This window comes from Tauraco erythrolophus, chromosome 3, assembly GCF_009769465.1.
Source record: "Tauraco erythrolophus isolate bTauEry1 chromosome 3, bTauEry1.pri, whole genome shotgun sequence".
Lineage (NCBI taxonomy): Eukaryota > Metazoa > Chordata > Aves > Musophagiformes > Musophagidae > Tauraco > Tauraco erythrolophus.
The window spans coordinates 67,978,436-68,263,704 of record NC_141467.1 but is presented as its reverse complement, the minus strand read 5'-3'; the positions used below and the strand labels follow the sequence as shown (position 1 = coordinate 68,263,704).

Sequence of the window (285,269 nt, the reverse complement as noted above, 5' to 3'; positions counted from 1 at the left end):
GATACGAGGTGTTTGAAAGTACCAAAGACAAATATATGTCCTTGAAAATCCTTGAAAACCTTTCACCGTTCAATCCAGTACCTTAATTTGTGAAACATGCATATGTTTGGGTATTTAAGGCATGTCTTAATAATTGTAATTATTTTATGAAGCTGATGGCATTTGTTCTGATCAGCTGAGCCAAATCAAATACAAAAATACTCCCAGGAACAGCAATCCAAAAGTGAAATCCTATTCTGAAGTAGTAACTAGACCCCTGAAGAGGGAAAATAATAACTTCCTGCTCTATAAAATGATGCTTTTTGCAAACTTCATTTACCTGGTGTTTGGCCACATCATGACTCTTGCTCACTTTTTAACGTTCTGTGCAGTGCCATTTTGGGGTCTTTTTCAGGTCTCCTAGTTTTTCTTCCTTTTATATTTTCTGTTTACTTGCATTTTTTTCATTTCAGCCACTATTTCCCGCCTCCTCCCACAAACCTTATTTTTTTCAATTCCTTTTGAGTTGAAAAACCTCTTTGTAATTACTCAGAAACTTTCACATGGACTTCTTGCCGTTAACAATTATTGTTTTCCTGTAGCTGTTTCATGAATTTATAGTTACCTTTTCCATTGTTAGGAGTAAAAACATAATTATCACTGTTTTCTTTTTTAAAAACTTAATTGACTTGCTCTGAATGATGGCATTTTGCTTCAGGAAAACAGAAGGACTGGTGAAATGGCACAATTTTCTGTCATGAGGTCTGAGAACCTAAACCAGCAGGAAATTGGGAGGAAGAGGTGATGTCTCATTACCTTTCTGAGCTAAAGAAGAAATCTGCTGGCAGGCAAAATGTCACTGAACCATTTTCTCCTGTTTTACTGTACCTCGTTTTTAAATACACAGAAATGGCTTTGGAGTTCAGTTAAAGTATCGGTGGAACTTGCAGGCAGTGAAGAAAGCGAGGATACAAATTGGAGAATTCCATGTTCCGTGCTGTGCTGCAGCAAATGCCTGACGTTCTGAAAAAATGAGAGAAATTGCACTTTAACCAGACTTACTGAAATACTAAGAGCGGAGATCGCACTAAGATGTATATACAATAAAGGTTACTTATATCAGTGATGACATGTCGTAAAAGTCTTAAGACTCGTTGTTGATTATGAGATTCTAAGTCAGGAGTGTTTGTTTATTTAAAAATAGAATGGTAATGTTAAGCTGTAGGCCATGTAGTGATAGGAGAAGGGGCAATGGATTTAAACTGAAAGAGGGGAGATTTTGATTAGATGTAAGGAAGAAATTTTTCACTCTGAGGGTGGTGACACACTGGAACAGGTTGCCCAGAGAAGCTGTAGATGCCCCATCCCTGAAAGTGTTCAAGGCCAGGTTGGATGAGGCTTTGGGCAACCTGGTGTAGTGGAGGGTTTCCCTGGCAGGGGGGTTGGAACTAGATGATCTTTGAGGTCCCTTCCAACCCTAACCATTCTATGATTCTATGAATGTATAAAAACGGTGATGAGCCTGTTTACATCTCTTGTCTTGAATACATTCGTCTGTGTGGAATGCCTTAAGAGTTAAGAATAAGAACAGGAGAAGGGGCAATTTCTATCTCATTAAGCTAGAGGGGCAAATGTCATTCGATGCATTCACCTTCTAAACAGCTGAGGAAAGAAGCTGGAAGAAGCACAAACTGCATTTCCAGCCTTCCTGCCAGCTAATTTTAAGATCCTATCCTGAGAGGCAGGATTTATTAGGTTTAAGACCTAGGAAAGGAGTTCAATAGTAGCTAGAACCTTTTTTGGGTTTTCTATTCTGTTTCTCACTAACTTGTTTATGCACGTTTTGTTTAAAATGTCATTCTTGATTCTATCTTTAAGCATGTTTGATGATGACTGAATTCAGGAACGGTTCCCAAAGAGGAAGGGCATCGTTCTAGCATCTGCTAGTGCAGGTGCAGTGATGCACTTACTACCAAATCCTCCCCAGTCTGGCCACCTGAAACGGTGTATTGGCTTTGTGTGACTCGGTTTTGGTAGCAGGGAGGCCACAGGGGTGACTTCTTTCAGAAGACACCAGAAGCTTCTCCCCTTTCAGACTGTCGGGAACTTCCTCCTACAAGATACGGTCATTTTGAAGCCTAGTATTCCAAAATACAGATATCTGGAAAGAAACTTGCCAAACAGGCAGCAACCCATTGGCAAGAAGCAGACAGAGGGCTGACAGTCTCAGGGGTTTTAGATCCTCACACTGCCTAAAGAGCTGTAAGAAACATCATGTGGCAGAAAAGGGAACTCCAATAAAAGGAAGGTGTGGAAACTGTTCAGACGAGGCATCAGGTTGCGGTGTTTTCCATGTCAGTATAGCAGTTTACACCATATCCTCAGGACAAACACAAAACCAAGTTGAATCCAAGGAGCTCTCTGTGCCTGTACAAGAGGACTTTGAGCCAGGCACCCGAGGCACTTGGTGATTACAGCTTCAGAAAAAGATGTCTTGTCCCAATTAAATCCTGTTTGTTACGTTCCATGGAGATGTGATGACCTGATTTCTTGTAAGGCTGAGGTGGGAAGTAGATGCAAGACTACATTGCAGAAATGATTCTAACTTTTATCCCAACCCGATGTACTTCACTGGTGCAGTATGCTGCATCCATGGCTACACGGCATGTAACCAGGGATATACTTCCACATTGCTATTGGTGAAATCGTGTTCTTACTTTAGAGTTACAAAACACTGGCGTGGCCAGGGGATGAAGAGATTTCTAAGACAGAAAACATCTTGGGACTGAAATATGAATGCTTGTTCTTTTTAAATTTTATATTTACAGCTGTGAAGGGAAAAATTTCTGTAACCTTTTCCGTGTTTTCAAGTACCTCAGGTCATCTCCAGATACCAGGTATCCCTGCCTCCTGATTTAAGAAATTGATACAAAACCTCTGATGCTGATACAAAACCTCAACAGCTGATGAAGGTGTTTCATAGTTGAAAAGCCCGATCGTGTACTAATCAGTCTGCTCCGTGAGTCACTCTCTGCTCCATATAGTAGGAAGAAACTAACCTGCTAAAAACAGCTCGTACAATGTATTTGGTGCACGGTCTCCTTCCTGGGAAGGCAAAGCCGTACCGAATAGTTGCATCTTAACCTCTGGCCCTGTACTCCTTAGCTGCTGGCAGCAAAAGCCATTTTGACAATGCCAAACTTCAGCCCTAAGTTACTCCTTTTCTTGATCTTTCTTCTCCATACAGCCATTAGGAGTATCTGTCAGCCAGAAGCTTTAATAAATAAAAGTAGCATGAATTTTTGAGGGGTCTGAAGGTCAGCTCAGTTCAGCCTGGATGTTTTCTGCATCAGTGTTCATTTCTCAGACCTCCTCACTCACCGGTTCTAACTGCTAAACAGCCTCCTGTGATCCAGTTAGGGTTTTAATCCACATCTATGTCTCTTCCTTCTATACTTCCCGGTCAGCTTTTCCTCCCTTCTGCTTTCTTGTCATTAGATTCCTTGTTCCTGTTACTTGGATAACCTGCGTTATTTCTGGCTCTGCAGTACAACGTAAGCAGACGGGATGGTAGGAGCCCGGTGAAAGCCGTACCTTGCGGCTGCACCTCAGCCCTAACCGTAACGGAGCCCATGAGCTTCCTAACTGGGTCCCTGGGGTGCCCAGCTTAGCTGGCGGCGGTGGTCTGGCGACAGCAAACCTTAGCCAGAGCCCTAGGGGGAAGAGAGAGAAACCAGAGGTGAACCTGGATGGCGGGGGGAGCGGAGCCTGTCCCGGCTCTGCGGGCGCACACCGCAGCGGGGGCAGCCCGCTCGGACAGGCCGCTGCCCAGGAGGGCGCGGGCCCCGCTCGCCCCGGAGCGCGACCGCCTCCTGCGCGACCCCGACGGGACCCCCGGCCATTTTATGTCGCCGCTGCCTCTCGGGGAGAGGGAAGCCGAGCCAGCGGCCAACGCGGGCTCCGGACTACCGCCAGCGAGAAGCCGAAAGGCGCTGCCAGGCACGCGGTACGGCACGGCTCGGCTCCACCAGCAGGCCCCGGCCCGCACCATCACCCGGAGCGGCCTCCCGGGGGCGGGGAGGCTCCAGGCGCGCCGCCGTTGGTCGGTTTGAACTGCCCGGCGCTGCCCCTCGCCGCCCCCGGGAGCGGGCGGGCGGTGCCCCGCCGGCCGGCAGGGGCGCTGCTGGCGGCGGCCGGCGCTGCTCCCTGCGGCCGGGGCGGGGTGAAGCGAAGCGACGGCTGCCATTCCTCGGCTGCGCGGCCGCCTCCTCCCCCTCCGCCTCTTCCTGGCCGCGGCGAGAGGAGCTGTGCTGGCAGCGGGGAGGCGGCGGCGGCGCCCAGCTCCCTGCCCGCCATGGCGATCCGCAAGAAGAGCAACAAGAACCCGCCGGTGCTGAGCCACGAGTTCATCGTGCAGAACCATGCGGACATCGTGTCCTGCATGGCCATGATCTTCCTGCTGGGGCTTATGTTCGAGGTGAGGCGGCACCGGCGCCCCCGCCCCGGGGGCTTCGTCTCGCTTCTCCCCTTCCGCCGGGGGCTCTCGGCGCTGGGCGGGGAGGGAACGGGGGTCCCGGTGAGCCGGAGGATGCTGGGCGGGGAGGGCACGGGGGTCCCGGTGAGCCGGGGGAGGCTGGGCGGGTCGCTGCGGCTGCCCCTCAGCCAGCCCGGGCACCTCCGGGCACACCTGCCCGCCAGCCCACGCCCTCCTTGGGCCCCCCCCGGCCCTCCCGCTCGCGCTGTGCGCAGGGAGAGGTGCCGACCCCCGGCCCCGCTACGCGGCAGGAGAAGCCAAGGCGGGCGCCATCCCCGCAGCTCAGTCTCGCTTCCCCGGGCCCTCGAGGCACGCCCTCCTCCCTGTCTCGGCCCGGAGAGGCGCAGTCTGTGGCTGCCGCCAGGACCGGACTCCCGTCTCCATTCGCCGCCTGCGAGGGGAGGCCGTGCTCTCTCCCCCCCCCTCCCACGTCCCCGCAGCGCGACGCCGCCGTAAGGGGACGGGGAGCGGGGCGGCGCGCTTCCTCCCGCGGCGGCGGGCAGTTCCTGCTGGCGGCGGGGTTACGTGGCAGTCGGAGCGCGGCGGCCGGGGGAGGAGTGTGCGGCCGCGCCGCGGGGGGAGGGGGGGCGGCGCGGCCCAGCCGCGACAGGCGATCCCCGCTCTTTGTGCGCGCGGCCCCCGCCGGGCCCCGCGGGCACTACGGCTCCCGTCGGGCCGCGCGGCGGGCAGGGCACGAGCGGTGACGTGTACGTGCCGCCGCCGCTGGCGGGGCGGCCGGTGCCCCGTCCCGCGCACCCCGCGCGTCGCCTCACGGGGCTGCTCCTGACGGCGGCTTGAGGAGCCGCTATCCCGGGGCGGGGGCGCCGATCCGTGTGTCTCGGCTGGCGCTCGTTCGTTACCCGCCGCCTCTTCCCGTCGGAGATGGGCCTGGCTGCGGCCGGGTGGGACGGCGGCCGGAGGGAGCTCTGCTCTCGGCCAGCCCCGCTGCTCGGGCGCGCTCGGTGGGCCCCCGTGTGAGATGCAGACGATCTAAAATGTGCCTTTTTGGCTCTTCTCGTTTACCTTCCGGGAGGGCCGAAAAGGAAATTTACCTGTGTGACTTCCAAAACGTTCTCCGTGGTGCCCCATCGAAGTAAGACACTCCCGGTTTTTTGGTGAAGTGATTCTGGCTTTTCAGTGTTTTAGCCATTTGTTTAGAGTTGCGGGCCTCTTTGTGATATGGATGGTTTTGAGAGTAATTTTATCCAGCTGTTGATACTGCTCAGCACTAGAGGCCGGTGAAGTTGGGGAAAAAAAATATACATGGAAAGGAAAAACAGGGTAGTCCAAGACAGCTGCTTACTATCAAAAATCACCAAGATAGTCCTTATATGGTGGTTTTCTGAGCAGTGAGGTGAAAAAGCTGGACTTAAACCATTACCTTTTATGTCTGCTTCTGGCTTACTCTCTTTACAGTATTACTGGTAAGGCTGGAAGTTTTGGGGGGATTGGATGTGCCGAAGTATTTGTTTCCATTTCCGTTAATCCAGGGTGTTTTCTGCCCCAGCACAGAAGGGCCGTATGCCTTTGTTGGTACAGATACGGTATGACTGAGAAGGTTGTTGCAGTTTTTTTAATGCTTCGATATAGGTCTTGGAGATCACGTTGTGTGGTTAATGTTGATAGGGCAAGGTGTTTACACTGCCTGATTTGTGGAACCGAATTAGGTCTGTGAGTAGCTGACGGAGCCTTCAAAGGGCAGTTCAGAATTGACTTAACGTTTTGAATTATCCTCTGACAGCTCCCTTGATGAATAGGGAGCCCTAGGCTGCTTCAGGGAATCCAACTAGTTTGCCTGAATTAGTGAAGTTAAGCGGAGTGAACAGTCCACTGTATATTCAGGGTTTTCTAGAAAATCTAGGGCTTGTTTACAAAGTGCTAGTTTTAAAAATAAAAAAATGTTATTTCTTGTGGATGATAATAAAATACCAGTAGTAACCTAATCGTAATCTTCAGATGCTCAAAGTATCCTTCCAAGATTCCTAAAGGAGGGGATGTTTTTTGGTTGTTTTGTTGTTTTTTTTTTGTCAGTCCTATAAATGTAACAAGGATGCTAGGTTTTTACAGGAATGAGAAATGATCAGATCAGATATACTGTAAAGCATGATTATTTTTCTCCTCTTTGTTAAGATGTATTGATTGATGTTTGGATTCAACAAAGATGCATTAAAGTGGAAAACTAATTTATGCTTATTGACAGATAAGAACTTGTGCTTCTGCTTATTTATTGGGGCTTTTATAGTATCACCACCAGCCTCCCAAAAAGAAAAAGCCTTTAGAACAGACTGCACCACCACCCCCTGCCCCAATTCATTCTGCTTTTTCTTAGTATCAATCATAAAGGGGTAGTACCGCTACTGCTAAATTTAGTTTCTTTTGGTTTACACTTCTTGCCAAAGGATCCACAGGGTCAAAAGAATGCGAATTGTATTGTTGGTATGTAGCTGACCCGAAATGGTTCTCTGTTCTTTTATGCCTTTTCTCCTTTCCTGTCTGCGTTTTCCAAATCACTCACAGGTTTATGAATACGATATTGGCCTTCAATTTTGTAAAGTTAAGGGGTAGTTTTAAATGAAGTTTATTGTCAGCCATTGAAGCGTGCATCATGGTCTAGAGATTACATGATGTTGTACGTTCTGTTAATGTAATAATACGGTATGGACTGGAGAATGAGTTGCAGCATGTGTTTTTGTTTCAGTGTTGTAGAAAAGACTATTTGTAAGCAACATTTTCAAGGATATTTTGTTCAGGAGGTTGGGTATTCTGTGAACAAACCTGTGGAGATCACACAATGTGTTCTGCCTTTGGAAAGTCATGTGAAGTGTGATAATGTGAGTTGATCAGTTTTATGGGAGGGGAGAAACAAGCTGGGGAAGGATACTAAAACTGTGGGCAGATGTTTTCTGTTTAATATAATTTATTTCAGTGAGAATTTATAGCACTTTTGTTTTTTCTCTTACAGATTACAGCGAAAGCAGCTGTCATTTTTGTTACACTTCAGTATAATGTTACCATTCCTGCCACAGGTATGTATCGTGCAGGAGGTTAGTTATGAGACAGTGTATTCAGACGTTTTTAGTATGCCGTACTTTCTAGGCTGAGGGTAAGTGAATTTGACAATTTGAGTAGATAATAAGCAATTTTGAAGGACTTCACTTTATTTTTAGTAAAACTCCATTTTAATTAATTAGGTTAGGGATGATGTTTCTGTTCTGCTAGATTCATCATTAGTGCTCAAACACCATCTGACTGGCGGATAAGTCCACATTAATTCTTACTCTGGTTTTGCAAGTGACGATATTTACTGGTCAAAGCAGGGTGATAGTTTAGCATAATTTTATTGTCTCCTTTCAGTGCATTTGGGTAAGCTTCCTAAGCGCACTTAAGTTTTCGTTTTTATAGCGCATCTTTCCAGAATCAAATTCAATTTGTGATGTGATGGAGATGACGACTGTGAACAGTCTGGTAACCTAGCTCATGATAGCAGTTTACTTTGACTTCTGTTTGCTCAGCTGACTACAAACTGCTTCGGTCTGAAAAGTTTCACTTTGTGAAACAAACTTATTAGCCATTAAACTGTACTGATGCCTAACCATTAATTCTGTTTGTCTTTTAGAAGAACAATCTGCAGAAACAGTCTCTCTCTATTACTACGGCATCAAAGACTTGGCTACAATTTTCTTTTACATGCTTGTAGCAATAATCATACATGCTATAATTCAGGAGTATGTACTGGATGTAAGTACAAAATATTCATTACTTTCATCAAGATAATTGTCAGGTTTTAGTTAGACATTAAGGCTATTAACTTTAAACTTTTGCATTAAAGCTTTTAACTGTTAAAACATGCATTGAAACTTTGAGATGTTCTGATGCAGTTAACAAGGAAATGTTAAGTACTACAGCATATAAATAACAATGGACTTTCATTTCAGAAAATTAACAGGAAAATGCACTTTTCAAAAACAAAGCATAGCAAGTTCAATGAGTCTGGGCAGCTTAGTGCATTCTACCTTTTCTCCTGTGTTTGGGGAACAAGTATTCTTGTCTCAGTAAGTACACTTTCTCTTCTGTATTACGAGATTTTAAAAACTTCACTTACAATGATGATAAATAGTTTTTGGCTTATTTTTCTGCTTTTAACTGGTTTTAATATTAAAGCAGGGGCAAGTTTTAGGATTCTGTGTAGATTGTAGTCATAACTGAGTATAAAGATCAGTGGTGCTACTGTTGCTCAGACGGAGTTGATTTACTGTCAACTGAAGAAGATTTGTTAACTTATTAACTCTATTACGGTACTTTGTTTTCTGTAGTTCTTTCTGTATTGGCTTATTAGCCTAAAAGAAATGTTAAAAAAGCAGCACATGTAGCATTTTGGCAGCCTGGGGAATGGGTGTATGGGCGGATTGCTGTAGGCTCAGGTCAGTGTGCGCTTTCAAGTGATGTGCTCTTTGCACCTGGTGACCGTATATATATATGAGCTTAGTTTCAAAAAACAGGAAGTATGGGGTTGTTTTTTTGCTTAACATAGTGACTCCTGAAAAAACTTCTCTTAGTTAAGCTCAAAGCTTGTCAGCAGTTTACAAGGGAAGACTTATGGCTGTAGTGATGCTGAGATAACCTCCATTTCGTAAGGACACTCTGTCTTGAATGGATGCTTGGTTTGTTTTGTTGCTTTTTGTTTTTCTAAGCCAATACAGCTGTCTTTTGGTTTTGGAGTTTTTATGGTAAAAGGAAATATATTGATCTGCAGCTTTTACTAATGCGTGTGGGTGTGTGCATGTTTGTACGTACACACACACATGTACATAAATACGTGTGTGTGTATGTTCATTCATTATATCTGACTAGTAAGTAGCGTCTGTGAGGGTTTATTGGGGTTTTTTGTTTGTTTTTTTAGGAGAACTATATATCAGATCCAACCTCTCTGTGGAGGGACTATCCGCACGCTCTGATTCCGTAAGGCCTCTTCCTTAGAGGATTGTTGGGGAGAGGAGGGAGTGTTTTAAACTTAGGGTGTATCATGTACAATCTGTGTAGAATTGTACGTAGTCTGTAAAACTACATTAGTCACTAATATATTTTTGCTTGTATTAATGGAGGAACTTGATTCTTTGTTGATTTGTAACAGAGTTCTCTTTCTGTAGGCTATTACTTAAAGAATTAAGCTTTCACAAGCTTTATTTATCTTAATTTTGTTTTTAAAAAATCATACTTTTGAGTTGGCTGACAGGAAGGATCAAATATAGATCTGTTCTTTAGAAAAAGTGGTTAAATGTGTTCACTAGAAAGCTTCTGAAATATTTTTAAGTTGGTTAATAAAAAGTAATATTCTTCAATTCTTGCTGTATTGTACAGGTTTCAAATGAAGTTTTTCTACATCTTACAGTTGGCTTACTGGTTTCATGCTTTTCCAGAGTTGTACTTCCAGAAAACTAAAAAAGTAAGTTCAAATTTTAAATCAAAAGAACTCCAAAACAAGCAACTCAAACAGTGGAATAGTGGATTTCTTTTGGACTTAGCGTAATGTGTTGCTCAAGGACAGAGTAGGAAATCTAATTTGTGTTACCCACTTTTCCTGATGGAATTTTGGATGCTCAAATGTCCATGTGAGAAGGTAGGGTTTTTTTCTTTTCAGTTATCCTGTCTTTCTAATTGCATTAAAATCGCTATATATCTGTTGTGTAAATGAAAATTACTAGTGTTTCTCATCTACTAAAAGAATTTTCCTTTGAGCAAATGAGTGTGAGATTTTCTTCTCAAACTTTTTTTTTGTTTCTTGCAATTAGTCATCTGAATAGTCTCATTGAAATCACAGTTGCTTCATGAGTACAAGTGTATACTACAAGCAGTGAATAATTTCATAAATCCAAGGAATATTAAACTCCGGGATTTGATTTAAATACCACTGTCCTCAAGAGAAGTTCTGGTTAGCCGTGTATTAAGATTTTTTTTGGCCCTCAATTTTTAACAGCATCCTTTTCCTCCTAAGGGTTTTCTCTGTTGGAGTTCTCAAAACACGGAGTTTGCTGTAGACTTTTGTAGCACACATTTTGCCTTCCTGGACCAATTTAAGTAGTCTCTTTGCATGTTTTTGCTCAGGGTTATTTTGCATATGCATTTTCCTTTTTAAACTTTTCTGTTTTAAACTCTGCAACATGGTTTCCCCAAGGGCAAATCATGCTTGACTAGTTTAGTGGTTGTCTACGGTGGTATGACTACATCAGTGAATGAGGGAAGAGCTACTGATGTCATCTACCTGAACTTCTGTTAAGGCTTTTGCTATGGTCCCCCACAGCATTCTTACCTGTAAATTTGGAGAGAGGAGGATTTGATGGAGGGACTGTTAGATCGATAAGGAACTGGCTGGATGGCAGCTTTCCAAGAGTTACAATCAATGGCTCAAACTCCAAGTGGAAGCCAGTAACAAGTGATGTTCTTCAAGGGTTTGTACTGGGACCAGTGTTATTTAATATCTTCGTAAGTGACATAGATAGTGGCACTGAGTGGACCCTCAGCATTTTTGCAGATGACACCAAGCTGAGTGGTGCAGTTGATTTGCTTGACGAAATGCATGCGATCCAGATGGATCTAGCAGAGGTGCTCCAGCCCTCGAATCATCTTTGTGGCCCTCCTCTGGACCCGCTCCAGCAGCTCCATGTCCTTCTTGTGCTGGGGACTCCAGAGCTGAAGACAGTATTCCAGGTGGGGTCTCACTAGAGCAGAGTAGAGGGGCAGAATCACCTCCCTTGACCTGCTGGCCACACTTCTTTGGATGCAGCCCAGGTTACAATTGGCTTTCTGGGCTGCCAGTGCACATTGCCGGCTCATGTTGAGCTTCTCATCCACCAGCACTCCCAAGTCCTTTTCCTCAGGGCTGCTCTCAGTCCATTCTCCGCCCAGCCTGTACTTGTGCTTGGGATTGCCCTGACCCATGTGCAGGACCTTGCACTTGGCCTTGTTGAACTTCATGAGGTTCTCACAGGCCCACCTCTCCAGCCTGTCAAGGTCCCTCTGGATGGCATCCCTTCCCTCCAGCGTGTCCACAGCACCACACAACTTGGTGTCATCTGCAAACTTGCTGAGGGTGCACTTGATCCCACTGTCCATGTCACCAACAAAGATGTTAAATAGCACTGGCCCCCTACTGACCCCTGAGGAGCACCACTCGTCACTGGCCTCCACTTGGACATTGAACTGTTGACCACAACTCTTTGAGTGCGACCATCCAGCCAATTCTTTATCCACTGAGTGGTCCATCCATCAAAACCATGTCTTTCCAGTTTAGAGACAAGGATGTAATGTGGGACAGTATCAAATGCTTTGGACAAGTCCAGGTAGATGATGTCAGTTGCTCTTCCCCTATCCATCAGTGCCGTAACGTCATCATAGAAGGCCACCAAATTAGTCAGGCAGGATTTGCCCTTAGTGAAGCCATGTTGGCTGTCACCAATCACCTCCTTATTTTCTATGTGCCTCAGCATAGTTGCCAGGAGGATCTGCTCCTTGATCTTTCCGGGCACAGAGGTGATTCTGTGCCACGAGATATGTGGCTTCATATCCATGTGTAGCGGGTTTTTTTAACATAACTTCAAGAAAGCTGTCACAAGTGGCAGAAGTGCTCTTGGAATTTTGGCCTCTGACTTTTGCATTAAGTTTGAAGAGTGATAGTTAATTTATCAAGTTCATAGTTGATATTTTTTTCACCACAGTTTAACCTCTGCCATCTTGGCTTCTCTGCCTTATTCCGTCTCTTGAAGGAACTGACTTCTTTTACTCAGGTCCAGTTGTCTGTACTGCTGCCATAGACATGAAAAGAAGTTCTTCACTCGGCTTTCTGTATAGCAGTGTATGCCTCCAGCTGCGTTATTTCAGAGGGCCTTTGGTCTCTGACTGTTTATCTAAGCAGGCAGCATGGGCTGCTTAAATGTTACCTCAGTCCTGAAGATTAAGTGCAAAAGGCTTGTCCTTGTAGTGCTTGGAGAGACTGAGCATTTGTACTGACTGTTCTGTGATTTGTCTGAAAGAACTCATTTTTTGTTTTTTTCGGATCATTTAGAGTGCGTGTTTTTCTGTTTTCTTGCTCTTTGTCTATGTGTGTGGTGTTTGCTGTTGTCACAAGTGTTTGATTCTGTCCTTTCATTGATTTTGAGATGGAATATTGCGTAATGTAGCATAGATCTCACAAGATTAAGTTTTCTGGCCTTTTTTTTAATTACATGTATACAAGATAACGCTGAAGCCCCTTGCTTGAAGTTTAGGGAATCTTTCCAAAAAGCGGGAGATTCTTAAGCACCTAACTTGGAGTGTAACCATGTGGATTAGCATGACTGATTAATAACATTATTCTCTATATTTGCCAGCAACGGTATGCCAGAATCTTGGATGATCTTGAATTTTTAAAATAGATGTCAACACTTGGAAACTTCTTCGTTTTGGCTTGTAGACTTTTATTCTGTAGCAACCTGACAGAACCTGATGGCCAACAAACATGCAGAACTGTAGGAAATTAACCTGATGATGTAGTAATACATACCAAATAAGTATTGTAATAGCTAGTACAAATTCACAGTAGTCATATCAAATAAAAATGGGCCCTTTTAAAAAGCACCTTGTTGATGTTTGATGTGTTTTCTCACAGTAATGTATGTGTAGGATACCAAATGTTACTGCTCAGCAAGCAATAAGCTATGTGTGGAATTAGATGATCTAGACTGAGTAATTCTGTGCCAGAACAGGCCGTGTTAAACTAGCTGATAAACCAAGAAGAATTTCCAGAACTAGGGAATAGTTGTACAATGATGTATAACACATAATTACTTTTTTCTTCCTAATAGGAAGATATCTTTCGCCAGATTGTCTACATTGGACTTTATCTCTTTCATATCGCTGGAGCCTATCTCCTGAAGTAAGTCAATTGTAAACTTTTGCTGGCTTCATTCTCTGTCTTAACATCTAACAAAATGTCTGAATGTTTGTTTTATTTGTTTTGATAGTCTGACCCATCTTGGACTTGTTCTTCTGGTATTGCATTACTTCGTTGAATTTCTTTTCCACATATCCCGTCTTTTCTACTTCAGTGATGAAAGATACCAGAAAGGGTAAGTAGTCTTTATCTTTTAAATTCATATAATTTCTTTCTCAAAGCCTTGTGCACTTCGCTAACCAGAAACCAAAATTACAAGGAAGTTCAAGCTATTTCCTTAGAGACCACAGTTCTCTAGACTAGTTTAAGTCTTTTTATCTCTAAAACTATCTTTTTACCTATTTGTCTATTTAAGTGAATGTTAGTAGCAGTATGAAATGAAATAAAATCTTACACGATGTACCAGTATTTAAAAAAAAAAGTTTTGTAGGGAAAAGAACAGCATAGGTTGCTAATACAGCCAGTTCTGTGGGAACTAATAACATGCTCATGTTCTGATAGTAATGGAAAGCACTTTCTGTTGAGTTGAAAGTCATTTTCAGAACATACTTTTGGTTTGTAACAAAAAAATAAATTTGAGGGCTTATCTTGCTTTTTGTTTTCTATGAGTACTAGAAATACTAGACTGGTTTAGGATGGGTGCAAAATAGTGAATTTAGGTAAGATCTTAAATTTCAAACGAATTCACATGGTGAAGTGTAAACATTTGTATTGTTGGTACTTGTGAAAGGAAAATTCATTTAATGTTTGTGATGTTTTTCTTCATAGATTTTCACTGTGGGCAGTTCTCTTTGTTTTGGGAAGGCTTCTCACTTTGATTCTCTCAGTCCTCACTTTTGGCTTTGGACTGGCAAGAGCAGAAGATCAGCAGCTGGATTTCAGTACTGGAAACTTTAATATCCTGGCTGTTAGGTACAGTAAACTTGGAACGGTTCATAAGCGTGAGCTGTAAACCTGTGTTAAATGCACAATATACATGGTGTGGTGTTAATGCTAGTGATTCTGAATGGTTGGGTGTTTTCATGCAAGTGATGGGATCAAAAAGAATAGCTTATGTAACAAACTTGCAAGGCACAGTGAAACAAATTGAAGAATTTTACAGTTTACAGCTGAGAAATCTGTAACTGGTTGCTTGGGGTTTTGTCAGAAAACAAAACCAAAAAATGACAGAATTCAAAAGATGATCCGATTACAGCGATTGCTTTCAAATATTTTCAAGTTAGTGAATTGAATTCTAGATATGATTGCAGTGAGTTTATCTGTAGAGGTTAAGGCATAATGAATTAAATCCAGAAAAGGAAGTTTTTAAAACATTGACAATGTCCGCATTACCCTGCAGAATTGATACTCGGAACTGCAAGACTCTCTTAAACCATGTTCAGCTGTTACTGCCTGGTATCTTGAGAGTAATACTGTGAAAGGAGAAAGCAGAAAAAAAAATCTAGTACTTCCTGGTTTTGATGGAGGGGCAAAGACTTCACTCTCACTGTATTACTGTATGTCTAGTTTTGTTCAGCTGTGCTAAGCTCAGTCGCCTCACATGAGCTAACTCTTGCATGGCTTAGAAAATGGACGTTAACTAGGAGGAGGGGGGAAGAGTCACAAAAAAACCCTGACCAAAACTGAACTTTTGCAAATTTGTGTTTTCTAGAGGGAATCACTCTAATGTGTTTGAGGAACCTGAGTAAAAAGGCAGTTTATGACGTACAAAAAACTATATCTGAGGTGGTGTTCTACTTTCCTTTTCTGTTTGCATAATGAGATAAACTTGCTTATAAAGCTTTACCTGTGTTTTGTTTCTAGAATCAGTGTGCTGGCCTCCATTTGCATGACTCAAGCATTTATGATGTGGAAGTTCATTAATTTCCAGCTTCGGAGGTGGAGAGAGCACTCTTCTTCTCAGCCTCAGACAGTGAAAAAGAAGTTCATAACAGCTAAAGGAAAGACGTCCAGAAAAGAAAGAGGTTTGGTTTTTTTCAGTTTTTCTATTGCCTTGACTTCTTGAAAATAACTTTAGGTAATAGAGGGCTTTTTTTCAATATAATTGCGAAAGAAACGTTTTATGTTTAACTTGCAAGTGAGACAGAAACAGTATTGGTGAATACTGTTGTAGTGTGTATTTTTTCCTGTATTAAAATCATGATATGTTAATTGTGTGGCATTTCTCTTCTAATTGACTGAATGAAAGAGTTACCATTTCTTTAATTAATGCAACGTGAGATTTTTATTGTGTCCAATTTTATTACTTGAGCTAAATGCATCATGCTTATGTTTTGTTCTCTTATAAAAAGAGAACAGACACATTTTTAGATCTATTCTCTTAATCAATTATTTCTGAATTTTTCTTGCAATGAATTTCAAGCTTGTTTTTCATTGCCGCCAAATTCTGAGCAAGGGCAAGGAGATGGTTTGATGATCCATTCAGTAAATAGGCTTATGTTGGACTGTTTTTACTAAAAACAGGATTTTGATACTTCATTTAAGGGGAGGTAATAACTACTTACTACTCTAAATTTATGTAGAGGCATTTGAAAGTGAACTAATTACATCAGGTTTGACTACTTGATTATGTCACGTTCTGTATGGAAAGGGTGTGAAAGACTACCTGAATGCTTTTTCCTCCAAGGAAAATCCATAAAAAAACAAAAACAAAAACAAAAACAAACAACAAAAAAAAAAAAAACCCAAAAAAACCAAAAAAAAACCGCAAAAAACACACCAACAAACCAAAGAAAACCCAACAAAAAACGCACACCTCAGTATTTCTGTTGTACCAACAGTTAAACTTTTGTTTATTTAATTGCCAGCTTGAAAAACTTCTGCTTTTTTTTGAGGCTGCTTAAGTAATTTCAGAGGCTCATTTCAGCATGATCCTTTGCTACCAATCGTGTATTGCCAACCTGTTCCACTTGTTGATGTATTGAATGAAATGTGTGTGAAGACCATTTGCACTGAGAACTGAGATTTGTGATCAGAGACCAACTAAGTGATTTGATTTCCCACCACCCCCCACCAAGTTTCTTTTTATTAAAATCATGTACTTTAGAGTTTTTCTGTACTCCCTTTTAATGACTTGTAATTATCACAACTTGGCTTTTGTGTAGCGTTGGGGTTTTTTGTTTTCATCAGATAATCCAGTTGGACTTTTCTTTTTTTAACTTGACCGAAGGTAGTTTCCTGTGTAGGTGTCCTGATTAATCAGAACTTCATGTTCATTGTGTCTCACTATGCTTTTTTTAGGAATTAATTTAAATCTTACATGGCAAATATTTCTAAAGCATAAACTTAAATGGCATTTTAATCAGTAAGTTAAAAACATAGTAACTTTAAAAAATATCTTAAATTATTTCATTCATGTAATTTGGTGAATATGCTGGTTTTCACCCAGCTTCAATGGAAACTTGCAAGTGGTAAACAAATAGTGAAAAAGTCAGTTGTTTAGAATTGTGGTTTAATTCAGAAAATAATTGAGCTATGCCTGTGTTAAAGACTGGGGAATTTTACAACTTATTTTAAATGGAAAGAAAAAAACTTTAAAATCCGAAGGGTTAGTGTTGGTTTAGATTCTTCAGTTTTGAAGATTCCTGTAATGTTATCTCTTCAGAACACTTGCACAGGATGCAGCTAGACAGTGTTTTTGAAAGAGTAATATAGGCAACTAAAGTGTTTAAAACAGTTTTTCTTTTCTTTTTTTGTGGTTGGGTGGATTTTTGGGAGCCAGGGCACAATAAAATGGGTTACTTTTAGCCTATGCCAAAAGCAGAAATGGCAGTAGAAGAATCCTATTGATGATGTGGGTGGGGTACCCAGGCACATGCTGGTTCTTGTTCTTTGTTTTACTTTCACTTGTTTTGACTTAACTGTTGAAGAAAATATGATTTCATTTAGCTGGCTTGGGTCTAGCTCATTGTTTGTAAGCTTCTTGATGTAAGAATAACATGAACTTTTTGAAAAGTATCCAAAGACCACCTTATGTAGGCTTAAAATGGTGATGTTGTGTACAACCAAATATGTTGGATAGACTTTGACTGTTCCTGTTTTGACTAATTGGGCCTGTGTCTGGTCTTGTTCTGATGTAGTTCTGATTTTTTTAAAATTTTTTTTTTTTAGTTACTTTGCATAAATGGGAGCATTTGGGTGTAACCGGGGAGACAGGGAGATCAACCGTTGTGTTTCTGGATTGGCCATGCTCTGTGTTGATCTGCAACACATTGCAGATAGAAAACATGAGTTTAACTGGTTAATTGTACAAAAAAAAAAAAAAACAAAACAAAACATAAAAACCCAAACCAGTTGCTTGAAGTCAGAATGATACTGTAAGTCGGAGCAGAGATGTTAAGCAGCAAGCATTATAGCTGGCTATGCACTCTGCTTATCGGATCTGTTTTATAAATATAGTTACTGTCAGGCAACATCTCTGCTTCCTTAGGCTGTGATGACACTGAATAAAGGGGATACTTCTAATTCACAATGGTATCATGTTGCTGCATTTTACTCTAAGTTGTGTGCATTATAAATCCAGATTGTGAGTCATTGCTCTAGGACAATCTTTTGCTTTCAAATCACTGTGGTACTCAAATAGATTAAAACTCTTGAGACCTTTAAGTTGGCCCAGAAGTGGGATAGAAGTAGAGTTGCAGCTGGTAACATGTTCTTGCTTTGTATTCTTAGATAGGTGCCTGATCTCGTGCTTGAATCCTTTCCGTGTACACATACTCATCTCAAATCCAGCTATTAGTTTTACTTCTGTCCATCTTATCTGTGTAAATATCTTCATCAGAACATAAATGAATTCTATATGTTAAACTATATACTGAGAAATTATGTGCATGTGTATATAAAGATTTCCTATAGATATGAAAAGCTTGTAAAGGTAAGTGAAGGAGTGTAATTTTAGCAAGAATTAAAATATGAAATAGATGGGATAAACAATAAAGACCTGTACCAGGGAACTGTGTATATACTGTGTGTCTCCAAAATTTCACAGGAGACTCTCATCCACAGGTTGAGTATTTTACTTTTTCAGAGAGTGTCCTCTAAAACATTATAGCCAATCTTGATTTTCCGTCTAGATGTATATATTGCACACATTTCAGTGTCTGGCCATATCAGGAAACCTAGACTTCATTGTAATAAACTTTAAAATGTGCACTTTGTAAAAACTTCATTATACTGTTGCGTTATGAATGATGATGATGATGATGTTTAACAAAGATACATCAGAAAAGAAGCTAAAAGATGGTTTATATACGACCTACAAAAATGTAATAAAATAGGAAGCGTCTCATTGTATTTGAAAAATGTTTTCTTCTTTTTTCTAGAAAATGGAATAAATGGAACAGTGACCTCAAATGGAGCAGACTCGCCTCGTAACAGGAAGGATAAATCCTCGTGAAACTGGGTTTTACTAAGTTAATTGACTAATGTCCCCAAAGAATCTGCTTTTTACATGGATGGCCCTTCAGCACTAGAGATGTTACGGATTAAAGAAAAAATACAATTCATGTTTTTTGATTATTGCTGTTGTTTTGAGAAACTTTTTTTAAAAGCCATTTTGACTAAGGAAAAAGGTTTATCTGTCTTCAAATACTTGGGGGGGGGGGGGGATACAACACTTTTTAAATAACATTGACACTTTTTTAAACATTTATTGTGATGAAACAACTTCACTTAATGAGGATCACTGTTGCAATGTATTACTTCCTTCCAGTTTTTGTAATCTTGGTGATATATACTGTTCTACCAACTTCACTTTTTCCAAGTTCTTCAAGAAGTATGATAAAATTGAAGTAAAAACTTAGTATGCATTTTCAGATACTCTGGCTTTTCAATTAATTACCTTGATTCAAATTTACAGTTCAAATTGGGATTCTGAGACTGCACCAATAAACCTCTTTATTTTGTAGTTATTAACTACACAATGTCTGCGCTAAGAATTGCCCCATATCATTAAAACAAAACTGAACTAATTGGCAATGTTGCAGAGTCTTATTGTTTGTTGGTTAGAAGTCTCCTACAAGGAACAAAAAATCATCTTTAGATATAGCTTTAGCACTTGATAATTAGAAGGGAGCATGTATGGTCATAGAAAGAGTTGATTTGAGTAGCACTGTTAACTCCCGTCTGCTTTTAAAGTGTATGTATCTTGGAGAATTGGTGTGCGTTGGACCTTCTTTGGAAACTTGTCTGTCTGATTTTAGAGGGTGGAGGTTCTTACGATGTGGTGTTGTATTTGTTTAAGGAGGCATTTAATGCTCCCATGAAGAAGAAATTTATTAGATAAATGAATCAAGTTATGAGAAACATTCCTTTATTCTAATTACTTTGCTTTGTTTCACCTCTGTTAGGAAATAGTTCGATTTCTCCTATATATATTTTTATGAAAAAGTATTTAAAAGCTACAACTTCTTAAAACCAATTTATTGTGCCCTTTGCTACAACTGGGAAAATCTGAATTTAAGAATTTTTCCATTATCTGTCTTTCATAATTGTATTCAGTGTGAAGCTTTGTCCAGTTAATTTTCCACTTTAATATGCAGCTCATGTTTCCTCTGTACCCTTTTGTAATGGGTGTAATAGCCCATTTCACTTGAGAATGAGTTAGAGATTTAATTCAGTCTGAAGAAGAAGTCGCTAAGTAGTTAGTCTTTCAAGTTAACCCAAGTATTTGACTGCTTATTGATTGAGAGGAGTAATCATGAGTAATCAAGCTGATAAATAAACTAGTTTTAATTAAAAACTGTTACTATAGTTGAGTTTATACCCAACAAAATAATAAATCTGCATTCTGTGTCTTCTACAGTTCAGTTGCTTACTATACAGAATAAATGTTTCTAGTACAAAATCTTCACTGCAAGTAACTATCCGTTCTTCAGTTGTTTGGCACTGTTCGGAGTTACTGCAGCATAGTACGTCTCGGCTAATCTCAGTCACAGTTCCCGAGTACTCGCTTCACAGCACCCGAAGTGGACTTGCTTAGCTTGAGAACTGTGGGGCAGCTTGCCCTGTCACGTGCCCAGTCTGCTTCAGTGGGAGTATCTATACCGTGTCTTGATATAAGAAATAAAACTCAAGTGGTGAAACTGTGAATCTATCTGATCTGACCATGAAACTGGAAAATTGGAACTCAGAAATTTTGAGGAAATTGCATACATTAAATGCTCGCTGCACAAAATCATGTTTCGTGTCTGATGTTTCTAAAAAGACCTTCATAGATTCTGTGTGCCTTGCTCTCAAGTTTTACCCTAGTACAAAAGGGGCAAATTTTTAAAGCTTCTGATCTAATACTTTGACTCTAAATCAGTTTGCTTGTGATACCTGGTTGTACTGGGGCTGTCACAATCATAAAGGGTGGAGTAACAAATTATGAAGGGAGCATTTAAGGTACTTTTTGAGATCTTTAAGACTTACTGGAGTCTGAGGGTTGTAATAGTTGTTTCCTTAAGGCAAACTGTTCCTTGTAAACTTCGTTCTTTGGCACAGTAGTCTTGAAATGTAAGCTTACGGTTTGCTTCCAAAAACTTCAAGAGAGTATATTCTTGCCTGTTAATGCCGACGTTGCTTTTTGTCTCCTTCTGGCCTTATGGACGTTCTTAGCCTTTGGACTTCTTTTTAAAAGCACTTTTTCCACAATGGCTTAATCTTCATCCTTGCCTTACAGGAGTTGTTGCTTTCTGCCAACTAATAGAGAATAATTTCAGCTGTTCTAGAACTTGGGTAGAGTATTGGAAGCCAGTATCTTTTGCGTCATAACTAAAAATACATATTTGTCATTTTGGATGAGGCAGAAGCAGTAACTCTTAATTTTCTACCTTGGAGTGGAAACTCCCATGAATTTAGAAGATTTTGAGATTTCTATTTCCAGTTCGATGTTTTGGCAAAAGATTATTGTTTGCCTGGATGACTTATTTTGAATGGCTTAAAACTGATTTTCAAATCTTACTGCATTTTGGCTCTTTTGTTTGTAATCTGTGATTCAGTCAGCTGGAAGAAGATTAGTTGTCTAATCGTGTTTTCTTAATTATGGAATCAGGAAAATTAGAAATGGAAATGACTAAAGAGCTCATTATTATGTTCCTATGCCTAACAAAATAATTTTTGCTTAGGCTGTAGTAATTTTGCTGGCCAATTATGAAGTTCCACAAAGAGAAGGCTTTGTCTGTCTAGATGGATTTGAATCAAGTAATTCATACCGACTGTGGATAGGGTTTGTTGGGTTCGTTGTTTTTTTTTCCTTTTCTTAAATCCCCTTCTCCCTGCCCCATCTTGTCAGAACTTAAAACAGATGATTTCAAGCTTTCCCTTCCCCCCCAAACAATGTAGACTCTGGCACACAACCCAAATATACTATCAAAACCACCATTTTACTTTTGCTAAGTAATTAGATGTAACTTCAAAGTACAAACAAGGAATGCAGAGCAGCTGAAATTAATTTTTAGAGTTTTTGGTTTTATCTGGACACTTCCTCGTCTTGACTAGTTACAAAGATTGATTTCTCATGTCTAAATTCTTCATGAACGTGGCAATACTTTGGCAATACTGCTTTTCGGGTGATCCCATGCTCAAGCTTGGGAATGATCAGGGGGTTTGCTGTGCAGAGAAAATACATGGGCCGTTTCTGCTGACATTAGACTATGCTGAATTATATTGGGATAATGCATTTAGAAAATCAGTAGTTATTGATGTTTGATGTTTTTCCTAAATAGTTTTTTCCATTGAAAATTTTAGTTTGTTTATGGAGTTATATTACCCAGAATTGTAATAAGCAGATTGTTACCAGCGGTGTGGTACTTCGGTACAAGTAATCAGACTTCTCTGAAAAGGGTTAATACGCATGTGTGGTCCTTTTGCTCTTTGCAGATTGCTAACTTAACTGCACCTGAGCTGACTTTTGTTGGGTGCAAAACTTGGTATTAAAGGGAAGGGAGCATTTTCATGGTCGTGCTAAGCTGAAAGTAACGTGAGTCGCTGCCAGAATTGGGGTTCTGTCCTGTGCCTTGTCTAGCACAAGCCTTTCAGGTTGCATGACGAGCTAGATGAGGGAGCTGGCATGGCTGAAAACTAGCTTGTTTGCTTAGTTGTTTTTCCACTGGATTAGTTGCCTGATAGTAATCCTGGAGGTACAGAAGTATTTATGTATAAGCAAGAAGCAAAGATGTAGGGGAAAGGTGAATCAAGCTGTAAGGCAGCTACCCCTTTCAACTGTGTGTTTGGTTGAAAATTACACTAGATGACAGTATGAGTTGGGAGATGTCATTGAAAGACTTCCAGTTGTCAATACCAGAAGGGAGCTAGTGTCTCTGGTAGCTCCTACATGCCAAACTGTTGGTGTTAATGGATTTTTTTGTCAGATATTGTGGGGGAAGGGGAAATCTTCTCTGTGTTTTACTGTACTGAGAAACTGTTTATCTGTCATAGTTTCGGGGTTTCCAAGCAGTGCAAGATGATGCTGGTGGTGTAAACATAGGAATTCTGAAAATGTAGTTTCTCTTGGATCAAAAAATAAGATTACTTTCCTTAACGGCCAGTTAACTATAGCGCTTTTGCTTTTTTGGTGTGGGATGTTTTTCTCCACATGAACCCTTTGTGTGTTGAAGTATGTCTTCCAGAGAGCTTTGCAAGAATCACACTGTATGCCTGTCTAGGTATGTGGAGGGGAGGGTTGTTCGGTTTCTCTTACTTTGTTTTCCTGTTTTCAAGAAGTTCACCAGCTGATTCCTAGGTCATACTTGGGTCTGGTTCCATTTGTGACTCAGCCCTTTGGGCCTGTGTTGTAGAAGATGGAGACTGGCAGCTTCAATAGGCTCCCTATGCAGTGTTGGTCATTGCTGTCCTAATTGTTCTCTGTGGAAAATGTCAGTATTGAAGGGACTTGGACACTAAGTAGAGACAGTCGTGATGTTTGTAACGTTTACAGGCTGGTGAGAGCCTGCGTACAGAGATACTGCGTTCCAGGGAGATGCCTGGAGGCATCCTGTTACACGCATACTTGGGTTACTTCTTGCACAGGGTATAAGAACACCCTATAAAATTAAGGCTTAGGGAAAATTTAGGAGATCCTTTAAAAAGAGTAAGATTTTAAAGGACTAATGTCAGCTATCATCGTATTCTAATTTCTTACCTTGTTAGTTGTGGATTATCTTTAGAGCACTGGATTAGCCCGTGCTTGTTGGTTTGGGGTTTTTTTTTTATATACTGTAGGTTGTTGTGGTGGATGTCGGGTGGGTATCCCCTCTTCTCGTTGCTCCCTGAACTACTCGGTTCAGGATATGAGAAGCCTAGTTCTGTACACATAAAGGAATTTAGCATGCTCTTCAGAAGTGGTGCTGGAGTCTTTCTGGATCAGACGTGCAAAAAATAAGCACATAACATGTTGGGTGTCATCAGAACCCGCGTAATGGGAACTGAGATTCTAGGATAAATACATTACGATGCGTCTTGTATTGCAATGTAGTGTTTGGATATAACTCACATCCAGATAGCAAGTGCCTTTGGGTGAAACGGAGCTGCCATTAGCATCTACAGCTGTTGGTTCCCCTTCTGTGAACAGTGGGTGAGGAGCACTGGGCTGCAGCTGCAGTAGGCTTCTTTCTGCCTTTTAGAGCAGTTCTTTTGATGTTGACAAGACAAAAGACAACAGCTCTTATTTCAGGTTTGAAAAAAAATAAACATACTACCTAGTTTTGAATCCATTACACTCACTCTTAATCTCTATGTGTCTTGTCACTTTTATTTTAGATTTCCACAAATACTTTATTTTTTTCCAGCTCAAGGATGGCAAATCTGTGATGTGAGTGCCAGAAATGACAAATCCTTTTTTCTTCTTTTTGTGTTTAAAACTTTTTGAAGAATCAGAGCAGCAAAGTGTGGCTTTGTAACTTGATAGCTTCTCAGTATTCTTTCTTTGTCCTTATTTATTGTGGTAAGCATTGAAGGTCAGGCATTGTCATGCAGCACAACAGTTGTTACTACTTCATTCCATACACAAGAGTGTTAAGCAATTTGATATACTGAAGTGAAAAAATACATTAGTATGTCTTGAATGGTTTAGCAGAAATTGGTATTCCTGGATGGTTTAGTTTTCCATATTGCAGTTCACTGTTAACTGCCTTTCTCATTTAGGAAACTGGGCACTTAAGATCTCTGAATCTCTAGACTGTAGTTTTGCTGTATACAGCTTGACAAATTACGGTCTAGAACGTGAGCTTTGTGTCTCCTTACATCGGTTATAAATGTTGAAGCGTGTATCTGGCATTGTAATTAACAGATAAAAATTCAGCCCATGGTGATAAGAATACTGTAACAGGGTAGGAATTTCAACTCTTGAACTCCAGACTAGAAGCCAAGCCAAAACTATCTTGTGTTCTCACGCAGGTGATTCCTCCTCTTTGTTTCTTGGTTAATCATTATCTTTGTTTTGTTTATTTAGATTGTAAGTACTTTGTGGCAAGGGTTGTCTTCTGTGTGTGTGTGTGCGCGCCCACGCGTGTGTGTACCCGGGACACTAAGGCCTGGAGCCCCAGTCTGTGGAAGCTGTAATAAGCAATCACCTTGTTATTGTTTTCCTGGATATCATAATAAAGAGTATCGAATTAAAACTGTGCTTGAATAGTCTGTTACAAAAATGGAGGCATATAAATGGCATCTGGCCTTGCTTAGAGTCCAGCAGCGTCAGTAGCAGAGAGATACTGGTCAAAGATAAATACAATGTTCTGTTTGGGGATGTTCACTTGAACCAGAGAGCACAGAGCCAGGAAGTCTTCTTAGCCTGAAGAGAAATGGCTTGTAACTCAGGCTGGAGCTGGAGCTTTGAACGAAATTACCAGGAGTTCATGACAGCTTCTCACCTTTTGTCAACTTGAGAAACTGCTTTGGTTCTCCTTGTCAGGAAGGTGGGGCTCCTTTACTGTAAGGTTTGTGCAGTGTTTTGTATCCCTTGAGTAAGACTTTCAAGCTTGAGAAGGTAACTGCAAACTTAGAGAATACCAAGAACTGCATTGGGCAGTGTCTGGTGGGGCCTGGGAGCTTACTATTCAAGTGTCTCTCTTCAACTAAGCAACTTCTAAAGCCTTTGTAGATGTCTGCTTCACTGATAATAGAAGAATAAAATTTCATCCAGTCTGAAACTGAACCTCTACGCTGATCCTTTGGTGATCTAGGCAAGATGTCGGGGAACTGAGGACTGTTACCCGAGTTAGGGAAAGTTAAGATTGTTTTTCGGAAGCTTCTGCCACAAATGTTACCTTCCCCTGGGTTTGATTTGCTACATGGTGCAGGAGTTGCTTACAGATCCCGGGGTCTCTGTATTTAGTCCACCTCAAGATACCTCAGATTGTTGCTTTTGAAGAACTATTGAACTACCTAATCATTGTTAAAACCTGTGTTTGTAACTTGTAAATCCTCGAGTTAATTGAAAGAAAATGCTCAGTGAAGAGTAGTCTTCCATGAAGATGCATCTGGTTCTTGGCTTCGTTGTTAGACAACGTAGCTTAAAAGAAATTATGTTAGAAAATAAATGGAAAACACATAATTTTAAGAACCAGAGCTACCTTACCAACGGGTATACCAGTCAGGTGACTAACTTAACCATAGCTGGTGAGGGCAGGCTGATACTGATAAATCTAAGATGATTATAACAAGTCCTGCCTTACCCTTCCCCTGCTGCGCCTCTCAAAATCATCATCTTGCCCTGCTGCTGCTTTCAGAATGATGTAGCGAATACTGATGGGCAGCGGAGCAGATCATCCTCGTAGGAACCAAACCATGTGATGAGTTTGGGAAAAACAGCCACTAGAGGCCACCGCAGCCTGCGCCAGCTCGGCTTCAATCTGGGGGCCTGGTAGCCAGCAAAATACGTTTGTATCCAGAGGTCCATGTTTTTGCTGCACTTTAAGCAAAAAATTGTTTCCTTTTAAGTAGCATCTGCTGTAACTCGGAAAACAGAGCGTTGAATGAAATTAGGCGCAACTCCTTGTAGTTTTGGATCTTGGTGGTGAGCTGGTAATACCAGTGTTACGTTCTGCAGGGTTTGGAAGATGGCCTTATTTGGCCAGAACCTACTTCCTCGCTTCTGATTGAGAGAGCAGGATGTAGACCTCCAGTATTAAAGCTTTATCTTAACCCAGAAGTGCAACATCTTAGATTAAAAACAGCACTGAGCATGCAAAGTAAGCCTCAGATTACATCTACGGGCTGTGTTCAGCGTTGCGGGGAGGCGCGCAGTGCTGTGGCAGACGCTGATAATTTCCTTGATCTTTGGGGCAGGGGAAAGTACAGAAAAGCTGCTCTCTGTATTGCCACCAATTTTTGATGATTTCAAAACAAAGTCGTTTGGGCAGCTTATAAAGTCGTTTTCTGCACTGAAAAGAAATTTCAGCTTTTATCTGCCAATAGAAGACCCTTATTTTGTGGGAGCACTGCTTGTGGACATTTCCATTTAGATGCTGCAGGAGCCGTATGGAAACTTTACCCGCAGCAGTTAAAGCAACTTCTCAGAAAATATAAATTAAAATTTGTAGCTTATAGATTTTTGTCTTCAGTAATAAGGAAGTGTCTTGTTCCTCTAGCGTATGCTCCATTTTATAATAGAAGAAAGAGTTTTGGGGAGACACTGGAAAACAGTGCATGAGACACTAACTTTTGTTGTTGAATTTGGGGTAATTTTACCCTAGTCCGCCCAGAAAAAAAAAAAAATCATGCACTGGCTTTAGCTGTTCTGGGCCCCAGTAAGATTGCTTTTGCTGCTGGAAAACATTGCAGTGCAGGGTAATCTAGCTCTGGAAGAATAATAAGAAATATGGCTCTCCTTCAGGAATGTTTTGGGACTTTGGTGGAGTCTGGGCAAAATTTTCCTGCACATCTGGATTTGGGTAGTCCTGGTAAGAGATGGCAAAGTAGCTGAATCATGTTATGAGCTGCGGATGTGCTTTGATTTGTAATTCATTAAATTGCTGGGGACAGGTTGAGTGTCTGAGTGGCCTGATCAACAGCTCAGCATCACTGCTCTGACCCCCGAGACAGACAGTGTACAAAAAGTCAGTTTGTGTGGCTCCACGTCTATGGAAACACATGTGAAAACAGGTCATAAGACTTGCAGTGCTTACACGGAGGAGGTAGGATGGCGAGCACTCTCCTCGTGCTCTGGCTATCGCTTTTGAGATGAACGGTTGTGCTGAGACCTGCGGGAATGCAGCAGGAGCTGTGGTTGTGCTGGAAACAATAGGTTTCCTCAGGGCTTGAATACGTACCCCTGTTTTCCCACCACCAAGCCTGCCACGCTTTAAGAACTGAAGAGATTTGAAATGGAAATCTTTTCATTTATAGCAATAAACGCAGCTTAGCAGCATGAGGGATGTTAGGAGCCTCTAACTGAATAGAGGACAGAGCATGCCCCACCCTGGAGAGAATGATGTAAATCATTCTAATTCTTGGCACTGGTATTTAAATTTTGTTAATAGCATGCCATAAAAAAAACTTTCAGACATTGTAAACTGTCTGTGCTGTCAAGAAAACTCCCAGAAGCTTTCTAGAGGAAAATTTTTTAGAAGGTGAGGGAAATGTTGGTGTCAATTCTAGATGGGGCATGAACAGCGCCATAGTTCTCTTGACCCTCTCTGCTCCTGCTCTCTCCCTCTCCCCTCTTCCCCTTCTCTGCCCCACAAGCCAGTGAAGTCATGAGAAAGAGCTGCAGTGAAGGCTGAGAGAAACTATGGTTAACCCTGGAGGTTCCTCTTACAGGGGAGCCCAGCAGACTTCTTGTCTCTGCAGCTGTAAGGCTCCTTTGTGAAGAGCTGCTGTCCTGGACAAACCCAGAAGACCACGTGCCCCCATGTCTTGCCTTCATGGCTCTTTAGGGAAGGGATGTGAGACTGAGAGAAGTGTCATCCTGTTTCATCCACCCAGTTTCTGGCAGTCATCAGCTTAGGCGCTTCTGAAGCATCTGGTCGCATCAAAACTTCTGTTGTTTTTTTATTCTTTTATAGCCACCAATAGAAGTATTCTACATGCATTTGTATAATCCCTCTTGAATCCATTTAAATACTTGGCATGCACAACACTCAATAAGTTACACAATTTAGCTATGCCTTGTTTGGAAAAAGTATTTCCTTTGGCTGTGTTTTAAACCTGATGATTTCCTTGTGTGAGTCTCAAGCAGTGAATAATCATTCCCTCTTCATCTCTCTCTCATACTACACATGATTTTACAGACCTCTCTCTTTCAAGCCGGAGGGTTCCCAGTCTATTTAGTATTTTCTTGTGCAGAAACTGTTCTGTACGTTTGGTTATCTGTGCTGTCTTTTATGTACCTTTTCTAGTTCACCTAAATACTTCATCTTCGGGCTTATATGCTATTTTAAATTTATTGGAAGTAGCTCCTAACAGTTCATTCACTTCTAGATCTGATTTTTTTTTTTATTTTAAACTACATTTTTCTGATATACATTTCACATTGTCTTCGCTGATTTTGTTGCACGCATTTATGTGTTAGCTGAGTTGCATAACTATTCCTAGAAAGTGAGCTATTGAGATATTCATTTTATGACATTGATTGGCGATACAATAGTTCCTCGTAAGAAAAATAGACAGTAACTTGCCAACACAGAAGCAAAAGGCTTTATCTTGATCCAGCCTGGTCTTCCTTGGCCACACTCGCTCTCTCGTGGCCTGTTGATTTTGTTTGTAGCATAGTGCCTGTGCAGTGGCGATTCTCTGTTGTTGTTCTTGCTGATGCTATTAAAACATCTTTTGAAGGATTCAGGAAAATGCTTCTCAACAGTAGTGTTTGTATGCCAGCGTATGGCCTAAACTGGCTGTAATACCTTAGTTCTGCAATATTTCAATAGCAAACACTGAATGTTTCAAAGGTCTGGGATCATGAGTTCTTGAAATGAGGCAGTGTAACAAATTAACCCGTTTTGGCAGAGCGCTGCTGGCCTGCCCTCATTGCTGGGAGTAGCTTGGATTTCTTTCACTGGACATCAGCTGGTTCTTAAAGGGTCATAACTAATCACAAGGCATAATTTTTAGAAACAGAAATCTTCAAGACAGAGCTACCTGATTAGTTATTATGCCAGTTTGTTTTGTCCTTTTCCCATTTTATTAGTTGCTTATCTTCATTCATGGTAATTTAATAAAATGTTCTCTTCCAGTGAGGAACTATCTTTTGGAGTTCAGAGCAGTATGGTTTCATCACCCCAACATCAGCCTGCTGGTACTTCCGAGGGTGGACTTAGATCTGATATCAAACTGAGTTACTGCACAGTATGGTTAAGACGTTAACTTGCAAACCACGACAACTTAAATCCTGTTTCTGAATCTATGTCAGATGACATTTTTTGTGAACCTCAGGCTAGTCATTTTAAACTTTCTACCTCTTTCTCTTTAAACAGTGAATCATATTTAGCTCACATAGACACTAGCTATGTGACTTACAAATATATTTTACCTGCTGTGCCTTGCAGTTGCTGCTTTAAAGAAAAATGGTAACACATTGGGTTTTGCATGGCCTGGTGATTCAGCTTCTTGGGGAAAGTTGTCAAAAATTGCCAAAAACTGCAAAAGCAGATTTTCCTATTTGACACACTGTGATGAAAACAAGATGCTGTGCTGTAGCACTTTGGATTTTCCATACTTTCAACCCAGAGTCCTTTGACTTGGATATCTGAATGACACCAGGAGTTCAAATAGCTATTCTAGAGCAGACATGCTAACGGCCCCAGGACTTGCAGCTAAATCTGATAAAAGATGATCTGTGTATCAGACAAGGAGACCTAGAGAAGCCATATGTTCTCGTCTTACAGCAGAAGAATTGTAGCTGATGGTCCAAAGGCTTCTGCGGTAGTGTGGGGAACCGAGTTCAACCGCTGGATGCGTGCATTGGAAGTGTTGCCTTAGCTGCATTGTTAAAGTTCATCTGAATCTAGAAGATATGTTGATATTTATGTTTGTTGTGGGGTGTTTTTTTGAATTGAACTCAAAAGAAGAACTGAAGAAGGCCTGTGGTTTGAGAAGCCTTCTGATAACCTAGCCCTAGCCACTGTGGAGTGCCAACGTTTAGATGAGCCTGCAAGTGCCTACAACAAAAAGAACTCTATTCTGGAAGTCACATGCCTACAGGGGAGCTGCTGACTTCAACTTTCAGGCTCTGAGCTACAGTACAGCCGATTATAGGGCTCCAGAAGTGTCCCCAGAGGACTGAAAACTTTTTCAGGGTTTTTTTTTCCCCTCTCTGGCACACAGTCCCTCTTCCATGCCTGCAGCTATGAGCAGCGTTTTTATCGGGGCCTGTAATTTGGTGCAGTTTGGGACTTCCAAGTTCTACAGTGCCCCTATGGATTTTGGCAGCAGCAGCGTTGCTCAGCGGCTGAACCTTTTGATCTCTGTTCGGACTGCAAATGAACATTTCAGCTAACACCTCCATACCTGTGTTCACAGAACAATCAGATTCTTGATTGCCTCCTCCCTCCTTCCCTCCCTCCCTCCCTCCCAAACCGGAGTAGAGCAGAGTAACTCCACAATGGATGACTATACTTCCAGCAGCGTCTGGAGGACTATAAATAGCCTCAAATAAATGCGCGTAAGGATCCAGCATATTGTCTGAATGATCTAAAATTAGATTGTTCTAACGTTTGCGCATCGGTCTTCCTTTGCTGCAGGAAAACGAATTTCTTTCCAAAGCATTTAAGCTTGAATTATGGTTCCTTAATGATGGGGGAGGGCAGGGAGGCTGTTTGAGGGGAAACTCCTCTAGGGATGCATCTAGTTTTCTTAAAAGAATGAGATCAGCTGCAGCCACTACTGAGGGGGAAAAAAGCAGCTGCAAGTTCCTGGAAAGTATGGGCATATGCAGTTGCAGTTTGCTCCCAAAATATCACCTTTATGCTCTCTTTATTTTTCTCTTTCAAGGACATGTGCACCTTGGATGCAACAAATGATTTGAAAGAGCTTTGCAGAGGGTGGGATGGAAAAATCCCAGAGTGCACATTTGCTTTTTTGTCTGGGATTAAATGACATTGTATGTCCTATGTTCAAAGTATTTTTATTCTTGGTCTCTAACCATTCTTTGCAACAAATAACAGTAGCTATGTATTTTAGATAAATTTGAACGTTTTCTGATATCAGCTGGAAATTCGCGAGTTAGCTGTTACTCCTGTGAATAACCTTATTACTCATTCTATATAATAAAATAATGCTTTCTTCTTTAAATAACTTACTATTGAGTTAAAAGGGAACACAAATATTAGCAATTCCATAGTCTGCTATTTCCATCTTCACGCTGCAGTATGGGGGGGGGGGGGGGGGGGGGGGGCGCAGATTTATTGTACAATGATTTCATATAAAGATTCCGATATTCTTGGGTTTTACAGGTTTTACATAAATTGTGATTCGTTAGCAATGAAAGCATAGAAAATAATTCCTTGTTCTGTGATTAAATTGCAGCTTGACTGGAAGTAATACTGTTTATTTTTTTTGTCCTTGGAGACTTATTTATGCAAGTTTATTATGCAAATCTGCCCAAAGAAAGGTCCACTGTGTTGAGATAAAATGAGAGGCATCCTCTGTTTTGCTGTCAAGTTGGAAATCGAGGTGAGGGAGGGAGCTTCAAGCCATTAGAGTGCGTTGGTACAGCTCTATTAAACAGCATTAATAACACACCTCGTATCTACTTACACGTGGTAAGGGACCGTGTCATTACACCGTGTGTTGGACTTATAATGGCCATTCAGGTGAATTAAAAATAAATTGTTGAGGTCTCTGGAGCCACCAAAGCCTTGAAATGTTCACAGAAATTCTTGTATAGGGTTCTGCACACCCTGAGAAGAGATTTAAGGATGTATGTTAACCCTGTGAAGGAATCTAGTAGTTTCACTTCTTTAATTTCCAAGCTAGTCCATGAGTTTAACTCTTCATTATCTAAGGGGCAACAGTTCAGTCAGTGTTCGAATGTGAAAAACTCAATCACTTACAGCCCCTTTTGTATGGAGATGTAGATCTCTGCATATCAGATCCCTGGTAAGATTTCTTTTCTGGTTTTATCAGCCTTTTGAGGGAGATAAGATTTTTTTTTTTGTAGCCTTTAACACAGAGGAACTAGGTGAAATTTTATATCCATTATGAACTCTGTGCATTATTATACTCATACTTTTGCATGTGTGGACATGCAAAATGTGGGATGAGTGGTAGATATTGTCTACCTGGATTTCTACAAGGCTTTTGATAAAGTTTCCCATGGCCGCCTCCTAGAGGAACGGATGCGTTATGGTCTAGCCAAGTGGTCTGTGCAGTGAGGGAGAAGCCGGGTGACAGGATTCACCCAGAGGGTGGTGGTAAATAGCTCCTTTTCAGACTGGCAACCTGTGACAAGTACAGTCTGCCAGGGATTGATATGGGACCCAATGCTGTTTAATATCTTCATAAATCATCTGGATGATGGGCTCAAGTGTACCTCGATGAAGTTTGCTGATGATACCAAGCTGGGAGGGGAAGTGGATGCTTCGGAAGGGAGAGCCACCCTGCAGGAAGACCTAGATCAGTTGGAAGAGTGGGCCAACAAGAACCTTATGAAGTACAACAAGGACAAATGTCAAGGTCTTGCACCTAGGAAAACATAATCCAGGAATGCAGCCCAGGCTGGGATCTACCCGGCTGGGGAGCAGCTCTGTGGAAAGGTCCTGAGGGACCACAAGCTCCATATGAGTGAACAGTGTGCTGCTGTGGCAAAGAAAGCCAACAGGATGCTCAGTTGCATCAACAAGGGCGTCATCAGCAGAGATAAAAAAATCATTATCCCACTCTACTCAGTGCTTGTCAGACCACACCTGGAATACTGTGTTCAGTTTTGGTTCCCGCTATACAAAAAAGATGTGGAGAAGGGCCGCAGATGATCAAAGGACTGGGAAGCCTGCCCCATGAGGAAAGGCTGAGAGAACTGGGTTTGTTCAGCCTTGAGAAGAGAAGGCTTAGGGGAGACTTTGTCACCGTGGTCCAGTATTTAAAAGGTAGCTACAAAGAAGGTGGAAACTCTCTTTTTACAAGAATAGCAAAGATGAGGGGTAATGGGTACAAGTTACTCCTGTGGAGATTCCAGTTGGACACAAGAGGAAAATTTTTCACAATGAGAACAATCAGCCTTTGGAATAATCTCCCTAGGGAAGTGGTGAGTTCCCCAACATTGGACACTTAATATTTGTCTGGACAGGGTGCTGGGCTATCTTGTCTAGACCATGTTTTTGCCAGGAAAGATTGGACCAGATGATCCTTGAGGTCCCTTCCAACCTGGTATTCTATGTATGTGACTGTGCAGTGAGATGCAAATTTAGGCGAATAATCTGTTTTTTGATTAATTTTCTTGAAAAGATTTGAAGTACTGCTCAGTTAGCAATAGTTAGTTTTAGCCACGAGAGGGAGCGACGTTTATCTTCCCTGGGAACGTAACTGTCGCTAGGAAGGCTTAGCACTTACTCGGAAGGTGAAAAGTCTTTCTTTTCCGTTCTTATCACTGTTCTGTCTTCATTTTTCTATGTCTCTTGGCAAAGTGTAAGGTAAAGAGAACGTTAAGTAAAGAGCATAAAATGCAGCATAGTTGATGATGAACCTCCAACTATGTTAATTTTCACCAGAAAATTGCAAAGTGTTTTTGACCAGAGTGTATCCCCTGTTCCCTGGTTAATTAATGCCGAACCTTCAACCTGGATGAGATATCGCTTATGTCAGAGTGTTTCTCTAGCACAGTTGAAAACTGTAGCTGCATCTCCTGATTCTCCAGACCTATGCTTTTCTCTCCAATTCCCTTCTGCTCCTTTGGAGGCAGCAATTGGAAATATAATTTTATTTCATAATTTACTCAGCAGCAAATGAGTTCAGAACACAAATGACTGTCTTTTGCTGCTGTAGGCTGCTGGTGGATTTTTTTCGTGGTGGGTTTTTTGTGGTGTGTTGGGTTTTTTTACCTCTAAAATATTCTAGTTAATCTATTCAAAGTCTTAAGTCCTGGACGTTGGCCACCTTACTAGGTGATTCCTGAGCTGGGATACAAACACCTGCAGAGGGGAAGCAGAAAAAGGCTAAGAAGGGAGTCTGGTTACCTCCACCAGCTATCGGCTAATGAACATACATTGAGTTGGGCAACAGCAGTCATAAACCAAAGCAAAACAGGAGCAGCAGGTGGAAAGTAGCTGGTTGCTGTGAGGAGGTGTTTGGACATATAAAGCTTGAAAGAGAAAAAGCAAGAGCAGTGTGGAAAGGAGGAGTGAGAAGCAAGGAGATTCAGCAGCTGATCAGGGGGACTGCTGAGGGATGAGAAGAAGTCTTCTGCCGTTCAGCTTGAGGTCCCGTGGTGAGAACCTGGCAGGGAGGGCTGGTGTCACTGGCTGCTGCAGGGGCGAGAGTGGGTCTCTGGAGGAGAAGAGGTGTAAGGGCTGAAGAGGTGTAAGGGCTGGTTAGCCTGAGACTGGGAAGTGGACTCACACTGGTTCTAAAAATCCTCAGACCTTGCAGGTCTGGGTTAGATGACCATCTGCCACCTCCTTATCTAGCCTCTTTATAAAACAAATCTCAGTGAGCTGGCAGCCAATAGTGATATGGTTTAACAGAAATCTCTTATTGTCATTACATACTCATCCCAGCTCCACCTAAGAGTTTATGTGCGCTTTCTTGATTTATCGAATGGATAAGGCTCAAGTAAAGTTTAAAGGTGGTGTTACAAATAAAAGACATGGCCATTCTTGTGTTTCATTTTTTTTCTTTACATACCATTTTGCATTTAGTTTTAATGTAATGGCTCTCCCTTGGGTTTTGTGTGTCGTTGTTTTTTTTTTTAATGTTATCTTCCTTTTATTGTAAACTAGAGAGCTGGTCTGTAATCCTTAGACATGGCTCTCTTAATAGCAGCCTTGTCAATGTTCACAGATTCTCTTCTCTGGCAAAAATGAGAAATGACATGTATTTGCAGCAGCCCCTGCTAGCCTGGTGCAGCCTCTGGACACCCAGCAGAATCCTTTTCCTCCGGAGGAGTCTGTGTCTTTCTTGGGGGTCAAAGGGAAGGACCACAGGCAGCTTGGTCTAGGGTTGTTTTTTTCTCGAGTTCTTACTAGGACACCTAATAGTGTTCCATGCTCTTTTCAAGATTTCACAGGGGTCATCTAACAAAACCGTGAGGGTCTATTAGTTTAAAACCCAGTTTTCAGACAATAACAGTGTATCTGAATTTATTGTTTGTGAGCTTGTGATGTTAAGGCAGTTCTTCTCCTGCTGTAAGATGAACACTACTGAATTTTACACTTTAGTCATGCCTAGAATACAAAATGATGAGGAACAAATGCACCTTTGGCAATGTTCTCAGGGTAAGTAAGTCTGTAGATGGCCAATTAGGCTAGGGGATTCAGTAGAAATCTAAGTATTTGCATATGATAGAATTGGCGGCCGTTAGAGGGTTTTATTACAGGGTTTGATCTAAGCTATAATAAGAGTCTGAGGCTGGAAGCAGAAAATGGTCCTTCCCTGAACAAAGCTCTGTGTGCATATTTGACAGCCAACATGACCAAAAATGTTGGAACTTCCCAATGGGTGTATCCCGAAGAAGTCTTTTTTGTAATACAACCAGAAATATGCTTTAGATCAGAAAGACTGGGCAGTTTTGATCTGCTTTTCTTTACATAGATAGAGTAGGGAAACTTGGCCTTAGTCAGAAAATTTTTGTACGACAGCTAATTTTTATATCTATTTCTGGCTGTTTTGCTGATTAATTATTTTTCCCTGTCTCATTTCTCATGGAAGCTGGGTTGCTTAAGAGATATGTGTTTACTTCAGTAACAGATACATGATTAGTTCAGTTGCTGTTCTCTCTTTCTACAACCCATTTGTAGGAAACTAAATTATCATGATACTTTGTATGCCTCAGAGATTTTTCTGAAAACACCTATCTCCTCCAGCATCGCGGGACCAGGGGAACTGTTTCCTCTGTCACTTTGATATTGTTGCAGACACCATAGCATGGCTTTCATTCTCATAGCAAAGGCAGCGAGAATGAGGAGAAAAAGCGAATAGGAGCACATCTCCTGTTACAGTCATGTTTATTGCATTAATATGCTGGTTTCTAAAAAGATAGAGGCAAGCTAGACCTCTACTGCTGTTTTTTCTCTATAAAATACTACCTTTGATTCACACCATCTAAAACTTCCTGATAGTATCACTTGGAGAATGTGGAAAGGATTAATGCTGGTTTAGAAATATAAGAAATATATTAGAAATATATAAGAAACATTATGGAGAGAAAAGTCTTTCTAGTGGAACAGTCAAGAAAGAGCCAGAAGAAATCAGTGCTGAGGTACAGGTGCTGGTGGTGAGAAGTTCGCGTTTGGTTTGGAAAATAAAACGTTATAGGTGCAACATTTTGTTTCTCCTGGAAAACAAACAAATTATTAAAAAAAAAAAAAAACCACAACCACAAAAACCCCATCCCAAACAAACAAAAACAACAGTGGGTGACAGGCAAGAGAGAGTTAGTTTCAGTATTCAGAGGAAATCCTGGTTCATTTTTAGGGATGCCGAAGAAAAGTTAGCATTATCAGAGCAGTGCTTCCGTAGGGGGAGGAGGGATCTTTCAAGTTCAGCTTCACCAGTCCCATGACTTTAAGTGCTTCTGTTGAGCTCAGACATCCTCTTTCTCTTGCTTTAGTGAGATGACTTGATGAAGGAATAAAATCATATTTCATAATATTGCTCATGCTACCGAAATGCGGCTGTGAAGAGCACAACCTTACTCCTGTTTGTAGTGAATGATTTCCAGTGGTGTGTGGTCAGTCATTACTAATGAGACATCACAAACGTAAGGAGAATGACAAACCAATATTCACCGAAAAGCTTAGAGAAACAAGTTCTTTGTATTTATAATTGCATTTTTAATTCCAGTAGAGCTCAGGGAGTTATATATCAGGAGGGTTGTTTCACCGATGACTGAATCACAGCCACTTCTGCTTGAAAGAGCAGTATCAGTTTGACAACTCAGAGCTTTATTGCTCAACAGCTTCGAGCAGGAAGAGGAGCCGATAGTCATGTTGGAGGAGGATGAGGACAGCTTCCAAAGCTGGAGCCTGGCCAGGAGTCTGGGCTAGGCTGTCTTGCTGAGATACCTGTGCCAAAGCCTTTCCCTCCACCCAAAATCATCCAGCACTTGACGTTTTGGTCTCATTCTGTAAATTCTGACTGTTTTTTAAAAAACACTCTTCCTGAAAATCTTTTTAAAATACCAGTGATCTAAAAGTAGGACTTGTAATGTAAAAGCAGGGAATTTTTTTTTCCCCAGCCCCTAGGTACTTCTGGATATACTCATTTTAGACATGTTGTTCAAGTGCCTGCTGGATGCTTTGCCCACTTCATTATTTATCTGCTTTAATCCTGTGACTATCTTAGCTGATCTGCAGTTGCTGTTCAAAAGCACACTGTACAGTGACGTCCTCTGCTCTAGTCCTGGGTGAGCAAAAGCTTATAGAATTTGTATGAACATTACGTAGTTTTGCCTGTTTTATTCTCGTTCCAATCTTCCATGTTTCCAAGTATATAATTTTGGAACAGTCTTAGAATGGAACAAACAGCTGCTGTTAAGATTCATAATGTCCCCATTTGCTTGGAGATTACACCTCTAACACACATGAATAACCTATAGGACCTCAAAATACAACTTGCCAAGAGTAGATCTGGGAATTTAACAAAGACCTATGTTTTATTGCTACATCAAACTTCCTTCTTTCCCTTGTTTTTTCCTTTACCTTTCTTTTCTTCCCCGTTGGGTCCCAGTTTGGGTCCCTGTATAAGATCTTAGATTTGATGTGATTTATTACCTAGGATTACAAGTGAATCAACATAGCTGTACTGCTTCAGATGGCTTGGGGTTGGTTTTTTTTGGTTTAAGGTTTCCAAGGTCTTCTAGTGCTCTAAATGTTGAAGAGTTGATTCTATATGGAGTAAAAAAGCTGGAAAAAATGTAGTAGCTAAAAGCACTTAGCATAAATCTACAAATGTGTCTCCAAATTCCTTCTGAGGACCAGATGTGTCTTTTTAAATCTCCACCTCTTTGCTGCATCCTTCATCTCTGCAGAGACACTCTACTTAAGTAACTTTCCACTTCAGCAAAACAGCCCAAGTTCCTATGCAGGGCATCAGTCTCACTCAAGAGGTGATGTTAATATTGTTTCAATGGTAAAGCATTATTCTCCATATCTCTTTCACTTTGGAGTCCTTTGAATTTGTGTTGATCAATTTATGTTCCAAATATTCATAAAAGTAGACTGATAGGAGCTTTCAAACTGTAGTAAACAAACAAACAAAAAAGGTTCAGTTTTGTCGCAGCGAGGAAATTCTATGTTAAGGAGTGTTTTCACTTTTGTGGAAAGAAAGATGAGTGCTTTGCCTCTGTTGAGGGTCTAGCTGTCAGCAAGGTGATGGAAAGGCACCTCTCCTCTGCACTGCAGCTGACTCAAAGAATGACCTAGGGATAAAATGCTTTAACTGCAGGTTCATACGCCCGGCAAAGCAGTGGTTGGTATCAGTGATGCCTATTGCACCCAGCTGCAGGCAGATGCTCTCTGATGCAGAACGATGACACGTTACATCTTAAAGATGCAGGAAACGGGACTCACAGGCCACAGATTTCTGAAACTCACTGAGGACTTTTGAATGCCTTCGTTTTTGTTGCTCTTCTTGATGCCAGCTGCCTTTGAGATGCCTGTCTGTGGCACTAACTGCCAGGCCAACATCTTAAATGCTCCTTTTAGGATTTCGGCTTGGGTTCACAGAAAAATACACTCAAAAACAGTGATTTTTTTTTAAATGTCTGAATGTTTGTGAAGCATTTGGAGCTTATTAGCAGAAAAGCATTAGAAGCAATCGTGAAAGTATTAGGAAACAATGTTGTGTAAAACACAAAGCATTTGGCTAGGACAGAGGCTCTAGCAGTGCCTTTCAGGATATGCTGGCCACCACCACTCTTTCTTGCCTACAGTACAAGAGAGATTTTTCTTCCCTTCAAGGAAATGAATTTCACTTTATTTCATATTTAAGACCAGTAACAGGGTCACCCAGACGACTTTAGAGATCTTGGACCTCCAAATTCTTGTCTGCAGTCTGGGGACATCAAAGACCTCAGATGGTTAAATGGCACATGCACCACGAGTGGATCAGATTGTCTTCATGACATCCAAGATGAAGGTTCACACTGTTCACAGGGAGTCCAGTGTCAGATTTGTTGCACACGGACAGATTCATGTAATAATGCAATTTGTTTATATATGTCCAGCCCTATCCCTAGGAAAACAACTTGTTCGTAACAGAAAAGCTCTATCCGCTCTGCTTTTCATGTGCAGTGGTTGGGCTTTTTTTTAGTCATATATTATGAAAACATGTAGTATTTGTATGTCTGGCAGCTTTATTGCTAAATGTGGGGGCTCCCCAAATCAGTGCTCAGGCTTTGGATTCCACCAAGCCCTCTCCTTAAGAGGGCACTGCTTAGCTAAAGAGCCTGCATAGCCATGTGAGGGCTAATTTTCACAACAGGAATTTTCCATGGCCCTTACCTTAGGTTATTGAGAAGAGCCATAGCTCTTCTACAGCTTTTTACTATGCTCCCTTTGCAAAATGGAAAGCTTTTGAGCTTTTTTTAAAATATATATATATAAAAAAGACATTTAATTTTTATATATATAAATAAATGTTAAAATCAGCCACATAACAAATGAAAAGCAAAATGAAACATAACAAAATGTAGGAGAAAAGCCTATCAAAAGATTCTCTGTGTGTGAGTGTATATATGTGTATACACATACACACATGGCTTTCTGGATGCTTTCTAAATACATCCCAGTCACAGCTACGATGTATTCTGTGTGTTTAGGTGGTTGGTTTCTTCATGGTGCTTTTGCATCATATATGAATAACACTGTTTAAAATCAATAGCTGCTGTGAATCAGGAAAGAATTTGTTTAGAATGATACTGAGAATTTCTTGGAAATCTGTCTCAATTTTTTTGTGAAGCAGTTAGGTTTGGTTTCTTTTTGAAAACCACCTGTCAGCTCAAAAGCAGCATTTTTATGTCAATGATTGTTTACGTCAGAGTTCGTGTACTGTAGATTTACTGTCTTTCTCCTAGTGGAAATTTTCTTATAAGCAACAACTATATATACAGATGTTTAGGTATAGGTTTAGGTAAAGCACATTTCAATTTTGTTTTTCTTTTAATGAAATAGTTCCATATTCCGTGAGGTTAAGGGATCACTTTTGCCAAGGGACTGGTTTTTGCCACTTGTAAAAGTCATTACCCTGTTGGCTTCAGTCAAGATGGCCAAGTGCAACATACGGAATAGCTGTTCTGTGGAAATGTGTTTATTTTTCCAAGAGGTGATTGTGGCTCCCGAAATAGCTGCAGTATGACTGTGTAGTAAATTTTAGATTCACCAGTCTTGGCACTATCCTTCTAAACAATTTATTTCCTCCTCCATATTACTTCAACTGTATCTTTAACGAGTATACATCCAGAGCAGTCACAAGGGCAATTTGAGCCCATCTCATTTCCTAGTAAACATCCAGTCTTCAGCAGAATAAGCTCTTCTGCATTTTAAGTTGTGTGCAAACTTTTACTTGCATTTATTATCACTTCCTTGGATTAGTCAGTATTATAGCAGCAAGTGTAAAAGAAGACATTTATTTTCTCCAGTTCTTGGGGGAGGAGGGTAGCAGGAAATAAAATCATAACGTATATTTTTACTTCTCTTTTAGTATAAAGATTGCTAAAGTGGGTGGTGCAAATCAAGCTTGATTGCTTTTACTCTAATAAGACCATTGAATGTTTTCAGCCAAAAAGGCCCTGACAACTGTAGAAAATTCGTAGAAGTTTTGTCTGAAAACGAGGGAGAAATCTCAATGCGCTCATCAGTAATTGCAGAAAAAATGTATTACAGTGATGTTGCATCATGAACAAAGCATCAGAAACCCAGAGAAGGTGGAAGAGAGGCTAATGAAACACAGGAAGGTCTATCTGAGGCACACCAGCAATTAGAGGGCTGCTCCTCCTTGCAGTTTGACTAAGGTTGTGAATCCTGACTAAGTCACGCTTTTTATTAAAGACGTGTTTTTCGGTATTGTCCCTTCCTGCAGAGCAGTCTCATTAAGTACTTCCCTCCGTAGGACTCTTGTGTGGGGTCTCTTGTGCTAAGAAGCTCATCTTCCACAAGTTATTGCATCCTTCATGCCTCGCAGGACAGAAGCCAAGATGCCCTCTAAAGAGGATATGTCGTCCCTTGTCCTGCCAGGAGATAGAAAGGGACAGTGAAAAACAGATTGAAAAGGAGCAGTGACTGTCTTTGGGAAGGATGGCTGGTGGTGTGGGACCCACTGAAAGCGGTGGCAGGTGACAGCCATTTGGAGAGGGAACATTCCTCAGCGGAGTCCCATCCAGAGCCCTATTTATCAGGGGTCCATCAAGGGTGAGCGTTTGGGGCTGGAGAGCAAAGGCCTGTGGGGCATTAGGAATTTTCTACTCATGAGCTCTCAGTGCTTTTCAGCTCTATAGGGAAGATCCAAAGTGCTCGGCTATAATCGCTTGGGATGGGGCAAGTGTGATGCCGGGTGGTGTCTTCTGCAAGGTCTCATTTTAGAAAAGATCGTTATCTCACAGTCTGCTTAACCTACTGTTCTTCTCAGAAACAAAGTAATAGGCCTGCTGTTATTCTCTGAAAATGACTTCTGGTCCTGAAGACCATTTTGGGAAAGACAGTTATAATTGAAACATCACAAAAATGGAGTTGTTGCTTACAGATAATGTGATATTTACATTTATTTGTGGACTGTCTCTGTAACATCAGTTAAAGACAGAAAGTAAAGTCTTCGAGTCTACATAAAACCAAATGCTTTCCACCTTTCTTTCTTTTCAGCTTTAATGCCATGTTGTCCTATATAGTGAGTGAGTTATGGTAATTAGTAATAGAAAAATCCTTTTAAAAAAATCCTGAAGGCCTGACTTATTTTTATATCAATAACGCTTCTGTAGTTTCTTGGCTGTCTTGTAGCTTCAGAGAAAATTCAGAGTACCAGCAGAGTAAGTGTAGTGTGGGAGGGGTTCAGCCGAAGCATAAATTAACTGTATTTCATTTCCCCTTAATAAAGAATTTCAGTTTTTCCACAGCTAACTGTATAATCAATTTGCTCCCCTGCTGGCTTGCTAACTTGCTGTTGGCTTTGCTTCAATAATATCAAGCCTGTAATGAGGGAAATGGGAGGCTCTAATCACACAGAGGAGGAATAAGCAGCTGCTATTGAACGTGTAGTTTAGCTGTGCAGAATTTTCCTGCGGCTTTTAACGCTGAAGAGCTCAAATATGTTTCCCTCCATGCTCGCCTTGCTTTGGAGACTAGAAAACAGTGTACTCCTCCAGACTCATTAATCATATTTCACTGATTGGGTCACGCTAAATACTTAAATCCTATTCAGTTTTCAGCAGTCTTGATCTTACTCCTTCTCTGTAAAGTTTTACATTTAAGCTGTACTTTCAGAGCCAGGATGCATCGCAGCTCTGCTTTTCTCTATTAGTAATGTGACATAATTTCGTTTCATTCTGCTGTAAAATTGTTAGTCAGAGTATACGTTAATTGTAACATTATTGTACCACAAGACTGGGAGAGATTATAAAGAGAAAAAAAAAAAAAAAGAGTATAATAACTGCTGAGTTTGTTTTTCCTGCCTTCACCATGCCTAGAAATTATACCCTGTGTTATGGGTTTGTTCGGTTACTCACTTGTAATTCCACATATTTTTCCAACACTTTGGATATACAAGACACAAGTTAAACATACAAGATAAACAAAGATTATCTTTAGTCACAGTATCACCAGACAAAAGGCTCTTCTGAGCTAGCAGTCCCCACCCCTACGTTTCTATTTCTGCTCTTCATTCTGAATGCTCTACTTCTAGTTGCAGATAATCTGCCTGGTAGAACTCTGCAAAAAGAAAAGTCTTTGTGCCAAATTAAACGTACCTTTTTTTGGTTTTGGTTTTGTTTGACTTCAGCATTTGTGGGAGAGTGACTTTTGCTTCATTTTTGGATTTTTTAATTATTTTTTTTTCTTGCCAGTGCAGGGGGGGAATAACTGGGGGAAGGAGGTGGGGTTAAAGTTCAATTTTAGTTTTCTGCGTCATTTGGTCTCATTTTGACTTGTGGCCATGTGATCAGGCAGCATTCAGTTCGAGGAGAGGCAGAGTGGGGGAGGCTGAGCCAGTGGCAGAAAAGCTTAGAGGAAAAGTAAAGATCATTAATTAAAAGTGGATTTTATTTACTTTTCTGCTTTTTTTTTTCCTGATTATGAATATACAACTATAGTTCATAAACAATTGTTGTTTCCCATGGTGTTTTGGAATCTCTTACGTTCAGAGTCATGATGAAAAAAGCTTGTTTTTCATTGCACACCAGCAACAAAAGTGAATATTGCTGCAAAGATATCTGCCTATTTTCTGTGTCAACAGAGACTCCTTGATGTCATTCCAGAATATGTGCTCTGTTTGGGATGAAAATTTAAAAAACAAAGCAATGTAAATGTAATTAAGAAAACAATCTTGTTTTGATTTATAAACAGGGTGAAGCTTACCATTAATTCTATCTATGTAGTACATATAACAGTGCCCAGAATGGTCCTTCTTTTGAGTGGAAAATGATCAGAACCAACAAAACACTTCCTCTTTTTGTGGCTACAAACAGCTGTCATACCATGTGTGCATGCATGCGGGTACGTGAACGCACGGGTGCCTGCTCAGGCACCAGGGAGCCCACCAAAGGTGGGATGGCTTGTTACCTTCATGCTCTTTCAGACCCAGAGGACCACCCCATTGCCCATGGTGCCGGAGCTTTGGTTATTCCACTGCTGTATTGGGGCTGTACCAGTTATATACAATTCAAAAACACAACACAGAAGAAATCCTGCAGGCTACAACCTGGCAGGGTGCAGTCCTGGAGGTGCTACTCAGCACTGAGCAGAAGCTGGAGGTGCCATGCAGGAGGCAGTCTGGTTGCAATGCAGGGATGAGCCAAGTACATGTGTTTATTTCAAATATCATGGATAACTGCCAGAGGAAGAGGTTTTAAGGAGTGAAGGATTCTGAATATATGATGGTGAACCTTCTGTGATCCTGTTTTGTGTGCTGACTGAATTGAGCAGATCCAGTCTCACCTTTACTTTGGTTTCTAATTGGATTCCAAGATTTATGGAGCATACAAGGCTTTCTGTCTTGGCTCAAAGGACAGAGTTGCATTGCCTTTTAATCCTTGTGATCCACTATTTCCAAATCTGAGCGCACAAAATTAAGGATGAGAAGCATGTTGTTTTGGTTTTAGCACTTCAGAAAGGAAAAAAAAATCAGTTATGGATGAAGTTTTATATTTCTCCCTCTGCATAAAGCAGAGTGGTTCCTGTTACAACATGACTACTCCAAAGCTTCAGAGAATAACAGCAGCAGTGAGGAAAAAGCGCGCACAGGCCCTACGGGGGCTACAGCAGTTGTTGGTGTATTTATTAGAAACTAGACCAGAAATCGTCTATGATCAGGGCAGTTGTAAGTAGAAGCCATTACCTTAAGCTTTGGTAAGAGGGAAGGACTGGAGAGCCTTGAAATAGAGACAGGGACAACACGATTTAAAGGAAGTTTTGGTGGGATGAGGAAGTACCAAAGCCTAATGGTAGCAGTGGTCTCTGCTAAATAGCGAAGTTTGTGGCTTTCCACTTCAGATGATTTAACATCGTTGGAGTTCAGCCTTCAGACTGACACATTTTTAAAACGTTGGTCGGAATTCTTGTGAAAAATGCAAATAATGGGCCCTTGGTCCTGTTGATGAATACCTTTCATGAAATCATTTAAGAATTATTGAGAGCACGTACTTCTGAAAGGAAGCTGCCTGTCTTCTCCTTTCAGACTTTGACTCATTTGTTGTGACTGATGGAGATGCCATTGGACAGGAGGCCTTTGCAAAATGAAACTCTTCTCCCTGAGACTAGCGGGGACAATCACAACTCATTTCCAATTTGCCACCATTCTTCTGCAAGAGACTGAATGTTTTCTGGCTGGAATTAATTGGCTCAATCAAAAAATACACCCATTGCCAATCCCCCCTTCATTTTTCTCCATCACATTTTATTTAATGTTTCCAAAATTTCACACTTGCAACATTTGTGAGAGGGAAAATTCAAAACCTCTTGCAAGTTTAATGTTTTCCTTGCAACCTTTAAGACCTTTTTTCTTGCTCTCTCCTTCCTTTCAGTTCGTTCCGATCTGGGCCAGTGTGCTCCCGTCTTCTGGGAATGCAAACTGAATAAGATTTAGCTAGCGAAAGTGGCTTTCTCTGCTCTATTAGTAGATAAATGCCACAGTAGCAGCCTGAATTTTACACACTTTTTGTGCTACTACATCAGGTTGTGAAACCTTCTCCGAGTTGCTGTCTAGTGTCACCTGCAGGGCTGCCCTGACATGCCCGCCTTCACCTGCTCAGTCTTCCCTTCGTGGACTTTGCCTGTGCTCTCCCTGTAATAGTTTTCAAAGCTTACTATTGTATTTTCTCACAGTGTTTTCATCCTCTCTGGTTTTTTTTTTTTTTATTATTATTATTATCTCCATTCTCACTAATACCATCAGAACCTCTTATTTTAGCATTATGTGATGTGATTAGCATGTTGTTTAAAACACGCTCTGCCATTTTATTAATGAAGATGCTAAATGAGATGAAACCAATTTATAAACCTCCTTAAGCTCTTAAAGAGCTAAATAAACTCAAATACTCGCTGCTTACCTTTCTGGTTTTTAAAGGTAGTTTTAAATGGCTTTCAAGCCATATAAGCCAGCTTGAAGTCACTCTTTATGGAAGATTAACAAGACACATCACCGACCCTCACGCAAACCTGTGAAACAGGCCCTGCTATTTGATGAGGACAACACGGTTGGGGACTACAGGTGTTACTTCAATTTTTAAAGCATTTTAAATGATATGTATCGTCAGTCTTTTTTAAGCAGTTGAAATTTCTTCCAGGCATATTAGGCTCCTTGCTGCACCTTATTTGAAATAAGCATTTTCTCTTCTGATCTGTGCCTTGCAATAAAAATCAAAGCACTTGCACATTTCCTTTGTGAGGTTATTTGTGAAGAGTATTGAAAAGGTATGGTAAACGTTCTCCAGAATATTCTAAAGCAATTCCTGACTTTCAATTTAGAGATTAGGCACCCATGTGACTACAGGTCCAGATCTCAGGCTGTGAAATCCACTTGATGCAAGGATGAGGGAAAAGGAAGAGTCAAAGTAGACCCAAATATAGGACATTATATTTTTTTTATCTGATCTTAACTTTCTCCAGTACCTATTGAAATACCCTCAAACAATTGTATCTTACTTTTTCTGGACAACAGTTTTGAAATGCATTAGTATTTTTTGCTATATGATCATGTTTGAAATATTTTCCTATTGTGGATATCCTGTACGCCGAGGTACTTTAAAACCTTCTCAAACAGATTTCTGGCTCAAAAACAGAGAGTATTGTAATAGTAGTATTAAAAATATAACGTGTAGCACTTTATAGTTTTATGGTGTTCTACAGAAATTAAAACACCACTGCAGCCGGTGCTATTAGCATCAATTGCCACCGTATCGTGGTAATGCGGTAAGAGAGAACTTCCTCAGCGTCACACAGCAATGTGGTTTGGTTGTCAGACTGAGAGGTGTTGGGCATTCCTGGGTTTTAGTTTGGTACTTTCCCAAAACATTTAATACATCTGATATTGGTTTGCTTGTTAGTGATTATTCCGCCAGCAGACGCACTGGAGAGGTTATTTCTCCTTCTAGTAAATAGGTTGGAGTTTTTTTCTTCTTAACTTTATCAGATAGGATGCTGAATCTTAGTTTTTCTTTTGAGGAGGTGTGGCTTAAGTGTTAATACTCATTTTTGGACATTCCACTATGTTCTGTTTGCCCAAAATTTTCTCTAGAGTCAGTCAGAATATTCATCAGACTTTGTGAGGTTATCTATTTCCTGAAGGTACTTTCAGGCCACAGTTTTAACAAATTCCTAGTTATTCTGTGTGCCCCAGTTTTTGTGGAAACATCAGAGGGGACCTGATTTTCAGAAAGCATTGAGGACAGGAGACCAGACCACATTAAAGTTTTAAGTACTCTGAAATTTATCACTGTTAAATCTTGGCCATTACTGCATTCATTTCCCCAGATTGTTCTCTGTACTTTGCGTATCACGTAGCATAAAAATAACAGGTGTTTTTTCTTGCTATATATTTGCTGTAGAAAGCGTCTAATGTAATTTTCAATGATGTATAATTCCTGTGCTTTACTGGATTTACAATAACAATTTCAAATTTCAACTACATTAAAAATATGTAAATATAATTTTTAAATCCCTCCCTCAATTGATTTTATCTCACTTATTTATTGTATAATCAAGTGTTTTTCACTTTGTTTTCACAGTTTGCTTGATAGTTCTGTGGAGAAACTGAAGTTATGGTTATCCTCCCATGTTTTCCCTTATGTTCATTTGTTCATATCAACTTTGCTCCTCTATACACTCTGCTTTCTGCACAGTAACTATTTGTTTGGTTGGTTGTTGGGGTTTTTTTCCTTTTGAAATTTATTTAATGCAGGTATAATTCTTTCTTTGAGGTATAATTCTTTCTTCGACTTTCATCCTTGGAGATGTGGCTTCTTGTTTAATTTCTAATGAAATTAAACATGCATGTCACAAAACTTGTGCTCAGTGAAAACAAAGATCTGGTTTATGTCTCCAGTTATACTGTAGTATTTCAGTGAAGGGCCTGGAGAACTGTTCTTCGTTTCTTAATGGAACTATAAGCAAACCCATGTTACACAGGGTTTTTTTTACTGTCCATTATTTTGTTCATTTTGAAAGATGATATCTCAGTTTTCCATGTGAAGTTTCTATGTTCCTTCTCCAGCTAACCTAAGAAAAATATATTGTTTACTTTAAAAGATTTCAAAGTCTGGGCAAGCTAAGGCAGGGAGACACAAATCCGTTTGCATGACAATATTATACTACAGGCCTGTATATTCTTTTCTTCATCAAAAATGGGATTATGGCACGAGTATACAGGATTTCTTATCCATATAATTTGATGGCAGGAAATATTAAAATAAACTATAAACTCAATTTGCAGCTTGTCTTAGGGAGGAAATTGGGATATGACTGGGTAAAATACAGATTGCAGACTAGCAGCTAAAAACCGTGGATTTGCAGAAATAGAACGATTACATAAGATTCTCTGTCATTTTCTGTCAGTAACATTGAATATAATTACCTTACCATTTATCTTAGTAAATGTTAGGTTCTCAAGCAAAGCTACATAAACACAAATTTTTGTATGCCTTAAAAAAACTGAAGACACTTAACTATATTTTTCGTGAAGCTTCTATGCGTTAATTCATGCAATCAAATTAACTAAGGAATTGAAATCCAGAGAAAACAGTTATTACCTTGTAGGAAGTTCACTTCTGCAAACAGAATTAGTATTTTGCTAATTTTTTAGAACAACGAGGGCCTAATTTTTAAAGGTGCTGAACCTCTTCTAATTAGTTTGTAAGTGAATTAATTGCTTATGGAAACTATTCTATTGAGATACAAGGAAATTACAAAGTGGGCTCCATCCCTGTGCCTCAGGCCCGTCAGCAGAAGACCTGTTTTTCTTATGCTTGTTTTGGGCCTGTTCTGTTTCTGTAGGAAGAGTCAAAGTGGGGGCCTGTTGGCACTGACTGCTGAGGCTGCTCTTCGCGGGTGTGCTGCCTGGTACCTGAAGCCATACAGTGAGATGCACTGCCTATGGGGAAACAGGGGGTGTTTGTCCTTTTGTTACCATCATGTAAGGCTTTTATTTTATTTTATTTTATTTTATTTTATTTTATTTTATTTTATTTTATTTTATTTTATTTTATTTTATTTTATTTTATTTTATTATGGTTTAGGTTTTGTTTTGTTCTATTCTATTCTATTCTATTTTATCGTATTTTATTTTCCCCACATTAGCCTCATGCCAAGGTTTCAAGAAAAGAAGTTCCAAAGAAAAGCAACATTTGTGGAGTTTTTTTAAATGCAAGAAACAAACAAACCTCAGAATTTTTATTATTTTGTACTATTTCTTCACCCAACTATTGCTTCGAATTGCTGGTAGTGTAACAAATTTTTTTTTCTGGAGCCTGTGAGGCACTGTTGAAGTTGAGCACTGGCTTTGGAGGGCTGCAGGACAACATTGCACTTGCCAGTGCTCAGTGGGACAGGAGCCCCTGGCCCCAGCCACCCCTGGCAGCATGTCCTTCACCCTCAAAGTCTTCCCTTCAGCCACACTTGCTCAAGATGGGAGAGAAAGCAACTTGTCTGTGGAGAAGTGAGCCTGGGGATTTTTTAGCATTGTCGGTGAAAGAGGAAGTAAAGACCAAGAAAAGGTATGATGGAGGCAAGGAGTGTTTCAAAGGAGACCAGCTGGGGTAAAAGGAACATACCACTAGAAACTGTCCAGGTGCAAATCCAAGAGGTGTAAATTTGTGCCTCGGTCCTGGTTTGTACCAAAATACACCTCTTTGCCGAAGCGGTAAATAACATATTGTTGTTCTGGCTGAGACCTCCAGAGTAGTTGATTTGTTTTCTAAATGTCAAATGATTGCATTACCTTTTTTCACCATTAAAATCATGCTAGGATTGCTAGTCCATGTCAGTTTCGCCAGTTTGGCTTCCATAAAGATTTTGTTTAGAAGTTTTACAAGTACATTCTCCAGTGCCTAAAGGTTTGCCTGACAATGCCTAAGCCTGGCCTGCATCTGGAACCCCCAAGCACAGAGGGGTTGGGACGTGAGGGTAGGGCTTCCCTTCTGACGCACAAAACACACTGTGCAATCGACTTTGAAACAGTACAGATGTACTGTGCTTTATTCAATAGAGTTTAAAACATAGTGTGTTTGGGGAATTTTAAACCTTCAGTTTGGAGCTGACACACTGCAAGCTGTTTGGCTTCCACTGCCCTGCTCATAGGAGTGTTTTCTCCAGGCTATTTTTTATACTTAAAACAAGCAATAAGTAGCAGCATCGAGAGGAACAGCTTGCAATGTGGAGACAGGAGTGCTACTGCCTGGAAAAAAAGCATAGGGTATAGACAGAGGAAGGTTGCCTGTGGTCTTGTTTTAATGCTCTACCACTTATTTTGCTTTATGTAGGTGATGTCAGTGCTGCAGTTCCATCCCAGTGCACAGGGCAAGGCGAGGGTAACACAGGGCGTTCATATAAAAAAAGAGCTGACACAGGGTTTTGATGCAGATTTCTACCTACCTGTGTGTGAACCAGTTACACAAGAACTACAAAGCACTCTTTTCTGTTGTTTTGTTGGTTTTTTTTTTTTTTTTTCCCAGTAAGTGGTAGTTGCAGACACTATGATTTGAGGTAGGGTGAGGTTCCTTTCTGCTTGCATTTAGAATAATACATGCATTTACAAAACACAGTATAGGGTTGAATATTCCCATTGTCTCTCTTGGCAGCTTTTTTCAATAAAACTATGCTATATTTCAATGTAGATTCTATCCTAATTGCAATCTGTACTGTATTTTCTCATGTTTTTCCTATCTGAATTATAGATCTTGGAGATACACATGAACTTTCAGATCTCATTGCTGCGGGTATAAACAAGGAGGCATTTAAAGAGACATTTCTATATCTTGATTATTCAGAAACTTCTTTTTCTTTTTTTCGCAATAAACCTTTGCACTTGCTCTGAAGTAGCAATTCAGTTGTGATTTGGTTATGGCTTACGGGATATCTAATATGTATGTACATTTCCTTGTTTAAGAAACAACTTGATTTTCAGTTTCACCTTCATTTGCATTTAATTTCCAGAGTTTCTTACTCCAGTCACCAAACTGACATTTTGCATGTAAAGAGGAAAAATTATCTCTTGAAAGTATTATTGTTTATCAGAATTTTATCTGCCCAGAAATATGCATAGTTTTATCTTTTCCTCTTGTAGCTTCTATTGCTTTGTCTCTCTGCTTTGACTTCAGCATGTTTAATTACAATGAGTATGAATAATTACAGCTGGTGATTTTACAGATGGCATTTTATGCCTATAATGCATATATAGGCACATTTTGAGGTATAACACATTCTATTGCAAATGATAAATATAGGGTTTAAAAGCAACATATTCAGAATGGTGGTGTTCAGATGAAATTCCAAATGTTTAAATACTCTACAAAATAAACAGCATTAATTAGGAATTACTCTTGCATTACTTCTTCATTCCATTGTTTGGGGTTTGCCAGCTTACTTGATTTTCTTGTTTGAGTCATGTGAATTAGGAAGGCTTATTTGATGTAGGCAAGCCTACTACTCCTTGCTCATGCTCTCCTTGTGTCTGTGATTATAATTTACTTTTTCTACTTTTTGACAAGAGTAGTGAGAAAGTACTTGGGAAATAAGCTCAATAGGCTGTCTGACGGTTAAATTGAAACACAATATGTGACAATATGTATTTTCTTACTCCACTGAAATTTGCAAGTATTCACAAACAATGTGTCAGTGAAGAGGATGCTAAGAAACAGGCACTGAGGAGTTTAACACACTTAAAATTAATGAATCAAACAAAACTCTTGAATAATGTCATGAGCAGCTCCTCCAGAGAAAGGGAATATACTCAATTTAAAAGGAATAAGTAATATTTTACTCAGTTTTTACGGGTAGATTATAAACTAAAATGCATTTTGTCATAAAATTGCATGTAAGACAGTTGATATGGAAAACGAAATCATGGGTTTTGTTATAAAACAAAATGAAATGTATTGTATTTATAAATATTGACACATTCAAAATCATACACAAGTTATACACAATTATGCATTGCATTCCTTGAATAGTACACGTTCCATATTTCGCAATCCAGGGTTCCTACTTTATCATTGTTATTAAAAGAAAATGAAAGATTTTATCAAAGCAGTAGGGGATGAGATTTAAGTAATTTCTAAAAAAGCTTTTTTTTTTTGTTTGCAAACATGCTTTGCCTCAAAATTAGAAGTATTTTATGAGTACTGAAGTGTTGGATTGATTCATTTCCTTCACTGATTTCATTTTAACAGAAAAAAAAAAAAAGATAGAGATCTACAATAATGACTATGAAAAAATGATCTTTAAAAATTATATAGGTAGCAAATAAATTCAACTAAAGGTATGTTTGGAAGGCATATTGTATTATGCATGACCCTATCTTGCAAAAACTAGCTAAAATGAGGCCCATCAGCTTCACACAAACAAACACATTTCAATTTCTGACTCCAAATAGCTTAAATAGCCTCCTGATTAGCAAGGTACTTAGGCATGTAAGTAGTCTCAGTGAGTATCCCCAGCAAAGCTAAATATATTTGCCAAATCACTTACCTAAGGGTGTCTCCTGAATTTTTTGAATTGTTGCATTGTTTACCCTGCTCTAGTTTCTCCCAAGAGTGACTCAACCACAGTTAAGCAGCTGCTGGAGTAGGACACCTCTCTATCATACCAAACCCTGTACCTGGCCAATTTTTCATTGTTCCTTTTAACTTCAGTCTCTAGGTGCAGGATGGGGATGGGGGTTGTAGGTTGGGGTTTTTTTGTTTTTGTTTTTGTTTTTTTTTTTTTCCAATCCACCCATTCCTTATCTGGTATTTATCTTGTAATGTTTGGCCAGGGAAAATCTTTTTGCAATAAACTTGTACAGTCCTTAGCAAAATGAGATCCCGTTCAACAGCCAGTCACTGCAACAGCAGTAGTTCTGTGTTTGAACCTGTAGGTAGGTATGTGACCTGTTTCAAAAAATATATAGGTACGAATAGAATACTTGAGCAAACCTGACTATTTCAGTTTCATAGACATAAATAATATCTTTCTCCATCCTTGAAGGTTTTTTTTCTACAAATCAGACTGTTTGGCTTCAGATTACAGTGAGACATTGTTAAGACTTCTCTGCAGTTAAGACAGTGGTTCTCTGATATTCCTGATCCTGATTTGTAGAAATACTACCAGTACAGAAAATAACATATGTGTCATTGTCTTTGAAAAATTCAGGCAGATCTACACGCAAGCAGTAGCAATATTCTTTGTTTATTATGCTTTGATTTAGGGTTTTGATTTTTCCAGAATTTACAAACATTAGTGCTCTAAACACTAATCAGATATTTTTTCTAGTCAGATTTTTTTTTAATTTTTTTTTAAATAATGACTGGGCGAGGTCTTCAGTTGAAGTGGTATATGTCTTTACATCAATAAAATGTCCGTAATAATGTATTGGACTGCATTTTTAGATTTGGGGGTCCTGAAGTTAGGATGGTAGACCTGATCTCTGAACAACAGCAAGAAATGCCATGTTGTTGGAGGGGTGGGGAAGGAATAAAATGCTTATTGGGATGTGGAAAAGAACATACAACCTGCATGGCAAATGAAGTAATGCTTCCAGCATCAGTAAGGCCTCAAACTAAGCGGTATGCTCAGTGTCGAAAATGCATCCTTTTCTCTGCACCAACTGGAGAAAGTCCATAGCAGCTTGAATGAGCAGGGACTGGCATGATGTGCCTCAGAAGGACAGTTGGAAGGAACTGGGATTGCTCAGGCTAGAAAAAGACTGAAGAGAAACACTGCAGCAACTCTGCATTTTTAAGGGTGAGAACTGATAAACAAACAAACAAAGAAAAAAAAAAGAGGGAAAAAATATCTCCATATCTATGGTAGATTTGAGGAGAAGATAAAGGCCTAAAATGCAGCAGCAAAAGGAACTCTGTTTAAGCATTAGAAAAAGGAATGGTGAGGAGAGTAGAGCAATGTAGTAGCCTGGGAGGCTGAGTTGTCTTCATCACGGGTCATTAAGAACAGGTTAGACCAATGCATTAGGAGTGAGATAGGTGTTGATCATCCTCCCTTAAAGGAAGGGAGTGGACACAGATGGCCTCTTGACCTCTTTCAGCCTCACGATCTTGTCGTTTCTTTTTTTTTTTCTGGATTCAGGGTATGTATTTAACCAGCCCAGCTGTATTTAAACTAAGAGGCAATGCGATAGTTTCCTATACAGAAATTAAATCCCTCCTCATACTTCCGACACTCTCTGATGTAAAAAATGGACACCTTTGTCTCAGCTCAGTCTGGCTTTCATAGATCTTTGTTTTCCCTTTGGCAAGCATAAGGCTGAGACTGGACAGAGGAGTACACAAAGGACGATTGGTTTTGGAAGCCTGCATCCCAGCAAGCACAGTATCTGCAACCATCTCGTCAAACATAGTTGAATTGTCTAACGCAGGATCTTTCTTAATTGTAAGAGTCAAAATGGGGAGGGGAAAGCTTAGGCTGCAATTTGTTTTCTGAGAGGGACAGCATAGAAAGGACTGCGAAGGCAGGGGGGAAGGGATAGCTTTATGCCTCTGTTGGCATGAATATCTTCCAAACATTAGGGTTACAGTGGCTCTTGCAAAACACTTGTTGATTTAAACAGTACAAGCAGAACTACTGACAGAGCCCATTGCCTTAGCTGGCAGGTTGGAGTCACCAGACAATGGTTAGGTTGAGCTGGTTAAGTTATGTGTAACTACACACATGGTTACAAATTGTGCTTTTCTAAACCTGTCAGTGCATTTGCATCATCTTTCAAGCATCTATTCAAGCATGTATTATCTTACTGTAAATACAAGCCCTAAGTTAGTTTATCCATTTCTCTCTTAGTTTCTTTTCTCTTTTTTTTGTTGTTGTTGTTTTGTTTTTATGAAACAGCTTTACTGTCTAATATTTAGTTTTGCACTCATTATGATAATTATTACAAATGTATTTGAGAACTCAAGTGGAATGACTGGAGTGGGATGGCACAAGAAAAAATATCAAAATGTAATACAATTGCAGCCTCTTCCCCCTTCCGCCTTGTCTTTGCTAACCATGCTATTTCCTGATAAGCCATATTTAATGGATATATAACAGGCATACGTAGTAAAACCAAAAGCAATATCTTTGTCTACAAAACCCAGACATGTGGATCACAACTTCAGAAACATGAACTATCTTTTACTGGTATAGGGCTGTTTCCTTGAGTGTGCAAGGAGGCTGGAGCGCAGACCCATTTTGGGGAGCTGCTAATTCCAATGCACAGTGATTTTTTTAAAAGTCAACACTGTTACCTTTCCTTCCTGATACAAGAGAGGAGAAAGAAAACCACAGAATTTCTTGGTGTATTGTGAGCAATGTGTCATCTCAATCCTACCTATGGAGGTTCATGTGGTAACAGTATCTGCTCCTACGGCCCAGAAGTGGGGGAAGCCCATTCAAGGAGACCACCAAAGTCTGCAAAGAGCTTCTTGGGGAAGGAAATGACAGATGTCCCAAGCATCAGGGAAGTCTTCAACTCTTCTGGTTGCTCTGAACTCTCTGGCTCAGTCTTTAAGAATGACTTTTTCCCATCCCTGATGCCTTAGTCTGGTGAGTCAGACATGCTAAGGTGCTTTCAGAGGGCACGCCATTAGGGTGAAATGGAGGTAGTCTGAGGGGCTGGAAAAACCTCTGTTCTATTCTGTAGTCCAAAAAGCTCGGGGACAAGGAATTTTTCTAATATTTTTTAGATTAACAAAAACTTCATACAAAAATTTGATCATTCTAGAGTTCAGAGGTGGAAGTAGAAACAAAAACGTGCTTAAGAAGGCTTAATGAAAATATAATTGTAATTATAAAATTTTTATTTTTTTTTAAATAAGGTAGCAAGCAGATGAATATCTGAACTTACAGAACTTGACCATAAAACTCTATCCTGAAGTGAAGCCAGGCTCCTTATATTTCCTTCTTCATGCTTTCTGGACTTCATTTACTTCAGTTAAAGGTTTGTAAGATCAAGCTTCTGTTCTATCTGTAAATCAAAAAGCTATCTGTGGCCTCAAGTTTGGAAAGCCATTTAACTGGTTCTGTGACTAAATCACTGTCATCCTTCCATCTTGATTTCATCTCTTTCATAATGGCATTAAGAACTGCAACATAGAAAGACAGATCTTAAGTCTGCTGCATGAAATGTGCTACTTGTACAGACATGCTGAGTTTTTCCCAGTTAAAAACATGCTTCACCACCACTCTGATTTTTTTTTATATACCTTCTGTGCTCTAATTATATGAGCTAGTAAATTTACATGTGTACGTAACTCTAGATTTACATAGTAAGTGACCAATGGAGAACATAGAGTGATCATCCTCAAGGTGTAATCAGCTTAATTGTGAATCTAGAAAGTACGTTCAACATAAAAGATGTAGGGACACTTGGGCTGAGGGTTGCACAATCATTGCGATTTAGGAGGAAATCATTCTCATGCATATGGTCAGTGATGAGAAGTAATTGTTAAATATGAATTAATTAAGCTGCCTTAGAATAATTTTCCAGAGGACACCCCAAAGAGAGCGGCACAAAGGGTGTGTCTAGGGGACTTATTAAAGTGTACTTCTCTACTTGCTAATGGTGGGATGGCTTTTAATTCTCTTCTTCCTCAGCAATGCTTTTTATTATCAAATTCTTGTGAAGGTACAAAACTTTATGTATTCAAGGGCAGGAAAACAAGAGAAGAAAACAGTGTTACACAATTCTAAACAAAAGGTAAGTTAACATATTTAACAGTGTAATTAGGAGGGGAAGAGAATATCGCTCTTTAAACAGCAAAACCATAATGAAACACTTCCAGCTCTATTTCTTATATGTAGCTTAGTTATACCCCTTAATGTGTATGCTTGAGGGCTAACTACATTTTTGGTTAAAGTTGGAGTATAGGAGTGAGCTGGGCTTTTTTCATCCTCAGTAGGAGGAACGGCGATGGCTTTTTGAATAGACTACATGAATATACAGAGTACGTCATAGCAAAACTGTTGCTGAGCACATGCTGAGGCTGGAAGGGACCTCTGGAGATCATCTGGTCCAAGCCCCGTGTTTAAGCAGGGTCGTCTCCAGCAGGCTGCCCAGGAGTGCCCAACAGGCACTACCCTTTTTTTCATGGTTGGAATTTGCTCACCTGTTCACCAGTCCCATCACAGTGTGTGAGAAGAACTTTAAGGATATTGATCTTGCTTGATTTCTTGTATTACAAAAAAATATGGAGCTTTTTAAGGTTACCTGATTTTAAAAATTAATACTAAGAAAATCATGGAATTAATAAGACATCAACATACAATAAAATGTTTGATTAGCCCTTTTGATTTACCATTTTGCTGTTTGAGGTGCAAAAAATATTTTTTATGTCTGAAGTTTTTCTTTTTATTTTTAACACATAAGCACTATACCCCTAGGATAGATTATTCACTGCAAGCTCTTAATGAGTCTGGCATATCACTGAAATCAAATGAAAATAAAGCCAAAGTGCCATTGAAGGATCTGAGCCACATCCTAGATGCGTTAAAAGAATATAGCGCCGTGTAAGTCAATGTGTTATTTTGAGAGAACAAAACTTGGTGAAGGGCTAATGGAAGGAGGATAATCAGCGGTAGTTTGAAGATGCGATGTGAGGTCAGAGGTGCACAGTAATTGTAGTGACAATAGGGTACGTGTATTATGACAGGTTTGTGTGTGTATTGTGTAATGGTGGTGGTGACTGGAGCAAGTGCTTGGTGGCTGGAAAAAGATAAATGTGTCCACCTTCAAGGAGGGAGATCCAGGGAACTACAGGCCAGCTAGCCTGACCTCAGTCTGTGGGAGGATTAAGAAGTAAATCCTTCTGGATACCATGTCCAGGTGTTTGAAAGACAAGAAGGTGACTGGAGATAGACAGTAAGGGTTTACAAAGGGCAAATTCTGCCTGATGAACCTGACTGCTTTTTGTAACGAGATAACCGAGTCTGAGCAGTGGATGTCATTTACCTTGACTTTAGCAAAACTTTTGACACAATCACCCATAGACTCCTTTTAACCACAACAGGGAGGTATGAAACAGATAAGTGGAAGATAAATTAGGCAAAAAATTGGCTGGACCATTGGGCTCAAGGGCTGCAATCAGCAGTAGCAGGTCTAGCTGGTGGCCAGTATGCTTCAAGGGTGGATATCAAGGCTGATAGTGTGCAACATCTTTGTCAGAGACCTCAGTGATGAGATGAAGCACAGATGATAGCAAACTGGGGAGGAGTGGTCAGTGCACTGCAGGGAACTCAGCAGGCTAGAGAAGTGGGCTGGCAGGAAGGAATCTCATGGAGTTCTACAAATGCCAGTGCAGCATCCTGCAGCTGGGGCAAAATAACAATCCACTTTATGAGCTGGGGTACGAGTGGATAGAAAACAACTTTGAAAAAAATGATTTTGGGATCCCGGTGAGCAGCAAGTAATCAGTGGTGTGCCAAGGCCATAATAGCAAAAGAATAGCCAGCAGCTCGACAGAAGTGGTTACTCCCTTCTACGGAGTATTTATAAGATCACATCTGGACTGCTGCATGCAGTTTTGAGCTACCCAGTACATGAAAAAACATGGACATAAAAAAGCAAATCCAGAGGAGGGCTGCCACAATGGTGAGGGGGCTGGAGTACATAATGTACAAGAAGAGGTTGAGAAGGTCAGGCTGTTCAGTCTTAAAAAAAGAATGCTGATGTGAATGTTGTTGTTCTCTTCAGCTACCTACTGGGTAGGTATAGAGAAGACGGAGCCTTCTTGGAGGTCCACAGTGATCTTTTCACTGGGAGAGGCAGCACGCACAAGCTGGAACAGACCTATTAAATATTGGGGGCTGGGAGGGAAATTACAAATGCACTCAACCACTGCAATGGGTTGCCCAGAGAGGCTGTGGAATCTCCATCCTTGGAGATGGTAAGAGCTCAGCTGAACTGGACTCTGGCTTACTTAACTTCAAAATTGGCCCTACTTGGAGCTGAGGTTTCAACCAGGAAACCTTGACAGATCCCCCACCACCTCGAAGAGAATGAAGATTATATAGTAGATTTAAATGGTTTTAATTTTCATTTTGTTTTCTTTGTGGGTTTGAGTTAGACGTACACTGTGTCAACAAAAACCTTATTGGTTTCATAAAGACCGTATTTAAATCCACTTGGGAAGTTTAATGAATAAGTGGGGACTCAATTCCCCATAAAGGCGGGTAAAGTGATTCTACAGAATAAATGCAGCTGCTCATGAAAAAGGCTTTGTGCACCAACAGCTGCAATACCTATAGCCTGGGTGTCAGCAGGTGCACATAAACCCTTCTTCATTACATGTTAAAGATGCCGATAGAGCTTTGCGAGACAGCAGCCATACCTGAGTGGCCCACCAACTTCATAAGCATTCAACAATTTGTCCATAACCTTTTACCTTATGGAAGAATAACTTACTCGAAAATCAGTTAGAAACACACCTGTAAATGCTAGCTTTGCTCACAGTACCCCGTGTACCAATTTTTTAAGAAATATGTTACGTAGAAAAAGTAAGTAAGAAGAAAGAACATTGACGATATATGGTTATATTGATCAGGAACACATGATTGTGTTCAGATTCTGGTTTTTTTGTTTTTTTTTTTTTCTGTTGATTTAGAGGGAAAAAAAAAGTTGTGTGAGGAAATTTAACCAAACTTCATTGAAAATTCAGAAGAATTAAAAACTTCTCTCTGTTAAATTTCACACCAGGAAAGGTTTGCAGATCGCAGTGAATAATCGAGCGAAAGTGTAAAGTGATGCTGTGAACAAAATAGTACAATTAGAAATATAAATGGGAGGAGGATGAATATGACAAGATGACAGAAAGTTTGTATTACTCCTGTTTAGAATGGACGAAGCTTCTGTTGAAAAACTAAGCCCAGCTCTAGTCAGCACAATGCAGCAATGGTGACACTGGAGAAGGTTCAGAGAAGAGCTGTAATGGTGAATACAGCGTGGCACCAAAATGTGTTTATCAAATGTTTCCCATCCAGAAGATAGTGCTTTCTCTTTAAATAATAGCAGTTCGGAATAACATAATTACTGATCTTCCCACACAATAATATTTGTAATCAGGGTTTTGGCCTTAGATGACAAAATATATTTGCTCATGAGTTAAAAGCTTGTAACAAATTTCAGTGGATCTGAGCATATGTGTGTAGTTAAATCACTTCTCCCGCCCACTTTGACAGGGACATTCAACCGCATCAGACTCGAAAGTTTTTGTCCATGTTGAGACTATACATTTTGTGTTACATGGCCTATCTTTTATGTTTGTACTGCAGCAAGTTAAAAGGCCTTCCTTGCTCTTCCTAGTGGATTTAGGTTCTAGTTTAATAAAGACTTTTGGTTATGTTAAAGGACGTGTGAAGTTGGAAAAAAAAAGCAAGCTTTCATAAATAAGAAATGCTGGAATTAAAATTACCTGTGCAATTCTGAATTGGTCTTCTCATGGTCATAGAATTAAAGACATACTTTTTTCTTTTTCCTTTTTTTTTTTTTTTCTCCCAGCAGACCACTGTTTCAGTTAGCATAGGAGAACAAATGAATCGCGACTGTGAGGTAAATGAGATTATTGCCTGTGTAACTGTTAGCTTATTTGCTGCAGAGATTTGCACAGATATAACAAATGAAGCCAGAGGAAAAGCAGCTCTTTCTCCAGAACTCTTTGCCCCAGGTTTTCTTCGCACACAAGCTACTCTCATTTGCCATGTTATTTCAGGGTAATATTCTGATTTTTTTGTGCTCCAGATAGAACTAACCTTCAGTCTCTTTGCTGCCTGCCTGCGTACAGGCAGGGTGGAAGAGCTTCCTGAAGCCAAAGTAATTTCTCTGCCGACTACAACTGGTGGGGAGGGACACCGAGAAAGGTTGTCCTCTCCAGCTGCTGCAGCCCAATGCTGGAGCATGCTCACTTGTCTTCTGGAGATGGTGCCAAAAGTACTCCCCCTTAAAACCGCGGGATTTAACGTAGGTAGGATCTCTGGTTAATTTAGCAGCAGAGCTCTAATTGAGCATATACAAACTACAATCCCTCCACCCCTATTTCCTAATGGGACTAAATTAAAATAGATTTCTGATGACCATCCCTCCCATACATGAGTTCTTTCTCCAGAAGAAGAAAATATGACAAGTTTTCAGTGACTTGGTTGCAAAGACTTTTTTGAACATGACAGAGGAGAGTGAAAGACAGTTTTCTTTTAATTTGTATGGAGGAACAATTGAACTATTTTTGCCCAATAAAAGGAAAAAAAGCTTGAAAAAAAAATGAGTCAGACCCAAGTATGGGAAATTGCATGCAGCACGAGAGGGTAAAATGTAACCATCTGAAAAATAAGAGTTATGATCAAAAAAGTATTGGCCAAGGCTAACTGCAAGCAGTTTGCTGTACCACCAGTAACAATGTATAATCTGTGAATAGCTGCAGAAAAACTTGAGGCTGCACACCCATGTAAGAAAACGTCAAAAATCATAATAGTTACAGTGTGTGGAGTGTAGCTCGCCATTATCGGCACATGTGAAACTGTAAAGCTCTTCTTTTCAGATAGAATGTCTGCGTCGTGGCTTGCTTCTTGAACTAAAGGGCAATGTTTAACAATCATCCTCCAGCCCTTAATAATTTTTAACTCGCGTATTCACTCCTCCAACCCAGGAAAAGCCTGCATCTTCATCCCCTCGTTGCTGTGGGTGCGATACAGTTGATGCTGTGCATTTGTGACACAATTTTCACATGTATGTGTTTTCCCTTTTTTTTTTTTTCCCCCTTCTTTTCCCTTGGGGGCGAGGAAAAGCAGTAAGACCGTTCCCCTCGTTCCCTTGTTTTTTCGCAAATATGGGCCACTGAAAGCCTTGTCAGGGCTGATTGCTCCGCTCCCCTTGAGAGCGAGGTTCCTCCGAGGGCGGACGCCAAAGGGCCACATTTAAAGTCTCCTCTCTCTCTCCGAGACTGAAGGACTTATTTTTTCTTTTTCCCTCCCTTCCCCTTTCTCCTCCGTTCGGGTGCCGAGGAGGAGGCTCCCGGGAGCGCTGCGCAGGGCTGCGAGCGAACGAGCGGGCGGCGCGGCTGCCATTGTCCCTGCGGGCGGGGAGCGGGGCAGCCCCGCGGTCCGGCGGGCGGCACCAGCGAGGGGCGGCGGCGCCCCGGGCCGCGCCGCGGTGCCGCCCGCCCCGGCCCGGCCTCCCCCAGCGCGGGGCCCGGCCTCTGCCGCCGTGCCCGGGGGCAGGGGGGAGTGACTTGTGCCTCCCCCCGCCTCCTCCCCGTCCAGCCCTCCTCTGGGTAGAAGGGGAGGAGGAGGAGGAGGAGGGCGAGTGGTGGGAGGGTCTCCATTGAAATAAACAAGCAGGCAGTTATTAAAACGGGAACATGGCGGCCGCAGCCCTAGCTTCAGCTTCATCTTACAAAGCGAAGGTCAGCGCCGGCGGCAGCCGCGGCGGGAGACGGCACTGACCCCGGTAACGGCTCCCGCACGCCCCCTCGGCCCCGGCGCAGCGGGGGGTGTGCCCGAGCCCCCCGCGCCTCCCCGGCCGCCTTGTGTAACGCCGGGGGGACGCCCGGGGCCGCGCCGGTGCGCGGAGGGGCGGCGTTGGCGGGCGGTACCGCGGCCGTGGCGAGGCGGCTTCCCCCGCGCTGGCGGCGGGGGGGAGCGGGGCGGGGGCCGCGGCCCCCTCCGTGGGCAACCGGAGGGGAGCCGGGGGCAGGGGACCGCGGGGCCGCACCTCGCCGGGGCATCGTGCTCGCACTCCCGGGGCCCGGCGCGGGGGGGCGGGGTGGGGGGGGCGCGGGTTTACTTCCCCGGGACTTCCCCCGTTTCGGCGGAGCGGGGTGGGGAGGGGGGGGTACGGCACCCCACCCTGCCAGGCTAAGGGGGCTGGTTTCCTGGCTCCCAGGCCAGGCAGAGGTCGGGAGCCGCCTCTCCGCACCTCTGGCTGGGGGCGGCAGGGGGGGAAAGTGCGAGGGGCCGGGGAGGCGAGGGGTGCTGCGGCTGATCGGGGGGGCGGGGGGCTTCCCTGCCCGTGCCGAGGGAGGATGGGGCAGCTGGAGTGCGGAGGGCAGTTTGCAAGGGATTGTTTAGAACGTTCCCCCCTTACCCCCAAGCACACACCGACGTGGAAACTTGGAGGGAGGGTCTCTGCTCGGTGACAAAAGGGGTGATTTGGGGAGCAGGGCGGTGTTCACCCCCTCCCCTTCCCCGCCTGACAACGACTTGGTGCGCAAGGGTGCGGGCCGCTCCGTTTTCCCTCCGCGGGGCCGCGCCGGCCGCCCCTTTCCCCGCGCCGGGCAGGAGCCGCGGCGCCCGGTGCCCTCTCCCCTCTGCGCCGGGGCCGGGGCGCCCCGCCGCCGCTCCGCGCCCGCAGGAGACGCGCGGGGAAGGAGGGAGCAAAGCGGGCAACTTCTCTAACTTTCTGCGCGGGGGTTGCGTGTGCGCGCCGCGCAGCGCCGAGCCGTGCCGTGCCGCGGGGGCGGGCGGCGGGGAGCCGCAGCCGCGCAGCCAGGCCGCGGCGGCACAGCTGCGTGCGAACGCAGCCCGGGGCGCCCGGCCGCCGCCTACCCCACGGCCCGGGGAGGGGTGGGGGCCCGGCCGCCGCAGTGCCGTGTGCCTGCGTGTGTGTGCGCGGGGCGGGGAGCGGCGGCGGCAGCAGCAGGAGGAGGAGGAGGAGGAGGGGGGGATGGCAGCCGGCTAGGCGCGGGGCCGGGGTCCCTGGGCGGGTGCCGCTGGCGGGGCGGGCGGCGCCGCTCGCTCCTGCTTCCCGGCCGCGGGCGGCGGCCGCGGGGCTGCGCGCAAGGCGGCGGCAGGCGGGCAGCTCGGCGGCGGCCTCCGCCGGGAGCGGGCCCCCACGCGCGTAGGGAGCGAGGGAGGGGTGGGAGGGGAGAGGAGATGTCCGCCGCCTCCGCGGAGGGCGGGTGCTCAGCCCCCTCCCCGCCTCGGCGCGGGGGGGGGGGATTGGGGGGGCGGTGTGTGCGCCGCCGCCGCGGGGACCGCGCTGCCGCCGCGCTCGTCGGAGGCTCCTGGGCGAGGTGTAACTGGAGCCTCGTCCCTCTCTCCCTCGCTGCCCCTCGCTCCTTTCGCCTCCGCTTGGGCCTGAGCGTCCGCACCCCCCCCCCCCCCCCAGCCCGGGAATCACATGCTTCTCCTTCCAGAGAGGGGCATTTAGACCGGGTAGTTTGTCTATAGGAAAGCTGCCCGGGAGGCTGGCAAAAAAAAGATGGGGGGGGCGGGGGGAGAGAAAAAAAAAAAGGGGCAAGGAGATTGCTGGTAGTCACCGGGAAATAATGATATCTGAATCTTAGTTTGTGTTAGCCTGTATACTTCAGTTTGAAGTGTGTGTATGTGGGAGCCCACCGTCTAAATACACTTGTAATTTAGCCAGGAAAGAGTCTCCTTGTAAAAGGAGAACAGGCTGCTTGTTCAGTGATAATCGATCCGGTTTGTGTTTCTCTTTTTTTTTTTTTTTTTCCAGAGTAGTAGGAAGCAGGTGAGTAGGCTTTAGAACTGAACCGATAATATTTTTATTGTATATAAGTGTAGTTTGAGCTAAACATATAGCGTCTGGCTGTGACGGTTACAGCAGAGCTATATTGCTGCTGTAAATAAGTAAGCAGTTTAAGACTGCCAGTCTTTTTACTTAAAGCATTTTTTTTTCTTCTTCATTTGCTGCCATTGTGGCTGAAGGCAGTCATTTGTTTCTTATCCCTTTTGGGGTTTTTATGTACTGAACTATAAAATCAACTCTAGCCAGTTAATTTCCTGGCTCCTTACAACCCAATAGCTGCATTGGGCCACCTGGTGGGCGCCTCTCATGGGGGAATCCTTCACGAGTGCCTACAGGGAGGGAGGGAGCGAGCTGCTGGTCCACTGCATTGGATGCTCTCAGAGAAATGACAATGTCGTTAATGTCATATGGAAACTATTATTCCCTAAAGCAGGGCTCTCGCTTGCTTACATGCAGCTGAAGACCACTGTGAATGGAAACCAGTTATTTTATCGCAGTTGGTGTAGGTACTGCACCGCCTACGTAGTTTTCAGGACACTTGCTTGTTTACGTCAGCGGTGGTGTCACAAATAGGGTATACCAGGCTTGTGCATAATTGCACGTACAGACCTGTATGCAGGCACATATGGACGCTCGTGCGTTTGTATTCCTTATTTTGGCATTTGTGATACAGCTGCTTGGGGACTGGACCACAGAAGTCGACTCCGCTGTGTCACAGGAGATAAAGAAAGATGTAAATTGTCCCCGAATGGTTAATCCCTGAGTTTGTGAGAAGTGCTGTGATAAGCTTAATGTTCATAGCCAATCTTGGTCATCTGTGGTCTTGAAGAAAATACTTTGTCTTGGACTCAACCTTCAGAAATATGAGAACAACTTTAAGAAGAAAGGTTTGTCTTCTTAACATCATGCAAATATTTGAAGAATCACGTAATTTTTAATACGCTTGTATCTCGTTTTGGTGAGCATTATGCAATGAATGCCTGACAAATGCGGTGTAATCATCTCATTTTTTTCAGCCACCATACTCTTTTATTTCACATAAAAACTGAAGATCTCAACTTTGTATTTCTCGTGTCCTTTACTAGGGAGGGGATCCATGTATGACATGCTTCATGAATCTCTCTGTGACATCAGAAGATGCTTCTTTACTAAATGTGTAAATCTCCTTGTGTTCCTCCTTGTGTGTTCTGGTGTGTCAGTGCTAAGTTTGAAACTCAAGCCATTTGAGGAAGGACTGCTTTACTGCTATCGAGAACGAGACTTTTGGAATAAGACAATTCAAGTTCAGTTTTTGAACTGGAACTATGTTATTTGAGAGTGAAATAAAGATAATTTCTGTTGGAAAAACTAGAAAATACTAGGGATTTACTCACTTGTGGTGTAGTGTATTACATTAAACTGAAGCTCTAAAATAAAAATTAATTATTTAAGAATAATGTTTATGTTTTTGTAATCATTTAGGTTGTAGCTTGCTCATTATAAGGCTGAAAGGCTCTGTTGAAAGAGGCATGTAAACAGTCTGTAGTGTTGACATTCCCAACTTTTTCCTCTGTCCTCAAAAAAAAACCCCGTAAGAGTCAGCCCATCTGCAGGGAGCCCAGGTTTTGCAGCGGGAAGGACAAAGTCAGTGAACGAGCCAGCTGCTGCTACAATGCCCACTGTCTTCTGCTCCTTGCCTTTGTTGCTGATGTCGCCGTCTCATTGGCAAAATCTGGGCTTCTGTGCTCAGCTGGAGTTTCTCTAGCACCTGACACCAGAATTGCAGAAATTGCAGAGGCTTATGAGGGCTAAACCTTGAGGATGCTGTCAGTTCGTTTGAAAGAAAAAGCTGAACTAAAGACTGGTACCAAATTCAAGTATAAAAGTAACTCTTGTCTGCCAAGTGCTAATCAATTATGTGTTGGAGAAAGGGAATAGTGAACTAAAACTGTTCTTGCTTTGTGCATTTTTGGTACGTTTTCTGCAGTTGGCCTCTCAAAGTAATGCAGTTCGTATGCAAGTAAGTATAAGGTATTTAACAAACTTCACCCATTTCTTCAGTATTCTTATAGGCATTAAAATGCTCAGTATTCATTTATTTCTACATTTGGCGTTGGAGGTCAGAGGTTAGATGTGTTGTTACAGTATATACTCTTCTGTGTGACACAACATTTTAAACTAAGAACGAGAGTAACGTTGGTATTTACTTTATAGGAGGCATATTACGGCATCCATTCATCCACCCATTTGCTACTATTAGTTAATTTAGTTACAGACGGCTGCTCTGGCAGGATCCCTTATTTTTATTTTTAAATGAGGTGAAGTTCACTGCACTACTTTATTTTTGTTAGTTGTTAAAACATTCTTATACTCCTGGCAGCAGATAATGACAAATTCTTCAATGTAATGCTGCGAGCAAGGGAGGTGGAGACGGAGAAACGGGAAGGGGGGGGGGGGGGGGAAACCATCCTGAGCATATGGAGACATCCAGAAAAAGATGTGCATCGTCAGCTGTGATTCCATTGTGTGCTTGCAGACGGGATCTGAGCTCTTCTTCTCTTGGGAATTTAAACCTTACAGAAGTATTCTTTGGCTTTTACCCATCAGGATAATCGAGCTTAGATACAATATATTTTACATGTTTATTATAGATAATATTTTGATAATATTTTAACATTTCAGGGAATAAATACAGTTGCTAGGACTCCTGCTCTGTGTTGGAATAACATTTTGAACAGACATACATATTGGTGAAATGGCAACTTCGAGTAGTAAGAATAATTTGTAATATTACATCAGAGATTAAATGCTACTAAGGCATCTTACCAGTTCTACAGTTCGTGGTTTGTCAGCAGTATTTCCATTATGCAAACACTCCCTATTTTTAATGATTCAGTAGCTTAGCCTTTTCAAAACGTACCAAGTAGAGATGTGACATGAAAAATGACAGGTTGTATAGTTTAATCAATTTAGGATATAGAATTAAAAAAAAACCACAAGGGTTTTTTTTAAACAGGGTTTTAAAACAAAGCTATTTTGTCATTGTTGTCAGTATTCAGAAATAGAATTTATGTGATGAAAAAAATGAGTGGAAGAAATTAATTTTCTTTTATTCAGTCCTGCATTTACTTATTACCTAGAACAGTGTTTCCTCTCCTGAGCATTTAGAATACTTCTGCTGATTTTATACAATTATTTTGAGATGATGAATAGTTTGAAAAGTAGATCTTGAGCATGGTGGATTTACTGCATTGCGTTTTGTTGCTGTTTATGATTTTTCAATCTTGTTCAATGGAAATTGCACGTTATTCAAGTTAAAGGCTAATGGAAATTTTACTTAAGAGTTTTATGGAAATAAAATAGGCACAGTTCCTATGGAAAGTGTATGGTCACTGGGGTACTTGGCATTTTGAAGTTAGTTCATTAATTTAAATGTCTGAAGCTGTACAACAACGTATTAACAATACACACTTTTTTTTCCTTCTGCAGCTGCATCATTATACCATTCCAAGTCTTGCATTTCCTTAAATGGCTTCCATAACAATCTCCCATTAATACAGTTACTGGCAGATATTATTCTTGCTTTACACTCATTTTAGCAGTTATAACTGATAGTAAATCTCACTCTTTCTGTGAGCGTGCTCCCATTACTTAGATATTCAGAAGCTTCCCTGTAATGTGCATTTGCTTTTTGCAGATGCAATGCCCTCTGTAAAGTCTAATTACATTTTTCTGTTCTTTTTTTAAACTTCAAGAAGTTACTTGCTGTTTGGAAAGCATAACTTACACTTTGCTAAAATAGTCCACATTATGTGGAAACCATTAATATATTAATGAAAGGGCAGAGCATATAGGTGACTAATTCATTAAAATATCTGCTGAATGTGTTGATTTATCCATAAATCTTAGGTAACATGGATCACATGAGCTTCTATGGGGAGGGGCTCCTGGGACATAGTGAGAACATAGATCTGATGTAGTGATGACTGAGAGTTGCTATTTTGATGCTTTTTAGTGAGCAATGTAAGACATATTGTTGCTCTTTGGTAGGATTTATAGTGGGCATATCACAATTGGCTGCCTCAATGGAAAAGTCTAGGATTGAAGAATAGGCATGGAAAATGAAATAATGTTTTACTTGTTAGGTCAGAATTATTATGGAATCTTACTCTTACTCTGCCCATGCTGTAATTCATCTGTATGTGAACGGATTTAGTTTTTCATTGCTGTCAGTATTGATCTCTAATGAGCCTTGCCCATGGATTTTGAAGAAAATCACTCCAATTAAAAACAATGCAGTATGTCACCTATTTGTACCTCACAGATTATGTAAGAGGTACTAAATCACACTTAAAAAGAAAACTTTGAGGATGGAGGAAAGTCTGCCTATGAATAAATTTGATAGTATATACTGACACTTTTATTACAGGTATTTTTATGATCTTACAAGTTCATCATGTGCTTATGTAACGGAATCAAATTTATAAAAAGAACCCAAAATCAACTTAAAACCCAAGGTCATATGTTTTAATACTTGTGCAAGTGGGAGTTCAGGTATCACTTGGTCTACAGTGAAGATTACTTTTCTTCATACTTCTTCCACCATGCTTTGAGTTTGCCAGGTAGCTCTTCAGTCCTTATTGTTTACTATTTCAAAATGAATGTCGGGACTTGCTTACCAGCCACTTAGGTTATTCCCATAAATAAATGTGGTTATTGTCAACTAATTTCACTTGCTACCCTTACACAAATTTGTACCTTAGTCTCCAGAGACACAAGTGATTTCCTCCTCGGTTTCTAGCAATTTCCTAAAATAGATTCTTTGTGGAAGAAGGTTATGAGCATATACAGATAAATACATTATTTATTTTAGCAGATTTCAATTATGTTCTCCAGGAGAAAAGCTCTTCAATTCTAAATCTTTGTATTTTTTTCCAAAATAAAAATTTACAACCAGAAATATACTATTTTGTTTCAATGTGGCCAGAATACTTGTAGCCTTTAAAAGAAAAAGTCAACTTGTTGATACTTTCCTGGATATAAAATGTAGCGCTAATAACATAGTTTAAAGCTTTTTTTTTCCACTTACTTGCCAATTTGTGTTGGCATTTGCAGTGCAAACATACTTTTTCTTGTTTTGCAGTTGTTTGTTTTTTTTTTTTTAAGAATCATGGCTTACTTTGATACAAAGATACTGAATTTTTAATGAGGCCTCAAACTATTTTCTTGCTTCAGTTCTGTGTGAAATTAGTGTTGAATGCACAATGGTGAGATCATTTGTAGCACTTTCGCTTCTTAGTACAGAAATGAGAGAACCTGAAGACTGCACATGGATAAGGAAAAAGTTCACACTTGCACACTGTAGATGATGGTCTCTTCTAAGTCTGAAAGCCGTAGCCATTCACTCCCTTTTAGCTAAACTGTAGTTTGTACAGTTGATATCGTTGTGTTTTGTTCGCAACTTATAGTTTTTGTGGGGCAAGGAGGTAACGCATATTGGGTACCTGGAATACAGATGTCCTTTTGCACTGGAAAAGAAAGAAATGACTGTGTGTGAATGGAAAATAAAGATGCAAGCAGTGTGAAGTCAGAGGACGATGTGTTATTCTGGGCTGTATCGGTTGCGTTTAACGATTATGTTGACCTTTAAAAAGTTTTCTTCTACGTTTTAGGGGACAGAGGATTGAATGGTGATGCTGGAAAATGGCAAGGGTGGAGAATGATGGCTGTAGTGTATTCTGTTTTTATATCGTAGCTAATGCAGATAATTGTGTACTGTTTGAGGCAGAGACCTGTTCTTCAGGTAGACGTTTGTGTAAGACCCACCCGAAGGCCTTTGAGCACCGCCATTAACAGCATTATGTGACTGTGAAAGCTGGCTTTATGCAAGAGTGGTTTCTCTTGAGTATTGAGGGGCATCCCAAGAACCTCCTGATTCTTGTGGGAATTTGCATAGGAATAGGTACTAGCTTTGCCTTTTGCTGCAGTGTCGGGTTTTCCTTTATTTCAAGCTTCAGAAACTGTTTCAGAAGGGAAGGCAAGGGCTAATGGGTAATTTCATTGTCCATCACTTCGTGTTCATCACTTTTCTTCACTGACAGTCTAGTTAGAGAAACAAATCTGCAATATACCAGATTATGCATCTGTTGCATACGTACGCTTGTTACTAGTTGCTATATGATTCAAGACTTCTACTTGGGAAGAAAGATCTTGTTAGTAGTATTTTGAAGATAGTGCTTCTACTGTGAAACTGTTGTGTATTGTCTTGGTTTTCAGACAGTATTATTATTATTAAATGTTTTGTGGACAGAACAAATGAAAATCAGCAAACCTTGTAATTTCCATTGTAGCTACGCGGAGCCCTGTGGGCTGCAGTGTAACTGTCAGGAGCCATGTTACTCGTGTGCAGACTCTTCAAGCTGTAGTGCTGGAAGCCACATAGACCAAAAATAAATCGGCTGTAGGAAAATACCAGCAAACAGCCACGCTACTTGTCAAGAAACAAAATGGCAGTAGAGTAGTCATTCTCATTATGCTGGTGTGCAGCAGCTCAAAGACAGGAGATGGGTGGGCAACACTTCTGTCTACACAGGCACTCTTGTCATTATTGCTCCTGTGTGGAAAAGGTCTCCCCACCATGGACTGGGGCTGCAGCCCACATCTGGGGGTGAGACAGCAGCTCCCCTTTGGTGTGTCTCTCTCAATGGCAGGTGTCTAACAGTGTGACACTGTAAATCTTGCTAAATCACCAAAAGATCTAGTAGTGTTTTACTTAAAATTTTATTCTGAGGCAAGGTGATGTTTTCCGTCTGTGAGGACCCACTCGAAGCCCTGTGTGATCTGTAGAGCTTGTGTTTTATGGGCTTTCCCGAGGAAACAATGTGTTCATATCTTCTGTGTATATATTTTATATAAGAATACTTCTTTGTTAGTGGTGCCTCTGAATAGCTTGTTACTGTAGTGGTATCCTGCCTGTGACTGAAAGAACTTAAGCAGTGTTTGTTTGAAGAAGGTTTCTGTGAGATGGCAGAAATGACAGAAAGAATGAAGTTGTTTCTAAATTCCATTTCTCTTGAGGTATAATTAGTGCACATTTTTTTTCACCCTTGATGACTCCTGTAGTGTATCTTTCGTTTTCTTCATGTTCTGCCTTTTTGTTTGTCAGAATAAGAAGGCAGAAAACTTTTTTGGTAGCTTGCTTGAATATATTTGAAGTAAAATACAGTTTGACCTACAAACAGAAACGCAGGTGTAATATTTCTGTGGGTAGTGGCATGCTTCTCTTCTCTGAAGAAAGGTGTATAGCTGTGCCATGTATGTCCTCTGCTCTAGTGGACTCTTAAGCTCTATACTAATGAAGAGCTTTATTTTTATTTGTCCACTGATGCTTGTCACTTGGGTCAGGAGTATTGTAAGTGGAGATTCAGAGAAGAAACATGCTTCAGTACATACAACTTTTAATAGTGGTTGAAAGACATTTTATAAGAACGCCCGTTTCTCCTTTTTAGAGATTTGAAACTAATGTGTTATAAAGTCAACCAGCCAAGCAGTCAACCAAAAAAGGAACCAACCACTTTCACAGAGAGTTCCCACAGATTCTTTTGTGAAAATAAGGGCTGCTTATCATGTAAGTTAATGTAAACATCTTAGTTGCTATCACTATGAATTTGCAGTAGGCAGCAGGTAGAGGAAGTTGTGTGCCTGGAGTGATTGTGCAACTGGAAGGGGGTTGTAGTTATGTCTGGAAAAGCAGATAATGCTCTGCAAAGTTTGTTTCCCTCCTTGTGTTATGCTTTGAACTGCCATGTGTTAAGCATCATGTTTTTGTTTTTCCATGCCTGTCTCTAAAAAAAGACTAATATTTTTTTCTCTCAATTTTGTCCCTAGCACGCTTGAGATGTATCTGGGTGGTGAGGCCCCCCACTCGCACAGCCCCTAGAAATCGTTGCCTGCCTCACTGAGTCTTGGTGAGTTGTCTAAATCCTGTTGCGTTTAATTGGACTGTGTTACAGTTTTATCTGCACGGGGGAATTTGATGTGAGATGTCTTAAATTGATTATGTGGATACAGCAGAACAAGCCTTGGTTTTAAGTAATGTATGATATTATACAGTGAGTCAAAATACAAACATTTTAGAGACTTTCAAAAGCAACGCCCAGACTGGTTATGGAAGCAGGGACCTTGCTTTGGTGCCAGGACCAGGAATGGGACTCTCTGCTCTGAAGGGCTGAAGGGATCAGCATGTGATGTTTTTTCACATTAAGTTTGTTTGATATTTTATACTGTAACTAAGGAATTGACATTTTTCAAATGTGCTGCTTATAGTCTGTCTTATGGCAAAGGTTGAGTATGAAATAATACAAGCTTTCCCATCCAACTATCTGCACTAATAAATTACTTAAATTGAGGGTTGAAATTGGTATAATGACACTGATGACTTAAAATGCTTGTTGTTCAAGAATTACTGTCTGATGACTCCATCAGGCAGTGCTGTGCCTGTTCAACTCTGCTCACAAGAAGGGATAATACCACTGAGAATTAGAAAAAGGGACCCCTGCGGATTGTTTAAATGCAGACTAATAATAGTTTGGTAGTGCAGTGAAAGCAAGTAGGATATAAATGCCATGTTTTTATTTTAAGGTATGTTTAATATATCAATATACTCACTTGGTATAAATCTTTTACAAATAGGCATTTGAGATTTTATGTGAGAGCCTTTTCAGGGTACTCATGAATAAACGTCGTCTTTTAACACGTAGAGTGACTTATTAAGGTCAAAAATATGTGTTTTTGAGGCTTGCACACTAAATATAGAGGTGGGAAATGAGCCTGTTGAAAAGGTTTTTAGTTTGGGGATAACTGTTTACAAAATGCCAACCGTTTATGGATAAAATTATGTATGTCCACATGGAGTATCATTTCCTCTTTTGTTAATTATGTTGAACAATTTTTGCAAACCAACAATGCTTTTCTTTAAACTTACTGAATTTTCTATCATCAGTGAATAAAAACAGATTAAGAAGCTTTCCAGTGCTTCTGTTTTTTCTACTTTTTCCCTTGGCTGTTCTGATAAAAAAAAATTTGTTTCATTGCGTTCAATGAAGTTTGTAATACTGGTTAATAGTTTGTTTATGTATTATATTAACTTGAAAATGCTTAGGCACATAGATATTATTACTTATTTACACTTATTACTTACACTATATTACTTATTATTTATTTACACTACTTATCTGGGCTGCATAATGATCATAATATGCATGTGTGGGTCTTCTCAATAAGCTGCTTTTGTGATCATTTAAGCAAAAAAAGGAAATAGTAAGAATCTGATTATTTTTTTTCTTGGTGAATAGGACTCCGAATGAGCTAGGTATGTGTAATAAAGAGAAAAATGTCACTACTGAAATTCTCCAAAGAGAACATGAAATTTTGTTGTCAAGTTGATAGTATGTTTGTTTTCAGTTGTCTCAATTGTAACTTTCCATTAAAAAAGGAATGCATTAGGTAAAGACTGAAAAAGGTAAATATTCAAATAAAAAGTGATTTGCGTAGAATTGCTTTTTTTTCCTAATTAATACATGTGGGAAAAAAACCACCCTCTCTTTTGCTTAGTGTTGCTATACTCTGCATCAAAATTACAAATTTGGTTGTTAGAAAGTAATCTGGTACCTTTTCAGATACTGAAACATAGTTGCTATGTTTGAAAAATTTGAAACCTTTAATATGAGTAAACAGATAAATATTTGTATATGAAGTCTCTGGTGATGACAGTGAGGAACAAACCACTGTAAAAAATGGATGTCATGAAAGGATTTAGAGAGTAAGGATGAAGTAGAGATGTAGTTCTCCACTCAAAATGTCCTTTTGCTTGGAAGCAGGTAGTTTTCCGTGTGTTCTTGTGATACAGTTCAGCAAATGTAGATTGCATAAGGCAAGGAATAGTTTCAAATTTTGGTTGCTTTGAATCCTTGGAAGTTCTTCCATTGATTTCTGAATGTCCAGGATTTCAGTCCTATCATTGACATACTTAGTTGTTCACCTTCTCCATCACAAGATCAGAGAGCCGTAGCTATTTATTTTAACCCATCTGAAATTATACTAGTGTCTGAAAGATATATCAGTTGGAGTCTCACTTAAGAAATCCTGACATTGGCTTTTGACTGGAGTTGCTTGTGGAATAGGGTGTTGGGTTTGACTGTGTGTTTTGAGACTGTACCACCACTGTGATTGAAATCATGCGTGTTCAGCGTGTCTACCACTGTATTAAGTTTTTTGGAAAGTGAAACTACTGCTTAATACTCACTGGATCTATTTTTGTATGATATAATGGATAAGAGTGTGAATCTTAGACTGGTTAAATGACTGTACAATATGTGTATTCAAACGGATAAGAAATTATGTAAACGACAGAATTTTTGGCAGCTCCCTTGGAATGTTGTTAGCTGAGGTGGTGGGAAGTAGCTACTGTGTGCTATCAAAAAGCCATGCAATTAGGATGGTGAGAAGTTCAGACTTTAAAAACAAACCCAAACAGATAAAAATTTTAGACTGGAAACTAAAGTTAATAATGTTCAGTCAGAAAACATTTAGGTTTTTTTCTCTCTTTTTCTTTTTGCATGAAATAGTTTGCTTTGTAAGGAGCGTTTCTTAGCCAAAAAAGAGCATAGATTAGAGAAATCTCAGTTTTCTGTCATTCTTGATCTGGAGAGCCTGTTTCAATCTAACTTTGTAGTGATTTCATTGGCGTTTGTGTTGTAGTTAGTGTCAAGTGTGATAGATAGAAAATACTTGTGTGTCTGTTTGTTCTGAGTTATAGTACTCCTTATTGTTTTTTACAGCAGTAGTAGATAAAGAAAATTCTGACAGATGTCTCATTTTTGATTGTGTCCTCCTAATACGTGTGTGTGTAAAGGAATGCTGGCAGAAAATAAAGTGCAATAGTGAAAATATAGTGCCTTTATATTGAAATGAGTTTTAAGAGCCTTCAGTATTAGTTCAAGGATGCAAGTAAGGAACCTACAGTAGGTTCTAAGTATGGAATCTGAATGAGAGAGAGCTCATTTCTGCTCTCTCTCATCATGCAAAGCCATCCTGGGATGGTGCCTACCTAGAGCTCTGGAGTGAGTTTCGAACACCTTAATTCTCACAGGAGCTGTGTTTCTGAAAAACCTGAAATAAAATAAAGGTATCCATCACAGGTATGGATAATCTTTACAGAATCAGATATTCTAGTTTGCAGAGGGACCTGTGAGGGGATATTTAATCTACGTTGAATTGGTTTGTGATAAATAAAGGGAATTTTGTTCTCATCCTTAGACCTTGAAATTGGGAAGTTGTGTTTTGCATGAAGTATGATCAGATTTTTCTGTTTTCAGTCACTCCTGTTCAGTAGTGACATCAGATAACGTGAATTGCCTGTAAGATGCCTGTAAAAGTGGATGCTTGATTATAGTGAATGTAATGCAATCAGCATTAAAATGATACTCCTAATCTGAGAGTGAAGTTCTGTGTGGGTGGTACAATAAGAACAGAAATATTGAGAAGTGAGCATCTATTAAGATTTATACAATTGCACCCCACAGGTGTGTATATTATTTTTTTTTTTCCTAAAATTGGGAATGGGAGCTTATGGAAATCTTTTGTGTAAATTTCAGCTTTTCTACAAAATAAAATCCAATGTAATATATTGCATTTCCTTTAAAACTGTTGAAAATTGAAAGTATTGTAGAGAGAACTCTCATCATGTTTGCAACTAGTAGAACTAGATTTGCTAATAATGAAAGCAGTTTTAAAGTACTTTCATAGTTTCAAGGTCATAATGTTCAAATTTATTATAAATCTGGAGTAAACCATTCTTAAATATGTAAATCATTAATTATTGTGAATGGATTTAAATGGAGTGCTCTGTCAGTGAACTTTTTACTGAATTGATGGAACCAAAGTTCATGTATGTCCAGGACTGTTGAAAACACTGTCATTCAATTGATTGAAGCTTGCCTTTTGTATGTAGCTATACCCTGGAAGATTATTTTTAACATCTCAGTTTCAGCAAGATAAATAAAAAATATTTGGGAAATGAGGTTGCTAACTTGATTTTATTCACTTCTTAAATATTGGTTTTGACTTAGCAATGAGCTTTGCTAAGATTTTTTCATTTCTTACCTTGATAGGAACCTTTTTATGTGGGCAAAGGTATAGTATATACACATTTGCAGAAGGAATAGCTGTCATTATCATCTGTGGAAAATCAATATATATTTTAAATATGGATTGATGACATTGTACCTCCAGTATTGGAGCCTGGGAATTCTAGAGGGGTCAAGAACAGGACAACTGAGCACTTGCATCATCAAAGAAGATGAGATGCATTTACTTGAGCAGATTTTCCTCTGGGCCTCCCTTTAGCCCTTGAATTGGGAAGAGTGAAATATTTACCCAGCTTGGCTTTTGACAGTGAATAGTATTAATTAAATACAGGGCTTGAAAATGACACTGGTATTTCAGATTAAGGCCAGTAAATTTTGCCTTGGCTTTCTGGAAATTGAATTTCAGTAGTCTGTTTATTTGACAGCATTATAGTACAATAATTTGAGGTTCATGGATATTTCTGTACATTAAAGCGGGTGAATTTTTATAATGTCACAATGCTGGGATGTTAGGCTCAGAAGACTTATGTGACTGGAATAGTAAGCGAATTTGCAACTGGTTAATATGAAGTGTGGCACAGTCTGTTTCCGTCTGATTAATTTACCTTTATATTAACTTGACTGGCAAGAAATTGCAGATTCTGTTTTTAAAACAAACTTTGGATGTTGAAAGATTCAGATGAATGATCTTATCTAAGTTACAGATGCTAAGAAGTTAAGTATTATGATTTAGTAGGTATAGTTAAGTAAGTACTTAATAAAGGTAAGTAGAATGATTTAGAAATATTGATGAGTTTTTAAACAGAGCCCTTCACAATGATACTGTAAATGTTTTACAAAATCCTCCTCCAGTCATCTCACCAGAAGGAAAAAGAGGTACTGACACTCCTACGTATACAATATCCGTCAGTATGTAAATGCGTTGGTAAAACTCTATTTACAACTGTGGCCATGATAAATGAAGACTCTGCTCTGTTCTCCTGTTCCGACGTCTCTGGTTTTATGTTTCAGATTCTTCCCTTCTTTCATTATCAGTACTTTTGTTCCTTCAGTAATCCCAGTTCAATAAACTACAGCGTTTTGTTTACACCCAACACTGTAGCTTTCAAAATGACAGCAATAGGCAATCTAGGAATATTTAAAATCAGATTTGAGAAAAGAATTATTTTTATAGTAGGTATTGCAAATCAGCTCATCCTTGAGGGAAACTGTTGTAGTGTCAGAGGGAGTTAAAATGTTTCCAAATCTGTTTTTCCAGTGTGTTTTTCTTTTGCTTATATTTGGATATTTTCGCTTAAACTTTGAATCATCATCCTTGCAAATAACACATGGAATTGAAGATCCCTTTTGGCATTGGATTCCTTTTGTCCTTAAATCTCTAGGTACCTGTTTCACAACTATAAAAGTGAGATGTCTCCTACATTTCTTTACTCAGGTTGTGAGCTTGAAACTACTGTGTGGTGCCACAGTTTTGTAGCATTTTTAAAATGGGATAAACACATCTACATTTCTCTAAAAGTAGGTGGCCAACATATATGAAATTTCACTTGTGCTAATTTTTATGGCCTTTCAGTTTTCAGTTGTGGTTTTTTGCTTGGCTTCTCTTCACAAATCCTGGTTAACTGTGTTTTTATTGCTCAGTCCTGCTGAACAGACTTATGTAAAACTTTTTTTCTGTCTGCAGTTACAGTATGTAACTTCCAGAATGTATCCTGCAGTGGAATAGAGTTTGTGTGGCTGATGGTACATGAAGCTTGATGTGTGACTGCTGATGTTTAAAATATTTCTTGTCCCTGACTGTGATTTTAGTCTTTCCTTCCTCATGAGCACACTCTTTGTCATTATCCAAGTTCTAGGCTCTTGATCAACACTGAAGTATTTGAGGAATCGGTACATGTGAGTCTGTTGCATAACACTGTGGTTGCCACACTGAACACATACTCAAAACAAATTCACAGAAGAAACAAAAAAAAAGAAAGAAAACCAAACCACCTCAAATTAGGACGTTTTATGTGAAACATCACATGCTATTCTACCCCTATCACACCCCAAGCACACCACCACTGCTACTGTACACCATAGGCCATATACCACAACCTAAAGGGTTATATGGATTTGATCTATTAATTTTTTTCTTTTGTTGGTTAGTGTCAAATATACTGTGTGTATACACAATGGCATGTATTTATTTTTTGATGTCAGCATGGAAGCATGCGCATGGTGCTCTGGTCCTGTTTTAAGTACTGTGGGCACTTCTTAAAAGAAAAAAAACAAACCAGCTATCAGCCTGCTGCTGCTGAACTTGATTCCAGTAACAGTAGTTATCAAAGTTGCCTCCTACTTAGTCTTCCTCTTATTTGCTTCATCACTGCGTTTCTGAGCTATTTCCTTCCGCCCCCAGCTTCCAGGAGAGATGTTTAGTGTGTCGTGGTCTTTTGATACAATCTTCTGATTGTCCCATTCTCCTCCACCTTTGCCATCAGTCAAAGCCCCCAGGCAGCAATGTAGGAGGCGTGATGTTTTAGGTCAGGACAGTTTGATCCATGGTTGTGAGTCTCTTATTAGAGAGTTGGATGAATTTGTGTGTATGTGTGTATTTTGAGGGGGAATTACTTACTGAAAATGTGTTTTTTGGCTTGCTTGAAGCTATTAATGACTTGGCTCGAATTTCCTAAGTAGCTTCATTGGGGAGGGGGGAAAATTCCCTATTAATCAGAAATGCTATAATGGCTCACTTAAGAAATTCTGAAATTAAAAGTTTTGAATTTCAGGGCTAGATTTGCAGGAAGACTTAACAGTGAATAAGCCACGGGGAGACAGCCTGGGTACGGAGTACGGCTCAGAGCAGGGAGCCCTGCAGGTGTGCAAGGCGAAGGCTTTTGCTGGGCTACGATTTCAGTGGCACAGCTGGTACCTGGGGTAGAGGGAGAGCTTGTGAAGGGTCAGCTAGCTCATCTGCTTCCTGGTGTCTGGTCTCACTCCCCAGAAGCTGCAGTCTACCCTGCTGCTCCCCAGTCTTGGGCAGCCCTCTCTCTGCCCATTTTGCCAGGATGGGGACGGGCGGGTTGCCGGTGTGTTACAACTGTGACAGACAGTGGCTCCCAACGTCACCCGCTTCACCTGAGATGGCTGTAGAGGCTGGATGGCCCTTTCCTGTGCCCACACGGGCACTGGCACGCATGGAAATGGGGACGTGCCCCTCCTTTTGGTTACCAAAGTGGGGAGGGCTAGAAGCTGCAGTCCATCTGAACCCTGGGATGCAGGCGTGTGATGAGATGGAGGAGGGAATCGCGATGCTCCTGGTCTGGAGCAGAGGTTTGCATTTGGATCTCCTGCCTCTCAGGAGATTCCTGCTGTCTCTGGGCTGCTGAATATTTTTGAGCAGAGCTTGCGACCTCTGAAACAGCTCTGCTTTTTATTGGTGCATAAAGACTTTGTCAGAGAACTGAATTTCCAATGTTGGTGGTGAGCGCCCTGTCCGTTGTATGTGCCCTACAGTAAAGGACAGGAGTTTCTTCACTTGCCTACTTTTATGGATTTTAATTTATTTATCTGCTACCCATAAGGTTGTCTTCTCAGCCAAAGTACTGCAAAGGAAGCTAAGGTATACATTGACAGATATATTTAGCAATTAAATCCCCTTGTGGATGCTCTTAATGCTTTGAGATAGCTTACCCTACTTTGACATGAAGTAAGCTATCTGAAACAAGGGCACTTTTCCTGGTGAATTGAGTATTTGCACAGCTGAAACAGTTTTAAAATATGTGTTTTTTTCCTGTTCAGTGGCTGAAATGAAAAATCCATTACAGGCACAGCTCTGTTCCTCATATCAGAGGTATCATTGTCCATAATTAAATAGATACATTTGATTACAAAGATACAATACAAATTAAATTTTCACATGGTTGCCACTGATTATGCCATCTTTCTTTCCAAATCCTTTAATAAGGTCAGTGTGAAGTATTTTACCATGTAAAATTGATGAATTCTTGGAAACTTGAAATCAAGATGAGACATATTTAGATCTCTCAGACCAAATGAAAAGTAAAAATGTGAACCGTATATAACATATCTGGCAAAGGCAGAAACAAACCCTTAAAAATTTAAAACCACTAATAAAGTGAGTATGTTGTGTTATGCTGGGAAGGATCCTATGGCATAACTTGCTGATAACATGATTTGGGGACTGTTCTTACTGTTCTGATTTTGTGGAAATGTTGTTGTGTAAGCATAGTGGTAACTTTTTCATAATGAGCTGTACTCTATTTTGTCAGTTTGTGTAAATAATTTTTACTCAAGTTGTGTTGCAGAAGCTGAGAGAGGAAGACGGCAAGCCTGCCCTTAGAATTTCCTTGGGGGAGGAGGGACTTTTTTAGAAAGAAAAGATTCTGAGAAGGGAAATAGGAGGGTGTCTTGCAGAAAGATTGAGCTAACTAGCAATACAGGAAAGATGAAAATGTAAAATCCAATATTGGGTCAAACCTTCTTCTGCTAATTGAAAATATTTCTCACTTGCATTAGCTGAATGTAGAGACGACACCGTGTTTTACTGGCTTTAACTGATCTTGCCTTACCACTAGCAGAGGAGGAAGTCAGTAAGAGGGAACTGGTATTTTTTTACACAGACAATGTCTTGAGGAGCAGAATAAATTAATGCAATGTGATTTTCTGTGAGGGTGTACGCCTGTAACAACAGGTTGCCCGGAGAAGTTGTGGATGCCCCATCCCTGGAAGTGTTCAAGGCCAGGTTGAATGAGGCTTTGGGCAGCCTGGTGTAGTGGAGGATGTCCCTGCCCATGGCAGGGGGGTTGGAACTAGATGATCTGTGAGGTCTCTTCCAGCCCAAACCATTCTATGATTCTATGAGAATTTCCTATTTAATGTTTTAATAATTGAAAACATGATTGGTTTTTTTTTCTATGTGTATGCATCTGTTTCTATGTTGTAATTTGTACTGATTGTATTATAAGTTTCTAGTTCTGTCCTGTTGCTTTGTTCAGGGTGCCAGGTAATATCAGCCATACTTATGCTGTGCCAGTGATGAGGTCTGTGGCTCTTACTGTGCCAAGCTTCTGCTCTTCTTGTGTTGTGTTGAAGAGGCAGTTAAAACGATTTATTCAGGCTGATTGAGGGTCAACTACAAAACCTGAAGATAGTCTTACCTTGGACAATTTCTTTTGCTTGCTTAATCAACAAATAATTTAGATAAGGTGGCAGGAACCATTTGTAGTATTTGGAGGCTTAAAATATTCGCTCGTGCATGTGTTGGAAATTTCCCTATAATTATTCCCATGGGAATAATGGTACATGGGTAAGGACAGGGATGGAGCTAATCCCTGTGCTAGAGAGCCAGCAGCTTACTTTTCAGTGCCAGGTTTGCCAGAGGTGTACTAAATGAGTTACTTGAGCCGTAACTCCCTCACTTTCTTAGCTGCAGAATGGGATCAAACCTCATTTTTTCCATATGCAGAATTCAAATTCATTGGTGTTTGTGGATTGCATAGGGAAAATAAATATTTTTTATTTATATACTTAAATTTCCTCAAATGTAAATAAAATGCCTGATTTTATCTACCCATGTTGTGAATTAATACTGAAATTGTAAAAAAAGCTAGAGGGAGCTTGGATATTAAAATGTTGAAGCAATGGCCTTTTGCTAATTTATTAAACAAAAATCAGCCTAGATTGTTTTGAGTTAGCAGTATTTTTGTCTGCTTATGTTATGAGATAAAACATTGAGTATTGACTTAACTTCACATTTCACAGAGGAAGAATTAAAAATTATCTCCGTGAAGGGTGACTATGAAGTTACTCTTTGAAATTCTAATTTAACACTTTAGTAATGGGTCAAGCCTGCTCTGAATCCTGTGTGGGATTATTTGATTTGCTGTCTGGTTAACCTCAAGGAAAATGGGATGTCTTTAAATTACTAGAAGTGCTAGCTATCACTTTATAATGGAGCCACACAGGAGAATTTGTTGTTTTAAATTAGGATTGTCACCTGATGACTAAAGGATTATGTGAATGGGGTTTATTTTTAAGATTGATCTTGATGATGAAAGTTGTAAATTTTTTTCTTCTTTTACTTACCATCAACTGTATAATTGGAGATTGATATATTTGAGAGATAAGGGGGAAATGTCTTCTTTACCTGAGGAGTGGATGGAGTATTAGGGTTTTAGTATTTGTTTTGTCTTCAGTGTTGTTTATGCATAGAGAAGTTTTTATTTTTTGTTTTTCATTTGCATAACTGTTTTGTGCCCCAACAAGAAGAATCATTTTTATTCATAGTAAAATTGATTATTAAATTACATTCATGTGACTGTGGAGCTGAAGGGAGAAGTTCTGCTTTTTATAAATAGACAAAGAAGCAGCTTGAATATTTTGCAAGTTTATGCATGTAATGTTTATCCTGCCAAAACCTTTAAAATTAATTTGCGAAGTATTGAAATACAAGTACTCAAATGTTTTATGCTGTGTCATACATAAAGGGAGTATCTGGCAGTTATTAATTAACTTGAATTTGAAGGGGTAAAGGCAGGATTTCAGTTAATAATGAGTTCACTCCAACATTTTACTTTTCACTCTATTTTATGTTGGATATTCTGTGCATATTGCTGTTATAATTTTTTTTCAGCTGCAGTTCACCTTTAAAAGCCATATAACATGCCTAGTCATATTTTAGTAGATTACACATTTCTCTATCTTACAAATTAAATTGAATTTTTAAACATCTGTAGTTTGTGATGTCATAGGGTATAAATTAATACAATGAAAAGCTTAGCATAATACATTATTTTAATGGCACTTAGTGTCTCTTCAGGGGTATTGAAGGGAGACAAGCTGTGCAGTGTGCATTGCATATACTGAGAAATTTCACAAGACTTTTTGACATCAGTTTTGAAATGAGTTGTGGGCTCAGCTCCAGGCTGCTCTGAGCGTAGCCTGTCCTGCAGAACTTTCCATTGCCAGTCTGTCACGTACCATGTGCCTGTATTTCACCTAAGATTTCTGATTTGAATAACTGTGGCTGTACATAACTCGAATCATGTTTAGCAGAATTTACTTATTGTTGCTTCTGAGAATTTTGTTTTGTTCTTTTTTTTAAGAACATAAGCATATTTATTCTTGTATGTTTCCATGTATATCAATTTGTAATAAATTTTTAACTTGTGTATCAACATGTTGCAGAAGGTTTCTGAAGTTGGTAATAGCTATGGAAATGTGAGTCTTGACCAGGTCTGAGGATGTGCGATATTGGGAGGAAATACTGGGTAAAACATAGTCATCAATTTTGTGCACGTATAGGGGAGAGAATTTTTTTAGGATATGAAAGTTTTCCGGTGCTATCTAGGAGCTGACAGAGATGTAAATAACAATGCAATAAGGTTTATAAAGATAGAAAATATGCAGATTTTTTTTTTACAATATTTCCATCAAAAGTTTGTTTACAAAGGCAAAAAATGCTGCATTAAAGTGCATATAACAAAGTGCTGGTTGCAGCAGAAGCAAGCAGGGCTGGGCTCGCAAGCCTCTATCTGAAGAATTGCTAGCATGCACGAGTTGGGCTGCTCTGCCTCTTCAAGCTGGATAGCTTTCTGGAGATAGGAGAGGTCCTACAGCTACCCATTTGCTGGTTACTAAAAATAGTGGTGCTGGAGTAGGGAGAGTACAGCAGCACAGCACCGAGAAACCTCCTCAGCCATCCAAACCCTAAGATTTTAACGAGTTAATGCTTAAACAAAACACGCGTCTCCCCATGGTAGGCTGAGTTGCCGGCCAGCTCATCCCCCGAGTCCGGCCGACTGACCAGCTTCTGCAGCATGCCCACCAGGTCATTCGTTTGAGCTATTTGGAAAGAGGGTGGATTCAAGATTCAGAGGTAAAAAAGCTTCCATAGGGAATGCTTGATTTGCTTCTCTTCTTTTTCCTAGATGAGAAATATAAACTGAAGTGTCTTTTCTGACTCCAACTGTAATAGGGGAGCATGGGAGTTCACATGGACAACTTCCAGAAAGGATCCTCAAATGCGAAGTATCGTTATGAAATAATCAGATGGGGCTGCTATCAAATGGGAAAAAGAGTGATTTTGTTATTGGTGGATGAAGTGCATCTTAATTTGTTGTTCCTTTAACCCTGAAGTGACCCTTGAGAAGGTAAAAGGTGGCTCAAACTCTTGCTAGCTGAGATCTGGAGATTTCCTGAATATAAACTTGCGTGTTTTGCCAAATGATATGGCCACAAATCATCAAACTTCCTCTAGAATTCCAACTTGGCTTAAAGCTGGGACTCAAGTAAGAAAAAAAAAAAAGAATAGCACTTAATAACGTAATTTATGCAGACTGTTCCATGTGACAACATTTTAGTTTTACTAGCTACTGTTTTCTCTGTATTTTTTTTTAATAGTAGAATGGTGGTTTAGGCTGTATTTCATATAGATCTTCTCTTTTGTATTTATATACAAAATAACACTAATAATAAAGGAAGAGATATAGATTATTTTTTTTCTTTAAGCTTGCTTATAGCATGCATAGAGAAGGGATAAATATGTTCAAAGTCCTGATGGAAAACTTCTTCAATATTGCAGAGAATTTTTTCTGAGTTGCAGTTTTGAGGGATCATTTGCCGTGAAAGAACTAGTCACTCAGCAGATCTTCTGCTAGTGGTTTGAGTTGTATTTTGGTAGGTAATTCATAAGTCATCTTCTCTTTATGATCACGTCATTTCCCCCAATGGCAACAACAACTGCTTTCATGGGAAACCAGTAGTAAGAACATGATTGATGTATTTTTAGTTTTCTTTAATGCAATTAAACATCTGGAAGTAAGCAGAGCCATCATCATGTGAGCAGCCAACTTTCTACAGAATCTCAGGAAATACTCTTGACCGCTTTTTTGCGAATGGCTGCCACAGTTATCTGGTGTCTATTTTTTGTTCAAGATACTCAATTTAGTGGCCTGTGCACATTGTTAGGGTCGGTTTGACATCTGGCCAATATTCCTTCCTGCTTGCTGTTAAATAATTATTATTGTGCTTGTTGCTCTGTGTGAAATTAATATATATTAAGCTTCATGATGGTCTTGTGAGGTAGGGGTTGTACAAGAAAGTCGGTGGCAGAAATTAGGGTAAGAACCTAAGCTGTGTGTCTTCTAGATATTAATGAGAAAATCAATAGAGCGATGGCTAGTTGCAAATAAGATAGTCTAATTTGTGAGCGTTGATAATAGCTCAGTCAACTGAGTTTCATTTGTAGGAGCACACTGGATTGCAGAGTGAGAAGTTGGTAACTGAGAAGCATCTGGGCAAATAAGCTCTGTCCTGGTGAACTTTTTGCCTTCAGGCCTGTGTTGTTTTTATTAGCTGGGTCTTTAAATACAGAATAAACGAACAAGAAAAATAACTCTCTGGCAACAACTAAGATGAACACTTCATAAGGTGTTTAAGAAAAACAATCTTATTTCCCTCTCTCCCCCTCTACTTCTCTACTTTCACAGTCTCTGCTTTCTGCTCGTGTCCAGCTAAGATAATATAGTAAATGTCTGAGCTCTTGCAAGTACGGCTGTCACATTGATGTTTAACTGACTTTGAAGCAGTGCAGCTGTAAAGGGGAAATGAATTCTGTTCTCTGTCAAAGCCTGTAAAAGAGTGTTTGTTTTAGCAGCTACTGAAGATGGAAGTGTTTATTCCATGACTGCGTTGGTTGTCAAAGCTGGACATGTTTTCCGGTATTAATAATATTTGGAATTTTTCTTTAGTTATCATTTCCTGTTGGTTCTTGAAAGGAGTATTGAGATGCTGATCACTGTCCCAATCTTATTAGCTCTTCTTTCTGCATTTGAATGGAAATCTTGGAATTCCACTGGGGGCGAGGGGCGGTGTATGTGTGCACACGGATGTGTAATTATGTATTATATAAAACTTTACAAGCAGTTGCAAATGTCTGATACTTTTTGATCCAAAAAGGCAATAGGTTTTTGTACAAGAGACAGAGGGGCAGCTCTTCCAGTTTGTCAGGTGATGGAAGACTATACCTAATACACAGGAAACTCAACTGATTGGTTGTCTTTTTGGTTTTGTTTGGGTGTTTGTGCTTTTTTTTCCATATGGCTTCTGTCACAGACTTTTGCTTCTTATATATAGAATTCTCTGTTAATATGAAAAGCTTGACTGGGATCTGGATACTTACTGTTGCTGAAACATATGTTATTCTGTGTAATTTATTTCAAAGGTAGCTTATCACATGCACTTTACCAAATCTTAGCCATTCAACAGAAACAAAATCCTCTGAAGTTTCTGACGCATTGTTGCTATAGTGAGGAGGGGAAAAAAAGGTGAAGTAATGGGGTTAGAGTATTTTTGGTCTGTTTAGCTGTTTAAGATAGATCATCTGAAAGCTGAACTTAATTAAAAATAAGGGTTTGAAATTGGAAACAATAACCATGCTAAGTAAGCCTGTCACGATCTTGGCATCGTTAGAGAGAGCAAGCGGTGAGGGAAGCTGGATTTGTGCTGGTGTTGCTTATAATGCTATGTAACTTACTAATTACCTTTGCTGTAAAATGGTTGGTAAAAAGCCAAAATACTGCTTCCCTAGTTCCCTAGGATCCTTGTTTTGAGCGGATTACACTTCCCAGTGTTTTTACAAGAATTACATGGGTGCCAAAATGTTTCCCAAGCTTCTCTTTGATGATTGGTATAATGTAACAGGGAAGGCTGACCAAAAATTACTGAGGAAGTGAGTAGAAGAGAGAAAAAGATGCGAGAATAAATGAATCTGATAGCTGTGTATTTATGAATCTTCCTTACCCTCCTAATTTTTAGTCTGGTTTCTAAAGGAAATGAAACTCATGTGATCGTGACTGAGACAAAACATGTTTATGTGTGTTTGTGGGGTAGTGTGTGTGTTTGTCGTTTCCTTCCCCTGCCCCAAAGAAACTGTGCTTCTACAGGTTGCAAGAAAATCTGTGGTCAGGTAGATGACTGTTAGTGAGAAAAGGACCTTACCTGTTGACAACCCTGATTTGGCCTCAGAGAATCATTATGGGAGAGCGAAATTATGGATGGCTGAGGGCACAAAGTCAGTCAAGTGCAGAGGCGTTGACGTGTTCATCAAACTAAATTTCCATGCATCTTAGTCTTTCTGCTTGTCAGCTGGAGACGAAACACCTTTTGATGCAGAGGAATTGTGAGGTTTAAGACTTTTATAAGAAAAATAAAAAATATGTTATATGGAGACACTGTCTTATGTCCTTCAAAATCTATTGATAGAAGTCATGTATATATTAATATAATCTTCTAAGATATATATGGGTGATCAAAATGTAGAGCTTGCTTTCTTTAAAGAAAAGCGTGAAAAGCTTTACATTGAGAAATTCAGGTTGAATATGCAGATTACAGATCCTTTCATCATACTAAGTAAAGTTATTGCTGATAGTTGGAGTCTTATTTTTTTGTCTATAGGCTAGCTGTAATGCTGTGTCTTAACATCCGTTATTTTTTTATAAGTCTCTGATTTTTCAAGGTAGAGACAGGAGGAAAACATAGTGTTCTCTGGCAGTGGGGTAGTGCAGGCCTTCATTTGTCCTTCTCCACATCTAATATAATGATTTTGGCTGTCAGTGCTGCAAGTTGTTTGTTTCAGCCTCAGATAATCAATCTGATTAAGTATCTTGGCAGTATTTGATATTATACAGAAAGCATTTGAAATGGCAGTGATATATCACTGAGCTACTGCTCATGTGGAAAGCTTCATTTTAATAGTCTCAGTGATAATGAAAACTTACTGAAAAGAGTGAGGTGGAGATATATATATGTGTATATATGTATGTATATGTCTTTTGGCACGAGTGATTGTAGACATAAGCCACTATGAGAACTTTTTCCTATGTGCTTAATTCCTATTTGGATGAGTGAAAGCAGGGAGATTTATGAGTTAGTCTGTTTTAAGTGTTACTTAATAAAAAGGTTGAGGGAAAAGTTCTCTGAACAGTAACATGCTATACCCAGTGTCACAAACTCAAGCTGTTACTGGCCAGGTTTGCGTTCATCGGAGATTTCTGTGAGGGAGAAGATGCCCTCGGTGAGGTTTGACACTCCTGGTGAGGCCAGCTCTACTTCTGGAAAACTAGAAAATGCAATGTTGTCTTAATTTGCCCCAAACAGAGGTTCTTCAGCGTGATTGCAAGCCAACTTTAACCCAGCTTATTTAATTCCTAAACTCAGTGGTTGGATGGCTTTCTTGCAGTGTATCTTGCATAAATGACAATTAAATTTTTGTACTGGGTTTCCCCAGAAAAGTCCATCGCTTGCCAGTTCCTATCAGTACTAACCAAGTCCAAAGCCTGCTGCAGCATCTCTACTAGCCAGAAGTCTTAGTTTCATCCCTTTCATCTCACCTATCTTCCCTTGCTCTCTCACTGCAGTCAGTGTAAGAAAGACTAAAACTTTTCTACTTCATAACATCAAGGCAGAAATTAACTTTACAAATGAAAAAAAAAAGCAATCTAACTGCAAATAAACTTGCTTTCTAGTGAAAACTTTCTTCATTCATTTTCTTCAGCATTAAAAGTAAAATGGCACAGTGTGCCTGATATGTAAATACATGCAAGCCTGATTTAGCTTCCTGACTATAGCAGAAAAAAATTCATGCATGCTTTTTAAGGAATGGTTATTTAAAAGTAAAGTGTTTTTGTTGCAGCATGATTATATATTTTAACAGGAAACTAGGTTGCAGTCTTTATGACTAACTCTTATTACTACTGGTCCCTTGGTTTCCAGGAGATGATGACTATAATGCTATATAAAATCCTCAGGTATGTAGCATCATCTCTATTGATTTCCCATGGTATTACTGCTCAATCATTGTTTTGGAAAGAAAGGTATTAAATTCAAAACTTGTATTAATATAATGCTTCCATTTTCCTTCTAACTTCTTGTTGTTGATCTGGGTGGACCATAGGAGGACCATAATGGGACCACATCCTGAGTTTCTTTTGGTTTTTGGTGCTTCATATGCAGCAGTACAAAGTGTATCTGGAACTTGTGTTTTACAGGGAGGAAAAACATTGGCTTTTTAAGTCAGTAAAACATACCGGAATAATTCTCTTACTGAGATGAAATCAAGGAGAGAATTATTGGGAAGAATTTTTTTCCTCTTACCTATATTTTGAAAAGGCTTTTTTTATTGACAAGGGCAAGTATATAATGAATACAATTTCTCAACCCTCTGTCATTTGCTGCATAGGAACAGAATTTACCCACGGTAACTCTGTAAAGGTTTGTGTGTGTAATTGCTCAGAACTCCAGGTAACTTTTCCGAAAAGGTTTGTGAGGGAAAGAAGTAATTTGGGACCTGTCCTGTACAGACTTCCATTTCAGAGTCAGAAGCATTAAGCATTAATATTTTTCTAAAGACCACCAACCCTGTCCGCTTACTTTGGTAGCAACGCAGGTATTTTCTTATAGCTGCATGTATTTCATGATTGTTCTTTAAAATATCAGGAATGTTGCTGTCGGCGTGCCTTTTACCATTGTATATTGCGATGATTTGACAGCTGACAAAACAAGCATGCGAAGGCTGACATTTGTGCCAGATGTCTTTCATTATATATTTTTATAGGCTTAATTTTTCATGTGTGCACTTTATATTGGCAGCTTTAATATTTTTTGCAGATGAAGCTTAATTGTCTGTCTTTTATGCACATTTATATTTTAGTAGATTAAAATTCTACCACAAAATGTACTTGTAATTTAAATTGCCGTGCAGACAGTAAAAGCTTACCAAAAAGATGACCTAGAAAGGTTTGACCATTCTTTAGGCTTTAGAAAAAGACATTGAAAGCAATTTATTCTGATAGAGAAGCTTTTGACCACCTGAGGAGCTTAATGCTGTATTTTTCCTTTCATTGCCTTATGGCGTTCCTTCAGCTCTTGTGATGCTGCTTCAAGGAGGAGACAGAGTCATATTATCCATAATCAAGTGTATAATTTAAATTTTTGCACAGACTTAGCTAGATTTTGTGTGCTATTCTGTGGCAGTCTCTGAACCCTGGACAAACAAGTGAAGTGCTGCTGAAGCTTGAGTTGCCTCTTGGATTTGGCCCTTTTGCCACTTGGTTTCCTAATGCACCTGGGAAGCGTCTCAGAAAATCTGAGTGCTGCTAATCTGAAGTTGAGCAGACTGCAGTTGCAGCAGTGCCCCCTTCTCCCGGCTCCCTTGTGGTGTGATGACACGTGGAAAGAAACAGAAACTGGGCGCCATCACTTTTGTCCTAACAACTTTATGATCTTCTTCCAAATGGGATTTGATTCTGGAAGAAACAAAATGGTGGGGGAAAAGACCCATGGTTACAGCAATAAGATCATGAGGGAATCCAGTAAAGTCTGCTGAATATGATGGAACAAAATTTTGTGGGTATTTTTAAAACAATAAATATAATTGTTGACTCACTTATATATTTCCTTATACATCATGTCCCACCCACCCACCCACCCACACACACGTGTTTTGCTCCACCGTACTTTACAAGACTCTGTGTTTGCCTGTAATATCATTGCTGTAATCCTGTCCTTCCCTCTCAACTTCTCCCTTAAGAGCTTTCAAATAATGGTTTGCAATGTTAACACTTCTCTTTTCAAAGAATATTTTTCCTCAGCTTTCAAATGAGCATCACTTTGAATTGTATTTCTGATACTTTTCATTTTTCTGCATTTAAGATAATGAATGGAGTGCTCTCATTCTTTGTTTTCCCTTCAGTAACAGAAGCCATAAAAATGAATAGGACCTAATTTGTGCCGGCGTTATAAAACCGGTAACATTATGTGCATGCATTTGAACACCATTCAGAGCTTTAGTTTTATGAAAAATCTTCACTCATCTCCCTTTACCAAATGCAGAATTTATGTGCATTTTAATATAACATAGTCATGGAGATAAACGAAGAGAAGCATGTAGATGTGGAAGGGCAATAAAACGAGGAATTGGAACTGCGGAAGGCTTTAAAAACTTAAGAAACTTGTTTATTCTACTCAAGTGACAAATGTTTTTGGCAAAGAAACTGTTATGACATGTTAGTTCAGTTGTAAATGTATTAATTTGTATATTTGACTACAAATGCTATGATGGATATTTTTATAACCATCCTTTAAGAACGTATTTTGTTTAAAATATTACAGTCTCAAAAAAGTATATAAATTTCTGTTGCACTGTTTACATCTGTAAGAGTCAGGAAATTCTAAATTAAGACATACTCTTTATTTATAATGTGCAAGTATACTCTACGGTTTCTGGTCCCAAACTTCCTAAATTGAGAGCTAAAATGCTGATTTCAATAGTCACGAATTTCTATGTTTTAGTATGGACAACATGTATGGTGGTTTCAACATTATTATGTGAGTCAAGTGTTTATATACTTTCTGTATATCTGGGGATTTGGTCAATAGAAGATGTTAAAAGTCCAGCCTCTTGTGATTCACATAACCAAGAAAATAAATAAATTGTCATAAACTCTGGCAGAAGCGGAAAGATTGGGCTATTGCAACCAGTGCTGTTCTACAAATTAAATGAGTGTTTAGCTGTCTCCCAAGTGTAATGCACAAATGGATGTTACTAAAATATGCACTGTTATTACCAGGCAAAAGAGTTATGAGGAAAAAAACCTCTTCAGAGTAACAATTTTACTTTTCACATAAATGCATTTTATTCTTCTCCTCTACATGTTATTTTCTTGCCCTTTTTCTATCTACTGGTGTTACATCACTTGCACACTTGGTTTTTAAATGCTCTTGTGAAAGTATCGCTCTATTACTTCCAGCTGAGTAAGTACTCAGTTGCACCTCATAAGCTTTCCAAGTCACGTCTCGCAACAGTGACAACCCTGTTAGGAAAACAACTGAGTTTTTAAAGCCCTGTTCTTGTTCTCATGCACCACGTTAGCGATGCTTGGAGCTGATTGTGGGCCTATCGATGAATGGTGGTGCAGCAATTTCAATTATTCCATTCAATGGTGATGTAGATGTTGATCGGTTTTCAGATACTAATCCTGTTCCTTAATATAGCAGTTGGCCACATGCGTGAGCTTGTACTGTTAAGGAATGGCCTTCAGGGAAAATAAGTCCTGAAACATTTGGGCCTGGAGTTTATACATTTCCTAGGAACTGGAAAGTAAAGAAGAAATGGACGGACGATTTCAAAGACAGTGATAAAGTACCACTGGCCTATGCCAATGAAAAGCAAATAAAACATCAGCCTTTTGTAAGGCAGAGTGTAAGACTTATTTCCTAGATCGCGTTTTATGAAATTTGTCTTGTACTTAAACTTTTAAACAAAGTTCTTGGGCCATTCAAGTGCTGTCAGTAGTGAAAAAATGTTGAAAGGAAATGCAAGATGGTTTTTATTCTAGCGCCAGTTCTACTATTCGACCTTAATGTCAACAACTTTTGTCACCAGGAATGTAATATAACCAATTGCAGAGTAAAATCTCAGCCCAGCTGTCCGGGGATGATTCCTCTGCTGTTGTAAATTAGTGGGAATTCTTGTGAAAGAAGCTTTCCACATCGGGAGTGCTTTGGAGAGTATCAGCACAGGCTTCAGCTGCCTTTCATATGCCTGCTTTAACTGTATGTTATGTTCATCTTTGCTCCTAAAAGTTGTGTGTAAATAATTACCTGTCATCCTACAAATAACCCAACAGAGCTGTGATTGCGAAGCCGGCTTTGAATGGGCTGTGCACAAAAGGGCAAATAGTTTTTCTGTGCATTTGGTTGTATTTGAAATTACTTTTTGCTGGAATTTTTTGTTGTGCTGTCGTTCTTTGGCTCTGTAATTTCAGAAGACTACCATACATAAAGTTCAAATCCTTATGGTAAACTATTAGTGCTCTTAAGTCCATTTATTTTCTAATGTTTAAACGCTTTCTGCTGAATTATGGATGTTTGGTTTAGTTATCTTGCTTTAGCCAAACATTTTTGTCTGATACTGCCAATTTCTTGATCTGTAGGGAAGGTATGTTTGATTTAAGATCCAAGGACAATTGTGAACGGCTTGTATGTGTGTGTTCAAAGACAGAATTATGAATAAATATTCTTGATTTTTTATTTTTGACCTTTTTAAACTACAAAGATTTGTTTTAGTGGGTTTCCTCAATAGTGTGGTGCATGGAAGCTTTGTATGGTTTTTGTTTTACCTTGTTCTTAACCTGCTGTTCATTGCGTCTTTCTTTTAGTTTGGCTCCTGTGAAATATGAGAGTCAGATTCCTAATGTACAGCGTGTTAGAACAGGTTTTACTGCATCTCCTGTCTTTCCATTTGTGTGTTTGGGTACATGCAGGTTTGAGAATTATGTACCTTCGCTTGCTGATTAGAACATTTCTTTGCAGGGTTCAAAAGAAGACCTACTTCTGTAAATCAATACAAATTTGCCTGTCTTCAGCTTAAGCTGTAGTTGTTACATGCTTTTTGTGCTTTTGATAGATAAGACCTGCTTATTTTATTTATAGTTAACTCTAGAGCAGAAGTCAACAATACTGAGAGGGAAAAACCTCGGCCAAACCAGGTATATGTTCCAGCTGATGGGGTGGCTAACATTTTCTGCTTAGTCTGAAGTACTTCAGAACTATATTACCTTGTTTTCACATTAAAACTAGGGTCAAGCCTACAGCCTTGAATACTTGCTTTTTTTTTTTAAAAAAAACCTTCGTTTTCCCTCCCCCTCTTTTTTAAATTAATATTGGTTTTGTATATTCATGTAGAAAACCTTAATGAATGAAGCTTCTAGAGTTGAGAGTCTGGACACTCCTCTACTTTGCAGTAGAACTATGTTTTAACAGTTTTATGTGAATTAGATAGGAGGAGTGTTTTCTTCAATTATAAATTGTGAGTGTGATAGCATTTGTTTCTGGTGGCATTTTGAACAGATCTACTGACATAAGGATATGCTTGGGTGTGTTTTAAAGCAGTAGTTGAAATTTTTGTGACACTAAAATACTGTACGATGGCTAGAAAATGAAAAATAAAACTTGTCATTCAATCAAGATTTTTTCAATCCAGTTGAAAGTAATGAGGAAATTAGAAGAAATAATGAATTCCAAGGGCACCTCTAGTGTATGTATGCAAGACCTTTTCCGGCCTGAACTAATCATCTGTAATTTTTGTTTTCTGAATGACTACAAGGAGAAATGTTCTTAAAATTTGTTTGTATAGTTCTTCTCGTGATGTTTGTACATGGTGTTTCCTAAAACCTCTCTTTAGCTGTTTTAAGATAAGTCAGAGGAAAAAAAAAAATCTGATTATAGTCTGTAACTTCTTAAATTTTGCTTTATGGAGTTAGCTGTTTAGAGGACTCAAGTAAATGTTTTATATTGTTTCACAGAAGCAAAACAAACTCATGCCATCCTTTTAGTAAGAATGAGAAGTTCAACAGTTGGAGCAGTTGCTCCAATCGTCCAGATTTCTATCATGCTATCTGGTTTTGTGTGAGCTTTTTATTTCTTCTTGGCTTACTCATTTATGCTTTTTTTTTTTAAAGAATTTCCCTTTGGAGATGTGTTCTCTTTGCTGAGCTAATAGAAGCACTAGAGAGATGCTTTCTTTTTTGAAAGAGATAGTGTCACATTTTAATTTTTTGATTTTTTTGAAATTTTTTTTTGCTGCCAAGGCTCCTAAAAATGGAGGCAGTAATGATTCATAACTTGAGAAACTTTCATACTCTACTGGGGTGAATATCTCTCTTCAGAGAATCTTAGAACATTTCTGTAACTATAACTGTGCATCACCAAGTACCCATCAGTTTTTTATTTAAGAAAGCAGGAAGATACATGTTTGTTTTCGCACCAGCATTAAACTGAAGAGTTTCTGGATACCATTTCCACGCTTAGTTCCCTAGTTTGTGCTGTGTGTGCAAAGGTATTGATCTTTAGGGTGTTTTGCAATCTTTACCAGTTGCCCCTGTGTACGTTGCAGAATTTGTCAGACATGGAATATGTTGCCCTGGAAGAGGACTCATTTGTCAGGAGGCTGTGTGTTCTCTGATTTGAGGCTTTTCCCAATATTAGGAAGCACAATTTTAGTTTTGCAGGAGTGCTCAGCCAGTAATCTCAGTTCGTCTAAGTTATAACGTATGTCGTATTAGCATTTTTAACACATAAGGTGAACCTGAATGTTTCCAGCTGTTATTTGAAACGCTAGTTCACAAGGACACTTGTTTCAAGAACTGAAATTTATTGCATTTATGTGATAAGAAATAGAAATAATTATGCTACCAAATATACTTATTTACTAATAGCATAAATTGATGGAAGTACAATGTTCATGTAGAACAGTACTACTTGGAAGAGCATTTGGAGGAAGCAAAATCTTCTTTATAATTTTTTACAGAAAATTGTGAATACTAAAACCCAAGGGAATGCTGACATGCCTTTTCATCGTATCCACAGAACAGGGAAACCCTGTTCTGTTTTTTATTAAATTCTGCACAAGTCCTCTGATTTCTTGACTTCCCGGATTGTCTTTTAAACCCTTTTGGCTGCATGGAGGGAATGCACTGATTTGGCCCTTGCTGTGGTTGTGGGAAACCCAGAAGATCCTTTGCATCGTAAAGTGGAGCCTGCTGTGCACTCTGTTGCTAACAAAACCTAAAAGCACAGATGTCTTAACTCTCCAGTTATAGCTGGTGTTTGTACGGTGCATGTGTTACCTAGGGAAGTTGTGCTGGCGGTGGCAGAGTACACAGAGCAGCATTCCACAGAACTTGTGACTTTGTACCCTGAAAGTGTTTAGCAACCTGTAGAGATTATAACAGCAAACATTTTAACCAACTTTGAAAAAGTTGCTATTACAGGAAGAAAATAATAATTTAACCTTAAATAAACACTTTCTGGAACTTGTTAGGAAAAAAACCCCACAATTTTATTCTTACTTTGTGGTTTCGCTTCTGGGTGGACTGTGCACATGTGCAAAGGTTTTGCCTCTTCTTTAGTGTAATAGTTGATCGTGTTGGCCATACAGGGCTGCTGGTAGCAGCAACATTTTATATGTAGTACAACTACATAAATGCCAACCAAGTTAGCTTAAAATATAACTGAGTTGAGAAGAAAAATCAGATTTTGACAATGTACAATGTAAACGTAACTATTCTGTACAAAATACAGTCTGGAACGTACATACCGATTTATTGCCAACCCTACGTGTGTGTCTTCCCAAAGTCCATTGGCTTTTTATCAGGTGGACAAAGTAAAAAGTAAACTTAGTAGTTATGAAGAAGACTAGAAGCTCAGTGTGCTGGAGCAATGTATTAATTGCCAGGATGTAGTTATTATGAGGTCATAGTAAGTTTAATAACAATAATAATAGTGATTTTGTTAGCAATTTGAAATCCCTTAAGCCCGTCTGAAGGTGGGTGAAACTATATGAACAGCATCCTTTTCTCTCCTTATAGCTCTGTGAGTATGTTTGCAACAAGCTTGCCTTTTGTGTGACTGGATTGGCTTTAGCCATTGAGAGGTTTTGAATGTGTGATAATAGTGGAACGTGTTGTATTTTGGGTATTTTTGTTTTACTGTTTCTGAAGGTGAACCCTTTAAAGGTTTTGTTTTGTTTTGTTTTTTCAGCCATGCATAAAACTGTGGTCTACTGCACACTCTAGAGCTCCATGCCACATTCAAATGAGCGTTGTGTCTACCTGAAAGGCTGGTGTGCCATCTTAGCACAAAAATACATGTTGCGATACAGATGTAGGTGTTTCCTCAGTTTCTGCAGTGGGCAGAAATTGCCCCTGTGCTTGGGCTTGGCTCAGGCTAAGGGGTAACTTCCCACTTGGTTCCTGCGCTTCTGTGTCATGTTTTACTTTAGGTAAATGAAAGCCAGTCCATTTCTGACAAATCTCTTACTTTACATTCTCACTTCGGTGTAGAGTTTGAAGGTTACTTATGGAATAAAATGGTGCTTCTGATGTGTTTGCCAAGGATAGTAAATTCTGCGATAGAATTCCAGTGAGTTGTTGAAACTATAAATTTAAATATTGAATAGAATGGTGTTTCCTAAGCAGTTATTTAAACAAAACATTGTCTGAGTGATGTTCGAAAACATCTTTTAATTGGCTTAGAAAGCTAATTAATGACAGGGCCTTCAGGTCTTGAAAAACCCGGAGAGTTTATATTTGCTTTTCAGATGTGGAAAAAGGTTATGTAATTGATTAGTATGAGCAGCCTCTGCCTTTCAGACTATAAATAAAGAACATAGCTCTGAAGACATCAGTTGGCCAAAATAACTTGGATATGTTTGAAAACACTATTAAATAATTCCTAGTTTTGGCTCAGGTACTGTTTCTATAGAACCTCTAATGGGTATTGAATAGGCATGAAAGGAAAGGTTAACTGTTTGACTTCTTAAACATACTTTTTTTAACTTAAACCGAGCCAGGGTTTCCAAGAATTTTTTTAGCAATGAAACAGTTTCTCCTCCTTCAATGTATTCAAGACCACTGTGCACTTCTAATAGAGACTTACAGGGAAAATACTCTAAATAGGACCATGTGCTGACCATGGCCTTTTGGACCACCATTTGGAAACTGCTGCTTTTTAATATTTATTTGTAAGTCTATAGTATAACTCTTTTGGCCACAGCATGAACATACATCTTAAAAGTGTTAGCACTATAAAAATCATAACACTGACTGTCATGATTTTCTTCTTAGATAAATCTTCCACTATTACTGCATTTCCCAGCTTTCATATGTGATCTGCTGTATTGGAAAAAATAACTGTACATGTGGAATCATTTAAAAATAACAATAAATATATTTCAACATATAGACTCTTCACAGGCCCTGATTTTCAGAACAGCAATTAAATAAGTGCTCTTTTTTTAAAGAAAACATTTATATAAAGTCTAACTGAGTAACGTACACTTTGTTTAATTTTCAGCTCAGGAGATACCCCTATTTAACTTGCTAAAATTTTTTCCTTGATTCAGTATGAAATGCGAGCAAGCCCAGCTTTTGTAACTGATTATTATGGGTATGTCAACTTGGTTATTATCAATTTACAATTGCATGATTGCAAACAGTAACTGAAAAAAAAATATGGTAAAACTTATTCTCATATTCAGGCTGAAAAATGATTGAATGAAACCTGAGTAGCTTTTATACTGAAAGCTTTCAGGTTTTGGTTGTTAGTTGCTTACACGTATGTCCTTGAGAAGACTATAAATACTTGAAAATAACAGCAATGAATTAAAGAGGTGGGTTTTGTTTTTTTTTTCAGTCTAACTGTAGTGCTGTTTCTGTGACGGTAGCAGACTTCCTGAATCTAGCTGCTTTTGGCTTTGATTTTTCAAAGGCGATTTCTTGTTTCATAATTATTTCATTATGTTCACGTTAAGCTTAAACCTGGCACACAGATTGTGTGCCCAGATTGCCCACGGTAGCTGTATATCCAGAATACCAGATGTGCACAGCTGCCCAGGGCTGGTGCATGTGCTTTGCCTTCCAACGAAGATATAGCGGGTGAAGCATCATCAGCTGTCTCTGCCATGGATAGCTGCACTCTCCTCTTTACCTGAAGGTAGGAGTTACTTTTGCTAGGAAAGTTCTAGTTAAGGTCTTTGGTTTTTACCATGATGTAGGACATAAATCATTGGGCTTTATATTTGTTTCTTGGTACCAGGGTCTGTGTTTGGCAAACAGTAGGCGCTTAGCCTGAGAATGTCCACAGATACATCTTACCCTGCAGACTCATCTTTTCCAGCACACTGCTGTCTTTTGAGCTGCCCAGTCCATATGTGTTGCTGTGCCAAGCAGGTGCTGGGCTGCTGAGGCGGTTGAGGTTGTGTGTGTGCTGGAGGGTGCTCTCTGACCGCGCCTGATGTTTGTATCCCATTATCAGCAGATTTTTGTATTCCATTATCAGCAGAGCGAGCAGGTCTGGTCTTGTTGGTGGCCTTGGGGCAACCCTAAAGAAGCAAGGTAGTTACAACCGAATTATTTGGTCTTTGAGATGCCTCTTACTGTACAACAGTCATTCAGCAGTCATTCAGAGGGGCCTGTTTTCTAGCATTCCACCCCTCCTCTTTTCTAAGCTCTCAATGGAGGCTTTGTGGGAAGTCTGTGAGGCTTTCTGAGAAGTCTGTGATACCTGTCTAAAACGAGTCTTAATGGAAAAGTTCATGGAGTGCTGGTGTGACTCTGAGATGCTGTCTCAGTAGCAGACTCCTGTTTGAAGTTGGCTCTGTCACGTGTTCTGGCTGCAATAGCCAGCTGCAGGAGACAGGAGATTTGTTGACTGAAAGAAACTTCATGCTGTGAAGAAATGCTCTGACCCACTTCATCCATCTGTCTGGGCTGCCAGTTACTCCTTCTCCCTGAAGCAGGAGGGATCAAATATTCCCAGGTGTGGCCCGGCATTATTTGCTTTCACAGAGCTGGCTAAACAGAGGGATAAGAGATTTCATGAGGGTTTCTCTAAACAGACACACCTCTTGTGTCAAAATTACGTCAGTTCTGTGAGGTTCTTAAGGCTGGAGGATTACATACCTTGGAGTCAGTACTGCATCCTTCATCTTGTAGTGAATCAAAGTGTGACTGCTTCTGCAATGTTAATGCTGACACACTGGTGTTACTTGGTAAAGATGTTTTCTTCTACCAAGACTGCTTGGTGTCATCTGCAGGTCTGAAACCTTCCACCAGGATAGTTTTATTCTCCATGTGTCTTAGCTCTCTGTAGTGATGAAAAACCACTGCTTTTTCCTTTATTGGATATCTTCCTTCACTTAGGTATCCCTTGAAGACATCTCCTTGTTAAAGATTCTTTACTTTGAGATGTCTTTCCGCTTTCCTCTCTATTGCATAAGAAGCGCTGATGAACACAGGACTGAATTAGTTTGCCTTGCAAAATGATCAGCCTTGACTTCTTGGCCAGTTCCATCAAAAGCAAAATCAGTCATCTTTGGAAGGTCTAGGAAGATTCCAGCATCTTGTTTGTTTAGGCTATGCCTCTGCTGTAGCCGGGACTTCCTCAAGCTTTCTGGAAGTTCTTGTTGAGATATCATGGATATCATGTGGGAAGATCTCAGCTTCCTTTGATATTCCGCAAGTGAGCTACCAAGCTACTCAGTCTTGCTCAGCCATTCTCATTAATGTGCATACTACGTACTGTAGCAGGTCTCTGTCTCTCTTCTAGAATTGCATAGGAGGGAGATAGCAGTTATCAATTTCTCTTTAAAATGTGTAAACACTTCTTTGAATGGAGCCACTGAGCTCCAGCCTGTAGATAGGTTATGTGAATATAGAGTTGGGAAGAAGTTTTGCTTGGAGAGTCTTGTGACTGTGCTCAGGAAAGCCTGTTTCTTTCAAGTGGCTTTGAGACGTATAATCCCAAAGTTGGGTGATTCATGTTCTGAAGTGCAGCAGGGCAGGAATGCCCAAATACAGTGTTTAGATGGGCTCATCATAAATGAAAAGCTACATAGACTTTGGTCGTTGCCTTGAGAGGTTGCCCAGAGAAGTTGCGGAGTCTTCATTCTTGAAAATATTCAAGACCCATTTGGACATGGTCATGTGCAGCCTGCTCTAGCTGACCCTACCTTGAGCAGAGGGTTGGACTGGATGATCTCCAGAGGTCCCTTCTAACCTCAGCGGTTCTGTGATTCTGTGATAGTGTCACAGTGATTTTAGTGTAAATTTCTTCAGTTTGGGGATGAGGGTGGGATTACAGGGGTGACTCCATGCAATTTGAAGCAACAAGAAAAAAATTTCAGGCAGTGTCTCTCTTTGAGATTATCTCTCTGGTTGGGTAACGTGTGCAGCTCAGCCTTCCTTAGGTAGGATCAGTTGAAATCTGCAGATGAGGGCCGTGGCTGTTTCCACCATATACCCCTCTCACTCAATGTGATCAGCTGTTCTTTGGGTCTGAAATGGACCTCCTTTGTCTGGAGAAGAAATAGTTGACTGTCTTATGTCCAGGAAAGATAGGATAGAGATTGATAAAATCATGAATGGCATGGAGAGATTAAAAGGGGACAATTGTCAACTGATTTTTCTTATCCCGTTCAAGAACTAGGGGCACTAAATAAAATTAGCAATGGTTCTTAATTCAAAGCGTGATGAAGCTATGTAAGTCCTTGCTTTTGAGGCAGAGGAATGTAGTTTGCATTCTGCTCTGGTGGCACCGTCATTTGTGAACTCTCTTGTAGCATAAATCTTTGTTCTGTGCTTCTCTGTTATAAAGTTGAGGGGAAGAAACCAAAAGCAAAAGGAAATTCAGAGTTCAAGGATCCCTAGAGGAGAGCTGCTTTTTCTCAGTAGTACTGAAAAAGTATTTGGCATCTTGAGGAAGAATATTAGCAGAAGTGTGTATTAGAAGCAGTGTGTTTTTCATCTGGAAGTTAGTACAGTGGGAGGGTCCTGGTCTACTCGTATCTGTTTGCTGTACTCATTTGCCTTATTCAGACATTTGTATATTGTTTTTCTTCACAGCAAAGAAGATAGTTAATGAAATAATGGTATTACATAAGTAAAAAACTCAATCATAATGCGTTTGCATGACACTGTAGAATATCCAAAGCAGCACTGATGACTGTCAAGCTACCATTTCCCACGTTTTAAAGTCTTGAGTGTGTAACCTATTACATTCTCTAATAATTTGTGCAGGAACATTCCTGGATTTAATAAATGGGAAACAATAAAGTTGTAATTTTGAATGGCAGCACTGACGTCTTAGAGTATTGACTGAGCTACAAAATCATCTACCATCAGTGGTCGGTAGGACGGATAGTTCGATTTAGACTTTAAGTTGTTTGGATGGTCAAGAAAAATTCTGATCATGACAGGTCATGCAGCCTTTTCCCTTGTCCAAGACTGAAGAAAATGATTCTCTTTGTTATCTCTTTTGGAATATCAGCCAATGTAACTGAGTGCTGGCTGAATCCATTTTTTTAGGATCGCAGTGTCATGGTTGGAGGTAAGGGATCTTCTGACCTGTGTGGTGACTTCTGGAAGGTAAATTGAGAGAACACAGGAGGAAAGAGTTTTCTGCTGACCAGCTAAAGTGATTCTGGCAATTCCATTGCTGCTTTGGTGGTGAAGGGAGCCCAGCTTTATAACCGCTGGTTATGACTACGGTATGCTGCCAAAAATTTTGCAGGAATGCAAGAGAGGAGAAAAATTTGGACTTTAACAGCTTATACATCATCCAAAAGTGAATGGAATTTCATGGGGGGAAAAAATGAAAACAGTTATATAGCCCACAGGGATTTCCTCTGCTGAATTTCAAAGGTATACTGTAAACCATTGAGGTGTAGGCACTTCTGCTTGAAAAGGTTTCAAGATCCTTTATGATGAAAGGAGTTAGGCAGTTGAAGTATAAGGGTTACTAACAAGTCTCGTTCGAAAGTACGTAGCAGTGTTATTTGAAATGTCCCATTGACCTCAGTAGGTCTTTGTTTTATTTCTTTTTCATTGTTGATGTTCGACATTGAGACTGTGTTCCAAAGATAGTGTGATTTGATGTTTTTGGGTACGCTTGGCATTTTCATCTCAGTGGCCTGGCTTGCACTGGGCCAAATTCAACTCTGGCTAACAAATGTCCTGAAATCACTAGAAACTTCATTCTTTTAAAAGAAAGTCTTGAAATTACAGGAGTTCGCATATCACGGTTTCTGAAGTTTTTAGGCATAATGCATTTGTTCATAGTTTGATGTATTCATTCTAGTACATGTGTATTATGTACTTAACTATTGGACAAAGAATTATTATGATGGGTATGAGAAGATTATAGTGTTTTCCAAGTCTACAGAAATTCTAGCCAGATTCTTACTACCCTGCAAACAGCAGTCTTGAGAATAATAGGAAACCTGTGCTGTTAACTTTCCTACTAAACCTTGTGAGGCAGAGGCTGTCACCTTATGTTTTTGTGGCACTCAGAACAGCAAGGCTTTAAATCTAAATAGGGTCTTTGAGACCAACCAAAACGTTTGTGTTTTTTTTTTTTTTTAAAAAAAAAGACACACAGTTTGAGTGGCTAGCTCAAATATCTGGAATGCTCTTCTGCCTTTTTCAGCCTTGACAGACACTGGCCAATAGGGTCAAAAATTTTTAGGGAGAACTGGCAAGCATGTTGCAATTTTGAATGTGTTGCTTCTCTACATATCCATGCTGAAAACTGAAAAGTTTGTTAAAATCATAAAAGGGAAATACAATTGATAATTTCGTAATGAAAATCAATGTTTGGTGTGCGTAGATTTAATCAGGATATGACTGGAACTGTCTTGATCTAGTCTAGCAAGCACCTTCAGTGACTAATTGTAGCTTGACTTCTGAAGCTGCCATTCAGAGATCTAAGAATCAAACAGTTAATGAAAAGCAATGTGATGACAAGAGTGCCATTCAAGACTGAGAAGTTTTCTAGTTCTCATTCAAAAGTGGTTGTTTTTTTTTTTTTAAATCAGGATGTCTAGAAATGATAGTTTAGATCAATTATCCTTCAGGTAATTTTTTTCTTTTATATTTCTCTGAAGTTAAGTAAACGGAAATAAAAATGTTTGTAATCAGTTGTAACTACTTAAACAAAAGCTTTTCAGAAGGTTATATTCCTAAAGGCTGTGGATTTCACAGATGTAGCCCTTCATATCAACACCGCTGCTAAACAAAATACAGAAGGAATTGCAGGTAAAGAAAATGGAGTTCTTTGCCAGCAATAGCACCTTCATTGCTTTTCTTAGCAGAACTGCACACAGAGCTCCACAGTTGTGCAGTGAAATAGCAAGTGGTTTTATTCCACCAGCCTGGCCAATATAATCAACATTTATGTGAACAAATTACAGATAACTGCAACAGGATTATCTCTAATATTTAACCTGTGATCTCTAGAAGATCAGTGCACATGTGTTGTCAAGAAATCGATGGCAGTACCGCAGGCAACCCGGGCACGTAATGAGAAGTGTTAGTTATCTGAGCAGAGTTGGAAGCAGAGGTTTGTTCCAGGCGAGTTGACAGTGGAGTTGCTGGAAGACGTTTCCTGAATCCCCCAACTTCTGTTGCATCCAGTCAGGTGAAGCAGGAATGATATTCTTCAGCAGCTGCATGTTGGTCCACTCCCAATCCTTGTTGGTGTTTTTTGTTGTTGTTGTTTTGTTGGTGTTTTTTTTTTTTTTTTAAATACTGTGCATTTTTTGGTGTGTTTTACATGAGAAGCTTAAGGAACTTTATTTGTTTGTATCGATGTGTTCCTCATCTTTGTACATTCCTCTAGGTATGTGCCTTATGAAAAAGGAAATCTAAGGACATGCTGAAGTAAAAATGTAAGCACTAGTATTGTTTCAGCAGAACATACTAAGATGACAAAGGATATAACAGTAAGAGGCATAGTCAGAGGGTCAGTATACAAAGGTCCTGGCTCCCATTGCAGCTAGACTGGCGGTGACATAGCAAAATTGCATACAGGAATGTAAGGAATTAAAAGTCATAAGATTACCAGGAGTTGCAAGACTCGACTGAGTCTATAGAAGAATATTTCAATGCTTTATTAAAATCAACAGTTAAACACAACTTGCAGAAAAAGGTAAGACCTAGAAAAGTCATAACCCCAACCCAATAGCACGGGTTTTTTTGAGCAGCAGCGTATTAGTAAAATAAATTTTGAATCAGTCCTCTTAATAAGAATTCAGTGGTAAAGTTGTGTAGCAAGGAAGACCTTCTTTGAGACTTTGGTTTAGCAGCTAAATCTTATAAAATTATGCATTAGTTGATATATGAATCAAATGAAAACAAAAGGAAGTAGAGAATTAGAATAAGCAGACTAAACTGAAGTCAAGAATTGGAATAAGCAGACTAAACCGAACATTTAATACTCGTATTAACTTGAGTTCAGCACAGGTTCTGTATGTGTAAGATTTTGTGCTTACTAGTTGAGCTGTCTTGCTTGAAGCTAATGGTTAATAGCTTCAAAGTTGATTAACTTGTCGTACCAGTCTCACCATACTTTTGTTTTTCTCAAACTAGATGAAAGGTTCCTTTAAGTATGGTTACTGTAGTACTGCATTCCTGATGATGTTGGTAGCTAATGACACGCTTTGTTGTAGAAATCAGGAAATGTAGGTTGAGTCTCTGGGATCTGTGTGGCTGGAGTATGAAAATATTACGTCCTACATAGCAAGGTCTTGCTGGAAGAACTTGGTATGTAACATAGCTAATAATATATGTCTGTAGTTTTTGCTTTTCAGATTAATTTACTGACTTGCTGTAGTGCTACTTCACTTCCACCTATGCTAAAATACTGCTTCTAAAAAGAAAAAAATCTTTTTATAATAAGACTTCTCCATATTTCTTAGGGTGTTTTGTATGGGCATCTGGCTTGTGTCACCAGTACTGTCTGATGGCATTTTTATTCAAAAGCTATTCTACACACAGGTTCCAGTTGTTTAAATGGGCTGATGTTTAAAATGAATTAACTTCCGTATGCTAATTAAAACAACCCTTGTGGTATGCAGCCTTTTATTTCCATTTGAATTTTTAATTTAAATACAAAGAAATTATTCATAAATGTTTACATAATAGAATGTTTGCCATAAAGTGCAGTTATTGTATGCCAAGCTTAAATGTTCTTGCTGTGAGACTTTCCTGCCTGTTTGGCTTGTTTCTAACTTTTCAGTGAAGTGTGGGTGGGGCAGAATTGGCATTGGTGACTAGAGAAAGATTTCTGGATTTGCGATTATTTTAACTGAAATATTAGGATCCTTGTGTTTCTTAAAAATTTCGTTTTGACTATGTTTAATGAAAAGCAAGATGATTTTACTGAAGTGATGTTGACGTGTCTTCCTAGATTAAATACCCGGGTAGTATGCTAGATGTTTATGGAAGGTCCTAGATTACTTGATCTCTGTCCAAGGGAAAAAGTTTTCTGTGGAAATACAGCCCCTGCCAAAGTATCTCTTGGGGCTGCTGCTTGGGTTGAGAACATAACTTAGTCTCCTTCTCAACATCTGGTCTCCTTACTAAGCATTGCATCCCTTTATTATGTATTGACCTTATCTAGCTGTGTTAAGGACCAGCTCCTCAACCATGATCAGAGGATAACGTATATAGTTCTGTTCTGCGGAACTGAATTTCATCCAATCAAGGACACGGTAGTTGTTCGCGTGATAGATGTTGCAGTTTAACTCCTGCCTCCCAGTATTGACTCTTAAGTAGTTGTTTGCACTTCGGTGTTCTAAGCCATGTCCTTTGGTGCAAAAATGTAAACAGAAAGATCAAAACCTATAGGTTCCCAAGCATGCTTGAACAGATTGTTGTTGTTATGGTGTGTGTATAGTCAATTCCTTGGGATGCCTCTTGTGCATTCCTCATTTCTTCACAAGAAAGTCATCTAGTTTTAGCTGGATTGACTTACTGAGAAAGCTTGGCAATCTTAGTTTTCATGAAGACTGGAAATATAAAGAGAATTTACTAAGTAGTAGTGATGAGCAAAAGTGTCTTCTTGTAGTGTGCCTATCCTCTCTGGCCTTCCTGGAGATAAGAGAACTGTCCTGCAAAGAACTGAGAACAGACCAGAAATGTGTACTGCTTGTCTGCTTTTGGGATACCTGGCAAAATGTCATCATTTTCTGCAGGTTTACTAGGCACTAGTGAGGTTTGAGGAATTATATAGTGGTTCTAAAATGACCTTTCAAACGAACTTTTAAAATGAGAAGGAATCTGGAATTTCTTTAGTATCTCCCCCCTTGCACTCCGTGCTATGATTCTGTAGAATGGTGTAAAATTTGTAGGATTTATAGCTCTGCCAGTTATATTCACCTGTGGAGGAAGTGAAGCTCCCAGTATCCTAACCTGAACTTTTTCTTCAACAACATTTTTTTCTTCAACATTTTGTATATAAAAGCAGTACACTAAATAGTTAAGTAGACACATTATTTGATGAGAAGGCTACAAATGTTGAAAGGCTGAATTCATCACAGATAAGAACTGGAAAAGTGAGTTAGAATATAACAGTTGGATTTTTGGAAGTAGAATGGAAAATTAATATTCCTAAATGTTCTACAAAATGACAAGATGCCTATCCTTCTGCTCTGTATTTGTTTATTCAGGTTTTAAGTCTTTTAGTTATCTTTGATACGATCTTTAGAAAGTGCTTGATAACATAACTGTGATTCAGTAGAGTAATGCTTTCTTCATTTTATTGCCTTAAAAACCATTTTTTGCCTTGTATTGAACACTGTGTTGGCTTCCTATCTGCCTGAAACAGTTTACTTGTAAAGGTTGCAAGCAAAGTTTGTCCATAAAGTTATGGCCAAATTAAAAATACAGCGGAATACTTAGTTTGTTTTCAGTTGATCAAAGTGTTTTTGGTTGGTTTTTTTTTTTAGCTACAGCCATGATATCTGTATGTTGAAGAGGAGGAGGGTATGAGGATGGGCTGTTTCAGCTGCAGGCAGGGGTGGAAGTTGGTTATGGTTTAAGGATCTTGGTTTTGAGTTTGTCTCTTTGAGGACTGGAGTGGTGGTGTTTGGTTTTTTTTTTTTTTCTTTGTAGACCAATATATTAAAACCTAAACCAAAATACCAGCAACCTCTTGCCCTAGTCCTAAAGCTCTTCTAGGCTTCAGATTATAACTTGGAGTTACAAATAGGTGCCTCCTGCTAACAGAATGAAATATGTGTATCTAGCATCTCTTTAAGTTTTCTAGAATATTAAATCTGTGAAGAAATAGCAAGGTGGTGAATACAGTGCCTTTTAAAGGTTTTGTTTTCCGCTTTTATGTGTTACTTTTTGTCTTGTTTTATTTTTTTCTTCATGAATAAAAGTCATGAAGTTATAGCCAATGTTAGAAAATCTGGCTATTTTCAAATATTATCAAATCAAATCTAGGCATTCATGAGGTTGGAGCCAAAGTTCCATGACTTGCCAAGGCAAGAAAGATTCAGTAGTAAGAAAAACTGAGTACATTGTCTTCAGGAAAGCATTCAAGTCTCTGATAAGTCTGGAATTCTGCTGTTGGTTACATCATTTGTGAGAAGCTGCATGCATACAATGGGTATTTTGCCTTAACTTATCAAAGAAATATTATGTAGAAATACTCTTTTTTTTTTTTGGCTAGAATACTGCTATGTTTTTTTGTTTAATGTGTCTAATGCTAAAGCAAATTTGAAGGAAAATTATTATATATACCGATTGTTCTAAAATGTAGTTTAGAACTATCAGGACATAATTTTAGCGTAGTCCGTTGAAAATTCTCCCTCTATAAAATCTGTAGTGTGTTTGGACTACTTGTTGGATGAGGAGGAAAAAATAGAAAACTATTAAAGTATGCATTTGTTACGCTCTGTGTGGTGTGGTTATTGCATTTAGTCCTGGATTAAAACTGTGAAAGACAGTAGTGATGGTTGAAAGAGACTGAAATTTCTTTTTTATTATTATTTTTTGTTAATAGTCTACATTATTTTGCAAAAGTTAAGGGGAAATAATTGAATAATTGTTCAATAATTTAATTAGGATTTTAGCATGACATTTTAAATATATAATCAGTGCTTTGGATTGATTCAAGCTTGGAAAACTCTGCCCTTATAAGGGAGATGGATGGAAGATAAGCCTAAAATAGGAGACTTGGCACATGCTTAACTTCTTCAGAGGGGTATGAATGTAAGGACTGTTTCCAGCAAGATAGCTCTAGAAAAATCACTACGTTTTAATCTGCTCAAAGTTTTGGCTAGCAAGATATCCCAGTTGTGTGATAACCTCAAATAAAACCGCTTAACTTCAAAAAGCTGGAGAACTCCTGGTGCAGAAAGTAATCTGGAATTGTTCTATCTAGCTTTTTTAATAGAAATATGAAATTAATAAATCCCTCTTGTAGTACTCTGAAGTAGCCTGTACACTGTGGATGCTCTTATATCCTGTTGTTCTGAGATCTTTGCACCTGAAGCCATAGCAAAAAAAAAAAAAAATACAGCTTATGCCTGCGTGGCAACTACTCTGCCCCTCTCCAGAACTACTCACTCATGTTGCTGAAATGTCCAAGGAGTAATGAACTGCTCTTTTTTCTTAGTTAGAATTAGTTTTAAAGTCAGTCTTAGTCTGGAGTAAGGAAACTCTCATTGGTGCAGTGTGAGCAAGTTACTGTTTGTAAGTTAAACCTCAGTTTTCTGTGCATCCTCTTGCCCTGTTAAATGTATTCCCTTTTGCCATTATTTGTGGTAACTGTACTGTATGGATTATCCCTCAGTAAAGAGCCAGACTGTCCTGCAGTGAATGCAAGGTGCTCTGGGTGTGATACCATACCCCAGGACGGTGTTTGTGCTGGCCACAAGGACCTCACATCCACTGCAGAATTGTCATCGCGAGTTCAGAACCAAACCCGGTCACAGATAACGTCTTGCGGAAGGTTTCATCTAGGGATGTTAGGGCTAAACCTTTTATCGTTCAAGTAATGCTGGCAGATGAAAGCCTGTATCCAATTAAAGGAAAAGTGTATGTTGAGTTTAACTGGCATGTATTCACTTAGCCCAATTTAAGTGTCACCACTTTTCTTTGTTAACAATAAATCTTTAATCTGTTTATATTGTTGCACCTTATAGGCCTTGATGCTTACAAGCCTAGTGGGATATTTGCTAGGCAGTTATGCTCATAAGCATGCTAATAAATCTATCCACTCAATATATATAGGGTTAGGCCTTGTCTAGTCCAGGCTTTAAAGGTGCGATCCTGATTGATTTACCTAGCTTGATCTAATTAACACCTCTAGTTAATGGAGTTGAAGCTTAAGCATTAACTTGTGAGGTTTAGCACTTTTTGAAGAACAATGCTTTGTCTTCACTAGAGTTTTAGTAAGGTGTTAATTAGGTCAAAAGTAACAGATCCAACATAACTTTTCATATCCAGGCAAGGTAGCGCCTTACTGTGCATTTCCAGAATTTCAGGCTTTCTGTGATTCAGTGCAGTTTCTCTCTGTCTCTGTTCTCATCAGCTTTCAAGAGTTGTGGGTAGTACAACACAAACGTGATGAAAGGTGCTGTGCTTTCCCTATATACCAGTCTAGCCTTCTCTTTGAAAGTGTTTAATGACCTTTTGAAACTCAGAAGCTCAATGTTTAAACTTGTTTTGCATTAAAAGCGATGATTATCATTAAACCATCTGCCTGTCTCAGAGTTTCATCACTTGTTAGTTTTGAATTGTTAGTCCTTTTCAATAAATACTGGCAAATATCTCCAAGAGAGGAGGAATAAAGTCTCAAAAACGTTTATAACAACAGAAAGTTGAGTAAAGGAGAGAGGTTTTCTTAGTACCTGAACTGAGGAAGAAAAGGTGTTAAACCCAAAGGAATTAGCATAGGTTAGCGTTATTTCATAAATGTCTTGGGCATGGCAAGAGCTTTAATTTGACCAAAGTCAATCAACCATGTGACATAAACCTGTAGGAAAGTAAGTTTTGTTAGTCAGTGCTTGTTGAATTACTTTTTTCAGCAAGCATGTATTTATTTCACAAATAGCTTTACCTTAAGCAATCTGTATTAAACAAGGTGACTATTGGAAGTCAGCAATTTGTACGTGTGTTGAATTAACTGATTGATTTTAGATTTCAAAGATGCATTCAAGATACATTACATTGTCATTACTAAAGTCAAAGCATAGTCTGAGATGATGGACTAAAGTTGATTCAGAGCAAAAGTGAATTCAGAACAGGCTTGCAAATTCATTTATTTGTTAATGTTATTTTGTAGACTCTTTAAAAGCCATTCTGCAGGATGATTGAAACATCTCTCGTTTGGGTATAATCCTCCATATAAATGGTTTTATTTTTTTTCTAATAAGACTTTTCAAGTAACTTGTGTCAAGGTGTCAGATCAGAGAGGTTTTCTTTCCACGTACAATAGTGGAAAAAATATTTAAGTGCAATTGTAGGGGAAAGATGTTTCAGCTTTCTGGGAAGCATCAGTCTGTCATCACAGTTAGAAGGTGGTATATTAAGCTGGGGTAATCTAAATCCTTCATATCACTGCTGTTGCAGAGGGACTTGATGTCTTGATTCTATTTGGGAACACGTATAAGACTTCCCTTTGAATCTTGACGTTGGTTATATCTTATTCTTGACTGTATATGAAAATCAACATGTATATGTGCATAACAGTTGCATAATGGCATCAGTAGGCTGGTCACTTTTCTGATGTATGTAGAAGTGCTTAGCAAAGGGCATTTTTTAATGAGGAGTTTGTTTTCTTTTTCCCATAAGAATACTGCTTCATATTTGTAATGTTATCTATTTGTTTAGATAATCGGGAAGAAGTGGAATTTTCTTTGCTTGCAAATGTGTTGTTTTTTCTGTTAATTCAGAAACTCATTCATTGTGTGATGGGGCAAAGCCTTTTTGACAAATCTCAGTACTATCTGGTATCTGTTTCTAACATTGTCATTGCCTTGAAAAGATTTTAATTTTAAGCATTTCTTACGTCAATCAGAAATGCAAAAGTGAAACTAATGTTTATTGCTTTTAGTTACAATTTTGTTAAAATTTTAATAAAATTAAAAATGTATAAAATGACTTAAAATTGCTATAATAAAACATCTTTTTTTAAATTAGTCTTTTTCTGCCTTGAGAGCATAGCTTCACTTTTCCTTGTTTCTCCCCTCTGCTTAATTAGTGAAAAGGATTAGTATGACTCCTGTTGTTTACATCTCTGTGGACTGAGATTATTTCATTGTCCTGCTTTACTGTTTTATTCACTTTATTAATAAGGAAAATAAAGTTGTGATTTTGGTTTGTGGGACTTATTTTTTTTTTTAAAGTTACGTGGGTCAGAGACAGATTATGATACTAATTTATTAATATCCTTTTTATGCATGACTGATCTTTATGCATGTGAGGAGTAATGATGGAAGCAGACCGGAGTGGGTAAGGTACGCTGGAGTTGGTGCACGGAGGTGCAAGGTGCCAGCCATTCCAACCCAAAGCCATTTTGTTCCCAATTGATGCCATCAGCAAACCAAACTAGCCATACTTTTATAGAATTATGACCACATTTGACAGAATGATGACAGAATTAGACATTTAATGCATCTTTGATACCAAGGTAAAATTATTTTGGAGGGCTTTAGCAATACTGGCCTTCAATTTGAGCAAAGTGATGGAATTCTCGTGCCCTGTGAGCTGGTATGCAGATGACAGTTCTGTTGCTGCACTGATTTGACTACAGCTGTGATTAACTTGTGCTGCAAAAAATTGAAGTAGTCCTCAGTTTTTGCCACTTTCTGCTTCTCATTTGAAGAAGATTTTTTTGTGTATGTTACAGTTGGAATCTTTCTGTTTCCATTCGGTTTACTTTCCATTCTAATAAAATTAAGATGGTGGTGAAGGAAGTGAACTTTCTTCCCTAAAAGGCAGCTAGATGGACATGAGCCAAGGATCAAGTTAAGGCATCTCTTGGGAAGTCCTTGGTGGACTTTTTAGAGTGCCATTTCCAGTATATGGATACCTGATCCAGGTTACAAATATTTAGCAAAGAAGAAAAAAAAGTATGTATACAGAAACTGATTAGTTTTTTTTCCTGTGCTCGAAAAGTGAACAATTTATATAACACAAAAAATCCAAAGATCAAAAAGCACTTGATGAGATAGTTGGGGTTTGTTTTTTTTTTTTTATTGATTTTTATTTTTATTTTTTAGATTATTGACTGATACTTTTAGGTGAGGAAGTTCTGTTAGTTAGAAAAAACATGGACATTAGAGATTGTGTCTCATTCTTTTGAGTTCCTTAGTGGAAGGATGCTTTTAAGGTTCACCTCTTGGTGTAAGGAAATAAAGCATTTCTGCAAATTCAGTGAATGTTTTTGTGTGAAAAATGTGGGTGAAAATATGATAGCATTTGACTCAAAAAAGATCTCCTCTGAGGAATGTTTGCTTCAACAAAATCCCCAGAATACCACCACCACCACAAAAACCCCACCTCACGTGCAGATTTGTAGTTGGAAGACTGAAGCACACGTAAGCCTATTGAGGACATCTGACTTTGTCAGAAATGGTGTCATTAATTATCTGTGATTTTTCAGACAATCCTGAGAGAAATGATTTTAACTGTTTATGATGAACGTTAAGATGAAGATCTGCTAGATTCGTGCTACAAATAAGAACAGTTGACCCTCCAAGAGACTAGGAAGAGGAGAAGAGAGGAGGATATCGTGGAAGATTTCAAGCAGAGGAGTACCTACCAAGTCTTCCTCTGGTAGTACCATGACCCTGGGCATTCTACATATAAAGATGGCAACTTCCTTATGGAAGATGTTTTGCACCCTACTCTGAAAACAGGGCATTACATCCTGTTGTGTGAAATAAAGGATTGAACACACAACTGAAGAAAGGGTGCTGCAAGTTTCAAGGTGTGATCAAATCTGAACCAGTTGTGGGGATGGGGGTCGGAAAATACATTATCTAAAGCTAGGTGCACATAAATTGGTGTATATTTGTGTATTTCATGCAGCAGAAAGTATGAAACTTTTTTTTTGAAAAAGAATTGCTTTCAAAAAACACTGCAAACCAACATTATGCAGAAGAAAAATGACGGTTTAAAAACTTTCAACATTATGAAAACAATTAAGGCAGTTTGGGAATGGTGTGTAACAAATCAAAGGGGGAGGGGACAAGTCAAATCTAAATCAGAAGCTTGTGATTGTAGAAAGTAACAAAAGAAAAAGCAAAGCAACCCAAGGAGAAAACTACAGCTTAGCAATTAACAGTACAGAAAAAAACCCAAAAACTCCAAAACAAAAAAAACAACCAACGAACCAAAAAAACCCACCCAAAACCCCCACTATGTTTTGATATATGAGTGCATGATTAAACACTTGCCTTTCCTGTACTGGCTCAAGAGGCTATGAAACAGCAGAGTAGTTAGACGTACTAGATCAGTTTGCCTACTTCCGTCCATAACTTCATGGGATTATCTGCAGAGCTACCTCTACTGACAACATTGTTTTTTCTTTTTTTTTTTAGTCCACACACACCCCCCTACCCCACTCCCACTCTTGTTGCATGTGGAAAATTTAGATATTCTTGGAAGAAGTTTCAGTATTGTCTTGGGCAGGATGAGTTGCTTATTCTAGACTTAACAGCCTGACTCCGACCTTAGATAAAATCTTGAAAAGGCTGACCAAGGACTTGATTAACCAGGAATTAAACCAGAGCAATATAATTACTGCTAGCCAATATAGTTTATTTGACAAGATCATCTCTGATTTTATCTGGAGGAACAATTAGTAGTTTTCATGTGCTATGCTAAGATACACTATGTTCCAGAAGCAGAGCTCAGATAAACTTTGTGTGACTAAGTGCAGATTGCTGTCTGGCTCCTTCCTCTTCCCAGTGGTAGCTGTGTAAGGACAGTACAATGGTCCCTTATGCATTTTTAAAAATACTTTTGTTTTGTTCTTTTAATTCAGATCCATTGAAAAACAAAACTGAAATAGTTCTGGGAACAGAGTAGGAATCAGGACTTTATTCTCCTTAAAAGAGCTCCCTAACTCTAGCCTAAGAATAAATAAATCATTTATGCTATCTTGTTTAGCTCATGTTTCTTCCAGTCATTCTGTGCAGTGAAATCTGTCTAACGAGCAAACAAATGATGAAAATTTGGATACTGCAGGGATTTAAGGTGTTAGATCCATGCCTGCCATTCATTCTGGATAAATTTTTAGATGGCACTATGGACGATACAGTTTGAGTTGATGTTACATAGAATTTTAAGAAATTACAGCAAGACAAAATCAAAGTGATACATAGCTGCTACCTTAACAGTGGCTAATTAATGTGTTCTAAATAAGGAATCACTGAGCAACTGGTTTGACAGAAAACAAAGGGACTTACTTGGTTATATGCCCTTTGATACTTATGATACAAAATAGAGCTTAGTTATGAAAAAAGTCTACAAATGATAAAAAACTGTTTGAAATTATGAACAGTGATGAGAACACAGAATTACTACAGAGCCCTATGGATTACTTGACAAGTAGTAACAAACTAACAAAATATGCGTTTGAATAGTCAAATATTGAGTCCCGAACCCAGAAACAAAATAACAAAGGTGGCTGTTGGGAGGGTGATGGTTAATAATCAGCTTCATCCAGGAGTTCCCAAATAATCCTGGCGAAAAGGGCTAATACAAATGTGGTTGTGTAAACGGTAAGCATAGAGCAGAGGAAAGATCTGTTGCAGTAGTCGGGATGTTGTATAATTTCTGTATTAAGCTATGGTAATTATTTGGTGGCACCCGTAAGTTGGAACTGCTATGAGTCAGATCTTTTGATTAAAGAATCAGAAGAGAGCTGAAAGAGCCAAGAACCTGGGTGTACTTCCCTTTGAAAAGACAAGGCTGAAGTTGGAAGAGGTGACCTTTGCCTGCCTCTGTGTTCCTACATAGCGAATAATTCTGTGACAGCAGGCCCATAAGTTAAGCAAACAAATCAAGAAGCAGATCCAGGGGCAGGAAGGCTAGACAAATTTAATTCAAAACTAAAGGTGCAAGTTTTTTATAGGAAAGATAACACCAGCAGAACATTACATTGCTATATATGGGAGTGGATTTCACAGCAATTTTTAATCAAGATCAGATGTCTTTCTATGAAGAAAAGCACTACTTCAAAGATTAATTCAAAAATTAATTTAGTTTTATTGCCTGTAGTAAGATTGTTGGATCACAGTAGATCTTCAGGTTTACTGATCTATGCCCTGTAACATGATAAGGTGTTTCCTTAATACACGTATTAATAGCATGAGTCTCCTTCTATGGGAACCCAAAAAGGAAGATGGAAAACATCATCATATGAAATCCACAGTTCCCCAGCATGATAAACATCTGGCTCTTGGTATGAGGCTTGAATTAGTTTATTATTTTTAGTTCGCAGACATCTTGAATTGGGACTATGTAATTTACGTGTTACATTTGTATTCAAGCTTGTGCTAGTAGTCCATAAATGAACAGTTCAGCAATAAATATGATGCCAAAGAACTGGAGTTGCCTTAGTTGAGAAGTTTTTAATCAAGTGCCCATTTTTCCAAAATGGATACTTTATTCTTTCACACTTCATTTACTTAGAGAAGATAACGTTTTACAATTTATCTCCCCTCCCCAAAGTGTTGATTTATTAATATTTAAACAAAATTTTGGCTGTAGTCTTTTATATATATATATATATATATATAAAACCATAGAAACCTGTTTATATACAAAATACATAAACAGGTAGAAACATATAATTATATATATAAAAATAAAACTCAATGCATAAAAAATGGTGGCCTGTAGAGCTGACAGCCCACATAAAAGGGGCAAAGAGTTGGAAAAGGCAACATTTTAAGCCAAACTGTTAGTATAATATCTATAATTTATGCTGACAGATGTCCATATGAATATGAAATCTAATTTTCAGTTGCTTCCATCTTTACTAAGTTTTTGTGGTAGGTGTCTACCTAAAGCTGAGTTAATAAATACTTGTTCTGTATTTTTCGGTGGAGAATTTCTAGCTTTTTTTGTGAATGAGACTGGTTAAAATTGTATTGTGTCCTTTTTTTAACAGTTCTGTAGACTATATGCTTTGGAATGAAGATCAAGATTTAGGGGTTTTTTTTGTTTTAGAAAAAAAAAAATGTTTTTTAATGCATTTTTTCTGTCCCAATTTAAAAAAAAAAAACAACAAAAAAAAACCCCAAAAAAAACACCAAACAAAAAAGCCAGCAAAAACAAACAAACAAGCAAAAAAGCAAACTTGGCCAGAGTGTAAGCTTTAAGATACTTTGATGTCAGTAGATGAAGCATCAGAGAATGTTGTCCTTAACAAGTATAGTTGCACTTCGCTCAGCTTCTTTCATGAAATAAATGTAGTAGGACTGGGGCTGAGAAAGGAGGGAGCACCATGTTGGGTTGAACAGCTGGAGAGGCATTACGCCCAGCAGACCATGCTGGTGCTGCATGCTGTGCTGAAGAGGAGGCAGGGGGCATATAGTTTCAGAAAAATAGTCTTATTTAGGAAGGAAGACAAAGATTAGAGACATAATGTTTCTGCTCTTTGTAATATCTGTGAAATGGACCCATATTAGAAAGCAGCTTGCTTGCTTGCTTTTGCTTGCCCTGTGAGTTCAAGGCGCTGGAGATCTGCTCTGGGCTGCGAGGTATTTGCTCACCGTGTCTTCGTCGTGCTTGCAGTCATGATGCCAGGTGATGATTTGTTATTGTTGCTGTTACTTTTTCCAAAACACAATAAATGACATGCCAAAAATACTGAAAGAATACCAAAGGTGCAAAAGCTAAGACATGGAAGTTGGAAATGCCAAAATTCATGTTATTTGTGGAAGTGTAGCTCAGTACCTTGGCTGCATGTGCGTCACGCCATAGGCTTCAGCTTTGCCACCGCATCCAAATTTACTACCGGACCACACTTTAGCACATACGATGGACCCGTTCTTCATAGGGGTGCTCTCTTACTGGTAGGAGAAATTGGATGGTGAGAATGGAACAGGGCAAGGATTGCAGTCAGAAAATGGTGTCGTGACCAAGGCAGCTGTAAAGAACTGCATTCTGCCCTGGGCTCTGCCACCCTCTTCCTGTGTGATGCTCCCATGTCACTCAGTTTTTTAGGAGATCGGCACTAAATGTGCTGCTTGCTCGCGTGTGCTCAGCTTTGGGCTGATTTGCAAAAATGCTGAGTGCTTGGTCTACTCAAGAAGAAGTTGTACTTTGTGCTTTGCATATGTAGATAAATGTATTTCCTAAGTACTCTGGAAAATACGGGCCTACGTTTCCATAATAACCACCTACATTTATATACTGCCTGTTGCTCGTGCTGGAAGCAGGCGTAATGCCGATCCTAAACACAAACGATGCCGTAAGTGAAGCTCAGACAAGCTAAGTTAGCTCCTAACTCAAAAGCTTGATTTTCTATTCCTGTGCTCCGTTTGTTTGGAGCATTCCATTTGTTCCATGGGTGCATTAACATGGAAACAAAGTGAATGAGATGATAACCCTTATTGTCATGTGAAAACTGTTTTTGATGGTGCTAAGGGATTTTGTTTCTTGCTTTTTCGTCTCGTGGCTTTATAGCTGGACTCTGTTGAATGCTGAAAAGTTTTATATGGATGGAAAGGAAGCAGTGCCTTTTCAAGATACAAAGGTAATAGCAGAAAGAAGTAGCCCTGGGATCACTTACTTCCACTTGCTGTCTGCAGATGGTTTTAATGGCTTTAGTCTCCTGCAGATACTCAGTTGCACTCACACCAAATTACCTATTATCTGGTAACTGGTTATAAATACCAAGGGATAAAACAACTCTGAAGAAAGCTAATTTATGGTTGGAACTCCAAATCTTCTCTTGTAGATATTAAATGTTTCATTTCATCCCTCTGTCAGTTCATTGCCTTCAGCCTTTTGTCAGCTCTCTGGGGTGAGGGAACCCAAAACGCACTGCCTGAGATGAAGGGTTCTGAGACATAACTAGGACCCATAGGAGTGTTGTAAATACGAGTAAGTATAAAACTTACTGATACTCACAAGTGTATGTAATAGAGGGGTTTATTCTGTCTCTGTGGATGATTAATGCACACATGGTACATGTGGTGTGAATGCTCATGATCTTTTTAGTTTTGTGGGTTTGTTTTTTTTTTTTTTTTTAAAGTTACGTACTTCAAGAGAAATCCTGTAAGCTCAAAAAGAAAATTACTGCTTTGGAACTGAAACGAGATTTTAAAAACGGCCACTATAGGAAAGATTCATACAACGTCACGGAGTTTGGTTAAAAGTCTGTACCTCTTCCTTCCCCCTCTAATAAACAACCAAAACTTTCATTAGGTGCAGTACTCGTGCACAACCAGAAGTGAGTTATCAGATCATCTCAAATATATGGTGTGTATGTAGCAGAAAGGAAACCAGTCTGGGACAGATAGTGCAGAATACTTTTTGTGCTCTGCCATGTGAAGGGAAGCTCTGCAGTTCCAGAAAGCCAGATGTACATGTAGTAAATTAAAATATATTGAATATCTAAATATTGAAATGAGTAAACCTGTAAGTATTAACCACTGTTACTTGGGGTTGGGTCTTTCTGGTATTTTTCTTCTGTTAGTGAGTTTGGATGAAGAGGGAGTTGGTTTGGCTTGGTGTGTTTTTTAGGGGGTTATTACTCAAAAGAAGGCTTAGTATCTCTGTGTTTTCCACTCCGAGACGTTGAGTGAGTGTATTTTTCTTGAAACCAAAAAATGAGTTTCTTCTAATGCTATAAAAGTACAAAGTTCGAAAGCCAAGAGAAGATGAGGGGGTAAGTGATTACGGTAACTGTGAAAGGTAACGTGCACGCTGGAAGAAGTTCTCTTCTTTCAGTGGCTGACACTGTCATATATTAAGACCATATAATGTAGTTTTAATATTTAAATGTTGTTGTTCCATTGTCAAATTTTACTGTTCCATTGTCAAAGCACTCTATTGCTAAGACAGTTTTCTTTGACAAATAAACCAATTTTGCTCAGAAGAACTTCAGCAAATGGATAATTAACCAGCACAATGGCAGAGCTATGCAAATTTTTGTGTCCATTATTGATAGTGACAGCCAAAAAAATCCCAAGTAAACAGAAGGGGACAGTTGATTTGAGATTAATTGATTGTCCTGGTTTTGGCTGGGACAGTTAGTTTTCTTTTTAGTAGCTGGAATAGCTCTGTGTTTTGGTTTTAGTCTGGGATTTGTTTTGAGAAGAATGTTGACAGCGCACTGATGTTTATAGTTGGTGCTGAGACATCAACGACCTTTCAGCTTTCCATGTTTTGCCAGTGTGCAGGAGCACAACAGGCTGAGGGGACAAAGGGCCCACAACTCCTAGCTTATGATTTGAGCTTAGATTTCAGATTGAGGGCCAAATTGGCCAACGGAATATTCCATGTCATGCAATGTCATGCCCAGTAAATAGATGAGGGTTGGCCATGAAGTTTTTTGCTCACTCTCGCTCCCTTTGGATGTCTTTTCGGGGCTCTCGCTGTTCCGGGATCACTGGCCAGGATGAGTTGGGCATTGATCACTGGGTGGTGAGCAGTTACATTGTGCATCACTTGTTTGTATAGATTTTTATATTATTGTATATTGTTGTAGTTCTATTATTATTTTATCATTAGTACCTTTAATTTTGTTTTATTTTAATTATTAAATTGTACTTATCTCAACTCGCAAGACTCCTTCCCTTTCCTGCTTTGATTCTCTTTCCCATTCCCTGGGAGTGGGGGAGGGTGAGTGAGTGGCCTGGTAGTGTTTAGTTGCCAGCTGGGTTAAACCACGACATTGATATACAGATACTTTTCTCTATAAACAAAAATATGGTTCTTATATACTGAAAGCATATTTTCAAGCAGTTGCTTGCTTTGTAATTTCAGATAATATTATGGAATTTGATTCTAAATATATTAGCAAGTACTGCTGGAAAAATACAGTTGTTAAATTCCCAGCAGTCAAACAGTATCAGTATTCCCAAAATGTGCTATTAGATGTAAATGTTTTCTTTCTGGGTCTCAGCCTTTTCTCTTGATAATGCTTGATGCTTGTGACTGTGTGTTCTCTGAGCGTCCCACTGCATCTTTTGAGATGACTTACATAGACTTAGATGTGTTTATGTCTGTATTTTGAAACAGAAGTAGATAAAGACTTACAAGTGCCTTTTTGACATGAGCGCAGATTCTTCTTGCAGGGAAAGTATTATTGAGAAAACTCAGGGTCAAACCTCCCAACCTTATTTGTTGATGTTGCTGCTGTTAACTGAACTCTGTACAGCTGCATACTTCCGTTGAGAACTTACTACTGTTGCTTTGCTATTTGAGCTTTCCCTTCTAGCTCTGAGTGACTTTAGCACAGCTCTGACTAAGAACTCAAACCCAAATTGCTACTTTTCTAAGTAAGAAATTTTGAGCAAGTGGTTTTTTTCCCCTTCTTCTCAACTGTTTTAAAGACTCGTTTTAGAAACTCCAAGCTGCTGCATTTTGGTCGGAATATAACCTTTTTTTGGTCCAGGTCCATTGCCAACTTTAAAATTAAAATGAAAGTGAACATTTCTAGTCAGTTTAAATATCTTGTGGGTTTTTAAATGTTATATTTAAACATATATGTAATGACTGTTTAGTTTTGCCTCCCCTTTTTTCCTATTCCAAGGAAGCTCATATGGTCAGGTATTTAAAAATAACCCTCTGAGAAAAACTCCTAGAGTCATATTTACTCATGCAAAGCCCCATCTGAGATTGGCCTGACGTTAAGCCATGGAAAGTGTTGGGTTGCCGCTTCCACCTCTCTGAGGCCAGGCCTGCGATGCCGCCGTGTTGGTGCCTCTCCGTGTTCTGCCCTTCCGTCAGCAGCCCCTGGCTTGTTGGGACAGCCGACTTTTCGTGTGACAATGGCACGATCGGTTGACTTTCTTTGCTTGCTTGTTTGTAACACCATAGCTTTCAAATAACTTGTCTTCTCAGCTGGGCAATAGCTCTGCAGCAGCCTACCCTACAGCCCCATTGCCTCCCCTATAGCTTCCCCTGTAACCTTCCCTGCCAGGTCTTGGTCTGCTCCTTCCCTAAGAAAACAAACAGAATCTTCTGAAGACTTTTAAGACATATGGACTACATTTCTGATGCATTTGCTATTTAGAATACTTAAGTTAGTGCTTTAATGATGATATTAGTATCATTTGTCTTCTTTGGGGCAGCGGTTACTAAAGTTGCTGCTAATTGCTGTGGTGCTGGGGTGAGTGGAAGCCGTTGCAGGGAGCCTTGTAGGACAGTATTTGGAGGTAATGGAGCAGGATTCATTCTTGGGTTTAGTTACTGTGATGGGCTTGTATTTGCATACAGATTTCCTTTGTTTTTTCCATGAATCTGCTCTGACTAATCCTTTGGCCTGTATTTCATTAAAAGTGTTGACTGCAGAATGATGGTTTTGGTAACAGATGAAACAAAACTTTTCCTTTTTTCCTTTGCATGTGCATGTACAAAATAAGAAGTACAGGATGACCTTTTTTATTTGGTAATTGAGAATGTGCCTGACTTTGTTACAAAAGCCATAGTCTGAGAATACGATTCACTAGTCTTTTTATAAATTGATGCCAGTATGGTGTATCAGTCCTCGCTCCCACTTATCCTCTTATTCTATCCCTCCCATCCCCCACTACTCCCTCCCTATTTTTAGAGGCACCACAAAGCTGTTTTGATTCAAGCGAGGGACAAAGATTAGGAGAGTTTTAACATTTTGCAGCAGATTTCTAAAAAGTATATGTGCCACATTTGTAGATCGTACTCCCGAAACAGTGCTAAATTGTTTCTGTGTTGTATTCATGAACACACTGAGTTTGTTTACTTCAAAAATGTTTACTCCTTACCCTCAAGCTTTCAGCAAATTATGGCTGAAGTTTGAATTGTGGCAAATCTGTATGTGAGGAGTACAGATTCGCTCCTTCTCCATATGAGAACTGGTGCTGTGTAACGTTCTCTGTGCTCTTGAGCAAATAAAACTAAGTTCAGAGTCTCTGTGCTCCTGTGATCTACGGATAGGGTAGTGAGGAGAGGGGTGTTAAAGAGGACTGTTAATGTGGTGGTGATAAAAATCACACATACTTTCAGGAGACCTAAAGACCCTGTGGATTTTATTGAACTTTGAAGAAAATCATATGCGTGTTTGCATGTTTATCTGTATTGATAAATACATACAACTGGCACAGAAGGGTGTTACTAAGACTGCTGGTGTTCACATTTGTGTCAAATGCAGGTCTGCAGCACTGCAAACCTAATACTGAATGAGGACATTAGACTTTTAGCTTATGTGAAGTGTACTGAATGTTTCGCAAGAAGTGTTTCTTTACAGTACTTAATAATGTGGGAAATGTTTGTGAGTTAGTTTGCAGAAAGAAATTCAACAGTATCTGTTGCTAAAAAAATGAGACAAGTCAAGCAAATACTGTCGGTATAGACAGATACAGAGCAGTCTTACCATAGCAAGAATATTTCAGTTGAATAGAATGATTAATTAGTTCTTTCAGTTTCAAAGTTTTGAGATTAAAAAGTGTTGTAGGTGCTGCTATTCATATACTTCTGTTATAGAAAATGTAAGTTTCTGCTATAGAAAATGTAAGAATGTGATGTTGGATGTGTTTACTGAAAATTGGAAGTTTTAATATTTTTTCCTGGATGTAACATAGTGTGCACCTGATTTGATGTGAGAAGTACCTTTTTAACAAGGCAGCACATTTTAATCAGTTCATCAAAGCCATCTAGGAATCTATCCTTGTTCTAGTTAAAAGTAAGTCAGTCACTCCACCCTGGTAGTTTTCTTCCTTCCTGAAAGCCTCATCCTTCTAAAGAAAAGTTCATTTTTCTGTCTCAGGTTGCCATCAGCACCCTTTAAGCTTAAGGCCTTGCCCTGACTGTGCCCATGACAAGTTCTGGCTACCCTGCAATCACAAGTGAGGTGATGAAACTGGCACTTTAAGTAGCATAGGTGCATGCAGTGGGGCTTGGAGCAATCAAAGTTATTAAAATTTAAATAGTTACCCAGCTTGCTTATCCACCATTGTAGGAGGTCTTGTTTTATATCTTTATGCAAAGCTCATCTAGGGAAAAAAAAAAAAGAAAAAAAAAGGAAAAAGAAGATATCTTAGATTTTAATAAGAATTTAATTTGGCAGTGCCATTAGTTTTTTTTTTTTCTTTTTGCATTGAACTGTCAGTTCAGCTTTTTGCTCCCTTTTATAAAGGGTTGCAGTAACACTCATTGGAAGACACCAAAAGTTCGTCTTTTGTGAAGCTGATACTGGTAACAGGTTGTAAAGAATTATAGAATCTACACATGGCTGAATGGATTTGGGCTTTTACAAAGCAGGTTTGACACTCGGCCAGTTTTGGTCTCTGTAGACCTAATAAATGAAAGAGATTTTTCCGCTGCCCTGTCACAGAAAACAAAAATGCAGCTCACTGAACTGGCTGTTCACTGCCAGTTTTGGAAAAAAAAAATGACATTTTCTTGCTCCGTATAATAAAAGCATTACTAATTAGTAGAAAGCACTAAAACAATCTCATATGCTTTTCATCTAGTATTTAAAGCTTTAAAAAAAATTCTCTTTTTAATATATGGTTGTGATAAGAACTTTTGAGAACTTGAAGTGCTGTTAAACTTCAGCAATCAAATTGCATATTTTCAGACAGCTCTTAAGCAGACAGGAGTTGTTACAAGGGTCTCTTTCAGAGTTAAACTGTTGGTTTGCAAACTCTTTCTGACATCTCCTATGAAAGCAAAATAGACCTTTTCTTCTTTTTAAATTCGAAATAAAGCTATAATTGGTTTATAGGGCCTTGCACTCAAGTTGATGGCATTTCTGTCTGTCTGGGATGCAGAAGGAAGAAATGGGGAAAGAGGGAGCCCCTTGCATCTGGTTAGCAGGCCCAGCTCTGTAATAGTCTGGAGATCAAAGAACCATTTGATGGTGGCCGTTAACACCTTCCAGCATCCTATCCCCAGCTCCCTCTCTGCCCATCCTCCTAGTGCAGCTCAAAAAATTGGCGCTCCCAAAGACCTGCCTCCTAAACAGAAGGAAGATAGATGGGAATGAGGATTTGGGGCACATGGGAAGCGAGGTGAAAGAGGAGGTAGAAGAAATGGGAGGTGGGAAGCCCTGGTGTTACCAAAGGATAATTTACAACACATTTTGCAGGGTATTGTTAGGAATGAGGGGCTGACCATCCTACTGACATGCGAGAAGAGAAAAATAGCTGGCTAGTTATTAAAAAAAAAAATATGCCCCTATAGGTGGCTGGTTTGCACAGTAAGCTGCCCTGTGTGTATGCGGTGGTACCGGCCACGCCAAGGCTACGGCACAGAGGTGGTGCAGGAGCCAGGAGTCTGCTACTCGGAAAACTGGAAAATTCAGTCGTCTCGTTTGCAGTCATTAAGACAGCAGTAAAACTGGCCTGCCTGGTTAGAAACCAGTCAGGTAGCAAGCATATAAAAGGCCCTTCGCTTCCCAAAAAGTGGCTGAAGGCAGGAGTAGTGCTCGTGTGACTCAGGGATTGGGTGAGGTGGGTCAATAGTCTGTGAAGTAGAGGAGGATGGAAACGTGGCACGGGGTGTTCAGGGTGCTCTGAAGAGGTGTGATGAGCGTGACCGACAGTCATAGCAAAGTGAGAAGCTCTTTACTTCCTTTAATTTATATGTAGCCAGAATTTCTTTGCACCCTACCTTGCATGAGAGCATTACTTTAACTTGGTGAAAGCTGTGGACTGCAGTTGCTTTGGGCTGTAGATACGGCAGCTTTTCCATTTGCTTCCACTTGTGCTTCAGGAACACTTGAAACAATTAAAATATTTTCTCTGTGGTGAGAGATGCAACTTCGTTTTTGTTCAGCGGGAACACAAGCAGTTTCTTCATTTTTGGGGGTGTCTGCAGAAAGATCCTGGAACCAAAAAAGAAAATGAGTCATCAAATTTAGTCATAAAATTGGAGCCGTTTTGAGTTTTAGAAGAACTGAGTAGCATTTTTGGGGCAGTTTTTTTTAGCTAGCATTAAAAATTATATATATTATATATGTTTTATAGTTTTGTATATACCTGTGTGTATATCTATATGAATGCCTGTGCTACCTGATTTTTTAGTAAATTGAGTAGAATTATCTCATTTTAAACTTGTATTTAAATGTTGTACATTCTTTTTGACTCAGAAATTCATGGCATTAATGTATCATAATTCTTTGTTTCTGTGTTGTAATTGCCACTGGAGGTAAGTATTAAAACCATTTCACATTTGGGGAGATTATGTGATAAAGAAGCTGTTTCTTCATCTGGGTTCCACAGTGAGTTGCTGGTGAGTTGGCTTAAAGGAAAAAAAAAAAAAAAAGGATACTTGGCAAGAAATCCAAAAATAATAGAAACCAGGAGCTCAGTTTGAACCAAAATACCAAAGTTACTGTTGTTGTTTTCTGTTTTTTCACTCTTTGCTGAAAGGCTTAGAAAAACTTTCGTAACTGCTGCACTGTCCAGTTTGAGGTGTATTAATTGTGTGGTTTTCATGGTGTCCAGCCACACTGGCTGAAGATGAGAGAAGTATCACTGAGACTGTAGATGAACAATGGGTCTTGCTGTGGCCGTTGACTGTACTGCGAGCTTTCTTCAGTCCTTGCATAAGGACCCAGACCGGGCAGGCTTTATCACTAGGTGCTTCCCTAAGGTTTTGAGGGTATTCCCCTCCTGTTACTAAATTTTCACGCTGGCTACTGCTATAACCCTGTGAAACTTAGGCATTTATAATTATGGTGTACGATACAGTTCTGCCAGACTAGCTATAGACCACTTACCATGGCTATCGACCATGGATCACAGTTTGGAAACTGCTGTTCGGGGTATTCAGAGGTTCTGCACCCTCACTAGGAGAGAGACAGGAGATGGTGATAATCACGGGGATGCAGAGGCAGAGGTATGTGGTTCGAAGAGGTTGTCTAGCTTAGACAAATGCGCTCACCTGACAGCAAACACATCTGATTTCTAGTCTTTGGGCTAGGAAGTGTTCCTCTATTTATTCAAAGTGGAGAAGCATCAACAGGTGAATGAGAAGGTTTGATATGGCAAGATAAATTGAGCTCATCTGGTAGGGGCAAAAAACTTGTGACTTCTGGAAATCAAAGTCCTTTTCCTTTTCCCCATCTTCTCCACAGTCTTGGCCAGGCTGGCATGCTGTCCCCCCGCCTTGCTGGCTGTAAAACTTTTCTCAGCCCTCGATGAACTGATTCAATTAGCTAATCTGAAAAAAAAAAAAAAAAGTGAGTAGTTTTATGCCAGATTAGTGAGCTGAATAGCTTTACTAAAGGATAGGATGAGTGCATGGAAAGGGACAGGAGCACAAGAACTTTTAAATAGTAGTTAGCTGTTAGGTTGGCTCTGCTCTGTGGTGTAACAGCACACTTTGAACATTTCTGTCCAGAATAATGTGGTGGTGTTTGGGGTATTTCCATGAGAGGAAGGATTTGTGGGCTCAAATAAGAGATCTCAAAAAAGGTATTAAGTTTTGCAAATGTAGTCCAGGAGATAGAGGAGAAATCAGCATATTAGATCACAGCTGTCAAGCTTTGAGGCACCAAACCCACATTTGCTCACAGAGTATGTATTAGAAAATATGCTCTGCTCCTTCTCATAATGGGTTTCAGGTGCAAAACCTACAATTTCTGGAGCTAAGCACACTGCTGGAATAGCAAGATGGTGTAAAAAAGGACCTGTTATTCAGAGTATCTCACAAACTAGACACAAACAGTATAACAGAGTTTAATGATCACTGTTTTATTAAGGAACCTGTCTGTGACATGCATTTTTGTCTGTTTAGCAGCAATAAAATTTCTCAGTTCTCCTATTTTTTATTCTCTGTTTTACGGGGAATTTTCTTGTGTCTTTGGCAAATGTATGAATTGTATCATGTATTTCTGAATTTCCTAAAGTTACTTAGGTGAAAGCTAAAGCATAATTTAAAAATAGCCATAAAACCATGTAGCAAAAAGGGATTTTTGCTCACAAAAATAAATGGTCACAGTGTATTCCTGTTCTAAGCCGTGACAGCAAGAGGGGGATAACTTTAAAAGGTTTGTTTTGGTACAGTACTGCCACATGTGTGCCAGGAGTCATCTTCACTCTGAGATATGTCTTAAGAGCCAGTTCAGTGGCCAGAGAATACTACAGATGTATTTGCATTTATTCTAAAGACTTTCTGTTAGCTTTCTATGCAAGATATCCTTATATCTGTGCTGTTACTCAGTTTTGCTTTTCTAACTCTCTGATTTAATTAAAAAAAAAACCCCACAAAATCACGCATAAGTATATAACTTACAATTTTCACAAATCTGAGTCTCAAGTGCATTATTTTGAAAACCTAACAGACTATAAATAGATTTGTTTTAGTTGGTACTGTATGGATAACATACTACTATATAACCTTTACTATTTGCTCTGTAGCTATTTTTGATGCTGTCGTTCATAGACTAAGAAAAACAAATGCTCTTGTAGAGTACATGAAGTAAGGTGAGCTTAAATATTGGTCTAAAATAAGTGCTTATGAAATGGCCAGCTGAAACCTTTAGTCAGTCAGAACCACGCTTGAGATGCTGAAAATTGCCGTAGATCCTAAGAAAGTTAATGGGGCACATGGGTTGATGTACCTGAAGCTATGGTACTTTGACTTACTTTGCACCCAGTGTTTCCCTAGATACTTGGTAAAGAATAGAAGAGGCATTAGATCTTAAAAATATTTAACTGAAGCTAAATTCCCTTGAACTCACGATGATGTTGGGGATGGGGTTAGCAGTAGAGGGTTGGTGTTGTGGGTGCTTCTTGTGTCAGACTTGGCTTCCAAGACATGGGTTTCTTATCATACGGCAACGAGCCAGAAAGCTAAGGATGCTGTGCCACATCAGTGGGAAGTTTTAGATGCTGTTGTCAGTATTGGTAACTCTTTTTTTTTTTTTTTTAATTTTAGAGTTTGGGTTTTTTTTTTTTTTAATGATATGCCATAAGTCAATAAAATCAATGGAATACAGGTATAAGGTTGCTATTCCATTTTAATCTACTTTTCAGTGTGAGAACAAGCTGTGAGCAGCTGTGTGCAGTGTATTGTGGAGCAGTAACATTAATCATAGAATCATAGAATCATAGAATGGTTAGGGCTGGAAGGGACCTTCAAAGGTCATCTAGTCCAACCCCCCTGCAAGGAACAGGGATATCTCCAACTAGATCAGGTTGCTCAGGGCCTTGTCCAACCTGGCCTTGAACGTCTCCAGGGATGGAGCATCCACCACCTCTCTGGGCAACCTGTTCCAGTGTTCTACCACTCTCATAGTAAAAAACTTTTTCCTAATATCCAACCTGAACCTACCTCCCTCTATTTTAAAACCATTACCCCTTGTCCTATCATAACTGGCCCTCCTGAACAGCCTCTCCCCATCTTTCCTGTAGGCCCCCTTGAGGTACTGGAAGACCGCTATAAGGTCACCCCGGAGCCTCCTCTTCTCCAGGCTGAACAGCCCCAACTCTTTCAGCCTGTCCTCATAGGAAAGGTGCTCCAGCCCTCTTATCATCTTCGTGGCCCTCCTCTGGACCCTCTCCAACTGGTCCATGTCCTTCTTATGTTGGGGGCTCCAGAACTGGACGCAGTACTCCAAGTGAGGTCTCACAAGGGCAGAGTAGAGGGGGAGAATCACCTCCCTCGACCTGCTGGCCACACTCCTCTTGATGCAGCCCAGGACGCGGTTGGCCTTCTGGGCCGCAAGAGCACATTGCCGGCTCATATTGAGCTTCTCGTCCACCAGTACTCCCAAGTCCTTCTCCTCAGGGCTGCTCTCGATCCAATCACCACCCAGTCTGTATTTATGCCTGGGATTGCCACTCAATTAATGTGGGAGTCTGTTTATTTGTATAAGAACCATAATGTTTTATACTGAGCTCATTGTGTCATGTGAACAGATTGAAATAAAAGAGTAAATTACACTATATATGTTGATCACTGCATGAAGTAATTTTTGTGTTGATGCTAGTGTAGCAGTAGTTATATAGGATATTACAATTCTTTGAGATATTTATTGAAATAAAAAAGGGAGGCATGATTTTGGGATTTTTGATGATTGAAAGTTCTCATATTGTGGGAAATTGTGTTCCCTATGATGAATTAAAGAAAAACTTCCCTAAACAAACTTAATAACGGAATTAATTTTACCATGTAGAGAAGAATCCCTCATAAAATGATGCCGGTACGTTGATCATAACAAATACGCTACTTCCATTATAGTGTGGCTTTTGCGATAATTGTCTTAGTAACAAAAAGCTGCTGAGGATTTTCAGGGAGTAACTTGTACTTCAAAAATGCTGGAAACTACTTAAAAAGAAAAAAGGAATCTTACCTTACAGTGAATTAATGGTCTTGGATGAATCTTTGCTGTTGGGAAAGATGTTCATTGCACTTCAGCCAGCTGGCTTAAGTCCTTGTAAGAATACACTTGTCCTAAGGAAGATTAGTCTTTCTGATGGTTAGTTCACTAAACTGAGCCTCACCTTTTCCTTGACGTATATAACAGAGTGTTTATATATTCACAAATCTTATATAAATATATGAAGTCCTAGAGCCTTTTCAAGCAGTTTCATTATCAGTGTTTTATGATTTGTTTTACATTAAAGCTTTCCTACTTGATGTAGTGTTTTAGCCCATAAATATTGATTTTGATGGCCAAATAATTAGGTTAGTTTATGTTAAACAAACAGATAGCATGTTTGGAGGCCTGCTGAATTTCAGATGAGTTTTTAGGAACACTATATAATGGTCTGTAGAAACTAACTCTATTACAGTTGCTTACAGTTGAGACACAACTACCAATGCCTGATACTTCTAATCATCTGGGCAATGCTGTATGAATGGAAATACTTTTCCTTTCTCTTCATTGAAAAAAGTCCTTTGCTGACAGCAAACACGTTATACTCTGCCAAATGAAATAGTGCATGAAATTCTGCTCTCTCTTTTAAGGAAGAAGTTTCACGTAGTTTCCATGATTGTACACTGAAGTACTGAAGTTTCATTCAACCAAATTATATTTTTCATCTTAACTGTAACTAGTGATCAGATAATTATTCTGGCCTTAAAAAAAATAATCTTGCTATTATAGATGCTTGATGGCCAGTTTCATTACTTAAGTTGAACTCAAGACGTAATAAAATTATTTATTAGTAATTTTTGAAAATGGAAATGTGCTTTTAATGCCTCGTTATGTTTTACACACTGATTTTGAAGCTTCTCAGTTCATTTTTATAAGAATAAACATGGATGTTCTAGGAGTGTGCGTGTGGGTCAGATACTTTTTTGCCATAGTTAATAAGTATTTTTTGAAAATTAAGGACATCAGCTGTCTCTAAACTAAATACAATCTCACCAGAATAGTTTGTCATTCCTTGGAAATAATTATTTCTTGTTGAAAAATAAATATCATAATGCATTTAATCCATACTGTAATTTACATCCATCCATGAGTATATGACACTGTATTTCTCTTTTCTTGGTCTGCTCTTCTGGAACATGTTTATACAGAAGTATTTCCAAAGCCATCGAGAAATTGTCTTGTTTGCTATTAAGAGTTCAGTTTAAAAAAAAAATCCGTAAAATGTATTTTGCTCTAAAAGAATGTGTTGTCTGTTTTGAGAGGTTTTCCTCTTTCTGTGTATTACTTGACAGTGTGCTGCATTTGTTTTTCATGCTGAGATAAATAAATGCTAAATAGAGAAAAGGAAAGAAAAAGTTTCCCAGAGTTTCATGCAAGAAGGTTATTTCCCATCCAGGCAGGGGCAGGTGTAGTGTTAGTAATAGTGTTGCACAAAGTTACCCTTCCTCTTTGTAACTGATACACGACTGCTCCTAATTTAGTGCAAATGTGAAGTAAAATGGATTTGCTTAAATTATCTGTTAGCTGTATGTGACCTTCATCGAGAATGAAGCTAACCCATTTTACTTCAGGTTTTCGTGTCCTAGAACAAGTATTTTGTGAACAGCTGTAGCTTTTCAGGCAAGCGTTGGTACCTCTAGGATGAGAACAGTGGCACAGTGGCATCAGAAGAAACGCTGGCTGGACCGCGTGCTGTTTTCTGATGATGCTGTTTGAACGTTGCTTGTAGGCATGCAACAAAAGTGGTGGTGAAGACAAAGACAACTTGCATGGTGCTCACGCTGGCATTATCCACCCTTAGCTGCTACTCCTCTGTTTGACCACTGGTCTCAGGTGTTAATATTTGCATTGTTCTCGTTTTGGTGAGCTGAATGACTTTAGGCCAGTAAGGGCTGAAAGGGGAATGCCAGGAATGGCCATAAGGAAGGCTGCCTGATGCTTCCCAGTATAAGATGCTGGTTGGAGTTTTTTATAACTTTACAAAACATTAGCCTTTGGGGCTAGGTAGTTGCCTCTAGCTTATTTATTTTTTCTGCCAAAATTATTTAGCTATCTATAAGAATGTGTGGAAAAAGTTATTTCTCATTGTAGATTAAAAAAACCCAAACCAAACCAAAACACAAACAACAAAAGAAAAAAAACCCAGAACCTTTTTTTTGGAAATGCTCCAGTGTCCCTCCCTTTGAAGCAGAGACTGGGAGTTAGATGGCAGTGTGGGAAGCGCTGGTGATAGGCACTGGGGAAGAAGAGCAGCTTATGAGTCACAGCTTTGTCAGCACTGCAAAAATCTCAGATCTAACCAAATTGTGACCTTTTAAAGAAATCACAGTTCTCAAGTGCTATCTTGAGCATGCGAGAGCTGCATGGTCTGGAAGGAGAGGGAGAGACTGGACTGGAGAACAAAATTGCCACCTCGTACCCCAGCACCTGAGAGCCAGAAGCAGACCCACGGGGCAGTGGTGCGCATGGGGCACTGGCGTGGTCCTGGTCCCAAAATACAGTAGAGTGTGGACAGGGGAGACAGACTCTGGGTGAGAGTTAACAATGGTGTGTTGGGGAATAGTGGAGGGAAGAAGGAGATGGAGGCAAGAGGAGAGTATGGCACTGCCAGCCAAGCCTGGAAGTGACTGAGCCAGGAGAGACTTGGCAAGGGCGCCGAAGGTAGGAACGAAGAAGGACCAATGGTTGAATTAACATAGGCCAGAGGCTATGGCTTGAGGAAAACAGGCAGAGGAGTTTGCTCTGGAAGGTCATTTCGTACAGAATCTTTGAATATAAACACGCACTCTTTGATTTCAGTAGAATCTCCTTGAGAATGGTATTTAACGACCACCCTATGGCTAGTCCTCGTGCAGAAGATAGATTTGCTTTAGTAACCAGTTCGCTACTTTGCCACAAGAGCTGCACGGTGCATCTAAAGGTTTCAAACCCACTGCTGGTTTGTGTGGGTGTCAGTGTGGCTCCATCATACAAGGTCTGGTGCCTCAATTTCTTTTTTCTAGAAGCGGTGAATGTAAAACCTTTTTGCAGTGTGGCAGCATCCAAGTCAAGGAACGTCAAAACTGAGCTTGTCTTTGCAAAGCTCCTTCATTTGACCCCTCGTGAGGAAGCCTTACAAGTTAACTACATTCGACTGTGTGCTGACGTGCTGGTTTTTTTTTTCCGCAGGACCCCTGCTTCATTCTGTGCACAGGATGGACCTGCTCCGGGAATGAATCCGGTTGATGTGGTGGAGGAAGCTGTTCTCTGTAGTACCCCTGCCTCACTTCCAGCAGAAGTCAGGACGTGCGTGACGGGCGAGGCAGGGGATCGCGGGAGGCAGAGGCCGTTCTGATGCTCTGTGCAGCTGCATGCTGCCCTGGCGAACGGGACTCTCTTCCTGGCTGTGCTGCAGACTTCCTAGGTGATGCTAGGTAAGTTGCTCGATCCTGGCTTTTCTTGTGTCTATGCTAACTGTATGCATCTTGCATTCTTGCAGATGGCTTGAGATCTTGGGATCTGATTTGGAAAAGTGCTGAGCACTGATAACTGCGAGTGAGGCAGTGGGGGCTGAGGTTTGAAAGTGCTATATAAAGCACAATGTAATGCTAAGCGCTGTGAAAAAACTAGGTCTGAGTTACGCCAAACCGGAGACAAAGTTGTCTTCAGAATTGGAGAATCATTTTGACCTTAAAGCTGTCAGTGCTTTAGTTAGGAATAACATGGTTACTCTAAGTTAAGAGTAGCAGAATAACAGTAGGACTAACCATTATGTTGATGAAGTACTCAGCTGCACTGTTGAATTCACAAAGAATTTACTTGTTCTGTCTTCCAAAAAAAGTTTGAGCAGCATGCGGTAAGTAAGGTTATCGGACCGTATGCCAAATACCAAGAGTAAAACAGATTGCTGTTTTGATTAGTGGTAATTCTGCAAGGTGAATGAAGCAGAGGTGCTGTGGAAATGGTATGACATAACTGTGGTGTATATCATGCCACAGAAGCAAATAAAGGCAAAGTTTAGGTTTCTCTAAAACTCAATTCTGACATTTCCTCCTGTGAGCGCTTGCCTCTGCAGATTGGTTTTAGTGTAGATGTTTGTATCACATAATAATGATTTAGGGTGCAAGAAGCACAGCTTTTTTTTAATGCTGTCAACTCAGGTAATATATGCACATAAAACCAAAATGACATGTAAATTCATCGTTCGTCGCAGGCACATGCCTCCTGTGCCTGGTTATTGTATCAGATACAAAGTAGACAGTGTTTGTAATGCCTACTATCAGAGTGGCTTGAGGTCAGAATTTCATCTGCATTTCTTCAGGCTCAGGATTTGTATTTTCCCAGTGCGATGTCCATAGCTGGCTACAATGCTGTTGTAATCAGTAGATAACAGAGAATTTTTTGGCCAAGGCACAGTTAAGCTAAATATTGTTTTAACTTGGCTAACCTTAGTGCAAAATATCTAACATTAGATCAGATTTTATGAATTAACCAAGAGCGTGTCTTCGGTGCCTAGAAACGTAGTGACTGTGTTTGCCAGATAAGCTGTTACTCTCTATTGCAGGGGAGAGAGAGAGAGAGACAGTAAAAGCGATGAGGCTTTGATAATGGCTAAATATGATATTAAATACACAGAGTAAGAATGCACGTTCCCCTTCCAGCCTGCTCGTGGGGGATCTGCTACATATGGCTCTGTGAAAGGCTGCAGTAATGCTCTAGGCGCCAAGCAATATTTTTAAGTGCTGCTTTCTAAGAAAACCTGAGGTATTTTTGTCTGACTGCCGCTGCGCAGCGCGAGTTGTTCTTTAAACCTTTAAACATAAACAAAAAAAAAAAAAGGCGGGGGAAACAATCTGTGTTTTACGAGCAGAAGTTAAAAATGAAATTATTTGCTTTACCTAGAGCGTTGGGAATTATGTTGCAATTAGACTGATGCAATCGCGCGTGTTACGAAAGGCTCGCGCAGCGCGCGGAGCCCGCTGGAGGACGGCACGGGGCTGGAACAGCGGGGGTGCCGCGGGCCGGCGGGGCTGCGCCACGAGGATTGTCGGCTCATGCGGAGAGAGGAACGCCAAGAAAAATAAAAACTCTGCTGTTCCTGCCTATCCCGTAAAACAGGGGGGTGGGCGGGCGACTGAGTTTATCAGAGCTGCCTACTTTGTTTTGGTGGCACGTCTAATCCGGTATGGAAAATGTTTTCTGTTAGGTGAAAGAAAGAATGGAAATGGAAGCTAATTTTGAGCTAATATATTTTGAAAGCTGCTAATAATAGGGGTATTTTATTCAGCACGCTCTATTTCTACAATAGAAAAGTAAAATTCCTTTGGGTTAACCGAAACATCTGTTGAACAAATTGGTTCAGTTTCGTGAGTCTGTTACTAATTCTGAGAAGTAGATGGTGTTTTATAAAACCAGTAGAGTCAGGGGGTTAGTGCCCGTATTCTTTCATTTTTTTACTGTTATTAAAGTAGGTCATTTTGAAGTGTTACGTTTTCATGAATACAGTAATACTATGGTTAATATTTCTAGTATTTCAAGCTTTACCTTTTCTTTAATGAGTTTTCTTCACTGTTTTTAATCAGCATTACTAATATTCTTTAAAGTCATGGTTTTCCAACTTTTTCTCAAGTTCTTAGTAATGAAGTGATTGAGTCATTTTTTAAAAAAAAAACTCTTTCAGTGCATTTCTACTTCTATTTCCTTGTTTCAGCAGTTTTTTCTACTCTGTTTTACTTACAAAGTTTGAATGTTAACAAAATCTTAGTTGCTGCTACTGCTGTTTTCTTGTTTGGACTATTCTTTATCTATGACTTCACAGTTTGTGGGAAGAATATTGTAGGTGAAAAATCAGTTTATGGCTTCACATGGTAGAAGCTAAGAATGTCATAAGAGTCAACGAGCTGCTATCATATGAATTAATAAAATAGAAAAATGGTGAAATTAAAAACAGTTTCTAAGATTCTGTTCCCATGCATCAGGAATGCTTTAATTTAATCTCACACATGTACATGCATCTTAAAGTAGTTTGGGTTTCTCACATACATTTCCTATCAATATCATCGCTGAAAGGAAATCACAAGTAAGTGTAATGTTAGTATGCAGATCAAATTAAGTTCTGTGTGCTTTACTGTTAGGTGTATAAAATCCATGCAAATTCTTCTTTTGTAGTACATGTAACTAGCTGTAATAGTTGACACATTTAAAGGGAAAAGCTGAACTTTGAATTTAGACAGTGAATATGTATTTTCTTCGTAGTGCATTTATTATGTGGAAAATACAAGACTGGGATTAAGCATGTGCAATGTGATTATAAGATCTGGCATTTTCAGCTTTCTGGTCAGGATGTCTGACTGTCCAGAGCAGCTCAGTGTATAGGTAGTGAAGGATGTGAATGGAAGTTGATAATACTTTCTAATGTTACTTTAACAGATTATTTCTTTTACTTTTTATTATGGCTAATTTTGAAGCTTTAATATATGTTAACTATGTGGTAATTCATTTGTTTTCTTTAGAAGATGGTGAAAGTATAAATAATAGGGATGGGAGCATGGGATATCATTGCTTTTGAGGTATCACTGGGTTGAGGAGGAATGGAGATGTGTAGTTGAGTTTTGTGAAAGGTGCATGTGAGCATTGGCAGTGCAAGGAGCCGTCTCGCTGTTGATAAGATGTTCCAAACAACCGTGTGTCAGTTTTGTCCTTGGTGCAGCTCACTGAAGTCTCAGATGACGTGCATGAAATGAAGTGAGGGGGAAGTTTTGTGACTGAAGTCCTGTGCCAGGTCTTTTTGAAGTTGTATGCAGCAGCTGTGCTGTCACTAAAGAAGGGCTTTCTTTGCCTCCATCGTAACATCTGCATGATCTTTAACAGCAGAATTGTTCCACTGTGATGTATCATTTAGCTAATTTGGGTTGCCTTCATTAAGTCTTTTTTTCTTTTTCTTATTAGAAATGCTCACCTTACTTTTGGGAACAAGTTTGCAAAGATCTGAACTTGAGGGCTTCCATGTAGAAATAGTAGACTTCAGTCAAAAAAAAAGTCAAAAGAGGAGCTGAGACTCCGAATCTGTAGCTCAGTGAGGCTATTAAAGTAATTGGGCAGCTTTAGATGGCACCCAATGAACCGGATTTTTCTGTGGCCTCCCTTGTTAGGAGGATGGAGGCTGAACACGGGGCCAATTTTTGTGAAGATGTCACAAATGTGACTGCGTTGCAGCTGACCTTTGTCGAACGGCTTCCAGAAGCGCGGCTTGCACCCTCCCTGCTGAGGTATTACCCCCTTGTGCCAGCGCTGCTGCAACTCTGGGGTGAGTTGGCTCAGGGAGCCAAACCAGTGGCCAGCTAACCACAATTTTTGGTTGGTTTTTTTGGCTGGCTCCTTAAGTCTTTGAACTTGCTAACTGCAGAGTTGGACAAATGTCTGCACCGAAGATGACCCGGAAGAGGGGTGGCAGGACCAGCCTCTTCCAGTTGCAAAGTGGCTTGTTGGCCACTTTGAAACCGTGCCTTCACTTGAGGCAGGAAGAAGGCAACCGAGGGGAGTGTTTTTAAAGAAGTGCATGAGTTAGACTGTATACTGTGTTTACTTTGAAAGTTAAGTGAAGAGAAATCAATCAATCAGCTGTAATTGAATTTGAAATTTTAGCTTTAGTGTTTCTTTTAGTTGGAGGTTTTTGCATAAGGGCTTTTAAATTGAATTTTTAGTTAATCTCGCAGTTTGAGACTAAGAGGTCTGTAATTGTTCACTGTTAGCACTGAAAGGCTGGCAAGTTTTCATATTTACAGGATTGGATCTAATGGTCAAAAATAAGAAGTTTTGGTTTTGGAGAGCAAATGCAGATGCTTCAGTGTTAAGGATTTTGGTGATCTTGCCTGTAACTATCTTGCATTTGTAGGGGACACTTCACTTTCAAGCAATACGTTGGGAAACAAATCAGAAGGAATACATTGTAAATTAAATGCGAGTAGAGGGGAGTTTGTAAGTAAGAATTGCCTCATTTTATCATCAGGAGTTACTGGATCTGCATTTGCTTTTCAGTTGAACAATATGATCAGTTTATAGATACCTTCCTCTTTTAATCTTGGAAAATGTCTATCAATTGAAAAGCAGAGTGCTGGTTTATGTCATTGTACTCATTGCAGAAGTTTGATTTGTGAGATCCAGCTAACATAAATAAGCAAAGTAAGAGAAAAGGCACAGAAAACGTACTGCTGCTTATTAGAGTTGTTAAAAGTTATTTTCAAAATTATCTTGCTAATCAAATAATGATTTTCTTAGGTTTATGCCAGGAGGACTGTGTTACTTTTAATACACAGCGTCCATAAATTTGAACACATACTTGCCACAGTGAAGAATTAGTAATGTTCAAAATAACAAAGCTGTTACTACAAATTACTTGAAATACTACATATCGAATGGAAAAAGGTGGATCTGCCAGCGTGTGTAATCCAGAGCACAGCTTGCCTGCTCGGGGGAATGCAACACGCCTGCCTCTCCTTCTGAGAGTGACCGTGACCATGTTGCCAGGGACTGAGCACGCCCCAGGTGACAGCTGGGTGTTTCGGGCTCACACGTGGAAAACACGTGTGTTTCCTGATGCCTCCGGAGTACGGTTAGGTCCTAGAAATAGAGGTGCTTGCTACGTGTTCAAAAATAGTTAATAAAATAAGATCTTAAGATCAGTCTTCAAAACTGAGCACATTTGATCCGTTCTGGTCCCAGCAGCGTTACCATGAGGTAGGGCGAGCAGCCGAGGACGTGCTTCAAAAACAGGAAGTGCCCACATTTATATAAAATTGCATAGTTTCAGCTGTCATAAATGTGGTTTCAATGCAGTTGCAGGAGCAAAGCCCAAAGTAGTTATAGCCAGCTTACTTCCTCTTCCAGTCAAAGTGCAAACAGCCATATAATTGACAATCTGTGGCTCATTTTCTTTAGCTGGGTTAAGTATTCTGTTTCGCCTGTTCAGTCGCTGTATAAACAGAGGGAACTTGACTTGCTGGAGAACATTTTAAAACACAAATATTCTCGGTCATAACCAGGTCTGCAGATTCACAAAACAGGATCTTCGATTGCCCCTCGAGCTTGGCAGCAGAAACGAGACCCATGAGTGTGGCTGGTGCGCTGCCAGGCTCCTTGGAGAGGAGCGAGCCTTGCCAAGTTGGCTTCTCGCCATGGTAAACTGCATGGGGCAGCAAAACCTGCTGCAGAGCTGGTAGACAGTTTTTCTCTTTAGGGACTTCCCTTCTTACATTCCATTACAAATTGGCTTTATTCAAAGTCTTTTATCATTAATTTTTTGAGGACTGATTGCTCAGCTTTTTTGGACAGCTTTTTTCTGAGTTAATTCATCCATCCTGCCTTTGACTCTGCTCATGCACTTAGTGTGGCAGAAAAGCACGAGTACAAAAGGATAAGAAAGAGTTCCCCTTCTGCTCCTGTACCCTCTTGGGTTGGTTCAAATATGTTTCAGGCTGCTTGGGGCCTTTGAGGAGAGCCCTAACTTTTCATCCAGAAAGTGTCTGTCATCACTTCTCTGTCTCTGCTGATATCAGGCACTTGAGCAGCAAATACCTCCTGAATATTCCCCACATACTCTGCTTGCTGGGAAGAGCTGGTGAGGAGCCTTTCCAGAGAAAGGCAGCTCTCCCAGGAGAGTTTCTCCAGGGAAGCTCTGTTTGGTTACTGAAGGTACAGCACTTGGTGTATACAGAGGACCTTTTCTTGTGACAGTTTCTCAGAGAGAGACTTTTCTTCACATGAGAGGTAGCACTGCATTTTGCAAAGCCCTGTGAGAAACCTTTAGGCAGAGCTCAACAAACGTTACTTTGTCCTAAACATGATATGAAACGTTTCCCTTCCCTTTCCTGGCTTTCCTCTTCATCAGGTAAATAGTGGAGAATGCTTACTCAAGACCTTATGAAATATCATACAGTCATAGTGAGCGTCTTTTGACTTTATGCAAGAAAGTTAATAGTCCTTAAAAGGTCTATTTCATCCTGTGTTACTCAAGGTTTTCCGTTCTTCAGGAAAGCTGGCTAACCTATTTTTTGACACTGGAACAACCTGAAGAGCTGCATCAATGACCAGAACCTTGACTCATCTTTCTGAATGGAATTTTAAAAGCAAAAACAGTCTTAACAGCATCTGTGTAAAGGACAAGATACATCCAACAGTGAGTGCAAAGGGAACAGAAATCTGGACAGAGCTCTGCTTTGAGCTCCTTGATGTCTATAGATGTAATTTAGCAAGAGAGACATGGGAAGACCAATGAAAGTGAGAATTCCTTTGCGTCCTGTGAAAAAAACATGGTTGTTAGATGTATTGAGGTGTTTCTTTCATTGTAAATAAAAATTTGGAAACTTTCAGGACACAGCAAGGTTTATAACATATTTAATTGTGTAGAGGATTCCTTCCTATTCTTGTCTTCCAAAGTTTCAAGAAAACATTCAACTGCCGCTCTGAAGAGCGTGGTTGCACAGCTCCTGCTGCTGCTTCTGCTTACTCCATGTCTGTGTGTGTATGTAATAATTTATTATAACATCAATATAACATTACCTTCAGTCATTCAGAAGAGTCTTATCTTAGGTGCTTGCCAGAGTTACTCATGTGTTTCTTTGCTTAGTGTGACATGGCCATATTTTCCTTCATGGCTTAGTTCCTAGCTCAAGCACAGGCGATGAAATATGCTCACATTGTGCTGTGTTATATCGCTGAGTTAAGGGATTGGATGGGGTTGTGTTGTAAAAGAGGACAGTAGGGCCAGTCAGTTCGATGCAATGAATAGATTACTCTTACTGGTAGAGGAGTATGGTCCAAACAGTGGTCTGTGGGCCAAAACCAGCCTACAGGAAATTTCCATCTGCTCTGCTTTTTACCAAAGGAGATGGAGAACAGCTTTGCAGCAGCAAATGCTGCCCAGCAGCTGGACAGTATTGGAGGTTTGCCACAGTCCAATTTAGAGGGCTGCCTTCAGGAGAGTGGAAGAAGGTGGAGTGGAAGGGGCCAGGTATAAGAACCTCCCTTCTCTTGTGGTCTGGTCTTATTTCCAGGATGACATCTTGTCAATTTTTCTAGGATAGCTACTTGTGGCATGTGCAGGCTGGTCAGGTTGGTGACTACGGTGACTACCTTGAGGACTAGGAAGTGAGGTCTGTCAGAGTTAGCTGGTGGGAGGATCTGCATCCAACCACCAAAACAGAATTGCAAACCCCTTGTAAGTGAACTTTTTTAATAGAAAGCCACATCCTTTAAAACAGTTCATTAAAAATGCCCTCATCAATTACAAGCTACTATGCCATGTAAAAAGCAACTTATTTTAATATGAAGTAATTCAAACTCCTAATTGCCATTTGAGAAGTCAAATACTAATTTTTGAGTGGGTTTTGATACTGTAGTTTTATATTGCCTTTTAGGAGACTTTAGAAATTAATTTGAGACTCTAACACCTGATCTAGGGGAAGGTGTCCCTGCCCATGGCAATGGGGTTAGAATTAGATTGTCTTTAAGGTCCCTTCCAACCCAAACCATTCTATGATTCCATTATACCTAGTAAACCTGAAAAGAGCATGGGAATCTGGAAAGTTCTGTATAGGTATAAAACAAAAAAATGGAAAAAAAAAAGTGTACGTGTGCTCTTCATTGGCATGCGGTGATACTATGTCTGTGTACATGTGCACATATTTTCTTTTTTATATTTATGTGTATAATATACAAAATAAACAACTATGCTGTATATAATTTTATATAGTATCTAATAGCTAATGTCTGGTATGCGCTTGTTAGTAATAATTATTTTAGAATTCATTATTTTATATTTATCTATAAAATAACATCTGCCAACATGTAGTCTAGTTGGATAAATCTGTTTCATTGCTTTAAAATATTAATTTCAATTTTACTTTTTTGTTTGTTTGGTTGGATTTTTTTAGGAGAAATACAACATTACTAGTAGCTTTGTCTGTTTTCTAAATATCAGGCATTGACTGAGACTGATCAGCTTGTGGAAGCAGTACATGACTTGATGGATAGCATGCTAAAGAGATGTGCCTCATTAAAGCGTGTAAGAACTTGGGTTCAGTTCCTGGGTATTTTTATTTTGGTGGGACTCCTACCTGACAATATTCTCATCTAGAAGATTTCTGTATGTTTTTACTCTAAGGTTCCAGTTCTTACCTTTAATAATTAAAAGGTGGTCTCAGAGCTTCTCCCAGCTTTTTTTTTTTTTTGCTTATTGTATCAAATCTGGTTTCCATTTCAGATAGAGTTCTTACATTTTCCTACAGTAAGAAAAATGGCAGAGATTGGTAAAGTTGTGACACTTAAAAATTCTGTTTGTTTCTGCAGGATTTTAAATTAATCTTCTGTCACTGTTGTTAATAAGGGACACAAAAATGAGAAAAAACACAGCATCTTTACAGGCACGTGGAGAATTATCGAAGCATTAGGTAGGCATGTAGATCAAAGGTCTACTTTGTCTAGAAGTTTGTTCAAGATTTTAGACGTGAATGACAGCTCATTGAGAATGGAAAAACTTTTTTCTAACTTTATTTGCAGAACAGAGCCATGGAAGTATCTCCAAGCACAGATGCCAGTTTTGAAGTGCATTTTTTTTTTCTGGTTTTGACAGTATATGTATGCCCAGACAGAGTCAGGTCTAAAATGGGTAGGTTGTTGGTAACAAGGCATAAATGCAATAAACTTCGCTGGCGGATGCCAGAGTGTTGGACTTGCTTTAGGAGCTGCTGAGTAAAATCCTGTGGTCTTTGTTGTACAAGAGGTGAGATGATGGACTGTTTGGGCCTTGGAATCTACATTTTGATTTATTTATTTGGGATAGTTTTTATTCTGTCTTTTAGTAAATGATTAGGATTTCTTAACTGTTTGAATTTTGTGTGTGAACTTGTTTTATGACCTGCTTAGAAATGGTTTAATGCTGTTATTCTCTGGTATATATTACTTAACTGAACTTCTCAGTGGCATGGGCTGAGTCATCTAAGAGTCAAACGTGAAATGGAGCAATGCGGCTATTCGTGTGAGTGCTGACTTGTGTTCATATCCTTGGAGACAGAACACACTTGCATAAATGCTAGATTAAAAAAAAATTAAAGGATTGCAAATCTTTCACAATTCATAAATTACAGTAAAATACATGTCTATGGAAATACATCTCTTTATTTATCTATATCTCCTATTAGAAGATAAATGAGGCCTGCGTGTCTGTTTTCCTTTGAAAACTGTCTAGCGAAATCTACAAGACGGATTTAAATATTGTGATATTGCTTTTAGGTGATCTGTTAGTATAGCCAGCTGTTTAGTTTAGTCCATCTAAATTAACGTTCCATGAAATTATAATAAGGTCAAATATCCTCCTTTATTTTTAGCCTCCTTTCTTATGGAAACAAGGCTCATGAGGTCACACCATGCACTTGTGTACATGCACACATGTCCCTTCATCTCCACTCAGTAGCTTTTGAACCTATTGGTGATGCCGGTCACATTTTTTGGCACAGTAGAGGTCTCAAAATTTAGATTGCACAAGTTTTGTCAAAATAAGTAGCTGAATATAGGTGGAAGCGCCTAAAGGTGAGAGAAAGGTTACAGTGTGAAATAACCATATTAGTTGCCTGAGAATCCTAGTGATGGGAAAAGAGAGACTTTAAACAAATGTCCCAACTGTGGGAAAAGCTTTGTTCAAAGCTTTCACCTTTCTAGATACCAAAGTCAAGCAACCAGGAGGTGTAAATCTGTGGGAGATGAGGCTTAATTAATTCTGTTTTTCATGGGACTACTTGTTCCTTAGCTAATATCAATAGCATAAATGTTTCCATGCAATATATTTTTGCATATTTAATTTTTAAGGCAAATATGTAGGTATATTCTTATGACAATCCTAATTTTCAGGGACAGTTTTTGTTTTCACTGTGAACATTAATTTAATCTCCCTATTAGGACAAACTGAGTCTCTGCTCCCCCTACTTTTAAAACGACAGGTACCACGAATGCTTTCCAGCCCCGTTTTGCATGTGGTTCTGGATTGCAACTAACCAGAAATGCTGGAGCGTTTTGCAGGGAGAATTCATGGCACTATGGTTGTGCTCCAAGGGAGTTAGCTGGGAAGAACAAGATCGGTACAGTACACTTACTGAATATGGAAATAATAATAATTATTAAGCTAACCAACAAGAAGTGTATTCTTAATAAAACGTGTGGGTTTTTTCAGTGTAATCATATGACTGTATAATACAAAAATTGCTTTGAGAGTGGGTCAAAGATTACACATAGCAGAGACTTGTGTGATTGGTTATGAACAAGCGAAAACAGGGTAAACTTTTGACCCGGCAGCAGCAAATGGAACTGTGTAAAGCACCTACAGATGGCAGGATTTAACGTATAGCCGGTCTCTCGCCCTTTTCACAGCAATTATGATCATATTACAACAGGCGCAGAGGAGAACGCGCTCCGTAGCTGCGACACAGTGCGTCTTTGAAAGTTTTGAGTATGCAGTTGCGTGTTTCGTTTGTGTAGAACCGTCAATTAGCTTAGCAAGAAGAATTCCACTTTTGTTGCTCGTGTTTGACTCGACAAGTTCCTGACCAGCGTGCCAAGTCCGTTTGGAACAAAAAAAATCATTTGAACGCAGTGAATGATTTTGATAATTCAGGCTGCAGCGGATTTATTGCTAAGCTTGAAAGGCTCGGCGAAAGTTTTATGCCGTTGTGCTGCTGATGTGGGGTTGAAGGGATGAGGACAATGTGGCTTCAGAGAGAGGGCTGGGAAGCAACGCTCCCAACCAGCTCCTTACATTCCCGTGTCGATGCCTGCATCCTCCTGGTTGGGTTTTAAGTTTGCAAAACTCAAACAGCAAAAAGACCAGTTGATAAACTGTGTTTATTTGACAATATTGTGGCATTTAGACAATTCACTTGCTTTAGGTTTTGTGTGTACCTATGAAATACTTGATAAATTGGAAAAAGTGAGAGAGTCTTGTGAATTAGAGACGAATGATTGCCGTTTTCCTATGAACTTTGTCGGTTAACAAAATCAAAAGCCCAGTTGCACTTTTGGCACAGAGCAATAGTTCTGAAGTCATCCAAGCATATTTTGTGTAATTTACTGCCTTTCGGGGAACTGATGGAAGCGAGGGGGTGTTTGCCTGTCTATGTGTGCACGCGAGTGGACTTCTCCGCTGTTTGGTTTTATTTATCACACTTTGACATATTGGCATTTGGGAAAAAAGTCTGAATTATAGAAGGCATGCTTCCTTCGAGCTGTGATCCAGCCACTATCTCCCTTTCCGTCTCTTTGCTTTGCCTTCTGGCTTGTAATCTGATGCATGTGCCAGATGTGGGGAGGTGGAGCAGAAGCGATCCAAGCTTTTAGACCATTTCATGGAGAGGGTTATTTTATTATATCTGTGGTTCACAAAAATTTTCCTTTGGTTTTCCAGAATGATTTCTACAGAGAATAGAAATTGCAAGCATATGGTAATAAGCTAAATGAGATACTGAAAAATGCTTTTTGGAGGAAGGGAGAATTTTCAGATACTGATAAAATAGAGTGGTTGTTTTGTTTTGTGGTTTTTTTTTTTATTATTTTTAGATCATGCTGAAGCTTGCACTGTATATAGACTGCTGGGTTTAATTCCATTTCTTTTTGGAAACAAATCGTATTCATTTTAGCCATGCCTGTACCTGTAGCAAAGAGCTGCTGTTGAAAACTTTAAGGCACTCAAACATCTCCGTGAGTGCTACCACATGAGCTTGATCCAGTCACACAAGATTTTGAAACTTTCCTGGCTGTTAAAGTACAGTGAAACGAAAACTACTCTTTTCAAATACCAAACAGCACACACTGTGGTAGACTAATTCCTTCTACGGTTTTCTAACCCCTCTTCCACAAAAAAAACCCCTCACCACCAAAACAAAGTTTAAGTCATTTAAAAATACAACCCATGCATTCGTCTCTTTTACTGATGAGCAGCCTTCAGATATCCGGGTTTGTACCACACTCAAAATTTGCTTGGACCTGTTGAAGCCCCAGTTCTTCGGAGTCGGCTCATGAGTCGCAGTGCTGCCCCATGCTCCTGAAAGAGATAGAGGATTGGCAGTTACTCCACAGACCTCCTTAAAACGTAACTGAGTCATCTTGATCTAAAGGTAGTAGTGTAATTCTTCAACTTGAGGTGATGGTCTCTGTTGTGTTAATGACTTGTATGAATTAGGGCTGTTTGGGTGGCAGCTATTCCACCTGAAAACAGGGGCAACTATTGCCAGTTTTCTGCCTCGTACGTACTAACTTCATAGAGGTATGCTGGATTTGTTGTACTTGGGAGGTGCAAAAACCAAAAGCAACTCAGTGGAGAAAAAAATGTTCTTAATATACGGAGTAGGAAGGAAGACGAATTAGAGATGGGTTTCGTACTTGAGAAAGGAAGCGATTTTATCTATTTGTGTTCTTTCATGTTCTTTTTGAAGTACAAAAAGGTATTGCAATGTTATTACTGAAATGTTATTACTGAAATGTTATTATTGAAATATTATGGGATTATTTCCATCATTTCACTGATTAAAATAGAAATCTAATTGAAGGAAGTGTAATTTTCACAGCTACTTAGTAAACGATAGACTAACTAGTTTTGTATTCCAGTACCTAAAATATCTCCAACAATTGCTTCTGCTTAGTAAATACGCTATATACTTCTATAAAATGTGAAACATGTTAACACATTGACCAAACTGAGGGATATATTAAACCTTTAATATCCTATATACGCTCTCTCTCATATATTTAATCTCTCTCTCTCTCCCCCCCTCCCACTACCAGTGACACATGCTTTATAGTGCTTGCATTGTCTTCTTTTAAATTCTAATCATTATTTCTTGCCACAGTATAACAGAGATGCTCATATTTCCTAATCATTGTTGGAAATAAGTAAAATGACTCTTCTAGCATCACTCAAAGCTAAGTATGAATGTTTCCATTATGAGTTGCACAAAAAGTTCTTATCTACCCTTTGGTAAGTAGGTGAAATGCCTGTGTGCAATATGCATAAGATTAGTTTCCTTTCGGTGTTATCTAAATATCTAATTTAGTCTTCCTTTGTATGTGCTCTGAGAGAGTAACTGACAAAAGCTATCATTTCTTAGACTGCATCTTGCATTTGGATACAAGTAATGCATGTCGGGCTTTTTCTGCTTCCAGAAGACAACTTTCCAAACCTGGTGGAATCTTTCCTTGTCATCCTGTGTCGAATCATTGCTCACCTGTGTCCATACTTACCTGGCTTTACTGAGGTTTGAAATTAGTGTGGCAAGAGAGCACCATCACCACTGTACCAGTAATATTTAGGTTACTACCAGTGAATTACTGCCACAGGAATATTCTGGATATTGAGATGTTTTTAACTTGTCATTAAACCGTTGTATAATCATTACAAATAAAGTAATACATAGATTACAGTTATAGCGTAACACACAGTTATTTACGTGCTGCTCACCAAGCTAAGTGCTGGCTGTGTAACTGAAGGATAAAAGTAATAATTTGCCCATTCAGATCTAGCTCTTTCCTGATACATTTTATTTGCTAGTGGAATAGTGGACAAGGTGCAAATTTAGACTTTTTTTTTTTTTTCTTCACATAAAGCACCAAAATTAAGATTCGATATTTGTTAAAAGAAGTGTTGAATTTGTCTCTCTCCATTTGTAAACGAGTTAGGAACTCAGAAGATTCCCCACTCCTGAGGTGCGTGATCTTCGGAGAGAGATTTTCTCTTTAAACAACTCCTCACCCGAGCTGTGGAGATCACTGGCTGTGCACAATGTATGTGACGTAACAAATACCTTGAAAAAGGGGAAAAAAAAAGAAAATAAATAAAGTAACTAGACATGTTTGTTTTCCATAGACGTGGGAGTTAGATTGATGCCAGCCTTTAGGAGAAGAGAGAGGCAGGGACGTGATTTTCATGTCCCCTATTAGCTCAGGGATGGCGTTGACCTCCTGACAGTGAATCCCGAGGCGCAGCGGGAGCAGTGGTAGGGTGCACTGGCATCAAGCACCAGCCCTTCCCATGTTTGTAGACGTGACCACTTACAGCTAATAAGCTTATAATAAATTCTGCTTAAGCACAGGTGGTGAAAGTAGGAGCGAAAAAAAAGGTAAGGAGCTTAAATAAGGAGAAGATATGGGGAGAATTGTGGTGAAACGTGCTGTGTGTGGTAATTTTAATTGTCGGGGCTTGTGTTCATCTCGGTCCTCGATGCTGATATTCCTGTTTACACATCAGCTGTAGGGGAGTTGGAGACTGAACTCCACAAGAAGCATTACTTATCTCTCCATTACATTAAAATATTTTTGCAGTTGAGCATAAATATCAAGACTTTTGACGGCTTCTGGTAAATCCTGCGCAGGAATCTTTTGATGACATATGCATCTTCCATTTTACTGTTTGAAGGAGTCCATTTGCACAGAGGAATATATTTCAATCCGGTCTTTTGAATTATTTTATGTTTTGAAAGCTTAAAAATTTCTCTTCTCTAAACCAGATTGCTCTGCTGTGGATGACTTGATTGGAAAAGTAGCACACGCTTCCCTGCCTACTTTGCATTTGTTACCTAAATGGAGTAAATTCAGCTTGGAGAGGCTTGGGAAGAAGAGAGGGATTTAAAATGATTCCCCTTTAATTAATCCCAGGAAAGTTCTGGCAAATCTGGCTTTTCTTAGTGCATACTGTATATCGTTTAACTCCATTTCATTCTGATCACATAGACAAAAATCAGTTTGTTTGTTTCTCCCCCTGCAATGATCCTTTGGTTTGTCAATAGCCACTTTTTGGGTTTACCTCATTTTAGCACATGCAGAATAAGGAGTGTGTGTGGTTTGTGATTTTTTTTTTTTCCTCTTTTACAAGCTTGTTTTCTGTAAAGGAAGCATTTCAGTAGTGGTGTTAGTTAAATCTAGCTTTGAAGTGCTGACCTTTTATGAAATAGTGTTTTACTACCAATTGTTATATGCTAGTGGTGATAACAGGTGATAATTTTTTTCCCCTGTAAAATAAATCTTTGGATTGTTTAAACATCATGTCATTTGAACAGAGTAAGCTCTCTCTGTGGCAGACTACTGTTCTTTCTTTGGGGAAAAAGAAAAAGAAACAAACACAAGCAAAAAAAAAAAAAAAAAAAGAAACAACCCAAAGCTTATTTCTTTGTTATCTTTCTTGGCTAACACGTAAGGACCTTGAGTCCTACTAGTGCTGCGCTTCAGAGGGCAGCTAAACAGATAATTTATGCATGTTATAGGCTTCTAAGTCCTCAGCAGTCTGAGACAACATAAGAACTCCGTCCTGAAAAGTAAAGAACATTCTGATCTTACTCCAAGAAAGTATTTACATATAATCTTTACAGTTAAGGTCATGAATGGAGCCTTGGACTTAACGTTAGGTAAGACAGTTCAAAGAATTGCAAGATTAAGTATTTAATCTAAAGCATTATTGCTGTAGTGTTAGCTAACAAATAAACTGTCTTCCCAGAATAGTACATTCTCATAAATATTTTCGTATTTATGTATCAGTTTGGGATTGCAATGAAACAGTTTTCTATACAAAGCTTTTTGCACATTTATTTTTTATTTAAAGTATTTTTCAGAAGTTAAAGTGAAATACTAACACCAGGGAAAACACCACTTTTTACCTCATGAAAATATAAAAGAGTATCTTACATTTACTAGAATTTTAAGTGTGCCTCAGTTCTGTTTTACAGAACTCAAGTCCTAGTAGTGTACCTTCTTCTGGTGATGTTGCTGTAAGTAGAATCAGTCTTACTAAAATGAATTATTTTCTGGTTGGACTGTTCACAAAGTGTCCTAAAATCAATATCAGAAAATAATCTGCTGAAGTACGTCTCTGTGCAATTCTTATAATATTATACTACAACTACTACTACTGTCTTCAGGTTCAGTCTGGTATCTGCTTTGGTCTCTGGTCAGTGTGGAAGAGAATAGCTTTGTTGATCCCTGTTCAACAGATCCTGACAGCTCTGCCAGTGGAGCCAGTGCCCTTTCCAGGGTGTTTGCACATGGTGGTTCTGGGGCATTTCTGTACTGTCCCGGTACCACATTCCTGGAGTTAGTAATTTTTTCTTCTTATCCCTCATGAATATGTTTAGACTTCTGTATTTGTGAAAGAGCTAATGTCCATCGTGCTTTCTCATATCGTTGAAGTTCAAGGCGATATCTGACTATTTTCGTAGTGTCACTGTAAGTTGCAACCTAAGTAAAAAGGCAGCATGTCTGGTATTACCCACTTAAATACACCTGGCTTACTGAATGACCTTGAATAGGTCATTTTCTTTCTCTGTTCATCCTGAGATCTATAAACTGCAGATAATAAAACATATATCCACCTTTGCAAAAGCTTTTTGAAATCCATGAGTAAAAGGTATCCCATAAGGTCAAAATATGAATTATTTATTGCTACATGACATGCACAGCATGCAGACTGTAGGGTTATAGAAATCCTGTCTGTTCCTTTTTCCCCTGAGAATAGAAGTCATACCTTCAGAGCTCTTCTTGGAGAAGTATTCATCCTATGAAATCTAATATAATCTTTATGTGTACGAGTATGTGATAATATTGAAACTTCGGTATCTCCAAGGAATTGGTTGCAAGTATTAATACCCAGCTTCATCTCACAAGTGCAAATGTAGTTTTCCAAACAATAAACATTTTAAAATAAAGAATGAATATGAGAAGATTAGAAGGAATAGTCAGAGGTGGGGGGAAGATTGGGTTTTGAAGTAAAGGAATTAGAATTTCATGACATCGAAATTGTGGCAGGGTTACTACAGGATGACAGGTCACTTGACTTTCAGGTGATTACTAATACTCATACTCATTATCTGTTTCTTAATATTTGAAATAGCAGTATGCTTTGAAATAAACTGATTTTTCTTTTAGTATGTTTCATAGGGTTTGTTGTAGGCCCTACTTGTCATCCAAGTGTAGAAAAGGAGAAAAGTTGTGTTCTCTGCTTACTATTTATATTATATATTTTATTAATTTAGATATGTGTTATTCACAATAAGATAGATATAGGTGGATATAGATATAAAACATATGGAAAGCAAGAATAGGCATGTTGCAAGCCAGTTAGGGCTTTGTGCTTCAAAGTTAACATCTTCAACTGTACTTGGAAATCAGTAGGCAACTAGCACAGATTTTGAAGAACTGATATACAGGTTCCTGCTGAGATATGCTACTTTAACAATTGGGTTTCTCTATATCAGTTTTCGCCTCTGAAAGAGTTAAAGCAATGGTCTTCAGCAGAGCACGCTTAAATTATCTAGCATTGAGATCCATGACATTAGCATAATCTTGAAGTGCTTGGCCTTTAATCCAAGTCCAAATATTAGGTCAGAATTGTATCCAGCTAAATCCAAAAGAGCCTTTAACTATTTGGGATAAGCCCAGAGTCTTTCTGATACTGACAACAGAGGCAAGAGGGTTCTTGCACAGATTTTAAAACTCCCCTAGGGATAACAGACTCCTGGATAACTTTAATGCTCTACTGCACTATTGGATGAAGTTCAGTTTTACACCTGAAGTCACGTCCAGTTGGAAAGACTGGGGAGATGTTACTAGAAATAAAATTGTGATGGAGAAGGGAAACAGTGCTATGGCTAAGTAAGAGATTTTTGAGAAAATTTCTCAAAGAAAAATTTCTTCTACATGTCTTAATACAGTTGATTTAGAAGACTGTAGTTTTGGGCCATAGTAAATTGTCTGGTTAAAAGGAGCCATCTGCTCGGAAATATTTCCCTTCATGTTACCTTCCATCTTGGTTCTCTTCCATTATGCTTTAGGCATCATTTTGCTTGTTCTTTGTATTTATTTGATACTTTCATCTAGCCCTCTTCACACCTGTACAGTCTGAGGACTTTACTAGTCTGATTTTTCTTACCTGCCCGCTGCTCTGATGCTGCAAGTGGCTGAGGTACTGCAGGCTATGTGCGAATAAAGGTAATTCATCTATATAAATTTACATGTAACATAGGTATTAAGTGAGTGTGCATGTTAAAGAATGCAGGGATCCTGTGTCATGGAAGCTTCCTAAGTACGTAAAACCTAAATGGGTATTTTATCACTTCCTCTTCTTTCTCTTTATCCTTCTCAGTAATCTCCATTGCAAATACAAATGTTAGTATCAGTGTTATGCAAGGGTATACCCAGCTCAATGTCCCCTTTGCTGTTTTTTCCCCTTGTGTTATGAAATATTGAAACTCATAAAGCAATATTGCCACCACATAAGTTTTTTTAAAACTCTGCATTAGTAGAGAAGAATAACATTTTAGCCAGGAGCTATAATCACATATTGTCTGGTCTTCTAAAATTGAAGCATTTTAATTGACCCTGTTATTTAATTCCCAATGCATCACTCATTACTTCCACTGGAGGTTCTCCCTTGTTGCTCCTGTCAAAAAGTGTTCTCACATATACTCCTCCTTAGTGCCAACTAGTATATGCCTATATATAGTATGTACAGCTAGCATATTCAGAATTGTGTTAAATCCAAAGTCTCCAGACAGCGGGTGATTTAAGAAATTGCATCTCTCTTGGCTAATAGGGTCATAGATTTACCATTCTTCATTGACTTCTTTCCGTGTTTTTTAAAATATCTTTTACTTTAGGTATCTTTGCCTACTGATGTGTAAGGGCTTTCATTTCTGGACAGTCATCACTGCGTGTTGCACCCAATCCCATGTAAGATGTAAAAACTGAAAAAGTGCTTTTTTCCAAAGGCCTTTCAAGAAAAAAAAAATCCTTCAGCTGCCCCCTAATACCACAACTTTCTTTTAACAGTAAAATGAGCAAACACATGCACTGTCAAACATGCTTATCAAGAGAACCACTCCAGTTTGAGACCAAAACTGTCTCTAATATTCATTAATGGCCTCATTTCACTTAAATTACATCATATCCACCTCTGTTAGGCTGTTGTCTGGAAGAACAAGTGACTGTCCCTAAACCTTGGCTCTGCTGAGCTATGTTAGAAGCAATTTCTAAAAAATTGAATGGCTAATCAAAATCTGAATGGCTATCAGAATGTCTGCGTAGATGTTCCAAAACAACAACATCCCAAACCCACAACTCCCATCATACACAATGAAGATTAAATCAACCTTCCAATGTCCAGGACCCTACATGGCCTTATCAGTCAAAATTAGCACTGCAGCATCATCTGTAAATCAGTTGATACAAATACACATCATAGAACAAAACTACGAGATGGTCTTGAAATGTTGCTGAGCAAGTGAGGCTGGCTGGATTGCCCTTGGACAATGGCAGTGGCCGTACACTTGATGTTGAAGGTGGCCCCACGAGGCATCTTGCTTCTCAGAGGGAGGCACAGTTTGGAAGCACAGAGCACATCAGTTCTCTCACGGTTGCTTTGGTTGTCTGTTGGCTTGTGGTTGAATTTCTGACTTTTGAAAGCCATATATGACTTTACAACCAGATTGTTTCACAGATCATCTCTGTCTTCTTTTGCTATACTGCTGTTAAAACTGCCATCAAAATGTTATCTGTAAGGCCTTTTTGTCTTGATGTGTTGCACGCCCTGCCTGTTTTCTCTGTAGTTTCGGGAAGGAAATTGCACAGGAGAAAGTACAGTTAATTTCAGGGACTTAGCTGATCTTTTCTCAGAAGGAATACCCTTTTCGCTCAAGGTAAATGGCTTATACAATGTTATTTATTATTACGATATTAACTTGAAGCTTAGAAAATGTGGGTTCTTGAGAAATTTGTAAAAATCTAAATAAGTCATGAATCTCATTAAGGGTGATTTGCTAAGGGTTTTAAGAAATAGTTTCGTGAACTGTGTGGTACTGCAGTGTCAAGATGAGAGAGTCATGACAACCATATGTTTGAAAGATAAAGATGAGAGTCTCTTTACCAAACGCAAAGCAATGAAATAACTGTGTATTCTTCCAAACTTGACTTTTCTCCCCGTTTAACTGACCTTGTATCATCTTGTGCTTCAGTACAACACACTCAAGCGCAGTCTTTAAGAATATGAAACGTGCTGTCCATAGTGTTGATGTTTCTGTTAGATTAGAGTAAGGTAATGCTTTTGAGATTGCTTTTGTGGAAAATTTAAAATGTGTAAACGTGGTAGGGGCCACTAATTTTACATTGAGAGAAGATGTCAGCTCTGCTATTTGCAGTTTGAAGCAGTTGCAATGTATCTGCCAAAGATTGCATCTGACTTTAACTTTTCAAATTAATGTACAGTATAACATCAGTATGCGTGTGTAGGAGTTCTCAGGATGAACGGGATTTGCTATATGTTCTGAATGTCTCAGATTAAAATGATTGAGTTGTATGCTGTTTCTGAGACTTTCCCTTTAGTCATATATATATGCACCTACTTTGCAGTTTGTTTTAGGGAAAACCTACAACAAACTGAAGTTGAAAAGTAGATTTTTGTTTTGGAATCCAGTGTGTTGAACTTCTCTTTTAAGAGTTAGCAATAGACCCAAGTCCTGACATGTTTCCTCTCTTACTATGGACTTAAATATTCAATGCTAACCACACTGGAGGTTATTTGAGATTGTGTAGCATTTCTTCTCAGAATTAGGTCTCTGTTAGAATGTTATGTCTCGTTTCTACTGCAAGTAATTACCTGCATACCTAAATTTTGCTGTTTATTTAGATAAAATGAGTATTGTCTTCCATGTTTTAGAGCTGCTGTTTGTTATTGCACTAGTAGCAAACCTGCACTTTTGTCAGACGAGAAGTGAACAAGTCCTGTTTCTGTTGAACACATAACTGTCATTGTTTTAAATATTCCTTAATACCCTACATTCAGTGATTGCCATTGTATTAGCACAAGGTTTTTTTTAGTCTTTTACTCTCACCAAGTAAAATTGGAAGTTCTTGAATTTTCACTACTTCAGTTAAATCTCAATTTTGTCGCATCAAACTCATTATAAAAAGGGGCACAGACCAATTGTCCTGAAGTTGTTTTTATTTAATATCAGAGTATTTAATTATTTTATTGTAAATCAAATTAATTCCAGCTGCTGCTACTTTTCCTTTCACTTTTGTTTTACTTGGTAGGCTGTAGTCTCTGGCTCTTGATTTTCTCATCAAATAATGTTATCTCTGACTGCCCTTGTTTTCAGGAGTATTTGGGTTTGAGCTCGATTAAACAGGAGTTTTTTCATGATTCTGTCTGATACTGGTAGAAATTATCACCAGAACACTTTAAATCTTTTAACAGAAAGGCTAACTTTCTTTAGTTTCTCTTCTGTACATCATATCATCCACCGATATTCTGGGTGTTTAATAATACCAGAATTTGGGGCATGACCCTGCTTTACTCAGCGCTAAATTCCTAATGGTTAAGGGAAGAGGTCAGTCCTCAGTGTTTACTGTTCATCACTGTTTACTGTTCAGCATTTACACTTAGTGCTGTTTGACGTGTTTGTAAGATTTGGCTGGAGTGGGTGATGCAGCATTAAATTAGCTCATTATTTGTTCTCAAATTTGTAAAGAGCAGCTGTTCCTGTGTTCCAGTTTCTCCCATGTGAAGCTAGTTGTAATCAGTAGCATCTCCCTTCTTCAGTGAAGTCTCTTGGTGGGACGTGAAAGCCCAGAATTTCAGGGTCTGCAAGATAACAGGCTATGTGTTTCCTTCTCACCGCTCACAGGAACTGGCTTTTCAAATGCATGGCAATGTCTGCAAGCCACTAGCAGTTAGAAGATGACTGGTGAACACAGATGAGACGTGAGACTTTTATGACTTACTGGGAAATGTTACCTTTCTCTTTGGAGATTTGGTATTCATCACCAGGTATGGTAGAGAAATTTGCTGTATCCTGAACTAAAGGTAGAGGTCCCACTTGTGTTAAACACAACAGCAACTTTCCGTTTCAAGGAAAACCACAGGCAATGTATCAAATCTTGCTGAGTTCACACAGCGTTGCTGTTATGGCCAGGTGGAGCATTGGACTGTGCTGCCCTGCCTGGTTGTCAGAGACCATGAAATTTCACCAAATTATTTCTTCCTTAATCCTCTACCTTGATTGAGTCATATGATGTAATTTAGAAACCTATTTGTTTCTAGCTGAGTCTACATGAAAGAAAATCTACCTTACCTTGAATGAATAATATGATTTTGTTCCACTAGCAATACTAAACATTTTCAAGTCTGACTTTTGTCTGATTTAAATTTTTGTCTCATTTAAATCTCAGCCATTGAATGTTGCCAGCTGTTGGTCTGCAGGTTTCAAGAACGTTTTGTTATCAGAAGTCTTTTTCCATATAAGTACTTCAGTTCTAAGATGAGATGAAATAAAGAGTTTGAGCTGATTTTAAAAATACATTTACTGAAAGGCATGTTCTGTATAGCTAAAAGTCATTTCTTCAAACAAATAAACAGCCTGGACTCTTCATAATCTAGCTACATTCTGTTAAAAACGGATGGTAGCACTAGATGTTACTATGTTAATGTAACGTTTTGTGTTAATTCAACATTTAATTCTATGCTGTAGTATTTCCATTCTGGTTCTGGTTTACTCTGCTTGCTCAACTTCCTGTGCCGAGTTCCTCTTGTGTGCTGTCAGCGTGGATGGAAGCAACCCGCTGTCTTGAACTTGTCTTTTGTGGGTTGAGGCCCAACTCCACCAGAGAGCATCTCGCTGTGTGTACCCCATAGAGAGCACTGGCAGGCACTCAGAGCAGATGTTCTGACCCTTTATTAGTTTGGAAGAGGAGAAAGAGTTCCAGGAACTGACCATTTCCAGATCACACTGAAAGAACCCCCTTTTTCTTCTCTCTCATGCCTTCTTAATTAAAGATACGAGATTGAAGCAGCAGAGATTAAAAAAAACAAAACAACACACACAAAAAAACAACCGCACACAAAAAAAACCCCAAAAAATCCAACCAAAAAAACCCCCACAGAACAAGAAAAGAAATCCCAACTATTACTCAAAAAGCTCAGTTAACCATAGTCATCAAACTTGTATTAAAAAAAAAGAAAAAGCACAATTGTCAATGGGCATGCCCATGCAGAATTTAATTGCTATATATCGCACATATCACAGTACTGAATTCTCCAGTTAGATACTGCAGAAACTTGCACACAGAATACTCCAAGTGGATGGCTGGATGCACGCTTGAGAAGTTAGGAGAGCCTCAGTAGGCTGTCTTCAAGAGGCATGGACATTTTCATGCTACAAAGAGAAGTCAAGAGTAATGTCTGAGAGACGAGGGAGTGTCTTTTCATTGCCCTTGTATGGAGGGAAGTCACAAGGTACTCAGCACTGCAGGTATATGTATTGCTACTACAGAGACTGACTGTGAGAAATGCCAAGTGCTCTGACTTCCAGTGGAAGTATATTTGATACGATTCTTGTGTCCCTCAAGAGGAAATGCAAAGGTCAGAAAAACTAAATTTATTTACAGTATCCTATTTATTTTTCCTCAGCTGGTAAAAGAAAAAAGAAAAATCTACTTAGTTTTCAAGTACTGGCAGATTAGGAGTTCCTGAACTGGTAAAATGGAACACATGAAAAATTGTTTTACTGTCTTTGTTCTTGACCTGAGCAGTAATATGCTTACTGTGCTTGTTGGAAGTCAGTCCTAGTAGTTTCTGCTTGCTGTACTCTGTGTCAGTGGGGGGCTTTGCCCCTCCAGTCTTTCTCACAAGCAGTACTTAACGCTGCCTAGTCAGCTTTCCTAAAAGTCAGTGGCCTCTTGCCTTGAATAAATTCTGGAGAGTCAGTGTTGTAATCTTTCTAACACGTTTTCAAGGATCTTGCTATTCTGCAGTGTAAACAGGGCCGTCACTATAGCTGGCAATTACCCTTTGGGTGATCCGGACTGAGAGGACTGAACGGATTATGAAGGTGAGATTGGATTGTCCTGTATATGGCATACAGAGTGAGAAAAAGGACTAAAAAATCATGGTTTGAGACTAAACAGACGTTTTGGGATTGCTTTACCGGTCCTTGCCTCAGGTGCGGGCAAGTGTTAGGAGAAGGGCAAACAATGCCAGATTGTGTTGTGGTATGTCTTCATCTCTGCCCAATTCATTCCTTTTTAAGAGAAAATAAAGCGAAAGAAAAAAGAAAACACAAACTCAAGAGAACTGTGGAACACACACAATGAAAGCAGTTTTCTGTTTATCAATTTCCATTATTTGATCATGTTAAAACGTAAATTGTAAATATTTAAGTGAAGGTACAGCTTCCCCGTGTCTACTGCAAAGCCACCTGTGGCTGGGCAAACAAAATGAAGTATTAATGAAATATGTTTCTTAGAGAAAACTTAGATGAACCTCTTCTGCTGTGTAAGATGTTTGTCTTATCCTAATATGAAAAAATTTGTAGTGCCAGAATTAGTTTTAAAGGTCATCTGCTCATCCTCAAATTATGTGTATGATTCTTGTGAAACTCTGTTTAAAAGGAAGCAACTATTCTGTCGTTTCCACTGGAAGCATGTATTTGGTGCCTGATAAAACCAAAGAGCCTTCCCTCCTTTGCAGTTGCATGTTTCCTTATTTGTATTCAGACTGGTGTTTTCTAACAGGAATATTTTTCACTCCTTTCTTCTTTCCCTTTTTATCTAGAATCAGTCTGTGCGCTGCAGTGGTATGTTCCCTCTTCTCCATTCGCTTTATCTGTACTCCGTTCTTCACTAAGCAATCTTTTTAACAACATCAGTATACTGTCACTCCTTTCAGTCTTCGATTCGTATTTTGTTGCTACAATGACCCTTTTCTGTTACCTTCTTTTTATTTGCACATAATTCCTTCCCTAACACTGTGATTATTATGTTTATGTTCATCATATTGTATTGTCTTTGAATTTCTCCTCTTACGATTCCTGTAAACATCAGCAATACACTTCTAGCTCTGGTATCTGACTGGTACGCTCCCATTTTTTATGTTTTCCTCAGATTTGTACTTTACAAGTGAAGTATTTTATGTGTGTGTGTTCTCGTGAAAGCTCATTTTCCTTCTGGTGCTCGTCTATTAATATATTTTATCGGGTATCAGAGATGCTCTGTGTAATCTTCACAGTTTTTCCCACATTTGCATCATTTTCCAATTTAACCAATATGCTTTGATGCACTTTCCTTCAGCTAAGGAATTAATATGGAAAATGCAAATGGCAATTTGTTTTAATAAAAGGAAGTTAAGATTGCAAAGCAGTTCATGTTCTATTTGGCTTAAAGTTTTATGTAGCTCTGAATAATGTTCATTTTGCTTACAGTGTGGCGCTTTGAGATGGAAGGACATACTTAGAAACAATTGGAAAAAAAATCACTTTAGCATATATGTTTATATGTATTTCTACTGAATGTACTGTAGTGCATAGTCTCCTTATGGAACCAGATTATTTCCTTCTGGACATAGGATCTTTCTCACAGATTATCTCTAAAGCACAGAAAAGGGAAGAGTAGAAAAAAGGATTCATGCTGCTGCAGGAGGGGACCCATTCCCGTTCCTGTCCTGTTGCCAGCTCCTCTGCCGCAGAAAGGTTGTGCCTGAGCTTCAACTGTAGCCGTGGAGCAGGGATGCCCCAGAGCTTTGGGCAGGGCCACTTTCCTGAGGAAGGCTGTCCCGAGGGAAAGGAGTAAACAGAAAAGGTGACTGGGCAACGTTGGCAAAGATGGTGTGTGTGGGACAGCCACTATTCCCTCACAATTTCCACCTTATTTTCCTCTAAGTACAACCACAGTCTGTAACACTAACCTTTTCAGTTTGTGGAGAAACTGTAAGTTTATGATCAATCTTGTCCTTAAGGAGAATCATCTGGTGTAATGGGAAAAGATGGAAGCAGAAGGAGAAAAGGAGATAATTCTGATTCCCAATTCAGGTTGGAAAAGAGTGGGTATAAAGCTGCAAAAAGTTGTTTTGCGGGCTTGAAAGTTACTTTAAGATGCTTCATCCATGGCTTTTTTTAAGCAGTTTGCAAACCCCAGCACTGAAATGTTGGGTGAAAGGCTGTGCTGCTCTGTGCTTTCCTGCGCTGTCAGAGGTGGGCAGACCAGGGGGGAATAAATTAGGTACCTGTATTTATGCTGTGTGCCAAGGTAACAGGGAACTGGTGTGCCAGTGTGGAAGAGGAGAGGTTTGTTCTGCTTTCAGTCTGTGAAATGCTTCAGTGAAGGTAGGACAGAGAAGCGTGGTTGCGTGTATACTTTTTTACAAGTAGGAAACCTTCTAAAAGGTGAGGTGCAAGCCTGCCCGGGGCTTGGCACTCTCTGTCAGGAGGGATGGGAACTCAGAAGCTGAAGCTTAGGTAGGTTTCCTCACTGGGCTGTGTATTTAAAAAATGCTTAAGATAGTTGTCAGGGTACTGGTTAAAGCAAGATAAATGATGTTACTTAAAAAAAAAAAAACATAAAAAAAAGGAAGCACTCACACTGGAGGTTGTAACGCAAATCATTTGTTATTTGTGGGTTTTTTTGTATTTGCATGAGAGTTGGGTGCTGGGAGGAGATGAACCATAGGATGTTGCTGAGAGAAGAGTATTTATTGCGGAAGAACTAAAATTACAGGGGAAAAAAATAAAGGACTCTAGGGGAAAAAGGAATTCTAGCATGCCAGATATTCAGCATTAAGCGTGCTTATTATTCAGTTTAGTCTCATATGACATGTTTATGACCAGTATGTGTGCCTCAACGAAGGCACTCCCTAAAAATGTATCCATTAATTAGTTTTGGTAGAAGAAGTAGAGAGAGTGCACATATTCCTCTTCTCCACCGACAGCACGATTTGCTTTTCCACAGAGGAGGGTGCAAAATGATTTCAAGTGTGCCGGGTTTGGCTTTCTCCTGGAGTCGTACCCTTAAAATCAGCAGAAGGGAGGGAGGGGAGTTACTCCGTCTATTATCATCAAGCTCTGCTAATGTAGCCCGGGCGCCACGTGACTGCAGAAAAGGCTATTATCTCAATGAAAAGGAAACTGCTTTTTAGAGCAGCAACAGAACAGAAGCAGGAGGAATTTTCGAGTACTCCACCATGCTGGATTGTCAAAGGGGGATCTCTCTGATCAGCAGTTAGGGAAGGATTAGCGTGGCCAGTTTGTCAGCTGTCATTAGAAGCAGATGACAGAGATGATAAGCTGCTGTGTGCGCACGTCCTCACTCAGCATGTGCTTTGGTTTACATCAAGACATAACACTGGTTTGGGATAATGGAGAGCTGATATTTTTAAGGCTGTAAATCTACTGGTAATTTTCTCCTTTTTTTTTTTATTATTATTTTTCCTTTTTTTTTTCTCCTCCTGTTTTTAATAAAAAGCCAGTGTGATGGATGGGGAGTTTATCTACATCTTGATCTGAAGACGCAGAAAAACTAGTGAGATCTGCCTTCAACTGCAAAGGCTGGAAGACGACAAGGTGTGTTTCTGAAGTGCTGTGACTTCATTGTTAGCGCTTTCTTTTTGCATGTGTGTGTGCTCCCGTGTGTGCGTCGTAGGTGTCTGGATGTTGCGGGGGGGAACGGTGAGGGGGGTGTTGGTTTGGGGGAGGAAGAGCTAATTTCTTTTTGAGCAAAAGACTTTAAAGATAGTGTTTCTAAATAACAAATTCAAAAAAGAATGTAAATTTGATTCTCCGGTTTCTGTAGTTTCACCCCTTTTTAATGGCTACAGGTGTACTTGTGGTTGCCTGTGACATTTTTATGGGTTTACGAGACTAAATTTATCTTAGTCAGGGCACAGGAAATATTTTTGTAAGCAAGTTTTCTGGCATCCAGAACAATACACAAACCTATCTATATTTTCCCACTGTCAAGAGAAGGTGGAGCCTGAGAGTGTCTTTTTCATTGCAGTAATTACTATTCAGTATTCAGTAATTTCTATGCACATGAAAAAGTACAGAGTAAGTCAGACTGAGACATCTTTGCAATAAAGCTTTCTCTTTCTGACCAAGAGCTTACGAAGACAAAACACACTGAAACGTTCGTAGTTGTTATATAACTTTCTCTATTCTCTAATCTTAGTTTTCTTTACAAGTATGCGATCCCGTAAACAGAATGACATTCAGTTAATCTTCAGACCTTGTATTTATCTCATGGTTATGCATGCTGATGTCATTAAATATCTTGCCAGTATTTACCTTTCTTTTAACCTTGAGAGGGCAACATCTAATATTGCAGATTAATTAAATAATAATATCCCCTGAAAAGTGTTATAGGTGCTTACTTGTAGTAAGTGAAGATAGTATACTTTGGAAGTTCTTGCAAGCTTGTTGACTTTATTTTCTGGTTGTACACAGCACTGAGCCCAGCATTGCTCTTTAACTCACAGCAGTAATACTAATCCTGGACCACAAAAAAAAAAAAAAAAAAGTGTTTGGATTTGCGTGGGAGTGCTGCTCATCACTTCTCCAGAATTTTGTTGCCAAAGTTAAGGGCAGGATTGCAAAGATGCATGTAACAGGTCATTACTGCAGTGCACTGGCAGTTCGCTGAAAGTGTGTTTTCCTGGATTCATATTGAAATAGTGGTGGTGACTATCATGCTTAGAATCCGTTTAATAATTAACTAAATACATACAGGAAATGCCTTAGTTTATTTTATTTAGGACTTTGAAATACTCATGCTACTTTGAGATAGGAGGGGGGGAAGGAAAATATTGTTTTTCAAATTAATGTAGTATGTGTTTGAAGAGACTTTATTTCATACTGTGAAGGCAGAGCCAGAAACGTAAACAAGTTAGCACTATTTATTTGCTTGTTCTCTTTTGTCTCAGTTTGATTATTTTAATTGCAGTATACTTACATTTTGATACAGAGGCCTGGGGCAGGCGGTGCCGTTGAGTAGAGGCTTGAGAGCTCGTCACGTTCGTGGCACCAAATGTCAAAGCCACAAGAACAATGAAACTTCCTCTCTGCTTCTTGTGTTTTCCTCCTTTATTTCATTACTGAAGATCTAACAAGGTAGTGGGGGCCGAGCAGCACTTACTGAAATGTTGGCACCTATGTTTTGTAGAAAAATAGATTTTGTCTGCTTGTACAGTCATTTTGATTTGTCTGATGCATTTTAGGATGCATTAAGGGGGGAAATTTGAACAAAATCAACCTTTTGTGTAGACAGTGTTTTTCAATGGCTCCATGTTTTCACAAAACTAAAATTGGGGTCTTTTCTTTTGTAAGCAATTTCTTACAGAAATATGTTGTGTAGCATGTATAAAACTTCAAGCATTATCTTTGACCAGAGTTGTTTTGTTTACCCACACTTCTAAATTCCATATGCTACTGTAGTCAACAAGGTTACACTAGTAATGAATGTTGAAAAGGTGTTGTGCTCTTTTTTTTTTTTTTTTCTTTTTTTTGGTCATCTCTGTAAGGTAAATTATTTGTGCAAGGAGGGAGAGGAGGCATGACTGCATTGCAAAGTATGCTGTGTTGTAAGAAAAAAAACCTTCTTGGAAAGTCTGAGCTACAGGACTACTTAGAAAATTACATTTCACTCCAGAGCATAACATTTAATAACAAATGCCATTAGGAACTCAACTGGCTGGTTAGACTTTGACATGCCATTTTATTTATTTATTTAGCCTAGTAGCAGGAGAAAAAAAGGAGGAAGGGTGTGAAAATAACCTTGATTCTGAGTATCTACTTAATTAATAAATTGAATAAATTTGTTAGCACACTACTGCAGAATAGCCCCATGACTGCAATAAAGAAGTTGAATTAAGGCTGAGGACTGGGTCTACAATCCAAGCTGTCTGACCTGAGTGAAGGAGAACGTTTGTAAGTTGATAATCATTGTACCTGCAAGGAAATCCTGATGGAGTCATCTTACTGCCGGCATTCTGTGTTAGTTTTTCTTACTCGCCCATGTTCAGCTGTGGCAGGCCTAGAAGGATCCCTGATTTGGAGTAGAATTATTATCAGCAGGTAAAGCTTTAGTCTTTGAAGGTGAAGGGTAAGATTTGAAAGCCCGTGTCTTTCAGAAATGAGATGCTCTTGATAGGCGGGAGTCTGTGGCTGACCCTGCAGGTAGTTTCCCTGATAGCTGGAGCTGTACAGTGAGGGATTGGCTGGGATGTGATAGGCAGCATAAGGAAGACAGCAGGAATTTGATGAGGGTCCTAATCGAAGAAACTAACCAAAAAGTTTATGATAAATGAACTTAATCTGCAGTGTGTGTTGTACCTGAATCTCCTCTTTGCTCTTCCCATTTCATTTTCTCCTATGCACACTGTCCCCAGACTTCATCAGGATACTGTCATGCTCTGATTTTCCATTCCTGATAGCATAAGCTGTTGTGATTGAGCAACCATCTAACACAAGATTCTTGTGAAGAAACTTCTGTTAGAACTTCATGGTAATAAAATTATTTTTGTTGCTTTTCTTGAAGTTTGTCCAGGTGTTGAGTCCAACTAGTTTTAAATGTGTGTAATTTTTCACTTCGAGGCAGTGTGTTGCAGGCTTCTGGTCAACTCCTTCTGTGAATGTAGTGAGTGTTTTTTCCCCTCTTTAGTAATTATATTTCATCATATTCCAAAATTAAAAATAACTTGCAATATATGCTAATTCTTTTTTAGCACTTCTGATTCTTCTTTACCATAAATTGTTTCATTATTAACACATTCAAATTTCATTATTAACATTATTCAAATTAATTTTTAGAAAGAGAATAAAATGGCTGATAATGAAGATTCAGCTTTAATAGTAGAGTAACCTTGTTTTCCTTGGGCTCCAAGACACAAGCATAGTTATGTCAGGCCCATGGACTGATTTATGTCCTACAAAAGAGAGAAATAATAGTTTGACATCTTCCTCTAGTAGACTAGGAGGAAAATCCAAGCTTCAGTGAAGTCAGTGATAAAATTCTGATTTATTTCAGCTGAGTCATAACATCCTCTTAGAACTCTTCAATTATTTCCAGAATGTCATTTCTGCTGTTAAGGGAGCTTTGGTAAAGCTTATAGGGTGTTCCCTGTAAGCATTGTGGAGGCCAAAGGTATATATGCATTTAAGAAGGAATTAGGCACAACTGACGATAGGTTCAGAGAGAGGAGGACAGTAACACCACAGCTAAGCTTGAACCACTGATTGTCAGAGACAGAGAGAGGAGGTATCAGGGGAAGGATCATTCTCCAGCTGCCTTGTACATTTTTCTGAGGCGTTTGCTATTAGCTTCCATGACAGACTACCCACTAGCTAAATGTCTCTTTCATTTGACTCATACAGCCATTCTTATGTATGTTTTATGTGGTCATAGTCTGTATTCGTATGTATGTGTGAACATATACATACGCACACACTTGTGGGTGCAAAGCTTGTGCCCACAAGGTTTTATTCCTTGGCAGTTGACTGACTAAAGCAACAAGAATTTTATGAGTTGTGTTTTCCTTATAAATGCTTTAGAATGACAAACTTTTGTTGTCTTTTGTTACTGCTGGATGCAGAGTTTGACTAAAGCAAATAGAAGGGTATGAATGAGGACTGACCCGAAATTTGAAGTCATTAGTAATTGTTATTCATGTTCATAGATCAGTTTTTAAACTCATAGATGTATTAAGAGCATATTTGATTAAAGTGTACAGGCTACTATGGACAGTTACTTCTTATCAAGCTAATAGTACTTTGTAAGTGTTTGCAAGACACTTGTGTGTGGCTCTGACATAATTTATTCTATTAGTTTTGAGTTTTGTGGTTAGTCATAATATGCTTAGTTAGTACTCTCAGTGCCTTTCCCAAGTGTTTAACATACATCTAACACACAGCTGTATTAAGCACAACACTAATTCTGCATGTTGGGAGATGGCACAAGTATAATCTTTTATGCATATAGCTGTATTCTCTCAAAAAGCATGTATTAAATTGATCTTCAAACATTAGTAAGAAGAAAGTAATACATTTTTTTCTATTCCCAAATTTTGCACTGCTGCTCCAGTATAAATGGATGATACTGGCTTGGGTACCAGTATCAGCAGGAAGCACCTGCTGAGAGGAACTACCTGCTCAGGCAAGTACAGGATAGGAATAGAGACCAAACCCCATCTGGTCTCTCTTGTAACAGCTGAGACCACGTCCTTGTCACTAGCACACTCTCTGGGACCAGGGCTGAGGCAAGTCATCTTACAGGCTGAGGAGGATGCTGACTTTTCCAGGGAAGATGCTCTAAATGCGTTTCAGAGGCAGAGAGGATCAGTGAAACAGGCACCATACTGAAGATGATGAGTTCGGTATACAGTTTCAAGAAGTGATGCAGTATTCTGAACTTGGTGTGGGCACCAGCCACATCCCTGGCTGACAGAAAACATCAATGTGAGGTAAAATTCACCTCATAGCCAGCTGTGTTAACATTACTATGACCATGGCTGTTTGAGGACCTGAGTGCTAGCATTCATATACCTTGAATATAGGTATGTTTGACTTTGGTCTGTTCTTGACTTGCAACCTTCTGAAACAAAGCAGCTTGAATTCTTGATTCTTAAATTGAAACTTTCTTGTTATACACTGTCAAATTAAATGCATGCTTATGAGAGCATCTCAGTATTTGAGAAAGAAGTGTGGAGTATGTAAGTGTATCTTTTAGGTACGTGTGGAGTAGGTTATTCATTCACCGTGATAACAATGTCAAAATGTGTAGAAATGCTTTAGATAATGTTTAGGTACACTTCCTGCAAATCAGTTTTAATTCAGTGCTTGGCTTTTGAAAGAATGGCCTGAAGTTTCAACATGCTTCCTAGTAGTAGGTGGTTGGGCAGAAGAAAAAGACAAACCCTCTTAGTGCTGCAGCTATGGGAAAATCAGAAACATGAGTTCAATTTTTGATTAGGCACCAGAGAAGGCACACAGAGCTGAGCTTTCTGAACTGCAGCGAAGATTTCAGTGAGATCATGTGTTTTCAGTAACAGCATCTACTCCAGGATTGAAGGAACATTATTTTGATGGCCAGGTTAGAGCTATGAAAGGTGGCATGCAACGTAAGCATCTCTTGCTGAGGCTCCAGTGCAAGCTTGGGTTGCATGTCACATAGCACCTGAGCGTGTGCAGATGCTAATTTGATCCTAGTGCCCAGGAGGACCAACACTTCTTTAGCTGCATGAAGTCATTGAAACTGGTGTTGATAAGTGATGAAACTCACGTTCAAATATGATAGGTTTGATATCTCCGTGTATAGGTTAGATAAATCTATGTATTACTTACTGTATAAAACAGATGCAGAAACACGATGCTGTTCTCTCTGGCTCACCCTCTGCTTTTTACTTTTTACCCTTACAGAGCCCAGTTTCCTGAGCTTTTTATTAATGGAATACGTTTTATCTAAAGTAAACAGACTGGTATTTGACAGGCAGTTAACTGGAGTTAAATCCTAATGTAGGCATGCCTATGCCACAGAGATGTGTAAACGCCTTTGTCTATTGTGATCGGTCATATTTTTCTCACTGCTAAGATAGGCGTCTTCAAAATCACACTGAGCTGTGTAAGCTTACTGGTGTTCCAAGTAATGTATACGTTTCTATCAGTTATATTTATGAGTTTAGAAAATGTTCTTGGATTTGAGTTTTTCCACAGTGCCTTACACTTGTGAGAGCAGTTGTTTCACTTTTCCACTCTCTCTGGTCTGGTTTTTCCTTCACTCTTTGGGGGTTTCTGGGGGGGGGGAAAGTTGGCGTGGGAATTTAAGTGGACAAATAACAATTTTGAAACTGAGATTGGCAGAGAGGATTCAGTAGGAGTTAAAATATGCTTAACTCACTGTTCCAGAAGGACCATCAACTTGAAATGAAAGCTATTTAAATACAAAGTTTTCAATACTATCCTTTTCTGTGTTGTTCATTTGTCAGCTGTGGTATTCACAAAGTTTTACTTTAAATCACAGTAGATTTGAAATATTAGGCATCTAAATCAGTCTAATAAGTAAAGTTGTTAGTAATTGTAAGCTATAAAAAAAAATTCTGGATTAAATAAACATCTTACGTGGGAATTCAGACTCCTCCTTTTCCAGTGAAAATGCTCGCAGGCTTCATATTTTTTTCAGCCATAGTTTGATGCTTACCAAATGCAACCTAGGTGGTTAAATGGTTTTAGAATTACCTTTGTTTTCTTCGCACACCTCCCCCTTTTTTTTTCTCTTTTTTTTTTTTTTTTTTTTTACTTGGCTACCCACCACAAACAAAAGGATGCAAGAGTGACTGGCATGTATACAAATAATGTTCTGATATTGTATTTTGTTTCTTCATCTGATGTTTTAAGGGGAGCTTTAGTGGTATTAAGCTGCATTTTCTTTTGTCGTTGAGTATTAAGAATCAGAAGCAGTCCTTGATAACGAGAGAAGTAGAATCCCAAACCTGAAATTGTGATAGTCTTGAACAATTTTTTGCAGTAGTACCACATGCCTCCTCTTTGACAACGTTTTGGGTGAAAACAGACCTTTTCCTCTTTAAAAGTGGAAATTGAGCAAAGCTGTTCTATGTTATGTAAGAAAAAGAAAAAAAACCCGGTACTGTCTTCCTCTGATACTTTTTCTCTGTTGTTTTATTAAAGCCTACTCTTGCTATTCCTGGGCATATTAGAGGTGGCTGACGCAGGCTAATCCGTAAGCAGCTGGGTGAGTGGCTCCGTTAAGAGCCTTAGCCTATGGGAATACTGGAGATAGGAGCCATCTTACAGTGCTGGGGTCAGCCTGGAGGGCTTTTTGCAAAGTCTCTAAGCAGAACCAGGGGGTTCTCAAACCTGTGGTTTTGAGTAGCTGAGAAAAACCTCTTTCTCCTTCAAGATCTAGGTGGGTTTTAAAGAAAGTCCTGTTAAATACCAGTCTGTAACACTGAGCATTAATGTTAGCCATTTATTTGATTGTTCCAGCCAGTGTTAAAGAGCTGCTGCCGCCCATTTGCAGCCTAATGTGTTTATTAGACAGTCTTCCCAGTGGCATCTTGAAGTGTCTTTCAGCTAAAAAATTCATGAGCATTATTGGCTTTCAGGCTGCAAATTGCATATGTCTTCTTCTTACTGTCTAATACACCACTCTAAAGCCATTACACAGGAGTAAGGGAAAAGAAAGATATTGTTGAGGAAGGAGCCTTTGGCTTAAACATTTGTTTATAGTCTGTTACGGCTTTTTCTAGACTGAGCATAAATGTGAGTAGTAGGCATTGGAGCCAGTTTTCTGTTCTTTTATGCATGGGCTCAATGGCATTTACTAGTAAGTTATGTTCCTTTTCTTGGATCTAATTTGTGGAGTTCAAGAACAAAATATAATTTAGTAAATATTACCGTAAGTCTTGTTTTAATGTTACCTGTAATAAGGTCTCTCTCAAATTAAATTGTATCTTCTGAGTAACAAGTGTTATTCTCAGATAGAAAAAGCTACAGGTGCACGTCAGGTTTTAGTACCAATCCTTTAAAGGTGACTAGAGGTTTTCAGCTTGCTGCTACCACCTTCTTCATAGAAACTCTGTTTTCAGTCTTCACTTTATACTGCCTGACTGTGGTAGGGTGGCAAAGATTTTAGGCAGTTTCCTCTGTAGTGAAAGTGGTAGTGCTGTTTTAGGAAAAAAGCATACCCTTGAATAAATGATTTTGTATTTTTAATATGAGGTTACCATCACCAACCAAGGTATTGGTCATCTTGCTTGTTTTGGCACACTGGCATTGTTTCGTTTGGGGTGTATCCCAGTTCCAGGTGTTCGGTGGTGAAGGGTGGGTATGGTAAGTTGGTTGTAGAACATGTGGCTTATGTATACTAGGGATGCAGGAGGATGGTTAAATATATATAACTTTCTTTTCTGTCAAACTTTTTAGAAGAGGATTTTTTGCTTCAATTTAATTTTACCATACATTACAGTCTTTTTTCCCTGCTCCTTTTGTTTCCCTTGATTTTCACCTCTTTTGTTTTACTCATTTCCAAACTCTTATCCGTGTCCCTCTGGGTTTGTTGAAATACCCGTGCAAAAGAAAGTTTGCGTGTGAGGAGGCTGAGGTTTTCTGAGTGCAGTGCGGTGCGAAGGGCGGGCGAGCTCAATTAGCTGATTGGGATTCTGATGGGTGCTACAATGAAAGGTGCTGGGAGTCAAAGCAACCCTTCCTCTTGAACTGCTGTGCCTCACCAATAAAAGGTTGGCCTCAGGCTCCAGTGCCTCCAGTCTCTGATCTAACATCTTATCCTGCCTCTGACAGCAATTTCCTCTTGAGACCTGGGAAAGTGCATAGCGAGTATTGCCTTCTTCCAAAGGGTTGAAGATCGCAGTATGTATCAATATTAAATATTTTTCGATTCAGAAATGGAGCCAGTGAGAAAAGAGTTCATAAGCAGGAAAAACATGAAGAATCAGAAGTTGCATGTGACTTCCCACTTTCCTCCGGCTTCTACCAGAATTAATGCTGCACGGAGTATATCAGTAATTTTGAAACCGAGACCGAGAGCTTCTAGTCATGAGAACTTCACAGGAAAAAAGTGTAAATTGTAGTGGATGTATGTTTGAGTTTATAATTAACCACAGGAATATAAGCTGTTTATATTTTTTAATTGGGCTATTAGAGAAAATTTTTGCCAAACTTTTCACTGACTCATGATATTTTTGGTCAATAAACAGTATTTTTGCTGTTTGTTAGTCAATAAAACAGTGACTTTAATAAATCACGTCTGTATTTATCAGTTGTATCTACACTAAATGCATGTATTGGTGTGCTGGAAGGCTGGTAGTATAGTACTGCTACCTGATTGTCCGCTATATGGTGCTTTACTTTTTGTTTGGTACTTTTCAGATTGAAATAGCAGCTTTGAAGGTGTAATCCTCATTTATTCTTTAACTGCATTTGTTAGGCTTATAATAAATCTGACAGTTTAACAGGCCATGTTTGGAAGATGGCCTGCCCTGATAAGAGATAAAATGCACATTATCTTCTTCTGCATTGACTCTGGATGATTAACTGGGTTCACTGATGCTGAGGATCAGTGCTGGAAGGTTTATTCTGCATGCCATGTTTCTTCGTGGCGTATGAGGAGCAGAGAAGATGTTACAAATTCACACAACTGATTCATGCTAGATTTTTTTCTGTCTCCTCCTTCACAAGGCCTCTTTTCCTTTTTTCCTCCCATGTGTTTTATTTTTGGGTTTACATTGTTTTATTTTTTTCCCTTTCAAAGATGAATGTCTTGTAAAAATATGTTTACTGTTGCTGTAGGTTAAGTGTCTCTGTGTGCTCCAACTTTGAGCAGTTACTGGTAGAGGATGTGAAGGAGGATGTGCTGTCACAACGAGAGCAGAAACTATTGTTTTATTACTGATAACAACAAAAAATGAATTGAAATCTCTTTCAAGCTCTGTCTTTTCAGTCTCCCAACATCTGGCAGAAACCGGTTAGGTCTCAGTGACGGTAATTACTAACACATACTGTCCAAGAGTTTATTCATTTAACTTTTCAGTGTTTGTTATTTATATTTAACAATTGGAAAAATTAGACAATGATTTTGTCTATGAGTATTTTGGATGCTTAGGCCTGTGGTGGCAAAACGGAGAGAGTAGGAAAATACACTTCTGGTGTTAAATGTAGATACAAAGGAAGTATTTAATTACCTGAGGTGTCCCGTTGGTACAGGTCATCTGTCGGAGCCTAGAATTATTCTTTAGGTATTTTTAGTAATAATAATTCTGCTTCTCTAATTCTCTCTTTCCTTTTGAAAATGCTGTGGTGGGTGTATTTGTCTTTCCATTGCTCCTTTGTTCCTCATGGATGCCCAGTGGAATTGAAGCTTGAGGGACATCTGAGTCAGCATTAGAAGTTCAGATCTTAGTTATTGTCGTAGATTTTTTTGTAGAACAAATGGAAAAAACCTTGCTATAGATTGAGAAGAAAAATCTGCTACTACTACTACTGAAGGCAAAATGCTAATCCCAGAGGGGGATGTTATGTTTGCATTTTGGAGTGCAGTACAGCTCCCAAAGAACTTACACAATAAAAAAGGGAGTGCCTGCTCTTGCATGACAGTTGATTCTGCAAGACACACGCATTCAAATTCAGCTTTGTAAAGCATCTTCTTTCAAATAAAAATTGGTTTAGTTCAGCATCTGACATATCATGATGCTGTTTTTTCATTAACAAACATATATGTCCATCTTCCTCTCCTCAATGTGGTGTTTGATTGATGAGCCATTGTGCAAAAGGAAAACTATGATATAGTTGCCATCACGGAGACATGGTGGGGTGATACACACAACTGGAGTGCTGTGTTGGATGGCTACAAGCTCTTCAGGAGAGATAGGCCAGGGAGGAGAGGAGGGGGAGTGGCGCTGTAGGTTAGGGAGGGTTTTGAATGTCTGGAGATCAGCAATGGTGATGGAAGGGTAGAATGCTTGTGGATCAAAATAAGGGGGAAGGCCAGTAGGGCTGGCATCACAGTGAGAGTCTGCTATAGACCACCCACCCAGGAAGAAGATGTAGATGAAATATTCTACAAACAATTAGAGGAATTCTCACGGTCACAGCCACTAGTTCTTGTGGGTGACTTCAATCTACCAGATATTTGCTGGAATTTGAATACATCAGTGAGGAAACAGTCCAGGAGGTTCCTAGAGTGTCTGGAAGACAACTTCCTGATGCAGCTGGTGAGGGAACCAACCAGGGAAGGCTCCCTACTGGACCTGCTGTTTACCAACAGAGAAGGACTCATTGACGGTGTCAAAGTTGGAGGCTGTCTTGGACATAGTGACCATGAAATAATAGAATTTTCAGTCATAGAAGCAGCAGGGAGAGGGATGAGCAGAACTGCTGCCTTGGACTTCTGGAGGACAGACTTCAGCCTTCTTAGGAGACTGGTTGGAAGGATCCCTTGAGAGTTGGTCCTGAAAGGCAAAGGGGTCCAGGAAGCCTGGACAATTCTCAAGAGGGAAATCTTCAGAGCCCAGGAGCAGGCTGTCCCAGTGAACTGCAAGACAAGCCAGAAGGGCAGAAGACCAGCCTGGCTGAACGGAGAACTCTGCCTAGAGCTCAAGAAGAAAAAGAAAGACTGTGACCTATGGAAGAAGGGGCTGGTCACTCACAAAAATTACAAGGATTCTGTGAGACGATGCAGGGAGAAAATTAGAAAGGCAAAAGCCCAGCTGGAGCTTAATCTGGCAGCTAACATAAAAGACAATAAGAAAAGTTTCTACAAATACCTTAACAGTAAAAGGAGGGTTAGGGAGAATCTCCACCCCTTGCTAAATGTAGTGGGAGAAATAGTGACTGAGGATGAAGAAAAGGCTGAGGTTCTCAATGCCTTCTTTGCTTCAGTTTTTAATGGTCAGACCAACTCACTGGGTGATATGCCTCTGGAACCAAATGGTGGAGATGGAGACCTTTATCATAGTTTCTTTCAAGAGGAAATGGTAAGCGAACTGCTGCACAGCTTAAATGTGCAGAAGTCTATGGGGGCGGATGAGATCCACCTGAGAGTTCTGAGGGAGCTGGTGGAAGTGCTCACCAAGCCACTTTCCATCATTTACCAACAATCCTGGATAACAGGGGAGGTACCAGCTGACTGGAGGTTGGCAAATGTGACGTCGTTCTACAAGAAAGGTAAGAGGGAAGACCCAGGGAACTACAGGCCTGTCAGTCTGACCTCAGTGCCAGGTAAACTCATGGAACAGATCGTCCTTAGTGTTATCATGCATCATGTACAAGACAGCCAGATGATGAGGCCCAGTCAACATGGATTTATGAAGGACAGGTCTTGTTTGACCAACCTCATCTCTTTCTGTGACAAAATGACCCGTTTAATGGACAAGGGAAGAACTGTGGATTTGTTTACCTCGATTTTAGCAAGGCCTTTGACACTGTTTCCCATAACATTCTTCTGCAGAAGCTGGCTGCCTATGGCTTGGACGGGTGTACGCTTCACTGGATCAAAAACTGGCTGGATGGCCGGGCTCAGAGAGTGGTGGCGAATGGAGTTAAATCCAGCTGGCGGCCGGTCACCAGTGGTGTTCCGCAGGGCTCAGTGTTGGGACCTGTTCTCTTTAACCTCTTTATCAATGATCTGGATGAGGGGATTGAGTGCACCCTCAGCAAGTTTGCAGGTGACACTAAATTGGGAGATAGTGTTGATCTGCCTGAGGGTCAGGAGGCTCTACAGAGGGACCTGGACAGACTGGATCAATGGGCTGAGGCCAACTGTATGAAATTCAACAAGACCAAGTGCCGGCTCCTGCACTTGGGCCACAACAACCCCCTGCAGTGTTACAGGCTTGGGGAAGTGTGGCTGGAAAGCTGCTCAGCAGAGAAGGACCTGGGGGTGCTGGTCGACAGCCGATTGAACATGAGCCAGCAGTGTGCCCAAGCAGACAAGAAAGCCAACAGAATCCTGGCATGTATCAGAAACAGTGTGGCCAACAGGAGCAGGGAAGTGATTGTCCCCCTGTACTCAGCACTGGTGAGGCCACACCTTGAGTACTGTGTCCAATTTTGGGCCCCTCACTTCAAGAAGGACGTCGAGGTGCTGGAGCGGGTTCAGAGAAGGGCAACAAAACTAGTGAAGGGTTTAGAGAACTTGTCCCGTGAGGAGCGGCTGAGGGAGCTGGGACTGTTTAGTCTGGAGAAGAGGAGGCTCAGGGAGGATCTTATCGCTCTCTACAATTACCTGAAAGGAAGTTGTAGGGAGATGGGGGTCGGTCTCTTCTCCCATGTTATGAATGACAGGACGAGAGGGAATGGCCTCAAGTTGCGCCAGGGGAAATTTAGGTTAGATATCAAGAAGAATTTCTTTACAGAGAGGGTTGTGAAGTATTGGAACAGGCTGCCCAGGGAGGTGGTGGAGTCCCCATCCCTGGAGGTGTTTAAAAACTGTGTAGATTTGGTGTTGAGGAACATGGTTTAGGGACCCTGAGAGTGCAGGGTGAATGGTTGGACTCGATGATCTTGAGGGTCTCTTCCAACCAGATGATTCTATGATTACTGCTGGTTTTGTTTTTGCTAATTCCCAATTTGGTTAATCCTTTTCCTGTTCTATACCATGCTACATAAGCCTTACAACATCATGCTAAATAAGCCTTACCCTCTTTTTCTTGATTTTTGTTTCAGAAGACGTATGGTAGAGCTGATACTACATTTCCATTTCTTCTAAAGCACTAAATGAACTGAACTGTTCGATTTCATTATCTTTCTTCTTTCTGGAAATTCCTGCAGAGATGTATAAAAAGATCAGAGGAGCAGAATGAATGCTGCTTTCTAATCTAAGGTGGTTCCCTATAGGGGAGGTTTATTGAAGTAAAACTTTGAGCCTCTGACTTGTCATTCTACTCACAGTGGCTTCAGTTTTGAATTGCCGTGTTTCCTGGAAAAATTCAGGCTTCAAGTTTGGGAGTTTTATTTTCTGGTCTGAGAAGCTATCTGTGTGATTCAGGAGCCTAAGAATGTTTAAAACAACTTTAAAAGTTTCTAAATAATCTTGTTTAAAATATTAATATATTCAATGTTATAATTTTTGTATTATAAAAATATTAGTAATAATTAATAAGCAAGAAATTTTGAGATTGATATATTAATGTGTATGGAGGGAGTTAGGACAGAACCTAAAAAGCACTCACTATAAGCAGTGTAGCTGCTCCTGACCCACAGATGTTTGTTTGTATGTCTAAAATTCATCTGTCAATTCAGTCTAAATTCATGAGATTTTCTCCTTCTCACTGGAAGGTTTCCTAGCTGCCTGCTCTTTGGTACTGCATGTGCCCAGAAGTACTTTCTTCTGAAAAATGCGGTTTTAGTTCCTTGCTTATGCCACATAAAATATGTAGAGTTGCCTAGACTCTGGAGATCTTTATCTAGTAGTATGCATAGATCTTGAATATGAATTAGCTTATGGAAAAAAAAGTCGAAATAACTGCTTTCTTTTTAAAAGACATGAGGAAACTGGGAGGGTGCTCAGCTCTTTGATTTGACTTGTTGGAGTCATTGCTGAGAAATGGGAGATACAGGTTTGCTACCCTCCTCAGCCTAAGGGATTCAAACCTCAATCCCATGTGTCTTAAGACAGTCTTTGAACTACTTATCCATGAGTTTAGTAGTATGGGCTACACACCTAAAGATTCCTAGTGCACTGCAAGAGTTAGACTTGTCCTGTTTGCTTCATTAATGTCCAGTTTTGGCAAGCAGATCGCCTACCACCTAGGAGGCTGTCCTATGTGATGAAGAATAGAGTCTTGAAACCCCTCTTCAAAGAGGGAACTGAATCTCCATCACCCTGTTTCTGGCTGTTGTAGTTGGTATGTAGTATTATGGAAAAGCAGGCAACAGGTTATCCACAGCTTCTAAAAGTTGATTGCTTCTCCTTTCTCCTAACTTGGGAGAGGATTTTAGTTTCTGCATCCCAAGAGAACAGCAGAATTTTACCTATCCCAGTCAGCCCCTAAATCCCTAGGGAGATAGGGTTTGAAGGCACGTCCTTTTGATTTTAGTACTGTGTGCTAGATACTGCTGAGTTACTTTCATTTTGGCCTGTGAGATTTTTTCAGTTTGCCTTAGTATCATCTGTCTAGCTCTCCACTTTCCAAGGCACCTAACTCTGGATTTTGCATTCTGCTTTGGAGCACAGGCACTGACAACGCAGGAGCTGCAGAGCCTTTACAGATCTTTGAGGTAGAGAACATGATTTTTATTGAAGACATAGGGGAGAGCAGAAAGCAAACATGGTAGTAGGTGGTAGATTTCCAGAAAACTTTATGGTGAGTAAAAAGAAACAGGTAACTCATTCTAAGAACAAACTAATAATGCTGCTGAAAAAAAGTCATGTTGGCCTGTAAGTGCAAACAAAATAAGATGAAAAAATAAATAATTTGTTTAGAACCGTTTACTATATTTAATAAGGAGAGAAGAAGGTGCTGGTTTCGTAATAATGGCACCATTTTTGTTCCCTTAAAAACAGAAGGATGAAGATTAGATATTTATGGTGAGAAGTTAGTTTTAATGTGTCCTCCGAAGGCTGATTCCATAGACCTAGTGGAATTCCTACAGAGTAGCATCAGTGTGAATGCAAGAATTGAGCTCTGCATTGGTGGAGCTACCAGCGAAACTTTGGTTCCTGTGAAAATAAACTTCCCTTTAAAGTAATCCTGACAGAGTAGATGGGAAAACTGTTAATAACTGTTTTAACAGTTTTATCCTGGGGAGGAAGAGGGAACAGAGGGGGATGTTCCTCCAAAATGCTTACCTCTGACTTTAATTCTTACTACTCCAGCAGGAGAAGATGACAGTTGAATGTTTGGCAGGTTTTCATGAATTGTTGTGCTTGTGTTTCTCAAGAAAAATAGTTAACCGATTTACATTTCTCAAGTATTACTAGGGAAGCATAAGAAATGAAGGGACTCCCCAGTTCAATTTTTCTTCTGAACTTTAGGTCGCCATCTCAGTCTGGCTTGGAGATCAGATGATCTTGGGAATGTACAACTTTCATCATGCTGATGATTTTTTCACACCCTGGTCAGTGAAAAATTTAGTCATTGGAACAGAGCCCCAGGGACAGTTCCAGCTCTCTACTGACAGAGTCATGGAACTCTTGTCTCCTGTCAACTTATCTGCAATTATTTTCACTGTTTTCTTAATAGTATCTTGCTCCTTCCTTGGAGCTCTGCTTGTGATACTTGTGAAATTGCATATTTTTAAGAAAGTGCTTAGCTCCTAACAAATTAGACGAATGTATATTTCTACTTTTGTACTTAGATAAGTGTCGTGGTTTTGGCTGGGACAGAGTTAGTTTTTCTTTTCAGCAGCTAGAAGAGCTCCGTGTTTTGGATTTAGTCTGGGATTTGTTATGAGAAGAATGTTGATAGCGCACTGATGTTTACAGTTGGTGCTGAGACATCAAGGACCTTTCATCTTCCCATGTTATTGCCCACGTGCAGGAGCACAGCAGGCTTGGGGGGAGCATGGCTGGGACAGAGGGCCCACAGCTCCTCTTGTGATTTGAGCTTAGATTTAGGATTGAGGGCTAAACTGGCCAATGAAGCATTCCATATCACGCAGTGTCATGCCCAGTAAATAGATAAGGGTTGACCGGGAAGTTAGAGTCGTTTCATTCTCTTCCGAGGGCTCTCGGGGGCTCTCAGAGTGCTCTCTCTCTTTCTCTCTCACTCTCTTTTCGGGCCTCTCACTCGTCTGGGATTGCAGTGTTTCGGGATCGCTTGCTGGGATGGGACAAGCATTGGTCACTGGGTGGTGAGCAATTACACTGTGTATCACTTTTTTTTATTTTTCATTATAGAATCATAGAACGGTTAGGGTTGGAAGGGACCTCCAAGATCATCTAGTTCCAACCTCCCTGCCATGGGCAGGGACACCCTCCACTGCTGTATATATATATATATTCATTTATTATTATTATTTTTGTTGTGGTTGTTGTTATTACTTTTAATTTTGTATTAATGTTACTATTAAATTGTTCTTAACCCACAAGTCTCCTTCCCTTTTCCCCTTTAATTCTGTTCCCCATTCCCCTGGGGTGGAGGAGGGAGAGTGAGTGGCTTCCTGGCATTTGGTTGTTGGGAGGATAAATTAGCATGTGAGTGACTACTGGGGCTAGAAACCAGTGAAGATACATAGTTGTTGAAGAACAGCCAGGGTCACAGGCCACACTGGAAAGTGCGTTAGATGTTTCATGCTCTGCAGTAAGGTTGGCATTGGTGCGGCACAGCAAATGCCCTGACTGGGGTCACTGAAAGTTGACAAGGTGATGAAAGTGATGGAACTCATGATGGTACAGCTCCGCTTTGAGAGCTCAGCTCTGCTCCACAGCAGAACCAGGGCCGTCTTGCTCTTCTTGCAGTGGGTTGTTCTCAAAATGTTGGCACTATGTCTGTACATGTAGATATACATATGCATGTATAGACTCCATAGAGAAAAAAATAATCCAGATATTTTTCAAATGGAATCTGATACCGTCCATGTCAAAGACCAGCTGGGAGCTATAGGTTTCAGGCATGATCCAGTCTTTTTCGTGAAACTTGACCAGTGTCTGGAAAAGGGAGAATGACTCCACTTTCTTCTCAAACTGATTTAAAAAATGTTTTCTGTACAAAGAAAGGAATTTTTATTCCTTTTTTTTTTTTTAATTTAGAAAAATGTTAGATGGTGTTCAATGCTGAACCTGAGATGGCTCTGAGTCTTCTTTCGCTTGCTCAAGTAGCCTTTTCAATAAGTAGCCTTTCTCAGCATTCTTACAGAACTGCTTAGATCTTAGTCTCCAGGCTGGTTCTGCCAATATCTTCATTCAGCCAGTTCATTGGGAAAACTAAGATTTCCAGTGTGAACATCCTATTACCAACACATACTCTGGCTTCTAGATTTTATAAAGTGTCAAAAAGAAGAAGAAAAAGAGAAGGGGACTGCAGTTTTAACCCACAGCAGTTCCCTGATTAAGTTCAGTGCATGGCTGACCGGGCCAGCAGAGGGAAGGGAAATGGTTGGGCAGAAATGAAGGGCTTGAAGGAGATGATGGACCCCCTTGTTTTGGTACCTGATTTCAATTTAATGCCAGTGTGAACTGATCGTAGAATTATGGGCTCCTACTCTTATTCTAACATGGTATGAATCACCTCCTGCAGACACTCGCCTCCTTCATGGCCCTTGTGTTTATTTTTCTGCTAATCCCAAACAATACAGGAGCTCTCTGAAATGTCTGGCAGCATCTCTCTGCCATCATCCTTACAAAACTGGCAGCAACTAAGCAGATGGTGAGCTACAACTGCCGTGTCTTGCAAGAACTTTTTGATCATTTACATCATCTCTCTATGCCCTTTGTAATAGTGATTTCCGTGTCCAGGATATCGGTACTTAATTGAGGAGTACTTAATCTGGGGCAGGCGAGTTTCATGTGCTACGGTGCATAGGACAACAGACGGCCAGGAGCAGGGCAGGATTTCCATGGGCTGTTTATTGCACAATTATAATAAGCTTATGTTGTTTTAACACACGATAGTTTGACAAGTTATTTTCCTTATGAGGTAGATTATACATACAAAATATTTATCCATTCCTCAGTGATGTCTAGTGTTGACAGATGTTCTGTTTCTACGATATTGTACGTGTGCTCGTGCAAGTATTAGCTTCTGATTTTTAACTAAAGCTGCAGGTGCTGCCTTTTCATGTATCTGGGATACACGTTTCATTTCATGTATTTCAATTCTGTTGTGTTTTTCTTGTTGTGTGGCACTATGGCTTTTCCTTTGTCTTTCCTCATTCAACCTTGTAAAATTGCCATGAAAATTCAGCAACCCAGGCACAAAACGTACTTATCTGTTCTTACATAACTGGTAACAATCAAAGAGATGGTAACGCTTTTGTTTGCCCACCACAAATTTTCTTCTGAAGGAGTTTTGTATAGCGTTTTGTGGGGTCATAAACACAGCATTTTTATTGGTACCTTTCAAACAAACTCTATTTCGAATGATAGATTTGCCAAGTAAAAACTGAGTTGAGCATGGAACGAGAAGCTTAGAAATACAAACAAAGAACTCATGACTTTTCCATCATAAACCTTTCTTGCACTTTCTTCCTTTTAGTTGCTGATATGTGTTCAAGATGAGTGGGATGGGAGAAAATACCTCTGACCCATCCAGGGCAGAGTCAAGAAAGCGTAAGGATCCCGATCAGCTTGGACCCAGGTTAGACAATTTATGTTTGAAGATATTGAAAGAGAAAGACTTTGAAAAAATGATACATGTGCACATATTTTTCATGATGATAAACTTGCCATTCTAGCAAAGAGAAGTCAACTCTGATTCAGTAATTTTGTAGTGTTGTGGCTTTGGGGTGGGGGGTGTTGTCTTTTATTATGGTTTGTTTGTTTGTTTTAACTCCAGCGTAGTGCCAAAAATACACGATTTGGGTGACAGTATAGGAGCTATGTAAAAATATTTTTTGACTAATCACTGCAGAGTCTTCAGTCACTCATCTGGCAATCTAAGATTTTTACCACCTCTCTTCTACGTCATAATCAGGGACTTGAAAAATATTTTTCAGTTTTATAGCATTTGCATTACCAACACAAATAAATTTTAAAGCAGAACCATGCATTCAGCATTTTTTCTTATGTCTGTCTGTTGTAATTTCACAAGGAGGCAGAGAATATGGATTGTTTGGTGTGACTTTTTAAGCTGTTTTATTTTCTCATACACTAGCACTACATGATACTCTTTGGATTCTCAACGCCATGTGGAGAGATACTTGTAAATGTTGAAATCCCACCCCCTAGTTAATCCTCTGTTTTGAATCTCAAATCCCAAACCTCTTTTGAAACAAAAACATGACTGCTAGGAAAAAATAAATATTCTTTTTTAATGCTCCTTTCCTTGTTCCAGAGGAAACCTTTCTGCTTGAGAAACTTGTAAGTTTGGCTTTTTTTGTAGTGAGAGAGAGAGCAGGTCTCTCTGTTTTTCTTAAACTACTCTCAAACCAATTGAAATCATCTTTGGGCTTTCCAGAAGGCAAGCAAACTGACATTAAATACGGCATTTTTATAAACTCCTCTTTCAGCCCTAAAAGAAGCACTGAGAAACGCAATCGTGAGCAAGAGAATAAATACATAGAAGAACTTGCAGAGCTGATTTTTGCAAATTTTAATGATATTGACAACTTTAACTTTAAACCTGACAAATGTGCAATCTTGAAAGAAACTGTGAAGCAAATTCGTCAGATAAAAGAACAAGGTAAGATAAAAGAACAAGGTAAGAAGATTAATTAATTGGCTTTGAGTATTTTCTGTGTTGATTATTGCTTTATCTTTGGCAAACCCAATAGTCTCTTCAGTTTTTCTTTAGCAAATTCCCAGATTTTTCATTAATCAGTAATGTAAAATGCTGTAATGTTGTGTGCACAGAGTGTCTTTAGTATCATATTCGGTGTTTTAAAAATAAGCTTCACAGAAAATTCAGACATTGATGAGAGAGAAATCCGTCAGTCCAATGTCTGTATCTAATGGAATTGAAGTCAGTTGTGCTTTCACAAAAGGTAAACTAGCTAATGGCTTTGCGGGAAAAATAAAAAGATTACTTATATACTCTTACATGGACGATGAATCCATGTAAAGTAGAAATAATCCAGGAGAGTGGGTTATGAAAGTAGTCTGCATTCCCCCTTTTGGTTTCCTTTGTTGGTATGAATAGATATTGTGGACTAAATTATCTGCGTCCCTTAAATGATGACATCATATCCTCAACTACAATAGATTTGAAACTATTCTAATCTCTAGATAGGGTCCTGTTTTAAATGTAAACCAGAGAACGTGATAGTTTTCTTCCTGTTCTTTGTCTAGAAGATTAGTTTTGTATTTCTTTTCTTTCGATATATTTCCTATTTAAAGAAAAAAACCCAAATCTTTTAGAACCTTTAAATTTTTGGAAGTGAGTTTCGTGGCACAGGTCTATCTGAGCAGGTGTGAATAGCACTGCAGGTATTTGGGCAGGTTCAAATTCTTAAAATAGGTGGGTATCATTTTTCTTTTAATGTAGAATATTGCAATCTCTTTATAAACTGTGTTTAAATTGATTCCTTTGGTTTTCAAACACTTCAATTAACATCTTTCACTTTTTCAGTGTTCTGTGATTTCTGTGGGAAAATAATGCTTCCTTTTCCATAGTGTATGTGTGAAGTTATAAAAGTGGAGATTACGTGTTGCATAATTTAGATACAGATTTATTTCTAAAGCAAGTAGATAAGTAGGTCTGCAGTTTCAGACACCAGCCCATTCAAAGCTAAATGGAAAGTGGGAAGTGTCAAATTGTGTCAATTGCCTCCAAAGTGGCTCTAATTGATTAAACTTCAAGAGTGTTACTATTTCTCAGCTTATTATCTTCTTATTGCTATTAGGTTGCCATAATTTTTAAAATGGATGTTCTAGTGAAGTTGCCATGCCCCATATTAGAAGTGTACCTTTTAACCTGGCACAGTGTCCATCATCTTTTTGCACCTTGCTGGCTTTTGAGATTAGATTTTTTTTTTTCCTTATTTTCTTTTCTTCTTCCTTTTCTCACTTTCAGTTTTGGATTTTTGTTTTGCTGTCACCAAGAGACATGGTCTCCTTATCCTTACCTGAGAAGGGATAAGGACAAAAAAATTGTGTTTTCCTGGGAAGTGGGTGCACTTCTGTTTGTCCACTTGGCAATTCTTTCAGCAGCTCTAGAAAATCTAGTCTGAAAATCTGGCTCTAACTAATGGCAAATTTGGCAAATCCAGGGTTTTGTTGTTCAGGACCAGTATCATAAAGACAGTTTTCATATTGTTATTAAGTGTTCACACTCATCAGACCAGGTTACCTGTAAATTATTTAAGTCATCATGGGCCAGAATTGTACCAAAGCTGAATGTGCACTTAATTTTCTAAGCTCTTGAAGTTTTATTGCAAAAACAACTGAAAATACAACTCTAAAGACTGACTGAAACGCTATGAATGTGGTTTATTTTAGCAACTAGAAGTAGTTTGCATCCTTTGAGCAGTAAAGATACTAAATTACTCTGTATGATGTTGATTTGTTGCACAAGATTCTTCCGCTGAGAATAGTTAGATTGTCTGATAACTGAGTCTTTGCATAAAACTCAGACTACATGTTAAGCCTCTCTAAGGGGCATTGCAAAACAGTGGGAAGCTTCAAGGTGGTCATTAATAGCACCTCAGGTTCTAGAAACAAAGATTAGAATACTTGAAATTATTCCTTTAAACTAATTAAAAGTTCGATGCTGATTTCTACATAGAAACTACATCTGTTTGTTGTAATAGCAAATTTAAAAGGCTTTTCCTTTTAAAAAAAATTCAAATGACAGCATACTCTGAAATGCAACATTGTTTTGGAACAGGCATTTCATTGAGAAAGAGGTCTCACGTATAGTAAACATTCAAACTGCACGAACAGTACAGTACAGTACGGCTGTACTTCTGTTGAGTACCACAAAAAACCTGACCTAAGCAGGGCAAACAGATTGAAGACCTAATGAGGCTATTACTGTTGCTGTCTCATGTATTTTAGGTAGTTTATCACCTCATCACATTGGGAATCCTGTGCTTATATATATATTCATAATTTAAATGCATTAACTTTTAGGTTCTTCCAGATCTTTCTGATTGCTTTTCCACTGCCAAGATGCGTTAGAAGACCTTTACAATGGTCAAATGCTTGCCTTATCTTAAAAACATCTATTTCTAAAACAAAGTCATGAAAATAATACTGTACTGGCATAAAGTGCCATGAGACTTAGGTTAAAATTCATATTTTCTTAGAGCTAAGGTTTTTTTGTTCATTTTTGGTGTCACCTAAATACCTGTAGGAGAAAACTAAATAAACATTCTGAAATTCCTGAGTGATTCTACACTAACACGGACAAATTAAGATGGCTCAGCTTTTGCACAGGAGGTCTGCTCTGCATTTCTTCAAAGACAGATTAGATTAAAGTACTGAAACTTACTTTACAGTTTTATTATTTAGAAGTTATGATGAAGAGCTTGGATTTTTGAAATAAATATTAAATTTTTTTCACAAATGTTCTTCATCTATTAATAGAATGCACATTAAGGTCTAATTACTTACAAAAGCGCAGTCAGTTATAAATACCTTGTAAAGCCACTGAAAGCAACAAGTTTTATAGCTGCTACTGAGATTTGACAAGGAGACTTTATTCCAGGTTCTAGGAGTGAAAACGAGGAAAGACGAAATACAGATTGATATTAATTTCCCATGTCAAGCTTGCTGGTCTGGTAGCTGAAAAGAGTAATAGATTTTTTGCTGTGGTAATACTATATAATTTAGTATAATGTTATCCTGATCTATTTTATATGCAAATATAAATTTGCAGTACTGTATCTGTTATCTTTATATCATTTCTCACAGTATATACTTCAAAGATTCTTTAGTTGTGGTATGTTAGAGATTCCGTTTATTGCAATTTGAAAGCAAGTTATAAATATATGCGTGTAACCGAATTCATTAGAAGAATTAAAGATATTTGGAAGACGTAACCATTGAGTGTAGTTTTAATCTGGGTTTTGAAATGGTTTTAGTGCTTGGGAAAATTAAGACAAGCTTTTTTTACAAAAGTTTAATTTTCTACTGAGGACTTTTACCATATTATCCTACAGTGATTGGATAGAGATTTGCGGATGTCCAGAGGAGATGAAAAATTGTGATTTTAGCATGAAGATGAAACAGAAGTTGTATTCATGTAAATCTTCAGTGGATAATTCTACAGGGGATTTGAGACTTGTGTTTCAAGCACTTGGGGAAAAAATTCATTCAGTTTGTATTTATAGCATAAAAGTGATATGAAATGAGTGGGTTTATGGTTGTGTTACATGGTCGTGAAAGTGTAAGGTCTCCTGTTATTTGCAGTCTATGTTAAGTTACTTCAAAAGAGTAATAGTCATGTATGTTGCAGATGTGTTCATAATGTACACAGATGTGTACAAGCACAGCAAGTTCTGATTTGCATGTGCTTAATATAAAAAGTTTGTTTTAGGCAAGTGTAAAGACCACTGGGGATAAATGTTCCTTTATATGCCAGACAGCCAAGAAGCTATAAAGCCATTGATTGTACTTAAGAAATATATTTAGTAAAATAGCATCTGGTTGATTTTAGGCTCCTACCTTATTTTTAAGAAACAACTTCAGCACTTAAGACAGATTTATTTCAGTTGTATAAGTACTACTGAAAATGTTTTCTCATATCTGAAGACAACAAAATTCTGACAGCAAATAAAAGGAGTCTGGAGTCTCTTCTTCCTTAGTTTACAATCAGTTGAACTGTTTCATATCAGTCTCATTTGATTTCATACCTATAGTAGTCCTTTTCCTTGAATCTTGTCATCTGCCTGACTCCTTTCATTATGTTAGCATTTTTCTTTCTCATTATTATTTTTGGTTGCTCTGTCCTGCTTTAGCTGATTTTTTTTTTCCTTCTAGATATTAAGCATGATATAAAAATTAAGCCTTTGTCCTTAGTTTAAAGCTCTTTCTAACCATCATGCTAACCTCTGTCTCAGCAGGTAAATAGCTCACATTTTAAAGCAGAGACTATTTGTTACATTTCACTGCTTGAACATCTCCTGGTTCAGGTTTTAAAACCTCCTTTTCTTCATTATCTAGTTGTGCTTTTACCCTTTTCTCTGGATATCAGCAATGCAGTCAGTACAGAGAATACTGAAGATCACCTTAAGCTTCTTCAGCAGTTTCCCTAGCTAAGCAGTCTCCTCTGACCCCTTCAGTAGGAGTGCTGAAGAATGTGTCCTGACATCACGTACAGGACGTGTTTTTTTTTCTCAAGTCCCCTGAGTACCTTTTATTAAACTCCAGGTCTGCATCTCTTATTTTTCTCATTCTACTCTCCATGAATTTCTGTTTTTTGTAGCCTTTTTTTAGGATGGCATACACCTGCCTTAGTTAGATTTGCATACAGTGGGATATAACCTACTGTGCCAAAGTATCCCCAAATGCGATTTATTCCATTTTCCTGCAGAGTCCAGCTTTCATGTGTCACCAGCTTCTGAAGAGGTTTTGTATTCTGTAGATCAGCTTTTCAGTACTGCAGGGAAGAGGTATCAGGGTGGTGATTATCAGTCTAGCTGTTAATATAGACTTTTGAATTGTTGGATCTTGTTTTCAGAATAGCCTTACAAGGCAGACCTTGGACAGGATGGATCACCATGTGAAAGCTAAACAACTGTTGTAAGTTTAGCTCAGCCACCAAATAAACACCAGGCAGCCGCTCACTCACCCTCCTCCACCCCAGGCAAATGGGGAACAGAATTAAAGGGGAAAAGGGAAGGAGACTCATGAGTTAAGAACAATTTAATAATAACAATAGTACAAAATAAAAAGTAGTAATGATATAATAATAAATAATAATAATATATGAATATATATGTATAATGATAAATACAAAAAAAATATGCAGTGTGATTGCTGACCACCTGGTGACAAACGTCTGTCCCATCCTGGCAAATGATCCCAAAACAGATAAGTCCTGACAGCACAATCGCAGATGAACGAGAGGCCTATAAAAACAGTGAGAGAAAAAGAGAATTCAGAGAATCTAAGAGCCCTTGGAAGAGTGAGAGGCTTCTTTCCAGTCAACCCTTATCTATATACTGGGCATGACGTTGCATGATATGGAATACCACATTGGCCAATTTAGCCCTCAATTCTAAGTCTTAAGTTCAAATCCTAAGGGGAGTCGTGGGCCCTTTGTCCCGGCTGTGCTCCCCCCAAGCCTGTTGTGCTCCTGCACAGGGGCAAAAGCATGGGAAGCTGAAAGGTCCTTGATGTCTCAGCACCAACTGTAAACATCAGTGCGCTGTCGACATTCTTCTCATAACAAATCCCAGACTGAATCCAAAACACAGAGCTCTTCTAGCTGCTGAAAAGGAAAACTAACTCTGTCTCAGTCAAAACCAGGACAGCAACGCTGGGAACTTAGTGGAGAGAGGTATGCAAGACCTACGGAACCTGTATGAATTTTAAAAGGCGGCTTGTTGTTTATTAAATATCTTCTTTTCCTGGTCTCACATTTGGTAGCAAAAACAGTTTGTGCTTCCCCATAGCAGTACTACTTTGTAATCACAGGGTCACTCCAGCAGATAGTCTGTTGTTGCCTCCAGCACCAGTATGCAAGTAATATTGCTTGCTAAAGGAAAACAGCGTAGTCTTCAAGCTGTAATGAGGTGTTTCTTTGGCTACCGCTACTTTGAATTTATCAGATCTGAATTTAGATTCATATTTCACAAGGTATTTAAGCAACTGCGTAACTTTGAGAAGATGAGTAATCCCTGTTAAGTCAGTGGCACTACTTAAAAGTTTAAAGTTATGTGCATAACTTACCAAATCAGGATACTAAGACGAGAGCGTATGCAGACTTGGGTTTTGTTTGTTCGTTTTTGTTTTGCAAATATTTTAGTTGGTTAATTTTACTGTAATTGTATTTTTTATGTTAATCATATTTGAGATGGCAGGAGATTTAAAATTGATGCCAATTTTTGAATCTTTTTTTTGAAGGAGTTCTGCATGGATATTATTGTTTATATGTGCTGTACTTTCAGCCTGATAGGATTTTAAGACTGAATGAAGTATCAGAGGAATTTGTGCTGTGAAGTCAAGAAATTTATGCAGAATATTTACCCAAAAAAATCTATTACTGAATTTGCTTTGCTGTCTCCCCCACCTACAGCTAAGAGCAATGCACTGAAAATGGCTTTGATCTTCCTCTGTAGATTGTAAAGCTTTTTGGCTAAATAGCCAGTTATGTTGACTTTACCATTTTTATGCCTCCAGAGAGCTACCGATTCACTGAAGAACTTAAACGGGTTTTAGATAATGCAGACCATCAGTTTCTTTTGTGGCTCTGATGAAAAGCAGTCATTAGCCACTGGACCCGTCAAGTGGGAAATTTCTTGGGGTTTCCTTATTTTTCTAGAGTTGCTTATCATGCAGACTAGTTGGCTTAGGCCTTATCTACACGTAAGTTATGGCACTTTAACTATACTAATAGTTTTCTGTGGAAGCAGTGTTATCATTTAATTAATGACTTATGACAGAAGTAGCTGAGGACACCTTTATGACATATAGCTGTGTCCACACTGCCCTCAAACTGTTGAGAAAGTTGGAATTATTCAGCCAGGAGAGGAGAAGGCTCTGGGGAGACCTTATTGCAATCTGTAAAGAGGGCTTTTTACTGAGACCTGTGCTGACAAGACAAGGTTTTAAAAGGCAATGGTTTTAAACTGAAAGAGAGTAGATTTAGATTGGACATAGGGAAGAAATATTTTTATGATGAGGGTGGGGAGAGTGGTGAGACACTGGAACAGGTTGCCCAGAGAAGCTGTGGATGCCCCATCATTGGAAGTGTTCAAGGTCAGGTTGGATAAGGCTTTAGGCAACCTGATCTAGTGAAAGATGTCCCTGCCTATAGCAGAGGGGGTGGACTAAATGACCTTTACAGCTCCCTTCCAACCCAAACCAGACTGACTCTGTGATTCTCTTGCTTCAAGAAAACAGACAAAAATAATCATCAAACTAGTAATCAAAATTGTGAAACCAGTGTAAAATCTATGCACTTAATAAGATTTAGTGGATTGTTATCATTTTTTGCTTCTCAATATGGTGAAAGTCCCGTCTGCTGTTTTAGAATAAATATAGCCTTGTTCACCAAAGTTAATGAGACTGTTTACTTGTCCTCTGATTAGGAGATTTAGGTCAATTTTGTTACTATTTATTTTGACTGAGAGCAATAATAGAGTGATCCTAAAGATGTTGATGTGCTAGCTGCAGCCTAACCTGTGGGAAGTGAGGCAGCTGTTGAAAGCCCTCTTTCCACCATCCCTGACCTCCTCTTGGCCAGGAGTTTCCCGTCCCTCCCTTACCCTGGCAGTAGCATTTGTGCAGCTGTCTGGTGAGCCTGAGCAGTATTTTTGGTTTGGCTGGTCTGGTGAGGGAGGAGAGGATCTATCTCCTCATCAGACCTTGGTGAGGCCTCCTCCAACATGGTCCAAGCGTGCCAGCAATGACTGAGCCATGGGCTAATGCCAACAGCTGTCTTGGCACTGTTAGGTGTTGCAGGGTGTCGGTGATGACTGTCACTTAACAAGACATGTCTCTTGTCCATAGGCTTCAACTTTGTCAATGACAGATGACTTCAGTTCTAGGGATAATTTGTTTGAAGTTTTAGACCGGAAAGCTGAGCTTTGACTCCAGGTTATGGCTCAAAGTTGAAGAGAAAGTAAATGTTCACTCCTAACTGTTAAGATAGTGGTCTTTTTCAGGTAGAAATAGTAATTATTGGCAGGTGTTACAGGAAAACTTGCTTGTTTGTTTTGCATCCTACTTGTATTTTGCTTTTCTTTGATCTTTATTTTTTCTTTCATAACATGACCAAGAGAGAAAATAATTCATACTGGTGGAGCATGTTTGTTCATTTTTAAGTTCTGTAGCTGCAAAGATGGTTGTGATCTAAAAGTTCTATAATACCAATGATGGGGAACACTATAAAGGAAAGGATTGAGCTGCTTCTCCTATATTCAACATGCTTTGGGGGATATGTCTCAAGCATTCCCTCTTTGTTCTTTGCAGGAATATTTTCATTAAAGGTTTGATTTTACTTTAATATTTAACGATCATAGAATAGTCTGTGTACTTCTGGGAGTGTAATAAAAATGTTTTGTACAAGAAAGATGGAGACATCTCTTTCTGAAATTTGGGATTTTGGAGGCTACCTCCTTGCAGATAGCGTCTTGTTCTCGGGCTCCATTTAAACTGTCACTGAGTACTTTAAACTTCAAAACCTCACAGTTTTTCTTTTGCAGTTTATCATGTAATCTTTTATGAACTGTAAACATCATAAATACATTTAGCATTTTAAATTTTGGGGAAAAAAAATACAGAAATACAGACTGTCATCCAACCCTCCACAATATGAGCGAAGCTCTTGAGTCTAGCTCTGCTCTGTCTTCAGAGGTGTCTGGTCAATAAGAAATACTGAGTTTAGGTGCTAAAGAAGAAATACTGAGTTTAGGTGCTAAAGAGGAATCGAGGGCTGCTGATTCCAGTCTTAATGTTTGTGTTTGTGGTCTCTTATTGCGGGAAGGTATGTGGTGTAAAAGGTGCTGACTGTAGAACACCAGGGCTTGCTGTTTGCTTTAGATTAGCGAATGCAACGTACCAATCTCAGCAGCTGTAAAGCAAGTAAAGCAAGTAAATGAAGAAAGAGACTTCATGTTACCTTGACTGTCTCTGTGGAGCTTAATTTATGGAATAGCAAATTAATTTACTGAGAGTAGTGATGATACTTCAGTCTAAATAAGATCATCTATTATAAGGAACCTAGCTTTTATTACACAGCTTTTATCTTTTCTTTTTAAAGACTGCAGCCTGAAAAGTGATAATATTTACTCACAATAGGATGCAATGGCTTTCATACTGTGTTTGACTCCTGAAAATCTGTGGATTCACAGCACATTAAAGAAGTATTGATCAAAGGCTCCTCTGTGTTCAAACTAGAACCAAGATAATTGCATCTGTTCTAAGTCATGCATTTTGTTATTTCTGTAAAAGATTCTGCCTATGGACAACTGCACAGTTAGTTAGAAATAGAGGTCCTTGAATGTGAAATGACTGAGGATATGAAAAGCAATTACTACGTCAGCTTTCAGTTTCTTTTATGAAAAGCCACAGTGTGCAACTGGGGAAAAAACATAGACTGAAGTTTGAAGGATGATGTGGCAAATGATTAGTTACTTGCTGTCTTGTACACTGTTGAGCTCCTAGTGAATGTCCTCAGACAGATGGTTAGAGAGCCAAGACATACATGCCTTCTGTTTCCTTTCATCATTAAAGTGTATTGGCACATCTGTATGTATTTTACAAGACAATAGGTGCTTCAGTGTGTGCACTACACACTTAAAACACACACATACACACCCTCTTCCCTCTGAAAGCAAACTGCTCTTCTTTACCTTGCACAAGATCAGAGCAAATGTCCGAAGATGGAGGCAGAAAAGTACATAAATTTAATTTCTGCTAAAGTAGAAAACTTCCAAAGTAGATACTCCATAACTGGAGATGCTCCATATATTGCCATATTATCTGAAATAGTTTCCACATGCCCCTTTGGAAGAAGCAGCAGTGTGATGCCTCTATTCACAGAGGCTCTGTTCATCTTGAAGCAGAAAGGCATGGCCCTACAAACCTTGCTTTGCTCATCGATGCAAAGCGAAATGGAGCTACGCAGTGTACCTGCCACAGAGGACTCTGTAACAGGCAAAGGCAGGATACGACCTAACAGCTGGAATCTGTGGCCAAAGCCAACTCATACATAAGCTGCAGATTTTTAGTGGAAAGTTCATTGAAATTTGAAGCAACTTAATGAAGAAATTGGTGGGTTCTATTAGCCCTCCCAAACAGATTCGAATATCATTCAAAATATATATTGTAATTCAGTGGAGGTTCTTGCCATGATGCAAGAGTCACTTGGTGAAACATTTTGGGATGCATTACAGAGACCTGGTTAAACAGAGTGGTCTCTTGTTGTCTTAAGATGTGTGAGCATGAAGAGCATTAGCCTTTTATTGGTACTTCTTCTTCTGAGGCACAATTTCCTAGAAAGACTTGGAACAACCTTCAGTTCCCATGATTCTTCTGAGGGAGATGTCTTCCAGAGACAGGTTATTCTATGTCAAATTAGGTCTGGGCCTGTGTTCAACATTGAAGAGGAAGTGTGCTTAAATATAACAATTGATTCACTTGGAAATGAAAAAAAGAGAGGAGGAAGAGATGTCAAGGTTGCAAATTCTAAATATAGATCGGAAAACTCAGAGGAACCCTCATTTAGATTTTTCTGGGTTTGTTTGTTTTGGTGTTGGGTGGAAAAATATTGAGATATTTTGTGCCAATAACATAAAATTCTTCCTGTCTTCCTTCTTTTCTACAAAGCCTTTCACCTCCTTAGCTTGGAGGAAATATTTGAATGTTTATTTTTCTATCTTTAGTTGTTTCTTAGTATCCCTCTTGACTTTTCTGAACGCAATGCTCTCTGTCACTAGCTGTCAAAAGTGATATTTTATGTAGAATGGATTTTCTTTGTATTTCCTATTTCTCCCTTTCTCTTGAAGGGCTTTATTTTTCAGCCTTTGCTATTTTCTTTTATCTCCTTTTTTATAATCGCCCTGCATTTTGTTTTTCACTTCTTCCCCAGTAATGCTCTCTCTTGCCTTCAGCGTGGCTTTAGCCATAATTTTGGGACCAGCATCACCATACCTGTGACATTTCTATTCCATTCACTGTTGTGTCTCTGATACTGTTTTTCTCTTAGTGCTGCAGTAAGAAATCATCACGTAGTTTTAGGGAATGTGACAAAACTTACTAATGAATTGTTGAGTGTTACACTGAACGATATTAAGGATTATTGTGGTTACTCTTAAGCTTGGAAGTTGAATCACCATCTGTCTAGCTGCTAGAAATGCTGATTTTAACTGGACAGTATAATACAGCTTGTCAGGCCGTTGTACTTAATGTTCAAAATATAATTATGTGTTTGCAGTTGGCAATCTAAAATGTAAAGATGCCCAGTAAGCTTTTTTCCCCTTGTTTTTTAGTATGAGTGAATACAGGCAGAGAAGCCAGTCCATAAAACCTTTATTAAATGTAACTGAGGGATGATATTGGCTTTCTCAGGGTCGTGAGTTATGCAAGAAATCTCTTCCTTTCTCTGAGCTCTGTGATGGTCGTGAGCATTGTAATTCGTTCTTTCTTTGAAGCTCAGACAAGGGGCATATATTCTTTATCTCAATAGCTTAAACCATTTCCAAGGGTGAGGATTTGGTTTCTTTTGTAGTTTGGGTGGTTTTTTTCTTGGTTTTGGTTGTTTTTTTTTATAAGGACTTTGGCCCAGATTTACAAATGGCTTAGAATTTAGATACTTAACTTAAACCCCAGTATCCTTAAATGTTTAGGCTGAGGCGGACCCATAATCCTGTTGGAATAACAACTGTTATTTAAGAAATCTCACCTGTTGGTGCTCTGCTGGGTGAAGTGAGGAGCAGGCATCCATGTTCCTTTTTGCAAGTGAATAAGTAAATTGCAGGCTGGAGGAAAAGGTTCTAGATTACCACTTCTGATCTGATGCAATCTTCAAGATTTCCTGGTTAAAGCCACATTTGTTCAGAATACTCAATGAGATGATTGCCAAATGGGGGCACCTGACTCCCAGCCTGCACCCTGTCAGGAGCTTGAGGCTGAAGATGAGCAGCATGGCTACAGAGCCAGCTATGGCAGCGCTCACCGCCACGACGTGGAGCATCCTTTCCACCAAGCTGCTACTCACCGGCAGTTCAGGGAACTGTTTTTAAGGCAGGTCAAAGTTTCTTCTCAGAGAACTGATAAAGCTCACTGGGAAAATGGAGAAAGCAATACTGCTTGTGTTTAATTATTTTTCTGTTTATGGATTATACTGATTTATTTAAGACTAGGTGCTGATGCTTACTTCATGACTCTGAAATAGAGAGCAAGAAACGATAACGCCTAAATTAAGTTGTAAGTATGGTTCAGTCTATTGAAGGGAGCCCATTTGTACCTATCAGTACTATTAGCAGGCATTTTAAAACGTGACAGAACAAATTAATGTAATTGAGATTAAAAGCGACTTTGGATGTAAATCTTAGCAACAAGATAAACCAAACTTTTCTAGGATAATGAAAAAAGATCTTTTAATTTCAGAGAATATCTTAAATGATATGTGTTAATAGTCATTACCAGCCTTCCAACATCCGTGCTGTATTCATAACATACCTGAAGTAATGTAGCCACTGTTGAAATATATGAAATAAACACAGTTTCATAAAGGATTTGGAGTAAATAATTCCTTTAAGTAACTAACATGCAGAAGTAAACAGGTTCTTTTAGGAAGCTTTTGTTTTTCCTTCTGCTTTTCTTGCAGTAATAGGAACATTTCTGTTTCTTAATTGACTTTGGCTGAGGTCTGTGATGGTGGGTTAGACAAGCAAGAACAGGGGCCCCAGCTTCTATTTCTGAACACTGGGCTATTATAGGAAGAAAACTTTACTTCTCCTTAATGATTTTGTAGAAGATTAAGATTACAACTTTTTTGTAAAAGATTTATCTTCTATAATCTGGACTATTAGAAGCAGTAGGAGCGCTGTTATCCATGTTAGCATGGACACATTAAATTAAACTTATTTCTGTTCTTCCTTAGCTGTCTTCAATTATCTGTGCTCCATTTTGGCCTACGCTTTATTACAGAAACGTTTTTCTTTCATGGAGTCATAGAAAGCCCCTGATCCATCATATTTCTTATTGGTGCACCATATTAGGTCTCTTGAAAACTTTTGCAGTCATCGATGGCAATTTAAAAAAGCAAAAAGATCTTTGCCTGTTGTGAATAATCTGATGTGTCACAAAGATTTATTATCAGCATCCTAAAATAAAGAAGATGTTTTGTAATCATGGCGATGTGGCATTCGAAGAAACGGTGTCATCTGTTTCCTTTTAACAGTTGGTTGAGTATATAGGAGTAAGGCTTCAAGAAATAGAGTCTGGCTAGATTAATATTCCTTTCCAGCATGTTATTTTGGCCTAAGTTTTGGAAACCTATAAGTTTAATTAGCTTGGCAATTGCATCTGCAGATTCTAGTCTAAAGAGTATTAACCCTTGTATCTTTATTTTCAAAATCTTGCCTGTGTTTTTACGCATCAAAGAACCAACTGGAGAGCTGTTAACCTTTGTAAAAGCAATATATTATTTCTGAGACAGTGATGGAGCCCTGTTTCGAATGAAATTATCAGATCCTGCTATATTTCTTGTCTTTGAAAACACTATCTCAGCCAAAATGTTAAAGAACATCAGGCTCCTACCATGTAGACATTCATATTAATACTGTTTTTAGAGATGAATTATCAAAACAAGATGAGGTTACTCATCAAGTAAATATCTAACACTTATAAAATTGTAAATGCCAAAAAATACAGTAATTTTTTCTGTCTTAATTCAGTATATACCAAAGAAAATAATTACTTTGTTAAACTGAGTGATGCCAAATATTTGTATCTAATATTTCAGTGCGAAGGTCAGTTATCTTGGCTCTTTCTTTTGAAATTCAGCCATGTTAACGTAACAGATTTTAAGTCAATGCTAATGGATGTGTGGCGTTTGTTATCATGTACAGTGGAGTAGTTTACATGAGTGTTTTGAAGTCATTTAAATACCAACAGAGGCAAGTCTGTTTCCTGGATACAGATACATACACTTGAATGTGCTTACCTGATTCCAGAATAGAATAATAAGTGAATGATTAAACTGAGGGTATTTTGGGGTAAGGCACTGTATTTAGTCTACCATGTGTATTCTTTTGTTGTCTAAGTACTGTATTTTAGGCACTTAGAAAATATTCTAAATTACACCACTAGCAGTCGGAGATTTGAGAGTACATTGGTTACTACATGTTCCTAGGAACGTAAATGCAAAAAAACCCAAGGCATTTTAAAAAGTATCTCAAACTCGTGAAAATTACAGATTTTCAGCACCATCCTGGCTTTAGGCCTTTTGATAAGGAAGCCTCCTGAGCTGGCAGCATCTTTGATGATTAATTTATTTATGCTATTTCTCTAGTCAGCCAGTATACAGATTTTTTTTGAGAAAAGAGAAAGAAGATCTTATAGCAGCCTTCCAGTACCTAAAGGGAGACTACAAGAAAGCTGGAGAGGAACTTTTTACAAGGGTATATAGTGATAGGACAAGGGGCAATGGCTTTAAACTGAAAGAAGGGAGATTTCTCAGGTACGAATAATCTCTGCCACTGCATTAAGTAGATAAATCTGAGAATAGTAGGTACATATTTCTGCAAATAATGCTACTTCTGTAAATAACATTGTCACTTTTATTTGCCACTGTTAAATCCAAGAGTTAGAAATCGTCAGAGAAGCTCTTTTAAGTGTATTTATAGAGGGTGAGACTCAGCCTCAGTGCTCTGAATAGAGCGGTGTGCCGGGAGCCCAGCACTGCGATACCCTGGCTCACAGGGCTCCTGGAGTGAGGGGACGAAGGAGGGGGCACTTCCACCGCTGCCACCTGTCCTCTTCGTCACTCCCAAAAAGTAGACTACTGAATTTTGTAATAATGAAAGAAAAAAGGGATTGTAGATGTGATGACAGAAAAGACAGGCAAAATGAGAATGGGGAAGAGAAGAAACCAAGAAAATGCTAGTAAAATGTGTATTAAAGTAACTAGAAGAAAAATACGTATAAAGATAGTAGGCTTCTTTCTGTCCAATAGTTAAATATTATTCTTGGCGAGCTGAATTTCATTATTTTTGTCCTTGTTCCAGTTTAACTGAGCTGTGGGCAATTATTTCTCAGGCAGTACTTCTTACAGAAGTTGTATTGGGTGACAGAAATGCTGACTTGTACAAAAAAAGAATGATGGAGAAATGTCAAACTTATTAAGAGAAATGAAACTAGTATTAATTTTATGTATTATTACTTCCGTCTGTTGCTATTCCTAAATCCATCATGGTTTCTCAGTGCTTGTTTTACTTTCAGTGTCCATGAAAATTTTATATGCTGGCTACTGTTACTGAGTTTTCTAAGAGCAGACGTCACTCAGAGCTTGAAAAGTTCCATGAAAGTTTATCTGTATTCAGTGTTTCTGTGAGAATGCAAAGCTGTCTGTAGAGCTCGTGTCTTACTGATGCTTCTTTACAGTGGGAAGGTGGGGCAGGTATGTGTGGGACGGGAGGGCAGCTGCACCAACTGGAAGCTGAAAACACTGCAAAGAGGAAGTCACGCTGTTGTAAGTGCTGTTACTCCTGAGTTTACAGCTTTCCAAAGGCTTTTAGCTTGAGCCCCGGGGTCATTTACCATTTCAGTGTGCTTCCACCAGCAGTAGTAAATATGAAGGTAAATCGTGTGGTTATGATGGGTGGAGCAGGGCATGGGGAGATGTGGAGCACGTCTGGCCTGGGTTGGGCAGGGCCAGGCTGGGCTGGGCAGGGCAGGCGAGCGGGCGGGTGGGCGCGCGGCGCTTTCCAACCGAAGGGGAGCTGAGCCGTGGTGACTAGGGATTGTGTGTCGGGGAGGTGGGCAAAGCCGTGCTCTGCGATTGCTCGCCGTGAATAAACGTGCTGAGAAAAAGTGCAGCTGTGCTTTTTTAATATGCACTGCAGGAGATTTCAGCAGCCTGATGATATATCGTGCATTAATGTTGAAAAGATAAACACATTTGGAGAGCACAGGAAGGCCTTGTGTTTTTATGTTAGCAGAATGCTTCCTAATGAATAAGAACGTGCTGCTGGCTTCACAGAGCCATATGGCAGCTTTTCTAATTTTAGTTCGGTGCAGATGCATAATTCTCCCTTGTTTTACCTCCTAAAGCCTTCCTGAGATGTTGCATAGTTTTTCCTGTAAGACTAGATCTATAGTTTCAGGGGGAAAAAAACGTATTTGAGAGTCTAATAGCTTCTTTGCTCTGGACAGATGTACACTCTATGATGAAAGAGCAACCTCACTACATAATCACTTCCCTAAAATAGTAGCTAACTTTATTCAGAAAGATGGGATAAGACGGTCTTAAAATTGATTGCTGAAATAGTTGCTGTTTCTTAGGCACTGGTCTTTTGAAAAATTACATGCTTTCAGGGGGAAAAAACTACTTGTGTCACAGCAATGGGAACTGGGTAAGAAACGTGCATGTGGATATCAAGTTTCATGTGAGCCGTGGATCGTAGTGCTTTGAATTACACAGCTACGAGGCAGAGCTGCTTTCCCTGTGGTTAACCAAGCATCAAAATAACTTACACGTTCTTCAGTGCTTTGCTTCATCATGTGTAGTGATCCAAAACTACTCACGTTACCAGATACAAGCTTTCTTTTTCTGTTTTTTTTTTTTTTCTGGTTTTTATTCAAGTCAATACAGTTGAAGGCACTTTTTGTATAGCCCTATTCGTGTTAAAAACCTCCTGTCTGTTACCACAGTCAATATCATTACTTAGCAATAGTCAGACACAGATGTTATTAAATCTAATATTTCAAGTGTTATTAAATCTAATACTTAAACCTGTAATGTCAACTAAAATTTAGCAGTTTGCGAAGTATACTTTCTACTATATGCTAACATTAGTTTTTAATACTGTATCTACCCTTATCTTTGGACAGTTACATACTTTTACTGTTGCGTTGATTGTTCGTTTAGATTTTGGTTTTGCACGGCAATTCAGGAGAGATCAGAAGGACCACGGACCACATAGGGTAAACTTACAAATATGAATGAGGCAAGACAAAATTAGTTGGCTAATGCATACAAAAAAATGGAGAAAATAAGTTGTTTTCAAGACAGTTGCAGGGTAAAATTTAGTTGCATGTTTAAACATGGTAAAGCATTTACAATCACTTTCAAGCGATGTTACTGTTACTGTTGTAAGGATCTTTCTTGATTTGTGTGATTTTTCTAATGTGCAGAGTTGAGCTTTCTAGTATCCCTTATGATAAATCTCTTTGCTTATATTTTTTACCTGTTATTATATAAATGAGGGTATATGATTTGAGATGGGTGTGGCATTTCAATAGCAATTCCAGAAAATTATGAAGAACAGGAATTATATGAGGCATCTGAGAAAATCTGTTTTAAACAGTATTGGATAATAAATTTGGTTCTGCCTGTTAGTGTTTTTTTTTCTCTTGACCTCTTTCCTCAGTACTTTGTATAGCGCGGGTGCTGGCTTGTCCAGGGTTTCACCAGCATCTCTTTTTTCATCCTTTATTCTGTTAAGAACCTGAAGTGTTTCTCCTATGAAAAATAAACTAAATGTTTTGTTCTTTACTTCAAAAATGCATTTTGGTTTTGCACAGAGCATCAAGGGGGAAATATTTCTGTAGCGGGTTTCATTAAGGAAGTTGGAGCAGAGCTTGAATACAGACAAAGAGAGCTTTTCAGGTGGTTCAGCTGGTCCTGCCTGCCCACCTGTAGGAAGAGGGGGTTTGAAACACAACCAAGAGATGGTGATGCCCATCAGTAGCACTTCTGAGTCTGCTGTCAGAAATCCAGAGACAACGGAAATAGCTTGAATTGAGAGGATGGAAAACCAGGAAGGCTTCCTAAGTTAAAATGTAGCAGGAGACTTCAAACTATTGCTTTTGACTTCTCTTTCTCTGACTTACAAATTTCTGTTAAACTAGTGTGATTTCACAAACATTTGCCTTCAGAATCTGGAGTGAGTGTCAAATAAAGCTTGAGGCTTTCCCACTGGTAAGTTTGACAGAAAATATTTGTGATAGCTTTTTTTTTTCCCCCTTCCTTTTTTCTGTATATTAATGTGGAAAAGTAAATACAGTTTATGATCACTAGGAACATGCCCAATTTAAAATATTAATATGTAATTTAGTATATTACTGCTTATGCAATTGTAAACATACCCACAGTTTAAAGTCTAAATTACACACATCACTAAAATGCTACATAATTAGATGTATATATTCTTTGTAGTGTCTCTCTCAGGAGTACTTCTATTTTATTTAAATTTTTTTCTCTCTCTCTCTAGGCTAAACTCTTAATTGAGCGGAGCTAATAATTATTTCATGTGCATGAAGTTTATTTCACTGTAATTTAGGTAAAACAGGCTTGATCCCCGGTAGCCATATTCATAAGGATGGGACGAGTTTCTAATTTAATGCTCCCTCTCCAGTGGAGAATTCCCTGTGTGGAGGTGAAGCCATGGGAAGCCCCTTTCCACCCCGCTCCCTTCGTCTGCCGGCACAAGGCTGTATTTCTCTTTCCATACTAAACCTCCGCTCTGCTTTAGCCGCTGTGCCCGCAGGATGCCTGGTAACGCTTTCCCGACGTTTCACATTTGAACAGGGGCATCGCTGTTCTAGGAGGTGGCATTGCCGGAAGGTGCGAGATCAGGGAACCGGCTCCCGCTGTCCGTGTTAGTGGCTGCAGTGGAACAATCTAGCGGCTGTGGTTAGTCACAGGGTAATAACCAGCAATTCCCATGGGGCTGGAAAAAAGGTTTCTGAGAGGCTTTGCAAGGTTGGGCCTCTGCAGCTATTTTCCTAACCCCTAGCATTCAAAAATCATTAATCTAGTGTAGAAATAATAAACTCTCTGTGCTTTTGATTTGTTTGTAGGGCCCCCGGTGAACCTCAAAAAAAAAATAGAAGTAAAAAAAGGAAAAGTAAACTTTGCATTTTTGCACCGCTACTTAACGCCAGAAGCTAGAAACTGACTCGTGTTAAGTGCATGAGTGTTGTCGGCACTAGAAATTCGTGTATCTGTTGTTTTTTTCCAGCCTTCCAGCAACAAATTTTTGTTCTCAATTAGCCCCACGTGCCGTATCACTGAAGCAGAGATTTGCATTTCAAGACGTTCCCCATGCCTGACTGTCAGGACAACACTGCTGACAGGGTTTGCACTTACTTTTCCTGTATGTGCTGATAAGAGTCTTCAAGAGGGGCTTTATAGTTCAGTCAAAAATGGATAATTTATTGCATGGCTGAAGATTATCAGTAGCTGCAGTTTATAACATTGACATAAGTTACTGTTAGTCCTACTCAGAGGCTGTCTGAGGCCATGGTTTCTATAAAATGTCACTGAAATAAACGAATAGGGACCTGTGGCCTGAATGAGTAGTCTCTTCTAAGCTCTCTCGCCACTTAACTTCTGACACAATTAAGTTACAGATCCAATTATGAAGTCCATAATTTTTGAGAACTTGTGATTTATAAAGCTTTTCAGAATGCCTAACCAAACATCATGAGTAGTGTAGTGTACGTTGTCACCATCACTGGAAGAGGCAGGTAGGCAACGTTTGTGTCTAAATGGTATTTTCATATTTTCTCCATTAATTATACTTTTTCCTTGAGCAAGCACCGTTTTTATTGATCCCACAAAGGTGTTGCGCCCTCTGTGGAAAAAGTTCTCCAAGGGAAAAGAAAATGGAGATGTTGAATGGTTGTGAAGGACAGGTGATGATGGAACAGAATTCATCAGGGACCAGAGGGTCAAACTGGAGAAACAGGGAAAGCAGCCACTGTCAGGGACTGGATGTAACACTTCAGAGATCCTTGGTCTGACCTGGTATTGCAGCTTCTGTGTTGATTACTCTTACAGTAATTAAAAACTTTCTCCATTTTTCTTTGTATAAAATCTCACCTGTGTGCATGAAAGAGAACAGTTGTTTTTATAAACGTTATTGGTTGTTTGGATGAACTCCATAGTTGTAAGAGTGAGAAAAATCTTCAGCAAATGTTCTGTATTATGTGAAAATTAATCAGTAAAAGTAGTCTTTGTAAATCAGTGAAATGAGGAAACAACATGTTTCCATGGTGGACCATATCTGCAGCCGCTCCGTTTCTAGCACATGAAGAATAATCGCATGTTCTCCGATATTCAAGATGATATCGGTGGCTGAAGCAGTGAGGGGATGGAAGCAGGAAGCTGGCATCCATATCCTTTGTAATATTTTGCAGTGTGAAACCAGGGATCACATTATGCTACTTGGAACAGATAGGAAACAAATAACATAACAGACTTTATTAAAAGCTCAACCCTGTTTTTAGAATCTTTTAGAATTCTTTCACGATCTTTAGAACATGTTTTCAGTATTGTATCATCATATGGTGCCAACTCTGCTGTATTGTAGTATGGGAAGGATTGTTCAATTTTTTTCCATTACACCTTATCTCTGCTTTTTTGCCAAAAGAGGAAAAGAAAAATGAGGGAAAAATAAATAAAATCCCACTGCAGTCCTCAGTCGAAACTAGAAATACTAATTTTGAGTTTAAGTGGCAAAGGAAAGGTTAATAGTTATTTCTAGTGTCCTTATTTCTATCAGATGATGCTCATCAAAGTGATTTAAAATTATTGCATTAGTTGCAACAGTCCACCTTCAGAACTATTTTGTTTCATTGTTATTCACAATGGTGTTATGTTGTATATGAACGTACCCTAAGAAGACAGCTAAGATTTTCGTGACTGTCTTTTCATGAAAGCAAGAAATCGTAGAAATCTAGGATGAGACAGCCCAAGTGAGCCCAGAACCCCTTTACATCAACCCATCACACCCAAGCCTTATTGCCAGCGGGTGGTTGCTGATAGAACAGCCAGGGGTTCTCAGAAGCAGTTTCTTTACTGTGTGTCTAAGCAACGTGTCTTCACACTGACCTTATTACCTCTGCCAGGGAAAGAGTTCAGAGGAACTTTGGCGGCAGTATTGCAGATCTACAGATAGTGGAAAATATTGCACATTTGGATACATTTCAATTTGTGTGACTGATGCTTTAATTTTCACTACGGGTGATTTTCCAAAGGCCCTTTGCTCCAGCCATACGTGGTACTTCTAGTAATCCCTACAATTAATCTTCTTCTGCTTTATTGTTGTAGAAGGCATCAATTCTTGTTATCATCATTTCAATACTCTTTCATGTTTATTAATCTAAAGTATAATATTAAAATAAAAATATTTAATTATATTTAATATTCTAGATTGTAGTATAGCCCTAGCTTTTACATAGTTGCTTGAAAAATAATAAAAGTATGTTTTGAGTATAGAACTAGCAACAAAAAATTACTTGTTTCATTAATTTACAATGTCTATAGAATATGTATTTTGTATAGTGTTTTTATTCCTTTTATTACTTCTCCCTTAAACGCCAATATCATTCTTGGAATAGAAAAATTATTACCGTCCATTACTTGATAGGAATGATAAACTCTTTCGATTTGAAAGTTCTAGTATGTATGAATATCCCTTACGTTTGGAGTTGGGTATGATCTGTGATACTGTATATAACATATTGTAATATGGGATGTTTTGCTCCAGAATCATTAAATCATTATCTCCTTGCCTGTAATTTTCAAATACTGCACTTGAAATTGTCTGTACTTTTAATAACATATTGGTAAATAAGGCAGTATGAAAATTGTGTGATAGTGAAAATGTGGGTGTAGGCATGGGAACAGAAATGAGACTGCTTTTTCTCAGTACTGAAACCGTAGATTGTGGACTTATGTTTTTCCTTCTAAATACAGTGATCATGGAAAAGTTGTGCAGCTGTGAGCTTTGCATGCTCTTGTAGATCAGTCTTTTAATACACCTTGATCCTTTTTTGGCTTTTGCTCGTTGCACCTTCATAAGGAGCCCTTGTCTTTGCCCAGTGTTATGTTTTGTAGTTTAGTAAAATGTCTAGCAGGGAAACAGCACAAATTATTTCATTTGTGTCATAAAACTTTGAAACCGAGAAGCAAATATACTAGTTATGCTTCTGTTGAATCATTATGGGAGACTGTTTAATCTTATTTTCAGAATCGTTGCACTGTAACCATTTCATAGCTAGTCTCAATACTCTGTGGGCTCTTACTGTATCACTTAGAGAGCACTGCTCTGTCATTTAACACGTAGTTTTCTTTATTGCAGAAAAAGCAGCAGCAGCTAATGAAGATGAAGTGCAAAAAGCAGATGTGTCATCTACGGGTCAGAGTGTCATCGACAAGGATGCACTTGGACCAATGATGCTTGAGGTGAAGAGCACAAAATTCCTTTATTTAAGCCAGTTCTGCTCCCCCTAGGATGAAGAGCAGTGTAATGAAATTAAAAAAGTGCAGTTGGAGGTCTCTGTAAAAGAACGGTCAAGAGAGACGAGCCATCCTGACTACCTAGGATTATGCCATTTAAGAGCAGGCAGCATATTTCTATTGGATTCAATGATGAAACTCTCTTTAACTTGGGGTGGGGAGAGACAGAGAAAGAGATAATTCAGCTTCTTCGTAATGCAGGCAGCTTGAGGGGCTTTAGTTGGTTAGTAGCAAGTCTTGGGTGTCTGCATGTGCGTGTTTTATTTGTTCTAAACCACAACAGATTTGGAAGACCTGTTGTACCTAAGCATTGACTTACATATACAGTGATATACGCATTAATAATACTTTCTCTAAAATGGTATGTCATTGCTTTACTGTGTTAATGGCTTATCGTTTCAGCCCTTACAGCATGATTCTTCCCTCAAGAGTATGAAAGTAATCTAGGAGAGCTTTTCAAACGTGTATTTCAGTTTGTCAGTTAAGATTTCTGTCTGATTTTAGCTGTTATTTTGATATCCCAAAAGGCTGCGTGGCTAAAACCTAGCTTCTAAATGTTTTAATAGTAATATTGAGTAGGTATGTTATCTGGGATCCTAATGTCATATTCTACTGTCCTTTGGCACTACTGCTTTATCTGCTTAAGCTCACTTGCAAACTGTTTATTCCTGTTCTGACTGTGGACTTTATCTGTAGGGAAGAATAAATGTTACTTTAGATAAAACAAAACACAAAGTCTGAATCGGTCTAAAGGAATCAACTTTGCCAGAAGCATAATTATTCCATTATTTCTGAATGTTGCAGAAACAAGATGCATGCTATAACAGTTTTAAGTATTTGCATTATTTTTCATGATTTTTTAGATGAAAAGATAGTTTTCTGTACTGTGTAGGAAATAAAGCCTCCAAAATCACAGTACTAAACATAAGGAAGATTAGACAGTTTGGAGTGAAAACGTTCTTCTTTGAAAAGCAGGGGTAACAAATTAATTGATTTAATTTAATATTTATTATACATGCTCACTGAATTGAATGGTGCTGGTTTTGCTATCAAACAAGGTTAAACATCCATCTCTTACATTGCTATGTTAAAATTTATCTTTAGTTTCCTATTAATTTAATTGTAAGGACCTGTTTTAATCATAGGGAAAATAAGGATAAGATGATTTTTTTTTTTTCCTGGCTTATCTTGCATGATTGGCTATTGCAGCAAACATGACATGTAAAATCACCTGTCTGTTCCCTTATTCCATTTAATTTAGTTTTCCTTCACAGTAAAACCATTGCATATTAACAATGAAAGACTGTGGAACTAAATTAATAAGCTGTGGTCCTTTTGCATCAAGAAACTTAAAAGGACTGAAAGTTGTTATAAGTTTGCTGTGAAAAGACTGCAGATACTTTCTTTGTGTCTTTATCTCCTTAAGGAAATAGAATTATTTAATCTTTACAGAACCACTTTATACAACCTCTTCAAAAACCTACCCTTTCCATTGCCAAATAATAATAAAAATGCCAATGCTGATGAATAGTTTATTAGTTGATTTGGTTTAGAATTATAATTGTCTGTTTTTATTAAAGAATAAAACTGAAGAATCCTCAAAATAGTGAGTGTTTCCAGCTGAAGAGATTGAGTAAAATTCATCATGCAGCTGCCTCTGAGGAATATTTTAACATATTTCTTGGTTAAAGCAGAAAGTAGATAGGAAAAGAGGGTGAAAAAGTAGTCAAGAGAGAGCTGACAACAGCTCAAAGAACACAAATATATTTTCTGTTTCAGTATATAATCTAAAATAATATCTATTCTCTTATTTTCTCTTCCAGCACATTGTCCATTATTTGTTCCCCCATTGTTCCAATAGCTCTGAAGAAAAGTGTGCAGGCCTTCATTACTGTTCTAGTTGTTTATTGTGGTAGCATACATCTAGGGACAGAAGTAAGAAATTATTGCAAAAGTGGAAGCTTCTAAAAGATTTAAGTGGCTTGGTGTATTAACTTGTTCAAAAGCCTGCTGCTGCTTACCTACAAGATTATTTTATTACTAGAGTAGAATAGAAAGAAAAGAGAGAGTGGCATATAAGGCCTTGTGTTACTCTAGGCTCAGATGACCACTTCTGGGGTCGACCCAAGAAGCAGCTGTGAGGAAACAGCACAGAGCACTTCCTTGCCAAAGAAGTTGCTGTAGTAGGAAATATTAGGGAGAACTGAAGATTACTGTGGGATGCAGAGTCCTTCACTTGGGGTATAAAAACCCCAAGCATCGCTACAGGCTCAGGGAAGAGTGGCTGGAGAACTGCCTGGCAGAGAAGGACCTGGGGTGTTGGTTGACTACTGGCTTGATAAGAGCCAGCAGTGTGCCCAGGTGGCCAAAAAGGCCAATGGGATACTGGCATGTATCAAGAATAGTGTAACCAGCAGGAACAGGGAAGTGATCCTGCCCCTGTACTCGGCACTGGTGAGGCCGCACCTGGAATATTGTGTCCAGTTTTGGGCCCCTCGCTTTAAGAGAGATATTGAGCTCCTGGAGCGAGTCCAAAGAAGGGCGACTAAACGGTCAAGGGGCTGGAAAATAAAACTTATGAGGAGCGGCTGAGGGAGTTGGGGCTGTTTAGCCTGGAGAAGAGGAGGCTGAGGGGAGACCTGATTTCAGCCTACAAATACTTGAGAAGGGATGGTGGGGAGGTAGGGGAAGGGCTCGTTACATTAGTGATGGGTGATAGAACAAGAGGAAATGGGTATAAGCTTAGTCAGGGGAGATTCAGGTTGGATGTTAGAAAGTATTTCTCTGAAAGGGTTGTCAGCCACTGGAATAGGCTGCCCAGGGAGGTGGTTGAGTCCCCATCCCTGGATGTGTTTAAGAAAAGGGTGGATGTACTGCTTAGGGTCATGGTTTAATGGGGGATTAGGGACGGTTGGACTGGATGATCTCTAAGGTCTTTTCCAACCTAGAAATCTATGAATCTATGAAAAATGCCACATGCCTGTAGACACTTGCTATGGCACCTCCTCCTTGTTAGGCTGTTCTGCAGTGAGCTGAGTTCAGGCTTACTATGGATCCACTGGCTTTTAATTAACCCATAATGAATCATGAGCTTGCCTGTTTTTATGACTTGTTTCTGTCCCTGGAGATGCAATAACCAACAACTGTTCTAGTGATCTCCCACCAGTCCTTAGAGGAGTGAATAAATTGGGCAAAGCTGCAGAAGTCTGTAGGGGTTAATTGTTGATTGACTGCATAGACCAAAAGCTTTTTCTGCTTAAAGTTTAAATGTATCCCGCTTTATCTACTCCTATGACATAAAGTTAGAGGGATGTATTCTGAAATATTTCTACCGTGCACAATCATGCTTACATCTTAAGGAAAAGAAAGTTTGCATGAGAAGTTCTTACTGACACTCAAATTTGTACTTTATCCACATCAGGTAGAAGTGATGTATTTGGCTTAGGCTTCAGCTAACAAGCAGCAGATATCTTGGAAAAGGTGCAGTAGCCAGGGGGAAAACCAATCAGCAGATATGACTAATTTAAACACTTCCTTGCAGAAACTTTTAAGTCCTTTGGAATACCATGGAGCTGAGTTGAAGAGGTGAAAATCTGGTTTCTGTTCCCTGGATCGTGTGTGGACTGAATTAAACTGATGTCAAATAGAAGAATGAAAGCAGTCCTGGGAGTAGGGACTAAAGCTGCCCTATCCTCACTGCCCACTGCCTGCTCTCAGCTCCCTTTGCCCTTCTCTGCTTTTAACCCCTCATGTTCCTGGCTGCATGGGGCCTCACTTCTATGGAGGTGCACTGCTGGGGATGGGGAGAGAGCTTTTCTCTTTCTTTCTGCCAGTGTTTTGCTTGCCTTGTGCCAGCACATCTTGTGATGTTTTCCTGGGATCAGTCTCTCTGTGGGGCATAGGGGAGTGAACAGGCTCTAGGTTTAGAAGAACCAGCTTCTGGTCCAGGTTTCTTACTTCATAGGCAGGCAGATAGGTAGCAACCTCATCCATTATTTTTATTTGTTTTATTGTTTTGAGGTGGTGGTTTGTTTTCATGTATGGGTTTCATTGTTTTGCGAGGTGTGTGCTTCTACACTGGTTTGATATAAGTAAGATTAGATGCTCAATCTGAAATGTGTCCTTTGCTATTACAAACAAGAATGTAAGAACTGGGATGGATGCATAAAGATTCAGCTATGTCTTCTGATGAGAATATTTATTTTCTGAGTATCTTGTTGTTGATCTGATTTTTTGATATTGTGTTTCTCTCTCTCTCTGTTTTTCTCTTTCTCTCTCTCTCTGCCTTTTTTTCTCCCACTTTAGGCCCTAGATGGGTTCTTTTTTGTAGTGAACCCAGAAGGTAATGTTGTGTTTGTTTCTGAGAATGTGACACAGTACCTAAGGTACAACCAAGAAGAGCTAATGAACACAAGCATATATAGCATCCTGCATGTAGGGGACCACAATGAATTTGTCAAAATCCTGCTGCCAAAATCTTTAGGTATATATCTTTTCCTCCTATTATACCATTACTTATTTGACTTTGGTTTCATAAATCAGCATTTCAATAACTTAAGTTAATGTCTTTCTACTACTTACAGTTTCATCATATACATTCTATTTATTTTTAATGTATATATAGGCTCTATAAATGATTAATATTATTCTCAAAAGCATCCTCCACTCTTTTCAAATTCTCCTTTGTTAAAATTACTTCTAGTAACTCATGTTAACTGGTATTTTTAATGGATCTCCAGAGTGAATCACTAAAAGACAGCGTTAGCTATATGAACTCTGTTAGTTCCCCATCTAGGCTGGTTATTCCAAGAATGGCCAAAAAAAGGGGGCAATATAAAAGAAAAATCAGAAAACTCTTCATGCTAGAATTTTTATTTCAGTGTTTTTAGTCTCACCAATATTTGCCCTTATCTTCCAAAAACTGTTTTTCTTGGTCGCAGCCATTTTTGCATTTGTATTAATATTAATTTTAATATCATTGGTTTTTGGAGGAGGTGAAAAGAAAGAGAAAATCAATACTGGGCACCTCGTTTACTCGCAGCAATTTAAAAAGTATTATGCAATTTACTTTAGCATTTTGTAACTTTATTTATAAACCCCTGAAAAATCAAAAATGTAACACTTTTGATGGCTAAACCCCATAAATTACTGCCTTTATTGCATTTTATGACTGAAGAGGGCAAGTGAAGAGTATTTTAAATATGACCCTGCTATTTCCTTACGTGGTGTTACATTAATTCGCTCTGACTGATGTCCAGTACCTATATTTGTGCGTCTCAGGATTTTGTTTCCTTTTTTACTTGTCTTAAGCACTGTGTTAGGCTTTAGTTTTATCCATCCCTACACCCAGGTGATTCTCATCCTTTCAGTCTTTCCCATTGTAGCTGAGACTATGTGTTCCAATATTGGAATTGTATTGCTTCCTGTTTTTATAAATACCTATTAGTTTCTTTTCTTTCTATTTCCAATCTGGACACAGATTTTTTTGCAATGCCACTACCTCTTTTGTATTAATCACTTTTAAATTCAATGGACAGATCCTGCATACTGCCTTATTTCTTCCAGGCATGTAAATTAACTTGATCTACCCAGTAGGCTTTTCACTGTGCTGTATAACTTTTACACGCACAAATATGTAGACTTTTATCCTGCTTTTCTACTATGTCGTTATGAGTCGCTTGAAAAAAGCATGATAGCTAAACAAATTAGCAGTGCTCCTAAAATATGAGAATTTTATAAATTACCTTATTATGTGCTGGTTTGGGCTCTAATATTAAAAATAGGTTGTTGTTGCTAAACAAGCTTGTTTCCACAATCAATTTGCAAAGCACCTTGATTAATATCCTGTGGATAAGCAGCAGAAATGACTGCTACCAGATTTATCTCACTTTATGATCTTTGCTTTGCTCAGTGAATGGGGGATCTTGGTCTGGTGACACTCCTAGGCGTAATAGCCATACCTTTAATTGTCGGATGCTGGTAAAACCTCTTGCCGATTCTGAAGAAGGCCATGATAACCAGGAAGCACATCAGAAATACGAAACTATGCAGTGCTTTGCTGTTTCTCAACCAAATTCCTTCAAGGAGGACGGTGAAGGTAATTACGGTTTTCAGTTTGTGTTAGTATTTTCTCTTTCTGTGCTGTTTGAGGGACAGCAGTTTCGGTGCAGTTGATGAAGTGAGGCAAAGTTGATAAAGTGGCTTCTGAATCCTGAAAAATGGAAAAAATTGTTAATATTTTTTCTTTTTCATTGAACTGTAGAAGTATACTTGCATCTTGGGTTATGAATGTTTACACTCACATGCATCTATATGTTAAACCAATATAATTGAAATTGAGAGTAACTGTTTACGTTAAAGAGACATCCTAGTGTTGTAACACTGCAATTGTAAGAAGAATGTAGCTGACTGAAAGGAAAGTTTCAATTTTTTGAGTTCTTAGAATTCAAAGACAATTGTGGTTCACCGTTTCCTTTACCATTTGCTACTTCAGCAGGTAAATTTCCTCAGATTGTGTTTTAAGCATTCAGATAAGTAAGCTTTCTCAGGGACAGCAAGCATTTGTGGCTTATAAGGTACGAAATGGTAAGTGTTGAAGAAATGTGCTCTCTGTGCATGCAGCATATCCTTTTTTATGACTTCTCTCATGAGTGCTTGAGCTGTTACAGGTATATGCATAAACATGCCAATAAACGTGGGCTGTGGTGAAGTCCTTGATAATTGTTCTTCTAAAAAAGAAAGCAAACCCACCTCTACTGTGTTGTTTAATGTTGTAGGAAATTATGAAGATGTAAAACCACTGAGTTCTATCTGTCCTTTTATTGATACAAAATCTATTCTTTTGGTCCTAAAAGAGTTAAAGAATTTTTTAAAAATACTTCTGAATTCTTTGTGGAAACAAAGTCTTCCTCTTCTATACAAATTACTGAAGTAATATTTTTCTTTAAGATTTGCAGTCTTGCCTGATTTGTGTTGCAAGAAGAGCTCCAATGAAGGAAAGGCCACTTCTTCCTTCATCAGAGAGTTTTACTACTCGCCAGGATCTACAAGGTATTGTGAAACAGGAGTTTTTAAATTTATTTTCTTTTTCCCCTCAAAGGGGAAATTGCTGTACCAAATGTTTTATCTCATATCAGGCAAAATAACTTCACTGGACACAAGTACCATGCGAGCAGCTATGAAACCTGGCTGGGAGGATTTGGTGAGAAGATGCATTCAGAGGTTTCATTCGCAGCACGAGGGAGAAATATCTTTTGCCAAGAGGCATCACCAGGAAGGTTAGGTTTCATATTTCTATCACTTTCTATATTTAAACTGTCATTTGTATCTCTTGATTGTGTTTTCTTTGTTATGTTTACATGGAACAATCAAGGGCTACTGACAGTCCCTTTTTCAAGCTGATTTGCCTAACACACTGATGTCTCTTTCTAGGGAGGTTTTGCACCTCTCTCCCTGTTTGTTTTAGCCTGCTTGTTATAACTCTACCATGTTGGAGGGTGCTTTAAATCTTCAAATTGTCACAATTATTTTAGAAAGACAGACCCTTGCATGTGGCCCACCAAAACATTCACTACCCATTACTCTTCAGAATCTCAGCTCACACATTGCAGTTTGTTGACCTGGGTTCCTTTTCTCTACAAAAATGGACTTTTACTGTCACATTTCCTGTGAGAAACGCTCAGCATGAATTATCAAAGATGCAGCACTCGTGCTATCTGGAAACCTACATTGTTGTACTCTATCCAGCAGATAAGTGTTATAGGATACACCACAAGAACGTCTACTCAGTCAAGATTGTGGTAGGTGAGATGTAGGAGAGTACTGCACTGTGAAAGGTTCCCCATGAGGTTTCTGTGTTAGTGACAGGGTGGGGATTTTTGTTTTCATAAAACCCTGATACTGCTAATTCTAGTGACACAGATCCAACTTATTAAAAATAAATAACCTTTATAGTCCACAGGAAAGTCCTTTCAAAACCAATGAGGAATAACTGGAACATTTCCAATGCAAGAGCATCGTTCTTTGGATTCATGTTGTGGTAGAACAGGGTTTACGGCTGGCCTCTAACAAGTAGTTGCCATGGTCATTAAACAACTGGCATCCTGTCTTGGAAACTAAATTGTAACTGTAATCTCAAATTACACCACCAAATACATAAAAAAGAGAAAAGTTTTAGTCATGTGGTATTAGTTAAATATTCTTGAATATGTTAAAGAACATAATCCATAAGGACATGGAGCTGCTGGAGCGGGTCCAGAGGAGGGCCACAAAGACAACCGAGGGCTGGAGCACCTCTCCTATGAAGACAGGCTGAGAGAGTTGGGGCTGTTCAGCCTGGAGAAGAGAAGGCTCCGGGCTGATCTTATTGCAGCCTTCCAGTACTTAAAGGGGGCCCACAGGAAAGCTGAAGAGGGACTTTTTACAAGGGCATGTAGTGATAGGACAAGGGGCAATGGCTTTAAATTGAAAGAGGGGAGATTTCGATTAGATAGAAGGAAGAAATTTTTCACTCAGAGGGTGATGAGGCACTGGAACAGGTTGCCCAGAGAAGTTGTAGATGTCCCATCCCTGGAAGTGTTCAAGGCCAGGTTGGATGAGGCTTTTGGGCAATCTGGTGTAGTGGAGGGTTTCCCTGCCCATGGCAGGGGGTTTGGAACTAGATGATCATTGAGGTCCCTTCCAACCCAAACCATTCTATGATTCTATGATTCTATGTTCTGCTTTCATGAACCTGCAGGTTTCATTTTAGGAATGTGGGGCCACAGAAATACTGTGATATTTTAGGTAACAGCTTTTGGGGTATATACAGTAGGAGTGCTAAAAGTTCACAGCCTTTTGCTGTGATTTCAGCCAGAACTGAAGAAGGTAGTATGCAAGGAAAGTTACAGCAGGGGTTGAGAGAGCAGTTTCAGGTAAGGACCTGGCTGTGCCAAAGGTGATTTAGGAGTTTCTGTTATGGCATCCAGCCACTTGTGACTTCAGTCCTCTTCAAATGATTTTTGACCAAATTAGCAGCTCCTACATCCAGTGCCGAGGTTTGAGTGGGTGCTCTCTAAGCTATCTGAGAAGTGATAAAAATATACATGTTTTGGAGTTTACACTGTATCATTTTGCAGGAGAGGCTCAAGATCGTCATTTAAACTGTAGAATGAGTCTAAAGGAGGGGGCTCTCTACTTCTTGTGGAAATGAAGAGAGTGAGCTGGAATTGCTTTGCTGCGAAGGATCCAGCACTAGAGAGGAATAATGGCGAAAATCTTTCCTTCCCCTGCCAGGCAGCATGGAGAAGAAAAACAAAGCAGTAGCATCTTTGCACTTGACTAAGGAACCCCTTGCATTTTTTAAATCATTGCAGTTTGAGGACAGAAGCAAAGAAAGTAATAGTATCCTATATGTAATTCAGTGTTACAGTGTGGAAAACAAAATTCAGCATTAGCTTGATAAACAATAAAAGCCACAAAGCTTTTAAATTAGCTCTCAGTATAAAGTGCAAAATATATGGTAGGTTTTTATTGGCCACAGTCAAAAAAATAGCATTTCCTCAAGAGGAATACGGAAACATTCTTGTTTGCTTAAAGAATTAGTTTGGAAAATGATTTAAGTAGAGATTTCACTTGTATCCTGTTGGCATTGAGTACTGGAATTTCCTGATGTGGTATACGCTAAAGTTAAGAGCGTTGGACCTTCTGGTGCCCAAAGGTTAAACTGAAACAATGACATACCTAACAGTGAAATTTTGCTTTGTATTGTTTCACAGTTGTAGGTTTTTGTTTTTCTTTACATTTTTACTCTGAGAAAACCCTTCTGGTTGTTTAAATCGTGCTTCCTGTTTTCTCACTGCCTACATAATACTTTAAAACTGTGCAGAACAATATATAACAGTGGGGGGGACAGGGAAGGAAAGCAATCGTAACCAGTCCTGCAAGGCTGAAAATCTGGTAGCTCTGTAGAGGAGACTATTTAATAAAGCCACACTCGGAAAACCGTGTCATTTCATTACAACAGGAAATATTAAAAGACAAGCAATGAAATGAAGATCAGATGATACTATTAATTAAAAAAAAAAAAAAAAGGAAGAAAACCAAAACCACAGAAAATGTCTATGTATGAAAAATAGGAAATTAAAAGTATTTGTAGTGCGTCATTCCTATTTTTTCCCCAAACAATTATATGAAAATTCTGAAGTTAAGTATTTCCCTCTTGCTGTATCTGCAATCCTAATATAATGGCTTTTGGAATAGAAATTGAAAGTGATCAGATTTGTTTCACTGATGGCAAAGAGTGAACAGTAGAATAAATGTTTGGAGATTTGCTTTTCCATAATGTGATTTTCATTTTTAATTAAAGAAATGTCACAGGGGTCTCCAGAAGTTAGAGAACTGAATTTGTTGAAGTTCAGATTTACACTGAGAACTTAAAGGCTGCAGAATATGTGCAGTGAAGCAAACCCCAAACCTGAAAGGCAGTCATATCTAACACTGGGGAAGGATAGCACAGCTCCAATTTTGGTTTGGGTAATTGTATTTGTAATTTGTTTGAGCTGTATATTTTGTATTTGTTCTTTAAAAAGTAAAAATTTCTTGTTCCAGTTCTTCTTATTTCTAATTGTTCCCATGTAAGAGATTTAGGTACTTTTTAAATTAAAGAAGTAGTGAGAGTAACTGTTACAAGATAATTTAAGCAGGCAATAAGGAGGAAAAGATACAGGCTAATGGAAACAGAAAATGTAGAAACTGAAGGCATTTATATTAATCATCATGATGTAGATGGTACAGGTGAAAAAATGTATGAAGAAAAAAAGGAGTTAGGCACATATTTGGTGAAAACTGAAATGGACATCATGGCCCACTCGTGAAATACTCTGTATTTCATAATATCTGTCCTGTTACTGCTGTCACTCCTTATAGGTTTTCTTTTGATCACCCTACAGTATGTGACATCCTTAATTTTATATGCATCCCATCTATTTATTTTCAAAATTTTTCCTCTGGGTTTTGTTTTGTTTTGTTTGTGGTGCTTGTTTGTTTGTTTTTTTTTAATTTAATGCAGTGTCTGTGGTATCGGCACTGACGGATTTAGAACATCAGATGTTGAGCAACTGAGCTACCTGTATTATAGTTTCTCGTTAATTTAATTGTGTTATTTTGCTTGCCTGCAGTGCTGAGGCAGGGACTAGCGTTTAGTCCTGTGTATCGGTTTTCCTTGTCTGACGGCACTATCGTTTCTGCCCAAACGAAGAGCAAGCTCATCCGTTCTCAGACAACTAGTGAACCTCAGCTTGTAATCTCCTTGCATATGCTGCACAGGTAATCCTGACTGGTTTATTACATCCACACTCTGCAAAATGACAGGGAAAGTACAAAGTTGCCAAAACAAATAGATTGTTTAAGGCTGATAGAGTTGACCTAGAACTCATAGCATGAAAACAAAGTAAGTTTTTGAAATTGATGCTTACAACAGAAAAAGGCTGTAAGATTATTTCAGGACTTACAAATGACATGCTGGACTTTGACATCAAGATCTTCCATTAAACATACAAAGTTTCCTGTAATCTCGTATTCTTAATTTCAGTATTTTAATTTCCTGTATTTTGCATACTACCCAAAACAAACTTTCTAAATGTCATTACCTCTACAAAACTTTGAAGGATTAAATTTGTATAGTTCACAGTCAGTCATATCTTGGGCCTGGGTCTTCTTTAAAAGAATATGTTATGTCTAGAAAACTAAAACTGCATTTTAGACAAACTGCATGTTTTAACTCCTTGTCTCTCTTTATTCCTTATCTTTTCTGGTGCTTGGAGTAGTGGCTTTCACATGCATAATCCTGAGAAATGTCACCACTATTAGTTTGTTAAAAAAAAAGACAGAGGCAGTAATATGTTAAAGTCAAGAATAAGTAATCACTGACCTCACAACTTCAACGTAAAATTTGAATTAAGTGTCCTGATATATTTGTGTCAGATTTTGTTTCTGGTTTTATTTGCTGATGATGCTGTTTCCCTGTATCCACAATATCACTTTTTTGAGAGGAAGAAGACAGCTCTAAACATAATTAAAACTGAAGCCATTTTACAGAGATTGTAGATTTGGAAATTGACCTGACCAAAAGCTGTCTGATATTTGTTTTCTATGGATTGCTGAATATACTTGGTATTTCATGAAGTGCTGAATTGTAAATTTAAAAAAGCACCATTAAGTTAAAAATAGTACTTGCAAATATTCTCGTTTTTAGCAGAACACTGGTACTGTTATATTTGTAATAAGGTTTTAAAAATCCACCTGTCTTTTTATAGTTAATGTTGTTCACCTTTGCCTTAATACTTAAGGTAACAAAGACAGAGCAACAAGGTTCACTACTCCGTGTGCTTCAGTTCTTTCACTTCTCATGCTTTAGCAAAGCGCAGAGATTTATCTGCACTTATCCTGGGCAAGTAGGGATGGTTTTTGTCTCATCGAAAATACATACTAGGAATGTTCCATTTGTATTTGGTTTTGGAAGTCCAGAGTTGATTTGATTTTTCTCAGAACGTCATTTTTTTTCTTCCTAATCTACTTGACTCTGTCTCTTTTGTAGCTTTTAGCATTTGGGAATATGTCTGATTTTTCTGATTTAAGTTTTAGCACAGAATTAAGCAGCATATCGCCTCATCCCATAAACTAATTAAAATCTACTGGGGAAAAGACAAGTGACCTTCAGGTGCTCTCACAAGAGCTTTTTCTCTGCGTGTGTGTCTCTTCTGTTTCCTCTGTCTGGTAGCCTATGTCTCTAAAATATGAGTTTCAGCTCCTGTGTGTGTGGTATTTTTTTTCTTCTCCTCTTTTTCTGAATGCCCATGGAGGACTGGATTGCTAACAGACTGTTCCCATTCTAAAGTAGTATCCAGTAGTTCTCTTGGCTCACATGCCGTTTTGGAGCAGTATCAAAATACTCTGGCAGTGCAGAAATGCGACTTTTTCAACTTTCTTTTCACTATGAACTTGGTGGGCAAATAGCCCACTCTGGGCTTGTGGTGGGGCTAACTCATAGAAACTCAAAAATCCAGCAAACAGCTGTCCACAGCTGTCTTGCAAAGCATACATTTGTTTGGGTCATGTGTCTCAGATGAGATTTCTCTCAGTCCTAGAAGTTTGCACGGGCTCAATTGTAGAGAAGAGATATACATTAAAGGGAGAGAGTCTGAAATTGTAACCTATCTGCATTTCTCATGACTGTCGTTTATACGAGGTATAATTTTGTTTTTCCTCTCTTCCACTGATTTGTTAATGAGGTACCGAAAAACCATACTGTTAACGTGCAGCCATGTTGAGAGCTGCATATCGCTTTTGTCAAATTGTCGATTTGCTTTTAATTGTGGGTTCGTTGCGTTATTTTAAAGCGAGGTTTGGGGTTTTGCTTCTTTTTCTGTAATGTAATTGCAAGTCGGCCGCTGTCGTTTTAGCTAATGGGTTGTTTTTCTTCCCCTTGCCACATAGAGAGCAGAATGTCTGTGGAATGAATCAGGATTTGACTGGACAAGGAATGGGGAAGATATTGAACCCAATTAGCTCCAGCAGCCCTGCCCATCAGGCCATGTGCAGTGGGAACCCAGGTCAGGATATGACCATCAGTAGCAATATAAATTTTGCCATAAACGGCCCAAAGGAACAAATGGGCATGCCAGCAGGCAGGTTTGGTGGTTCAGGGGGAATGAACCATGTGTCAAGCATACAAGCATCCACTCCTCAGGGTAGTAACTATGCACTAAAAATGAATAGCCCCTCACAGAGCAGCCCCGGCATGAACCCGGGGCAGCCAAACTCTATGCTTTCCCCAAGGCATCGTGTGAGCCCTGGAGTGGCAGGAAGCCCTCGCATCCCACCCAGTCAGTTCTCCCCTGCAGGAAGCTTGCATTCGCCCGTGGGAGTCTGCAGCAGCACAGGAAATAGCCATAACTACACCAACAGTTCCCTGAACGCACTTCAGGCCCTCAGCGAGGGCCACGGCGTTTCTCTAGGGTCGTCGTTGGCTTCACCTGACCTAAAAATGGGAAATTTACAAAATTCCCCTGTGAATATGAATCCTCCCCAGCTAAGCAAGATGGGAAGCCTGGACTCTAAAGACTGCTTTGGACTATACGGGGAGCAATCAGAAGGTACAACTGGACAGGCAGAGAACAGCTGCCATTCAGGAGAACAGAAAGACAGTAGCGATAGCAACATGCCACCGGTTGTCAGTGGCGAGAGACCTGACGGCCAGAATAAACTGCATGACGGAAAAAGCCAGACAAAGCTCTTACAATTGCTGACCACCAAATCGGATCAGATGGAGCCTTCGCCTTTGTCCAGTACCGTGGGAGACGTTAGCAAGGACTCCACAGGAGGGTTGCCTGGGTCTGGTTCGACACACGGAACCTCGCTCAAGGAGAAGCATAAAATTTTGCACAGACTATTGCAGGACAGTAGTTCTCCTGTAGATTTGGCCAAGCTCACAGCAGAGGCCACAGGCAAAGAACTGAACCAAGAGTCCAGTAGCACAGCTCCTGGTTCAGAGGTGACTGTTAAACAGGAGCCAGCGAGTCCTAAGAAGAATAATAATGCACTACTTCGCTACTTGCTAGATAAAGATGATACTAAAGATATTGGTTTACCAGACATACCCCCAAAACTGGAGCGGTTGGACAGTAAGACAGACCCTTCCGGTAGCACAAAGTTAATAGCTATGAGGACGGAAAAAGAAGAGATAAGCTTTGAGCCTAACGAACAGGTAAGCAAATATTTGCGTTACGTGTAAATGAGATGTTCTAGGCCTGCATTCCTGCTGTCTTAATTTTTTCCAGACTTCCTCTAAGAGCAATTTATTCACATTTCAAGGGGCTGTTACCTGTCGTTTGAAATCCAGTTTTCACTCTATTTTCCATTTGGTGTTGACTAAGTTGTGTGCATCACTCCATCTAAAAGAACAAACTCTGCCTGGGAGGAGATACATAGCGCAGGGACCAAAAGCAGGGGAACCTTTCCCAGCTGGTAGTCCGATGAAGAATCATAGAACGGTTAGGGTTGGAAGGAACCTCAAAGATCATCTAGTTCAAACCCCCCTGCCATGGGCAGAGAAGTCCTCCACTACACCAGGTTGCCCAAAGCCTCATCCAACCTGGCCTTGAACACCTCCAGGGATGGGGCATCCACAACTTCTCTGGGCAACCTGTTCCAGTGCCTCACCACCCTCAGAGTGAAAAATTTCTTCCTTCTATCTAATCGAAATCTCCCCTCTTTCAGTTTAAATCCATTGCCCCTTGTCCTATCACTACACACCCTTGTAAAAAGTTCGTCTCCAGCTTTCCTGTAGGCCCCCTTTAAGTACTGGAAGGCTGCAATAAGATCACCCCAGAGCCTTCTCTTCTCCAGGCTGAACAGCCCCAACTCTCTCAGCCTGTCTTCAAGGGCTGTCTTACAAGAGAAGAATACTTGTAACTGTTGCCAAATGCTGGCTTATTGTCAGCCCTTCCCATAGGCTGTTGTTGAACTGCTGTGAGCTAGATGGGCTCTTGCCCCAGCCCAGCCCAGCAACGACACTTGCCCACGTACAGCAGGTTCATGCTCAAGGACAGGAGTTGTTTGAAGGGACCGATACCAACTTTATGTTACTGGTCTTTGTGCTATACTTGATCTGCAAATTAAAATCAAGGAGAATTGCCTTCCCTTGCTTCTGTGCCAGTCAGGGGGGTTTGTTGTTCGGGTTTTTTTTTTACTTAAAAAGTTTCTATTTTCAACCCCAAGTTCCCATGGATGATTAATTGTTATCTGCATTGAATTTTGCATTCAGAGTTTATGTTCTGTGCAAGATTGCTTGTTGCTGTGCAGCCCAACGTACTAATACACTGTATGTTGTTAGGACCTATGCTAAAAAGTGTTACTTCACTGGCCTTCACGCAGAATTCACTTTAAAAAAGCACCAGGTTCACATCACCCAGAATGCTCCAGTTTTCAGAGCGTTGCAAAAAAAAGGGACGCAGCAAAAGCAATTTGCTACTTCAATATTACTGTTTATTTTATTTATAAAATGGGTAATTACAATATCAATTTTAGTATGAGGCATTTTCTGGGGAGTTTATAACTAGCTGGAGTTAATGATCCTTAACTTTGTCCTACACTATCAACCCTCCCAGCTGGTCATTAATCCCTAGGCAGTGCCCTGTGCATGAAGCTTCAGTTTGTAAATCATGATCAGATCATACGCTGTGCAAATGTTCATGACGTTCTCATTCACAGCCATATCCTTTACTTTTTAAATATTATGTATTTTTAATGTGCAGACTGGGTTTGAGTTCATTTATTTTTGTAAATCTATTGTATTTTTTATCATGTGTATATAAATGCATAATTTTTGCTATTTTCTATATTGTATTTTGAGGCTGAGGAGGAATAGACAACATTTTCTTAGGGCCAAGTCACAAATCAGATTTATTTTTTTTTACTTTGCCCTTTCAGTAATCTCTAACCAGTAGATAGTTCTTTCAACAGTGGTTATAACCACAAAACATAGAGGCCAAACATGCCACTACAGTGTGGATGCAGCGTTGTTAAAATCTCAGTTATCCAAGCGTCTCCTAAGGTTACTTCACTTCTTCTGTTTCAACAGAATTTGACAGCTATTGCCATTATGTAGGATCAATTGTGGTTTTTCAGTCCTTCCCATGCTTTAGGGGGAAACTGAGCCAAATTACACTAATTTCTACAGGGATTAATCCTCAAGTCTGAATGTTAGTTTAGTTCTGAATACAGCTGCTATTTTTGTAGTGCCTGTAGAGGGAGGGCTCAGATTCTCCGTGAGAATTTGCACTTTGTTAGGCTAGAAAAACACAGATATCAAGAAATTTATAGCTAAAATGGCAAGAATAAACTATTACAAAAGTAGCTAATAGATTTCTGTTCCTAGTTCAGATTCTACACATTGAAGTCAATGGCATTATCTCAGATAATACTGAATTGAAGACGGAGATCCTTCAGTCCTCAGTATTTGACACTAGACAAGAACGTAGAGATCGGTAATTACCAAAAAAAATGTATTCATCTAAGTAGGTCAAAATTATGGCCTTCAGAGCTATCTGGTCTAGTTAGCTATCCAGGCTAACGCGTGTTTAAAACAGGGAAGGTGAGCTGCTTGCTAGTGATGTTCCCATTGACTAGTGGTAGCCTAGATGGCTAGTTTAAATTAGCTGCCTTACTTTTTTGTGACTAAAGATAGGCAAGTTGCATCTCACCCTCAATGTAAACGTGCAACTGTCAACTAACTTGAAAGAAAGAGACTTCAGTGTCCGCGAGCATTGCCAGCCTCAATCATTTGAAAATCAAGTCCCCCAATATTATGAACTTTGTAAAGTGAATAGTCTATTCATTTTTTATTTTTAGGCTTCGTGTTTCTGAGGTCAGGGGAGGGATTTGAGGGGGCTGGAGTACAGACTATGGGATGTATTGCCTTTTCTTTAAAATTTGAAGATGGAGATTATTTCCCAGGAGAGAGGGAACCAGAGGTACAGAAAGGTCCAGGAGTTGGGGCTCTTCAGAAAACCACAAAGCAGTGCAGGAGTTGTGATGAAGTGGTAAGGGCTGGAGTACTGAGGCTTCCTCAGCGCCAAGCTAAGGGGAAGCCAGTCCTGTAGCTGTGATGGAAGGCTGCTGGATAATGACAGAAGGGCTTTTGTTGCTCCCGTTGGTTGTAAATAAGAGTTTTAAAACCTGCTTAAAATGCACTGAAACCTGGAGCTGAATAAACAGGAGAAGTCCAACGTGGAGTAGGAGAGGAAATGGTGGGCAATATAAAATAATGTAAGCGTTCATCTAGCTGAAGGCCAGGCCTTTAAACAAATAACCACTTTACCCCAATTATAAAATCACTGAAAATATTTAGCATCAAAAACTTCAGCTTTGGAAGATGGTCTCCCACAGGAAGTGCTCTTTGCCTAAATTTAGATCAAAGCTGGAACTATTTAGTACAACACTAGAACACAGATTCTTGTGCTAAATTCTTCCATTCTCCTGCGTCCTTCGCACGCCACCCCCCCCCCCCCACTTCCTCCTGTATGTAAAAATTAGCCATGTGCTTGTGTTACCTATTTTGCAGGTTTATTTAAAACTTCTCCTCCCCGAGGAATGTTGTATTTTTAAGTAATTAGTCACTGGAGTGTGCAGTTTCTCTGGAAACTGCAGCGGAGCGGCAATGGGATGGCCTCTGCAAGGGGGATCTGGGTGTGGGGAGGCAGCAGAGCCGTTACGTTTTCTCCTTTTACTTCTGCTGTGACTTTGAGCAGGAAATGCTTTGAAGTGCACCACCGTACTAAAAATAGCAGTCTTCTAGGTAGCGTGTTTAAACATATACTTCTGCAGAGAGCTGCAACTGACAGGAAGCCTTTCTCAAATAGCAGAGAGTATTTCCAGCACCGCTGTACCTTTTTCCTTTCCTTGGTGGGATGATGGTTATCGAGCTCTATCAGGCTGATTGCTATTCCAGTTAAGGCAGCTGTGGGGGACAGGATGAAACAGAGACCTGCTGGGGTGGCTCAGCAGAGCTTTTCCTACAGCACCAACAGTAGTAGGACTGTTCCTATCATGCACCATGAGTGCTCGTATCGTTCCCTGCTGTTAAAAAGGGATGGCAGTGGAAACACGAGTTGTGATTTGCTACAGATCTGTTTTGTAGGATGTCTCTCAGCTGTAAGCCTGCCTTTCCCTGCTCTCCCTGCCAGCCCACCGGCTGCTGCAGGGCTGCATGGTGGGACTTCATCCTGCACCTTCCTTCCCTGTGCACTGCTGCTTGTGCTGTCTCTCAAAAAACTCCTTCTCCTGCTTCTGGCTGTAGCCAGCCCATGCTGCTGCTGGTGGGGAGCAGCCAGTGCAGTGGTCAGCAGATGGTCAAATCTGACAAGGACCGACTAACAGCCTGGGAGAAGGAGAGTGAACCTGTAGGGTTACGTCAGAGAAACCTCACGCCCTGACAATGTCAGGTATTGCCTCGCTAAAGAAACGTTTTGTTTAGCTGAATTGCTTTGCACTGCAAAACTCTTCTGTAAAATTGAGTGTGGATTAGTATGTTCATATTACAGATGGAAGAAACCAATATGTAGAAAATTGAAGTAGCTTATTCTCTGAGAAATCACTTGGCATAGTGTGGGATAAAATCCTTGTCTCTAAAAGTGTACTGTCCTCTTTTTTAATCAGTAGACAATATAGGCAGCCTATTTATCTGATGGGGACTTCGCAATGCCGCAGTCTCCAGTAGTGCTGTTCCAGAAATCATCTTAAGCGTGTGCCTTTTTGTCCTAAAACTTAGAAACTGTTCTGGTGTTCCTCACACACACTTTGTCAACTCTACTGTCCTCTTGCTTTATGTGGAAACTAGTCTCTTCTCAATACTAAAATATTTTCTTTACACATGCCTCTCATCTTCCCGAAACCTATTTCTTGATGCCTAGAATATATTAAATTCATGAAGGACGTTGGTTTCTTCTTGAAATTCTATCAAAACCTTAAAATGGGGATTCCATTTCCTGAACGTCTGTCAACTAGAGTTCTGTTTCCAGAAGTTAGTAGTAGATTAGCCTGATAATGTAACGGGATTTCTAGCCAATTGTTTGTTTAATGCAGCTACCAGGGAGAAAAAAACTGTACTGATTCCACTTCAGATTTACTTTTCCCTTCTTTATGTAATCCTTTATTTTATAGCCAGTTTGGAGCAGGAATTTGGTTTTGTTTACCTTTTATGGTCACATGTTTTGCCCAGGCTACAGAGGTAGCTAATGAGCTAACTTGGGGTTTATATGAGGCAGGTATAGTTTCAAGTTGTGCCCCTACCAAAAGACATCCTGTTGTAAGGAAAAAGTCCCAGATGCCTCTGTCATACGTGGTCATAAAGGAAATGTATACATCTATGAAGTCTGGAATACAGGGTCTCAGTGCAAGCGGTGGGCATTGCCCGTGGTGGACATAGATCTCCAGAGAGTTTAGAATCTTATCCAGTCCTTTACAATCCATGGGAGCTAGACTTTGATATAGCAACTTTTGTAAACCAAACTTCATGTTGAGGTGTAACTGCCTTTCAGTAAGCAATTAACACTTTAATCTACTTTTCTCTATGTGATAGTGATAAATACTTTGAAAGTAGGTACTTTTTCAAATACAAAAATGTTTCTAAGCACTATTTGCCTTATGTTTTCTGGCACTTAGTGTCTCAGTTCTTCAGAGGTTGTTGTAAATTGCATTGCTTAGACATAGTGAAAATAATACGTGCAGGAGAACTTCCTTGTGATGCTTAGCACTTTATCTGGCTTTTTTTTTTAATTCATGACAAATAATTGTTTTACAGGGAGGTTAGGGTGTACCCTTCCATTTACATAAAGTTCAATTTAGACCATTAACAAAATAAATATAGAATATAAATAAAAGAAAAATCCCATGAAACTAACCAAGTAAATATTTTAATGCTGGTTTCTGCACATGTGGTGCCATTTGAGGGTGAATCTGGAAAGACTTAGGCTAACATCACAGCTTGGTGTTAATTCTAAATCTCTCTTGGCGCTTTTTGCAGCAGTTGAGAAGCCTCATCAAAAAATAAAGATGAAATATTTAATATTGATTACATTAAGCAGAAAAAAGGAAGGTTATGTATCTGTGTTGCTATAATACATCTGTTGTATTTGGCCTTTCCTTGCCGCTTCCTGAGAAGAATTAAAAGCATCTTAGGGAGCGCAATTTTCTGACACATTTGGATCGATATGTTCTTCTCTGGCTTTGTTTTGGGTTTGTTGGTGTTTTTTGGGTTTTTTTTTTTACATCTAATGTTTAAACAAAGAATTGCAGTAGACAGAATGTTAAAAAAAAGGGAAGAAAAAAAGACAAAAAGTCCTGCACAGAACCAAACAAAAAAACCTCTGCAACATATAAAACTTTGTTTCAGTACTCTCTCAAATATGTTTAATGAAGGCCATATGTCTTAATTCCCCCGAAGAGTATTGAATCATTCTTCTATAATTTATGATACCCTACATCAGTCTCCTCTACTGGCTCTTGCAGTCATCTTATACCAGCTCTCCCAGTGCTTGAAACATGGCTCCTGTAAACATCGCTCGTGACTGTCTCTCAGAGCGCCTTTTTGAAATCACCTGTCCACACAATGACTTAGGCTTCTTATAGTCACATGTGATTCCTCCTGGCTCTGCCTTTTCTGCTGGTGTGCTGTGTCCACCCAGCTGCTTGTAAGTGCCTGGAAGGCAATGAGTCGGCAAGGGGTTTCTCAAGAGCAGGTAATGTTGGACCAACTCATTTTCCTTCTGCAAGAGGGTAGAGGGCTTTTTGGCGTAAGAGAAGCAGCATATGCCGTGTGTCGTGGTTTGAGTAAGGCTCCTTGGCACTCTTACGCATGGCATTCTCGTAAGCAGATTAGAGACGCATGGTCAAGATGAAACTGCAGTGAGTGTGTAGGAAGCTGTTTGGAAATCCTTACACACAAAGTAGTTACTTAAGGATTCACTGCCAAAGTGGAGGTGCTGCAGAAGCTCATGCAGCATCCAGAGCTGCTGCTCGGTGTTTGACCCGATGAGAGACTAGAGAGTATGCTTGGTGAAGCTGTGTATGACACTTGAATGTCTGCAGATACACTGGAGGACAGATTCAAATTCAGCTGCAACCAGGAGATATGAAGGAAAAGTCTTATGAGAACATTCAGGATGAACAAATGCTATTTATTATAATTAGTCAAGAATAATGTCATGGATTTTTTTTTTTTTTTTTTTTTTTTAAAAGAGAGGACAACTGGTTAGATAGGACTTTTTCAGAACTTTGTCTAGGCATCATAGTGAGCACCAGCTGAGAAAGAATCAGTAATGTCATGTAATTAAAAAAATCACATGCTTTTCTAGAACATACTATCGGTGCGTACTATGTGTAGAGTAAATTTCCTGCTTTACTCAGCAGTTGTAAGGCTTCATCTTAAGTCCTGTTCTGGATACGGCACTTCAGCAAAAGTGTGGATGAACTGAAGACAGTCCACAGGAGCCACAGTAGTAATTAGATGTCTAGAAAACAGGCTATATGCTGAAGAAAATTTAACAAGTTGAGATTGCTTTTTAAATTCAGCTTAAAACCTAAAGAAGCACATGTTTTCAAATACAGAAAAGGTTGGAAAAAGAAAGGAGAACACAATTTGTTCTTCACATTCAAAATACTACAGGAAGAAAGGGCCTAAACTTCAGTGAGGGAGATTTTACATTGACGCTGAGGAAAAAAACTTGAATAGTAAGGATGGCAGTGCAGAAACCAGTTCCCCTGGAGAGGCTGTGGGTTTTCTGCCACTGGATGTCTTTAGCAAGAGGCTATATGAACTTTCTGTATGGAATGGCATACACTGATTTTTGCCTTGAGGCTTTAAATTTCTTCCAGTCCTCTGATTCTGTGATTTCCTACCATTTTGCCAATAACACCAGCCTTCAGATCACCCACATGCTGCCTTTTAAATGAGTAAACTCCTTCCTCTTTTGCACCATATATTCCGATCTGTAAGACTAGGAGGTGATGTGGAAGGAGTAAAGACTGTGTTTATCTGCAGTCAGTCATCAAAAAAAGGTATGTAGAGATGTAACCTTGAGGCATCTTAGCTACCCGTGAATAAAATAGCTGGGCTTCCCAGGAGCAGGTTAACTGTGGCAGCAGGGGTTTAGTACAGACTAATGTGCAGTGCTTCCTAGCTAGGCTGAGAGTGCCTCTGTAGGTATAGTTTAAAGTCATCTCGTATTTCTACATTATCCTGTGATCTGCAGCGTGAGCTTGCTCTCGATAAGTAACAAGTTCGCGATGTGGTGGTAGGACAAAAAAGAACAGGAAGAATCGTATTGCAGTTGTGTGCATGTTGGTGATGTTACTTCTTGGTTCCTCCTCCTTCACGGTGGGCCGCTTCTCTCTGCCTCTCTTCCATCATTGCATGTTTCCTAATGAAGGCACTGATTTCGAGTAGGTTTTTGTTATAAATACTGCCATGAAATGTTTCCTATGCAACTTGGTGAGAACTGAGACTGCACTGCCTGTTTGTAATTATTACCCAATAGAATTTAAAGTCTTACTTATTTAAAGGTAACTACATTTCTCTTTTTTATTCTTACTGTGGAGAAGTTATTTTCACTGATTTGGGAAGCTGTGTGCAAATTAAATTCCTGAATCTAGTAAATAGCTGACAGATTTTAATTTATAGGACTTCTTTGGAATTTATATTTCTTGCCAGTTAACTTATATAAAGTTATTTGGTGTTAAGATTTTGAATATAACAGAGAAAATGCGTATGGGGAATTGTTTTAGCCATGAAGCAACTTTTCCATTGTATGTTTTTAATCAAGTCGTAGAGAGACTAGAAAGATGACTGTGCTGAAAGGAATATTGGTGATACCTACATAAACCCTCATCTTCATCACTGTTGGATCTCTTCCCCTGCCAAATTATCCCTGCTGCCTGCTCCGATCACAGAGTGAGCAGGGAGAATCCCCCCTTTGCCCGAGGTACAGAACGTGTGGCTGTTTGTACATCCCGGTGCTGGGGGTTTGAAGCTGCACCGGGGTGCCCAAATGCAAGGCAGACGAGCCCTGGGAAGCCTGCACCATCCCTTTTCACCAACTTTGTGAGCTCCCTCCACATTGGGCTTCTCTGAGGAAGCATCCAAAGCTGGTGCAGGCGAACAGTCACGGGCTGCCTGACTCTGCACGAGCAGGATGCCGACAGTGGGCGAGCAGCGACGCATACTGTGGGTTTGTGTCGTGTTTTGTTTTCTATTGCAGCCAGGCAGTGAATTGGATAACTTGGAGGAGATTCTGGATGACCTGCAGAACAGCCAGTTACCGCAGCTTTTCCCAGATAGCCGCCCAGGCGCGCCAGCGGGCTCGGTGGACAAGCAAGCCATCATCAATGACCTCATGCAGCTCACCAGTGACAGCAGCCCCAGCGCGGCCGTGGCCACCCAGAAACCAGCAATGAGGATTTCACAGAGCAGTAAGTCCGCTTTCCGCTCGCGCGCGCCTAAGCCAGGCTTGCAAACCCCCGAATTGGTGGCGGTGGTGCCCCTGAGTCGAGGAGCTGGGCAGCTCCTCATCCCGCTCTGGCCTCTTCTGGTGTGATGTCATAGCGCCATCTGCGGTCATCCCGTTTTGAAACACGTGTGGAGGTTATGTCTAATTCGCTCGCTCACACCCGGGCACCCCGTGCCCTCTGAAAAGGTTTAAGGGGTGCCCTCGAAATGAATTAAACATCCCCTGCTCTGGTTGCCGGTGATGCTGCTGCTGCTTCTGTGGGGGCTTCGGCACAGAGAGCGCCTGCATTTTGTTGCGATGTGGGTCGCTCTTTTCCGGCAGCCCTTTTGGTAACAGGGACCAGAGAGGCTTTTCTAAGCGTGAAGGAGAGTCGTCTTCTAAAACCACAAGATTAATAGAAAGGCGTATGATTAAGAGGAATGCCCAAGTTTAATTTGAAATTGCGGCTTTTAATTGAGCCACTTCCAGCTGACAGCGTTCCTTAACTTTATTAATTAACTTACAAATCGGCGTTTAAATGTTGGTCTACCACCATAGAGTAATGGAAAGCGAGCAAGACAGGAGTCTTATCAGCTACGAATTTTGAAGAAAACAGCATAAAAAGACATAGCTTCATTTTTTTCCCTCCTGTTGACTAGAATGGCAGCATCTGTTTACTTCCTTGAATGTACACTGGTGGTTTTTTAATAAAACATAGAGCTTAGATAATATTTTTAGCCATTCTGGTGATACTAAAATAACACCGTGCCACTTTAAATGAACTCAAATTATTACTTGGAAATGTTTAGATAAATATTAATAATAAATATTAATGTTTACATTCATATTATTAAAATCACTATGGATCCTTAAATTATTGTTTATTAACAACATTGCTCAGAGAAAGATGCTTGGATTTAATGTAGTCATTTTTGTAAGTATGGGAGTGCTAACAGCAGCAGCGCATAAGTCAGAAGGAAATCTCTGTGCATCTGAAATCTTTAGCATATTCTTTCTGAAGCAAAGTCTGCTGGTTCCTTCCACTGCAGCCTTTCAGAGTTAACCTGGCTTTGAATCTTCTTTCAAAGCTACTGGCAATACAGTAACAGTGTGATCGTAAATGAGAGTGTCTTGGTGGTTAGTAGCAGTTCTGTAAAAGCAGCATCCTGTTTCCCATGTAAATTAAAACCCTAAAACTTTTTCCCCCAGCTCAGGCTTGTGTCCGTGCCTGATTCCCCTAGGGAACTTCTGCCTTGTTTTCCGTAGAATGCATACAGAAAACAGGTGGACAGAAATAGTGAGTGCCTTCTCATATGCTCACAAAAAAGTAATGTAGAATGAAATGTCAAATCATATACAATTCCAAAAGAGGCTTGCAATTTAATATTTTTTTAATAAATAACCAGCTTCATTTCACAGTTTTGATATGAAAATACTTAAAATATTTTTATCTGCATTTAAAAAATGCAGAAGACTTGAAAGCTGCTAGATTTGCCAAATTGCTAGAGTGTTTCGTGAGGAGGACAAGGAGCCTCCTTCAGTCCCATCCTGACCAAGAGCAGAATATGTGATTTGAGCATTGTCATGTCTCACCAACTGTGTTGTTATTTCATGCTGCGTTTCCAGCGTCCCTTTTTGGAGGAAAAGTGCCAGTGGGTGCTGGCAAAGCTACCCGTCTAATAACTTACTCATCTATGTGATTGTTCAAACTACTGAGACAGACCGTTCTGAAACTGCCACTGAAGTTCGGGTTTGATTCAATCCTTAGACTTTATGATGGCCCTAAGCTTGGCAAGGTCATCTTTTGTCTCATAAGAAAGTTTAGTTTGCTTATTTGAACAGACAGTCAAGACAAAATTTTGATCTTGTGGTTTGGGATTAGGTGTATGTGATGTGATGTATTTCCTATACATGCATATAAGCAAATTCACTTGGCAGATAACTTATATTAAAAAAATAATAAATACAATTTAGTAGTCTGGTTTTCTAAAATAAGAAGAAAAGTCAGAGACCTTCGTAATAAGATGTTTCTGTACTTAACAAGCTTAATAAACCTCATCTGCGTACTCAAATTCAGAAGTATCACTACTTTGATCTAAAATAAGAAAGAAGTTCTTTAACTTCTTTGTAATGTGGTGAATATAAAAATGCAAAAGTCACTTTAAGGATGTTGTGACTATTCTAGGGGAAGCTATCAGGAAGTGTTGCAAATAATAATTTCACAAAAATTATTAATTTATTTGTATGTATTTATTTTGTTGGTATGATTAGAAGTGGAATCATAGGCGCAAGGTCAGTGTTTGACTCATGTTTGAGAACTAGTTGTGCACACAGGGGATGCTTTCAGGCATTGGAACATCGCCCAAACACCAGCTGAGCCAGATGCTTGCCCATCAAGGTCTGAAGCTCACTTTTCTGAGACAGTCTGCAGTTTTCTTTGAGGAGGCTGGTTTTAAAAGCACAGAACACCTCAACAAAACAAAATAGTTATATAAAGGTGACAGTAATCATTAGACATGGTTCTGTTTACCAGAATATTATGGTATCACAGCTCTAATTCTAGACCGCTTGTTTGTCTTTGCTGAATCACGGAAGTATTTATTTTTCTTAGTGGCAAAAAGTGTAAAAAAAAAAAAAATAGAAGGGAGATACAGAAATGGGGGCTACAGGATCTGGTAAGATTCAAATCTGTCAGTTTTCTAACTTCTTCAGGGGCACAGCTTATGCTGAAAAACTTTCAAAACTGAGATAATTCCTAACAATCCGCCTCAGGATGACATCGGCTTGCAATTACAGTCCTACTAGGTATAAGATTAATTGGCAGTAGTATGCACATCACATAGTGTGGTATATTCTGCTGTAGTGGCTCTTCTGTAAGTTAAATTGCATCATTTAATGTTTTAAAAATATAAGTCATATCTATTCTAGAGTCAGAAGGTTCCATTTTGAAATTTACATAAAAATGTCAAGAAGGGATGTTTTTCAGACAGATATGGAGTGGGCAAATTATGCAGCATTAAATAGCTCAGCCCAAGAGCTTAAAGTGTGTTTGGGTTCTTTTTTTTTTCTAACAAGTAAAGTTTCCATTCTTGTAACTTTGCTTTTTTTCTTTGCTCCTCCTGTCTAGCTTTTAATAACCCACGAGCAGGGCAACTGGGCAGGTTATTACCAAACCAGAATTTACCACTTGACATCACACTGCAGAACCCAACAGGTGCAGGAACTTTCCCACCCATAAGAACGAGTAGCCCTTATTCAGTGATACCTCAGCCGGGACTGATGGGCAGGAATGAAGGGATGATAGCAAGTCAAGGAAATTTAGGCAACAGTAGCACAGGTAAGATGGCTTTCCATTTTTTTAAATATGCTTGACTATAGCATGTGTAACAATGTTGGGATTGTTTCATGTGCAGGTTATTGTAAGTACTTTCCAAAAAGTCTGGGGAAAATCATGTTTCATGTGCTGTTATGTATTGGCATATTTATTTTGAATTTCTGTTTCTGCATATTTTTAGTCTTGCTCTTTATGCACTGCTTTTCACCTACCTGAACACTTGTAGATGAACACCTTGTATTGGCAGTTAGAGTCTGTTCTCATCAATGTTCCACATTCATCTGAGGCTTAGAGAGGTAAAGGTCCAACCTTTCTGCCTCAAAAAAAAAAAAGCAAATAAATGAAGCACTTCTCTGTAGAGGTAGTTCTTTCAAAACAAAATTGCGGACAATACTGTTGCCCCTGTGATGCGTATCTCTGCAGACCTTGGTTTTGCCCTTGGGTATTCTTTGTTTATTACACTTAGCTCTCATTTTAAATTAAAGAAATGCTAATGTTTTCATCATTTTCTGAAACATAAACTTTTTGGGAACCATCAGATGTTGCAGTAGTATTACTGCTTGTCATGGATTATGCCTGATCTGCGGTGCATTCATTTCTTCATGTTGCCCTAGTATTGTACAAAGATACCATAGTGAGTTTCACGAGAAAAGTCTGGCTGATTGACTTAATTCAATTAGTATATAGTCTGAGACTGTCCAAGTGTGCAACAACTGCTAGGAAATCTGAGTAAATAAATGAGTATTGTAAGTCATTTCAGCTGGCTATATTCACTGTCAAAATTTTGTATTTAGTTTGCATCAGTATTACAAAAGACATGCTGCCAGACACTGAAATATCCTATTTAAGCAGTTTAGAGGTCAACTTGAAGTCTTTCAAGTGTCCTATTACTTTCATGTTCTGTATACGTATTACAGGATGTTATACATCTTATGTATACAAGTTAGAGAGTATTATCTGTGTTCCTGCCATTTGCTCTAGCACACCACATATTTCAGCTGGTACAATATGGACACAAATAGAACAAACCTGAGAGTGTAACACCGAAGCAGGTTTTGTACAGCAGCAGAAGCAATGACCTTCTTCAGAGGGTTTTTCTCCTTGGTTGTATATCGCCAAAAATTGAATTGACAAGTAACAATTATTTGTGTGGCTTTTAGTATTCATTTAAGGACGTTGCAAAATGCAGCTGGGGAGACCAGTAGTCTAATCTGAAATCAGTGTTTTAGCTGCTGTCTTGACTGTATAAAATTGAAATGTATAAATACTATGAATTCACATCTTTGGGGTTTGGGGGTTTTTCTGTTGGGGTTCAGTTAGGTTTTTTTGGCTACTGTCAGAGTGTAGTACTCTATATATTCCAAGTGTAAATAAACTGTATCAGTTGTTTACAGTAGATGTAGGAGGACTTCCCCTAAAATAACGGTAATGAACTTCAGCATCTATCGGAAAGTTCCTGTGAGTAATTTCCCTGCACCGTATGTTGGTTTGAAATTGTCTGAGTGAACCTTGAAGCTAAGAAGGCCCTAGGTTCTGAATGAAAGGACTTGCCAAAAGATGTTTGCAGAATGCGAATTTAAATTTAATCCTTCTAATTTGTAAGCGTGTGCTGCGATAACATGTTGTTACTCAAGTCTTCATTCTCACTTAGCACTTGGAAAGTAAAGCACTGACACGCACATCAGCAAACGTGATTCATTTCCTGAGGAAGGAAGTTAGGGCTATCCACACACCCTCGGCACCTGTTGCAGACGACATGTGGGAACACTTACTCTGAACAGTGTTTCGGAAATGATAAAAGGATCTTCCTCATGTAAAATGTGTAATAATCTCCAGTCCCTTGACTAAGCAACATAAGGCATCGTTCTGCAGCTTTGCACATCTGGACGGGCAGTTGTGCTTTGAGTGAAACTGCTGCGTTTTCGTCGCTAAAAATGTAGCTCACCAGGCAGTTATAATGCTAAAGCTCTTCTGAATCATGTGCTGGCACCTTAATCTGTTTGGCTTTTGTGCAGGAATGATCGGTGGCAATGCCCCTCGGCCTGCCATGACATCTGGAGATTGGGGAAGCCAGGCTCCTGCTGTGAGGGTGACTTGCGCGCCCACGGCTAGTGCCATGAACAGGCCGGTGCAAGCAGGCATGATCCGCAACCCCACGACCAGCATCCCCTTGAGACCCAGCAACCAGCCTGGCCCAAGGCAGATGCTTCCATCTCAGGTCATGAATATGGGTAAGTCGGGCTGCGTGTGGCATTGTGCTTTTTGGCGTACGGTGGATTGTCAAAGATGAAGCAGAAAAAACAGAAAAGAAAAAAAAAAGATTCACTTTGATTATAGGTTTGATGAGAACCATATTCTACAGTGAAAGTTGCCTGTGGAAGTGGTAAGGAAGGTGTGCAAAGTACTAATATGAACAATTCCTGCTCCTCTGTAGCTCCATGGTGGTGTGGCCAAAGAAAGGATATGAAGGTGCTCTTGTTTATTAAAGACCGTGGGGGGTTTTAAGAGGAAATGCTGGGAACATTATCATTGTTCTTGGTCACTTTTAAAGCAAGTGCGTTTTTATACTGAGTCTATATGCTGTCTTTTTTTTATGCTTATCTTACTAATTTTTTGCGTCTTTGGTGTCGTATCTGCTGTATGGTGGTTTTGAACCACTTTCGAGTTCTCATGTTATTTTCTCAAATTTTAAAAGCAATTTTCAACAAGAAAATCATGATGCTTTTAACTGTAACATTAATGAAGCCTGAATGTTTTTGTTTGCTTTTACTGTAACACAGATAATTCAATAGAAAGAATTAACGTGAAAATAGATTCTTTTCGCAAAACTAACATGGTTATTTTTCCTTGATTAGGGCCATCCGAATTGGAGATGAACATAGGAGGACCTCAGTATAGCCAACAGCAGGCGCCTCCAAATCAGACTGCACCATGGCCAGACAGCATCTTACCTATAGATCAGGCAACTTTTGGTAGTCAGAACAGGTGAGTCTTACTGTCGCATCAGAACACGGAGAGATTTTACAGGCCTGTATTTTATACGCCTCAAGGAAACAAAGCCCTGTGTGAAATACTCACCAAATGTCTGTCACCTCTCGAGCATTAATATGGGCATGGTTCTCTCTGGTTTTCCTTGTTTTATTGTTAACATTTACACTATAACACTAAACGTGGAAAAATACCAGAGCCTTTGTAGTTATAATATAGATGTCTTTTCCTGCAATGGGGTAGCATTTTAAGTAGTGCAGGACATCTTTAATTGCTGTCTTGTTCGGGTTTTTTTAATTGACCTAAATTCTGTAAAAGGTGAGGAAAGAAAGATGAAGTGAAACCGAGGCTGCCTCTTCCCTGAAGTTAGCTCCTTCTCGGGTATCCAGAACCACAGTTTGATCACAAGTTATTGACTCATATGTAATATATTAACTTGGTTTGTTATTAGGACTTTTAAATAATATGAAAATATTATATATTATAATAACTATGAAAAGCAATTTACACTTCTTTAAAAAATGGCATATCTTCTCCAAAAAGTTTGCTGCTTAAATTGGAGAAACTATATATATATATATATATATATATATATGTAGACTGTATAACAGATAGAAAATGGACAGATAAAGGAGAAATGGTGAAATATTTTGAATTGCATGAGTTGGGATATTTTTCAGTAGTAAAGGAGAGGAGTGCTGAAAAGAAAATGAAGAGAAAGCAGTTGGAAAAAAATGTGTTTGAATTTTCATTATGAAAGGATGTCCGAAAATATTATCTGTAAATTTAAGCATGGCATTTTCTATGTTACTTTTCTAACTTTTTCATGCTTTTCAAGATGTTTCCTGGTGCTAATTCTCCCCCAGTTAGGAGGTCCATATGCCAAAAGCACTGTTTGCATAACTTAACTATTCACTTAAAAAATAACACCATAAAATAAATTACAGGGCCATGTTTGGTCAGCAAGCCAGGCAGATAATTCTTCTATTTTGTTACCTTTGCATTTCTCACAATTTCCTTGTAGCTGAAGATGGTGAAAAAAATTCCCATTCCGTTGCATCTGAAAGTAATCACATTTTGATCATTTTCACCCAAACAGGGATGATGAATTGTTTAGTGCTGCCATTTCTTGTTTTATTAATCCTTCTCATTTGTATTTTTATAGTCTGATTATCATAGTAAGTATTAAATTTAATAAAAGTTAAATCATGAGTCAAAATAATTCTTTTAGAGAAAAATTAAACATTATCGTTGTGGTATATAGAAGAAGTGGGGCGAAACCAACATAATCATCACTATTTAACATACAGAATTTGATGAATGTTTTAAACTTTTTCTTACCATATGTATTCATGGCCATTTACATCTTCGCTAGCCCCGTTGATTATGTTCCCAGATCATAGATGCCTTCGTGTAAGTCATCTTTAAAGTTTGCAAGCAGTTTGTTTCAAAGGATTCTTTTTTTTCACTTTTCCTTTTACTGGTTTATAATTGCATCTGTGAGAGTTATAGAAACTTCTCTAGATATGAGATTGATTAATACTTTGAGATGTTTTACAGGTATGTCATATATATCCTTATTTTTTACAGTCTGTGATCTAATTAAAAAGAATATGTTTTTGTTAGTTTTCCTGCTTGCCATCCTTTGGGTTTTTAGGTGTACAGCCTGAAGATGCAGCTCTTTCCTTCTGCTTAGCTTTGACATAGAGATTAGACTTCCATGGCAACCATATATCTCATTATGGAAACTAAATACACAAACATGTTTCTTTGTTTTTCCAAACAGACATGTAAAAAGGGTTCACATATAGTACTGTTTCCTCCCTCCATGTGTGACAGCTTTTGTTGTCTCTGAGTAATTATCTGGGACGAGATTCTGCCATGATGTGCATATAGAAGCTGCCCTTGCTTGCAGAATGCTTTGCTCTTTATATTTGCTATTGTAGTATTGTGCATGAAGTCGGGCTTGTGTGTGAACTGCAAAACAAAAATATGTTATTTGGCTGCAGATAAGGTGTTATTTCAGATTTAGTTTGTTTCTCAGTAAGTTGTGTCCTTCAGGTTCAGAATAAACCTTTATTCTGCCTTTGTAACTGTGAGTGTGCTTTGCATACAAATTCAGGGGTGAGGTGAGTAGGATTTATAGAGCCAGCACACTCTGCCTGACAGTATCCAAATTCTTGCTGACACCCTTCTGAGGCACGTAACCAAGTGCATAAACTGGTACTCAAGTGTGCAATTCCATACGATGGGTTGAGCTGATGCAGCGTTCTGCTGCAAACAAAAAGGAGAACGTCCTTTTCTCCCTGCTCCCTCATGCTTCTGGCCAGCTCTTCCAGATGTTTGGTTTGTGCGAGCTCAGACAACCCTCAGACTCCTCTGTGACCTCTTCGTCTTGCTTAGTCTGATAGAAAACCCGTTAAGAAGAGTGTCTTTGGAACTGAGTTCTTCTACTTGTGATAGTATACTTAATCTGATGTCTAAAATTCAAAGTTACAATTAGTTTAAAAAAATTATTTAACCTGTGTTCAGTGACTACATTCTATACTGACTTCTCTGTACTTCTCTGTTCCTCTATTGATCCTGCAAAACAAAATCAGCACTTGGGCATACCTTTGGTGTGCTTGCTTACTTGTTGGATACGCCATGCTTGTAGGGTCTTCACTAGCATTAATCACACTATTTAGTTATTTCTTTGGGTAGCATAACTTTCATCCAGAATAGTTTTCTAAACAAAATTGGCAGCAATTAAAATAATTTCTGTCTCCACTTGTTAGTTCAATTTGAGTACTAATCCTCTGATATTATTTCTTGGTTTTCAGCAGCTGTTTACCAACTCTGTGTTCATGTTTTCACAGGCAACCATTTGGCAGCTCACCGGATGATCTCTTGTGTAATCATCCTTCATCAGAGTCACCAAGTGATGAGGGTGCTCTCCTGGATCAGCTTTACATGGCATTAAGGAATTTTGATGGTTTAGAAGAAATCGACAGGGCTCTAGGAATACCAGAACTAGTTAGCCAGGTATACTGGACATTGCATTGAATGTTTTAGATATTGCATTTCAAGGATACATTGTCAAGGTGGAGGTAAAATGTGTGTTGAAGAAGAGGATTATAAAACACTTCTTGCAAGCTAGGATGAAGTTACATATTTTGGTAGGTAGGAGTCCATTTAACAGCTCAGTGTCATAGAATCATATGGGTTGGAAGGGGCCTTAAAGGTCATCTAGTTCCAATCCCCCTACCATGGGCAGAGACATCTTTCACTAGATGAGGTTGCTCAAAGCCTCATCCACCCTGGCCTTGAACACTTCCAGGGATGGGGCACCCACAACTTCCGTGGGCAAGTGCCACCTGAAAAGCTTCCTTCAGCCTCAGGTTTAGTCGTCTCTCCTCTTTCCTGCCACCCTCACCTAAGTCTCCTTCTTCTGACCTGTGCTGAGCCACTTTGCAACTAACCTGACCTAAACAAAAAAATTAACAGGCTTCTGCTTATCTGGTGGTCAGAGGAACAACTGTAAGAAAGGTAAGATCACGGCCAGGAAAGAAGCACAAAACAATACGAAGACTTAGGAGCAGAGGAGCAAGGTCAAGACCTTTGTGTGATGGAGGCAACAAGGTTTTGGATGCGTAAACCTATAATACATAATTGAACCAGTAGTTTTTTCCCTTACTTGATTAATGTGTGTTAAGAGACAAGTTTCACCTGAAGCAGCTGATTTCATTTCAATTTTTTAAATTACAAACATGCTTCCTAAATTTTGCAGCATGGATTTATTCTCTCCCTTTTCATTGACAGTTATTTTTTATTAGCTTCCAGCTGGTTCTTGTCCATTTCAGTCTTGTATGATGCAAAAAAGTGTGGTAAAAAACAAATAATAATTGGAGGGGAAAATTTAGTGCTTGATGTTTCTGGCATCAAGATTGTATTTCCAAAAACAGCTGTATATTTCTCTATAGTAATTTAATATTCTTAGACAAGCCTAGAATACCTATTTCATTTCCCAGCACTCATCAGCATCCTGAGCATAACTTCTGAACTAGCTCTGCATTTTAGATATAAAATAGGACCAAGGAAATTCTGCTTTGGATGTGAGAAAACTATCTCCAAGCCTATTTGGTACAACACAGAACTCAGGGAGGTGTTAAGCTGGAGATATAATTTACTGGGGAACTTCAGTTTTGCAGTGTGAAACTTTCATGCAGTATGACATAGCTTTTGGAATACCAGCACCAAAAAAAAGATGAACAGCATTTTATTTCAAACTAAGTGGTAAATACCTTTCTATTTAATTAGTATATCAGTGGAAAAAGTTAAATAATTTTGCAGATAAGGGAACTGTTGCATTTTAGAACATGTTTTTAAAATATCCATCAAACATTTTATAGGAGCTTAAAGTTTTTCTTTCATGAGGGCACTGAAATTTAGATTAATTTGATTTCCAAGGTCAGTGTGGACTAAGCTATAAAATCATTCTGGCTAGAGCGAACATTAAGGGAGTATCTAGAATGGAGTTTAGAATTCCGTTAGCTTTTTTATGCTAATGGATAGTCAGTTTGTGTGAAAGCATCCTGAAAGAATTAGGCACTCTGTTCACATTAGCTTCTGTAATAGTTTCAGGCATCTTTATTTGAAGTCATTATTTTGTTTAAAGATGCTGATAAAAATCTACTTTCTTATCCCTATTCATTTGTAACATCTTTGAATTTATCTCAGATTCAATGGCAAAAATACGCTGACATCACTTCAGTTACAGATTTGCATATAGCATTTCTCATTTCAGTTTTTTTTTATTAGTAGAATGATAACAATGGCTGTGTTAAGAACATGACAAAGATTGTGGGTCTTTGGTTAAAAAAGAATAAAGACAGGAGGAATTTGTCTCCATGAATATGTTTTGACACTCAAAAATACAATTTTTTTTTTTTTAATTTTATATTTAGTTAAAGAAAATTTATGTGATTTTCTGTTTGAAAACATTCACAGCCTAGACGGTTGTTCTTGCAGGGTGGCTGTATTAGTCTCCTGTAATCCTGTGAAAAGCCACGTCCCGCCAACTGTTTCTGTTGTTCACGTGTTTCTGCAGAGCCAAGCTGTCGACCCAGAGACCTTCCCCAGCCAGGAGTCAAGCATCCTGATGGAGCAGAAGGCTCCGGTGTTCTCCCAGCAGTACGCGGCGCAGGCTCAGATGGCGCAGGGCAGCTACGCGCCCATGCAGGACCCGAGCTTCCACGCCATGGGGCAGCGCCCCGGCTACGCAGCCCTGCGCATGCAGCCCCGGCCCGGCCTCCGGCCCGCCGGCATCGTGCAGAACCAGCCAAACCAGCTGCGGCTCCAGCTGCAGCACAGGCTCCAGGCACAGCAGGTACGTCCCCTTCTGTGCCCGGTTCCACGCTGGCACAAGCACCTCTCCTAGGCAGCGCCTACTGACTGTCAGCTTGCTCCCGATAGACCAGGTCTTAAGTGTGTACCCTGTTTTATTGTCGTCTAATTCCACTTTAAACTAAAAACACTAGCCATAATGAGTTTTGCTGAGACAGTACCTTGCATGTTCTTTTTTTTACCTTTTTTTATCTTTCCGTTTTTCTTTCTATAATGCAGCGGAAGAACGTGCCTAGTATTTAAGCCTGGGTCTCACTAATTCTTTAAGCAAGGCTACACTGGTGCTTATTGTTGTACAGGTCTTTTTCTGTTTGCTATATTCGAGTCTTCCAGTAATCTAAGTACTTTTTTTGTTGCTGCCTGTTAATTGCATCTTCTCCTTTTGCTTTTCATGGCCTTGGTCTACTTTTAAGGATCATTTTAAGTTGTTGTTTCTTGTTTCATTTTTAAATATATAGGTTTGTAGTACTATGAATAAAATATTAATGCTTTTCTAGTCAAGGAAGAAAGCTCATTTCTGCCTTCAAACATCAGGATAAAGTCTAATTCAGGGTAAACCTCAACAGTCCAGTCCCAAACTCAAAAAAGGGTAGGAACTGTGAAGGCAGTATGTTTGCTAAACAGCTTAGTGGCTGTGTTGTTATTTGTATGGTGTATTATCTCCTTAAGAAACAGGATTATGTGAATGATAATAGGACTTGAGCAGGAAAACTAGTCCCTGCTTGAATCTGTAAAACTAGGTCCTCAAACCTACTGATCAGGAATGTATAAATGTATATACCTCTGTATATAAAATTTCCCTTCTCTGGTGTTCCTTCTAAAAACTTTTGGATTTTGGTGTTGAGGTGGTTTTTCTTCTTTAGAATCGGCAGCCACTGATAAATCAAATCAGCAGTGTCTCCAATATGAATCTGTCTTTGAGACCAGGAGTGCCAGCGCAGGTGAGAGAAATAGTACTTTAAAAGTACTTAAAAAAAAAAAAAAAAGAATCTCTTTGGTTTACAGTAGTAATACTATGTGGTAAATACAATAAATTCCAAAGCTGGAATACAAGTAATGCAGTCTGTATGATAAGTATTTTACAGTTTTATTTCTGAGTCTTTCCCATATTTACATGGAGCGGATGGTTGTTTAATAGAGATATGATATAACTGCATTTTTAACCTAGCTTCTCATTTCCTAAAGATGCATTTTTTTAATGAGCTATTCAATTTGCAATTACAAATCGCTGCAACATTAAACACTGGTATTATTTCAGTTACTGACTCTTTCACTGTTGGAAGTCTTTCCCAGCAGAAGTATTAATAGGATTATTTTCTTCCATTAAATGTTATTGTTAGTTGTGTGATGGGGGAAGAAAAGAGCTGGAATCTTCCAGATTACTCCAGTGGAGATGCCTCCACTGGTCAGGTTGCCTTAGAAGAAGTTATTGACAGGTGGTGGTGGTTTTCCCTGCAGGGCCCTATCAACGCGCAGATGCTGGCGCAGAGGCAGCGGGAGATCCTGAGCCAGCACCTGCGGCAGCGACAGATGCAGCAGCAGCAGCAGCAGGTGCAGCAGCGGACGCTGATGATGCGAGGGCAGGGCTTGAGCATGACCCCCAGCATGGTGGCCACCGGTGGCATACCAGCAACCATGAGCAACCCGCGAATCCCGCAGGCAAACGCACAGCAGTTTCCGTTTCCTCCAAACTACGGTACTGGTTCCACCCCAGTGTATTTCGGCAGTCCTTACTCCCTCATGTTCCCCCCAGTGCAGAGTCCAAGCCCCTCTCCCACAGCCCCTTGCCTGGCTCCCTGGGAACAATGGGAAACATGGAGTTTGCGGCCCCTTGGGAGTCCTCAAATGTGACTTTCACTCAAAATGTGACTCTTTCAATCTTTCACTTTCCTAGCTCTAGTACCATGTATTCCCTGAGCACTGCTACTTTTTTGAGCAATAGCAGGTGTGATGTGTGTGTTTGCATATGTCTATACATATAAACACATACAAATATGTGTGCACACAGAAACACCTATATGTGTATGTATTGGCCTAATGAATTTTGACTAAACTCAACAAACCAATATATAGAGTAAAAAGTGCAAACGAAGAAAAAGATATGACTTGATGCTGTTAAACAGCATGAGGTGACCGGAAACTTCCTCAGAAGCAAAGCTGTACATAATCCTTTTGAATCATTTTTATATTGGTGAGGATTTTTTGCATTTTGGTAGTGAGATATGGCTTAAGTATCAAGTAGATCCTTCCCTCAAAAAAGAGAATTCTTCATGTGTGCATTATAGTGTAAAATTAGCAACTAACTATTGAGTTTAAATAATAAGAATTTGTTTAAGGTTAGATGTTCCCTTCCCTGTCCTTTAAACTTGTGAAATATGATAGCTAATATCATTTTGTTTGTATGTTTTACAAAGCTGTGTACTTCTTTGCTCTGGGAGTGCATGAGGCGGTCACTTCCATACAGTTATTGTTATACAGCTTCTTTTATTTCAAAGTATTATGTAAGTTATATTACAATTATATTAAGTAATATGTAACGTGCAAGTTCTGCTGATATAACTAATTATGTCCATCCAGTTCTAAATTTGTTATCTACTCTTACTGATCTGTTATCCGTTACACCAGTAAGAAGTTAAGTCATGCAGACAGTGAACATAGAATAGATTTCAGACCACCTGATTCTTATGCCAGCATTAAGGGTGCTTGTTTCTGTTGAGTACGCTGTCCGTAAGTACGCTGTCCGTAATGAACTTAAACAAGACCAAACTCACTTAGAACAAAATTTCTGCACATAGTTGGCAGCTTAAATTAGGTTTTCTTTACCTTTAGATATTTTTTTGAGTTTACAAAGTCATTAAATGCTTGCAGAAAATGTCATGGCCTGTTTTTGCAGGGACACAGAAATAGAGATATTAAGGTTCTAGCACCTTTGGAAAAGGTGAAAATTATAGCCGAAATGTTAAAAGGTGGTACCATGCCGTAAATGGGTCATGCATAACTTTCAGCAAAATGGATTTATAGACAGAAACAAAATGTTTTATTTCTTGTTTTGAATGCAGTTTCTGGAATAAAAAAAGCCACTTACTAGTGTATTCCTTTTGGTCTGTAGAGAGGAAAGACTGTGTGTGTGATTAGAACACACAGGTAGGCAACATACTTACACAAAATGATCTTTTTAGGGTTATACGTAAGTATTAGTTGATGATGTCTTGCTTTTAATCTAGATCCGACATTAAGACACAAAGTTCTAGGTTCCACAGGACGTAAGTAGGACTGCATAAAGACATGTCTGTAGATATGAGCTCTCGGCTTGTTTTGACTTCGAATGTGCAGTGACTAAATGTCTTGTTTTCTTCTTCAGGTATTAGTCAGCAGCCAGATCCAGGCTTCACAGGGGCCACCGCTCCTCAGAGTCCGCTGATGTCCCCAAGACTGGCTCATACTCAAAGCCCCATGATTCAGCAGTCTCAGGCTAATCCTGCCTATCAGTCCTCTACGGAGATGAATGGGTGGGCGCAAGGGAATATGGGTGGAAACAGGTAAATCCAGAACAAAACGAAAATGAACACGTGGAGTAATGGGGTCCTTTATGGACTACACTTATTTATGGGGCTGTTTGTGTGACTGTTCGCTTGTTGTCGTTAACTATCTATCCTAAAAGAGATTTCTTTTCAATTTGACTTGACGAGTTGGTTTAAATTTGGTCTTCGTACAAGGCAAAGTAAGTGCATAGCTAAAAGACCTGCATCCACACAATGCATTGCTTTGTCCGTGATAACTGATAAAACATTGTGTCTCCTGAAGAAGCACCTCTGCTGCACAGTCAGCTCCAGCCCCTAAAGTTTGTGTGGATGCATTTGTTCTGCGTATGATTTTCATGTTGTGCTCCCACACTGCTTTCCGCACGGCTGGATCAGCTGAGCCGGAGCCTATGCGTTCCCTACTGCTCTGGAATTGCGGTGACTGGGTATCACCTCCCACTTTAAACGCTGGAGTGCAACCAGGTTCAGTCCATTAGTGCTTGCACATACTGAGTGTCAGCATATAACTGTCATTCTCCGAGAGCGTTGTAGCATGCCTCTTGCATGCAGTCACCTTTTCAGTTGAGGCCCATGCCCCAGTCAGTGTAGCTCTAATAATCATCCTGTCCACATGGAATGGATTGGACATCGGACACTGTCAGTAGGCAGCAATGAGCTTCCAGATGGCAACGATCTGTGCTTTTCAGTGGAAGGCAGGAAGAGCTATCAGGTTGTTGTACAACCTGTATCACTTGACACTGGAGTGCACACAGCTGTCTCTGGCACAGTGCTTTTGTCATCCTGAAGTTCTCAAGCTGCTTTTACTATCCCAGCCTAGCAACAAATCTTTTTCCCACTGGATGACAAAGATTTAATAAAGCCAGAAAGACAGAATTTCCTTGACAAGGCTGATCCAAGTAAAGTTCCCCTTAAAGCAACCGATTTATCTCTCATCCTCATCCTTGTCCATGCCTCTTCCTCACTGTCTTCCTGAAGCATCTCCAGGAGGCATAGCTACCACTGTCATGGCTTCTGCTGAGATGGCGGCAGGGCCAGCTCGATAAGACTAATGGTTGGCTTGCTGAACTGCAGCTCTACAGTGGAGACATGTCAAATGCGTTTACACAAGCCACTGAGTATTCACAATGATCTGTAGTGTACTCTATCAGCCATCCAGATAACAACTTAAAAATGGGGTTAGGTGCCCTGAAAAGACACGGAATTGGAAGGAAGAGAATGGTGGGATTTTCCGAGTTTGGTCTTGTGCCCAGAATGCCGTTGCACTCCACCAAGTCTCAGTGCGCAGCAATAGCCTAATGGAGTTCCCAAGTGCAAGGTTGAACGTTAACCCTGAAAGATTTCCTCAGCTGTGGGAACAGTGCCTCACAGGGAAGTAAAAGTCAGCCCTGTTGACACGAAGGTGGTTACTGTGTGCCATCCAACATACAGCAGCCCTTCATCAGTATTTCAGTCTAATGCAGATCCTCTAAACGGATACATCGTCACTAGTAAAACCTTCATTAACTATTGGATTATGCTTGAGGGGTAGAAAAGACTGAAATATAAACAGCGAAATGCACTTTAGGAAGTATAAAAAAATATCTCATATGACTTTCAACGTAACGGGAAGGAAGATACTATCCAGAAAGCACTTGACTTTGAATACAATCTGGTACGAAATCTTCCCTAGTTACTCCTTAAGGTGTTCTGAGATGGCCTTAAAGGAATACGGAGGGTAATTGTCTTAGACTTTATGTTGTTTCTTACAGTGCCACACTTTCAAAACTTGATGCTAAGATTTAGTAAATTAATTTCTGCACAATTGCATGTCTATATTTGTGAGCCCACTTGCCATAATTGTATGTGCAAATCTGGTATTCATATGTGCAAATAGCCTCTTTTGCAAAAAGAAAGCTCATTAGACCAGATCCAATATCAACTCAACCGTCCTGTGCTGTGCTGACAATGGAGAGAGAAAAAGAGGTTTTCCTTTCCCTCCAAAAATTACTTTCTCAAGCATATTTAAAATACGTACGAAGCCCGTTTAGACAGCTAATTGGCTGTTATTGCACCCGCATAACAGATTTGCACTCTGCCATAGTTTCACACGCAAAGGCATGCATTTTTGTGCACAGACATGGGGCCTTGTATTTTGAAAATCTATTCCTTAGACATCAATGTAGCTGAAAACTAGTTTTTCCTTTGAGGTTGGCATAAACAACAGTATGTAGAAATTCTAGCTTAAGATTTATTAAAAAGAGAGTAGTTTCTTAGTGGCTTCAGCATTCTAAGTCTGACACATTGCTTTTTCCATTCCTTGCTGTAGCATGTTTTCACAACAGTCCCCACCACATTTTGGGCAGCAAGCAAGCACCAGCATGTACAATAATAACATGAACATCAGTGTATCCATGGCAACCAACACAAGTGGTATGAACAACATGAACCAGATGACAGGGCAGATCAGCATGACCTCAGCGACCTCTGTGCCTACATCAGGGTTGTCCTCCATGGGTCCTGAGCAGGTGAGAATTTAAGGACTTCAGATGACAGCTAGAGGATTTTCTTTGACTTTCAGTAGTTTTTCAGGTCCGCTGTATTGGGCTGTAACTGCTGTAAGCCATTACGTTTCTTTTACTAGTTTTCTTGAGAAATGATGATGTTAAAAAGGCTTTGTTTTTAGCTCTGCACTCAGATAACCAAGGTAACCGGTGAGGTAGGATGCATCTTTTGCATCTAAATTTCCCATTTTGACCTAGCACCACTGTAGCTAGCACACGTAGTTGCTCCTGGACTTCCATGGAAAATGTGTGCTGATCTAGCTCCTGTTCTCAGTAGGTAAGTTTCCATAGCACAGTTACTGGTCACCAGTGTCCTTGCTAATTTTCTCAGCGGTGGAGGCTAGAACTGAATGACAGGCAGCTGTTTCCTAGAGGTAAGAGTGAAAGATGCTGGTGTGGGCCGTGTGTGGAAGATGCTTCTACTGCCACTGTGTTTGTAGTACCAGACAGTAGGCAGTCAACTTCAAAAGCTATCAGTCTGGCACCTTCACAAGCACAAAATTCACACTTTTTGTAATGTGGTATGTATAAAATAGGTTACTGAATCAATAGGTAAGTAACCTGTTCTTTTCTGCTGAGAGGAGGTTTGAACTCAATTTTATTTGAGACTACTACTTAGGGTGTCTGAAATAAGGAAAATAACGTTTCGGTTTGTCAACCTGCAGTTAAACTCACACGGTACGCTAATAAGTATTGGACAAACGAGTCCTCTTAATTAACAGGTTCATATGTTTGTTTCAGAGCTGAACTCTGGTTTGTTCAACTCACAGACTTGACATTATGGAGTTTTCTTAGAAATATTGACAGGAAAGTACCTCTTGTGTCTTCAGGCAGCATCTCCTGCTATGGTGGACAATATTATAAAACTTCTGAGACCACAACGTTCCAGTTTAAAGCTGATTATATTATTGGCTTGTTAATGTATGTCCTTTTTCCAGCCTAAATTTGATGACAGATGATTTACTTTTCCAATATTGTCCTTTAGCTTAAATAGCTCTTTTCTCTTATTGTATTTAGAAAGAGACATTCTATCAACATGATTTTTTTGTTGTTTTGAGGTTGTTGCATTCTTTTGTTTTGAGTTTCATGGGTTTTTTTTCTTCTAAGTTAAACAAGCTACAGCATTTCAGTCTCTTCTTGTAGGCTTTAAATTCCCTTTCCTTTTCTGCACCTGTTCCAGTTTGAATCAGTATTTCCTAAGCACCACAGCCATGTGCATAACACTAGTTCTTCCCAATTTCTCTTGGAATACTCTGACAGATATAGCCTCAGATCACATTTGTCTTTTACAGCTGCCGCATACTGGTGACCTGAAGTAATTTTGATACTCCCAAATCTGTCACCTTCTCTGATATTCCCAGTTGCTAAGCCCAATTATAGCAGACTTTTTTATTATTATTAGTTCCCAAGTTCACACTATTGCACACATTTAATGTAGTAAAACAAAACAAAAGAGTATGTATCTGAAGGTGACAGCTCAGTTTGATTTCTCAGCATGCCCATGCTACGTGATTTTCCCCAGGAACCTAAACTAAAAAATATGCATTATAGAAAGAGATCTGGTTTTATTTCAAAGACTTCCATGCAGAGTACTGTTTCCACTGGCACAGTTGTCGCACCGCTTGTCCTTCCTGTTAGACTACTAGATCTTGTTTCAAGATAGCAGTTATCTAACTTCCATTAAGCTGAATAGGCTGAGGTTCACTATCCATCTCTACATTTGCTTTTCAGCCTGTCCCTTTTGTGGATCCACTTTAAACTCCATTGTTGTAACTTCCTTCTAGAAGTATGAACAGAGTAACTGGAGACAGGGATTTAACAGTGACTTCACCCAAGCTGTGTAGAGTCAGCTCTGCTTGTCATTTCTCTTTCAATCCATGGACAGGTTGCCTTGGCTCTGTTGGTGACAATGTCACGCTGCAGAGCTCATACCAAAACCCTTATGATGATCCCCAAATCCTCCTCAGCACGTTCTGCATAGGTGAAACTTGCATTCTTTGTTCCCAGATGTATTTCCTTCCTTTAGCCTACGTTAAATTGCATTTCTTAGATTGGGTCTGTGTAACCAAAGTGCTGTGGCTCATTCTGTAACCTGTAACCTGTTTTCCTCCTGATTTACCACCCCAGCACTGTGTCATCTGCAAACTCTGCAAGCAAATGTTTTATATTTCATCAAGGTCAGAGGTGGCCAACTGGCAGCTATGGGGCTGTTTCTGGTCCACCAGACAGTACTTTTTAGTCCTCAGGAATGTTTGCTGTGCTGCTGCACGTTTTCTTTACTAGGAGACAGGAATAAATAAAAACGTATATATTAATACTTAAATTGGTTATTTCTTTTCTACGTTCAGGGCATAGTGTTTTACAATTTGCCATCTTTGTTTAGCAACTGATCTTGTGTGTGCTAAACTTTCTTGTAACTGGTGGTTTTCAAAATTACTGTATTTTCTTTAATTCTGCTGACTGTTGCCATTTCATTAATTTTTTGGCTTTTTTAATACTGTCACCTACACTTTTAGTTACTTATCCAGTGCCATTTTTTGTTCCATAATACATAATTTTAACTTGACATGCTCATCACTTTCTAACCACAGTGAATAACGGTGGTTACACTATGAAACGTGTTTCAGCTTTTGAAAAAACCCTAAACACTCAAATGTTATTGGATGCTTTTTGAAGTAATAGATATTACTTCTTACTAAAAAGCGGTGCCTGGGTTTATTTACCTGGGAAGAAGCAAATATATTACCTTTGGTGCCAAGAAAGTTTTCTTGGCTCTCTCCTGTCTGTTTGTGGCACTATACTGCATCATACAGATGTATCCAGAACTCAGAAATATGAAGTTTGATGTTTATCTGCTCATGCTGGTGTATCTCCAGCTTCTCATGTTTACTACCTAGGCTCACAGCATCACCAAGTAAAAAATGAAGATTATTCCCAAAATGGGCTTGCTATTTATGATGCTTAAGAGACTCTTTTACGTACTTGAGGCATCAGACCTTGTCTCATTATCATCTTCTCCCTTATAATCACTTTAAAGCTCTTCAGGCTGCTCTTACTAGTGTGTCTTCTAGGAGGCTGATACCAGGAATACTGAAATGCTAGCTGCCAGCTCTGCAGGTTCCTTTTGTCCAAAACAGCTTCCCCAGGCATCGAGAAAGTCCAGTCCAAACCTTCCTGGTATTATACCATTCACACAACTTACTGTCTCCTTGTCATCATCGTCATCTTCTTGTTTGCACAATGGACTGTTGCCATGGTTTTGCCCATTATTTGTTTTGCATCACAGATCCATGTTTTTTACTGAGTTGTCAGAGAAGAAATTTGAAACCTGCACAAGAGACTTTTCAGAATATGAAATAAACCCCTATCTAGATGTCCACTCAGAGTAGATGTTTATTAATCTGCACAGGGCAACTTTCTTATTAGACACTTTATATATGATTCTGCTTTATTAGCAGGAGGCTGTATTAATGTGCTTAATTGCAAAGGAATTGTAAAATGTCTTCTGTCTTGTTCTAGGCAGATTTCATGTTTGATAACACCACTTGACCTGTCTTCAGAAAACAATAAAAACTCTTTGATTTCTTTGTCCTCCTCTACGCTTTTCTGATCTAGTTGTTATTGCAGTCAGAAAAGTTGATGTGTGAATGCAGGCTGTTTTGTTTCAAGGACTTCTGAAGCAAATGTATTCGTATAGCAAAACGGTAGGGTTCTTTTGTATCTGATACCATGCCAGTCAGGATTCTTGCATCATCACTGGCAAAGAGGTTCTGTGATAGGAACTTCACTGGTGCCTTTGCTACTTTTGTGGCGTGCAGCCTGGAACCATCTTCCTTTTCCATACGTGTCCTAACTGCCATGACGCGAATCATGCAGACATCTTTTTGTTCCAAAACTGCTATTGATTCAATATACAATTTTTTTTTTTCATTCTGCTTTTTTTTTTTCCATCGTCTGCTGAACAAACAGAAAAGGCATTTGTGTTTGTGCATTCTAATGAATGTTGATCAATAGCAGAAAACACTTTTCAAACATGGATTCTGTTGCTTAGTCAAATACATGTAGATAAAGCTGCAAAGCTGTCTACTCACTCTCTTTCTGAACAAAATAGTGAGGTTCTATTCCCTTCTGATTTAAATTTTCACATTCAGGTTTAAAAATCTGCCCATTTGTATTAAGAAGCAGAAGGCATCACTAGGAGGCTTGCAGCACTTAAACAATCAATTTCTTCGGAGCTGAAATTCCTATGGCAAAAATATTTTAAGTTTTTAACCTTTCCTTTCAAACTGCAGTCTTGTCTCTAGCAGCTTTTGAAACCACCTCTTTAGGTGGTTGCATGTGATTGCATTTAGCTCTGCGACGTTTGCAAGATCAGCGAATCGCCACAGAAACAACAGTCAGGAGGACCCAAAAAGAGAAGACTTTGGTGTGCTATATTCAAGACAGTCTTCCTCTCTTGCTGCAGCACATTAATGTAGCTGAAGTCAGGCAGTTCAGTGGCAGGATCTCCTCTCCTTGACAACATGAGTCTCCTAAAAGGCAGGTGACACAGAAAACATCTTTTTCCTTCCAGCAAAATCTGGAGCGGCATATTTTCACTATTATCGCATCTGTCTAGTCTGAGGGAAGTAACAGAGAGAACAGAGTCAACAAAGACTCCCTAGGAACAGGTTTCTTTCCCTGTAAAACTTCTAAGAAAAGCCAGATTTTCTAATATTTCAGAACCTTGCTGAAGAGCTGCGTTTTGTATTTTATACCAGTTCCTACACGGCGAGGCTAATCCTCTGATTAAGAAAGCAATGCTGTAAATTTGGCAAGCCGCTCTTTCCACATAACTAAGCATGACAGACCCTTTGGTTGTGCAGTAATACGCAGCTTCAATACTTTCCCGCGGCTGTGTTCAGAAAATTGTTGAGACCTTCCCTTTAGGAAATCATGCCTCTGCAGGTTTTCCCCTTTAGTGCTATCTTTCTCCCATTGCTTACGACCAGAAAAATAAGTGTCATTAAAACCAAGTCAATAGCTGGCATAATTCAGCCTACGTGTTATCGCATCAGGCTTTGAAAAAAGACGGCGTGGTGGTTTGCAAGCAGAAAAGCTGTGGGTTATTGAGGTTAGGAAAGTAGTTACGCGTTTCTGCTTTCAGGACTTTCGTAGCAGACAGGTCCTCTTCAAATGATACTGACCTAATTTATGGGGCCTGCTTTGTAAAATCTGCACAAGGGTCGTGGTATCAGGAATGAAATCTTTGTTATTGACTGTGAAGCAGAATAATATGAGTCAAACATATGCTGCGCAAGAAGGGTGCTCAGCTCTGCAGTCACTTCCCTGACTGCAACATCATCTCACAAGTGGATGTTGGTATATGCAAGTGGTAGCGTAGTGGTTTGTAATGTGTCTTTTTAATTCCCAGCACTCTTCCCAGCGTATTTTTTAATTCATTCTCCTTAATGTCTTGTTACCAATAGGTTAATGATCCTGCTATGAGGGGAGGCAATCTTTTTCCAAATCAGCTGCCTGGAATGGATATGATAAAGCAGGACGGAGATGCAACACGGGTAAGAAATGGCGTACAGAGACAAAGGAACCATGAATATACTGTGGTCTAGAATGGATACAGTATCTTTTACTTACAAAGTTAAAAGTACCCAGGGTAATAGTAATTAAGTTTTTTGCAATTAATTTTTTTAATTCCACTTTTGGTGACATCTATATTAAGTTCCTTGTTTAGATCCCACTAGCGTTACTGAAATGAATAATACAGAATACATTTACATTAGCAGAATATATTACATTATTGCATTAACAAACAGTCACATTCAGCAGACTCATGTAGAGTTGTATTTGCTTTTTGCAGAGCAATTACATGACTATTTGCTGATGATGGGAAAGGCTTACTGTTGATTTATATTTGCTCTGCTGCGTGCTTAACCCATTTCATGTTTCATCCTGCCTAAGTGTTTTTCCACTTCTCGTTGCGTTATACTTAGTGCAAAAATCTCATGAATTATTTAATTTATTACTTACTATACACTGCTTCTTCTGAGAACAGTGGTAGGACTGAACTAATTTTCACACAAATTTCCAACTGACAGGGTAATTAGCGTTTGCTTGGGTCAAAACCGATTTGTATTCCAGACAGTAACTGTACTAAAGGAGAGACATTGTGGAGTTCTTGGCGTGTGGCCAAGTAAATGATGGTGGGGTTTATGTGCCCCTCCTCAGCGGAAGGTTTTGTGGTGGTTTTGGTTGGGATTTTTTTGATGGAAATAATCTTCATTGAAAATAAGTTTGTTACAACAAATCCGGTACTTCGAGACCTAGCGCGATTGGAAATTACAGCGCGATTCTTCCCGCCTCCGTGCTCCCAGCATCCAGCCGAACATTAAGCAGCTGACCGTGCTCTCCAGCGAAGCAGCCTCCCGTAGAAACCTATGGATGCCATACGCACCTTGTCCGGGAGCGGGGCGGGGGGGGCAGGGCCGGGGCTGAGCGGCGCGGGGAAAGCGCCATCTAGCGGCTGCCGCCCGCCACTGCCGCCTCTGCCCCCCCCCCCCCCCGAGCTCCTCCCGCCCCGCCGCAGCTCCCCAGGTCAAGAGGACGGGGTGGGAAGGGTTGAAATCGTCCGGGTTTTGTGCACCTTGTTGTACTCGAAATAGGCTGCCCCAACTCCTGCGGGAGCTGTTCTGTAACCTGCGTGAGGTCTGTCCCTTGCACCGCTGTTTTCCCGTTGGCTCCTTGTATGCAGTGTTGAAATCGGAAAGATAGAATTAAATAAGCAAATTTTCCTCTTACATTGAATCCAATAGCCAAATTTAAGGTTTTCTACTGCTAGAGAAAATAAATTTGAATAAGAGGGGAAGTTAAAAAAAAAATTACTACCAATGTATCAATATTAATGAAAATGAAGAATGTGAAAGTACTGAGGAAGAAGTAACCATGCATGTGTTTTATTGTATCCCTTTTTTTTTTGTGTGTGTGTGTGTATGTGTTTAAAACTTCCTGGAGGCCAATTCTTTTCACACTTCCAGGGTTCACAGCAAAATATAAGTGCCTGACTCTGAGAGTGGAGGATCTGCGCATAGGAAGTCTCTTCTGCAACCATTTCACGGTCACTTTGATGATTAATAAAAAGATGCAATATGTTCTGCATTAGCAGAAGTTGCTGTATAGCAAGGCATTGTCTTCTTACCTAGTACCTTCCCTAACCAGTTCAATTTCATGTGCTAAGAGAAGCCAGACTGTCAGAGAACAAAATACCAGGTACCACTGAGGAAAGAAAGGGAATAAGGCTGTTGATGGCAAATCAAACTAAAGAAGAGGAAGGAGGGGGTCGATTTTAAAAAAATGGTTGAAGAGAGAAGGAAAAGAGAGTGGATGTGACAGAAAGGGTACGGAGAGGGTGGAGAGAAGTCAGGGAAGAGGGTCCAGGTGGAAGGAAATGAGTGGCAGGACTTTGGACAGGGTATCTGTAGGGTTTAATATCAAAATAATGGTGCCATGACAGTGAGACGGACAGTGGCCATGTGTGAGAGCAGTTTTGTGACACCTGGAGAAAAGTAACTTCTTAAAACCTCTGAAATTAATTTGTAAGGATACATCAGACTGCACTCTGTGATTTTACTTTTATTCTACTACTGTAGCTCTGATTGTCAAGGGAAATGCAGATGGTTTGTATGCATTATAAATACCTTTTACTGAACTTTGAACTGTAATAGAGGTTAAGTAGCTACTATTTTCATGGGTCTGTGCGATAAACTACTATGTAACTTTTTTTTTTAAGCTCAAACTGTGTAATTAGAAAGCTAAGGAGAGGATTAATGTGCTTCATCCCTTGGCAGTTGTGGCTTTAACGTGTGAAAGCTGAGAAATTCTTCTGACAATGAGAAACTGAGAAACTCATCTGACAAATTTGAGGGTTTTTTAAGTGGTTTATAAAGTTATTAATAACTGTATCATTTAAAGGGATCTGTTCTGTTTAGTTAAATAAATAGGAAATAACGTGCTATTGCTGAAATCTATCCAAATAATAGATGTCAGATCTCCACATTTACTGTTTTAATTTGTTTGCTTAATATTGTTTTACTTTGTTTTAACATGTTAAGGGTAAAACTTCTACAGCTTAAGACTTGCAAGGGTGACACTAAGGTTTAACAGAGAAGCTGATTTTAAAGTAACTGGAGGACAGAGAATTTTCACCTTCGTTTGTAGGGCTGGAAATAGTTGCAACTGGAACAGTTTAATATATTTTTTTTGCCGTTATTGGAACAAATATGTGTTAACTAATTTCACATAGTAAAAGAAAATTTTGAGCCTGCTCCTATTTAAAAGTAAATGTCTGAAGAATACTGTTTGTAGCTGAGGTTTTTGAGGAGTGTCCAGTTTAACTTAATATAGTATAGCAGTAATCTTACAGTCAACAATTCTTGGGGTTTTCAGGTTACCTTTCTGCTCTGAAGTTGCATATATCAGCCATGGAAGTTATTCTGAGCAATTCTTCCCACATTCACTCTCAGTTTGGAAATAATAATTTGACATATCTCTTTAAAGTACTGTTTGCTTTGGTTATATCTAAATAAAAAGGGGTGAGGAAATGTTTTTCTAGAGGTACACTTGTGCCTCTTTCTCTTATTCCCTCCTTTACATATTTTATCACCCTATGACTCAAATCTTTGTTAAATTATTAGAAAAATACTTGTGCAGTGCATGATTTTTTCTCAGGTCATTGGTGTAGTGGAAGCATTTATTTAGCATCTCTGTAGAGATGCTAAATGTCCACTCTGAAAATAAGGACATCTCTGGATTTTCACTTCTGTTCCACACTTTATGATCAAAAAGCGCTAATAGGGTCCTCGAACTGCCTTGCAATGTATCAAGGGGAAGAGCCAAAGTTCAGCTTGTCCATCTTATTTAGGATTTGAGGGATGCGAGTGTGGTGTCTGTACTGTGATGAAGCGAAGAGGAGCAGGAGCAGGACTCTGCCCGTAGCTGATCACACCCAAAGAGCTCTGGCTGCACCAGCTGGGCTGGGAATAAGTAGCAGGTGTAGAAAACATAGATAGGACCTTGCCTTCCTGAATCACAGGATGGTTCCTGACACTGACTTTATTTGACAATAAAGATAAGTTCCTAGGCCTTCTGGAATTGCAGAGGAAAGCGTGGTAAAGTCCAAAGCATGATGTAGGCAGCTTCCAGAAGGCAGCCTCGCAGCATGCACATGGACCGGCGAGAGAGCTGCCTACTGCCAGCGCTGTCCCAGAGGAAATGGGGCCATCCAGGCGCATGGGGGGAGGCTGGGAGCAAAGAGCCACTCTACTGCCAGAGCCACAGGATACATATGAGTGAAAAGCAACCCCAGGGGAGGAGAAAAACGGGTTTTGGCTGGATCGTCTCCCTGACCTGACTGACCGCAGCGCCCCGTGGGAGCAGGAGTTTGCAAGGGGAGGAAGGCAGAGAGGCACAGATTGCAGTCGCTGGAAGGGATGGTCTTAAAACAGCTGTGAAAACCACATCCTGAGTTTTTTTTAAATAAGAAAGTAGAAGACAGTCAACTCAGCTGAAACCAGTTTGTATTCGACTTGTGTAAAGACACTGCAAGGGTAGTAAGTATGATGTAAAGAACATCTCTGGGAATCAGTAGCTGAAGATTTTTTTTTACTTCTTTATTCCCCTTTTTACTATGATTCTTGGAGGAGAAGGTGAACCACAGCAGTAGTTTCCTTTGAGAGTGATACAGCAGTAACACAGGGAGATTTTGCACATGCTCCAAGTACAAGACGTCCCTTAAACAATATTGTTGTGCCTTTAGCTGGAGTCTACGAGAGACAGACGATCCTGAGTTGTTATAACGTCTATGAGGATTAGAATGAATTAAGGATCTGAGAATGCAGTGGAATTAAACCCCCGCTGGTATCACTGGAATTAAATCACAGGTCAATTGTATCAGCGTACACAAAGAAAAGTCTAGCTTTATAAACACAAACTAATTTTCAGGTTTTAAATAATATACCCCAATGTACGGTCAACAGTGGATGCTGCATTGCAGCATCCGGCTCTCATTCACCTATCCGTCCTCACTGTCGCAGAAGGAAGAATTCACTTGTTTCTCTCTAATTTCTCTTTTTCTTTGCAGAAATATTGCTGACCCTGAGGGTGGTTCGGTTGCTCCTTTCTTCAGCTGTCTGGGCTTACGGCCCCAAATCCTTACCGGTTTGAAGAGCTGCGTCTGTATGTCGTGACCCAGCCAAGCTGCCAGCGCCGGCGGCGGCTGCCCGCTGCCGGCAGGACTCGGTCCCGCCTTCCCGAGCGGAGCCGGGCGGCCGTTGCCGAAGAGCAGCCTCTTCTTTCTTCGGCAGTCTGAAGCTCGCGTACGGACAGCCGCTCAGTCTGTTCACTGCATTCACCTTAGTGCAACTTAGATCTCTCCTGCGAAGTAAATGTTGACAGGCAGTTTTCATAAACCATGTCAGATTGAATGTATTTAAATGTATGTATTTAAGGAAAAACAACCATGCTCTTGTTCTGTTTCTGTTTAGTTCTAGACCTTGGGGTGTTTTTTTGTTGGTTTTTTTTTGCTTTGTTTTCCCTGGCTTACTCGGTCTGGTGCAAAGGATTCAGCTCTGTCTGAAAACTGATGTTTTAGACTAAGGCCTGCATTTTGGGGCGGAGAGGAGGCGTGGAGGAGGGCGTAGAAGCAACGTCTGGTACATATGGAGACCTCCGACGAGCGCGTTCCACTGACAAGTCAGAGAAGATGAACCAAGACAGAAAACTACACAGACCAATTTTGAATGGGGTTAAAGTTGTAAAACAGATGAAAAAATTACCCTGTGAGAGGGCTGTTTATAAGGGGTGTTTCAGTTGGGTTTTGTGGTTATGTTTATAATGCAAGTCATGAATCCAAAAATACAAGTTGGTTACGTTCTTATTTAATTAAATTCCTAACAATCAGCAAATCCTGATTATTTTTTTTAACCTGGCTCTCCTGACCTCTGTCATCTTCCTCTGCTTTCTAATAGAATTAAAAAAAAAAAAAAAACAAAAAAAAACAAAAAAAACAAAAAAAACAGGTTACCCTTTTATTTCCCTAGGTGTGTTTCCAGCAATCTGGATGGCCAGTTACTGGATGCTGAACAGCAAAGTTCGATGGTAATGCATGTACTGATTATGGTAGTGGCAGAATTGGTGCATAATAACAAATAGCTCAAGATACCTGCTTTAAAGCATGATAATTTCTGGTTCCCGTCCCCTTAGTTGGGGAAAGTAACAATTTCTGTAATACCTATAGCAGATATCACTACAGACTTCACCACTATCGTGTGTTTCTGATTATTTTAAAGCAGTGTGGACTACGAGGATGTTTTGTAAGGTACATAAAATCCAGTTTATATGTAAACAAGCAATAATTTAAGTTGAAAACTTAAGTGTTTTACTTGTATAATTTTTGTGAGATATACATGTTGTGAAGTTGATTCCAAATGAGGTACTTCAGTATTAAATTAGATATCTTCTTAGCCGTGTGTGTCTCCTGGAAAAGTGTTTTGTAGAGGATCACAATGCCTTGATTAGACCTAATTTGTAGGCTTGAGACTTCTCATTTTCTAAACCTTGTGATTCTGCTCATAGTGTCATTTAACTAACCTATATTATATGCAGCCACTGTAGGAACCAATTCTTGATTTTTGTATGTTTATATCCTTTCGTAACAAATCTTAGAAAAACTAACTGTTACTGAGCAGGCCACTGTTTGGGGGTGGGTTTTTTTCCTTGCCCACTGTGGTTGGAATAATCTTTTACTAAACCAACATCAGTTTCTGAGGACTTGAAATATTAATAAATTGATGGTTTTGACCTCTGTTTTCTTTCTGCTGACCCCCAATCCTCAAACTTTCTAACCCGAACGCAGATTTTTTGATGTAATGTAAAATGCAATGCATTTTATAATAGCTCATCAGCCATGCCTTTTGGGAGTGAAAGGTTTATTCTGTTGCCATCTAATTTGTTTTGGTTTTCAGGTGGGAGTTCAAATAAAATAGCAGCTATTCTGTATTAAGGCTGAGGAAAATATGATGAAGGTGGTTCCAAATAGGCTGTTTCCGTAAAAGGCTTTTGATGAAAGCCCAGGAAATGTGCAGTTGTGTTTGTTCCTAAGGAGGGCAGTGCCACCGTTCTGGAGAAACAACATTTTTCACCTGTCATGATTCTGTTACCAAACTCAAACAGAATACTTACTCAGCTGAGCCATCCTCTTACCTGCTGATGGGAAACCAAAATAACTGTCAGCCCTGGGCTCCACAGCCTCATTACTATGACGACATTTGTGTTAAACTTGCATTATGTATCTGACAAAAAAAATTATTTATATAAGAAATATATAAATTTGAAGGAATTAACTTCGTGCACCACAAAGCGTAAATGAGTTTTTAAATCATTTTCTTCCTATTGCATTCTTTTTTGGTTCTTAACCGTAACCTCTTCAGATAGATTATTCTTTTTCACAGTGGACAAAATAGTTTAAATTTGTCCCGTTTCACGACAGACCTGCAAACCCTTAGCATTATGATAGTGATTATGATACTTCTTCATCCATTGCCATCTTGAAAGAAAGGAGATTGTACCTATCACTTTGGCTCCGTTTGGCTTCATCGTGACTTTAGTCATCTTCTAACTAATGAAAGAGAAAAGTGAGTGAAGGAATCTTCTGATCATATTGATCACTATAGAAACAAAAAAGCCAAATCAATTCCCTTCATTATCAGTATTTTTCATCCTGTATACAGTAAATTTGTTGGAGAAAGTACTTGGATTTTGTTTAACAGAACAATTAATCAGTGTTCTACTTACATTACTAAATGTGAAAGGCGCATAATGTGAAAAATAAGCATATATACATGGTCGTACGACCTGTTTAAGTGTTCATGTAATGTGGTAAGTTTAAAAAGTGAAGTGAGCTGTTTTGCTACAATGAATTAATTTGTACTTGATCTTTAAAATATTGTCCCACACCGATATCCCTTTGGGCCTGTATTAATTAAAAGCAATGTTTTTGCAGTTTATACAATACATTTTTTAATCTTTGTTTAAAAGCGGAATTCATATGGGCTCAACAGATGAAATGGGTGGCACAGCTCCACTTGCAGAACCCAAAGATACACAATCAGTTTTGAAATGCAACTTAAGCCATTAATTGTTGGTGTGAATTTAAAAGTTTTCTAGTATTTGTATGGTAGTATGCTGCCTAAGAGCAAAAGCATTCTCTGCACAAAAGAAAATTTACTGTAGTGGCTTTGATTTTAATTAGAATTTTCTCCCTGGTGTTTCTTTGTAGACTAAAACAAAATCTTTTAAGTTTCTTACTACAGGTAAAAGCTATGTGCAAGAACCTCAAAATGCTAAAATCTAGCATAATGCCTTAGATCTGTTTTTAAGTCTTGTATATTCCTACATAGCTGTCTGATGTATTATATTTGTATAGTGAATTGTGTACAATTTTGGAATAAGTGCATCATCACTTAATCTTTATGTTGTTCAATAGAGATGATGGACACGTTTCTTCAAGCATTTACTGTCATTTAATTTTTTTCCCTTTATGTCATTTGTGGGTTTTATTTGTACAGTTCATCATGAAGTTGCATCTGAGATGTGTGTATATGAAAAGATTATACAAGGGTAAAATTAAGCAATATATAAACTATGGTTCTTCAGGAGAAAGCTTACAGTGTTTCAGGTTGTGATTTATTTTCAAAACGGAGTTGACTCTGAACATCACTTTGTTCACCTGCATTGATGTTTGTATTTCTAGTGTGAGCAGTTTATGCAAAGGTAGATATATTCAGAGAAATTTTAAATACATTTATGCAAGTTAATATTGCTTTGCTGATGCTATTTGCTTATTTGATGTTAAATAATGCTATTGTAAATAAAGAATTCTGTTGTTATTGCATCATTTAATAAATTTTAATGCCTTCGGGTTTTACATGGCTTTAGAGATTTCGACGTGTTTCTGTTGTGTCTTCATTTATTCATAGAAGGGTGTAAGATGTAGTACAAAAGCACGAGAGGGTAGATGAATCGGCAGGTTTTTAAAAGACAGCAGGCTTTCTATGTCGAAGGCTTTTTATATATTCCAACTAGTTGTTACTCTCAAATACTTTTATCTTTATAGTTATGTATTAATTGAAAATGTTTGTCACGTAGCTTAATGTGAGAACAGTTCTTTTAGTAAGAAGTAATTAGTTCTTTAGTAATTACGAGTACTTTTTAGTATCAGAGTTGGGATGAAATGGGCATCTTTCGTGGCAGTTTCAGCAGAGGCAGACCTGGAACAGTGCGAAATGGGACTGAGCAGAGTTAAGGGCTGGTTCTCCTTGTTATGCCGAATGGTTCATTTAAGACAGTTGGAAACGTTTGATGGGTCAATTTAAAACAAACAAACAAACAAGCAAACGTAAAAGCAGCTACAAGAATGTTTGTTTGTCAGAATGATCTGCTGCTCCCTCTGGGAAATGAGTGAGGGAGAAAAACTATTTATATTAAAAATTTTAGAAGCTAAAATACTCCAAAGAGTATTTATTTAAGACCTCCAAATGCTCTTACCTTTTCATCATTCCTACCAAAACAAGGCTTCTCCTGCAGTTGTCTTGGCTTTGGCAAAATGATGGCGATCCTCGGATATGAGGAAAATACTGCCACTTTGGGGAAAGCAAGGAAGGAGGATGTTTCTTCCCAATGTAAGTTCAGAGACAAGTAGCGAAAACATCTGTGTGTAGTAAGAGGAAAAATGTTTCCTATCAGAACTTCACCTTTAGGCACAATTGTCTCCATATAATTTATTATTATTAAAAAGAAATTAAATTCCTGACAACCATTTTAGCTAAAACTCCTGACATCAGTCTAAATACGGTGACCTAATGATGACCTCTGATGTAACTGACTTTATGAAAAAGAAATGCTGCCTTTTACTTTGTGGACAGAGACCAGCCACAGGGATGGAACAGGGATGCCCAGAGACTTTGAATTATTCCCAGTTTGTTGCTCGCTGCTTATCCTGGCTCCCCAGTTGTTGTACCCATATGGGAGGAGGGCTGCGTGTCACGCTGTGCTTGGGGTCAGGCCGTGGTAAGGGAAGAGAGCAGCCAGAGGTGTCTGCCCTCTGCCTTGCCCTCTTGGGCTCTGAAGTGTGGAAGCAGAGATGCTAAGTACAGCCTGAGCGGACCTCTGGACGGAATTCTCGCCCTGTCTCCTGAAACAATAATCACGGTGAAACCTTCATGATGAATTGGTTCTTGTGCTGAAGAAAGTAGAGCTCAGAGCAGCCTTGAGTGGTTCTGTGGCCTTGTGAGTGTAACGGGTGCATACAGCTCGTGTCCCCTTACCCGTCTGTGGCATAGTGTTTCTTGGCACGTGTACACCATGTGCCCTCTTTACAGGGGCAGTTCCCATCAGCAGAGGCTGTTGCTCCTCAGCTCCCTGCCCTCACCACTTCTGCTCCGACCTGATCTGAACTGCAATTTGGGTTATTTCTGCAACAGCACCTGGTGCCGTGATGGGTTCACAGGTCCCGCTTCACTCGGGAGGACCGCAGGCTGCTCCCTGCTGAATCCCTGGTCCTGCTCGAAAATCCCTGCTGGGGCTTTGGCTGAGGGTCATCTGTAGGCTTCTGCGGTGTGAGGGGTGCTGCTCAATCCCAGCTTCTAATGCAGGTCAGTCCAGGGTCCCACTAAAATTTCCCACTCTTTAGTCAGCTAAAAGTGGGAAGAAAGATCACAAGTTGATAAAGTCCTTAGGAGAGGAAGGTCAGGAAAGGTCCAGGTTGGAATCACAGTGTGAGTAGACTTGCATGAACAGTGGTGCTTGAGAGCTGGGCGCTTAGGTCTTTGCCACTTAGGGACAGACTCTTGGGACATCACTAAGCTGCAAAAGAAATTGCCCCAGCAGGTAAAGACTGAGGTGGTGTGACTGAGCCCATTAACCCTTCCCTGTCTCTGGTTCCAGTCTGACCCTCCTTTGATAACACTGCTAACGACCCTGACCTCAGCCAGCATGGTAGGCTCATGCTAGATGTGACCAGGAGGGACCCCCACATATCTTGTTTCCTTCCCTTTAGTCTCTGGTTCTGGATAGTTACCTTGAGGGTGGAAAACATGCAGTTGATTGTTTTGAGGGGATTAAGTCTTCTCTGGGGTGCCTGAACCTCTCCTATCTCTTTGCCACAGATAGATCTCAGCTTTGTACTCCCTGGCTGAGGATCCAGGTGACACGGGCTCCCTCTGACTTGGCTTTGTTTCCTCTGAAAGAGTGAAAATGGGACCTAGATAATCAGAGAAAGCTCCACTGCCCCCAAAGGCAGCTCCAGCTCGTTGTGTGTGTTGACTGTCCTCTCTAAAAAGCCCAGCCATGTCAGTGTCCTCTGTGTGTGTCCTGTGTCTGTGTGTCTCTGGGATCTGTGCTCAGCTTTGCTATCGGGTGAACCTGCAAATGGGAAAGCAGCAGCCATGTCCTCCAGCCTGAGCAGAAACCTCTGGTACCCCAGCGCAGGGCTGGGCTCCAGTAGCCGGGCAGGAGGGTCCTGGGCTGAGGCTGCTGGAGCTGGTAGCCTCTCCTAACATCCCCTAACAGTTTTGTAGCCAGGAGGATCTGATCAAGTTGTGAGTATGCCCGAGATTAAATGTGTATAATCCTTATGTGATGGGAGACAGATCCTTTGCTAATGTGCCCACAGGGGTAAGTTTGCTTACAAACTTCTAGAGCGTTATGGGGACTTCAAATAGGACCAGTGCTAGTAAATCCTCAAGTTATTTGGAAAAAGTGGATTGGGAAAGAGATATTTATAGAACATTAGAAGAACAGTAAGAGTCGTAAATGGCTGAAGCTGAAGGCCTAGTGAACCAGATTTTTAGTACGGGATATGAAAAGAGAGATTTACCAGAGCATGTACAAGACCTTCTCCTATGAGTAACAGATCACTTCCAAATATGAAATGGATAAATGATGCTGGCTATAAAGCAGGAGGGAAACAGAGAATCAGGCTATAGCTGAGCTCTACAATTTGAACTTTCAAAGTTGTGAAGAATTGGGTAGAAAGGGAAATGCACAGTTGCAAAGGAACAGCCTCAACTTACAGAGGTTTAAACCTGATAAAGCTGAGTAGTAGAACTGAGTAGTTCAGAGGAAATTATGGGGGAATACACATCATCTAACTCTGCAAATAATGTACCCAGTGGAAACGTGAATCTCCTGTGTCTCCTGTCATTTGACAAATGCATACCATCCTACTGGTGCACAAGGGGTGGTGGCCAGGCAGGACAACTCAGGATCAGCCAATATGATTGTCAGTGGCACGAGAGGTCTATGTGTCCAAGGATGCTCAGATAACTCCTTGATCCAATAGCATATATGTTTTTTTACCTCTCCTCCCCTGAGGAGCTGGAACCCTTCCAGGGATCGTGAAAAGATTCTGGCTTAGGAACAACAGTTTGGGCACAGGGGACAGGTCAGGCGTCAGTTTCAATGCCATCCAACACGGTGTTCCCCTCCCCTGAAGTGAGGCACTAAAGGCAGCAGCACTCAGTGGTGAAGGAGGCTCCACACAGTGGAAGGGGCTGAGATAACATTCAGACTCTTCTTCCACCGGAGAGTGAGAAGCTCATTCACTAGGACAGCGAGCAGCAACTTTGCTTTAAATATTTTAGTTCGTACGGAATATACTCTAAATGAACTACTCAACCACCACTGGCTCAGATATTTAGGGATGAAGAAGGTGGGGAAGGCTGGGGAAACTGAGGCACCCCCTCCCAGCCCCGTATAGCTGCTGGGGAGGTGGAGTTGCTCTAGCTCCTGTGATGCGCCCAGGGATTTCTCCCTAGGAGATGTTCCTGAGAAGATAGTGCAGGAGAGGTGGGGAGACTCTTTGAGTGCTCAAAAACTCTCTCTCCCACCCTGGTTTCAGGCTATAGTTCTCTTCATCACTTCACACTACAGCTACTCAGGAGGCTGGAAGGACCCACGGTGAACTCGGACAGGACAATTTACCCAGCTCCCTGTAGACTGTGGGCAAAGTGGCTCTGAGAGACAAGAATCACAGGTATTTCTGCCCTTGCTTGTGTGCCCACTCAGTGGCCCACCCCAGTGAAGCGTGGAGGATTGCAGCTGTACAACAGGATTGGTTTGCTCCAAATTTTAGATTGACTTGCTCCAACCTTTTCTTTGTGTATTTTTCAGTTATTTGTCTGTTCTCAATGTATTTGGAGAGCAACGGATTGCTTCAGTGAAACCACTGAGCTAATGGCAACATCATAAAAATGCTGCTGGATCTAAAGATACAGCTAATACTGGACAGGGAAAGTTGAAGCACTTTAATATGTGATTTCTCTTTTTTTCATAGTCCACACCAGCAGAGACTGTCACTCATCTGCTCTCTGTTCCCTTCTACAGCTACAACAATAAGCTGCTTCTGCTCTGACCTGGTCTAAATTGTAATTTGGAATATTTCCCACAATAGCATCTGGTGCTGTGACTGGGATTTCTATGTCCACGTTGCAGCTGGTTGTCAGTGTGAGTGCTGGGGCACAGGTAGGAAGCTGGGCATCAGGGTCTGCTGTGGCACCAAGGTCTTCAGAGGACTAGGGGGCTTCTCATATGTGTAACCTGTGCATTTGGGAATGTGTAGGAGGCAGAGCACTTTATGTCTGGAGTAAGGAAGATGTGGAGTGGGAGTAAGAATGATGCTACTCTGCTCTCATGAGATTCCACCTGCAGTACTGCGTTCAGCTCTAGGGTCACCAACATAAGAAAGGCATGGAGCTGTTGGAGCTGGTCCAGAGGAAGGCCACGAAGATGATCTGAGGGCTGGAGCACCTCTGCTATGAAGACAGGCTGAGAGAGTTGGAGCTGTTCAGCCTGGAGAAGAGAAGGCTCCGGGGTGATCTTATAGCAGCCTTCCAGTACTTAAAGGGGGCCTACAGGAAAGCTGGAGAGGGACTTTTTACAAGGGTATATAGTGGTAAGACAAGGGGCAATGACTTTGAACTGAAAGAGGGCAGATTTTTATTAGACCTAAAGAAGAAATCTTTTACAATGATGATAGTGAAACACTGGAACAGGTTGCCCAGAGAAGTTGTGGATGCCCCATCCCTGGAGGTATTCAAGGACAGGTTGGATGAGCAACCTGGTGTAGTGGAGGGTGTCCCTGCCCGTGGCAGAGGGGTTGTGGAAATAGATGATCTTTAAGGTCCCTTCCAACCCAAACCATTCTCTGAATCTATGATTCCATGTTTCAGTGATTCTATTATTCTATGAAGAGCTTGTGTCCAAACTGAGAGGAGGATGAGCAGGCTTGGGATGCAATTTTTTGGATCAATAAATCTTGAACAATCCAAGGAGATGTGTTAGGCCACTTAGGCGACTCAATGCTATGCAAGGAGCCTGCAGGGATGCCCTTTCGTGCTTGTGTTTAATATGCATTTCTACATCACTGTGGAGAAGGAATACCCTCTAAAATACTTCAGCAGGGGAGGGAAGCTGATAGACCATTGTGATTACCTTGTAACAAGCCATAAAATCATAACAGAATCCCAAAGGAAAACCTGAGCGGCACTTCAATAGCCAAAAATCCAGATGCTGCAGGCCCATGGATGTTGCTGGTCACGGCTCCCTGCTCTGATGGGAAGGTTGAAGGCAGGAGGCTACTGAGAGCCCTGTGCTGTGGGTGGGTGGCTCTGGCCTGGGGAACATCCATAAGGTGCCACTGAGCAAGGCGCCAAATACCAGCAGCTGTGGGAGCCGCTCCTGGAACAGCACCCGAGATCTGCCGGGCAGTGGAGGAGTCCCCAGAGCTCGTTTTAAGGCTTTTCTTTTTAAGAAAGAATTACGGCTTTAAGCCATAATTTCAGAGTGAACTTTCGCTTTGCATGATGTCCCCCCGGCTGCTGGCACCAGGGATGCTTCGCACCAAGGGGCACCCAGCTGAACGGACTCCGTGTGAGCCAGGGATTTCCCCTCAATAGTGAATCAGCATCTCTGCTTGTCCCCGTTTTTCACAGGCAGAAGCAGCTAGCCATTGCCCCTGCCAGGCTGAAAACCCACCTCGAAATGGGCTTTATTTTCACAGCGCTGCTCCCTGGGGTGCCATGGTTTGCAAAAGCAACTCCTGACTTGTTTTGGCGGCCGAATTCCCAGTTGTTTCCAAGAAAAGAGCCAGAACCAGAGCACCCCATCCCCCAGGGTGGGGGCTGTCCTCCTGTCCGGCAGCCCCAGGGGGTGAGCCTGGGGGCAGCAGGGACAAGGCTCACCTGCCTGCTGGAGGCTGCACCTCTGTTGCACACACTCCCCATCTCTCCCTGAGGTAGGGGCTTTTTTAATGCAATAAATGCCCTTAACCTTTTAGGGGATGAAAGCTTGTAAAGGTTATATGCAACATCATGACTAAGGTGCCTCAAGCCCTTTTCTTCTCCTGGGCTCTGTGTCATCAGGCTTCTCGAAAAAGGACTGTTTTTATTTCTGGGCATGTCTACAATTTAACTAAAGATGAGAATTTTAAAATCTCATGTTTTGTTTGTTTGCCTCATTTCTCCAAACTCGCAGGTGAGAGTATGTCTCCTCCACAAGCCCCTTTCCCTTCCCCTGGGCTGTGATACCTGGACACAGGGTAGCCAGAGGATTCCAGATTATCTGGCAACCCTTAATTTTGAAGGCTAACTCAAACTTTTCTTTGCAATTGGAGCTCAAATGTTTATTTCTGTAAATCTGATTAACTCCGGTACTACTTTTATGCTGCTGATGCTGTATCAATAAAACCATGTTAAACTGCCCGCCTGAAACTGTTTCCTAAAGCAATACAGCATCAGTTTTGTCTTACAAATAACAAAGGTTTGGAACAACACAGAGAAAGTAAAGAAAAGACTGACAAAAAAAAATCAGGCTACTTAAGCCGAGAGACTATCTCAAGCAAGTTTCGGAAGGCTGCATTCCTACCTCCTCCCTAAGCCTGGTGTGCATATTGGCTGTCCCTGGTGTATTCAGTACTTTTGTCTTGCAAACGGAGGTTAGGATGGAGAACGAGGTTGTAGGTAGGAGAATTAGCCCGATACATTTAATGCAAAGTACATAAATGTTCCAACTCAAGTCTGGGGACAAAGCTGCATCAGGCTGACCGTGGAAGGAGTTTTGGGAGAGTCCGGATCAGTTCTGGATCTCCCTCAGTACACTGTGTGCTTGTTTTTGTTGTCTTATTGTTTGTGTCCTGGGTGAAAAAAAAAAATAGAAGTTCCAAACAGAAGCTTTTGGTAGGGAGGATTTACAGTGCCTGAGGTCCTGTGCTTCAAACACCCTCATTCCCCCAGGCAGCCAGTGATTCTTTCCCAAACTCTATTTCAGAGCACTTCACTCACCCCAGATAAGAAATAGGGACTGGAAGGGTGGCTTCACCTCTGGTCAAGTGCATCAGCCACTGTGTCTGGAGCCATCGTCTTTCTGAGGCTGCTTCAGGTGATTCCTGATAAATTCCTTCTTTAGGATGAAGGCAATGTTTTACAGAAGATCACATGGAGCTATGTCAATTAATTTTTATAGCACACCTTAACCACTCGCCTGGCATCTAAACCTCCAGGAGTCAGACCCAACTGTGTTTGTTCTCCACTCCAGCTGTGTCTGTGTGCAGTTTGGCTCACGCTGTGCTGTGCCCCAGGAAGCCCTATGCTGCCTTGCTCTGAGAGGGACCCGTGGGTGCAAGCCCCCAAACTCCCTGCAAGTGCAGCACAACCCACCTTGTCCCTTCCTTCCATGTCTGCATGTGCAGTGTCACCCAGGCCGGACACTGGCAGGGAATGAGCTACTCAAGACAGAGCTCTGCTCACGCCCTGCCTGCCATGGGGTTTCACCCTGGACTACAGAGTTTTTCATGTCCCTGCAGGAGCAGGGATGACATCCTGCAATGGGAAGATACATACCTTGCACATGCTGGGATCCTGAAACTCGGGTCCCCTTATGATCCTCCACGTCCCCTTTTGATAGCAGTTGCAGCACATAGCCACCTGGGAGGAAGGAGAGATTAGAAGGCAGTGAAACCCCAGAAAAACGAGGTGAAACGCTGCAAGAGGGAATCACACAGCACCTCTGCATGGGGCGAGGGCCACATGTCTTCCCCTAGTCCCTTCTCCTGTCCATCCTGGGCAGGTCCTGCTATAGCCCTGGTCATGGAGCCTGGAAAACCCCAGCAGGAGCCCAGTGTCCTGCCAGGCACCCTACGGGCAGCACAAAGCTGAAGGAAAATCACCTCAGCGGTGCCCGTGAAACCTACAGTGGCTGAGAGCACCCTGCTGCATGTTCGGGTCACTGAGGTTTGGGAGGGGGTTTTTTTGACTTTCCATATCCAAAATCCACACAAGCAACCCCGGCGACACTGCGCGGGGCTGTGAGTGCAACTGGGGAGCGTGGAGGCCTGCTGGCAGGATGCTCACCTACTGCAGCAGGTGCTCATCCCTGGGGAGCATCCCTCCCGCACCCCGGCCGCCTGCCCTAGGGAGAGGCGGAGCCCTCCCGGGCTGCGGCCAGGCTTGCAGAGGCGGGGGGCAGTGCCCGCAGCAGGGAAGGTGGGTCTGGGAGACTGGGGGCGCCCAGGCCGCCGACTCCGACACTGCCGGCCTCGACGTCGAGGGGGCGTCCCGGCCGCTCCGGGAGTAGCCGCGGCTCCGCCCCGAGGTAGGGGCGCCCATCGGGGCAGATCCCTCGCCCGCCCCCGGGGCTGCGCGACCGTCGGGGCGGGCCGCTCCCTCCCGCCCTTCCTCCCCGGCTCCATATAGCCGCGGGGGGTCGGCGAGGGCCATCCCGCTGGCCCCGACGGCGTCGGGTGGCGCAGGGCAGCGTGCGGCTGCTCCCGCGCCTCCATCCCGCCCCCGCTCCGCAGGGGGACCCCGCGCCGGCAGCACCAGGGTGTCTGCCCCGCCGCTTCCCGGCAGCTCCGTCTCTTCCCGGCCTGACCTGGCATGGCGCTGACCCTGGCCGGCGAGTCGATCCCCGGAGACGGCGGAGACGCGCCGAGGCTGACCAGCCTCGCTGCCTACTACCCTCCTTTCCTCCCTCCTGCCCAGTACTTCGAGGTGGCTCCCGACTTCTTCCAGCCCCTGAAATCCCTGGGAGGGCTGGTCCCCGCCTCCCCGCCTCTGCCACCCTTCAGCTTAAGCCGGGTCCCCCCTTTCCTGAGCCAGCCGCCCCCTCTGGGCTCCGAGCCCTTCCCCGGCCTCCCCCTGCCCCTCTACGCCAAGCCGCCGGCCCCTTTCCCCCCCAGGGAGGCCTCGCCCCGCGGAGCCGGGGCCCCGGGCTCGCCCCCGCCGCCCCACCCGAGCCCCCCGCGCAAGGCTGCCGGACCGGCAGGGACCGGCGGGGCGGAGGGGCAGAGCTACAGGTACCACTTCACCGAGGAGGAGCTCAACGCGGTGCTGTACGGGGCGCTCCGGAGCAGCGAGGTGGCCGGGAGCCTGCATGCCATCTCGGGGCTCCGGGTGCCCGCCGCCAGCCCGGGTAAGGGGGTCTCCGGCGGGTGGGCGAGGGGCTACCGGCGGCGGCGGCGGGAGGGGCAGCGGACGGAAGGTCGCTGCTTGCGGGCGGGTGTGTGGTGGGATTTGGGAACCGTCCTCAAAGGGGTGCAGGCGGTTCCGCGGCAGCCTGGCTCATGGGGCACGTCGGGCTTCCTTTCCCCGCGGTTTTCTTGCGTTACGAGGCCACACAGGGGATGAGCCGGGGGGTGATTCGGGCTCCGGCCGCTGTCGGTGGGCGGCAGGACCCCGCGCCCTCTGCCCTGCTGCACCTGCACGGCCGGCGCCGGGCTGAAGAAGGGGTCCCTCTTCTGCAGGTGCCGCGGTCTCCTCCTCTGCCCCGCTGCTCGACAGGGACTCTCTACAGCTGCCCGAAGGTAGGGGCCCGGCGCTGCCCTTCCCCCCGCCTCCGCGCTCAGCGGCGGCCGACCCGCGCTTAGCCCGCCCTGTCCCCCACAGGGCTCTCGGTGCTGCGGGTGACGTACGGGGACGTGTCCCAGCTTGGAGTCTTCTGCACGGACCCCATCCCCAAAGGAGTCCGCTTCGGCCCTTTCCAAGGCAAAGTGGTCAACACCAGCGAAATCAAGACTTACGACGACAACTCGCTGATGTGGGAGGTAGAGGAGGCACCGCCGGGCTCCCCCTGCACCCCCTACGCGGGGCCGGGGAGAGGTTTTGGGGCCGAGCCCCTCTCCCGTAGCCTGCAAGAGGGGCTCGGCCCAGCGCGGGTGGCGGGATTAGTGCGAGCGGGACTTGTGCGGGAAGGGTCGGGCAAACCTGATCCGGTTCTCGGTGCTCTCCAGATCTTTGAATACGGGCGCCTGAGCCACTTCATAGACGGGAAGGGCGCGTCTGGCAACTGGATGTCCCTGGTGAACTGCGCCAGGTTCCCCGAGGAGCAGAATTTGACGGCGATCCAGTGCCAGGGGCAAATCTTCTACGAGAGCTGCAAGGAAATCTTACCAAAGCAGGAGCTGCTGGTGTGGTACGGCGATTGCTACGTGCAGTTCCTGGGCATCCCCGTCAGCCTGAAGGGCATTCCGGAGGGGAAGAGACCCCCGCAGCACCCCGAAGGTGAGCCTGCCAGCCATCCCTCCAGGGGCACTGCCCCCAGTTCCCACGAACCCGTGTCTGGCCGGGATTAGATTCTCATTAAGGGAGGTAAAGGGACTCGTAAAGGCGTCACAGTTTCCTGGCTGTATTTTACTTTCAACGCTTCCCGGTGCCCGGGGTTAGCCGGTGGCGGGGTGACCGGCCCTGCCGCGGGGGATGCTCTGGGGTGGCGGTGGCCCCGGTGCCACAGGTCTCCCCGCTCTCGCCCTCCGCCTCGCTTCGCTTGCAGTCTCCAGCACCCCAAAGAGCAGCTTCCCCTTGGCACCGGGGGATCCCGGGGATTGCATCCAGGGCTGCTGCCAGCTCGGAGCGGGAGGCACCCCTCTCTGCCCCGGCAGCGTGCTCCTAGCTCGCGTTTCCTCGGGGAGTTAGCGAAGTGTTCGTCCAACGATTGTAAAACATCGGGTGGTCCCCGGCTCGCGTTTTGGGAGGAAAGGGGCTTTTTGGAAGCATTTCTGGTTTGCTCCTGTTTTATCCTACTATTGCACATACTTGTCTTCACGATATTTTTCATGCGATTAACTCTCGCAGCTTGAAGTCGTTCCAATCCGATAATGCCGGTATTACTTGAGGAAAAAATGCCAAATGCACTCACTTCGGGAGTAGTTCTGCTTACAACGCGCAGAAGGCGTGACGTTCTTGTAAGCAAAACTCACGTATGGAGAAAACAGATTTGTGCCAGCGCAGGGAAAGCCGGAGCGGGTGAGGAACGGGTCGGTTTGGTGCAGCTCTGAGGGACAGAAGCGTTTGGCAAATTGGCGCGGAAATTTTCGTAGCTGTTCTCTTAAGGTGCCTGGCTCAGATGGGTGGTAAATTGTTAATTTTATTTTAAGGCTTAAGCCAAAGTTACTTTTATTAAAGACAGAAAAGGATATGTAAACGTTTGAAAAATTTCCCATGTTGTTCCTAAATCCAGCGATCAAGAACAGTTTGAAATACAAAAAGAAAATTAAATAAAATGCTGTTTCGTTCGATATTATTTTGAAAACGATAGAAAAGATGTGCAAATTTATTTTTCTTTTTGGGATGGGAGGTAAAATTTACGGACAGTGTTGCTAATAAATATCTGGTAATGTTTCTCTGTTGGGAGACGCTTTTAATCTGGGAATCTGCGTTCGTTTTTCGTATGCTCACGCACTTTTTATGAGAGTGCAAGGATGAAATCCTGTCTTTGTTGAAGTCGGTAGCTAAACCAAACAATTTTATCAGGCTGTGGACTCTAGTTTGTCCCCCTCCGTTAGAAAGGCGAGCGACCGGTGTGTGTGCTTGTGAGATCCGACGTGTATTTTGTTAATTATATCGCCAGAATCCATTTGCCATTATTACCCTCCCGGAGACTTAAAATCCCCAGTTGGGACCAGGAAGCAGCTTTGAACCGAGCCCCTTATGCTGTGGTATAACGGAGCGGGGGCACTTTCCCTTCTGCTGTACAGAAGCCGGGGAGAGCTTTAAGTGTGAGCGCTGCGGCAAGGTCTTTGCCTACAAGTACTACCGGGACAAGCACCTCAAGTACACTCGCTGCGTGGACCAGGGGGACCGCAAATTTCCTTGTCACCTTTGCAACCGATCCTTCGAAAAAAGAGACAGGCTGAGGATCCATATTCTCCACGTTCACGAAAAGCACCGACCCCACAAGGTGAGCCTGCTCCCCATGGTCTCTCCGCAGTTACTTGTTCTTTTGTGGGGACTGATGGAGGGGTTTTCGGCCGAGGTAAGATGCTGATGTTCCCCCTCCTCCAGTTTCCTTGGCACTTCCCTGATGGGACAGGAAGAGTTTTTTCTTGTGCAGCAGAGATCAGCTGGAAAAATTAAATGGATTTATATCAGGAAAATTAACCCCGCCATCTCAGTGAGACTTAGAAAAGAAATAACAGAAATATTGTTATCCCGGGCTTTTCCCTCCCCCCCCCCCCACATGTGGGCTTTGCTGCTTTTCTTATACAGTGTAGGGCTAAATGGGGTTTGAAGGTGCTCCACATGTACAGGATCAGGAAAGACCCCGTGTCCCTCACTTCCCCCCTTTCAGCCTGAGAACTGACAGACATCTGTGTCTGTTGAACACAACGGGGATTAAAAGTTTTACATTCAAAGTGGAGCAGATTTTTGATTGATGGAAGTAAATCCCTGCTGAGATACTTGTCTCATCACTACTGAACGCCTCTCTGTAGCACTGGTTTTGTAACTACATCGGCAATATTGCAATGTCAGAATGTCACTGATTTAGTAGCAGATGAAAAATACAGTTCTGTTAAATATGAGGTATTAAATATTCCTCTCCTCTCCTTTTAATTATTTTCTTTCTTTTTTTAAAAAAAACTTCTTTAGATTAAAATTCTGACTGTATTTCAAATTGTTGCTACTTAAATTACTACTGTTTGTATATACATAAATACATATGTATATATAAAAATATACTGATATACATAGATATATGTAGGAAAATACATGCATACCACATCCCAAACTTTTCTTTTCTGCTATGCTGTTGTGTGCTTCCTTTTAACTTTATCCCCACTTTTTCTTTTCCCTCAGTGCTCAGTGTGTGGGAAGAGCTTTTCTCAATCCTCCAGCCTGAACAAACACATGAGGGTTCACTCCGGGGAGCGCCCCTACAAATGTGTCTACTGCAACAAGGTAAAACGAAGCCTCGGCTTGTCTGTCTGTCTGTCCTCTGCTGCGCTCAGCATCACAGCACCTGCAAGGCCGGGTGGCTCTTTCCATGCTCCGTTTTCTTTTTCCAATTTTTCTTTTAAGAAAATGTCTTCTATTTAAGTTGATAACCAGAAGAGTGAGTGTATATTCTGGGCATGGTTGTGAGTAGAAGTGTCAGGGCTGGCTGAGACTTGAAGAAACAGGGTCTGCTCTCCATCTGATGTGGAATTGCTGTTTTGTCCCAGCTCAGAGAGCTGCTGCGGGGATAAGGTCTAGGAAAGCTTGAGAGCATTTCAATTACCATCCAAGGCACACAGCTAGATCCAATATTCCCCTTTTTCCACCAGATGATGGGTAGTTTTTTATGTTACTGGCACTGCTTCTGAGTGCGGTGAACGGGTCTGGCTCAGAAACTGAACTTGAATGATATGACTGTGCATACTCACCTTGAAGTAAAGGGACAATCAATGTGCAATGAAGGGGGAGATTCATTGGGAAAAGAACATGAATGGAGCCGTATAGCACTGATCAAAAACATGCTCAGCTGTTACTACCCTTCACAGCAGGGATGATTCAGGTGGCCTCTCCCTGTGAGGGCAGTGACGGCTCTCTCAGCAGACTGAGACTGGATGTACAGGCTGCTGCTGGCTGAACATTGGTAGGGCTTCACGTGCTGTGGAGTCCATGCAATGCAGAAGTACCCTCAGCATGCATTAACATGCTCTTGATTTTGGAGAAAGAGAAGTTTTGTTCATGACTGGCTGGACTAACACAGAGCTGAAGTGTCCTGTAGTTGAGAACCTCAGAAGAAGCTCCTTTTGGCTATTATATTTTTTTTTCCCAGACATCCTGAACACTTGTAGGCAGAGTTTAGGATGAAACACCATCCTTTAATCTTCCGATCACAGGAAGAGATGACAGAGCTTTACAGGTTCCTCTGTGAACAGATCTCTAGGATGTATGGGACCGTTGATCATCCTCTAGCTGATCTGGTAGGAAGAATCAGATTGGATCCAATTAAACCATTAGTCTTCAGGCTTCAGCTATCCTGGGACATAGCCATCATTTCTGGGGCTGGGAAACCAGGGGTTATTTTAAAGCATCCTCACCTGCTCCTCCTACACAGTCACAATTTGTCTTTGCCTCTTCCACCTCTAACAGTGGCTGTGCTTCAGGGCAGCTTTGCTTTCCCTGCCCCTTTGCTCGCTATCTTGGTGACATCATGGGATTAAAGGAAAGGTGTTAGGACTGAGATCACCATCCTGGCCCTCAAACACACTTTGGTCTGGTTGATAAACATCTCCAGGGACTTCTCTATAGGGATCTCAGATCTGTTTGTGCTCCTAGGTTCCTCTGAAAAGGTATCTGAGATGTATTACTCTTGGCTGTGAAATCTTAACTTGTGATGGTTCAGCAATGTAACAGCACTAAAGAGGAATTTTTTTGTGTGTGTGTCCTCTGCAAATAGTGAAGAGCTTGAAAGTGTCTCTCTTGGGAAAAGAAAAAACAGGGAAAACACTGGCTACTGCACAACGTTCTTGCTCAAGTCTTAGTGAGAGGGTTTTCTCCCCAAATGCAGGAGGAGTCTTTATGAGGGAAACAAAGTGGGACTGTGAACATTTTGCTACTTGTGAGGGGGGAAACAGCCTGGAATGTCTGACTGAAGGAAGAGCAGAGTATGACGGAGGGGGGAAATGAAACCTGAAAAGATAGATGCTGGACTGTCTGCATGGATGAATTCTGGCAGCTGAATCCTGAGCCAGTGTGTATATAAACATGAAAGAGATTAACTCCGAAAATGAACCTGCATTATGTCTCTCAAACATAAAGGAGCTGCAAAGCTAATTAGAACAGTATTGACTTATTATCCTCTGACATGTAGAAGATATTTACTGGTGTCTCTGGTCAGAAATCTTTCTCTGAGCTTCATCTAAGTCCATGGACTCAGCCCAGTTGTATCTGTATAGTTGAGTGTGACAGCTGTTGGCTTCTGGTTCCTCGTTGCAGGGAATTTTTGTGTTTTTTTTTTTCTCCAGCTATTGTAGAATCATAGAATTATCTGAGGATGTGAGGACTTATTTTCAGGGTACAGTGCTTCTGATGGAGCCTGAGTTGGTTGAACCTGGGGGTTACACATGTGAAGATAGATTACTTCCAACTCCTCTTCGTCATTTCAGGCATTCACAGCCTCCAGCATCCTGCGCACCCACATCCGCCAGCACTCCGGGGAGAAACCCTTCAAGTGCAAGCACTGCGGCAAAGCCTTCGCCTCGCACGCAGCCCACGACAGCCACGTGCGCCGCACGCACAGCAGGGAGAAGGGCTGCGCTTGCTCCGTGTGCGGCCAGCACTTCCCCGAGCAGGAGGATTGTCACTTCCACATGAAGATTCACGCCGCTCATTAGTCAAGGGCCCCACGGACGCGTCCCAGACCAGCCTCGTGTGCGTATGAGTCCATGTGCTTGTGTTTGTGCGTGGCTGCGTCCACGTCACAAGAGATGACATTTACTCTCGCGGTGACTCTTTGGGTATGTCCAGTCTCTGGACCCTGGGCATATTTCTGAGTGCGGGGGACAGGAGTTTCTCTCCTGGGTACCCTGATGGCACACTGGGATGAAGTCCAACATGCGCTACCTCACCTTTTCCTTCCTCTCCTCCTGTACCCTAATTTCCACAAAAGGGAAACACTGACAGAAGGGAATTTCACCTCCCATGAACCTTTTGTGCACAAATAACACTGTGAGGAGTGTTTCCGTACCTCTAATGCACCATGTCTGTGGACTGCCTGGTGCTGTCCGTACCAGAGCTTGTGTGAGGGTCAAGTGCATTTCCCAAAGCGTTTAACCTATTTGTTTTGTTTCTGTGCATGACCAGGTATGGAGTCTACTTCCCCTTAACTTGCAAGTCTTCTAATGACTCTATTTGAATGTGAACTGCCTCAGAGATGCTCAGCCCACCACTGACTGGTGGACCAGCATGGGGGTATTTAAATTCCATTGTTCAGCTGCCAGGAAAGCCATGGGGAGCTCAAGGACAGAGAGACCAACTCTTCTAGAAGATGCTGTACCTCAGATAGCCCAGGGGCAGTGTGAGATGAAATAGCTCCAGGCCTAGCAGAGATATTGGAGGTGGGCTCTGCCTTCTCATAGTTTAGAGGACCAACCATGAAGACATTGCCAAGCACCAGTGAGCTCTTGGGTGGACTGCTAACAGTCAAGTGGTCTTGGCACAGGCCAGGAGCAAGCACGATCCCACCACTGGACTCTTCTGTCCTGTAACCATCTCTTGTCTAGAAATTTGCCACTACTGGGAGGTGCGGTCAGGCAGGCCTTTTGCAGAGAGTCTTGACATGAAGGCTGGGCTCCTCCACTTCCTTCTGCTGACTCTACATAGGATGGCTGCTGCAGTGTTGCTCTTGAATGCTTTTAAAAATGCACCATATACTAGTTCTCAAGGCACAAAGGTTTTAAAATCAGCTAAGATATCTCTGTTTAGGAAGAGGGAAACCCTTCCCCTATCCTAAATTTAAGATTTGAGGTGTAGGATAGACAACGGCAGGACTTCTCAGCCCCAAAGCTCTGCACGTGACATTCCCTTCCCAGCCTGCTGGAATGCCTAAGCCTCCATGGGACGACTGGAGGGTTTCACCCTCCATTTCTCGCTGACCATGTGAGCAATTCAGGAGTGATTTGTGCAGGTTTTCTGTTGATATCTTTTTAGCAAAATGGAAGTATTTGTTCATAAAAATGTTGTTTTTTTTCTATAGAAAGAGCTGCTCATTTATCCGTAGCTGAGAAGATGTATGCTGGGATCCTTTTCTTGAAAGTTGGTTTTGTTTCTTTTGCACTCTGACTTTGAGAAGGTCTCAGAATAACACCTCAGACATCCTGTCCTTGCATATGAACAAACTTTGGCCCAGATCAAAACTGTCTCAAGTGCATATTGCAGTGGATAAAGGAATTTCAATGTAAAATCCTAGGTAATTAGACCCTGAGTTTTGCAAAGTGTTTTCAAAAACGTTAATGAACAGCATTGCCTGGCAATGTGAAATCTCATCTTGATGGAGGCCTAGCAAAAAGCCTATATTGAAGGACCACTGAGTATCGGGAGTGCTGTAGCTGGTGCAGAAGCCATTTATCACTTGAGTGATCAGCGCAATGGGGAGAGGACTGTGCATCTGACAGGGGGTCCCTGTGTCAGTGGGGCTGTGTGTTACCTCCAGGAGGGATAATGGAAGCCCTTGCTGGAGCTAGTTAACAGTTCAGACAATTTGTTGTTACAGGGCTGATGAGGTTCTCTTAATATCCTAGATCAGCTAGGATTAAAAAGGACTTTGCACAAAAGTATCAGAGATAAAAGTTTTTATTTTATGCCAATGTTTACAATCTCTTTAAATACAGCCTAGAACTAGAAAAAAATGTTACCTGCACATTTAATTATGTCATGCAGATACTGTATAAATATCTGTTGATTTGCACTAATTTTATATGATTTATTGTACCTTAAGTTGCTCTATCCTCATTGTTTTCATGGTAAAAATATTAAAAATAAAATATTTATAGAACTACTTAATTGTAAGTAAAATATTGAGTCCCAGCACTAGGCAGTATATGAAACAAGCAAGCCATTAGTATTGTACGTACCTGTAGGTTTTATGGTAGAATGAAGATCACATTTTGTTGGGTTTTTTTTAATCATTTTAATATCAAAGATTCCTATAACACAGCAGTCTGAATTTTGTACGTATTGAGGGCTGGACTGGTGAGCTCTAAATAGGTAAAACTCACTCCTGAGCAGAAAATTAGCACAATATTTATGTCTACAAACCATACCAAAGTACAGGTGGGGGAACTGAACCTATCTTCCAGCTGCCTGCTCATATGGAGGTGTTTTTTCCCTGGTATACAGAACCCTGGCCAAAGGAAATGTGAATTCTGTGTATGAAGGCTTTGCTGGTTCTGTCTCATAAATAACTCAGGATTTGGTGAAATCATCAATTACCCAGTAATGAAATAAATGTTACAAATAGGTAAGTGCTATGAAATGCATGGTTAGCTTCCCACACAGGTAATCTTGTTTCTTGTGAATGAAGGTTATTTATTTAAGTGGTGGATCTTCTGAAGTGCTTTTAGCTGTGTGCATTTTCTTCTGCTTGAAGAATCCCCAAATATTTTCTATTAAAATATTAACACCGTTCTACAGTATTTGGATGAGTTTTCCGTAAAACAGTCTGTGAAGGATTCACTTGTATTTGATTAAAGGTACTGGTTGTCTTGCACATTAAACCTGTATATGTAAATTTTGATGCCTATTATTAAGACTATTACAATGAGATTCATAGAAAGGATGAAAATAAATTATTGGAGGCTGCACTGTACACTAATGGGCTATAGATTGTTTTCTGACCGATGCATTGAAGTGGTGTAATTTTTGGTACTAGCAAATGAATGAAGGGTGTTTTCTGGGTTGTTTGTAAGTCATTACAGGCTCAAACTGTCTTTTACTGGGAATTACAGTCCTGTCCTGCTGACTGCATTAGAAGTCAAAGGCACCCAGTGTCTTGATGGATTGGCCCTTAAGTGTCCCAATAGCTCATGGAAGCTGAGGCCATTCAGTTCTGGATTGAGTTCACTCCCACTTGCAAGCGAGATGATGGATCCGGATTGAGCACTAAAAAAGGCATTTAACTACCTATCCTATAACATTTAACTACCCTATAGTATCCCCTCTCCCTGCTGAATAGTGAGACCCAGCTGGGCTGGGGCTGGGGCTAGGGGGGCAGTGGGAGTGGCATTTGACCAGCAGCACACTTCACAGCAGGGTGGGGAGAAATGGAGCAGGGGGGAGCTAGATTAGGGAATGCCCCTGTAGTGTGCGGGTGCCCTGTTTGCATCCAGTGAGCTGATGATTCTATGTTTCCCTCGCCGGGGATCTGCACCTTTACTCACACCTTCTGAGGCTGCGGTGAGTGGGCAACTCTGGCCGGCTCAGGGGGGTTTTGGGTATCTGTACAGGGGTAAGAAGGGAGAGGAGGGAGGGAGTGCACATGCACACCGGGTGTTTTTCACGTGGCAGGTTTCGGGGATGAGTGTGCGGTGCAGAAAACCACTTGCATGGAGGAGACTGTGCTATGAGTTCAATAAAAGGGAGGATGTTTGTGATCAAGCCCAGTCCTTTCGTTGGGAAGCCCCAGCTGCTGTGTGCCTCCCAAGTGGACACCACGATACCCCACGCTCCTGCGAGCCATTCCTGACCTGAGTCCAAGGAGAGCAGGACGTTCCCACAGCTGACCAGTCTGTGGATCTGCCTGCTGGACTAGATCCGTCTGGCCTGTTACCTTCTTGCCATCACCAAATACACGACGACAGCCACATTTTCTGTGACGGTGACTACAGTAATATACTATGTGAAATGGTTACCTACGTTTCTCACTTGGTTTGGCTTAAGCCGTGGCTGTAGCATGGCTTCCCTTCCTGGGAGCCCATTCTCACTGCATCCCCCAAGCCAAAGGATTGCAGAAACTGTACCTGACCTGTGCAGCCTGTCTCTTCTTTCTCCTAACTAGGATTAAAAACGCTTCTGCCAAGGGGAGCAGCAAGTCAAGCTATTGGGACTAATCAGCCCTGTAAGACACCGGCTGATTTTAAGTGCTTTGCATTAACTGAGTTAGGGTTTTTAAAATGTTAAATAGAAAGTGATCTAAATAGAAACCGGAGGATGAGGGCAATCTTGGCTGTCTTGTTGGGGTGGTGAGGAGAGAGATGGGGAAAGAGATGAGGGTTTGTGAGGCTAAGTCCTGAAAAGCCCTTCCTTGGTGAATGACAATGGCAAGACAAAAACAAAAAGGTGGTCCCAGAGCTGAGGCTGGTGAGTGCAGGGAACAAAAGGCCTGGCCACCGACATCTGCTGCCTCTGGCATCGCCCCACATCTCTCCCACTCTTCAAACAGTCTGGTCCCCAGCCCCCTGCTGCTCCAGCCCCTGCCCCGCTGCGCTCCCTGGGGAGATTCGGGTGAGAAGGAGGCAGTTAACCAGCGAGGGAAGGCAAAAAGCAGCAAGGACCTTAGCGAATTGGAGATAATGCCACAAACAAATATTGATTAGTGCCAAACTGTCCATTAAACGAGAAATCGTTCACCAGGGGAGCCCTGGCTGGCTGTCCCCTCCTTCTGAAAGCCATTTCTTGGGTGTCCCTGGTCTCGTATGTGCCTCCGCAGCAGGCGCTGGAGTTTGTTTCACCCCTATGGACACAGTCACCATCACCTTCATTTCCCTTTCTCCCCTCACACACACATCCCCTTGCACCTTCTCCCTTCTGGCTCTCCTTAACACACGTAGCGCAGGGCCTCGGGCACACGAGGGGTGTCAGGAGGCTTGGGTTTTGCTCTCTGCCTTCCTTCTTTTTTGGCTTCATGTAAAACACATCCAGATTTTCAGTGGGACCAGAAACTGTCTGTGTTTTTATGGTATTTCACTCAAGCTTTAAAAAGACTTGACGTCCACCAGTGACTGCCTTTTCTGAAAAGCCAGTCCCTCAAAGGTGCCTGAGGTCAGGTGTTGGCAACTGGGAGTATGTGGGAGCACCGGAGAGACGTATCACAGCACCTCTGCCAGTGACCAGGATCCGACCGGCTCTGCTCCGTCTCCATCCTCAGCCGGTCACTGCAGCAGCTCCTGCTGTAGGGACTGTTTTGGAAACCCCAGCTTAGCTGCATTGCAGCAGTGGCAAACCAGGTTTAAATTCTCAGGACTAACTCTTTCTAGCCCAGCAATTTAGTAGTGTGGAGAGCGCTGTTGTATGCCTTATCGTGAGGATCAGAGTGAAACACTGGAATAGATTGTTCAGAGAAGTTGTGGATACCCCATCCCTGGAAGTGTTCAAGGCCAGGTTGGATGAGGCTTTGAGCAACCTGATCTATGGGAAGGTGTCCCTGCCCATGGCAGGGGGTTTGCAACTACATGGTCTTTAAGGTCCTTTCCAACCCGAACCATTATTCTGTGAGAGTCAGCAGGAGACACCTTGGTCATTAACAGAGATGCAGCAGCAGAGAAAACATCCTCTATCAAGGAAGGTGAAAGGGATGAATTCTTGAGTCATCCTAGCCAAAAAACCGCAATTCACAGATAATCCCTGAAGTGAAATCAAGCTGTGGAGCCCCTCCTCCCTAGGGAGAAAAGCTCGAGTCCATCCTTTGCCTTAATCCAAGCAAAGTCAGTGATGTTCCCTCTGGGGCCGCAGGGCTCCATGGGGTCCAGAGGGTGCTGGCCTGGTGCAGTGGTGATGGGGATGTGGTGGCAGGACACTCCCCAGAGAAGTCTCGCTTTTCCACAAGTGACCCCACCGCAGTGGCCAGGGCAGCCCCATGGCTGGCGGGTGCTGACGACCAACTGAGGGATTACCTGTATTGATTCTCTAATAGCTGTCAAGGTGGAGGGAAAGACTACTCTGCCACAAGCTCGGAGCTCTTAGCTGAGTGAGAGCATTAAAGATTTCATTCAATAACAATCTTTGCTAAAGTAAATGGACAACAGCATTCCCCACCCCTCCCCCCTGCCCTCGGCCCCAGTCCCTAATGCAAGAGCCATTATGGAGCAGGAAGGCAGCACACAGGGACACATATTTCTGCAGTATCAGTTTCACCAACAGTCTCAAACGACTCTTTTAATGAAAAGTAGATTTTTTTTTCCAGTTTGTTTTTTCAGGGATGTGAAAACCTCAAGGAAACAACCAAAGGAGAATCCGCTCGCTTTCTTGAGCCTCCATCCTGCAGCCTGATGTGTAGCTGCTTCCTGCCAATCTTGCTTTCCTGGTGCGTCTGGAGCTGCCTTCTCTTAAGGCTTCCTTCCTCATGCTGGTGGTAAAAGGAGGCTTTACACCACGGCTCTGAAGCCAGGAGAGCTGAGACCTCTGCTAGTCAAAATGAGTTTTTACTGAACTTTGGATGGGCCTGTGGTCAAGAGCGGTGTGAAGCGTTGCGTGGATTTTACTGTATTACTCTACTTTATCACAGTAGGCTTCTACTTAACTCACACCTCTTATTCTAAGCCTTTTTCCCTTAGTTTCAGAACTAGAGGGATGCCACACACAGTTTCTCTAGTACACACAAAACAAAATTCAGCATCAAAAACATGTCAGCAAAAGGGAATATTCCTGGAAAGGACATACTTGATGGTTTGCTTGAGCATCTGTTTTCTTTAGCTGTTCCCCCAAAGCTCCTCCCAAGGGTGCACTCAGCCTAATATTTTGGAGGTTTGAGAAAGGAGGAATGAAGAGGGAGCGGTGCAGGTAGTTTTATTTTTCTGGGTTTCTTTCCATCAAGGAGAGAGATCAGATGCCAGATGTGCAGACGGGCAGGGAGGCAGCCGCAGAGAAAACCACTCTGAGCTTAACTCCCTGTGGGAAGGTGCCTGGGTTTAGAGCTTTTAAGCTCCTTTTGTGTTTCTACCTCTTTATGACGCTGTTATCACCGTGTTAACATAGCTTGATTCTATATGTTGTTGTGTTTTGTTTCTTTTAACTGTATAATATCCAAGTTAAAAAGGTATGTTGATTTTGGTTAGAGTAACTGGCCAAATCTATTCAGATGGTCTGCCTAACACAGTTTAGTTGCTCTTGGTTTTGTAACTATAAGACATGAGCAGTAGGGCCTGACATGACAAAACCAGTCTTCTTTTATGGCTTTGACTGATTTTGCCTCATGGGAGCTGTTTTGGCTGGGATGTTGTTATGACAAAAAGGTTCTATGAGAGGGCTAAGAGAGAACAGTTGTTCTTTTAAATGAGAGAAAATAATTTAATTTTGAGGAAATTCAGGAGAGAAGAAAAACTGAAGTCACTGATAGCATTTAAAGCCTCCCCTAAAAAAGCCATGAAACTTTTTGGTCCCCAACACTTTTCTTTAATTATATCTGTCTGATAGATGGATCACTTCTTTTTCTAGCAGCCATAAGGAAATAAAAATGATTATAAAATCTTTTAAATTTTATCTTTACTTTTTCTTCAATCTATGTCTTTGGGACTCATTCTTCTTGCAGCAGAATTTCATTAGGTTAGAACAAATGGCAGTTCTGTATAATGTACCCTGATGCCCAAAGATGGTGCATATTGTGTATATACAGGTTTATGCTTTTAATCATTGTCATAGGGAAAAAATCACTTGTTTCTGACACAAGGTATTAAACTTGCATGATAATTATAGAGTTATACTAGGTGGGTTAAAATCATAATTAAATATTCTGGATTATGAGATTTGTATTTGTTTCTGGTTTATATGACTATATAGTTGTACTGATAACCCCCTCCTCCACACTGTGTAGGGATTTTCCAACCGTATCTTTAACAAAGTATAAAGTATATAAAGTATATAAAGTATATTTTCCAACCGATACTTTAACAAAGTATCACTGACTCTATTTTGTATTCCTGTGTATGTATATGCCCATATATGTGCATTCGTGTACATGTAGGTATGCCTGTGTATATGCATAATGTCTATTAAAAATGTCCTTTTGAAAAATCAAGTAATACTGAATAGTCAAGTAAAATGAGTATAAAACTAATAGCTACCCATAGCTATCCACTCTCAGCTTCATTACTCCTTTGGATGGCCTTCATGTTGCAAAAGATAATGAATTTGCTAGAGCTTCTTTTCAAGAAGCACCATGACTTTCAAACTAGGTACTCAACAACATCAATTTATTTCCCAGCCCCGTCTGAACAGAGGATGAGCAGAAGACTTTACAGCAATGGCAGATGGCAGCCATTCTGCTTGTCCTACTGCTGATGACAGCCATATCTCCCCTGGGCCCCGGTGGGATAGTGGTTCATACCCTTTCCAGTCTTTACATCGCGTTAGTATTTGGCATACTTTGCAATTTTTTTTTTTTGCATTCTCTAGACGCTGCTGGAATATGAAAGAGCTGACAATGCCCAGCTGAAGGCTAAGTCCTGTGAAGCAACTTTGCTGGTAATACATCTTAGCGTTTGCTTTTGTGGAAGCTGTTCTGCTTCATAGTGTTACTATATTGGTATTGATCTGTGCCATGTAGGTTCGTATTTGTCAAGCTTTCAAAGACATATTATTAAAGAATTCTACATGAGAGAGTAATTAAAGGTCAACCTCATAAATAGTTATAACACCCAAGGCCAAAAGGGAGTTCTTACAGTCATTAGACACTTATCAGAAGTTTAACTTGCTGGAGTTTAATCTGAGGTGCTGTAGTTGCAGCACGGTCAAGTCTTGCCA

The 285,269-nt window shown here is 40.2% G+C and overlaps 3 protein-coding genes across 4 annotated transcripts; all 3 read left to right on the top strand.

Moving 5' to 3' along the window:
• Positions 1 to 4,280: 4,280 nt before the first annotated feature.
• Positions 4,281 to 20,416, top strand: TRAM1 (translocation associated membrane protein 1). 2 transcript variants are annotated; one of them, XM_086609378.1, is made up of 11 exons: positions 4,281 to 4,456; positions 7,476 to 7,539; positions 8,130 to 8,251; positions 8,449 to 8,565; positions 9,414 to 9,472; positions 9,872 to 9,956; positions 13,351 to 13,421; positions 13,510 to 13,614; positions 14,208 to 14,351; positions 15,243 to 15,403; positions 18,761 to 20,416. In XM_086609378.1, exons 1-11 carry the CDS (start codon positions 4,334 to 4,336, stop codon positions 18,832 to 18,834), a joined length of 1,125 nt encoding a protein of 374 aa, XP_086465504.1. In that variant the 5' UTR covers positions 4,281 to 4,333; the 3' UTR covers positions 18,835 to 20,416. The 2 variants fall into 2 exon arrangements, with proteins under 2 accessions (XP_086465504.1, XP_086465505.1); XM_086609379.1 differs by lacking the exon at positions 4,281 to 4,456 and adding an exon at positions 5,574 to 5,606.
• Positions 20,417 to 134,258: 113,842 nt separating this feature from the next.
• NCOA2 (nuclear receptor coactivator 2) lies at positions 134,259 to 256,899 on the top strand. The gene is made up of 22 exons (XM_086609377.1): positions 134,259 to 134,310; positions 181,377 to 181,478; positions 182,350 to 182,522; positions 204,766 to 204,869; positions 209,229 to 209,406; positions 210,835 to 211,020; positions 211,872 to 211,973; positions 212,060 to 212,200; positions 216,080 to 216,227; positions 218,397 to 219,666; positions 228,716 to 228,926; positions 232,071 to 232,280; positions 234,293 to 234,508; positions 235,133 to 235,262; positions 238,124 to 238,289; positions 240,355 to 240,633; positions 241,514 to 241,591; positions 242,109 to 242,346; positions 244,012 to 244,189; positions 246,498 to 246,696; positions 252,201 to 252,290; positions 256,865 to 256,899. Exons 2-22 carry the CDS (start codon positions 181,396 to 181,398, stop codon positions 256,874 to 256,876), a joined length of 4,392 nt encoding a protein of 1,463 aa, XP_086465503.1. The 5' UTR covers positions 134,259 to 134,310; positions 181,377 to 181,395; the 3' UTR covers positions 256,877 to 256,899.
• Positions 256,900 to 269,711: 12,812 nt separating this feature from the next.
• PRDM14 (PR/SET domain 14) lies at positions 269,712 to 276,430 on the top strand. Its single transcript, XM_086609320.1, has 7 exons — positions 269,712 to 270,246; positions 270,578 to 270,637; positions 270,720 to 270,877; positions 271,064 to 271,334; positions 272,807 to 273,009; positions 273,906 to 274,007; positions 276,203 to 276,430. Exons 1-7 carry the CDS (start codon positions 269,712 to 269,714, stop codon positions 276,428 to 276,430), a joined length of 1,557 nt encoding a protein of 518 aa, XP_086465446.1.
• Positions 276,431 to 285,269: the final 8,839 nt, after the last annotated feature.

Coding starts and splice junctions, on each gene's coding strand:
- TRAM1 (XM_086609378.1), top strand. CDS start 4,334: ATGGCGATCCGCAAGAAGAGCAACAAGAACCCGCCGGTGCTGAGCCAC. Junction 4,457..7,475: donor TGCTGGGGCTTATGTTCGAG/GTGAGGCGGCAC, acceptor TTTCTCTTACAG/ATTACAGCGAAAGCAGCTGT. Junction 8,252..8,448: donor TTCAGGAGTATGTACTGGAT/GTAAGTACAAAA, acceptor CTTTCATTTCAG/AAAATTAACAGGAAAATGCA.
- NCOA2 (XM_086609377.1), top strand. CDS start 181,396: ATGAGTGGGATGGGAGAAAATACCTCTGACCCATCCAGGGCAGAGTCA. Junction 181,479..182,349: donor CCCGATCAGCTTGGACCCAG/GTTAGACAATTT, acceptor CTCCTCTTTCAG/CCCTAAAAGAAGCACTGAGA. Junction 246,697..252,200: donor CCTCCATGGGTCCTGAGCAG/GTGAGAATTTAA, acceptor TGTTACCAATAG/GTTAATGATCCTGCTATGAG.
- PRDM14 (XM_086609320.1), top strand. CDS start 269,712: ATGGCGCTGACCCTGGCCGGCGAGTCGATCCCCGGAGACGGCGGAGAC. Junction 270,878..271,063: donor ACAACTCGCTGATGTGGGAG/GTAGAGGAGGCA, acceptor GGTGCTCTCCAG/ATCTTTGAATACGGGCGCCT. Junction 274,008..276,202: donor AATGTGTCTACTGCAACAAG/GTAAAACGAAGC, acceptor TCGTCATTTCAG/GCATTCACAGCCTCCAGCAT.